The 285,869-nt window shown below is 43.6% G+C and overlaps 3 protein-coding genes across 6 annotated transcripts; 1 reads left to right on the top strand and 2 right to left on the bottom strand.

Annotated features, from left to right (window-relative positions):
• The first annotated feature begins 5,444 nt into the window (after nt 1-5,444).
• GPC1 (glypican 1) lies at nt 5,445-81,016 on the top strand. Its single transcript, XM_075861292.1, has 9 exons — nt 5,445-6,319; nt 55,790-55,948; nt 56,977-57,371; nt 60,210-60,375; nt 62,421-62,551; nt 63,559-63,678; nt 75,545-75,678; nt 75,773-75,948; nt 80,356-81,016. Exons 1-9 carry the CDS (start codon nt 6,154-6,156, stop codon nt 80,565-80,567), a joined length of 1,659 nt encoding a protein of 552 aa, XP_075717407.1. The 5' UTR covers nt 5,445-6,153; the 3' UTR covers nt 80,568-81,016.
• Nucleotides 81,017-87,893: 6,877 nt separating this feature from the next.
• On the bottom strand, nt 87,894-159,418 carry ANKMY1 (ankyrin repeat and MYND domain containing 1). Of its 4 annotated transcripts, none has more exons than XM_075861296.1 (17): nt 159,327-159,418; nt 141,092-141,477; nt 140,691-140,837; nt 136,761-137,224; nt 133,034-133,250; nt 129,353-129,517; nt 117,911-118,095; nt 117,634-117,805; nt 115,542-115,682; nt 105,108-105,263; nt 104,871-104,978; nt 104,555-104,686; nt 97,242-97,355; nt 95,374-95,527; nt 90,609-90,672; nt 90,129-90,280; nt 87,894-88,132 (listed from the first exon to the last, which is right to left on the bottom strand). In XM_075861296.1, the coding sequence occupies exons 2-17, from the start codon at nt 141,455-141,457 to the stop codon at nt 87,954-87,956; spliced, it is 2,916 nt and encodes a 971-aa protein (XP_075717411.1). In that variant the 5' UTR covers nt 141,458-141,477; nt 159,327-159,418; the 3' UTR covers nt 87,894-87,953. The 4 variants fall into 4 exon arrangements, with proteins under 4 accessions (XP_075717411.1, XP_075717409.1, XP_075717410.1 ...); XM_075861294.1 differs by having other exon boundaries at nt 159,275-159,404; XM_075861295.1 differs by lacking the exon at nt 159,327-159,418 and adding an exon at nt 159,167-159,266.
• Nucleotides 159,419-179,160: 19,742 nt separating this feature from the next.
• Nucleotides 179,161-211,236, bottom strand: LOC142759284 (claudin-15-like). Its single transcript, XM_075861298.1, has 5 exons — nt 210,884-211,236; nt 189,576-189,740; nt 184,277-184,358; nt 181,781-181,894; nt 179,161-179,480 (listed from the first exon to the last, which is right to left on the bottom strand). Exons 1-5 carry the CDS (start codon nt 211,098-211,100, stop codon nt 179,384-179,386), a joined length of 675 nt encoding a protein of 224 aa, XP_075717413.1. The 5' UTR covers nt 211,101-211,236; the 3' UTR covers nt 179,161-179,383.
• Between the last annotated feature and the right edge of the window lie 74,633 nt (nt 211,237-285,869).

A 285,869-nucleotide genomic window follows, 5' to 3' on the forward strand; every position in this document is an offset into this window, starting at 1 on the left:
GTCTTGAAATTTTATTCAGACTATGAGAAATCGCTGCTCATGTTCTAAGCCTTGTAATGTCCTAGAAGAATAAAAGAATGTTAAGAAAATTATGCCAACATATAGTAGACATATGGGATATGTGAAATAGTAACTATTTTGTGTGGTATAAACATCTGTCTTGCAAGCAAATACATTTAAATTCAGAAAAAAATTTTCTCTAAATTATTCTATTTTTCCAAATTAAACTCTGAACATATTGACCAAATTTTACCACTGACATCAAGTCCAATGTGTCATGAGAAAACAGTCTCAGGCCTCATTTACACGAACGTATTATACGCGCGTGCGACGCGCGTGCTTTGCACGCATGTCGTACGCACCTATATTAGTCAATGGGGCTGTTTAGACGATGCGTGAATTGCGCTCATTGCGTGTGCGCAGAAAAAAACTCACGACATGTTCTATAATCGTGCGTTTTTCGCGCACTCACGCACCCATTGAAGTCAATGGGTGCGTGAAAACCACGCATGCCGCACGGAAGCACTTCCGTGCGAACTGCGTGATTCGCGCAAGAGCTGTCAAACTCCTGAATGTAAACAGAAAAGCACCACGTGCTTTTCTGTTTACAAACATCCAAACGGAGTGTCAAATTCGAGATGAGCGCCCCGAACTTCACCGGGTTCGGCCAAACTCGTTTTGACCGAAACCGGTAAAAAATGTTCGGGTACGCGACGTCAGGAGACAGTCACTGTCCACGGTGCTGAAAGCGTTAAACTGGTTCAGCACCATGGACAGTGACTTCCGCTCCGAAAATCCATGAACCTGTAAAAAAAAAAAAGACGTTCTGACTTACCGATAACTCCGGTCCGACCTCCCGGGATGACAGTTCAGTCAAAGTGACAGCTGCAGCCAATCACAGGCCAAGCACAGGCTGCAGCCAATCACAGGCCAAGCACAGGCTGCAGCCAATCACAGGCTGCAGCGGTCTCATGGACTGCGGCGTCATCCTGGGAGGTGGGGCTGGATGACAAGAGAGGGACGCGTCACCAAGGCAACGGCCGGGAGCCCGGACTGGGGGAAGCAGGAAGTTCTTGGTAAGTATGAAAGTCTTTTTTTATTCACAGGTTGGTGTATATTGTGTTCGGCATTCACTGTCGAGGGTGCTGAAATAGTTACTGCCGATCAGTTAACTCTTTCAGCACCTTGGACAGTGACGGGCGTCGACTAGCCTCATCAATATGATGGCGGCTGCGCGAAAATCACGCAGCCGCGCATCATACACGGATGACACACGGAGCTGCCAAGTGCCTTTTGCGCGCGCAAAACGCAGCGTTTTTTGCGCGCGCAAAACGCACACGCTCGTGTAAATGAGGCCTCAGAATCGCTTGGATAGGTATTAGCATTGCAGAGTTATTACCACATAAAGTGACACATGTCAGATTTGAAAAATGGACTCTGAGCCATAAGGCCCAAACTAGGCTGCGTAGTTAAGGGGTTAAAATGATGTTAAGGTAAACATACCTTTTAACCTGTACAATTCTTATTTTTGATGCGAGTTATTGGATGCCAAGAGTGTTTTATTTTGCTTCCAACCTGAGCAGAGTCATAATTGGTCCTGTCCTATTCAATAAACTAAAGTGGCATGTCACCTCTCCTGACATGTCTAATACTTGTATTAACTGTGAAATCACAATTCTGGCATATACTTTCTTAGAACTCTGCATTCTGCTGTTCCTCTGTTATTCCTCCTAGAAATTTATGAATTTACAACTGGGTGTTACCATTCCCCTTGTTAAAGGGGCGTGTCCCTACAGTCTGACTCTGTTAGTACTGATTGGACAGTGTCACTCTGAGTAGGGACACACCCCCAACTTGTAACACCCAGTTGTCAATGTAGTCATACATTTTTAGGAGGAACAACCCGAGGTATGGCACAATGTAGACCTCTAAGAAAAGATGCTCCAGAATTGTTATTTCATGGGGAATACAAGTATTAACTAAAACAGACATGTCAGGAGAGGTGACAGGTTCTCTTTAAGAGAGCTCACAATTAATATTATTGGAGTCAGTGGTGTATATAGAAGAGACGGGGAACCAAAGCAAATAAAAATAGGCCTCCCTTCATGTTGCTGAGTTTTGTCATCCAAGGCAGAATGGCCTGTTGTTTGTTCCCCCACCCCCGTCAAGAACCCTGGGCCAATTCCCCATTCCTGCACTCGTAGTCACCAGGGCTGAGCCCCCTCTTTCCAAAGACCCCAAATATTCTTGATTTAAAAGTTTCACCTCTAACTTGTAAACATGTTGTTATGGAGCATCGATCGTCTCATAAAGAGAAAGAGCCAAAATAGTCTGTATTATGTTTTAGAGTTCTGAACTATATGAACGCTTCATTACTATATTGTTTATTCCTCTACGGCTCCGAATCACCTGACTACAGCTAATCCATTATCATTGTCATATCTCAGGACCCTACTCCTCAAAAGCCACTTTCCAAAGGACAAATGGCAGAGAATGCTGGGACTTATTGTTCTTCTGGTCCCCAAATTCTTCCCAAAAATAGCAAATAACAAAGGTTTAATTCAGTTCTAAAAATCTGCAAACAACACGTAGTCCCAAACCATGAGAATATTGAAAATGTGATATTTACTTACATAGTAATATGTCCAGCAATTTGTAATATTTAACCCCCACACACATTAGAGGTCATAGTGCAGAGATCATCCGAGGATTTGACCAGGTCACAGTCAGAGTGGACAGGTCAGAGGGCAAACTTTTTTTTTTTCCCATGGAGCCTGCTGGAAATGTCTTTGTCTTCATATATTTATATGTCCCCAGTAATAGATAGTGACTGTTTGAGGATGAAGGTTGGCAATTGTTTGCTGCTTATGACAGCAATGTCGTTTTATTTTTGCTGCCCTCTCAGTTTTAGCAACGCATGCTCCTTGTAACAAAGCCAGAAATACTGAACTTGCATAAACTGAATGTCCTAGAATCCATGTTATCTGTAGGCAAATCGAGCATCGCAATGTAAAATATCAGTGCCGTTGGTTCAGATGCCTATGCCAACTCTATTTTGGGCACTGCAGATGATTACGTCTTTCATGGTATACACTAAGGCCGAATTCAGAAGATCGTGGTATACATCCGTATAATGTCGTTAAAACAAGGGCCGTCACACGGACGCATGTATTTCAGTGGGACCATTCACGTGGCCATTGTTTAAAGGGACCGTGTGGAGGGTCCGTTGAAAAATAGAACATGTCCTATTTTGTTCCGTTTTCACGTCTCCCTCAATAGACTCTTGTCTATGGGGATCTGTGAAAACGGGACCCGCACGAGGGCAAATTGGACATGAAAAACAGACGTTTTTCACGCCCGAGTTTCGGTACGTTTGTCTGAATTCGGCCTAAGGGTATGTGCACACACACTAATTACGTCCGTAATTGACGGACGTATTTCGGCCGCAAGTCCTGGACCGAACACAGTGCATTGAGCCGGGCTCCTAGCATCATACTTATGTACGATGCTAGGACTCCCTGCCTCGCTGCAGGACAACTGTCCCGTACTGTAATCATGTTTTCAGTACGGGACAGTAGTTCCACGCAGAGGCAGGGACACCTAGCATCGTATATAACTATGATGCTAGGAGCCCGGCTCCTTGCACTGAGTTCGGTCCACTACTTGCGGCCGAAATACGTCCGTCAATTACGGACGTAATTAGTGTGTGTGCACATACCCTGAGAGTTAGTAACATGGGAACCACAATAAGACCAGAGGTGTCAGACATATTAAACATGAGGAAAATAAATAGATGAAGGTAAAATCTAAGTCTTTGCACATAAATATTTTAGTGTGAAATTTGTCACGAAGCTCTACTATATCTCAGACTTTTGCGCATCTGAACACCTGACGCCAGGAGAACGCTTAGTCATTATCTCTTCACTAAAATGAGGAAAGTGGTACTAATAGATTTGGACATATTCTTCTCCAGTCAGCAGAGTTGGGAAGGGGATTAGGGGACATGGGCTGTACCACGCAGCAAATGTGGGGGTTAGGTCTCATGAACATGGCTGCATTTGGGATCTGTATCATATGGATCCATAATATGGCACCTATAGACTGCTATAGACATATTCTACCTCCTTGTGCCACTGGAGGAATATATTAAGACTGGAGTTTCAAATGCCAGTCTTAAGCTAATTTATGTCGGCAGAAAATGCGCAAAATTTTCTGCATCCCTTATGCTGTTCATGCGACAGAAATGCAAATCTACACCTGTTATGAACAGGTGTAGATTTGCGCCATAACTTATCACAGTTTCTGATGTGAATGATGGCAAATCTGTAGTTCCAGAAAAAGTCCAGTCCCCTTCCACTAAACCCCATCCATTTTCTTACAGAGTACTACACCACTGTGTGAAAGGTTGTAGCCATGACTTGCCTTCTCTACGCCTCTCGTTGGGTTCATCCATTACAGAAAACAAGCCACGTGAATTTCATGAGGGACAAGTCATGGACACATTAGTATCAGGGTGCAGCAGCGATTACATGCCCACTCGTCTGTAATAATAATAGGATCATAGTGGAGAGCATGTTACCACTCTCTGCTGGTCATAGGGAAGATTGTCTGACATGCCAACATAATATTAATGTCACTTTCCAGAATTATTAGAGAGAGACAGGATCAGTCATGTTATAGATTGTTACTGTCCCAATCTCACGAGACGCACATGAATCACATATGGCCTTGAAACCAATGTTTGGGGACCACAGGTGTACATATTAGTGGGCCGAGCCGAGCGTGCATGTTTATGGGGGAGTCGGGAGTAAATATATTCCGCTCCCCCAGACAGGTGTCTCTCTCATCAGCTATGACTAAGAGCAAGATTGACTCGAAACGCGTAAGCATTATATGGAATGCCGACAACATTTTAGTTGACACAGAGAATGTTTTTGACTGAGGAGGTGCTGGACTTCACCGATAGATAGATAGATAGATAGATAGATAGATAGATAGATAGATAGATAGATAGATAGATAGATAGATAGATAGATAGATAGATAGAAATAAAATATAGACAAATAAATCATGAGGCCTGAGTTGTCTTCTCCTGTGAATATTTTATTTTTCTTTATTTACTTTGGTGGAAGGTGGGTGACAAAACACAACACTAAATAAAAATATATCAAATAAATAAGTGAACAAAATGTATGAAAATAAGATAAAAGGGCTGCGCCATTTCTTGTTCTGAGCATAGTGTGCAGCTCGTCCTCACGGATAATACATGGTTAATGATGTATGATTATACACCGCTCCTGTCATACACACTCACACCCTTCCCCACCTCTTGCCTGGCTGACCCTCCACCCAACTAGCATGATCCTCACATCACCGCAGGGCTGGGACGTAACGACGCCTGTGATTGGCTGATCCTCGTCAATGTGCTCCGTGCAGCGCTCAGCGGCAGCTTCAGTCTGTAGAGGGGGAGCGGGCAGTCATCCTCATCCTCATCCTCCTCAGCTGCAGCATCGTCCTCGGAGCCAGCACCACCTTGTAGTCCTCAGTCAGGGGCAGCAGCAGTGTGTGACACCTGACAAGAAGGGACCCGCAGGGTGACAATGGGGGAGGATCGTGCACATTGACTGCTGTAAAGGTATCATGTACTGTAGTCTGCAGTGATTCTATAGGTTATGTCCTATCACTGCTCCCTGGATGTCACTGTTCTGTGAGTGCTCTGGTGCTGCTGTGACTCTGCTACATTCCTCTTCATAAAGGACTACACCCCATCATCACAAGGTTGAGCATCCTCCGCCCTGTAGTCATTGCAGCTGCCTGGCTCCCGTGTCACAGCTCCAGTGCACTGCCACACACTGCTGACTGTCTCCATGTAGAAGCCTCCACATCCTGGACATGCCCTGTATCCGCTCCTCTGCCTCCTTCATATCCTGGGGCTCCCCTGTGCCCCTGATGTCACATGGATGCTCGGCAGCCACGTACATGATGTGCTAGCTGCTGCTTCTTACTGTGAGGTGCCCTCAGCCGGACAGGACAAGATCTAGGGGGCTTTTTGCCTGGTGAACTGTGCATGTTGCTTTCTTTGCCTGTGGTCCATATTTTTTACTTCTACAAGTTTATTTCTTGGTCTCCCTGCGTCTCCCATCCACTGAGGACATGGAGTGGCCGTGCGGGTATTCATGGTGGCATCTTGGAATTGTCTTCTTTGTGCATTGGGCAGCTGGAGAGATGGGGAACAAAGCCAAGAGCTGCGAAGCAGTGAGACAGGTGTATAGTGCCAAAGGATTCAGCCTCAGCGGAGTGCCCCAGTCAGAGATATCCGGTGAGTTCTGCACTGGCATATGCCCACACATTAATAGAACACTGGGGATCCTGGGGAGGAAGAAATTGTCAGTAATGCTCCAGAAAACCACCTACCGGTACAGCCTTGTGCCAGCTGAATGCCAATGCATGCCAATTTTGGGGGTATGAGAACATACGTTGAGCGCCAATTGTTTTGTGTTACATTTTATTCAAATTGTAGGTCTTTTGGAGATGAGAAGACTATCTATCTATCTATCTATCTATCTATCTATCTATCATTAGATATCTTTGCGTCATACTATACATTGCTGGATGTTACCTGTGAGGGAGTTACCAGCTCAGTACTATTGGTTACCTCCATTTAGAAATAATATGAAGATTGGACAGCTCCGTATTTTCAGGTTTCAGAATAGACCATTGATCTAAGGCTATAATGGAGTGTCTTTGGATGAGGCCCCTGTCCTTGCTCTTCAGTAAGTGCCTCATCAGTAGAATTAGTGCCCTTGTCTCTGGTGCCAGCCTAGCTCCCTCTGAATTGCTCTTGCAGGTTGGTGTCCTGATAGAAGAAGTAATGGTTCAATCAACTAGAGCTCAGACTGGTCCTTCAGCCTCTTCATCAAGTCTTCGTCCAGGATCTAATCATTGAGGATTGTGAAGGAATGTTCCTAAGATCCTTATTAGATACATTGTATTATATCACCCATCATACGTAGCTGGCACTCATGGTGGCCGATTTTTAGCCATGGGTGATCTGTTCTAACAACATCTCAAGGTTCTAAAATTTTTCTGTGGCATTCCATAGATCTTGTCAGTCTGATTCCTTCACATCTGTATAGCTCAGTTTGACATCTTTGGTGAGATATCTGAAGTGTCTCACCTGCTTACCCGGCCTGACATCTCAGGTGTGTTCTCTATTTGAAGTCGTTGCCCCTGATTGACATTTTATAGGTGTGTTCTCTAATAAGATTTCACCCGTGTACCAAGCCTGACAGCCTGCTCAGATTCCAGGTGTGTATAGAAGTCTACCTCATGAGTTGGGTCTTGTTGGAGCATGTTGGTATAAGCGTTCTGCTGATCTCAGGCCAGTGACACATCCCGGTCTGGATAAAGTTTGTTGAGGCATAGAAAAGACTTACACAAGCGATAGATTTTATAATGATGACTCAATACGCCCGTGTTCATCAGTGAAAGCGAATAGTTAAACATGGGGCACGACGTGATGGCGTTTTACTGCTTCGCATATTACAAGGCTGTTACTGCACATTATTCCACCTTTGTGTGTGTTGCTGAACTCTGTTAAATGGCTCCTAGACAGCGTTATAAGCTAAAGGTCCGCTTTATGTGGTCGCTATTGATTTCATTGGACTGATTTATGGCGCTGATTTATGGGGCGGGTGACTGGGATGACAGGGGCCTGGTTAGGCTACTGGTTTCTGCATCCTATGTGTTCATGCAGAACACAGTTGAATGTTTATTTTCATTTTGGAAGTAGTCAGTAGCTCTGCTTGCTGCCATTAGGACATTATGACACTCTCAGCTCGTTCCTGGAGTGGTTTTGTGACCTGCCTCATCCTTTGTATTGTATATATGTATTAAATCATGTCAGGGTATATTTCCTCATAGAGAAGGCATGTTGGCTCATGATATTGCTGCCAGCCATCTCTTAGATTTTCTTGATCTGGAGCAATACAAGCAGGAATTCTCCAAAATTTCTGTATACATAATTAGGGCTGGGCGATTTTGCCCAAAAATTCAATCTAGATTTTCTTCAACACTTTGGGTGATTTTCGATTTGAATCTCGATTTTTCTTTTTTTTTTTCCTGTTTATTTAACAGGAATACCAAGAGATCATTTAATAAATTTTCTTTATATCAATAACTTTTTAATATATTGCTATAATAATTGTACGGAACTTCACAACTTTTAACCTCTGCAAATACTTTTTTTTAATCATAAATACAATTGGAAAAATGTCTGTCTAATTGATGATTATAACTTCTGTGTTCCCTGGCAGGGAACAGGTTAACAGATTCTATAATCAATGACGCGCTGCGTGCACTAACACCCCTCTCTGCCCGTCACCACCTCAGCCGGTCTCCGACATTGCAGTCTAAATTGCAGCAGTCCAGGAAGATAGCGCCAATCGGGCACCTTGAGGAGAGGTTACATTATAGTGTCTGAAGTCTGAGCAGGACCCTGTGCAGTACCAGCCCGCATATAGTGACATAGTACCACATTGCCCACATATAGCGACATAGCGCCATACTACACACATATAGTGACAGTGCCACACTGCCCACATATAGTGACATAGTGCCACACTGCCCACACATAGTGAGAGTGACACAGTGCCCACACATAGTGAGAGTGACAGTGCCCACACATAGTGACAGTGCCCACACATAGTGACAGTGCCCAAATATAGTGACAGTGTCACAGTGCCCAAATATAGTGACAGTGCCACACTGCCCACACATAGTGACAGTGCCCACACATAGTAACAGTGCCACAGTGCCCAAATTAAGTGATGGTGCCACAGTGCCCAAATTAAGTGACAGTGCCACAGTGCCCACATATAGTGGCATAGTGCCATAGTGCCCACATGTAGTGACCTAGTAACACAGTGCCCACATACAGTGACAGTGCCCATATGTAGTGACCGTGCCACAGTGCCCACATGTAGTCAGTGCCCACATGTAGTCAGTGCCCACATGTAGTCACAGAACCCACATATTGTGACAGTGCCTACATAGTGCCACCCCCCAATACAGTGCCACAGTGCCGATATAGATAGTACCACACCCCCTTGCATATAGAACCCTCACCCCCAGGTAGATCGTACCCCACCCCTTGTAGATTGCAGCACTACCTACCGCCCTTGTAGATAGCACCCCCACATGTAGATCACATCCCCTTCCTTGTTGATCGCGCCACTGTAGTTGCCACTAGGAGCTGAATCCCCTGCCAGAGGTTGCCGACGCTTTGGTCGGGGATTCAGCTCCTAGTGGGAGCGGCACAATCTACAAGGGGAGGGGTGTTGTGGTGCATTCTACAAGGGGGGATGATGGTGCGATCTGCATGGGGGGCTGGTGGTTGTGCGATCTGCAAGGGGGGTGTTATCTACAGCGGGGCGGTATCGCTATATACTAGGAGTCTTTGCCTCCCTGCGGAACTGCTATTCCGTAACCGTATCATTTTGTTCAGCACAAAACAGAAGTTCCATGGGGAAGCGGGGACAGAACGCTTGTCAGACGGGGCAGATCAGGCAGTGACGAGGCGGCGGGGCGGAACTTCCTCCATCACGGTACAACGGCGCCGCTAAAGAATCAACGATTCGGTTAAAATACAGAATCGTGAGGGTGAATTAATCGAGGGCGTTGAGGACGAATTATCGAATTAATTCAATTAATCGCCCAGCCCTATACATAATAATAATCTTTAGACTCTGTTCACTTAAAGAGGCTCTGTCACCAGATTATAAGTGCCCTGTCTCCTACATAATCTGATCGGCGCTGTAATGTAGATAGCAGCAGTGTTATTTAAATATAAAATTGCTCATAACTTGCTAAAAAATGATCGTTTTTACAGCGCCGATCACATTATGTAGGAGATAGGGCACTTATAATCTGGTGACTGAGCCTCTTTAAGAATGCAACGCCGCCTCTTTTCCAAAAATATTACGGGCAATGTGACGGAAACCCGACAAAACCCATTAAACTCAATAGATTCCGTCGGACACCAATGGTTTTTGTCATGTGAGGGATCCGGTAGCTCTGGTTTTTAAAGGTTCTGCTTCTATGACGGAGCTGAACAACGGAAATCCCTGACATAAATGTAAACAGAGCCTTATTCATACCGGGCCACATATTCTGCGGCACTTTTAAATTCAAAGAGAACATGGACAAACAAAATCAGAGTAACATAGCAATGAGGGCCCTGCTCACAAGAGCTTACAATCTATGAGGAAATATGGGTGACACAAGAGGTAAAAGTGCTTGTTTAGTACAATGGTCCAGCCATCTTTTATACATATGGGGTAGTAACATAAAGCAGCATGAGCCGGTCACCAGCCAGTGTCTGTGTTGTGTATGACACACATGAAGTGTATTAGGGTACAAGGAGTGTGGGGGAGACTGCTGAATAAAGGGGTCAGGATCTGGGGAATAATGAGGTGATAAGGTCAGGAGTCAATTTATGCAATGTGGTAGGTTTGCCAAAAAGATGTATTTTAAGGGCACGCTTAATCGGGTATTCCCAGAATCAACATTTATCACCTTTCCACAGGAGAGGTGATAAGTGTCTGATCACTGGGGGATCCCAGCACTGGAACCCCCACTGAACGCTAGAACGGGGGTCCCGAGCCCTACATTCCTGCTCATTTCACCTCTTGCAGTGAGGGGTAGCTTGAATGGAGCGACGGACGAGCATGCGCCCTGCCACTCCATATAATGTCTATAGAACTGATGGAAACAGCTGAGCGCTGTACTCCGTCAGTCCCTTAAAGGACTTTCAATGGAGCGGCACTGCTTTGTTAAACGTTCTCCTAACTGCAGGGAGTGCAGTTAGGAGTACCGGGCGGCTCGGGAACCCTGTCCTAGTGATTGTGGCGGTCCCAGCAATGGATCCACAGGATTGATGATAAATGTCGATTCTGGGAATATTCCTTTAAAACTGTGGATGCATATACATTAGCAAGCAAACTTTTGGGGGGTTTCTGTAGTCCACAGATAACATGGGCAAAACAATGAATTTTCAGTTTTTGAATGTAGTTACATAAGGTGCAAAGGGGAAACATAGTACATGATATCAGTAAGATCTGGTCCTTATTGAATGTTTAACTGAGCTATTTGATTAGTATATTGTACATATACTATATACTATACTATCGCTGCTATAGTATATTGTACATATATTCCTTTACTAGCTCTGGACCCTTCCTGTCCAGTTTGCAGTCCTCTAGTTGACTGCAGGAGGTTTTTAATATCCAGGTCGGTGATCACCATCAGGCCATGATTTGCTATGACCGTGCTGGAGATCAAAGTAACCGCCGCTGGTAAACTTTTTCTCTTTAGGTGCTGCTCCTGAGAGTAGCTGACACTTGGGGTATGTTCACACGGTTAACAAAATACGGCTGAAATCACGGAGCTGTTTTCAGGGGAAAACAGCTCCTGATTTTCAGCCGTTTTTTAATCAAACAAGCGTTTTTCGTAGCGTAAAAAAATGCCCCGTCGCAACAGAACTCTGTATGTTGTAGGCGTTCTGCTTTCGATTTTTTTAGCCGTTTTTCAGGGACGTTTACGGCCCAAAAGAACGGCTGAAAATAGCCCGTGTGAACATACCCTGACGAGAGCTCAGTCAGTTTTCCCAATGCTTTATTAATCGGTATTTGGGAGAAATGTGAGTTCTTTTCCGTGGTGTTTACTATTTGGATGGGAAGTGCTGTAGCTTTCGGAGAAGTCGATGGCTCATGAATAGTGGAGGATTTTGTCACAAATAAGACATGGCATCAGATTGATTTCTGGGTCCTGATTAATGAAGAAAAATAGCTGTGGGGGGAAAATGGAGATGAAACAAGCCAATAAATCTGTAATGGAGGAAGTCATCAAGGGTATGAGATTTCCCCCTGAGGTTATCAGAGAAGTGAGTACAGGAGTGGGGAATGTGTGAATCATTGCGCGGCAGAGCGCCCGAGGACTGGAGGGAACAGGTAAGACTTGTACTGTTTGGAATAAGAATTTAAAGATCTTAAAAAGGACTCGAAGAACAGTCTTAAACCAGACCCGATGAAGGTGTAAAGGAACCGCTCACTCTTCTATTGCTCTGTGGCTAGTCGGCCGTCTCTGTAAGGGTATGTTCACACGCAGAAGCAAAATACGTCTGAAATTACGGAGCTGTTTTTGCCTGAAAACAGCTCCTGATTTTCAGACGTTTTTTTAACAACTCGCGTTTTTGGCGGCGTATTTTACGGACGTTAATGGAGTAAATGAGAAACGGCTCCAGAAACATCCCAAGAAGTGACATGCACTTCTTTGACGCGGGTGTCTTTTTACGCGCCGTCTTTTGACAGCAACGCGTAAAATTAAAACCCATTGAAAGCAATGGGCAGATGTTTGTAGGCGTAATGGAGCCGTTTTTTCAGGCGTAATTCGAGGCGTAAAATGCCCGAATTGCGTCTGAAAACACTGCGTGTGAACATACCGTTATCATCTTGAAGTGCACCGAAGGTAATTTACCTTTGCATGTTCCCATATGGCAAGTGAAAGATCCTCGTATCTGTTACATAAAGAGCTATGAATAGCGTAAAATGAACATAAGTATACATACTTTTAAAGAAAAACAGATGTGGTTATTACAAACCATACCTAAAGAACCCAAAAATGCAATATAATATAGCACGGTGCCATTCCTGATATAATGTGTGAAGCAAAGCACATTGGAGAAAGATTTTGTGGCTAGTATAAAACAATGTCACAGGGACATGCTGGATCTCGGTGATGTCAATTGTCGTACGTGGTTTAGTAGACCACGTCTGCAACCAGTAACCGCCTTTGCATAAAATTTCGGAAACCAGAAATTTAAAAGTATGTTTTGGTTTTTTTAGATACTCTGCAACTAGCCAGCTAAATGTTCCTCAATGAACTGTCTCATCCCAGCACATACACATTAAGGGTATGTGCACACACACTAATTACGTCCGTAATTGACGGACGTATTTCGGCCGCAAGTCCCGGACCGGACACAGTGCAGGGAGCCGGGCTCCTAGCATCATACTTATGTACGATGCTAGGAGTCCCTGCCTCTCCGTGGAACTACTGTCCCGTACTGAAAACATGATTTCAGTAAGGGACAGTTGTCCTGCAGCGAGGCAGGGACTCCTAGCATCGTACATAACTATGATGCTAGGAGCCCGGCTCCCTGCACTGTGTTCGGTCCGGGACTTGCGGCCGAAATACGTCCGTCAATTACGGACGTAATTAGTGTGTGTGCACATACCCTAAAGGGTTATTCCCATCGAAGACATTTATGGCATATGTCCACAGGATATCTCGTACATTTCTGATAGATTTGGGTCACAGAGCTGGGTGGCTCTTTCCATCGATTACTTTGGGAGTTACGAAAACAAAAAAGCCAGTTAGCCACCACCTCGCCATTGATTCTCCACCTGGATGTGGAGGACGCCTCACCAGGTGGGACGGGGCTCAGGTGACCACTATTCTGGAGATAGGTAAACGTCCCAGACCAGGGACCTGCATCTATCAGACATGTATGGCATATACTGTGGATATGCCATAAATGTCTTTAATGGGAATAACCCTTTATAGAAACGCTAAAAAATACAAAAAATTATTACTTTATAATAATAATAATTTTTCCAGCAATTTCTTTCTAATCTGCTTCTTTCCTTTGATCCTATTCTGTCTCATTGCAACCAAAACTAAGAAATGTATACAGAATTCTTCTATATGTCCCAGGTGATCGCCTCATTTCTAGGGTGTGTTCTTTTAAAGAGCATATATAGACTCAGATGAAAGCTTTCTTACCCCCTGTGACCCCGCTTGGAAGGGCTGTAGGGGACACCTTTCCGGAGGAGGGTAATGGACATCAGTCGATCTATATACAGTAGTAGTTTGATCTTTAGCTTTGCCAGCTCAGACTTGGAGAAAGTAATGGAGTAAGGCAAAGTGTTGATCTAACCTCTTAGAACTTCTGGTATTACTCTTTGCTAAGAGATGGAGGATATTGGCTTAGGCCACATATGGTCTTCAACATATGTGGCGTGCTGTGTGGTGGCCCACTTAAGCACTCGTTTTGTAGTTGATATAATTTGAAAGGGACACACACAAAAAAGAGTAGACAATACCAATAGTTTTAATCCACGACTTTCTGCAAGCTACTGAAATACAACAAACGTCTATAAACTTATAAAACTGAGATCCATCTCCTTCTGGTCTCATCTGTGTTCATTTGGGGAATACCCGAGGGAGAAGCCCCTGTGCCTGTGTAAACAATGTAGGGGCTGCTGGCCCATCATTGTGCTGATCGGCATGGGTCTCGGTGGTTGGATCGCCATTGAGCAAATGTTTATGGCCTACCCTAAGGATAGACCATCATTATTTCACAAAATCTGCATAAATCAATAGTGCAACTGAATGTAAGGAACTTTGCTATATATCTTATTAGAGAAAACAGCCTCTTTCTTCACTTATCAGACAATTCGTCCCCTCCTCCATGCCTCCTGCACTAAATATTCTCCCTCAATTCACAACTATTAGCTCGCTGAGGGATCAGGTTACATGCTGCCTATGAAGGTCTATGGAGAGAGGTGGGGGACAAAGCAGCTGGAGGGAGACCGAGGCAAAGAGATACACAGAGATGATGCTCCAACTTATAGTAAGCGTTATATCTCACCCCAGTGCTGGATTCACAGCTACACTGCTCATTACTGCTGTATGATGTTTTTCGTGATGCTTCTTCTACTGAGGGTGTGCTACAGAGAGATAGGAAAGTGGGGTCTCCTCTTTTCACTGTGTGCAATGTATGGGAGAATCATAGATGTTAGACTCTGCCCGCTAACTCAGGGAAAACTGACAATTAGAGCATACGGAGTGGAAAACTGGTGAAAAATTCCATATGCATGTCATATAATGGCCAGAAATAGTGTTATTCCTCATGTAAACACATATGACAGATTTTTATGAAAAGTCACCTGAAAGGTTAGTTACGCTTTAAGCCCCTTTAAGTGCTTGTCCACACGTAACGGAATTGCTGCAGGAAATTTCTTCAGCGATTCCGCAGAAACTAGCGAAAAAAAAACGCTTAAAAAAAATGGTGCGGATTTTGCTCCGCTTTTTTCGATGCTGGGAAATTTCCTCTGAAAAACGCAGCAATTCAGTCGACTTTCCGCAGCAGGAATTGACATGCTGCGGTACGAAAAATATACACCACAGGTGAATTTCTGGTCGGAAATGTTTACGCAGCGTCTGGATGAGATTTGTTAAATCTCACCCACTTTGCTGCTACTGTATTCTGCTGCGTATTTTCCGTCTGCAATTCCGGATGGAAAATACGCAGCAATTCCTTTAAGAGTCCCTTTTTTTTTTTTAATGGCTCTCTAGTTAGTTCTGTAAAAGGGTTATCACGCACCTTCGTGCCCATTGATGTTAATGGGTGCATGTTTTGCGCATCAATTGAATTGAAAATAATAATAATAAAAAAAAAAAGATGTGCTTTGCGAGTGCATGAATAAGGCGTGCCCTCGCAAACCACACCGATGCGTAACGCAACACACACGGACCAGATTCACGCGTGTTTTTCACGTGGATGAGTCTTATACGCTCGTGTGAATGTAGCCTAACCCTACGGCGACTCTCGCTCTGGTGGACTCAGGTCGTCCATGTATTATATAATCACCTGAATGTCTGCCATGTAATACTGTATTTCCCCTGCAGGTGGCCATATCATCCCCTAGCAGAATTGGCCTGCTTGCCAGTGTTTTGGTAGTCGGCAGTGTTGAGACAACCCCTATAACCAATCCGATATTTGCTTATTCCTTTCATATAGATAAAAGCCAATTACGGATTGGTTTTTATGGGTTAATGCGTTGTATGGCATTAGTCATCCCATACAGGGTGAATATACGTGAGCAGGTTTATATACACACAGACAAGTTGGCAATGCGGTTAACAGAACATTCACGAATCATGAAATTGGAATTTCTATAATAAGCAGATATTTGTGCGCACCGGATTTAATAAAATGGATGGCCAATAGTGTTTGCTGTTTCCTTTCCATTAGTGTCAACATTATCCACATTTTCCATTTTATCCATGACATTCATAAAAAGGAAACGATACAAATTGTTATTATCCCGTAACCGAGTTAGTTAGAATATAAACTTGTACGGGCGTGTTGTTCTCCATGGCGGCAGTGGACTAAGCCGTGGAAGTAAACAGCGGGTACAGATGCCGGTTATATGTTTAGGAAGCTCAATGTTTTATTGCATCCAACCACGATGGGAATAAACATCCCGAATGTTAAATCCAAGCACAAATTTATGTTTCAAATACTATGCAAATTAAATCTCAGCTAAGTCCTAAGCAATGACCTCGGTCTAACCATCTGTCCATTGTAACAAGTATCTGGGTGCCGTCAGTACATATTACACCATGTCAGGGCGATGGAGAGGGCAAAGAGCGTTTCTCTTAGGCTGCATTCACACACAGCGGTTTTCTGGATTTTTGTGTGTTTTTGTGTTGTGTTTTTCCGGCCAGATGTTACATTAAAGACTATAGGAAAATATAAAATGCCCTACATACAACGGCATGCTCTGGGTTTGGTGTTTTTTTCAGGCATTTTTCAAATAGGCTTCTCTATAGGACTTCAAAAACGCCATGAACCCCTTCTCGATATTTGACGTATGGCTACGTCATAGCCGGGTAGGGGAAGTATGGAGCGGGCTCACGGAGTGAGCCCGCTCCATACGATGCGGGTGCCGGCTGTATGTTACAGCCGACACTTTACAGTAACGGGCGCGATCCCGCTCGTTTAACTCATTAAATGCCGCGGTCAAAAGCGAATGAGGCATTTAAATCGTTAGAAAGGGGGGGGCGACCCCCTCTAACAGCTCATTGCGCCTCCCACAATGCAATCGCGGGGTGGTGATGGTTGCTATGGCAGCCAGGGGGCCTAGTGAAGGTGCCCAGGTCTGCCATCTTGTGCCTTATTAAGCCCTCCCTCTGGCAGGGCAGGTGATATACTGCAAAACATTAGTATTGCAGTATATAGGGCAAGCGATCCAAAGATCGCTGGTTCAAGTGCCCTAGGGGGACTAATAAAAAAAGTAAACATTTTGTAAAATAAAGTTGTTTTTTACGTAAAAAAAATAAATAAATAACATTAAAAGTTCAAATAAAACCTTTTCCCATTTTCCCCATTATCGCCGCATCCATAAAAGTCTGAACTATTACAATATATCATTACTAGTATAGAAAACCCGTTACACGGGTTTGCTAGCAAAAGGAATACAATGGTCTGTTAATATATAAATGCTCCCCATCGCTTCCCCCACACGTATAATGACCCCCATAGCTGCCCCCACACGTATAATGACCCCCATAGCTGCCCCCACACAGTATAATGCTCCTCATAGCTGCCCCCACACAGTATAATGCCCCCCAATATCAGCTCCTCCCACAGTATAATGCCCCTCATAGCTGCCCCCACACGTATAATGCTCCCCATCGCTGCCCCCACACGTATAATGCTCCCCATCGCTGCCCCCACACGTATAATGACCCCCATAGCTGCCCCCACACATATAATGACCACCATAGCTGCCCCCACACATATAATGACCACCATAGCTGCCCCCACACAGTATAATACCCCTCGTAGATGCCCCACACAGTATAATGCCCCCCAATATCAGCTCCTCCCACAGTATAATTCCCCTCATAGCTGCCCCACACAGTATAATGCTCCCCATCGCTGCCCCCACACGTATAATGACCCCCATAGCTGCCCCCACACGTATAATGACCCCCATAGCTGCCCCCACACATATAATGACCACCACAGCTGCCCCCACACAGTATAATACCCCTCGTAGATGCCCCACACAGTATAATGCCCCCCAATATCAGCTCCTCCCACAGTATAATTCCCCTCATAGCTGCCCCACACAGTATAATGCTCCCCATAGCTGCCCCCACACAGTTTAATGCCCCCCGTATCAGCTCCTCCCACAGTATAATGTCCCTCATAGCTGCCCCACACAGTATAATGCCCCTCATAGCTGTTCCCACAGTATAATGTCCCTCATAGCTGCCCCACACAGTGTAATGCCCCTCATAGCTGCCCCACACAGTATAATGCCCCCCATAGCTTCCCCCACACAGTATAATGCCCCATAGCTGCCCCCACAGTATAATGACCCCCATAGCTTCCACCACACAGCATAATGCCCCCCATAGCTTCCACCACACAGCATAATGCCCCCCATAGCTTCCCCCACACAGTATAATGCGCCCCATAGCTTCCCCCACACAGTATAATGCCGCCACAGTATAGTATAATGCCCCCCATAGCTTCCTCCACACAGTTTAATGCCCCCACAGTATAGTATAATGACCCCCATAGATGCCCCCACAGTATAATGTCCCCATAGCTGCCCCCACACACAGCATAATGCCCCCCATAGCTTCCCCCACACAGCATAATGCCCCCCATAGCTTCCCCCACACAGCATAATCCCCCCCCCATAGCTGCCACCACACAGCATGATTCCCCCCATAGCTGCCCCCACACAGCATAATTCCCCCCATAGCTGCCCCCACACAGCATAATGCCCCAAATAGCTTCCCCCCACACAGCATAATCCCCCCCATAGCTGCCACCACACGGCATAATTCTCCCCATAGCTGCCCCCACAGTATAATGGGATGAAACGTCATGCCAGGAGGCCGGACTGCAGGAAGAAGCAGGGCGTTCTGGGTAAGTATGATTTTTTTTCGATTCTGCCACAAAAGTCGCAACAGAAAAGCAACGAAAACGCAGTATAAATTGACATCCTGTGGATTTAAAGAGAACCTTTCACCTCCCCATACATGTGCAGCATGTTATAGGGAGGGCTTCAAAAACACTGTCTCACAGAAAAAAAAAATCCTAACTATCTCCGTTATTTACATATCGGTGCCGTTATATTTCGTGCCCGATATGTAAATTAGCCCCTGAACTGTCAATGGCGAGATTCTAACTAACTAAAAGGCAAGAGGGCGTGATGTCTCCGCCCTGACACTGTCCAATCAGCTACGGACAGTGTCAGGGCGGCTTGCGGTGAGTTCCCTCCCGCAAGAACACACACAGACTGTGTGTTCGTGCTGCAGATGGCGTGCGCGAGCCCGCGCGCGCGCGCCCACATGCATGCACGCACGGCCGTTCGCGCGCACATCGACGTCACCACTCCCGCCGCCACGGAACGAGCAGAAGCGACGAGGAGAAGAAGAGACGGTGAGTAGCAGAGACCGTGAGAAGCAGCAGAAGAGACGAGGAGGAGATCTACTGCGACGGGAGTGGTTTCCGCAGCATAGGCATGAGATTTTCTAAGTCTCACCCACTTTGCTGCTACTGTAAATGCTGCGGAATTTCCACACAGAATTCCGTTGTGGAAATTCCGCAGCGTTTACGCTACGTGGGAACTCGGCCTAAGGACTCCTTCGCACACAGATCTTTTCTGGCAATTTAAATCGCATTAAAAAATGCATCTAAAAATGCTAGCGTTATTAAAACGTAACATAAGTTATTTAAGGTGCTTTTAGCGACATTTTTGGTGGCATTTTTCACTTGTTTTTTTTTGTATGTGCTTTTTTTCTGGTGTTTTTGAGGTCCTATAGAGAAGCCTATAAGAGAAACGCCGAGAGCATGCTGCACTTGGAAAAACGCCACTGACCACAACATTGCCTCAATGCCACAAACCAAAATGCAGTTGTGTGTAGTGCATTTGATATTTTACTATAGACTTTGATGTAACCTCTAAAAAAACGCCACGAAAAACGCCATAAAAACGCATGTTACATTGTAATACGGCTGGCGTTTTTAGAAGCGTTTTTTTCGATGCAGTTTAAATTGCCATAAAAATTCTGTGTGAAGGGGGCCTGGAAGGGGTTTCGCGGGACTTAAACACTTATGGCCTATCCTTAGGCCACTAGAGGAGAAATGTAGTATTACACACCAGCCATTCAAATGAACGGCTGTCCTTGTAATGCGTGGAGGTGCCACTCTTACAAAGTTTCTCAGTTCTGGTTCAGAGGGTGGGGTCGGAGCAGTTGACAACACTTTTAGGGTATGTGCACACACACTAATTACGTCCGTAATTGACGGACGTATTTCGGCCGCAAGTCCCGGACCGAACTCAGTGCAGGGAGCCGGGCTCCTGGCATCATAGTTATGTACGACGCTAGGAGTCCCTGCCTTGCTGCAGGACAACTGTCCCGTAGTATAATCATGTTTACAGTACGGGACAGTTGTCCTGCAGCGAGGCAGGGACTTCTAGCATCGTACATAAGTATGATGCTAGGAGCCCGGCTCCCTGCACTGTGTTTGGTCCGGGACTTGCGGCCGAAATACGTCCGTCAATTACGGACGTAATTAGTGTGTGTGCACATACCCTTAGGGTAAAAAACATTTTTTTAAAGAAAACATATCAGTAAGCCGTACTGCATCTATAGGTGATGATTGCGGAAATTCCTCTGTAAGAATGAATCCAGCAAGCCGTTGTGCCTGCAGCATCTATTAAGTAGCTATGGAATATATTGTGCCTCTAATCTGAACTGTTACATTATCTAGATGGGTATACATTGTATAAATGGCTCTTGCGATATATCCAGAATTGATATACTGTTTACGTGTGTGTGCGTGTGTGTGTATATATATATATATATATATATATATATATATGTCTGGAAACAACACAACTTTGGAAACAAAGGCCTTTAACATAAATCTACTGTGTAAATCTACTGTATTCTACTGTCTATAGGTTCTTCTATTTGCAGTTCGGTGTCATGTTATAATAAGGCCTTGTTCACACGGTGCACGAAAAAAACGCGTTCGAAACGCTAGCAATTTTGCAAAGCGCTTTTTAAAGTACAGGCGTTTTTTACATATTTTTTTTAAGCGTATTCGGCACGTTTTTTGGCCATGTAATTTTAACTCCCATTGACTATAGGAATTAGGCGCATTTTCAGCGCGTTTTACACACCAAGAATTGACCTGACGCTTCTTTTTTTACAGGACACGTTTTTTTATACACGTTGCGTATGCACTACAATGTGTTCTCCCATTGCTGTCAATGGGAAGCTTAAAGCATGCATTTTTTACGTGTTTTTAGGCGCGTAAAATGCGGCAAAAACGCAATGAATACATGTTGTGTGAACAAGGCCTAATAGACCGCTTTTTGCAACTGCACAAAACAAAATGTGATTTATTACCCGTATCCGAACAGGTACACTAGTCATCCAGCAGTCACGTGGCTGTCACTATTGAACCTATTTTAGGTTTTTCAATGACCATATTGTAAATTCACAAAATCAGGAGCCATTTGTCTATTTCATTGCCATGGTTGATTTACTTTTTCTTTTTTAAATCAAAGGTTTTTATTTTGTAAATATGTTATGAATAAGTACAAAACAGAGTATTTCAATAGTTCAAGGTGTAGAAAACAGTTCACACATTGCATAATAGGGAGAATAATATATACATGTACATTGATGCTAGAAAAAAAAGAAAAATGATCGTCATTGTATTTAATTCATCCATTGAGTTTGGGTATTTTCTAGTTTAGATGATAATTATTATTGTAACCCATTAATATTTAGCTCCAAACTCTTTTCTAATACATATAAGGTCTTTGCTCAAGGGAGTCATTCAGACCAGATGTATACCAATATATTATGCAGGTACTTTGATGCTACATACAGTGAAGGAAATAAGTATTTGATCCCTTGCTGATTTTGTAAGTTTGCCCACTGTCAAAGTCATGAACAGTCTAGAATTTTTAGGCTAGGTTAATTTTACCAGTGAGAGATAGATTATATAAAAAAAAAATAAAGAAAATCACATCGTCAAAATTATATATATTTATTTGCATTGTGCACAGAGAAATAAGTATTTGATCCCCTACCAACCATTAAGAGTTCAGCCTCCTCCAGACCAGTTACACGCTCCAAATCAACTTGGTGCCTGCATTAAAGACAGCTGTCTTACATGGTCACCTGTATAAAAGACTCCTGTCCACAGACTCAATTAATCAGTCTGACTCTAACCTCTACAACATGGGCAAGACCAAAGAGCTTTCTAAGGATGTCAGGGACAAGATCATAGACCTGCACAAGGCTGGAATGGGCTACAAAACCATAAGTAAGACGCTGGGTGAGAAGGAGACAACTGTTGGTGCAATAGTAAGAAAATGGAAGACATACAAAATGACTGTCAATCGACATCGATCAGGGGCTCCATGCAAAATCTCACCTCGTGGGGTATCCTTGATCCTGAGGAAGGTGAGAGCTCAGCCGAAAACTACACGGGGAGAACTTGTTAATGATCTCGTAAAGGATCTGCCAGGCACTACGTCTGGGTATACTCCCAGGATTAATCAGTCGACACCTGAGGCCAGACCTCTGAGACTGACACCTGCTCCCACCAATCAGGGTGGCAGGCTCAGGAGTGGGAGAGCCTATTGCGGCCTGGTCAGTCAGAGTTAGCTCCGCCCCCTGTCCATTTATACCTGCCGTTTTCTCTTCCTCCTTGCTTGTTATTCTTCTTGGATTCCTGGCCCCACTGCTGCCTTGCTCCAGCCTGCTTCTGCCGTGCTTCTGTTCCGTTTATCCTGCGTTGCTCAGCCCCTGGCTTGCTTCTGCTCCGTGCTCCCGTTTGTATACTCCACTACTTCCTGATCCTGACTGGCTCATTCACCGCTCCGTTTCCTCGCGGCGTTCCGTGGGCTACTGTATTCCCTTGCGTGTTCCCTGTTTGTACTCCCTTGCACTTAGACAGCGTAGGGACCGCCGCCAAGTTGTACCCCGTCGCCTAGGGCGGGTCGTTGCAAGTAGGCAGGGACAGGGCGGTGGGTAGATTAGGGCTCACTTGTTCCCTTCACCTCCTTCCTGCCGTTACAGATCTCAAGGCAGCTGGGACCACAGTCACCAAGAAAACCATTGGTAACACATTACGCCGTAATGGATTAAAATCCTGCAGTGCCCGCAAGGTCCCCCTGCTCAAGTGGGCACATGTACAGGCCCGTCTGAAGTTTGCAAATGAACATCTGGATGATTCTGAGAGTGATTGGGAGAAGGTGCTGTGGTCAGATGAGACTAAAATTGAGCTCTTTGGCATTAACTCAACTCGCCGTGTTTGGAGGAAGAGAAATGCTGCCTATGACCCAAAGAACACCGTCCCCACTGTCAAGCATGGAGGTGGAAACATTATGTTTTCGGGGTGTTTCTCTGCTAAGGGCACAGGACTACTTCACCGCATCAATGGGAGAATGGATGGAGCCATGTACTGTCAAATCCTGAGTGACCACCTCCTTCCCTCCACCAGGACATTAAAAATGGCTCGTGGCTGGGTCTTCCAGCACGACAATGACCCGAAACATACAGCCAAGGCAACAAAGGAGTGGCTCAAAAAGAAGCACATTAAGGTCATGGAGTGGCCTAGTCAGTCTCCAGACCTTAATCCCATCGAAAACTTATGGAGGGAGCTGAAGATCCGAGTTGCCAAGCGACAGCCTCAAAATCTTAATGATTTACAGATGATCTGCAAAGAGAAGTGGGCCAAAATTCCATCTAACATGTGTGCAAACCTCATCATCAACTACAAAAAATGTCTGACTGCTGTGCTTGCCAACAAGGGTTTTGCCACCAAGTATTAAGTCTTGTTTGCCAAAGGGATCAAAGACTTATTTCTCTGTGCACAATGCAAATAAATATATATAATTTTGACAATGGGATTCTCTATTTTTTTTAAAATATAATCTATCTCTCACTGGTAAATTTAACCTAGCCTAAAAATTCTAGACTGTTCATGTCTTTGACAGTGGGCAAACTTACAAAATCAGCAAGGGATCAAATACTTTTATTTCCTTCACTGTATACAGAGTAACGGGAGTGAAATGTAATAAACCATACAAAACATGACTGTATTCACAAATCTCATATTATTGGGTAGGCATTCAGGTTGTGTAGTATGGAGTGTCAATCCGGACTTCCCATTTTTGAATAAATTGTTCCTATTTATGGTTTTGATTGGCGAACATCTTTTCATAGATACATGTGCGGTTTAGTTGGGCCATTACTTCTTGTATATGAGGTTGTGTGGACTTTTTCCAGTATCTGGTGATTATGAGTTTGATAGACATAAGAAGATGTGATATTACAGTTCTAAAAGTGGGAGGAAAGGCATTTAGATCTAAAAATAATAGAGCCATTCTTGGGCTTATTCGTACATCTTTTTTCAAGAGGATTGAGATGATCTTTTCTGTTGCCAGCCAAAAGTTGTTTTTTATTACATTCCCACAGAATGGGATATAAAGAGCCCTTGCGGCCATGGTTAATTTCACACTCATATGATTTTTTTGTAGAAGTGCTCAGGTTTGGTGGCTGAGGCTGGAGATACAGGTCACCGAATGCTATGCTGGGATCTCTACCTAGTGTGTTTCACGAGGATATGCATTTAAAGGGGTGATTTGCTAAAAAAAAACATGTTTTACATCAAGTCATACTCACACATCCCTCCTGTAGCAACATGAAGGATATTACAGCAGTAATACGTAGTGTAGCTGAGAAACCAGCACTGGGGTGACATAGACATTATACCAACAGCCTGTGTCTTTCTCACTCTGCTCCTGCTTCCTGCCCCCCTCCCCTCTCTATAGACTTTTATGCAGTGTGTCTGTTGCTGACTCACATGCTCTCTGTTCCCTCCTCCTACTTCCTCTCCCCTCTCCATAGACTTATATAGGCAGGCAGTGAAGAGCTTATCCCTCTCTCACGGCCGATATACAAATACTGCAGCCAAACAAAACTGCCTGGTTACCCCGTCATTCCAACACTTTAGGAATGCATAAGGCCATTTTGTAGGTTGAATAAATTTGGGCGTTCATAGGTCCTATCAAATGACCGCTATCTGTTGTCACATCACTGACTCACACGTGATGAATGAAAGCATCACCCATCCTATTCATGAGATGGGATAAGATATTATGGTATGTCGGCATCACAGTATGTATGTATGTATGGTTTGACAGAAGCTGTGCACCTTGCATTGAGAAGACTCCGCAGCAGCCATGGTGCTCTCCTGGGATTTGGCCGCAAGACACAAGGGACACCAGGAGCTATCGGAGGCCATCTGATTATTTCACATGAAACGTACCATATGCTCATTCTATTCTTCCCGGGACATTTAGTACTGGTGCGCTCTTGATCAGGTATTTCATAGAAAGCCTTTAACTGGTCTATCCACCCCTGGAGCAGAATGTAAGATTAATGGCACTAAGCCACTAGGAAACAAAGCGACCTGTCAGCTATTGTACTAGCGAGCAGACACAAAAAGTAACAATGCCGGGTGAAACTCAATAGCAAGAGGTATTAGCAGTAGAAAGAGACGAGTGCTGAATGTCAGACAACACAGGCTTTTAGGAATTGATTAGAGAATATGCTGAATTTTTAGCCCCTTGAAGAGAAAGGGGATGGAGCGATGACAGGGGGAACGGAAACTGAAAAGCCCCTTATTGTTTCTTATATAGGGAAATAAAAATATTGTCACATTAACTGTATCTCAAAGAAATATGTTATAAACCACGACTTCCACACGAGCTGCGCTCATGATAAGACCGCCATCATTTCAAGGTACCATAGTATGGAATAATTACAAGGAGGATTAATTATTAGCCAAAAAATCTGCCCGCTCAAATACGCGCCCACCTGCTTGTCTGGCAAATGCATTCCGAAGGGTGCAAACACTTTATAGTCTTTGGAAACAGCCCTACAAAAGCATTTTGTGGCCTGTTCTACAGAAAAACTTCCATAGAATTGAGAACAATAAAAGTGACACATCAAAAGCCTTAGGACTTGTTCACACAGTGCAGATTTGATGCAGATTTTGCATGCTTTTTTTAAAGCCAAAACCAGAATTGGATCCCTGTGAGCTGACCTATAAGGCCTACCTTTATATATTTCATCTTTTTGGGTATGTTCACACACTAAAAAACGTATGAAAATACGGAGCTCCTGATTTTCAGCCGTTTTTTAATCAAACACTCGTTTTTCGTGGCGTTTTTTTACGGCCGTTTTTTTTTAGCTGTTTTTCTATAGAGTCAATGAAAAACGGCTCCAAAAAGTCCCAAGAAGTGACATGCACTTCTTTTTCGCGGGCGTCTTTTTACGAGCCGTTTTTTTGAAAATGAGGCATAAAAAAACGCCCTGTTGGAACAGTACACAGTATTTCCCATTGAAATCAATGGGCAGATGTTTGTAGGCGTTCTGCCTCTGATTTTTCAGCCGTTTTTCGGGACGTTTACGGCCCAAAAAACGGCTGAAAACACTACGTGTGCACATACCCTTTCTGATTTGGCCTTTTGTGTTTTCTTTTAAAATACTATTTAGTTCTTTCTTGGTTATATCTCAGAGATTCCCCACCAAAATGTACTTACCGTATAAAAGTTGAATTAACATGCCAGTAAGAGAGCGGTTTCTGTACTGTCAAGCCCCCTTAGCCCTACTCTGCCAACACTGTGGTGCCGATCCAGCCTTTAAATATCGAAGTATTCTGAGACAGACTGGTTGCTAGAGACATGGGCTCTGACAACCCCATTTAACAGCTGTAGCTGTTAGGTAGGTAACCATAGCAACCAGACTGTCATTCTCAATCATAGCCTGTGCCACATGTTTAAACAGGTGTCCAGGATTAGGTGAGGGAGTCCCGCATTCATGACCCTGTCCCAGTAAACAACACATCTCAGGTCCCTTCTGCCCAATTTGTCTTATTCATTGTTGATCTGCGGTTTCAAAGAAGAGAAAAGGACGAAATCGCTCCATTTAGATGGCTGATATGTAAGTTCCTGTTGGAGAAGTGTGCAGGACCATAGGGGAGATATGTTGCATTACAAGGGCTCTGGCATGTTGTACACACACTGCAGGCTGACACAGTGGTATGGGCTGTAATGGCCCCCATTATTGAGCAATTTGGTTCTTTAGTGTTCCTGTATTCCTGGAATATCTGCTTTCTCATTTATTGGATTTCCCGTGTTTGGACCTCAGCCTCTATCTTAACCATCTCTACCTGCCGCTTGCCCTGACCTTTTGCCTTGTTACCCGTGACAAACTTAGCTACGTGACCCATTTTGTATCTTGCCGCCTGCCCTTATGGTTAGCTACACCTGACCATGATACGTTGGTCGTCACCAAGGGAGACTACTCTGGGGGTAGCGATCTGGGGTTCCCCTGCATCAAAGTTCCAGATCTCTATACAGGGGCTAAAGAGTGAAGACCAAGGGTCCCCTTAGACTCCGCTCCCCAGTTTAGCCCCAGACCAAATTCCTTAGTGACCGCCCTCTGCTGACCCAGTTGCAGAAAATCCTACGGGCTCTGTGACATGGGCACTGTTGTAGGGTTGACTATTTCATGGACACTTTTTAATATAAACTAAACTATTTTAAAGAGGCTCTGTCATCAGTTTATAACTTCCCTATCCCCTACCTAATATAATAGGCGCTTTGATGTAGATAAGTTCTATTTTTAAAAAAACTTTTATTTTTGACAAAGTTATGAAGATTTTAAGATTTATGCAAATTTGTTCTTAATGCCCAACTGGGCATTTTTTTAACTTTTGACCAAGTGGGCAGTGTAAAGAGAAGTGTATGACGCTGACCAATCAGTGTCATACACTTCTCTTCATTCATGTTCAGCTGTACTCACAGCACAGCGTAATCTCGCGAGATCACGCTGTGCTGTCACTTACTCCCACAGTAACTTCACCGGAGTGTCGGGAGAATGACCACATGGTCAAAAGTTTTAAAAAAACGCCCAGTTGGACATTAAGAACAAATTTGCATAAATCTTAAAATCCTCATAACTTTGTCAAAAATAAAAGTTTTATCCTTTAAAAAAAAACACAGTACTTCTCTACATCAAAGCTAGGAGACATGGAAGTTATAAACTGGTGACAGAGCCTCTTTAAGGTCAATACTACGTCATTCGTACAATATTGTAGTTGATTCTGTGTGGTGGGCACAATGGCGTGACAAATTCCGTGTTGATGTTACTTTTGTCCCTACACTACTACTTGGCCTACATTTCATGTAACTGTGGGGACAGTTTGCTGTGTTTGGGACAGGGTAGGGGCATCATTTGTTTTTCTAGCTCTGGGCTCTCACAGGATTGTCTTGAAGTTCTAACTAGGGGTATGTTCACACAGCTTATTTTAAGGCTGATTTTGGAGCGTAAATGCCTCGTATTACGCTCCAAAATACACTTGAAATAAGCCCGTTTTTGTAACTGAGACAGACTCGTATGAGGTTGGTAGGTCCTCAAAATATCTGCACGTTATGTAAGAATTATCCTTTGGCCTGAAGATAAAAGCTTCATTGTATTCTCAGAGGATTATTGCGTAATAGCCAAAATCGTATGAATAATATATGAGATCACATGTGTTTTATGCAATAAAGGTCACTAATGGTGTGGTAAAAAGTATGTTCATTGGGTATTGGGACTATGAGCCTCATGAGATATTGCAATGTAACATTGCTCCGTAATAAGTTTGCATACCTTTTGAGACGTATGTTTGGACAGACTCAGATTTTATCTGCGGAATGTGGACAGGTTTTCCCAACACATAGTCAATGATAGAATACACATGTCCTGAGAGAGGTCGCCATGTCTGCTTTGATGATCAGGTACATGGCAGGTGCCATTTGTGTGATGTAACCTACTGTAAATAATGCATCATTGTGTGTCGGCACAGGCGGCTGTGGATACAATTGTAAGTATCAAAGGAATACACTAATTAAATCACTTTAATTAGAACTCTAGTTCTTTAGCTCTTTTTGCACCGTATTGATGTTTGGAAACATAAAAAGTAAAAATGAGACGTCCCGTTGCATTATTTATTTTGTCATAGAATGAAGGAGTCACCCTCGGGACATCTGCCTTCCAAGCGACTAACTCATCAATATTTCTTCAGTATAAACAACAACCATATAGTATATATAGACACTATACAATAGTGGGGTGAGATAATACAACACAATGTATTTTGATCTGAAGTAATGTGCACCATCTGCATGCAGATGTAGCCCATAGTTATCCTATATAGTCTGTTTCCTATATATATCATGGATGAGGTTACCTTGAGCCAGCTAAACCTTACACAAAAAATCCAACCGATACACATTATCAATAAAGAGGAGCTGTCACTAGGTCATATAAGTTGAACTGGTTATCTGCCCTGAATAGCGAATTCTCCCTGATTCCAGCGCCATTTTTCTTTTTTCCTGGCCCCCCATTGTGTTGCCGCTTTGTATGCTTATTTTCTTTAGTTAGCTAACGTGGCAAAAACTCCCCTCATTCTCCCAAAGTGGAGCATCCAGGCATAACGTGATTTCGCAACTACAACCATATCTCGCGAGATCACGCTGGTGTCCCCTCTTTATGATGTCTTTATGCCCTAATAGGCCATATGGAAAAAGGTTTTACCATACGTGAGAAGAACACTTGTTTCTAAATACTCTATAGGCTTAGTTAGGAATGTTATAGAACATATTAGAAAGATTTCCTCTGCTGATGATTGCTACCATAGATTGGACATTTGTAGAGTACTGCTGCAGTTGGGTTCGCCTGGCGCCCAATTATCTGGAATTTACAACAAAATCAGCAATTGGTGATTTTTAATCTAGAATGGCCAGAAGGTCTAGTATTTTCTGGTTCTAGACATGGAATGGATAAGTGCTTGGACATCAATGAACATTATTAGTAATATCAATGAACATTATTAGTAATATCAATGAACATTATTAGTAATATCAATGAACATTATTAGTAATATGACAATTTTAAGTTAATACCATTACATAACTGTGTTGTTGTCTCCCTTTTCTGGACAGGAAGATCTTTACCTGTATAGTCAGCTTAAGAGGGGCGTACACTGCCATACAGGAACAGCACACGCGCCTCTGCCGTGTTCAAGGGGCCTAAAGCTGATGCTGTAGGTGCAATGTGGGCGTATAATGGGTGTCATTCTCTGTATGCCCCATACATGGTGATCTGGATCGGGCATTTTCTTCCGTTGCTCTATACTGTACACCTGGGCGTGTTCTTTTAGCTACTGTTGAGACTTTAATGTCACTGGCTGTTCATGTACAACCGGCCTGCAGGCTACAGAGCTGGTTTCCTTTCATTCCTATTTCAAACACTTTTATGACAATTATTCTGTATTTTGAGAACGGTCTGGGAGGTTTTCTTAAAGAATGAAGCGATGAAAGGCTAGAAGAATGGCTTTTGAAGTCTCCCAGTGTGAGCTAATGGTGTCTGCGTGGCAGGGAGCTGTAGACTGGTGGATGAGGTCATGGAAATCAATTTGAAATGCAATTTGTGATCTAATAGGAAAGCCGAGGGCTGAGTTATGGGTCATATTTATGGATCTCAGGAGCAGCTAATTATTAGAGGTTCTATAATTCCTCAGCGCTTTCTGTAATGAAACGAAGGCCTAAGTGTTCGATCTATAAATATGAGGGACAAGCGAGCAGAAAGCTGGCACTTTGGGAAGCGCACAAGTGGGAATTCCCAAATGAAGTCTTTCAATTTAGTGGCAAATAATTTGTTGTCAAACTGTGGAGAAGAGTTCTAGTCTTCCAAATGGCACTTGAATTCTACCGGATAGTCAAACATTAATCATTGAAGAGGTCACTTGACACATTAGCCGTAAACTTTGCTTTCTGATGAGATTTGTCCATTATGGTTCTACTGCTTAGTTGCCTTGCAATGTACATGGTCCTTTTACCCAAATACTCAACTTTAGTCCAATACATTTATTTTCTAGAGATTGATCTTACATGATCAATTTGGCCAAACAGATGTTTGATTGGCTATCCCTGTATCTCCCATTTACTATAATGGCGAGGAACAAGGAACGGCCTCCCCATTCCGGGGATTAGTGGTCGCCCCACCCCCATCAATCTGACCTTTTAGTTTTTCTGTCCATCTGAACCATTGGCTTGATCACTGAAGGTTCAGATTCAAGCTCTTTCTGAAGTCTGGGTAACATATACATACTATTGGTGCTGTTTACTGGCACTATAAAGGCGTTGTCCAGTCGAAATATTTTCAGACATGTAATTTTCTTGTTAGTTTCCAAACTCCCACTCACTGAGCAGGGTGTTCCATCACGGTCTTTGGATCTGACCAGCCCTGGTTCATTTTCCATAGCTTAAAATAGCCGTATGTGGTGAAAATTCTGGAAGCTTACAAGTTAGTGCTTATAGGAGCTTGACCCTTTCCTGAATTCCATAACACCTTTATTCAGGGAATTAATGGTGGTCCCAACTATCACAAAAGTAATATCCTCTTGTGTCTAGATGACATATGAGAAAATATTGAACATGGAGAACCCCTTTAAATTTCCTGTTAACGCAATAAACCTACACAAAATCATGGTCCAAACTAAGTCTAAGGCCTCATTTACACGAGCGTGTGCGTTTTGCGCACGCAAAAAAACGCAGCGTTTTGCATGCGCAAAAGGCACTTGACAGCTCCGTGTGTCATCAGTGTATGATGCGCGGCTGCGTGATTTTCGCGCAGCCGCCATCGTAGAGATGAGGCTAGTCGATGTCAGTCACTGTCCAGGGTGCTGAAAGAGTTAACTGATCGGCAGTAACTCTTTCAGCACCCTCGACAGTGAATTCCGATCACAATATACAGCAACTTGTGAATAAAAAAAAGACGTTCATACTTACCAAGAACTTCCTGCTTCCTCCAGTCCGGTCTCCCGGCCGTTGCCTTGGTGACGCGTCCCTCTCTTGACATCCGGCCCCACCTCCCTGGATGACGCGGCAGTCCATGTGACCGCTGCAGCCTGTGATTGGCTGCAGCCTGTGCTTGGCTGCAGCCTGTGCTTGGCCTGTGATTGGCTGCAGCTGTCACTTGGACTGAATTGTCATCCCGGGAGGTCAGACTGGAGGAAGAAGCCGGAAGTTTTCGTTAAGTCAGAACTTCTTTTTTTTTTTACACGTTCATGTATATTGTGATCGGAAGTCACTGTCCAGGGTGCTGAACCAGTTTAACTCTTTCAGCACACTGGACATTGACTGTCTCCTGACGTCGCGTACCGCAAAATTTTTTGCCGGGTTCGGTCAAAACGAGTTCGGCCGAACCCGGTGAAGTTCGGTTCGCTCATCTCTAAGACACTCCGTTTGGATGTTTGTAAACAGAAAAGCATGTGTTGCTTTTCTGTTTACATTCAGAGTTTGACAGCTCTTGCGCGAATCACGCAGTTCGCACGGAAGTGCTTCAATGCGACCTTCGTGGTTTTCACGCACACATTGACTTCAATGGGTGCGTGATGCGTGAAAAACGCAGAAATTTAGACCATGCCGTGAGTTTTTTTCAGTGCACTCACGCTGAGCAAAACTCACGGACTGTCTGCATGCCCCCATAGACTTGTATAGGTCTGTGCGACCCGCGTGAAAAGCACGCGCGTCGCACGGACGTATATCACGTTCGTGTAAATGAGGCCTAAGGATGAAGGAGTAACAAAACTAAAGAGGGCCAGTTAGCCCATGCTATGAAGATATTGACTAGGTATCTAAGGCCCTGTTCACACAGTTTTTTTGCAGGCAGAAAAAATCTGCCTCAAAATTCCTTCAGAAACGGAGGCAGATTTTGAACTGCCTGCGCTTTTTTACTGCGTTTTTTCATAGTGATTTTTTTTTGCCTGCGCTCATTGAATCTAAAGCAAGGACCGCGGGCAAAATACGCAGAGAAAAATGCTGAAAGGGGTGCGGCGGGTTATTTCTGCCTTCCATTGATTTCAATGGGAGGTCAGAGGCGGAAACCACAGAAAGAAAGACCATGCCACTTTTTTTTTCTCCGTGACCCTAAGGGCTCAGTCAGATGAGCGTGTATCTCGTCCGTGTGACAGCCGTTAAAGCAACATATCCTATTTTCCTGCGTGTCACGCATCTCTACATAGACTCTAGTCTATGGCGGATACGTGACAACGCGTCCCGCACAAGTGCAACTTGGACATGAAAAACTGCAATATTTCACGTCCGAGGTTAGCTACGCTCATCTAAATGTAGCCTGAGGGTATGTTCACAGAGTTTTTTGCCGAGCAGAAAAAATCTGCTTTAAAAATTCCTCCAGGATTTCTGAGGCAGATTTTGAAATACAAGTGTTTTTTGTGACACTTTTTTTTAGGCGTTTCTTTTATTGATCAAATGTAAACACCATGTAAAAAACAGCACTTTTTTTTCTGCCTCAATAGAGGTTTAGAGACGTTTTTCACGACCTCTTTTATAAGCCCGCCCCTGCTACTGTTTAGCTTTTGTGTGCTCTTCACGTCGCCTGGTATCTAAGCTTTCCCTCTACACTGATGTAGATCTAAGAGTGGGGAGGACATTCCATCTGTGCAACACACGTTGCTGCTCGTTCTAACACAAATAGCTGGGAAAAAAGAGCATTACGCAGATTTCTCAAGGCTGTCAGCGCAGATACCAGTTCCATTTGCATTTAAATCAATCTTCCACATAACATTCTTAACACTTCAGCTCCCAGGAAAATGAGACTACAGTGAAGGTCCTGCTCATGTACGGCATCTACTACTTTGTGTCTTTTTAATGGGACTATATCACACATGCAAAATGTGTCCCCTTTCTGAATGGCCCACAGCAGGAGGGACAAATGCAATGTGTCTCTCCGGAATTGTCTGTTAAAGGGGTTTTCCGAGCTTATAAAAAAAAAAAAAAAAGTAAAGAAAAGTACCTGTATGTGTCTGAATTCTCACCAGATGATGCCACTAGAATTAGTTATTTTTCATTTGTGTTATATTACCCAGCTCTGTTCTACACTGTTGTTTTCATTTTGCTTGGACTTACTGTTAGTGGTATTACCATGTAGAGGACCAAAGTTCACATGATTCCTCTCCCCTCTCCCAGACTTTGCCTACAGTATATTTACAGCTGCCTGCATGCATCTCCAATACAAGATGTAAGGTGGTGCTATAATTACTCACTGTCTGCTTCTGAGACACAGCTCTGCAGATCTGCTGCCCAGCATGTGACACATTATCACCGCCAGAGGCAGGGAGCAGTGGAGTCCGGTACGCGACAGGGAAAGGGGAGATAACCATGTGTTCAGTGTCCTGAACCTCACACAATCAGAAGATTAACACCAGGAACATGGTCAAGTTACTGCATGTGAGACCGACTTACAGAGGCATTTCAGCTACAGACAGCACATTCGTAAGTGAATAATCTTACTGCAGTTAAACCATCTGCACACAATTTTTAAAGTCTATGAAGATCTGTATGTGTCACAGAAGAACTGGTGCGCATACCATTACGTCCGCCGTTCCTGCATTTCACAGGGAAGATGGTCCCTACTAAGTTTTTCTTATATCTGCTTATTCAGTGTTTTGTCCGAGCTAAAGAGGGATTATGGAGAATTTGTAAACCTAAAATATATTCGGCAACTGCTAGTAACAGTTCATGTCAGGGTTGGACAAGTCCTAAGAGCCAGGTAGCCCATGCTCCTAAGAAAATGTTACAGGTGCTAAACTTTTTGTTTCATTGCCTGTCCCCTAAAATGTCAAGCTTATTCCCATTTATAAAATCATGTAGTATGTAGGTGGACTCCTGATCAGTAAAACAGCCTTGATCAGCTCATGGGTGTGAAGGCCACCGGTGGAGATATATCCTACCACAGAGTCTTTTCAGCTTTTGGCCAACTCCAAAACGCCTAGTGTCCTATATTTCATTAAACCAAGCTGGAATAATCTGTAGCTAAGCTGCTTTTTTGAACTGGCCTGCCATTCTGTTCCTCTAGACTAGTAAATAGTAATTTGAATTTTCCAGCGGTTTTCGAGATAAATTTACCTTCTTGCTCTGTTGTAACTTGCAGCCTTGTGGAGGATCTAGTAAATCTGCCATGCTGGCGCAGGTTGTAAGGATGTGTTTCACTGGAGAATAGGGGTATTGCACTTTTCCAGCTAGAAATGCATAACTTTTTGAAGACTCAATTACATTTTTATTAAAGAGAAGGGAATGCTCTAATAAACACACTGCTTAGGAAATATTGTATCCAGTATCAACAGATGTGATATTGCGTGTCAGGGGAAGAAATGTTCACTTCTTCACTTTGGCCATCACCACTAAAGCTGTAAACATCCATGAAAACAATCATTTTTCGTTGGAAGGCGCAGAGTTTAATCTTTCCCCTGTGACCTCACAATTAGTTTGGTTTACAAGAATGAGACAATTATAACATATTATTCGGATACTGTGCCCACAAGCTCCCGATTTAAATCTGGTTATTCTCTTTCTAAATCTCATACGATGCTCCGCTAATTTTGTAGGTAGATCCCTATGGTTGCAACTGATATTAGCTGCTAAAGCTTTGATCCCATTATATTGGCGGAGGGAGGACACTCCGCCTGTCTCACAATGGCTGAGGAAAGTGGCCCAAATAGCTAGAATGGAGGAGTTGAGTTATTTGGCCCAGAGGAATCCTGGGAAATATACGAAAACTTGGCTTCCTTGGATCACTTTTCTTTCTGATCCCATAGGATATGGAAGATATGCCTCCTAGTTGAAACCTTTAGGCTACATATACAGGACTGGATTTTAGGCAAGATCAGATGGATGGACCCTACTTGCTTTGCATCACAAGTAATGTGACTGGCGGGGTGCTAAGATACTTTATGCTTTGACTGATGGCTCTTGAATTATTTTCCTTGTGTGATATTTTCGAGATATTTATGCAAACTGTAAGGGGCTTTTATCTTTGATGCGAATTGGTAAAGATGTGGAAAGTCCTGTTAAATACTGTTTACATATGTTTGCCATGCTCTGAATGTGAATTTGTATTGTGATATTGTGATAAGGTATGATATCTAAAATCCATAAAATATATTTGGAAAAAACAATGAGACAATTATGGCAAAACCAAATTTCTGTTTTAAATCAGATGATTAGATAATCAGACTTTTTTTCTGGAAACTGTCAAAGTATAAACCCTAAATTCTCTTTATCCTTCTACATCATTAGTCTTCATACATGGGAGGTGACCGTTACAAAAACGTACATGCGCTATTCTAAAAATACAATTGGAGGTTTTCTGTCACCTGATATTTTCATATTGTCACATCTTCTGACATGTCTATTTTAGCAAATTTTTGTATTCCCTATTAAATCACAATTCTGGAAAATATTTTCTTAGAACTCTACATTGTGCCGTTACCATGTTATTCCTCCTAGGCATTTTTTAATAAATTGACGACTGGGTGTTACCATTCCCTTGTGAAAGGGGCGTGTTCCTACAGTCTCACTCTATCAGCACTGATTGGTCACTGTCATTCTGTGTGGGGACACACCCCCAACTGGTAACACCCAGTTGTCAATTTGATTTGACATTTCTAGGAGGAATAACAGAAGAAAAGCACAACATAGAGTTCTAAGAAAAGATGCTCCAGAATTGTTATTTCATGGGGAATACAAGTATTTACTAAAATACGTTAGAAGAGGTGACAGATTCTCTTTAAGGTCAATTCAGCCTCCCAAGTAAATCTTCCTATCTTAGGGCCTGATGTGAACCGGCCCTTACAGACGTTGGGTTCTCCGTTTCCAAGATGAGGTGCTTTTTCTAGTTTGTGCTGCCATAACCACTTCTGCAGCTCTGCTCCTTTCAATACTTCAATACTTTGAGACTCAACTGTCACTTAGACTGCTCACTTTGGCGTCAGAGCCTCCATCACAGATCCCTTCCAGTAAAGCCAATGGGTTTCATCGGGTCTTGTTGGTTTCTGTCATGCGTTGGATCCGTCGTTTCCATTTTGTTCCTATGACTGAACAGAATAACGGAAAACCTAGCACAGATGTGCCTTGGTGAAATCCGATATCTCGCAAGGTATATAAGACAAGCTGTTTTTTTGCTTTTTATAAACAAAACAAATACATATTTTTGAAATTTGGTTTCATTCATCAAATGCATTTTTGGCTTGATGTGTTAGATGGCGCTACAATTTTACTTTCCATTGTGGCAAACTGCAAGCTCTTTAATTTAGTAGAGGTATTTAATGTTGGAATGTGTTTTTTCGTGTGGGTCCTTGAAGAGGTTTTCCAGGATTAGCTAAAAGGATCTGTTTTATTTCTCTGAAACCACGCCAACACTCTTGGAAATGGTCTATAACTGTTATTGCAGCTGAAGTAAATAGGGCTGAGCTGTAATACCAGAATCAAACTATGGACAAGAGAGGCACTGTTTCTGGAAGAAAAAAAACAAAGCAGACCATTTTGTCTAATTCTGGAAAACTTCTTGATACAAATATTAATGATGGTAATGGAAAACTATTCTAAGGTGTAGACCCGTCTGTTTGGACCACCTGTTTGTCACATCTGACCTGATATCTTCTCAGTACAATTATTACCTATACCTGATGGGGCTGAGATACAGACACTGATATAGTGTTCCTGATCCCATGACAGAGCCTTCTATAAAAGCTGAAATACTACTTTTTGCAGGTAATTGGAAGGCATTTAGTTTTCCCACTGGAAACTCATCTATCCTGAAAGGGAAATGTGTTATCCATTAAATTAGAGGAGAAAAGTACTTCAGATGAAAAGATTAGTTGAAACAAGGGGTCAGCAGTCAAGTTCAGCGTGAACGGTAATAAAAAGAAGAGCAAGTCACACATTATAATTACTAGTTAACGGAGATATGACGGCAAAGTTAAAGAAGGCCGGCACTACATTGTATATGCCCAGGAGCCATCCGAGTGGTAAGGACTGGAAGGCTGAATCGGAATTGCATAAACCATCTATTAGGATCGGGAGAGACTCAGATTTGTCAAGTAATATAGAGGCGTCTGGTACCATTTTGTATGAGAACACAGAACAGATCATATTACAAGATCAATGAAGAGGACCAAGTAGAAGAGTATTTGTTTCCGTGGATATATTTTTTAAATGATCTACAGCATGTGTGGCCACTTTTTTTTAGAATGGGATCTAGTTTTTATGGAGCCTGTTTCGTGATCTACCAGGGGACCTGGCACAAGTAAATGTGGCACCTGGAGGACACCGCCGGAGTTGCACATGACAAAATAGATAATAATACATGAGTATATAATTTAATGAAGTTTTAAAAACAAGCAAATATTCATGGGAACTTGTAGGTCTATAACGTACTACTAGATATTGGCATGTAGCTAAGGCCTATGGTAACTGTTGGTACAGTCACCTATATCCAGACTGATTTATTTTAGACAGTCTATCCAATATTTGGTGTTCATACAGTACTTGGCAATGTCAATGTCACCGGATGATTTGTTGTTGGTTGGTTCAGTTACTCCTTGTTTTCTTCACTCCCGTTAAACAGGTATTCACAGAATCGACAATTATCACCCATCCAGAGGATAGGTGATAATTGTATGACTGCTGGAGGCACCAGGGCTGGAACCCCAACCAATCGCAGGAACGCGGGTCCTAAACGCCCTGTTCCTCCTCACTTCTCTGCCGCAGAAATGAGGACATTAAATGGAGCAGTGGTTGAGCATGCATGCTGCAGTTTCATTCAAAGTCTATGGGAACAATGGAAACAGCTGAGTACACCGCTTGGCTATTTCCGTCAGTCCTATAGACATTGAGTGAAGCAGCGGCTGTCTGCTCAACCACCTCTATTCATGCTCCTCCTCATTGCAGGGGGTGCAGTGAGGACGATCTGGGGGTTCGGAACCCCTCGTTCTCTCAATCGGTGGAGGCCCCAGCAATCAGACAATTATGACCTATCCTGTGGATAGGTGAGAACTGTCGATTCTGGGACAACTCCTTTAATATAGCATTCAGACATAAGTATGCAACATTAGTAGAACTGAGGCTTCAAGGAGTTACAGCCTGTAGATGTTTTTCTTTGTTTTTAGTAGAGTATGAGTTTGTTTGGAGCAGTCAATAACTTATGATCTGTGCACAATTCCTGATACCTGCCCACATTCTGCAATGTCACATGTAATACAAGGAACTTAATGTGTTAGTATTACTATGTTTTACCTATCCCTGATACTGCCAGGAACATGGCGATACGTGTGGGGTCCTCATATTCTCATGGAGCCACAGGCATAAAAAAACCTCTTCTTTTTGATGACTATTGTGAGATCTTATATTTTCCACTAATATGCTCCTTTGATATTATATTGACATCTATATCTGTTGAGCTTGCATTTATACATGTAATAGGGATATTCTTGTGATGTTTAGTCCTTTAGCCCAATCAGGGCAATTTCTTGTGTTGTTGTAATAAAGAGATATTATTTGTATAAGACGTAAGTGTTTTATTATCCTTTATTTTAATGTTTTACCTACAAACCATAAAGGGGTTTTCACAACAGAGACATTTATGATGTAGCCACAGGATATGTCCGATAGATGCGGGTCCCACCTAGGGAAGCACGATGCATCAAAACTTCCATACTGTTTTGATACCGTTATTTAATGTATTTAGCATTGTAACACATCAATGTAGTTAGAGCAGGGCTACGGCTGTGTGATAGTCATTGCCCCGCTCCTGAGTCCCGATAAGTGCGCGAGTTCAGTATGAGGTGATGCGACCAGCGCTGCACTAATGAGCGGCGGCACTGAAGACCGAATATGGCGGGCACACTACAAAACACCCCTATGTTCTGTCTTCAGTGCCGGCGCCGCCGCTCATTATAGCAGCCCCGGCCGCATCACCTTTTGCTGACTGGGCATTCACTTGTTGTCAGGAGTTGGGCAATGGCTGTATTACCAAGCCGCAGCCCCGCTCCAACGGCAACTCTCCGCCGCTATTCCCCTGAATGCTGCGATCAAAGCTGACCGCAGCATTCAAGGGGAAAATGAGAAGGGAGATGCCCCTTGGATCGCGTCACAGTGCATCCCTGTGACGTGATTGAGGGACATACCATATATGGGCAGACAGCCCAGGGTCCATTGAAGGACCCCAGGGCTGTATTACCATATTTCCTGTTGTTAGGGCATACTTAGGTGTGTCCTAACCACTGCCTGTATACAATCCGTACACAGGCTGATGTACTGGCATATAGATATATGTCAGTACATTAAAGTTTAAAAATAAAAAAGTAAAAACATAAAGTAATGTTAAATAACAAAAATATGCATACACATTTTTTACAACAAACATTAAAATAAGTCTCAATACATAAAATAGACACATATTTGGTATTTTTTGCGTCATTTATTATGTGTACGCTATAAAAAATTGTAATAAAAACTTCTTTCACATATTAATGTAAGGCGTGAGGTGTGATGAATTTAACCTCCTTGTGCCTCACATTAATAGTGATTAACCCCATCATGTACCTTACACATTAACCCAATGTTGTCCATTATGACTGAGAAACATGATGGGTTTAATTACTATTAATGTGAGGCACATTCATAATTCATCACACCACGTGCCTGACATCAGAAAATGGGAGAACTTATTTTATCTTTTTATTACTGTTGGCAAAGTATCGAAATCGCAATACTACACAAAGTATCGGTATCGAAGTCCAAATTCTGGTATCGTGACAACCCTTGTCCCACCTATCTCTATAACGGGGCCCTCTAAACCCTGATCTACTGCTCTGTGTTGTGGCTGAAGCGTGTGGTTTCCGACCATGAAGAAGAAATCAGCGCTCGCTGAGCTACGCTTTTTCTATAAGTCCCATATAACTAAATGGTAATTACGGAAACAGCGTAGCTTGCATGCTACGCTCCTTCCATAACTGCCATTCACTACTATGGCTAGTTACGGAAACAGCGTAGCTCAGCTGTTTCCGTAAGTCATGGTCGGGAATCACAGGTTTCAGCCACAACACAGAGTGGTAGAACACAGTTTAGGGGGCCCCGTTATAGAGATAGGTGGTATTCACATTTATCAGACATTTATGACATATTCTGTGGATATGTCATAAATGTCACTGATTCAAAAACCCCTTTAATTATTTTTGGGAAACCGTGTTGCAGTCTGAAAAGAAGCTTCATGGGTCGTTGACCATCTCTTAGCCTCATCTTGTTTAATTTGGCTATCCTCTGTCTAATTTCTAATGGTTGGGCCGTGTGGCCTGTTTATAGCAGACTTGGCATTAATTGCTTAACAAAGATCAGGCCACACTCGAAAAGGATGTACTTGTTGACAATGGCTAATTTTATAGAGTCATCCATCATACACGTGGAAAAGCCAACAGAACCAAACATAAGGCTCCAAATAATGATCTAACCGTGGATGACGCCATTCTGTTTGAAAGATAATTCCAAGAAACCGTTTTACAAGAAGAAGAGTACGAAAGAAAATAACCATATCGTTTTGTAGAAGTAAATTCAAGGGTTTCATCATCGGTTTTAGATTTACGGTACTTATTTTATTATGTTCCTGGTCAAATCCCAAATACAATCCAGGAATATCGTATGGCAATGAAGTATAGGAAGATACAGAACCATCATTTCAGGTGGGCATTCCCGGAAAACTCAGTCTAACAGAATATATAAAAACAACCCATCCGTTAGACATCCGTTTTTGGTTTTTTTAACGGAGTAAAGGTCCTGTTCTCTGCACTTTTATCTCCATCAAAAAAACGTACAACGGATCATACAACGCAAGTGTAAACTTAGCCCAAGCGGATGGCTGGCCATTCAGGGAGTCATGGAGATGGCGTTTTACTTGCTGGTGATTTCAGAAGACGAATGGGTCCTGGAACATCCAGTAATGTTCTATGTTGGTGATTTCAGACAGATGTGCTCCTCACTGTGCAGTTGCGGAAAGCTCGTTGATAATCACTCATGGCCGATGAAGCAGTGAACATGCTCATTTATGGAGGAGGAGATGTGAGCAGGTCGAATTGACATCCTAATGCTTCAATTCATTTAAAATGGCCATTAGTAGTGGCATCTAAAATCACCGATGGGGGAGGGGGGAGACATTTTAGTAGTACAAGTAAGGAATATTTTCATTATCTGTACAGAATAGTACCGGACTTCTCTAATCTTAAAAATCTAACCTTCTCCACCTCACTCTCTTGATCATGGTTGATCCAAATATTTTAAAGAACGTCTGAAGATAAAAGCTACATGATTATGCGGAGATGACTTGTCTGATGAGCTGCGGGCACTACCACTTACTTAACTTTTTTTGGCAGCGTTTGGCATTCACACATGAATGTAAATTGATAGACTACTGCATTTAATTTAATATAAATTTAACAAGCAATTCTGAAATTTCTTTAATCTGGCATCGGATTATACAGAATGTTTCATTATTTGGAACTTGTTTCCAGCACTGAACTGTAATATAATTTGGAATCTCACAAGGCCAGAAGACTGAGTACAGAACCAATTAGAGAATGTAACCGAATAAAAAACAAACACAGCCGCAGACTTTTGGGTGGAGATTCATCATGTGATGTGCGGCAAAATGTGCAACTGTTTTAAATTTTATGTGGTTCTTGCTACTTAAAACAACAACAAAAAACAGTAGGTGGGGCTTAGCGGAAGGGGAGGGCCATACTCGGCTTGAAAGATTTAGGCCCTGTTCTCACGGCGGATTTTTTTGCGATGGAATTCATTTCAATGGGAGTTGGAGGCTTCTTTTTCCCGCTAGATGAAAAAGAAACGCCCTGCTCGATCTTCGGGTGGATTCTGCCCGAACCTCCAATTGAAGTCAATGGGAGGAGGAATCTTCCTGCCGGCGGCAAGGAATAATTCCGCGGCGGATTTTGGAATTTGTCATGCAACATCCACCGTGTGAGCTGACCCTTACTGTAATTTATGCCAGAAATAAGCGGAAATTATAGCGGAAATTTACACTAACTGATAGCTGGCGTAGATTTCAGTTTGGGGACCACGGACAGCCCAAGTTGCACCAAAGTTATTAAAAACCGTGTGCCTCCTGCATTTTACTCCAGCGGGCTACTGTTTTAGACATGCCAGTCTTAGTAAATTCCCCCTTTGTGTTAACATTTTAGTTTTTCTGACCGTTCGATAATACAGAATATTTGATAATCTGCCCCCTGTCGATTCTGGCCAAAATATATTATACAGTATTGCTAAAACCCTTTTTGGAAATGTTTGTAGTAGTTTAGCTGTAGTTTGGATACCGAGATAATCCTGCATTCTGCTAAACCTTGTTCTACCATCCAGATTATCGGGCTGTTCAGCAGTTTCATGAATGTTCTTCACTTTTTAATATTGTATTTTTTGTTTTTGACTTTTTTTATATGTGTGATTAGCCTTCCTCTGGGATTTATCTGCCATGCATACAATATCAGGCCATTGATTTTTGGAATGAATAATACTGAATGAAATGATAGATTTCTACTATCATGCCTGACTGCTGGCTAGAGACGGCACTTGTGGGTCAATCGGCGAGACAGCTTTTCCTCCTTTCTAATTCACCGTGGTTAACAATGATTACTTGATTAATTACAGTATACAATACAAACGGACAACAAGCGTATTGTTCAGTAAGGCTTTTCATGTGCTCGCTCCTCTTCCCATGTCAATCTGCCTTGGTTTGGCTTGGCCTCGTGCATTTTTTTCTGCCTCATATAAAGAGTCCTAAACAGTCTAATTCAAGGATTTTGTGAGTCTCGCGCACACTCCCAGGAGCACATATAATATAAGGTATGGCAGGAAGCCCAACTCAACTGTCCTTCTTGAGAGTTCTTTGCAAGTTTCTTTTGAAACTTTAGACAGGTTTAATACGTTTTGTATATCCTTAATTTCTCATTAAACTAGAACTCCTAGTTTTGGAGTGCTCTCTTGTACCTATGAGTGTCAGATGAACTTGACCGATTTCCATCCTCTGGAAGTAAACAATAAAGGTTTCCATTCAAAGACTCCAAGCAGAGATCTTGAAGACCATCAGAAATGAATATTCAAGGCATATTTCATTTTAAGCAGGTGTTAATAGAATACTAGATATTCAGATCATTGAAATAATCATAGCCGCAGGAGATTTTTGAGTGTTCTTATGTTGCGGGAGGTAGTGACTTGTCCAATGGCGTAACCAAGAGTAAGAAGAGATCTGTATGTAAAATTGGAAGTGTTCTATTGGAAGAAATTAGAGGTGAGCATGGGATAACGTGGGATAAAGGGAAGGACTTCTCAGAAGCACATAAGTCATGTGAAGTTTCTGCTAAACCAATGCAGGAAAATGAGGTTGTTTATATATCTACCTATTTGGGTTTACCAATCTGCAATATAGTTTGCCATATAGTGACAAGTATTTTATTCGGTGTACTTGGCTAATAAATAAAATCTGAATCAAATTTCATTTTATTAAGCCCCTAAAAGGGCATGGCCAAACGTGGCGTATTTCTGCAGACACTGTCCGCATCAATGCCGCACATAATCTGCGTTGCAGATTTCATTGCGCCTTTGCCTAAAATGTGCAGTAAATTGCTGCGGATTAGTAGTTGCGGATTCAGGTGCAGATCACATCCTGCTGTCTTTTAAAACATTCCATCTCAGTCTGGCTATAGACCTCGACACACATAGGTCCAGCCAGAAAGAAGAAATATCCTGTTCGTAAAACCAATCCGCAACGCAGCACACATTATATCTGCGGATTTCATTGCAGAATTTTGAATCTCCATTAAAGTCAATGGAGAAATTCTGTAATAAGTCCGCAACAGCCAGTGTATGCTGCGGACACTAAATTCTGCACCACAGCCTATGGTCCGCAGTGGAGTTTTCCGCCACGTGTGCACGAACCTAACTAAAAAGGTGTGGAAACCAATGGAGAAAATGTCCGCTGCAGATTTCCACAGCGGACTGGCCGCAGCGGAATTCCAGAGCAATTCCGCCACGTCTTGCCGTGCCCAAACAGTCCACTAAATGTTATCCTACTTCTGGGGGTTTCGTCAGTCCTCACTTCTGACGGTCTTTCATTTGTTCCTCAATTTTTCTATTCACTACCAAGATATCACATGAGTATGAATACAAGAAGCAAAAGTCTGTGGTAAATAACCAAGAACACAGATGTAGCCTAAATATTTTATAATGGGAGTAATGCGACCCCAACTTATGTCATTACCTACACAGCACTGAAATAGACTTGTTAAAGGGCATCTCACGGAAGCCGATATTCTTCACTCTTTACAGAGTGAGAAAATTGTTGCCCTCGTATAAATGAGTGCTAGTAATGGATCTCCTTCTATGGCGGCACGCGTGCTTAATTACAGATAGCATCGTGTTCTTAATTGATTGATGAGCTATTAAAAGCAGTTCTGTTTTCTGTTTATGTTGATAGACTCGAAACAATTGTCTCTGCTCTGTTCCTTATCCCTTAGGGACAATGTCTTATTAACAGCTCGTACACCCTTGGAAATATGCCCAGACAGGTAACTGTGACTGGGTATTGCGTGTGTGTATTATTTACAGAATTAATTACACATAGATATCTCTTTATTGTGGTGTTAAATAGGTTCTTCAGGATTAGAAAAACATGGCTGCCATACCAACCATAACCTCTGAAAAGGTGTGGCACTGTTTTTGGAAGAAAGCAAATCCTTATAAGGTAAAGCATTAGGGTTCACAAGTCACGTTTATAGAGGTTAATAAAGCCTCCCAAAGGAAAGGAAAAAGGCGACATCTACATCCACTCTCTCTTCCAGTCAACAAGATATAAAAGTACAGAGCAGGAGATAACGGACACTAAAACGCAATATATGCACCATCAAAAATGTATTTGACCTGAAATCGGGAAGCATTTCCAGTAATTTAGCATAGAAAGGATGAGTGCATACATAGCAGTTTAGGAAAGCAACTTTTCAAATCACTTTTCTAAAAAAAAAGTTGGCATTTTTGCGATACAGCTTTTCTGTATCCTGTATACATAGAAGCTGTATCGTTCTGTCTCAGCCGATTCAGCTGAACTGACGGCTTGGCTGTGAGCAGGACCTTCGTGTCCCTGACACACAGGATACAGCTAATGAAGATCACATCTAAGTTGTGAACTTAGATGTGATGGTTATTAGCTGGATACTGCGTGTCAGAGACATGCAGGACACGCTCTCAGCCGAGCCGTCAGTTCAGCTGCAGTGACGGAATCTGCTGAGACAGAGCGATACAGCTTCTATGCATACAGGATACGTAGAAGCGGTTTCTTAAAAATAAAAAAAGGTTCTAAAGGGGATTTAGAAAGTTGCTGAAAGACACTAAAATCTTTCATTTAAAAAAAAATAATGTGCTTACAAAAGTGTACACAGCCTTTAAGCCAGCCATATATAAAAATAGTTGTCAGCCGTTTGAGCCGCTGTCTCCTCTAACTTCCTCACAAACATGAATTTGAGGATTGGCCAGCCTTACATGTTTACTTGTATAGGGAGTGGGGGATAAGCCTCTTAGGGGGCACAAAAGATTGGGCATGTAGAAATCCAACATGCCCAATACTTGTTTCCCTGACAGACAGTCAGGCCGCCCCCAAACACATTAGATCGTTGATGGATCATGTTGATGGACTGAGATCATTGGGCTCTGCTGACATTAATATAATGTATATGGCCAGCTTCTAATAATGTATATGGCCAGCTTCTAATAATGTATATGACCAGCTTCTAATAATGTATATGGCCAGCTTCTAATAATGTATATGGCCAGCTTCTAATAATGTATATTGCCAGCTTCTAATAATGTATATGGCCAGCTTCTAATAATGTATATGGCCAGCTTCAAATAATGTATATGGCCAGCTTCTAATAATGTATATGGCCAGCTTCTAATAATGTATATGGCTAGCTTCTAATAATGTATATGGCTAGCTTCTAATAATGTATATGGCTAGCTTCTAATAATGTATATGGCTAGCTTCTAATAATGTATATGGCCAGCTTCTAATAATGTATATGACTAGCTTCTAATAATGTATATGACCAGCTTCTAATAATGTATATGGCCAGCTTCTAATAATGTATATGGCTAGCTTCTAATAATGTATATGACCAGCTTCTAATAATGTATATGACCAGCTTCTAATAATGTATATGGCCAGCTTCTAATAATGTATATTGCCAGCTTCTAATAATGTATATTGCCAGCTTCTAATAATGTATATGGCCAGCTTCTAATAATGTATATGGCTAGCTTCTAATAATGTATATGGCTAGCTTCTAATAATGTATATGACCAGCTTATAATGTATATGGCCAGCTTATAATAATGTATATGGCCAGCTTCTAATAATGTATATGACCAGCTTATAATAATGTATATGACCAGCTTCTAATAATGTATATGGCTATCTTCTAATAATGTATATGGCCAGCTTCTAATAATGTATATGGATAGATTCTAATAATGTATATGGCCAGCTTCTAATAATGTATATGGCCAGCTTCTAATAATGTATATGGCTAGCTTCTAATAATGTATATGACTAGCTTCTAATAATGTATATGGCTAGCTTCTAATAATGTATATGACCAGCTTCTAATAATGTATATGGCTAGATTCTAATAATGTATATGGCCAGCTTCTAATAATGTATATGGCTAGCTTCTAATAATGTATATGGCCAGCTTCTAATAATGTATATGGCCAGCTTCTAATAATGTATATGGCCAGCTTCTAATAATGTATATGACCAGCTTCTAATAATGTATATGACCAGCTTATAATGTATATGGCCAGCTTCTAATAATGTATATGGCCAGCTTCTAATAATGTATATGACTAGCTTCTAATAATGTATATGGCTAGCTTCTAATAATGTATATGACTAGCTTCTAATAATGTATATGGCTAGATTCTAATAATGTATATGGCCAGCTTCTAATAATGTATATGGCCAGCTTCTAATAATGTATATGACCAGCTTCTACTAATGTATATGACCAGCTTCTAATAATGTATATGGCTAGCTTCTAATAATGTATATGACCAGCTTCTAATAATGTATATGGCTAGATTCTAATAATGTATATGGCTAGTTTCTAATAATGTATATGGCTAGCTTCTAATAATGTATATGACCAGCTTCTAATAATGTATATGGCCAGCTTCTAATAATGTATATGACCAGCTTCTACTAATGTATATGACCAGCTTCTAATAATGTATATGGCCAGCTTCTAATAATGTATATGGCTAGCTTCTAATAATGTATATGGCTAGTTTCTAATAATGTATATGGCTAGCTTCTAATAATGTATATGACCAGCTTCTAATAATGTATATGACCAGCTTCTAATAATGTATATGGCTAGCTTCTAAAATACATAAAATCTGTTGGCAAATTACCAATATTCCTAATATTGCAAATATATGTTAGAGACAAAAGCTGGCCATAGATAAAACAATATGTCTTTATCCAACAATCAGTAGTCATCATGAGAAGTCAGTGGTACCAAAATGATCAGATATGACCTGCTAAAATCTTGACAATCTGATTTCCAGTAGACGATCAGACGTGTGCAGTGTCATTTGCATCGTGATGATTAATCTGTTCATTTGTGGGACACAATTATTCTGAAATGATCCTTAGCTGATCCAGAACATATCGTTTATCGTTTTTAAGAAAAATCATTCTGTCTAGTGCCAGCTTAACGGGAACCTGCCACCAGCGTTTCACCCATTAAACCAGCAATACCTGGTGGAACTGGTTGAAAAATCATTTGTATGTAACCTATAATTATCTTCTTAGTCGGCCCTGTAGCTTTAGTATTCAGCTTTTTATTTTTCCCGCGCTGTATGCTAATGAGAATAAAAGTCATACCTTTGTTTGAAAAGAGTCAGCTCTCCGTTCCTCAAGCCTTTGTGAGTTAACCCCGCCTCCTTAATTTTGATTGACAGCTCCTCGCCTCCCCCCAGCACACACGAAAATCCACGCTTGCGCATCGGTGTCCTGTTCTGGCGCATGCGCACAACATGACATCATAGCGGTGCATGCGCAGAAACTAGATTTGAGGCCTGGGCGAAGCAGGGAAGGGAGTCGGACCATACATGACGGGTGCATGCTCACTATTTCAGACGACATTTCGCCATTCAGGTTGGGCCAGTTTTTGGCAGTGACAGGCATAAGAAGAGGAACGAACGAGACTGACGAATTATTACCATAAAAGGCGCAAAATGTTTACAAACCGTTATTTTCGGGCGGTGGAGGAGTTTAGGAGAGGGGATAACGGCAATGAACTTTTGACAGCAGCGGCCAGCGAGGGGTGAGTAGAGTTCAATAGGTGAAATGCTGGTGACAGGTTCCCTTTAATATATGCATGCATACAAAGGTTGGATCAATACGGAGCATATTGAAGGGCACCTGTCACCCGGGCAGATCACTTTAATTTAGGTTAAGTGCTGATCGGAACGGCAAAAAGGTAGAACATGCTATATTTAAATAGAGATCTACCTCTTGGTGTCCCCTTTGGCCAATCAGAAGGCCCCATGGGAGAAGGCTTATGTAATTGCCTTTTGATTGTTTGAAGCTTTTTGCTTTGAGCGAGTGTATTAGGCAGGGTAAAACCCACACAGAAGCCCAAGTGAGGCTGCATTCACACAGGGCGGATACACTGCATAATAGCACGCAGCGTATCCACCGTGTCTGCCGCAGGAAATTCTGGGTGAAAAACGCACCAAACTGTGGTGCAGTTTTTCATCCGGAATGTCCGCTGCTAAAAACTGCAGCACTAAATCCGGCCTCCAGAGGTGACGTCTCATCCCAGGAGACCGCTGCAGCCTCTGATTGGCTGCAGCGGCGGTCACATCTGATGAAGCGTCATCCCAGGAGGATGAAACACAATCTCCTAGGTAAGTTTCATTTGTTTTTTTGTGAGTTCCGTTTTTTGCGGCGGGATTGCTTCGAATCCGCCACAAAAAACGAAACAACTGCTATTTGATGCAGGATTTACATTCCATTGAATTCAATGGGGAAATCCCGCAACATATAAGCAGCGTTTAGGTAAAGACAATTGACATGCTGCGGAATGAACTTCCGCACCGCAGGTCAATTTCTGAGCGGTATTTCCGCTCAGTATTTCCGCGGCGTGTGGATGAGATTTGTTTTACCTCATGCACTTTGCTGCTACTGTATTTGCTGCGGATTTTCCACAACAAATTCAGTTGCGGAAAATCTGCAGTATTTATACAATGTGTGAACTGGCCCTAAAGAGGTCTGTTTGGCCCTTTCAAATATATTTTCAATGTAAACTTGAACTCTACTAGCTATACCTCTTGTAACACTTGACCATTAAAATCAATGCAATGACTCAATTCTAGCAGACAGTGGGTTGCATTGTATGGCAATGTACTTCTATAGGGTGCAGTCACATGTGGGGGATTTTGTTGCTCTAAATTTTCTACAACTGAAAATCCATTCCATTCACCTGAATGAGGTTGTTTCTGCAGGAGGTACATGGATTTCTGCAAGTTCCATTCAAATAAATGGAACTGATTTTCAGTTGCAAAAAATTTCTGCAACAAAATCTGCCATGTGTGACTGCACCCTTAAATTCTAAGGGTTAGATTGAAAGTTGAAAGAGCAAGAAGTCTACATTTTCCAGTGAACCGAAGAGTTGGCATCGCTGCAGCCTCTTAACACGTACTGTGTAACTGACCTCTATGGGTTCATGCCCTGTGCCTATATATTATAGGGAAATCGTTCCCGTTCATCACAGAAATAGCCAGTGTGTCCTTGCACAGAGCTCACCTGACTGGCCGCTTCAGGAAAATCACTAGAAATTGTTCTCCGTTCCACTGGAGATATGGATTTTCTATAGATGTGGAAAAATCTATATTGAAAGTTCTCTGACAGTTTTGCAGAAATGCAGCTTAAAAAACAAAAAAAAAGAAACAGTAAGCATTTCGTTTTATAAGGCAGCAGGACAAGATAAAACTTCTTCACAACACTTAAAAATGTAAAAAAAAAAGTAAAAAGCACTTCTAGATTATATAACTTTGTGTGAATTATTGATTTCTTGGCGGATCTTGGTCTGGAGTAAATTGGTACCATGTAGCAAGGACATATCATGTCCTTGTCTTTCTGCTTCCCTAAAGATGCACAAATGTGTTTTCTGAAGACATTATTCAGTATGGTAGGAAGCTGTCAGTACAGCAGCGGTGAAGTGTGTGCGCTGGATGCACCCGCATGAACAGTTTTGTGTGTGTGTGTGTGTGTGTATATACATATATATTTGTAGGATTACACTTGAAACTAAGTAGGTATAGGCCATGTTGTATACCCACCTCCTCCTATTTTCCTGTGACCTTTGCTTTCTATTAGTACAGTCCTGGCCAAAAGTTTTTAGATTGACACCAATTTTTGTTTTCACAAATTTAGCTGAATCAGTTATAGGGGCAATTTCCATTAACTCTAGATTGTTATGAAGAGTGATCAGATGAATTGCAATTAATTGCAAAGTCATTCCTTGCCATGAAAATTAACTTAATCACAAAACCCCATTTCTACTGCATTTCAGCCCTGCCACAAAATGACCTGCTAACATCATTTCAGTGATCTTCTCATTAGCTCAGGAGAAAGGGTTAATGAGGAAAAGGCATCTGATATCACGCTGTCATGTGGATTGAATTATAAGAGCAGACTGGTTGCTTTAAAAGGGGGATGGTGCTTTAAATCATTGTCTTCTTCTGTTAACCATGGTTACCTGCAAGGAAACATGTGCAGTCCTCATTGCTTTGCATCAAAAGGGCTTTACAGGCAAAGACATTGCTACTTGTAAGACTGCCCCTAAATCAACCATTTATCAGATCATCAAGAACTTCAAGGAGAAAGGTTCAATTGCTGTGAAGAAGGCTTCAGGGCGCCCAAGAAAGTCCAGCAAGTGAGAGAACCGTCTCCTAAAGAGGATTCAGCTACGGGATCGGTTCAACAGCAGTGCAGAGCTTGCTCAGGAATGGCAGCAGGCAGGTGTCAGTGCATCTGAACAAACAGTGAGGCAAAGGCTTTTGGAGGCTGGCCTGGTGTCAAGAAGGGCAGCAATGAAGCCACCTCTCTCCAAGAAAAACATCAAGGACAGACTGACATCCTGCAGAAAATACAGGGAGTGGACTTCAGAGGACTGGGGTAAAGTTATTTTCTCTGATGAAGCCCCTTCAGACAGTTTTGGACATCTAGAATAATAATTACAAGAAACGGTGAGCGCTACTATGAGTCCTGTGTCATGCCAACAGTAAACATCCTGAGACCATTTATGTGTGTGGTTGCTTTTCATCTAGAGGAGTGGGCTCGCTCACAGTTTTGCCTAAGAACACTACCAAGAATAAAGAATGGTATCTAAGCATCCTCCAAGAGCAACTTCTCCTAATCATCCAGGAGTAATTTGGTGATGAACAATGCTTTTCCCAGCATGATGGAGCACCACGTCACAAGGCAAAAGTGATAACTAAGTGGTCCGGTGAACAAATCATTGACATTTTGGGTCCATGGCTAGGAAACTCCCCAGACTTCAATCCCATTGAGAACTTTTCGTCAATCCTCAAAAAGCGGGTGGACAAACAAAAACACAGAAATTGTGATAAACTCCAAGCAATGATTAGGCAAGAATGGGGTGCCATCAGTCGGGATTTGGCCCAGAAGTTAATATCCAGCATGCCAGGGCGAATTGTAGAAGTCTTGAAAAATAAGAGTCAACCCTGTAAATATTGAGGCTTTGCATAAACTTGATGTATTTGTCAATAAAAGTTCAAAAACGTATGAAATGCTTATAATTGTACTTCAGTAACTATAGAAAATCTGACTAAAAGATCGAAAAACACTGAAGAAGAAAACTTTGTGAAAACCAAAATGTGTGTCAGTCTCAAAAGTTTTGGCCAGGACTGTATATAGTAAAATTCCTTGTTTAGCAATCCTCTAATATACTATTTACTACAAATGCACTGGTTAGGCAACAGTTCTCTAACAACACTTTATGATATTAAATGTCCCACAACCCCATTCCTCTTAACTACAGATTGTGGGCTGCAATATACTGCAGTTTGTAGACTGCTAATGGGTTGTAGACCGCCATAAATTTGAGTAAAAGATGTGTCTGGTCGCTAGATTTGTTACAAGGGTCCTCCGCAATCCGCTTATCGCCAGGGAAATCTGCATGTTAGGCCTCATGATGCATTACCCAGCACCCATTAAAATTAATGGTTTACCCTTATAACGCATTGACTCACTGGGTCATCCTTCTATTTGCAGCGCTTTTCCGGTCTAGCTATTTGCGGGTGTCCCAAATGCGTTTTCCATTATTCTAATAGGATGTCTAAGGCATTTCAAAAGGCGTCCTCTCTCCACTTTCAACACTACGTCCGGGGGGAGAGTTAATTTTACATTCTGCGTTTTGGCACATTCAAATAATGCCGAACAAAGATTTTTTTTTTAATAGTGGAAATTGGAATTTTGATTGTAATCTTAATGTCAGAATCCGACATTACATATGATATTTAAAGGAAGGTTCGTTCCTGTGATCTTGTCTCCCGGTAGCGCTCATGGTTATTTATATAGAAGTGAACAGTGCATGTGAGACGCAGATTTATCCCGCTGTAAAGTGAGGGCACAGATCAAATGGAATCTAAGATGTAACGGTGAGAAGGAAAATGTCAGACAAGGTGCAGCTTTTGTCTGCAGGAAGATTCTCGGCTCTCAGAATTCATTTTTCTCGTGACTCTGACCTCACATTTCATTAGGATTTAATAAAGTTCCTGTGTAATGATATTGTGCTGAGTTCCTGCGCTGCGGCTGACGGAAGACATAATATTCGGTTGGATCAAAGGCCACAATGAACTGTCTCATAGATAATTGTCTTTGATAATTTACTTGAGACAGAGGCTGCTGTGGATTTGATTCTATTAATTTACAAAGAAATATTGTAATGTAAAAAAAAAAAAAAAAAAGCGAACGTCTGGTGATGACAAACTGTCTAAGGGGAAATTAAAATCAACACATCGCTGTGGGTGGATTTAATTAAACAGAAAGATGGTGCATGTGCCGGCTAATAATCTGTCAGTTAACACTTACCGACCTGGGAAGCCTTAATCGCTATTTTTTCACTTACTGCGCATTGATTTATTTTCTTCACAGTCGAAGTACACAAATAGCACATAACTTACAATCTTTCTTTTTGCCTTGTATGTTTTACATCCTAAAGCTGTGGGGGACCTAAAACAGGCCTGCGTAACCTGGCGACGATCACTTTACACATAACTACATGGATCAAATGGTGGTCACCCAGACAGGAAGGCTTGCTATTGCTAGGCAACCGGGGAGAGCTGCAAGATTAGCTGAATGCAGGAGGGCGTCTCAATACAGTATGTCTATATTAGAGGGATTGGGGTGGCAGGACAACAAGACATGTCCATATAAATGTATTTCGCGTTGCTTGTATAGCGCTAACATATTCCACAGCTCCGTATTGTCATCACTCACATCAGTCATTTTCTCTAAAGGGGCTATTAGTCTAATTTTCCGATCTCCTATTAGGACCAGTTTACCAATCAGTTTGTTTTTTGAGTGTGGGAGGGGAACATGCAAACATCAGACAGATGTTGTCCTTGGTTGAATTTGAAACCATTAGGCCCTGTTCCCACAGCGTTCTTTGAATCCGCACCTAAAATACGCCCTAAATCTCCCTCCATTGATTTTAATGGGAGGTAGAGGCCTTTTTTTTTTTTTTAACCGGGCGGTTTTTGTCTGCTTCGGGGACAAAAAAAAGCGTTTTTTGCATTTGCTAAATTAATTTAGAAAAATACCTAAAAAAACAAAACATTTTCAATAAAAGCTTGAATTTCATAATCTTCCTCAAATATGTGGAAGGAATTTTGAGGCAGATTTTTTCTGCTTGGGGAAAAAAGTTGCATGCACATACCGTTACCACAGTTACATACCGTTACCACAGTTACATACCGTTACCACAGTTACATACCGTTACCACAGTCACATACCGTTACCACAGTTACATACCGTTACGACAGTTACATACCGTTACCTGCGAGGCAACAGCGCTAACCACTGGCACCATGTTGCCCTTTACAAACACTTTTAAAATGTGTTTTCTCCAGTGATATAAGATTGGGATCATCTATAATATCTAACATTTAGAATACTTGTTTGTAATGTTTAGTAGAAGGACTCCGGTCACATGAGCCTCCTCTAGGTGGCGCCGCTAATGTTTTTGTTTTCTTTAATTCCAATATTACTTGTAAATCATCACTACTAGCATTACAGGTAAAATAACGTACGCCATATTAGCAGAATGCAGATGCATAAGTGATGCTTTTTTCCCCCCAGATATACGATCGTTCCCCTTATAGACAATACTGTAAAAAACATTTTCTGTTCAATTTTTCTTTATTTTATTTTTTACGTCTTTGGTAGATATATGGCAAAGCTAGTTAGAAAAAACATATGCAACTGCAAAGCATGAAGCCTTAGAAAAGCATACTGGTACCGGATATTTTTATATATTGTTCCCATTTAACGGCTGCGTTTATGCCATAATTGTCTGAGATGGTAATACCCCTTTAATCTACGCCTCCGCTACTACATTGCTACACCGCTTTTGAGGAATATAGTGTTTCAGGTTTCCGAATAGTGACTTCAGAAATGGTCTCAGCCAAGGGTGTATGTAACATAGAGGCGGCCCATACACCTGCTTTGGGGCTTCCAAAGAGGGGGTCCCCATCCCAGATAGACCACATTGATAATCTGTTCTATTACGCATTTGTGACAGACGTGATCATGCTTGTTTCTGGTCTTCTAGGTGAACACTTAAGGATTTGTCCACAAGGTTACACCTGCTGCACCTCGGAGATGGAAGAAATTTTCGCCAATATCAGTAAAATAGAGTTTGACAACTCGTTGAGAGAATCCAGCTTGTCTGTCCACAGCCTGCTCTACTCACAGAACCGAAACTTTGACAGTAAGTACCTTTTCTATTACATCAGTTTATATGACTATATAGTAATCAGTCCATGAAATCGGAAAACTAGAACTAGAGGTGATGAAATATAGACCTTGACTTCCGCATTCAACTCTTAGGCTTCATGGACTTGGTCAGAATTAATAAATCTTGTGGGAACTGTATAAGAAGATGAGTAATCGCAGTAAATGGGTGCAGAATTCATGAAAGTGTGCCCACTTGTCTACCTGGGTAGAGACCAGACTTGTTCAACTTACCTTGAGCTCCTCAGCAAAAATGGTTTGTAATGACATTCACTATGGATACGGTATATACTATGGCTGACGAAGGGGCAGAATGTCTCTAGTAACATTGGCCCGTGCAGTATTACTAGTGCACTGCGAAGACCTTATGAGATGTTTCATCAAGACTCTTAGAAGGTGGAGCATCCTGACATAGTCCGTAGTGTAGCCCTGCCATGGTTTCCTAAAATAGATGGGGTAATTCAATATTTACAATATGGAATTTAGGGGCTCAAAGTGTTGAGCTTTATAAAAGTGGTAAGTTGGGCTCATGTGATATTACCCTCAGACTCATACAAAGCACTTCCAACAAGTCTACTGGGCGGGGAAGGCTGATGTGCCATCTCTGTGCTCATGTCTGGCCTAAAGAGCTGTGTGAGACAACGCTTGTCATTTACATATAGCAAGAACTATACTTCGCCAACCACCCACAGGTAAGTTAGCTAGTTTTTATTGAAGCACCCTGTTCATGCCCCAATATTAATGGGTTGGTGTTAATAACCATTTCCCTTTTTGCGGAATATGTGGGCGCTATACTAAGCAAGTTACTTTTTATTAGACGACACTGAAGCTATAAATAAAACGAGATGATCTTTTTAATTGAATTATTAAATCTAGTGACAATAAGTCAGGAATGCAGAACTTTTACTATAAAATTCTTACAAACGTCAGTATGAATTACAGGGCATTATTACAGTGCAGTTGTTCCATAGCATTCCTTATATATAATACCTCTGTCCTTTGCAGGATACTTCCAGGACCTGTTGAATAAATCGGAGCAGATCCTTCTGGACACCTTTCCCGACCTGTACAGGGAACTTTACAGCCAAAATGACGGGAAGATATTCAGGGACTTGTACGTAGAGCTGCACAAGTATTATCGCGGCTCGGGAGTAAATCTGGAGGAGGCGCTGACAGAGTTCTGGAGCCACCTACTGGAGAGAGTCTTCAAAACACAGAACTCACAATTTACCTTTTCTGATGAGTTTTTGGACTGCTTGGCAAAGCAGTATGACCAGCTTAAACCATTTGGGGACATTCCACGAGAAATTAAACTGAGAGCCACCAGGGCATTTATTGCTGCCCGAACATTTGTCCAGGGACTTAGCGCCGCTGCTGATATAGTCAGGAAGGTCACCCAGGTACGTGGTCACATTCTCTGAGGGTCATGCTGCTTACAGCGTGATGTACACACTTTCTATAATTTTATAAAACTATTGTAATGATACCAATGATAAACGTTAACTTACAGGCTATCATATGGTGTCTGTCATTCACCTATACCTCACTTTACATTTCTGTACCCCCTCCCTTGCTTTGTAATGTTGCAGTGCCTGTTAATGGAATTAACCTTGCACAGGTTCACTCTGACACTGGGGATAATGCCAACCTAGGCCAGGGCCCCCGGTATATTCCACATAGCAACCACGTGTGCCGCCTCTAAAGTGTGTACAGACTTGTGTAATAGTTCTCTCACTGTCGTCGGTCAGTCCTTCAGAAGAAGATCTCCGATGATCAATATGGGATACTGAATAAGCCCTCTGCACTGTCCACAGACATACAGGTGCCAATACAAGAGCCCCAGCATTGGAATTGATAAATAGTAGTCCATACTTTTCAAAAGTCCCAATTTTCACAAGACAGACCTGCAAACCCGACTGCAAAAGGTGTGGGTTTTGGAGTGTCTGTGTAATTTTGGATGTCCCTGATCTGGATGGGGGGGTGGGACCTAAAATGTCCCAAGATATGTCCCACAATCTAATAGGTAGGCTTCACTTGTGGAGCTTATCTATTAAATAAGATCAACCAGAACAAAGACATGAAATTACTTTTTTTTTTTTACATGGAAAACGTGAAAATTACGTTTAATAATGTAATTATTCTTGTTCTGATTTCTCAAGTTTAGTGTTCTCACAGGGGCACTGTGAGGATCCAAATCGCCACCCACATCAATGTCCACACATATCTCTATCTATGGTGTGGCACTGTTTTTAAAAGAAAGCAGCCATGTTTTTGTAATCCTTGACAACCCCTTTAAAAAATAGTGCATGACATACAGTACTGTTTGGAAGTTTTAGGTCTCATTTACACGAGCGTGTGCGTTTTACGCACGCAAAAAACGCAGCGTTTTGCGTGCGCAAAAGGCACTTGACAGCTCCGTGTGTCATCAGTGTATGATGCGCGGCTGCGTGATTTTCGCGCAGCCGCCATCATAGAGATGAGGCTAGTCGATGTCAGTCACTGTCCAGGGTGCTGAAAGAGTTAACTGATCGGCAGTAACTCTTTCAGCACCCTCGACAGTGAATTCCGATCACAATATACAGCAACCTGTGAATAAAAAAAAGACGTTCATACTTACCAAGAACTTCCTGCTTCCTCCAGTCCGGTCTCCCGGCCGTTGCCTTGGTGACGCGTCCCTCTCTTGACATCCGGCCCCACCTCCCTGGATGATGCGGCAGTCCATGTGACCGCTGCAGCCTGTGCTTGGCCTGTGATTGGCTGGAGCTGTCACTTGGACTGAATTGTCATCCCGGGAGGTCAGACTGGAGGAAGAAGCCGGGAGTTATCGGTAAGTCAGAACTTATTTTTTTTTTTTTACACGTTGTATATTGTGATCGGAAGTCACTGTCCAGGGTGCTGAACCAGTTTAACTCTTTCAGCACCCTGGACAGTGACTGTCTCCTGACGTCGCGTACCGGAAAAATTTTTGCCGGGTTCGGTCAAAACGAGTTCGGCCGAACCCGGTGAAGTTCGGTTCGCTCATCTCTAAGACACTCCGTTTGGATGTTTGTAAACAGAAAAGCACGTGGTGCTTTTCTGTTTACACTCAGAGTTTGACAGCTCTTGCGCGAATCATGCAGCTCGCACGGAAGTGCTTCCGTGCGACCTTCGTGGTTTTCACGCACCCATTGACTTCAATGGGTGCGGGATGCGCGAAAAACGCAGAAATTTAGAACATGTCGTGAGTTTTTTTCAGCGCACTCACGCTGAGCAAAACTCACGGACTGTCTGCATGCCCCCATAGACTTGTATAGGTCCGTGCGACCCGCGTGAAAAGCACGCGCGTCGCACGGACGTATATCACGTTCGTGTAAATGAGGCCTTAGGCAGTTGTGGAAAATTGCTGCAAAGTAAGAATGCTTTCAAAAATAGAAGTGTTAATAGTTTTTTTTTTTTTATCAATTAACAAAATGCAAAGTGAATTAACAAAAGAGAAATCTAAATTAAATCAATATTTGGTGTGACCACCCTTTGCCTTTAAAACCGCATCAATTCGGCACTCGACAGGGAGATTGTTCCAAACATCTTGGAGAACTAACCACAGATCTTCTGTGGATGTCGGCTTCCTCAAATCCTTCTGTCTTTTCATGCAATCCCAGACAGACTCAATGATGTTGAGATCAGGGCTCCGTGGGGGCCATATAATAATTTCCAGGGCTCCTTGTACTTCTTTACGCTGAAGATAGTTAATGACATTGGCTGTTTGTTTGGGGTCGTTGTCCTGCTGCTGAATAAATGTGGAGCCAATCAGACACCTCCCTAATGGTCCAACCTATACACAACTCTTAAAGGAGTATGAATACCACAACACAGAATAAATTTGAAATCTACACATAGTACTGTAGGTTTCAGTGATGTTTTTCCTCTGTCATGGAAAGGGGAAGGGGCAACTAACGCAGCTCTCCAATGTATGAGTATCTTCTCATAGTACTCCTTCCTGGCTCCATGTGAGTGCGACATGAGGGTGGTAGAGTGATTTTGGAGTTAAAAGGACCCTCTGAACAAAAACAAAACTGACAACCTGTGTTTTACCTAGTTCAGTGCCTGAGGGGGCGGAGCATGACACAAGCATTCTGTCTTTGGTGTTCTTTGATTTTCTATATCATACAGTGTATCAGTTTTGCATGTAATGTTCCTTTAACTGCAGTCACAGTTACAGGTTTAGACTTTTCATACAAAACTATTTTTCATCCATGCAGGTCAATATGAGTCGAGAATGCACACGTGAAGTCATGAAGCTCATGTATTGTCCTCTCTGTCGTGGTCACTCCAACATAAAGCTTTGTGATAATTACTGCTGGAACGTCATGCGAGGATGCTTAGCTAATCAAGCAGATTTAGACCCCGAGTGGCGGAATCTGATTGGTAAGTGAAGTTCTCAGAGATTTAACTGATCCGGTCATGGTCTTCTGGACATACAGTCCAATATTTAGTCCTTTTTTAATGATCAGGTGATAATAAGACAGTGGATAGCCACCTATGAGGTGCATGTTGAGAAAATGTTATCGTAATTATGTAACTCAACTTTGTATTCATAAAGAAGTGAGGGATCGCACCCCTGCAGTGCTGGCACAGTGGGTGGTCTGAGAGATTTCTCGCAAACCATATGTTTTAATGAACCATCAATTTATGTATTGCTAACTTAGTAAAGTCTTAAAGGGGTTTTCCATATCCGCAGAATAGGCCATCAATGTTTCATCGGTGGGATCCGACATCCAGGAACCCCGCTGATTAGCACAATGAAGGTCCCCTATATTGTTCACATTTCCACAGCGGTTTGTCCGTACAGGCGGCTCTGCCTCCTACTGCAGATTAGTCCCATCCAAGCGAATAAGGGATAGGCCATCAATGTTTTAGTCTTGAAAATCCCTTTAGGAATTTCCATCTTACATCAATTATCCCAGATAATCCCTTTGTAGTGACACTTTATGTGACATAAAGTAGTGATCGTGGGGGCAACTATTTTTTGGACTTCTTGTCCATATTCTTATTGAACAATTACAGTCTGGCTCTGCTACATCTTACAGGCATGCATGTTGTTTGGTGTCGACTATTGTTGGAATTCTAATTATAGTTATTTATAGTATATATGTATGTGTATAAAAAACATATTTTTATATATATATATATATATATTTTTTTTTTTTTGGTGTCTTCTCCCCGTGTTTGCGTGGGTTTCCTTCAATACCCCAAAAACATACCAATGGAGAATTTAGATTGTGAGCCCCAATTGGGACAGTAAGGAGCTCTGTACAGTGCTGCGGAATATGTTGGCGCTATATGAGTAACAGAAATAAATAAATATATATATATATATATATATATATATATATATATATATTAGTTTTGTTTCTGGTTTTTAGAACTTGCATCTGCATCAATGTTTTTCTATAAAGTCCCCTATGTAAGGACAACTATATAACATTAGACATCAGGAGACTATCATTCAGCATTTTTTCAGCCTGTCCAGTGTAGTCGTGCCTTTCATTTTGCTTTATTTGCCGGTCACATGAAACCTCATTTTTCCATTCTTATTAGAGTCCCTGTTCTTGGCTTCGGGCCACACACTTAGTTTTGACCTGTAGTTGCTCTCATGAGGCTGGGGGTTAAATTGTCTCCTAATCAATCTGAATAAAATTGACACCTGGACCTTTACGGACTCTTGTACATAAGTCAAATACGTGAAAGTAAATAGATGCTGAGTGCTTGACTGCTTGTCTTTTATGAGCAAATAATGAATTGACTGTAGTCCAGTACTTGGAGAGCTATATATTAATATATGTAAGGTTGTGCTGAGACGCTGGGAATTGGATCATTATGCTGACCTACAATAATGGCTAGAAAACCTCACGGTCGGGATTGATTACACATTATAGACTTGCTTTCTCAGCACATTGACCTTTACACATTAGTAGCCTTCTTTTCTACCATTATAAAACCAAGTATGGCCTACACGTAGCAAACACAAGGCTCACACCGCTATGAACAATACACTAAATGAAGAGTGCATTCCAAAAATGGTGCAGGTGACTTGTTCTTCCATTGTAAAGTGCTAGTTTTATGGCACTAATAATAAATGTGCCCACTTGTGTATGTTCGGCCCACCAGGTAATGGGATAATGTTGGGTCTAACGCCTCATGCACACAACTGTGTGTGCCGGCTGAGTCCCGTCAGTGGAAGATAGGACATGTTCTATCTTTCCTCGGATTGGAGACTCGGACCATTTTTCACGGACCCGATTCACCCGCTAAAGTGAATGGGTCTGTGAAGACTATCGGGTGCCACTTGGATGCTGTCAAAAACGGCCCGAGTGGCACAACGGTCATGTGCATGAGGAAAGAATAAACTGACAAAAAGCAGAGGTTGTGGAATGGGGATAATGGTGGCTGTCTCGCTGTAAATTCCTTAGAATCCTTATTGCTGGTGGCCGGCAAGTTTAATGGAGCGGCCGGTGTGGAGAACATTGTGGGAACCATCCACACAAAGATCTCAGAAGCCATTGCTCATATGCAGGAGAACAAGGAGGTCATAACAAACAAGGTAAATGCTGAACATTATGTGTGACACAAATATTTAAAATATAGAGGAGAGTCCAAATCGCGTTAGAGAGTGATCACTGATAGACGTCACGGGGGTCTTTGTATGCTCCTCGTCCTACCATGCTGATCGCTGGAGTGGATTAGTAGGGGCATAGCTCCAGATCTTATATATATATATATATATATATATATATATATATATGGGATATACTTCTGTCTGCCATGTTGTAATTTTCTGGTACGTTACCTCCTCACATGACATTACTATAACAGAGACCATGGGGGGATATATAGGGACACAAAAAAGAAGGAACTAATATTGTACAAGACACACAGGTGGGATTAAAGGCTATGTAGACCTTTCAAAGCAATTTTTTTTTATAAATAAAAATGTCAGTCAGTGTGTTTTGTGCCACTTTATAATTAGTTTTTATTTTTAAAAAATCCTTTTTGAGATACAGCTGCTTTGTATTCTGTATGCAGAGCAGCTGTATCCTGCGCTGAATCCTATACACGTCATGTGCGCAGGACTGACCGGTTTAGTGTCAGTGGGTCCTGCGCATAACTTAGATGTGCGATTACAGGTGGATGCTTCGTGTCAGACATGCAGGATCCGCTGACACTGAACCTGTCAGTCCCGCAGACCTGACGGATTCAGGTCTTAGTGCAGGATGCATCTGCTCTGTATACAGAATACAAAGCAGCTGTATCTCAAAAAGTAAAAATTATTTTTAATAAAAACGAATTATAACGTTTCGCAAAAGACACTGATTGACCTCTTTATTAAAAAAAATTGCTTTCGAAGGTTTACATAGCTTGTAAACAAAAGTGAAATAGAGTTTTTGATATAAAATCATGGACAGAATTATCAAGCAAGAGCAGCTTGATAGCAGTAGTTTGGTGGTTGGCTAGTTGATAGGACAGCTGGCTGGTTGGTTCGCCCATTCCATTTAGCTATTCAGACACTATTTCTATATTGCCTGACCATCACGGTCTCTATTCACTCAGGTGTTTAAAAGCTGTGGAACTCCCAAAAAAGGCATCAAGGGCTCCAAGACAGAGGAGAAAAAGAGAAAAGGAAAAGCAGTTCCAGAAGATAAATCCACAATTCCCAGTATGGACAATCTGGTAAGTGATGTCCGATCAGACTGCACAAACAATGAGAAATCACGAGTGTCCAAAATTCCAGAGCATTAATTACTCCTAAATCACAATATCGTATACTTGTCCTCTGTATCGTGTACTGGGCAGATTGAATTCATGTACTGATACTGTCCCACGTTGTCTGTATTTACTGGTGCTGAGACCATAACTGCACCACTCTTTCAAGTATGTGATGGCGCTCCTGAATTCTACAGATAGATAGATAGATATGAGATAGATAGATAGATATGAGAGATAGATAGATAGATAGATAGATAGATAGATAGATAGATAGATAGATATCAGAAGTGCAGGAGATGCTTCACAACCTCTACAACAAGGTGTATGAGACAAGCCCAGGAGGGGTAAATCAGGCCGTAAATGACCTCAATAATATATTTTATACCATGGCAGAGAAGTCTGACCTGAAAAGATGTGACTATAAGAGGCCACAAGAAATACATCCTAACGGTTGGTTTGACCGTGAGTGCAAAGAAGTACGGAAGACCCTAAGAACTGCCTCAAATAAGAAGCACCGAGACCAAAACGACACCGGTCTGAAGGAGGCCTACAGCAACATATAGAGGCAATACAAGACCATCCTCCGAAAGAAAAAACAAAGGCACATCTCCACCAAACTTACCCAACTCCAAGATGCCCTCCATGACAACTCGTTCTGGGAATTATGGAAACACATGGGCAAAAATTGCAAGAAAAACAACCTTCATATCCAAAATGGCAACATCTGGCTCCAATATTTCAGGGACCTCTACAAAGATATTCCAAAAGAAGAGCAAAGCCAAGAACAAAAACAAATAATATCAAAATTGAAGGCGATGGAGGAAACACTGAAAGATTCTGAAAACCCCCTGGACGCAGCAATAACACTGCAAGAAGTAACAGAGAGTACCTCAGACATAAGGTGTAAAAATCCAGCGGCCTAGACGGAATTTCACCAGAAATGATAAAACACAGCCCGCCAGAAATACAGGCCGCAATAGTAAAACTATTTAATATGGTGCTGAATGCCGGCTACTTCCCTCAAATCTGGAACCAAGGCCTTATAACACCAATCCATAAGAGTGAGGACAGGTACGACCCAGCCAACTACCGAGGGATATGTGTCAGCAGCAACCTGGGGAAACTGTTCAACAGCATCCTGAATAAGAGAATCCTCAGCTTCCTCACCCAGCACAATGTCCTCAACCAAAGCCAAGCTGGGTTCATGCCAAACCACCGCACCACTGACCACATCTACACCCTGTGCAGCCTCATTAAGAGCCACGTCCACAATACAAAGCATGGGAAGATTTACACCTGTTTTGTGGACTTTAAGAAGGACTTCGACTCAGTGTGGCACCCGGGCCTATTCCTGAAACTGCTGGAGAGCGGAATAGGAGGTAAAACCTATGACGTCATCAGAAGATCCTACACAGAGAACAGATGCAGCGTGAAGGTGAACGGGAGAAGAACGGCTGATTTCCAGCAGAGCCGAGGAGTCCGACAAGGCTGCAGCCTCAGTCCAACGCTCTTCAACATCTACATCAATGAACTGGCCACAGCTCTGGAATCCTCCTCAGCACCAGGTCTCACCCTCCATGACACCCAGGTGAAATTTCTGTTGTATGCAGATGACCTTCTGTTGCTATCACCAACCGAGAAAGGTCTCCAAGACAACCTGCAAATCCTAGAAAAATTCAGCTCCACGTGGGCACTACCCATCAATGCAAAGAAAACCAACATCATGGTGTTCCAGAGGAGAAACTCAAAATCCCCCAGGCACCCGACCTTCACACTAAATAACGCCACACTTACAGCGACCGACAGGTACACCTACCTGGGCCTAGAAATCAACCAATCAGGAAGCTTTAAACAAGCCATAGAGATGCTGAAAGACAAGGCGTGCAAAACCTTCTATGCCATCAGAAGAAAACTCTATCACCTCAAACCACCAGTGACGGACTGGCTGAAAATCTTCGACTCCATCATCTCCCCAATCCTCCTGTATGCCAGTGAAGTCTGGGGTCCGGACACATACCCAGACTGGTCAAGGTGGGATTCCAGCCCAACAGAAATTTTCCACCTAGAATTCTGCAAACACCTTCTCCAAGTCCATTGGAGTACCACAAATAGTGCCTGTCGGGCAGAACTGGGCAGATTCCCACTGCACCTCACAATCCAGAAGAGGGCGCTATCATTCTGGGCCCATCTACAAAGCAGCAGGCAAAGTTCCTATCACCATAAAGCCCTGCTACACCAAGGGGTCCCAGGTAAACCAGGCCCCCCAGAACATCTCACCCTGACCCGGCCTGAAGAAAATGTCACTCAGCGCGGCCTCACAAAAGCCGAAATCAAGAAGACAATAAACGAGAGCCAAGAGGAGTATATCAGTGACTGGAGGAATGACATAAAGACATCCCAGAAACTGACAATATACCGGAGTCTACAGCGAGAATATAAACTGGTGCCATATCTGGAGAAGCTGCCAAACCCCAGAGAAAGACAGATCCTGAGCCGCTACAGACTGAGCGCCCACAACCTGCTCATCGAATCCGGGCGCCACAGACAGACGTACAAGCTCAGGGAGAGCCGACTGTGCCAACAGTGCGACCAGGATGCCGTGGAGGATGAGGCCCACTTCCTGCTACACTGCTCCAAATACTCAGCAGTGAGGGACACTCACTTCAGGAGACTCTTTGATCTCTTACCGGACTTCAGCTTCATGGAAGAGGAAGAGAAACTACACATCCTGCTGGGTGAAGAGGAAACCACAGTGGGCACAGCGGCACAATATGTCACTACATGCCATAGACTGAGAGAGACATGATATGCCATGGACTTGTATAACCCCGACCCTAGATGTGTAACTATCCCCCAATCCCTCAGTCCCTATCCCTCATTCCCTTACTTCTTACCTGCTTTGGCAATGCTAATATGTATTTGGTCCTGCCAATAAAGCTTCTTTTGAATTTGATAGAGAGATAGATAGATAGATAGATAGATAGATAGATAGATAGATAGATAGATAGATAGATAGATAGATAGATAGATAGATAGATAGATAGATAGATAGATAGATGTGAGATAGATAGATATGAGATAGATAGATAGATGTGAGATAGATAGATAGATGTGAGATAGATAGATAGATGTGAGATAGATAGATGTGAGATAGATAGATAGATGTGAGATAGATAGATAGATAGATAGATAGATAGATAGATAGATAGATAGATAGATAGATAGATGTGAGATAGATAGATAGATGTGAGATAGATAGATAGATGTGAGATAGATAGATATGAGATAGATAGATAGATAGATGTGAGATAGATAGATAGATGTGAGATAGATAGATATGAGATAGATAGATAGATGTGAGATAGATAGATGTGAGATAGATAGATGTGAGATAGATAGATATGAGAGATAGATAGATAGATAGATAGATAGATAGATAGATAGATTGTAGTTTGAGACGTTGTATAGTATGTCCCTGCAAGATCTAGTAAAGGTAGAGGTATTTGTGTGTATGAGTGTATGTAAGTAAATATATTGTGTGTATGTATGCAAGTGTTTGTCATGTGTGTACATATGCAAGTATATGTATTTGTTTGTATGTATTTTGTGTATATATGTAAGTATATGAATTGTGTGTGTATATATGTATGTGTATTATGTGTTTATGTATGTAAATACTGTATATGTAAGGTGTATATGTATTGTGTATGTATGTAAATAGATGGATTATGTGTGCGTATATACAGTGTATATGTATTGTTTGTGTGTATGTATATATGTATTACGTATGTATGTAAGTATATTTATTGTATGTGTATGTATGCAATGTGTCTGTAGTCAGTATATGTATAGTGATGTGTGTGTGTGTGTGTATATTTATGTAATTTTATATATTTTGTGTTAGGCTATGTTCACACGGAGTATTTTGGGGGAGGAATATCTGCCTCAAAGCTCCAAACGGAATTTTGAGGCAGATATTCCTCCCCCAAAATACTCCGTGTGAATAGCAATTATCGCGCCGTTTTTCGCCCGCGGCCATTGAGCGCCGCGGGCATAAAACACGCTTTCTCCTGCCTCCCATTGAAGTCAATGGGAGGTCGGAGGCGGAAGCGCCCGAAGATAGGGCATGTCGCTTCTTTTTCCCGCGAGGCAGTTTTACTGCTCGCGGGAAAAAGACGCCGACGCCTCCCATTGAAATCAATGGGAGGCGTTCTCGGGCCGTTTCTGCCGAGTTTTGCGACGCGGTTTCCGCGTCAAAAAACTCGGCAAAAGACCCCGTGTGAACATAGCCTAAGTATATGTATTGTTTGTGTATGCATATAAGTTTATTTAGTGTGTATTTATTTAAGTATATGTATTGTGTGTGTACATATGTAAGTATATGTATATAAATGCATGTACAGTATATATATATATCCAGTTTATAATCTTGATTTCCAGAAATGCACCTAAGCCCTAGTATAACTACTTTAGAATATCCGCCTGTCTGCGCCCAGTCCAGATCATTAGTACAAAATGTTGGTGACAGCTAACTCTTGTGAACGGAGACTTTATTTCCAGACTTTAATCCAAGTCATACGCTATGTTGCCGACTAGCCAGAATCCGTTGTACGCAGTCGTGATTGATCCCTGTTTTGGTTTGGTTTGAGCCGCAGTCTGTTGTTCTGTTATTTTTGGCCTCTAAATAGCCGATCACTGCAGAATACAGCGCACTAACAGTTTATGGCTTACTCAGAACATATTAATAACTTACAGACTGTACGTTATATAATCATTATTATTATAAGCTTATTCCCAAATGTTCTTCGTCCAGAGCCAAAATATAAAGGGCAAATTACTAAGTGCTGAAAAGTGGGCAGCAAATACAAAGAAGCGAGAATGTTTATTCGGGCACAGTTATTTCTGTTTCTGGTTACATAGTTCACAGTGATTTGTACACCGATGTTAAAATAGTTTTTTATGTCTGATTTCTGACACTTCTAAGAAGGGGTCAGCCAGGCTCTATTCCTAGAATTGTGCATTTGTCTCTAGGAATGTGTATCTTGTGTATTAATTGTGAATCCCTCATTTGTTTGTTATTACATTTGTTACACTAAAACCCAGGAACAATCTGTCACCCCATCAGGGTAACCAAGCGCTGGTCATATGCGGCCTCCTACTGCAATTACAAAAATAATGATACTTTACTTTTAAGGTTCTGTTCGCAACACTTTAAGAAAGCCTATGTTAGGGGCATATGTTGTGAGTATCTCCCGGCGTTTACATTCCGCATGGCATACATTTTTTTTTACTCTCTACCTCTGTATACTCTGTATGGAATAGTTAGTCTACTACGCTATTGCGAACTGCAAAAAAAATATATACTGCTCCGATGTAGGCCAAAAAGTCACTCTTCGGTCTCTGGCAGGTTAATGGAGCACTATGAATACTTTTGGCATATAAACCAGGGGCTTTATCCAGTGTATACATAAACTTATACTCTTAGGCTCTTATACTCTTAGGCTCTTATACTCTTAGGCTCTTATACTCTTAGGCTCTTATACTCTTAGGCTCTTATACTCTTAGGCTCTTATACTCTTAGGCTCTTATACTCTTAGGCTCTTATACTCTTAGGCTCTTATACTCTTAGGCTCTTATACTCTTAGGCTCTTATACTCTTAGGCTCTTATACTCTTAGGCTGTGTTCACATCATCGTCTGTGTTCAGCTGAGGGGTTCCATCTGAGGTTTCCGTCGGGTTAACCCCTCAGCGGAAAGTCAAATGGAAATCTCAGCTTCCGTTTCCCTCACCATTGAACTCAATGGTGACGGAAACCTTTCTCCTGAAAACAGCACTGTAATTTCAGCCGTAACGGATGCTGCCGTGTGAACATACCCTCAGGCCTTAAAATGTCAGGGGAAATAGCCCAAATACATATGTGTCCGCCCAAAAAAAAATGTGTGTATAGGAGACAGCATAGCATATCTATAGCACTACGACCCTATAAACTATGATTGGCTCAGCAGACAGTATCACACATGATAGGATTAGATACAGTGGCTCAGCAGACAGTATCACACATGATAGGATTAGATACAGTGGCTGAGCAGACAGTATCACACATGATAGGATTAGATGCAGTGGCCCAGCAGACAGTATCACACATGATAGGATTAGATACAGTGGCTGAGCAGACAGTATCACACATGATGGGATTAGATACAGTGGCTCAGAAGGCAGTATCACACATGATAGGATTAGATACAGTGGCTGAGCAGACAGTATCACACATGATAGGATTAGATACAGTGGCTCAGCAGACCGTATCACACATGATTGGATTAGATACAGTGGCTCAGCAGACCGTATCACACATGATTGGATTAGATACAGTGGCTCAGCAGACAGTATCACACATGATTGGATTAGATACAGTGGCTCAGCAGACCGTATCACACATGATTGGATTAGATACAGTGGCTCAGCAGACAGTATCACACATGATTGGATTAGATACAGTGGCTCAGCAGACCGTATCACACATGATAGGATTAGATACAGGACTCCGCTCGCTGACATTGCGGCTCCAGCGCTGGACCCAGGAATGGTAAGAATAATAATTTTGCTTCTTTATGTGTTACTAATTATTTTTGTGTGTTTGTGTTTTTTTACAGGTTCGGTTGTTGGACTTCGGATACGAGGACTTCAATGACGGCGTTTTTTTATTCTCAATAAAATGGTTAATGAGGGTTGTGTTTTTTTATTTCAATAAAATATTTTTTCTATGTGCTTGTATCTTTTTAAACTTTATTATCACCGCCTTAGTAATGGCCGCTGGCTGATTGACAACCTCCATTACTAAGGCGGGGCTTAATGTGAGCCGGTGCAAAGGCCAATACTAACCCCCATTATTACCCCGGTACCCACCGCCACCAGGGGTTCTGGGAAGAGCCGGGTACGAACCAGTACCCGACCATCTGTAGTGACGGGCAGGCACCGGGGTGGCCGCAGGCTGGTAGTATTAGGCTGGGGAAGGCCAAAAACAGTGGCCCTTCCCACCCTGGTAATGCTGTCTGTTACTGCTGTGTTGTATCTGGCTGGTTATGAAAATTGGGGGGGGACCCGACATCGTTCTTTCCAATTATTTTTTATTTTATTTTTTTTAAATGACGTGGGGTCCCCCCCATTTTTCATAACCAGCCAGATACAAAAAAGCAGCAGCAGCCTAGCATTACCAGGGTGGGAAGGGCCACTGTTTTTGGCCTTTCCCCTCCTGATAATACCAGCCTGCGGCCGCCCCAGTGGCCGACCATCGCTACAGATGGTCAAGTACTGGATGGTACCCGGCTCTTCCCAGCACCCCTGGTGGCGGTGGGTACCGGGGTAATAAAGGGGGTTAGTGTTAGCCTCTGCACCGGCTAACACTAAGCCCCGCCTTAGCAATGGATGCTGTCAATCAGCCGGCGGCCATTACTAAGGCGGTAGTAATATAGTTTAAAAAAAAAACACAAAGACATAGAAAAAATAATTTATTGAAATAAAAAAAAAAACACACAACCCTCATTAACCATTTTATTAATAAAAAAAAAAGCTGTCATCGAAGTAGTCCTGGAATCCGACGTAGTCCAACGACCGAACCTGTAAGAAAACACACAAAAAACGATTAGTAACACATGTGTTGGGCTTGGATACAGGGCCGATGTGTGATACTGTCTGTGGGACCCTGTATCTAAGCCTACCACAAGGTAGGCTTAGATACAGGGTCCAGCAGACAGTAATCTTATACAGTATAAGATTACTGTGTGCTGGGTCCCTGTATCTAAACCTACAGTGTGGGAGGCTTATATACAGGGCCCATCAGACAGGATCACACATGGGCCATGTATCTAAGCCTACCATGTGATTGGCTTAGATACAGGGCCCAGCAGACAGCATCACACAATCTGTGATCCTGTCTAATGGGCCCTCTAAGCCTGCTACATCGTAGGCTTAAAGGGGTTGTACAGTCCCTAAACATTGATGGCCTATCCTCAGGATAGGCCATCAATAGCTTATGTGTCGGGGTCCGGGACCCGCCAATCAGCTGTTATGAAGGGGCCGCGGCACTCGTACGAGAGCTGCTTCGCCTTCATTTCACTACTCGCTCACACTGAATCGCCGACACCGATTCACAGTGTGACCGGAATGAAGGGGAAGCAGCTCTCGTACGAGTGCCGCGGCCCCTTCATAACAACTGATTGGCGGGTCCCGGGAGTCGGACCCCGCCAGTCAGGGCAACTAATCTTACCTTCCTCTTCAGCCGCGGCGGAAGTTCTGTCCTCTCGATGCTGTGCGCGGCGCATAGCGCTGTGACGTCATGCGCTGCGCACAGCGCTTGACGTCAGGACCTCCGCTGCGATCCGGCACCAGGAAGGTAAGTACAGTCTGTTACTATAGTAACAGGGGCCCGCAGCCCGAGTTACTATAGTAACTTTTTATTGATGTGGTGCGGGGCGCTGTGGGCCCCCTGGCTTCGGGGCCCGGTCGCAATTGCGACCACTGCGACCCCTATAGCTACGCCAGTGACAGTGCCCTCTGTAGATTATGCCACAGTGCCCTCTGTAGATTATGCCACAGTGCCCTCTGTAGATTATGCCATAGTGCCCTCTGTAGATTATGCCACAGTGCCCTCTGTAGATTATGCCACAGTGCCCTCTGTAGATTATGCCACAGTGCCCTCTGTAGATTATGCCACAGTGCCCTCTGTAGATTATGCCACAGTGCCCTCTGTAGATTATGCCACAGTGCCCTCTGTAGATTATGCCACAGTGCCCTCTGTAGATTATGCCACAGTGCCCTCTGTAGATTATGCCACAGTGCCCTTTGTAGATTGTGCCACAGTGCCCTCTGTATATAGTGCCAAAGTGCCGTCTGTAAATACTGCCACAGTGCCCTCTGTAGATAATGTCACATTGCCCTCTGTAGATAGTGCCACACACACCTCCTGTAGAAAGTTCCACACACACCCTTGTAGAAAGTTCCACACACACAAACCCCTGTAGATAGCGCCATGCACCCCACCCTGTAGATAGGGCTACACCGCCCTCCCTGTAGCTAGCGCCATTGGGGCTCCCTCTAGGAGTAGAATCCCCAGCCTGAGCGTTGCCGACACTCTGGCCAGGGATTCCTCTTCTGCAGAAGCCCCTGACATCACTGTCCATATATGGAGAGTGACGTCAGGGGCTTCTCCAGGAGCGGAATCCCTAGCCAGAGCGGCGGCTGGATGGGGATTCCAGTCCCAGAGGAGCCCCTGACGTCATTGTCGATATATGGAGCGGAATCCCTGGCAAGAGCGTCGGCAATGCTTTGGCCGGGGATTCCACTCCTGGAGGAGCTCCTGACTTTACTGTCCATATATGGATAGGGACATCAGGGGCTCCCTCTAGAAGCCAGAATGTCGGCAACGCTCTGGCTGTGGATTCCGATCCCGGAGGACCATGACGGCAGCATAAGCACCTGGCGGTCGAGTGGGCCCCCACAAGCGAAGTGGTCCCTGACACTTACCCGGGTTCGCAGGGTGCTGATGTTGGTCCTGGCGCTGACAAATTGGCTATATTAAAGGGGTTTTTCTAAGATTAGAAATAGTCTGTTTCTTTTTTCTACAACCATCACCACTCTTGTCCATTGGCTTTGTCTGAAATTAGAGCTCAGCTTTACTTTATTCAAGTGCATGGGGTTGTGATGCAATACTAGACATAACACATTGACAAAACTGGTACTGTTTCTGTGAAAAATAAAAGCTGAATATTTTTCTAATTTTAGAGAACTGCTTTAAGGACAGGTTCTAAGGATTCTGAGGATCCAGCTTTTCCTCTGCCCAGCTTCTTTTTTAGTGTACTCCTGGACAAAATAGACAGGAAAAAAATGCAAATATATATGGTGCAAACCTACGACTGCAGATAGCAGGGGAAGATTTCAATTTCTGATGCACAGACAGCCAAAGATGCGACAAATTTATTTAGAGGTGTGCGCCTTTCCTATTAAATTTGGTGCACTGTACTAATGAAACACCAGTATAAATAAATTCCCCTATTGTGTGGTGTGTAATGGTAATGTTATTTAGTTAAAGGGGGTTGTCTGCTTTAGATTTGTTATAAAGATCCACTGACAAAAATGTAATCACAGGGTGTTCTGTTGCTAAGACCCCCATAGATCAGCTGTAATCTGTGAATGAACCCAGGCACAAGTGTTCAGTTTCATTTCAGCTCCAGCACAGAAAAAATTAAACTTTACACAGAACCCATTGAAATCAATGGGTTGTCTGTGTAATGCATGGAGGTGTTGTGTCCTTAAGAGCGAGACGCTCTGTGAAGCACCTTTCAAAGAGGATTTCCCGCCAAAACATAAAAATGTGCAAATTAGTAGATCAGTTGCCAATGTTTGGTAATTATTTTTTATTTACGTACAGATATATTAGGGCCTGTTCCCGTTCATCGGTAATCAATGGTAATGTAAACGGAAGCTATGGTTTCCATTTGGCTTTCCGTTCATCGGTTCCTCCGATGGAAAGGTTGAATAGAACCGATGAACGGAAACCCGTCGCTGATGTGAACACACCCTTAGTACTTTCAGTTTTGTTGTGGTGACCATTTTTACACAGTGACAGCAGAAGTGCAGCCATATTGGTTGTCACCCTTGAATTAGCTTCTCAGAAACTTTCAGCATCTCTAGTCAATAACAAACTTGCAACTTCTGAGAAGCGAATGCAAAAATGACAACAAATGTGGCCAAATATTCCATGTCTCTGTAAATAAAACATAATAGTAATAACCAATTTTGCATGTTTGGTGTCAAAAATCTCTTTAAGGGAGTATTCAAGAAAACTCAAGTTAGTAGAAAAATTATTAGAGGAGGGGGTGTAAAATTGAGAGCTGAAACGTTAGCATTTTTAAGCGGCTGGGTAGCGACTTTAAGACACCTCTGGTATTGCCTCTCATAGGAGGAAACACATTGATCATCCAAAAGAATCCAAAACAGTCTATTTATTAACATTCACTGACATTACTCTGAGCTTGTGGACTGTATTACGATGCCTGAAGGATACATTGATCCAGTTCTGACAAAAATTTGTGAGGTAAATCTAACCACACCATCTCAGCCCAGTCCATGATGAGGCCAAGTATAGGGAGATTAAAATGGGGCACATTTATTATGTTGTCTAATATTTAGACATTGTAAACATAGACCAGGCAGTCAGAAGATGCGCCAAATTTATCACAGTGGCGCATATTTGGCGCATCTTGCTAGACGTGTTAGACACTTTTCTCTTCCTTATACCATTGCTTGGTTGACTAAGTTAATGGCAGTTTTTTGCACCAAAATCTTGTTGCAATTTTGGCACACATCAGTACATTTCAAGCCACACTCTCTTTCCGCTGACAGCCCCGGAATACAGTAGCAGCAAAGTGGGTGAGACTTAACGAATCTCATCCACCCACTGCGTAATATTTCCGTCCCGAAATTCACATGCGGTTCGTATTTTTCTATCCCCAGCATATCAATTCCTGCTGCGGAAAGTCAACTGAATTGCTGCGTTTTTCAGAGGAGATATCATCATCTCACGGACTTGGTGCGAAATGGTGCGGTTTTTCCGCAGCGGTATGTCTGCTAGTTTTTCTGCAGCAATTCCGTTACGTGTGAACAAGCCCTAAATCTGCCCCCATGTGTTTATATGATCGGAAGCACTTAATTTTAGAAAAGAGAAGAATTGGCTCCCGGCTGCACCAGTTTCGCCCACTGATCTTAATGAAACCTCCCACAAAATGCACCAAATGTAATGCCGATTATTATCCTATTCTTTATCCTTTTAAAGGTTTCAGATGTAAAAGTAATTCTTACCGAAATCCAAGATTATTGGGTATCTCTGCCAAATCTATTCTGCAGTGAAAAGGTTATTGCTGGTCCAGGCAATGAAGACAAGTGCTGGAATGGAATGGCCAGAGCAAGGTCAGTCTGCTTGTGTAAAGCCAGGTTACGTCTGCTGGTTGGCGCTTTATTGTTGTATTTCCTCTGAACTTTTGTTGTGATTGTCTGCCTTTAGGTACATGCCTGAGCGTATGGGCAGTGGACTCGCCAATCAGATAAATAATCCTGAGATTGATGTGGATATTACAAAGCCTGACATGACCATCCGTCAGCAGATCATGCAGCTGAAGATTATGACTAATCGTCTCCGCAATGCCTACAATGGAAATGACGTCGATTTTCAAGACACAAGTAAGTGAACAGTACAGAATGTAATTCAAGAGATTTACGGCAATCCTAAAGTAACACAGCGGTTTAGCCTCACTATCTTTGGCGGCATTCTGATTATATAACGGGACAGCCAGAAAATCCCAAATCCCTGCTGCTTGCCTATGAGCGTCTTGTTGATTATGGGCTGTTTTTCAACAATTTGTTGTTTGAACTTTATTTGGTCTATAGGTGACACTTTTTTTTTCATGATAATAATATTTAAAACAGAGCGAGAGAACCGGCTACCACGGGAGCAAACGATATCCGTTAATCCAATCACACACTTATAAACTTATATACCGATGCCGGAGCCATTGACACATTGATCACAATCCTATAAAGAGAAAACAACTATATATACTTTGGTCTAAATCTCTCAATGTCCGTTCACCGTGACTTAATCAAATATATAAACGGATTCTGAGAGGCTATTGGAGTTCAGGCGTGCAATTTTGTTATCAATGCCGTTGCATTTACGCACGTCTCCCGAGAAAAGGAATTCCCATGTCAAATACATACGCACTCTCCGCATCCTTTAGGTTCCAAATCGGTGCCTTTAATATCAGCGCTTGCTCTCCCCTACTTCCTCTCTCACAGCCGATCTCCAGCTAATTTCAAACTGCAAGTGGGGAACCAAGTAAAATAATCGAATGGTGAGACCAGATATGAAGGTAAACGTGTGTGCTGCTTCAATTATTCTCACAGGACAGTCGTTTTCCAAATAGTATATTAATAAAAACAGCTTACAGTTCCCGACCGGTTTCGCCTTCCGGCTTGAGATAGATCTGTGAGATGTTTTCTTATTAATATGCTTTTTTATTCATAATAAAAGGAGCACACGCTTTTACCTTTTCTATCTGGTTCCACACATTGTCTTTTCCATGGTTCCCCACTTAGTAGTTCGGAATTTGCCGGAGGTTGGACATTCGGTGTGAGAGCTTTGTCTCTTGACGTAATCTAGTCGGCACAGGCATCCGTAGCGAGGAGGTGGAGTAGAGGGAACGCGGATACCAGGGGTGCGAAAATTGGAATCTGGAAGAAGCTGGGACTGCGTACCTATTTGACCCGGGGATTTCTTCTCTCGGGGGCCGGGAATTATTGCTACGACATTGATAACAACATTGCTCTTACGGAAGTGATGATAGGATTCCTATGATAGAACTACAATTTCTGAAGGCAACTATGCAATACATGTGAGTTCATGCTCTAATTTATACTTAGGCCTCATGTACACAAGCCTAGTACTTGGGATCTTTGTTGTACTTCGTGTGCTAATCATAGTAGTCTATGGGCCCCTTCATAACCGGTGTGCCTCTGATTCTTTTACACCAAGGTTTTTTCTCTCAGATTCTGTGGTAATCCATGAAAAAAAAAAAGTAGTGGCGTGCTCCCGCACATGCTGTGTATGCCGCTGTTTTGCTAAATTGACATTTGCAACAAGCCCTAGGTGGTATTTCTTGCAGGAATGCTGTGTGTCTTATACATTGACCTGAATGGGAGAAAAACCGTAACGTCAATATTAAATCAAAAGCAATATGATTGTAGTTTTTTGCACGTTTCCACAATGCGGTTCCCACAGAAGATGTTCTTACGGGAACTGTAAGCAAGGGAGGAACCAAACGTACCTATCCTGGGTGTTACCCGGTGCTCTCCTAGTCTTAAGGATACCCACTAATGTGTATTAAACGATATTGTGTCCAATCTTCTTGCTCTACCTAAAAATCCAGACTTCTTTCTTATATTTGACCACGTATTTGGTTTGTCTGAGGTTTATTAGCAAATTGGGAGAAGACCACATCTCACAGGCTAAGGCTGGATTCACACGAGCGTGTGCTTTTTGCTCACGCAAAAAACGCGGTGTTTTGCCTGCGCAAAAGGCACTTAACAACTCCGTGTGTCAGCCCTGTATGATGCGCGGCTGCGTGCTTTTCGCGCAGCCACCATAAGGGGGAATTCACACGAGCGTGTATTCGGTCCGTGCGGGCCGCGTGGTTTTCACGCGCCACGCACAGACCAATACAAGTCTATGGGGCAGTACAGACAGTCCGTGCTTTTTGCGCAGCGTTTGTCAGCTGCGCAAAAAGCGCGACAGGTTCAACATCTCCGCGTATTTCACGCATCACGCACCCATTGAAGTCCATGGGTGCGTGAAAACCACGCAGGTCGCACGGAAGCACTTCCGTGCGAACCAACTGAAACAGCGCACCAGCTGTCAAAAGGATGAATGTAACCAGAAAAGCACCACGTGCTTTTCTGTTTCCAAACATCCAAATGGAGTCTTTTTGAGATGAGCGAACCTGGACAATCGAACCGAACTTCACCGGGTTCGGCCGAACTTCACCGGGTTCGGCCGAACTCGTTTTGGCCGAACCCGGCAAAAAAATTTCCAGTATGCGACGTCCGGAGATAGTCACAGTCCAGGGTGCTGAAAGAGTTAAACTGTTTCAGCACCATGGACAGTGACTACCGATCCCAATAAACATGAACCTGTAAAAAAAAACGAAGTTCTGACTTACCGATAACTCCCGGCTTCTTCCTCCAGTCTGACCTCCCGGGATGACAATTCAGTCCAAGTGACAGCTCCAGCCAAGCACAGGCTGCAGCGGTCACATGGACTGCCGCGTCATCCAGGGAGGTGGGGCCCGATGTCAAGAGAGGCGCGTCACCAAGGACGCGTCACCAAGGCAACGGCCGGGAAGTTCTCGGTAAGTACGAACTTTTTCTTTTTTTTTAACAGGTTGCTGTATATTGTGTTCGGCATTCACTGTCGAGGGTGCTGAAAGAGTTACTGCCGATCAGTTAGCTCTTTCAGCACCTTGGACAGTGACGGGCATCGACTAGCCTCATCTCTATGATGGCGGCTGCGCGAAAATCAGGCAGCCGCGCATCATACACGGATGACACACGCAGCTGTCAAATGGTTTTTGTGCGCACAAAACGCTGCGTTGTTTGCGCGCGCAAAAACGCAACGTCCGTCTGTATCTGCCCTAATTATGACACTCCATTTGGATGTTTGTAAACAGAAAAGCACGTGGTGCTTTTCTGTTTTCATTCATCCTTTTCACTGCTGTTGCGCGAATCACGCTTGTCCCACAGAAGTGCTTCTGTGTGGCATGCGTGGTTTTCACGCACCCATTGACTTCAATGGGTGCGTGATGCGCGAAAAACGCTCAAAGAACGGACATGTCGTGACTTTTACGCAGCGGACTAACGCTGCTTAAAAATCACGCAACTGTCTGCACAGCCCCATAGACTAATATAGATCCGTGCGACGCGCGTGAAAATCACGCGCGTTGCACGGACGTATATCCCGTTCGTCTGAATAAGCCCTAAGGGTAAGGCCACACGGTGTGTTTATGTTGCAATTTAATAAACCGCAGCAGGACATTTTTCAATAGAAGTCAATGGTGAAATTTGTGTTATGGACAGACGGCTGCTATTATATTACAATGTGTTTATTGTGCGAGTGACCACATCTTCATAATGTCTGACCGCATGCAGTTAATGACCGCGCTGCCAAAGTTGTTGCTGAACTGCTTGCGTTTTTGCTGACCGGTCTGCAATGCCTTGTAATGACCTATATACAGGAAGCGCCTAACAAACTTCAACACGGGGGAAAACTATGTCCATAAACTATGTGCGTAAAAAAACACAACAGAACAGCAGCATTACAGACAAAAAAATGCATGCAGTTGACCGCATGCAGTTTTCAAACGCAACAAAACCGCGTCAACGGCGCTCCATGTGGTCTTACCCTAAAAGCGACCACTTTTGATCACTAGTGATCATCCATTGCAGTCAATCACGCGTTATGGTCATACTGCAGTTTTTGCCAAAACTTCGGAACAACGGCAGCAAAAAATACGATGTGTTAACCGGCTGTAAGTACACTTAGAGATAGTGTGCTCCGCAGCAAAATCGCACTCTGTTTTGCTGCTAATTGCAGATTTTGCAATGCATTTTTGGACCGCAAGGCTTGTACAGAAACATCACATGGTTTCAAAATGTTTCACCTGTACAAGCCACACGACACACTACCGCTACACGTATGAGCACCCTATAGATTATCAGATGATCAGCACCAGGTTTAGCAAACTGATAATGGATTGCAGTGTTTAGCCAAGGCTTCGTTCACATCTGCGCTATGGCTTCGTTCCGTCTGAGCTTTCCGTCGGAACAGAACCCTGACAGATACAAACGGAAACCATAGGTTTCCGTTTCCATCACCATTGATTTCAATGGTGACGGATCCGGTGCCAATGATTTACGTTTGTCTCCGTTGTGCAAGGGTTCCGTCGTTTTGACGGAATCAATAGCGTAGTCTTAGTCGACAATAGCGTAGTCTAACCTGCGTGTCATGCGACACTAACCTCCGTTTTATCTACACAGGTGATGACATCAGCGGCTCAGGGAGCGGAGACGGCTGCAGCGATACTGGATGCACCAGAACAGTTTCCAGAGACTCCTCTGTAATACACACACAAACTCATGTAGTTCTTAAAGAGAAATCACCAGGGTCGAATGGAAACGCCAGCTTAAACTCAAGGAACCTAGTGCTACTACTTGCCGCTTTGCTTATGGCACACTTTGCCAGGTGGTAACCTCTATGAATCGTCATATAAAGGGAATGCGGTTACTTTTCTCCCTAAATAAACTTGACCTTCTTCTATATTTGGAAGTAGATAAGAATGGAAAGGAAGCGAGTACTGGAGAACAGGCCACTATAACACTGTGCTCTTCTGCAGGCTCAGCCGGTCTCCATACCTGTACATTTTTTGTAATTGCGTGTATTTTATTTTCTGATACAGATAAAACATATCTGTTTTGGTTTTTTTTCCCCTTTGGTTGATAGGAAAAAATGTTAAGTGACATAAAACTTCACTAATATTGTCTCTTTTCTAAAATTCAAAATAAAATCACAAAAAAATTGTAAAATGTAAAATATTTATTAGTGCAAAGACATACTGTTCTATACATATACAACTGACAAACACAAAAAGCAATGTATGCAATTTTCCTTGTTTCTATATAAAGTACATTTTTCTTCATATCCGTCACTGGGAGTTTTATTTTGTCGATTCTCAGATTCAGCAGAAACCATGAAGTCCTGAGCGGTATCGCAGATTCCGGTTTAGTCAGATAAACATTATCTGGGTCACTTAGCTGGGGGGGTTTGATGTCGTTGGTACTAGGTATGAATCCGCAAAGCAATTTTGCTTTGTAGTCACTCTACCACATTTAGGATGTTTTGTTTTTTTAGAACAAATTTTTATTGAACATTTTTTAATCCACTACAGAAACAAAGAAAAAAGTACATACAAAAGTCCTATCAAATAGACCATAAAAACAAAAATGCACATTTAGGTGACCATATCCCATAAAGCAAAATAAAAACTCAATAGTTTACAGACCATCACATAAGTGTAAGGGCTCATCCGCACGCTGTGGAATTGCCGTGTTTTTTCCGGCCGGAAAACACGCAGCAAAATACAGTAGCAGCATAGTGAATGAGATTTAACAAATCTTTTCCACACGCAGCGTAAAAATTCTGAGCATAAATTGACCTGCGGTGCGTATTTTTCGGACTGCAGCATGTCCATTCCTGCTGCGGAAACTGGCCAGAATTGCTGCGTTTTTCAGAGATGTTACCATCTCCCAGCATTGTGAAAAACGCCTCAAAATACGCACCCTTTTCTGCCATAAAAATTTCAGGAAATGGTGCGTTTTTACCGCAGCAGAATATCTGCGTTTTTCAACAGAATTGCTGCAGAAATTTTCAGCCGCAATTCCGTTGTATGTGGACAAGAGTATACGTCACAGCAGGGGCGTAGATATAGGGGGTGCAGGGGTAGCAGTCGCACCAAGGCCCTGGAATCTGAGGGCCTCCAGGGTCTAAGAAGTCTCCAGTATTATAAATAATATATGGTAGATGGGGGCCCTGTTATAGATTTTGCATTGGGACCCCTGAGCTTTAAAGAGGCTCTGTCACCAGATTTTGCAACCCCTATCTCCTATTGCAGCAGATCGGCGCTGCAATGTAGATTACAGTAACATTTTTATTTTTTTAAAAACAAGCATTTTTGGCCAAGTTATGACCATTTTTGTATTTATGCAAATGAGGCTTGCAAAAGTACAACTGGGCGTGTTTAAAGTAAAAGTCCAACTGGGCGTGTATTATGTGCGTACATCGGGGCGTGTTTACTACTTTTACTAGCTGGGCGCTCTGATGAGAAGTATCATCCACTTCTCTTCAGAACGCCCAGCTTCTGGCAGTGCAGACACAGCGTGTTCTCGAGAGATCACGCTGTGACGTCACTCACTTCCTGCCCCAGGTCCTGCATCGTGTCGGACGAGCGAGGACACATCGGCACCAGAGGCTACAGTTGATTCTGCAGCAGCATCGGCGTTTGCAGGTAAGTCGATGTAGCTACTTACCTGCAAACGCTGATGCTGCTGCAGAATCAACTGTAGCCTCTGGTGCCGATGTGGCCGACACGATGCAGGACCTGGGGCAGGAAGTGAGTGACGACACAGCGTGATCTCTCGAGAACACGCTGTGTGTCTGCACTGCCAGAAGCTGGGTGTTAACGAACAGAAGTGGATGATGCTGATTCGTCAGCATCATACGGTTCCATTCACAACGCCCAGCTAGTAAAAGTAGTAAAAACGCCCCGATGTACACACATAATACACGCCCACTTGTACTTTTACTGTAAATACGCCCAGTTGTACTTTTGCAAACCTCATTTGCATAAATACAAAAATGGTCATAACTTGGCCAAAAATGCTCGTTTTTAAAAAAATAAAAACGTTACTGTAATCTACATTGCAGCGCCGATCTGCTGCAATAGGAGATAGGGGTTGCAAAATCTGGTGACAGAGCCTCTTTAAGTTACGCCTCTGAGTCACTGTATATCATGCCATTCGACAGGATATAGGCAGACACAAGAGGGGCGGGGGAATCCGGTGCTTCTCTGAGCCCAAATGTAATCCCAGATGGCATCAAAGAGATCAAGTCGATCATTAATGGTAGCCATCAAATGTCAGGGTCTGTGAATATCAGAAATACGGAAAAAGTGGTCATCTCTCGTGGGTGGAGAAGTTTGCTTCCATGAACGAGCGATAAGGCATTGAGCCGCCGTCAATATATGAAGAAGCAGCCTAGAGGATTTAGGATGTTTTATTTTACCAGTCGGTTTCCCTGACGTGCATGTTTTAGTACCGTAATTACTTGTATTTCCCATAAAAGAACAATTCTGGAGCATCTTTTCTTAGAACTCTGCATTGTGCCATTCCTGTGTTATTCCTCCTGGAAATTCATCAATGAAATGAAATCTGGTATTACCATTCCCCTTTCAATAGGGTGTGTCCCTCCCTACACATTCCGACATTGTCAGCGCTGATTTATCAATTTCCAGGAGGAATAACAGAGGATAAGTTCAAAGGTGATAGCAACTATAGACAGCGCCATTACAGTTCCTAAATTGTCACCTTAAAAACGCATTCACTTCCTGTGTAGGAAGGCAGCATAAAGCACAATCGCTCTTCATCCTCTAGGTGTGCTTTCATCTCTGGCTGTGGATGACTGTCAGCCTGGTAGGTGTGAACTGTGTTGAAATGTCAGCGATAAAATCCAGAGCTCATGCACTGCCTAAGAACATGTTCCCCAAGAGCAGACGGAGTAAGTCCCTTCTCCAGTAATAGTCTTCCTGTTCACCATTGTCATGGACAAAACATGTAGTGTGGGAATTCTGCAATAAAAGGGAAACACCTCAAAATGGTCAAATCCTTTGTCAGAGCACTTACATTGATGGTTCCTTTATTGTGCGACTAAGGCTATGTTCACACGGAAACTCAAAAACGTCTGAAAATACGGAGCTGTTTTCAAGGGAAAACAGCTCCTGATTTTCAGAAGTTTTTTAAGCCACTCGTGATTTTCACTGCGTTTTTATAGAGTCAATGAAAAACTGCTTCAAAAACGTCCCAAGAATTGACCTGCACTTCTTTTTCGCAGTCGTTTTTTTTTTACGGCCCGAAAATAGGCCGTGTGAACATACCCTAACAATAATTATTTTATGAGGCGCCAAAAGCCTGAATGAAATGCTACATGTGCACTTTATTCAGAGAGCAAGGAGGCAGACATGGGTCCCATAGCACAGGATTTCCATTATTATCATGCGTCTTACCTGAACTTCAATTATCTGCTATTTCAAACTCTGAGGTAAAAATCTTGACTGCTAGTTTTCCACAAGAAATTCACATTCCCTACATAAACATAGTGGATGTGACACACAATATCATGGTGGTTCAACAGCCATTGGAATGAGACATCACGTTACCTTTAACCTCAGGAGGATGAACCTATAGGAAGTGTTTGCGGGAGGTTACAGGTTCTCAGGGCAGAAACGTAACCACACTGCCCATGTATTGTGAGCAGGGGGGGGTCATCTCTTTCGGGGCATGTAGGATTAATACAGGGTCTAGGACTGACTGGACAGGACCATATGAGCAGATTACATGAAGTGTTCAGCTCTTTACCTCATCCAGCTTCAGAATTCACCACCACTTCATTTCTACTGGTGGCCTGCATTCCTACCCACCCATACATTCCCTGCCCTCAGATTTTTTCTTGTCTTATTAGGGTCATGCGGGCACACAACTTCTAGATTGGCGGAAAATTGTCTCACCTTCCTGTAATATTATCGCCCCGATCATCCTACATATTCTGTCTTAGAACATTGCCAGAGTAATGGGGCAGTTTTGTTTCTACAGCTGTAGACTTTTTCCTGATCTGACCACCAGTCGTGTTTCCACATCAGTCTTCTGCACGATCTCTGCATGTTTACTGTACTAACTAATCCCTCAGCCTGTTTATCAATTTGCCTGGACTACAACTAACTATGGCGCTGCCTTTCTGGTCATCTCTCAGCATTATTTTGTCTGGTTGTCAGCTGTTGCCAGCTCTGAGGGTATGTGCACACACACTAATTACGTCCGTAATTGAGAACATGATTACAGTACGGGACAGTTGTCCTGCAGCGAGGCAGGGACTCCTAGCATCGTACATAAGTATGATGCTAGGAGCCCGGCTCCCTGCACTGTGTTCGGTCCGGTACTTGCGGCCGAAATACGTTCCGTCCATTACGGACGTAATTAGTGTGTGTGCACATACCCTGAGAGCCAGGGCCTTGGTATGTTCAAACCTGCTTCTGGGGTTTAGGGGTGAAGAATGTGAGGTTACGCTCCATTCCCCAATTTAGCCAGTGTTAAACCAATAATAGGCTGTGTTCACACAGAGTTTTTTGCAGGCGGAAAATTCTGCCTCAAAATTCCGTTTGGGATTTTGAGGCAGATTTTGACCTTCCTGCACAGCGTTTGCCGCGATTTTTGCCGCATTTTTCGCTCGCGCCCATTGAGTGCTACGGGCAAAAAACTCCACGAAATACGCTTTCTCTGCCTCCCATTGATGTCAATGGGAGGTCAGAGGCGTAAACACGCGAAGATAGGGCATGTCCCTTCTTTCTCCCGCAAGGCGATTTTACCGCTCGCGGGAGAAAACCGCCTCTGCCTCCCATTGAAATCAATGGGAGGCATTTTCGGACGGTTTTTGACGAGTTTTGCGGAGCGGTTTCTGCGCCAAAAAACTCGTCAAAATACTCTGTGTGAACCCAGGGGTTTTCTTGTTCTATGTAAATAATGCTTAATCACTGTACAATAAAAAGTTATGCATCTTTCTAATATACATGGTGGTTCAATTTCTCACAGTTTTGAAGATCTCTGCTTGTAGTCAGTGAATTGACATAGTTGCCTACATTTTTTGAACAGTCTATTACAGTTAGGGGAGATTCACACGAGCGTTGCGTTTTTGCGCGCGCAAACAACGCGGCGTTTTGCGAGCGCAAAAACCATTTGACAGCTGCGTGTGTCATGCGTGTCTGATGCGCGGCTGCGTGATTTTCGCGCAGCCGGCATCATAGAGATGAGGCTTGTCGACGCCCGTCACTGTCCAAGGTGCTGAAAGAGCTAACTCTTTCAGCACCCTCGACAGTGAATGCCGAACACAACAGCGATAAACCTGTAAAAAAAAAAGATAAAGTTCCTACTTACCGAGAACTTCCCGGCCGTTGCCTTGGTGACGCGTCCTTGGTGACGCGCCTCTCTTGACATCGGGCCCCACCTCCCTGGATGACGCGGCAGTCCAAGTGACCGCTGCAGCCTGTGATTGGCTGCAGCCTGTGCTTGGCCTGTGATTGGCTGGAGCTGTCACTTGAACTGAAGTGTCATCCCGGGAGGTCGGACTGCAGGAAGGAGACAGGAGTAATCGGTAAGTTAGAACTTCGTTTTTTTACAGGTTCATGTATTTTGGGATCGCAAGTCACTGTCCATGGTGCTGAAACAGTTTAACTCTTTCAGCACCATGCACAGTGAATCTCTCCCGACGTCGCGGACCGGAAATTTTTTTGCCGGGTTCGGCCAAAACGAGTTTGGCCGAACCCGGTGAAGTTTGCCTCGGTTGTCGGGGTTCGCTCCTCGCAAAGACACTCCGTTTGGATGCTTGGAAACAGAAAAGCACGTGGTGCTTTTCTGTTTTCATTCATCCTTTTCACTGCTGTTGCGCGAATCACGCTCGTCCCACGGAAGTGCTTCCGTGTGGTGCGCGTGATTTTCACGCACCCATTGACTTCAATGGGTGCGTGATGCGCGAAATACGCAGAGTTATTGAACCTGTCGCGCTTTTTGCGCAGCAGACAAACGCTGCGCAAAAAGCACGGACTGTCTGTACTGCCCCATAGACTTGTATTGGTCCATGCGTGCCGCGTGAAAACCACGCAGCCCGCACGGACCGAATACACGCTCGTGTGAATCCCCCCTTATCTCGTATAACCAGCTATGCGGCTGTGGGAGAAGTACATGCCCAGGAAAAGGCAAACAATAAGGGCTCGTCCACACATAGCGGAATTGCTGTGGAAAGTAGACTGAATTGCTGGGTTTTTCAGAGGAGATGTCACCATCTCCCAACATTGAGAAAACCACAGCAAAATCCACACCATATTCTGCAGTAAAAAATGCAGGAAATGGCGCGTTTTTTCCCGCAACGGAAATCCTGCTAGTTTCTGTGGAATTGCTGCAGCAATTCCGTTACGTGTGGACAAGCCCTAAAAGTTTTCATTCATTTATTCACAGCAAGTAGAGATCTTGTAAACTGTGAGGAACAGAAACAAACAGCATATTAAAAAGCTGCATAATTTTTTAGCAGTATTTTGATTTGATGTTTTAAAATAGCTTAAACCGACTATCCGGTTCTCCATAAAAATGTTTACATAATATGGGGAGTGTATAGTTAAAGTACCTGGAGCCCTCCTTTTCAGCATTTCTACAGTGGATCTGCCGATTTCCGTCTCCCCATTGCATTTATCTAAAAATGGCCAACCATCTTCTCAGTCTACACTATGCGCACTATGCTTTGGTAGTCAGAGACACTCCCCCTGCTCTCGGATGGACCAGCGCTGATGACGTCAGCACTGTGTCTTCCAGTACTGACATCAGTGCTGGTCCATCTGACAGCAGGGGTGGGGGGGATGGTCTCAGACTACTAAAGCAAAGTGTGCATAGGGTAGACTAAGAAGCTTGTTGGCCATTTCAGATGAATGCAGAGGGGACCGGGGATCAGCGTATCGGGGTAGAAACGCTAAAAAGAAAATTATAAAAAATTATACATTCCCCATATTATTTAAAATTTTTATGGAAACCGCCAGGGTCACTTTAAGTTACATTTTGAAATTACCCTTCGTTCACACTGGAAACGTATTCACTGTGAAATGAGTAATGTTTTCGTGAAATAAAGGATGTAAAAGTATTAATACACCACATCATGCGTTATAGTTATAGTTTCTTAGGCTTCCTGCACCAAATGAATGAGAGAAACACACGTTGAGGATTTTAATATAGCAAATAAGAGTGCGGAGCTGTCACATACAAGGCTGTACTTAGTTATAACTGTAGTTCTCGCTGGTACTAGCAATGTGGTCACCACTCGTAAACGCCTCGCGTCCTGTTGTCTCTCTCTCAGTATGGAGATGCGTGGCAGGACGGTTCCTTTTCCCTTTGGCTGATTTCATTTTACTACTGGTCCTCCCCATTGGGGACATCTTACCACTGAGCTTCCCTGCAAGTAAAGAGAGATTATGGATTAATGGCAGCATATGACCATCTTTCTGCAGTTCTTCTCTCCACATTTCTCTCTTCTCTTCACTTCTCTCCACGGGCACCAGTAGGGCTGAAGTTTAGATACTTCTTGTCTCATCAGTCAGAGACACGGGTCACTTACTTAGGCCTCATTCAGACAAAAGTGTCCGATTTGCATCCGCAAAGAACGCACCGCATTTCATGCATTTAAGATCCGTGTGGTATCAGCGTTCCTGTTCTTTTGTTTTATTTCTCATCATTTCTGAAATGGGCTGAAAATAGGTTGTGTGAACATACCCATAGGATCACTAAAGGAAAAAGATCCTAAGGGTATGTTCACACAAGTGTTTTCAGGCGTATTTCGGGGGGCTTACACCTCGAAAAACGCTTGAGAAAAACGGAAGCTGAATGCCTACAAACATTTGCCTATTGAATTCAATGGGAAAAACAGCATTTAGTTCATACGGTTCAGTCTTTTTATGCCGCTGTTTTAAAAAACTGAGCGTAAAAAGACGCTCCGTATAAAGAAGTAGCATGTCACTTCTTGAGGCGTTTTTTGGAGCTGATTTTCCATTGAACACTATGAAAAAGCCTCAAAAAACGCCTCAAAAGAAGCTCCAAATTAGGGTAAGTTCACACTGAGTTTTTGCCACGTTTTTTGACGCGGAAACCGCGTCGGAAAACGCACCAAAAAACGGCCGAAAATGCCTCCCATTGATTTCAATGGGAGGTGGAGTCGTTTTTTTCCCGCGAGCGGAAAAAACGTCTCGTGGGAGAAAGAAGCAACATGCCCCATCTTTGAGCGTTTACTTCTCTGACCAATGGGAGGCAGAGAAAGCGTATTTCGCTGCGTTTTTTGCCCACGGTACTCAATTCCAAACTGAATTTTGAGGCAGATTTTCTGCGATGTGGCCGGGGATTCGGCTCCAGAAGAAGTCCCTGCCTTCACTGTCCATATATGGACACAGTGACGTCAGGGACTACTGAAGCGGAACCCCCAGCGATGTGGCAGGGGATTCCGCTCCAGGAGAAGTCCCTGCCTTCCCTGTCCATAAATGGACACAGTGACGTCAGGGACTTCTGAAGCGGAATCCCCGCTGCTGTGGCCGGGGAATCCGATCCAGGAGAAGTCCCTCACTTCACTGTATATGGACATTGAAGCGAGGGACTTCTCCTGGAGCCGTCCCCTACAGGAAAGTAGGGGGGGGGGGCATCTATGGAGGGTGACTATGTACAAGGTGGCTGTGTAGCATTACCTACAGGGGGCTGTGTGGCATTACCTACAGGGGGGCTGTGTGGCATTGCTTACAGGGGGGCTGGGTGGCACTACCTACAGGGGGCTGGGTGGCACTACCTACAGGGGGCTGGGTGGCACTACCTACAGGGGGCTGGGTGGCACTACCTACAGGGGGCTGGGTGGCACTACCTACAGGGGGCTGGGTGGCACTACCTACAGGGGGGCTGGGTGGCACTACCTACAGGGGGGCTGTGGCAGTATCTACAGAGGGAAGTGTGTGGCAAAAAATTTACAAATGAAATTCATTCAATTTTAAAACGGACAGGGGAAAAAACGGTTGCAAAATGGGTCAAAATCAGCCGTTAAAAACGGCAACACAGCCCGGAACGGATGTAAAACGGCCGGGAAAAAGAGCCGTTTTTATCGGCCGACACTTGGACCCTGTCGTGTGAATAAGGCCTAAGGGTATGTTCACACACAAACTCAAAACGGCCGTGTTAAAAAAAGGCCCACTGGAACAGAACGCCGTTTTTCCCATTGCAATCAATGGGCAGATGTTTGGAGGCGTTCTGCTTCCGATTTTTCAGCCGTTTTTCAGGCTTTACGGCCCGAAAATCTTCCGAAAATGGGCCGTAAGAGATATAGTAACACTTCTGATTGCTAACTAAACTCCCAGTTACAGGATTACATAATTTCATGCTTGTAGGAAATCTCTCGCTGTTGCCTTGATGGTGCTTACCTGTAAGTTGCTGACATTCATCTTTATGTAGCTCATCCCATGATCTCGTCTTGCACAGTTTGCTACATGTGCATACAGAGTAACAGCGCAGGCATGGAGTGAGCTTGACGCCAATAGAACGGCCACACTGGTAACAGTACTTGAAAAAAGTTCTAAAAATAACAAGCAACAAAGATGTTAGAAGTAAACGTGTTAGGGCTTGTCCACAGGTAACAGAAATGCTGCAGAAAATTTCTGCAAAAATTCAGTTGAAAGTAGATTTTCTGCTTCTGGCAAAAACGCACCATTTCCTGCGTTTTTGACTGCAGAAAATGGTGCGGATTTTGCTGCATTTTTTTTCTCAATGTTGGGAGATGGTAACATCGCCTCTGAAAAACGCAGCAATTCAGCTCACTTTTCGCAGCAGGAATTGACATGCTGCACCGCTTGGACAAGCCCTTAAAGGAACACTGTATGTAAGACGGATATAACAGGTCCTACCGGGTTGATGACATGCTTCCTTCTCCAGCTGTAACCTTCACATTTCCTTTGCGGTTTGCCTCTCCTGGTGTAACACATACAAAAAACACACATTATGTATTTTGTGGTGTATCAGGCTGTTTACTGACTGACGCCTCATGCACACAAACTTATTTTTTCCCTCCCGTAAATAATGGCGTAAATACGGGTCCGGTGTTACACGTATTCAACCCGTATTGCACCAGTATTTACAGACCCGTGCCCGTAAATATGGGTCCGGTGTCACCAGTATCCCACCCGTATTTACGGGCACGTTTTCGATGCAAAATTGCACTGCACTAATCGGCAGCCCCTGCTCTCTATCAGTGCAGGATAGAGAGAAGGGGCAGCCCTTTCCGAGGTAAAAGTGAGGCTGGGTTCACACAACCTATTTTCAGGCGTAAACGAGGCGTATTATGCCTCGTTTTACATCTGAAAATAGGGCTACAATACGTCGGCAAACATCTGCCTATTCATTTGAATGGGTTTGCCGACGTACTGTGCAGACGACCTGTCATTTACGCGTCGTCGTTTGACAGCTGTCAAACGACGACGCGTAAATTGACTGCCTCGGCAAAGAAGTGCAGGGCACTTCTTTGCCACGTAATTTGAGCCGTTCTTCATTGAACTCAATGAAGAGCAGCTCAAGATATACGAGCGTCACAGACGCCTCGTATATTACGAGGAGCTGCTTTTACGGCTGAAACGACGCAGCTGTTTTCTTCTGAAAACAGGCTGTCATTTCAGCCGTAAATGACAGCTAGCGTGTGAACATACCCTAAAGGAAATTCAAACTTACCCGGCCGTTGTCTTGGTGACGCGTCCCTCTCTTGACATCCAGCCCAACATCCCTGGATGACGCAGCATTCCATGTGACCGCTGCAGCCTGTGATTGGCCTGTGATTGGGTGCAGCGGTCACATGGGCTGAAACGTCATCCCGGGAGGCCAGACTGGAGGAAGAAGCAGGGAGTTCTGGGTAAGTATGAACCTCTATTTTTTTTACAGGTTGATGTATATTGTGATCGGAAGTCACTGTCCAGGGTGCAGAAACAGTTACTGCCGATCAGTTAACTCTTTCAGCTCCCTGGACAGTGACTATTTACTGACGTCGCCTAGCAACGCTCCCGTAATTACGGGTGCACACACGTAGTCACCCGTAATTACGGGAGCCCCATAGACTTCTATGGGCCTGCCTGTGCCGTTATTACGGTCTAAAATAGGACGTTCTATATTTTTCAACGGCCCGGGCACCTTCCCGTAAGCAAACGGGGAGGTACCCGTGGCTAATAGAAGTCTATGGGCCCGTAATTACGGGCCATAATTACGGGCGTTTTAAGTTCGTGTGCATGGGGCCTAAATCTACAATTTTGAAACAATGGCTTTGATGGGCAACAGATATTGGGTAAATATTGTTACGAGTACCTATTGTTTGGTGTGGGGGAAAGTACCTAAAAAGGCCAAATATTTTATGCGGATATATTTAATAGTACATCTTTATAGGGGTTGTAGTTCTGATACAGAAGTCCAAATTCCCCGCTTCCCTTCACACAGCCTTATAGATTAGGCTGGATTCACACGAGCATGTTCGGTCCGTAAAGGAGGGAACGAATTTCGGCCGCAAGTCCCGGACCGAACACACTGCAGGGAGCCGGGCTCCTAGCATCATAGTTATATACGACGCTAGGAGTCCCTGCCTCTCCGTGGAACTACTGTGCCGTACTGAAAACATGATTACAGTACTGGACAGTAGTTCCACGGAGAGGCAGGGACTCCTAGCGTCGTACATAACTATGATGCTAGGAGCCCGGCTCCCTGCACTGTGTTCGGTCCGGTACTTGCGGCCGAAATACGTTCCCTCCTTTACGGACCGAACATGCTCGTGTGAATCCAGCCAGCCATACTATTCCGCCCAATCGGATATCGGAAGTGGAGAGAAGTGGCTGCAGGTATCTTCTTTGGTCTTAATCTAATTAATAGCACCTGTGTACCTTAGCAACAGTACCACCTAGTGTACAGCCGTATATCTACACAGAGAGTATGCCTGGGGGAAGTCCACAGGCAGGTACACATGCATATTTTGCTGCTAATGCACAACGTATTTCACCCCTCCCACATGGATAGGGGTGGAATCTGTGGTGAAAACTGATCAGCAGTGGGAATATACTCATGATATTTGAAGGAGGCGGCCGGGCGTAATTTGGCGTTTTTTGGCAGGGGAATTGGGCTTAGTGTAAAAATTGCTATCACGTGTCCCTCTTTTTGTTCTGTAAATGGTGGGAGGTCCTTTTAGAACAAAATCTACTGTTTAACGTTGAGTAACATTGAATTTCTTTCCTCACTTATCTTGTACTGAATTTGAGCTACATGAGCTTCACTATTCACATCTTCGAATCTGCACTTGGTTTATCTTCCGACATTAATGTGAGTGATATAACATTTCACCCCTAAGGCCCCATGCACGCGACCATAGATTTCGTCCGTAATTACGGACCCATTCATTTCTATGGCCAACGGACATCTTCCCGTATATATTAGATGTCCGTGCCGTAGAAACCTTCCGTAAAAAATAGGACATGTCCTATTTTTTTATTTTACGGACCGGGCTCTCATACTTTATAATGGGAGCAAGGTCCACAAATGCAGATGACTGTCCACAACCGGCCGTGCCCGTAATCACGGACCGTGATTATGGGCACGGTTGTGTGCATGGGGCCTCAATGTGTAACTCTTCTGAACTCCCACCATGCACTGCTCTATGGCAACAGGAGTTCTGAACTTACTTTCATGTCTGAGCAGCTCATATGACATCACGTAATTAGAGTGGTATAAGAAGAGGAATTATAACATCACAGGAGAGGTCCCTTAACCCCTTAGTGACCAGCCCATTTTAGGCCTTAATGACCAAGCTATTTTATTCGTTTTTCTATAGTCGCATTCAAAGAGCTATAACGTTCTTATTTTTTCGTCTACATAGCTGTATGAGGACTTGTTTTTTGCGGGATTAGTTGTGCTTTTTAATGGCACCATTTTTGGGTACATATAATTTTTATATTAACTTTTATTAACCTTTTTGGGGGGGATTATAAAAAAAACCTGAAATTCCGCCATTGTTCTATGCGTTTTTAAATTGACGCCGTTCACTGTGCGACGTAATTAACATGTGACCTTTATTCTATGGGTCGGTACGATTACGGCGATACCACATATGTGGAGGTTTTTTTATGTTTTACGACTTTTGCACAATAAAAACACTTTTGAACTAAAATTATTTGTTTTTGCATCGTCGCTTTCCAAGAGCCGTAATTTTTTTATTTTTCCATCAATGTAGTGATTTTTTGGGCTTGTTTTCTGCGGGACAAGACGTAGTTTTGAATGGTACTGTTTTGGGGTACATGGGACTTATTGATTCATTTTTATTATGACTTTTTTGGGGGGCAATGGAAAAAAATTGCAATTTCGCCATAGTTTTTGGCGTTTTTTTTTACGGTGTTCACTTTGCGGTTTAAATTACATATTAACTTTATTAATGGAGTCATTACGGTCGCGGCGATACCATATATGTGTACTTTTTTTTTTTTTTACACTTTTACTAAATAAAACCACTTTTTATGGAAAAAAATGGTTTTATTTATTTTTTTACTGTACTTTTTATTAATAATCTTTATTTCACTTTGATGACTGATTTTATTAGTCCGACTAGGGGACTTTACTGTGCGATATTCCGATCGCTGCTATAATGCTCTGGTATACTTCGTATACCAGAGCATTATTGCCTGTCAGTTTAAATCTGACAGGCAATCTGTTAGGACGTGCCTCCGGCGCGTCCTAACAGGCATATGTCCAGGGCAGACCTGGGGGCTTTTATCAGTCCCCCGGCTGCCATGACACCCCATCGGAGACCCGCGATTTCATTCGCGGGCCGCCGATGGGTGACAGAGGGAGCGCACTCCCTCTGTAAACAAAGTTAAATGCCGCGGTCGCTATTGACGGCGGCATTTAACGGGTTAAACGGCCGCGATCGAAGTAAACTTCGATCGCGGGCGTTGGAGCAGGAGCTCAGCTGTCATCAGACAGCAGAGCCCCGGCTCCTGCCTGCACGGGAGACCCGTGCAGGACTTAGACTAGGCTGACGTGAAAAGGCGTCAGCCTAGCCTAAAGCCCAGTAGTGAATCACGTTAAAACACGTATTAGTGGTCACTAAGGGGTTAAGCCAGACTAGTGGTGTTAAAAGACCGTTACAATAAAATAATTTTTAGGGTATGTGCACACGTAGTGTTTTCAGACGTTTTTCGGCCCGTAAACGTCCCGAAAAACGTCTGAAAAATCAGAAGCAAAACGCCTACAAACATCTGCTCAATGGGAAATATGGCGTTCTGTTCCGAGGGGGCATTTTTTTACGCCTCGTTTTCTAAAAACGGCACGTAAAAAGACACCTGCAATAAAGAAGTGCATGTCACTTCTTGGGACGTTTTTTGGAGCAGTTTTCATTGACTCTATAGAAAAACAGCTCCAAAAATGGCCGTAAAACACGCCGCGAAAAATGCGGGTGGCTAAAAAAAACACACCTGAAAATCAGGAACGGTTTTCCCTTGAAAACAGCTCCGTATTTTCAGACGTTTTTGATTTTGTGTGTGCACATACGTTACAGGATAATAAGATAAACTAGTCTGTAGTGGTTCAGCACTAAATAAGCTGCGTTATCTTCAGAACCAGGTGGTGTATACAGTATATATAGGTGCAGCTTACGGACAATGCCTTCCTTTGCCCACTCCTGCTCCTTTGCTAGGGCTGCCTCCCGTGTGAGCTTTCCTAAATGCTCTAGTAGTTGCTTCCGAGCGTTGTAAGTGTCCCGTTCTTCTGGTAACAAGGCATGGTAAGGCGTATGTGCTATCCTCTTATCCTGCAATACACAAGTTAAAAAATACATCGCCTCATTCACAAAAATACTAAATAACTAAACTAGAAAATAACTACAGATAGACCCCTTTAATAGGGAATATTTCTAAGATTCTCTTTATAAAGTCATGCAGTGGGTGCCATTGCACCCGCTGACTGGCACCTGCTGCATTACCTGATAAAGGGCATCTATAGGTGTTTTTTATAAAGTGATGACAGAATCACTTGAATGCAAGGGGTCATGATTCTGATTTCTATTTGTGATCCTCATATTCTGCTATATTTTAGGGGGGATTCACACGAGCGTGTATTCGGTCCGTGCGGGCCGCGTGGTTTTCACGCGGCACGCATGGACAATACAAGTCTATGGGGCAGTACAGACAGTCCGTGCTTTTTGCGCAGCGTTTGTCTGCTGCGCAAAAAGCGCGACAGGTTCAATAACTCTGCGTATTTCACGCATCACGCACCCATTGAAGTCAATGGGTGCGTGAAAATCACGCGCACCACACGGAAGCACTTCCGTGGGACGAGCGTGATTCGCGCAACAGCAGTGAAAAGGATGAATGAAAACCGAAAAGCACCACGTGCTTTTCTGTTTCCGAACATCCAAACGGAGTGTCTTTGCGATGAGCGAAGCCGGACAAGCGTACCGAACTTCACCGGGTTCGGCCAAACTCGTTTTGGCCGATCCCGGCAAAAAAATTATCGGTACGCGACGTCAGGAGATAGTCACTGTCCATGGTGCTGAAAGAGTTAAACTGTTTCAGCACCATGGACAGTGACTTGCGATCCCAAAATACATTAACCTGTAAAAAAAAAACGAAGTTCTAACTTACCGATTACTCCTGTCTCCTTCCTGCAGTCCGACCTCCCGGGATGACACTTCAGTTCAAGTGACAGCTCCAGCCAATCACAGGCCAAGCACAGGCTGCAGCCAATCACAGGCTGCAGCGGTCACTTGGACTGCTGCGTCATCCAGGGAGGTGGGGCCCGATGTCAAGAGAGGCGCGTCACCAAGGACGCGTCACCAAGGACGCGTCACCAAGGCAACGGCCGGGAAGTTCTCGGTAAGTAGGAACTTTATCTTTTTTTTTTACAGGTTTTTCGCTGTTGTGTTCGGCATTCACTGTCGAGGGTGCTGAAAGATTTAGCTCTTTCAGCACCTTGGAAAGTGACGGGCGTTGACAAGCCTCATCTCTATGATGCCGGCTGCGCGAAAATCACGCAGCCGCGCATCAGACACGCATGACACACGCAGCTGTCAAATGGTTTTTGCGCTCGCAAAACGCTGCGTTGTTTGCGCGCGCAAAAACGCAACGTTCGTGTGAATCTCCCCTTACTCTGACAGCCTCCAGTTCCCACAAAACATTGCAAATGTGACTTCATTGTTCGGGTTTTTTCCATTGAAGACAATGATAGAATATTGATAGGATATACTATCAATGTCTGAACATTTGGGGGTCTTAGCGCAGAGATCACAACTAGGTACTATGCTGTCAATAGCAACAGATCCCAATTCATTAACACCGTAGTCCTTTTAGTTACTTGTAGTTTCCTGGTGAGGGTGTGGGCCTGTGCTTATATACAACAGGCAATCTTAACAAAATAAACAAATAATTGTGGAGCTGCAGTGTAAATCATGAGCACAGCTGTGACCTAAAAAAGCAGAGCTGAAATAAACAAAGAAGCAGTATTGAACAGTTTCACACATAAACTACCTGGAAATACTTGAAATAGGCGTAGTCAATGGCTGTACCCAGCACAGTCCTTTTTCCTCCTGCTATAACAATTGGCATCAGAAGATTTGCACCAGCTTTTATAAGCCTGTCCACCTGTCAATTACAATAAGAAGTCTTTATAATCTTAAGTATCACAAAGTACAAGTTACCACAGAAGGAATGCAAATAATAGTTCATTCACACGTGCCAATATGCACCAGTAGTGTGCCATGTGTGTTTTTTTTTGTCTGCACAGTTATTACAGGTGAAAAACGTTAAAAACATGAGTTTCACCTCTAATTATTATGCGGACAAAAAAAAAAGAATAAAAAAATCACTGTAATTTAAGGTAAAAACGCCCACATTTGTCCCCCGACATACCAGCAGGTGTAAAAAAAAAAGAATAAAAAAAAAGGGGGCTTTTAACATTAAGGGTATGTTCACACGCAGTGACTAAAAACGTCTGAAAATACGGAGCTGTTTCCAGGCGAAAACAGCTCCTGATTTTCAGATGTTTTTGTAGCAAATCGCGTTTTTCACGGCGTATTTTCCGGCCGTTTTTGGAGCTGTTTTTCAATGGAGTCAATGAAAAACGCCTCCAAAAACGTCCCAAGAAGTGACATGCACTTCTTTTTCGCGGGCGTCTTTTTACGCGCCGTATTTTGACAGCGACGCGTAAAATTACACCTCGTGGGAACAGAACACCGTAAAACCCATTGCAAGTAATGGGCAGATGTTTGGAGGCGTAATGGAGCTGTTTTTTCAGGCGTAATTCGAGGCGTAAAACGCCCGAATTACGTCTGATAACACTGCGTGTGAACATACACTTAATGTCCAACGTATTCAATTGCATCATACATGGGAGAAAGGGGACTGCTGAAAGATTGTTACTTCTTAGGCTGGGTTCACACACCTTATTTACGGACGTAATTCGGGCGTTTTAGCCTCGAATTACGTCCGAAAATACGGCTTTAAAGCGTCGGCAAACATCTGCCCATTCATTTGAATGGGCTTTACGATGTTCTGTGCCGACGGTCAAAGAAGTGCCTGTCACCTCTTCAGACGTAAATGGAGCCGTTTTCCATGGACTCCATGGAAAAACAGCTCCAATTACGTCCGTAATGGACGCAGCGAAAGACGCCTGCACATGCCATTACGGCTGAAATTACGGTGCGGTTTTCTCCTGAAAACAGCTCCGTAATTTCAGCCGTAACGGACGCTGCCGTGTGAACATACCCTTATTCTTCAATTTGCAAATAGGACATATTTATCAAAAGGTAACTTATATGCATACGAATGTGGCGGAAAAAGTGCATGAGGTGAGTCACGCCAGCAGCAACTCATTTAACGTCATCTTCCACTTTTAGGGTATGTTCACACACCCTATTTACGGACCTAATTCAGGGTTTTGCGCCTGCAATTACGGCCAAAAAAACGGCTCGAAACCATGGGCAAACATCTTTCCATTGAATTCAATGGGTGTTACGGTGTTCTGTGCAGACGGGCTTTTTTTTACGTGCCGCTGTCAAAAGACGGCGCATAAAAAGACAGCCGCCTCAAAGAAGTGCCTGTCACTTCTTGGGACGTAATTGGAGCCGTTTTTCATTGACTCCATTGAAAAGCAGCTCCAATTACGTCTGTAATGGACGCAGCGAAAAACGCGTGCACTTGGAAAAGAGTATGAAATTCAGGAGCTGTTTTCGCCTGAATTTCAGATGTATTTTACATTTGCGTGTGAACATACCCTTATATGAGAGCTCTGTTGAGCAATAGTGCATATGCTGAATAGGGGAAAGATTCTGGCAAAGCGCTAACAGGGTGCAGCAATATATATATACAGTGAAGGAAATAAGTATTTGATCCCTTGCTGATTTTGTAAGTTTGCCCACTGTCAAAGACATGAACAGTCTAGAATTTTTAGGCTAGGTTAATTTTACCAGTGAGAGATAGATTATATAAAAAAAAACAAAACTGAAAATCACATAGTCAAAATTATATATATTTATTTGCATTGTTCACAGAGAAATAAGTATTTGATCCCTTTGGCAAACAAGACTTAATACTTGGTGGCAAAACCCTTGTTAGAAAGCACAACAGTCATATGTTTTTTGTAGTTGATGATGAGGTTTGCACACATGTTAGTGGCCCACTCCTCTTTGCAGATCATCTGTAAATCATTAAGATTTTGAGGCTGTCGCTTGGAAACTCGGATCTTCAGCTCCCTCCATAAGTTTTCGATGGGATTAAGGTCTGGAGACTGGCTAGGCCACTCCATGACCTTAATGTGCTTCTTTTTGAGCCACTCCTTTGTTGCCTTGGCTGTATGTTTCGGGTCATTGTCGTGCTGGAAGACCCAGCCACGAGCCATTTTTAATGTCCTGGTGGAGGGAAGGAGGTTGTCACTCAGGATTTGACAGTACATGGCTCCATCCATTCTCCCATTGATGCGGTGAAGTAGCCCTGTGCCCTTAGCAGAGAAACACCCCCAAAACATAATGTTTCCACCTCCATGCTTGACAGTGGGGACAGTGTTCTTTGGGTCATAGGCAGCATTTCTCTTCCTCCAAACACGGCGAATTGAGATAATGCCAAAGAGCTCAATTTTAGTCTCATCTGACCACAGCACCTTCTCCCAATCACTATCAGAATCATCCAGATGTTCATTTGCAAACTTCAGACGGGCCTGTACATGTGCCTTCTTGAGCAGGGGGACCTTGCGGGCACTGCAGGATTTTAATCCATTACGGCATAATGTGTTACCAATGGTTTTCTTAGTGACTGTGGTCCCAGCTGCCTTGAGATCATTAACAAGTTCCCCCCCGTGTAGTTTTCGGCTGAGCTCTCACCTTCCTCAGGATCAAGGATACCCCACGAGGTGAGATTTTGCATGGAGCCCCAGATCGATGTCGATTGACAGTCATTTTGTATGTCTTCCATTTTCTTACTTTTGTACCAACAGTTGTCTCCTTGTCACCCAGCGTCTTACTTATGGTTTTGTAGCCCATTCCAGCCTTGTGCAGGTCTATGATCTTGTCCCTGACATCCTTAGAAAGCTCTTTGGTCTTGCCCATGTTGTAGAGGTTAGAGTCAGACTGATTCATTGAGTCTGTGGACAGGAGTCTTTTATACAGGTGACCATGTAAGACAGCCGTCTTTAAAGCAGGCACCAAGTTGATTTGGAGCGTGTAACTGGTCTGGAGGAGGCTGAACTCTTAATGCTTGGTAGGGGATCAAATACTTATTTCTCTGTGCACAATGCAAATAAATATATATAATTTTGACTATGTGATTTTCTGTTTTTTTTTTAAATATAATCCATCTCTCACTGGTAAAATTAACCTAGCCTAAAAATTCCAGACTGTTCATGTCTTTGACAGTGGGCAAACTTACAAAATCAGCAAGGGATCAAATACTTATTTCCTTCACTGTATGTGTGTATATATATATATATATATATATATATACACAAAAATTTCCCTCGTGGTATATCAAAACTAATGTCAGAGAAGAGTGGGCACATTTTATTGTCCGCAAATAATCCCGGCATTAAAGAGGGCCTGTCACCTCTCCTGACATGTCTGTCTTTAGTAAATACTTGTCTTCCCCATGAAATAACAATTCTGGAGATTATTTTCTTAGAACTCTACGTTGTGTCGTTCCTTTGTTATTCCTCCTAGAAATTCATGAATAAACTGACAACTGGGTGCTACCTGTTGGGGGTGTGTCCCTACACAGACTGACACTGTCCAATCATTGCTTACAGTCAGAATGTGTAGAGACACGCCCCCTTTGACAAGAGAAATGGTAACACCCATTAGTCCACTTTTTCAAAAATTTCTAGGAGGGATAACAGAGGAATGGCACAATGCAGAGTTCTAAGAAGAGAGGATCCATAATTGTTATGAGTATTTACAAAAATAAACATATCAGGAAAGGTGACAGGTCCTAAGGATTAACTCATTTCAGCCATTACAGTGCCCATAGGGTTGGTCATCCAACATCCTCAGAATGGATTTAACTATACATAGTGTACATTTATATGCCATTCAGGATCAGTGGAAAGCTGAGTAATCAATCAGCATCTGTTACTCGTGTATGAGCCCAAGATAAATCAGAAATTGCTGAATAGAATAAGTGACTTCACAAATCTTCTACAACTTGGGTTGTATATGTGGAGCTATGAGAGCGCCGACCCACTAAATAGAAACACACGATATGAAATGTGATGAGGGCTGATGAAAGAATCTGCTTGTAGCTTAACAAAAACACCATTTAAAATTGGTGTGAGAATTGAGTTCTGCTTTGTTAGCGCCCCATAGACAATGTATTAATTACATGACGGTCCCAGAACTAGAGATACAATTACCGGCTCAATTATATGCATTAACCCAGGGAAAACTCCTACATTAAAACTATAAATCAAAATAGACACAACTCTTGTGAGCACATTGTATTGCTAAATGTAAACTTTGGCGTGTATATGTGGACATTTTACTGCCTCTTACAGTATGTAGCACAAAATGAATCTAATTTCCTTGACACCATTTTTCCCACACCGGGAAATGTGTCAGCGTGGACAATTATCTTGTTATAGAATAAGGCAGAGAGTCTACACAACTCAGACAAGGAGCTTTGACCTTTGATTAAAGGGAGTCCCCAGGCTGCAGAAGGCAAAATAGTTTTTAAACAGCAAGAGACACCCAGAGTGACATGCCAAGATATCAAACCAGAACCAGGAGGTGCCAGGTAACAGCAGAAAACGTTTGCATACCAAAGCCTGGGCACTGTGTCACTGAAAGATGGTGACTTTGTTAGACCGGACGAGATGCTGAGGTGACATGACTCCACCTAGAACACTGGAAGGAACAGCCCTGGAGCAACTGGGTATGAGTGATGTGTCATTGGAGTACCAGGTGGTAGGTAACTGCAGACAGCCCTGGAGCCGGGGTCGATAATTAGGAGCACCTCTATTATAGTCCCTCCTGTCTTGCTTGGTTAAAGGGGAACTTGCCATAAAACCTCAAGATCTAAAGATGTACAGTATTGAAATACTGTAAAGAAACCAACACTCTCTTTCAAACCGATTCAATAACGTTCTCCCACAAGAGATCTTGGAGTCAAGTCAACTTTATCCCAAGTTCTTATCCATGGTTTGATACTAGTGGTGAGCTAGTGGTGAGCTAGACTTGAGTGATCTAGGAATCTTATTGAATAAAATATGAAAACAATTGCGGCCCTGGAGAGTGGTGGAAATTTTAAACAGAAGGTGGCAGGGTTCATACGCGGCATGTCTTGAAAAATGGGACTGTACGTGAATGTGCGGACCAGATCTCTGATGTCTGTCTGACGTCTATTTGGCTTTTTGCATAGGACTGAAGTAATTTTTTATAATTTTCATTATAATTTTCCCATTTCTTGCAGATCTTAGCCACGGCGTTCATGTGAAATTTGAAGAATCAGGAATGGATGCCTGACAGACCATAAAAAAAGAGACAAAAATGTGGTTGTTGTGAGCTATCTAAACCGACAGAAGTAGTCGGCTATCCGGTTGTCCTCAAGTTGGAGGCATTAGTTCTTTAGGAACTGCTGCAAAAAACACTTGCCTTTTGGTTTATGGATGAGATCAAGAGGGAAAATCTAGGGAGAAGCCAATATACCTACAATTTTCAGATGAAGGGGACACGACAATCAGATATGACACGGAAGATGTAAGTGGAAAATTTGCCTGAAGAAAAGATTTGTCAGTCATGGAGATGGAGGTAAATTGGGAGAACCCACCAACAATGACCCATAAGACTGTGTAGCGCTGACAGCCCGCCGTTCGCGCTATCCTACTTTCTCTAGCAGCCGCCAGCATCTGTTACCTTCTTGCAGGCGTCCGACTCCTCCTCCCCGGGGACGCCCGCATGTACTGCTTTCCTCTGTGCCTCGCTCTCGTAGGGTGCACGCGCACGCCCTGGTGACCTCTTAAAGGGCCAGCGTGCGCACCACTATATTCTTCCCCAGCCTATCCCTGTTGTTCCTGCCCTATTTAAGTCTGTCCTACCCTCCTTCCTATGCCTAAATGTCTATGTCTATATGCCTATGTTCGTTTAAGCAAATGTTCCCTTAGTTGAATCCTGTTCCCAGTGTTCCAGTTTCCTATATCCAGTAACTGTGTTTGTTCCTGAGCGGAGCCTAGTGTTGGAGTCGAGTTTATCCTATCTGCCACGCCAAGCGTCGTCTGCCACGCCAAATGTCATCTGTGCCACGTATCATCCGTGCCAAAGCGTCTGCTAGGTCTCGCGTCTGTCAGAACGCTCATACAGGTACTCTTGTGCTTTTATTTTTCATTGACTGTTGTTTGCCCAGCTGGGTCCACATAACCCAGAATTGTAACGATCTGTGCCTGACTGGGAGGAAGGATGGTGTGTGATGGAGATTATAGCAATCTCTGACCAAGGCCATGTTAATGTCAGAAGAGGCTGAAAAATCTTAAACTCTTTTTGGCATGATGACATGAAATGGGCATAAGATTGGCAAACAGACAGAAACTCAGCCTGTTGACTCTTCTCCGCATGACAGTAAGTAAATGTGAAGTTGAACTTCTGAAGACACTCCAGAGTTGTATGATCTGTGAATATTGTGATTCACAACTTTTCGCCCTCAAGCAGATGATGCGATTCCAGCATGCCAAGCTTGACAGCCAGAAGCTCAAGGTCAACAATACAGCAATTCTTCTTGGAGGAAGTGACCGTTTTAGATGGGAAACCACACAGATGCAGATAGTTCTATTGACGTCTAGAACTATTGACCTCAAGATAAAAGAAAAAACACCTCAAGTCATGAGCAGGTATCAAGCATCTTTGGAGGTGTTCTAAGTCTTAGCACGTGGCTACATTTTAGTGTTAGCATTTTCACAAGTCAAGTTAGTTAATGAGGTGACAATCCTGGATGAACTGTTTGTAGTTATTAGCAGTCTCTTTAGGCCTTGAGGCTAATGGTTGTGGCCACCTAAAAACCATGGACAACTTACCAGGGTCGCAACCCCCCCACCCCCTCCCTCCCACATTCTGCTGTACAGCTCTTTCAATCTCCGTTTTGCAACTTTGGAGCCCCTTTCCCATTAATGGTGTTAACTTTATTTACTGCTTTATTTACGGACATAGGAGAGTAGAATCAGCGTCTCATGAAGGTGAGAGGTAGTCCTGAAAAGGAAAGAGGTGGGTAGCATGGGTCTGCACAGAGAGGGATCCATTTTTTAATTTTTGCTATGGCGCCTCCTTCTCATCCACATACACCTCTGGATGGACAGCTTAAGAATTTGGTCTTACCAAAGCTATTCTTGCAGCTAAAGTTCTCTTCTTTTCATAAGCAATATTCACAGCTGCACATAGAGCGCTGCCTACTCTTCTGCTGAGAGCCAGGTTAGGGTCTGCTCCGCTAGCCAACAGTTCTTTCACCGCCTGGAGAATGGAAAACACATTATGTATTGAACACCTTTTTGGAAACAAAACAACATTGTAAAACAGAGAAAAAAAATTATTACAAAAGTTTTATTCAAGAACAAAAGATCTCTGGCATACTGAAGGTTTATCACAATATTATTTATCACAATAATAAAAAGAAATGTCTTTAGAAAAATCTCACCAAGTCATTTCCACTGGCAATGGCCAAGGAGAGAGGAGAGTGACCACTCCATAGGGTGTTGATCTTGGCATTGTGGGCAAGAAGTAAAGAAATTGTATCCCTTGCAAACTGTAAAATTAAGAAGATATAACATCTTTGGTTTGACCTTACAAAGGTGACAAATATTGCCCAGCAGCTCCATGCTAGACGTCCCCTCTAAATGTAGCAACTTATGATCAAAGAGCGCTGTAAGCTTACCTTGTAATTGTCCTCCCGTTCACATGCCACATGTAAGGGTGTACGGCCTCCCTCCTCGGGGTCACAGGGGCTCTTATCAAAGTAATTATACAAAGGAAGACCTGATTCAAAGCCGCCTTTCATAGAAAACCCATGGATGACCCCATATGTTTCCCCCTGAAAGAACAGTTTACATATAGTTAAAGGATAAAGTCAATATTTGTTTTATTGTTTTTGCTGCTTACCAGCTTTTTAGTGTATTTTGCAAAGTTTGTAAGTATACATTGCCTCGTACAGCCCTTAATAATACTATTATGCTTTGATGACTATGCTAATAATTGAATGCAAAAGGGAAGGGGATAATTTATACAGTATATGTGAAAAATAAAAAAAAATATATATAGGAGTGCTGTCTATTTGTTGCTTACTTTCGACGTCGGCAGAGCATAGCCCATGAAGGAAGTGATGTGTCGTGGGCTAGCTTGGTGGGTATATAAGGTGTGCGATAGACTGTCTGAACACATATTACTCGTTGTTGCCATGGGTAAAAGGGGCAATTTATCAGAGTTGCAAAAAGGGATGATTATTGGCTTTTGGGGCAAAGAGTATTTCTCAAATAGCGCAGCTTGTGAACTGTTTGCGTGATGTGTTGTGGTGAAAGTGTATCGTGAGTGGAGAAATTACACCTTTGGGAATAACCGACGTTGAAACTGCGGAGCACCATGTGCCATTGATGTGAGAGGTGACCGTCGGCTACGAAGATGCGCGAGGGTCGAACGACACGTTACAGTGGAGCAGTTCACCGTGAAAATCAACCAGGGGGCTACCAGACGTGTGTCTAAAACAACAGTTCAGCGTACTGCATATGGGGCTCCGAAGCAGAGGGATGGTCACTGCTCCTATGCTAACAAATGTGCATCGGAAAAAAAACATAATTTGCACGGCAGTATAGGAATTGGACCACCGATGATTGGCAAAAGGTTGCCTTCTCCGATGAGTCACGCTTTCTGCTTCATGGAACGGATAGACGTTGGCGTGCCAGGCAAGAAACATCAGAGAACAAACACCCTGCAACCATTGCTGGAAGAACAGAAACTGGTGGCGGCAGCGTTATGGCCTGGGGAATTTTTCCATGGCATTCTCTGGGCCCACTCATCCATGTAGGAACCGATTTGGGTATGAATCCATCACTGCAGATCACGTCCACCCATTCATGCAGTTTGTCTTCCCTGGAGCAGATTGAATCTTCCAGCAAGACAATGCGGCTTTTCACACGGCTAGAAATATCCCACAGTGGTTGGAAGAGCGCGACCAAGACTTCCAAGTACTTCCCTGGCCCCCTAATTCACCAGACTTGAACCCAATTGAGCATCTGTGGGACCGCCTTGATCGTCTTGTTCGCGCTATGGATTCTCCCCCACGTGACCTCCAGCAAATGTGGGATGCACTGCAGTCAGCATGGCTCCAGATACCTGAGACAACCTACCAGCACCTTATTGAGTCACTCCCAGCCCGTCTAGCTGCTGTACGTGCTGCACACGGCGGTTACTCTGGATATTAGCTGGTGGTCATAATAATGTGACTCAACTGTGTATCTCAATTATTTCATTAAATATCTGTCTGTAGGGGCGTGGCCTGGTAATGGCGCCGAGCGGACGTGTGGACTGAGAGCTCCGCTACAGACTTCATCCCAGCAAGCTCTTTAGCATGAGAAGGCAGAGGCAAACGGCACCCCGATGAGCAGGAGAACACCCAGGCATACAGGCACACTGTCCAGACCACAATCGAGGGCACTAACCGGAGGTATTCACAGGTATTTTGGCGACACAGTGAGGGGAGAGAAATCCAAGATGGCGCCGCCTGGCCCTGAACGCCGGACCAGGGGAAATGGAAGCACAGTACAGGACGCTTCTCCTATAGCTCCCCCATCTCCAGCTCAAAACTCCTCTCCTAGCTCCTCGTCGCCTCAGAAAAATGACACAGGCCTAACCACGCAAATGGTTGCGACAGATATGATCTCTGTTCCAGGGAATATGCTTATGGAGCTAAAACAACAACTTGCTGCAGTTCCAACAAAGGGAGACATGGAAGCTTATGTGAGCAGATTGGAGACAACATACAAATCTGAGATTCAGGCGCTGACATGCAATCTTTCTCAGCTTACAGACCAGGTACAGCGCATGGATGGAGATATTACAGCGACTTCTCAGGCACAAGCAGCACATCAGTCGACACTGGAGCAACATACTCAGCAAATCCATATGCTGTTTAATATCACTGAAGATCATGAAAACCGCAACCGGAAGAATAATTTGCGTGTCCGTGGCCTGCCGGAGACATATAGCACTGCCTCTATAGTTCCTACCCTGAAGGGCCTATTCAACTCTCTCCTGGGACGTGAGCCTGAATCTGCTCTGGAAATTGATAGAGCACACCGCACTCTGGGTCCTAGAAACGCAGACCCTGATAGGCCGAGAGATATCCTGTGCCGCATTCACTACTTCACGCTGAAGGAAGAAATATTACGAAAAGCCAGCGATAAAGGCGATATTGTATGGGAGGGGACGAAACTTCAACTCTTATCTGATCTCTCCAAAATGACTTTGGATAAACGTAGGAACTTGCGCCCTTTACTGGATGTTCTGCGTGAGAATGGGATTCCATATTCTTGGGGATATCCGTTCCAGCTTCAAGTCAGGAAAGATGGCGTTCTCTTCTTCGTCCGGGAGCTAGCCGACATTCCAGAGTTTTGTGAGGCGTTAGACATCCCAAGAGTCTCCATATTGGACTGGCCCTCAACTCCATTTCTTCCCCAAAGAGCGCACCAAGGTCGGCGCGGCAGATCTCCAGCCCTTCGTGGACGGCGTCAGGAGCGACGACAGATGGAACCGGTTCCAGAAAATTAAGTGGTGGTCGTGAGTATAAATACTCACCCACAGGTAGCATAATTATAAGCCCTTGCCGGCTTTGATGCGGAACTCTCATGATTACCTATTTGTATTCTATTCATTCTACAGGGACACAGGTTGAGGGTTCATGATGTTTTTTGAGAGAATCTAGAACGAATACCTTGATGTGATATGCTTTTATACAACTGTGCTCCGGTTAGAGATAGACGAGATTCATTAGCACTTTTCATAAATGTGTCACTTTAATGGTACACTGTTCCAATATTTGCCTCTGAATGTATATTTAAGGTTCCGCACCATCTCATGGGGCATACCATACTGCCTTAGATAATACCGCTTAACGGGTGTTCTCCATAGCTCCTTTTGGTGCTATACTATACTGTTCTCTTGATACTTATTCATATTGTATTATTTCATGTTGTTCTTCTTGCTATATTTTTTCAGTAATATTGCTGGGGTGATAGTCTAAGCGTTCGCTGGGTTCCTGACTAGACACTCTTCCAATTAGGGATTCACTGGTTCGCCAGTGTTACTTGGTTTGTAATATCTCTCTGATTTAGTCATCAGAGAGTGGGTTTTCACCCTTATTCTATACTTCATTTTCGAAGTTCGTTTTCTTTGTATTTTTGTTTTAATTTTTCCTATACCTAAACTTATCCCCCCTTCCTCCCCCCTTCCCGCCTTTTTAGTGTGAGGGGATGGCCTCCCTAAAGATGTGCACTCTGAATGTCAGGGGATTTAATACTCCTGAAAAACGCGCACAGATCCTTTATGACATGCATAAAGAGAGGGTCCAACTCTTGTTTTTACAGGAGACCCATTTTAAAACAGCACACATCCCTCGTCTTAGCACTCAATATTACTCCAAGTGGTATCATAGCACGAATACGGAGTCCAAAAGCAAAGGGGTTAGTATTGCAATTCATAAGTCCCTATTACACGAGGTATTGGCGACGGCGTCAAACACGGAGGGTTGCTACTTATTTGTCAAAATTTCTCTACATGGCAAGGTGATTACGTTGGCTAACTTTTATTTGCCTAATCAGGATCAGGCTAGGTTATGCAGGTCATTGTTGCGTAGGCTGGAGGATTTCTCAGAAGGGATGCTGGTAATTGGAGGCGATTTTAACCTAGTGTTGGACAGATATCTTGACTCTTCGTCTGGTAAAAGCTCGGTACCTAGGTCACATTTGTCAGCTTTATCATCTACATTACATACAATGCAGTTAGTCGACGTGTGGCACACGCTCCACCCACAAACCAAAGATTACACCTACTTTTCAGCGTTGCACAATTCATATAGTAGAATTGACATGTTCCTTCTCAGCCACCATCTCCTCACATGGAAACCCACCACAATGATTGGGAATGTACTCTGGTCGGATCATGCTCCAGTGTATCTGATTTTAGATATCCCAGATAAGCCGAAACATTTTAAGAACTGGAAGCTGAATGACAACCTCCTAAACGACACAGTCTGTATGACCGCAATGAAGAACTCTATTTAGTCCTTCATTCTTAATCATACAGCTGACACAACAGCCCTACCAATGCAATGGGAGGCGTTGAAATGTGTGTTAAGAGGAGTTCTCATTCAACATGGGTCACGCCTGAAGAGGGAGAAAGAAGCCCAAATGACCAAATTATTAGATAAGATCAATGTCCTTGAGACCCAACATAAACGCACGCAACTCCTCACTACATTCTCAGAACTCGGCCTTGCTAGGAACCAACTTAGGGAGCTGCTCGACCAAACATACACGAGGTATAGAGACAGGAATCGGAAATACTTTTATTAACTCGCTGACAAGTGTGGACGACCTCTCGCAAGGGCGCTGCATCCCAGATCACAGGCTGCATATATCCCTAAATTACATACAACATCAGGGCAGGTGGTTTCTGATCCCAAGGACATCACCATGGGTTTCCAGCAATACTATTCTTCCCTATACAATATTAAGGGTAGCTTACATGACATTCCAGTGGAAACATTACAGTCCAAAATAGATGAGTATTTGAACGAGACTCCAGTCCCTACTCTTTCCCATGCAGACTCTGATATGTTAGAGTCCGATTTCACAGAGGACGAAGTGCTGCAAGCTTTTAAGGACTCTCCATTGGGAAAGAGTCCGGGACCTGACGGTTTCAATAACAAATTCTACAAAACATTCCAGGAGTTTCTAATTCCTTTTTTAACAAGGGTTTTCAACTCCATCACTACAACATGCGGCTTCGCCCAATAGTCGCTTGAGGCACACATCACATTACTACCAAAACCGGGGAAGGACCCTACGTCTTGCCCTAATTTCCGCCCGATTTCACTGATCAACGTGGATGTCAAATTATTTGCGAAGATCATTGCATCACGCATGTCTCCTATTTTACCGTCTCTCATCCACGATGATCAGGTGGGATTCGTCAAGGGACGAGAGGCTAGAGACAATACAAACAAGACTATCCTTCTCATGTCTTATGCACAAAGACAACGGATCCCTACCTGCCTGCTTTCAGTAGACGCCGAAAAGGCGTTCGATAGGGTAAGTTGGCAATTCCTTGGGAGGGCATTGTCACAAATTGGTTTGGGCAACAGCATGCTTGGAAAAATAATGTCTTTATACACAAAACCTGCAGCCAGGGTTCGTGTGAATGGGCTATTATCAGATCCACTGCATATTTCAAATGGAACTAGACAGGGATGCCCGTTATCCCCTATCTTATACGTGCTCACCATGGAACATTTGGCTAGTGCATTGCGGAAAAACTCTTCCATAAAAGGAATAAACGTGAGATCAATGCATACTAAACTTGCTTTATATGCAGATGACCTCCTCTTATATGTAACTGAACCTATTGTGACTCTGCCATCCATCCTTAAGGAATTCGAACGTTTCAGTCAGCTCAGCAACTTCAAAGTCAACTACTCTAAAACTGAAGCTTTAAATGTCTCCCTCAGCAGTGAGTTGGTGGAACAATGAAAACAAAACTTCCCATTCAAATGGCAGCAAAAATCTCTAAAGTACCTGAGAATCAATATCCCAACGGATTTGACAGAGTTGTTCCGTCTGAATTACACCTCTTTATTGCATCGCACAATGAAAGACGTGGAGCAATACTCTTCGGCTCGCCTTTCTTGGTTTGGCCGAATTAATGCGGTAAAAATGGACATTTTACCTAGATTTTTATATCTATTTCAGACGGTCCCGATTCTGGCAACTCAACCCTACTTCCGTCAGTTACATAGAAGCATAAATAAATTTATTTGGGGATCTAAAAAACCCCGAATAAGCCTGAAAGTGCTCTGTAAACCAAAATCGGAGGGAGGGGCGGGGCTACCAGATTTTAAAAAATATCATTCCGCAGCATTGTTGATGAGAATCGCTGACTGGTTTAGATCATATACACACAAACAATGGGTTCGTTTGGAATTTGAAATTTCCCCTTTACGACCAACATCTCTCCCATGGATGGCCAAACAGCTCAGAAATACCTCTATGCTACCATCGTTAACTCAAAACTTTTTAGTTGCTTGGGACAGGGAGGCAGCGGCTCTTAATCTAACCCATTGTCCTGGTCCTTTCACTCCTTTATTTGACAATCCAGACTTTACACCGGCAGTGGGAGTCGAGGAATTTCTTTCTTGGAAGAAGCAGGACAATGTCAGACTAGCTTCCACACTTACTGACACTCATGAGCTCCCCACTTTACTGTCCTTGAGGGAATCGTGTCCTCACAAAAGATTATCTTGGATGGAGTATCTACAGCTTAGAGCATACATTTCCTCTTTCCCAGACAATGAGGCTATCACCTTAGACAAAACAGCACTGGAAGTCTTCCTACTGATACCCTCCATGCCGACCAAACTGTTATCAACAATGCACGTCTTTCTTCGTGACTGCTCTGAGCTGTCTCAACTTAGATATGTACAGGCGTGGGAGCGCGAATTGGGGTTGCACATACAGGAGGATTGGCAAAAAAATTTTTTGCTTACCCATAAACTGCCATCAGCCTGTTACGCACAGGAAAAGAATTTTAAAATTCTCACCCGTTGGTATCGATACCCGGTTTTGTTACATAAAGCTTTTCCCTCCGTGTCTGACCAATGTTGGCGCTGCCTTACCCCTTTGGGAACCATGTTGCACATATGGTGGGAATGTCCCATATTATCTCCATTCTGGATTAACATATTCGAACTATATAATGTGCTGTTTGATTCCCAGACTCCTATTGAACCTGCCATTGGACTACTGTCCCTTTTGCCAGGCAACGTCACAGCCTTGAAAAAAGGTATTTTCAGGCACTTTCTCACTGCAGCTAGGTGCGTGATTCCTAGACACTGGAAATCCACGAGATGCCCCTCTCTTCGTGAATGGGTTACCGAATTAACTCATATCTTGAGAATGGAAGGCCTTCTGGCAGGGGACAATGCCAAACGAGACAGATTCATGGCTACATGGAGGAGCTGGATTCTGTTTGCAGAAAGCGAAGCCCTGCCACGTTGGCTGGAAGAACACACCTTAATCTTCGTTGGCGTCCGTACGTCTTGATCAGAGGCCCCCCCCTCTCCACTATATATCTTACCTGTCCCACGGTCCTTCCCTCTTCCGTTTTCTTTGTTTTTCTTTTCTCCCCCCCTGTCTTTTATTTTTATTATATGTTTCCTTTTTTTTGCACTATATTATATAACACATCAGATTGATTATATTGTGCTAATTCTTCAGTGCTTATTTGTGCCTTATTGAATGGTTCTTACGCAAGGTACACTGCTTGATGCCAATAATGCATATGCTCTTTATGTATAACATGTATAACATTCGCATTGTATGCAAAAATCTTATGTACAGTGGTTCAGTTGAACTGCCACTCGTTCAAATGCATTGAAGTTGTTATTTGTTTGTATTGAAAATTTAATAAACTTTGATAAAGAAAAAAAAAAAATATCTGTCTGTAAATCAATCAATCAATCTCTTTGTCTATCCAGGGTCATTAATTTGGGAGTTCCTTAACCCCTTCCCGCTCCTTGACGTACTATTGCGTCATGATGAGCGAATCGTTCGCGCTCCATGACGGAATATCATGCCACCGGAGGAACTGCCATTTCGGCCATCCTCCCGGCGCATACAGGAGCTGTGGCAACTGCTTTCTCATACAGCATTTGCCGCAGCTCTTTTAGCGGGGACCGATTGCGGTGGTTCCTGCTGATTAACCCCTTAGAAGCCACGTTCAATAGCGATTGCGGCTTCTTAGGGGTTAAACCACCAACGCTACATGATCGCGGGCGCCGATGGCTGCTATGGCAACCGGAGGCCTAACAATGGCCTCCGGCTATGCCATCTACGGAAGCCTAGTGGCTGACAGCTCTAATACACTGCACTACGCATGTAGTGCAGTGTATTAGAATAGTGATCAGGGCCTCCTGCCTTCAAGATCCCTAGTGGGACAAAATAAGTTAAAAAAAAGTTGTCTAAAAATAAATAGTTTGAAAGTAATAAAAGTAAAAATCCCCCTTTTTCCCTTATCAGTCCTTTATTATAAAATAAATACACAAACAAAAAAACTATACATAATTGGTATCGCCGTGTTCGTAACGGCCTGAACGCCATAAAAGAAAATAATAATAAACCATACCAGAATCACAATTGTTTGGTCACTTCACCTCCCAAAAAATGGAATAAAAAGAGATCAAAAAGTCGCATGTACCCTAAAATGGTACTAATCAAAACTACAGTTTGTTACGCAAAAAAACAAGCACTAGCACAGCATTCTTGATGGAAAAATAAAAAAGTTATGGCTCTTAGCATATGGCAACACAAAAAGTCATTGATTTTTTATAAAAAGTATTTTATTGTGCAAATGCCATAAGACATATAAAAAAACTATAAACATATGGTATCGCCGTAATCGTTTTGACCCGCAAAATAAAGTGAATATGTCATTTATAGCGCACGGTGAACGTGGTAAAAAAAAAGAATGAGTAAACAATAGGTAGAATTGCTGTTTTTTTTAGTCAATACGCCAATTAAGAAATAGAATAAAAACTGATCAAAAAGTCGCATGCACCCCATGAAAACTACAAAGAATTCCTCAAGGGGTCTAGTTTACAAAATGGGAAAGGGGTTTCCCCTGTACTGGTACCTCAGAAGCTCTGCAAATGCGACATGGCGCCCAGAAACCAATCCAGCAAAATCTACATGCCAAATAGCGCTCCTGCCTTTCTGAGCTCTGCCGTTTGTCCAACCAGCAGTTTGTGACCACATATGGGGTATTGCCATAATCGGAAGAAATTACTTTACAAATGTTGGGGTGCCTTTTCTTCTTTATTTCTTGTCGTGCAAATGTCATCCACAAAATCTGCTCTTCAGAATCCAAGAATTAAAGGGATTCTCCGGGATTCAGACAAAACCATAAAATAGGCTAATCCTGTATAAAATTGTTAAATAATAAAAGAAGTAAAATACTTAATGTCATAGGGCCTGTGTATACACTAGGCGACAGTGATTTTTGCATCACTATGAGCAAAATGTCACTTTGGTCTGTAGTGATTGGACAATGCACGTCCACATGACGTTTTACCACTGAGGCCAAGTCCATATACAGGACCAAGTGAGACTAGTGGAAAGCAGTGGTGTAGGACCAGTGCAGAGTTTGGATGGTAAATATAATCAACGGTTTTTTTAGGTGTAGCCAATTTTGGAATTTTTTATACCCTCATTCAAGCTATATATTAATGAAATAACTTTATTTATAAAAATCTGGAGATGACCTTAAGGGCAAGATCACACACACAGTTTTTGGCTCAGTTCGAAGTGGATCCAAAAGGAGACATGGTATAAAGAAAAGACTGGTACATCTACTTTCTTTAGTGTTCACTCCTGTGTTCGGCTAAAAAAAAAAACTGAGCAAAAAACTGCTTTAAAACTGTGTGTGTGATCCTGGCCTAAAGCAAGTCATATAAATATGTAAATGTCATTGTTATGGACTGAGAACTCATTTGCTTCACTGATAATCCAAAGAGAGAAGACAAAGCGTTTATGTATTTTTATTCTTGCATCAAAAAAAAGCAAACTAACTCGTTTAAAATTTGGCGCAAACATTACAAGCAAAGAAATTCAAATACAATGTAAAAGATGAAACAATATACCCAATATACTACCGTATCCTATCAAAATAGTAGTGCCATATATCAAGAGGACGGAGACATAGTTGACAGCCTGACAGGCTCTGAAAATCTCTGCACGTGGGGTTAATCTATAGGGAAAGTATTGAGTAAACATGACACCAAGAAGAAGAATCAAATATTCATGGAGCCTACAAACTGTGCACAATACAGTTCCTGGGTTTATTTGACACTAATCTGTGCTCATTGACGGAGACCAACCGAGGCCACCACAGATCTTCTAAGAAGGAGCGCAAGAAAATCTCTGAGGAACATCTGAGCTGCGCGCTCCATCTCTATGTGACAGACATGTCTTTATGCTGTATGCTATATTTATCTCCTGCACACTAATGAGATGTCCCCGTGAGGATAAGCAGTGCTGATATACCATACCCTGTCATGATCATACACGTAGTCCTCATCCTCAGCGCTAGCATTTGGATCGGAGGCAACATGCAGCAGAATCTCAGTGATCCGGATGCCTTCAGCCACTGGCAAGGCTGCGGCTATGTGTAGAGGGGTAAGGGAGCCATGCTGTGGAATAAAATATATTGTCACATTATCCTTAACTGGGTAGAACAAACCCAAGACATTAGTCTGTCATCTCCTTAGGTATATTACATCTGCAGTAATAGCCATCAGCGAATGATGATCTGCACCGTGATGAGACAATTATTGATTGAGAACTGGACAGGAGAAGAAACGCGTGGGATTTACTGAATGAATTCATCACGCTCAGAGCCATCTATATGGGACAAGCTATGCCCAGTGACTAATGAATAGTAGAACTCATTGATCAAAACTATGTTGAGTCGGCAGCAACGTCTATAGAGCGTGATGGAAAGAGGAGATGACAATATGTCCTTCCAAGTAATAATGCTGAACAGTCCAATAATTCCCATCACTGTACTTCATATTTTCTAATGATGAGATTTAGTGTCCAGTCACGTTACACCGGATTTAGGAATGGCATTAAAATATTACATGTTAATAACTAATGACCATGTTGTGTCTTTTGACAAGGTAATATTTAATAGGTCAGAGACATAATAGAAAAGTAGATAAGGCTTAAAATGAAGGGGAAATTTATTCATCTCTGACCTGCCGCAGTAAAAAAAAAAAAAAAAAAGGACAGACTTGTACTCTGTAGAACTCTCAGCTTAGAAAAGTTGATAAATAAGGCTTCGTTCACATCTGTGTCATGGGTTCTGTCAGACCTTCCCATCAGGGGAACCCATGAAAGGAAACCAAATGGAAACCATAGCTTTGTGTTTTCATTACCATTGATGTCAAGTTGCTAATGGTTTCCGTTTGTCTCCGTTCTGTAAGGGTTCCGTTTTCTTGGTGGAATCAATAACGCAGTTGACTACGCTATTCATTCTGCCAAAAAAAACGGAAACCTTACGGAACGGAGACAAACGGAAACCATTAGCAACGGAAGCATTACCATTGACATCAATGGTAATGAAAATGGAAAGCTATGGTTTCCGTTTGGTTTCCGTTCATGGGTTCCCCTGACGGAAAGGTCTGACGGAACCTATGATCTGCACCCCGACACAGATGTGAACGAAGCCTAAGTCCCACTCAAAGTGACTCTGAAACCCAAATACCATATTTCTCATTGTATTTACGCCAAAACTGAGGTACAAACATTGATAAATCCGTCTCATTATCCTCAAACTAAAATGAATAAATTACATAGACTGCACAAATGTGATGATCATTTGCGTTTATTCACAAATATAACATTAAATGTAATGACTAGTAAGCATGTCCACAGCAAACAATTACCCAATAAACATCCTCACTGACAATCCCTGATATAATAGAAAATCACAAGAATCTGTAGGAACGTTTATCACATTATCTAAATTGTCCCCACACTATAAACATGTGTATAAACATCCTTGCAATGAAAGAAAACATATTTTTTTATTTATCTGGATACAATGCAGCGAAACAGAAAAATAGATGATCGATCAACTCCACCCTTGATGCAGTTAAAGTGCCGCAAATGGTCAACAGGAAGGCCACAACATGCAATTATGTGAACACGTTGTCTTACCAGCCGTGTGTTGTGAGACATCTCACCCTATATAGTCTGCTGTAAATACTAATATATTGAGCAAATATCCTGATAATCACATGCCAGAGCCCTAATAAGGGTCTACTGTAAGATATAAAGAAGACTAGTGGGGATAGTAAAAAAAACACATAATTAGGGTGACCACAGGCAACAAAAAATTGGCCATGTCATTAGTACCGGTAGAGCCGAGAGGAAAGAATCCACTTGATACAAGGGGAAATATGGGCAGTTGACTAGACACATGTACAGTATGATAAAAAAAACAATAGGAGTACAGAGGATAAGGGCGACTATAAGCCGTTTTGCCAAATAAGGTCTTGGATTTGATCAAAATCTATATTTTGTCAAGGTGACTTTCAAAGATTTAAAAATAAAATGTTTTTACACATTGATGGTTACCTGTGTCTTCAAACGGACATCAGTCCTGGCCCCACATTCTAGCAGTAGTTGTACAGTGCTGACGTCAGCAGCTTTAATGGCAAAGAAAAGCACGTTCATAGGAATACTGGATATATTAGGGTCAGCGCCTCGCAGGAGAAGCAGCTTCATGGTCGATCTTAAGTTTTTATTCCTAAATCAATGAATACTAATATTACTTAAAAACTTCACGTAAGAAGTCGTCCTACATACAGATCTCGCTTCCTATAAAACCCAGTACAGATTTCATTCCCTTTACCTATGATGATCAATGGTGGAATCGGCTTCCTCACTTTCTAAACTTGCACCAGTCTTGTAATGAGCAGATGTTTGGATGGATTCATCCGATACTGGAGACATTATACCGATCTTCTCCATGTCCTTCTCATTCCCAACACTGCTTTCATTTTCAAAACTGTACGAAACTAAATTATTTTTCTCTTCCTGTACTTGCAAAGAAGACACCAGAATAAGACACCCTCAATGCTAAGGCTTGTCATAGATGTATTCATAACCATTCATAATAATAATAATAATAATTATGTATATGGCACTAAAACGCCATATACTTCCATAGGTCATAACAGGGACAGGATGTTTTTTTCTAATTTTTGGGTCATTATGGATGAAAGCCAACATTGTAGTGGTTAGTCAGCTAGCAGACAACCAAATACATGTACAGCAATACATATGGATAATATAATTCTTTTTCCCATTGTTGCAGATATCCTGTAATGAATGTCCCTGTAATGGCCAACATCCTAATAGTGAAAATTATCAGAACGTTGATCAAACCATTCTTTTAAGAAACCCAATCACATATATTGTAGTATCTATTAGGGTATATAGATGTCAGAATGTTGAGACACTGGAAAAAAGCAGATGCCAATCTGGAGGGTCCAGCACATTCATGTATTACCCCTAGCAAGTATATGGACATCCGGAACTTCCCACGGCAATATCAAATAATCTGTAAAAGAAGTTTTCACCTAAAAAAAACTATTTTCTTAAGCAAGACTAAAATATTTTTTTCTTCTTGAAATTCTTTAGTGCACCAGTCTTTGTATGGGGCACTTATTTTTAAAACTCCAAAAATGCTTGCAGCCTAAGGGCGGGTTCACACGTGGCGGAATTTCACTGAAATTCCGCTGCGGACACTCCGCAGCGTTAATCCGCAGCGGTGCCGTTTGTCCATTGACTTACACTTTAATTTAGCAGTGTTCGTTTAGACTAGGCGTAAAATTCCGCTGCGGAGCATAGGCTGCGGAGCGGAATTTGGTGTCCGCAGCATGCTCTGTCTGTTGCGGAGCAGTGGCGGACTCATGGCGGAATTTCTCCATTGACTTCAATGGAGAGTCAAAATTCCGCAATGAAGTCCGCAGATCTTATGTGTGCTGCGGAGCGTATTCGTTTTACTACCATGACATTTCTTCATTCTGGCTGGACCTATGTATTTCTAGGTCTACAGCCAGACTGAGGAAGTCAATGGGGCTCCCGTAATGACGGGAGCGTTGCTAGGAGACGTCTGTAAATAGTCACTGTCCAGGGTGCTGAAAGAGTTAAGCGATCGGCAGTAACTGTTTCTGCACTCGGGACAGTGACTACCGATCTCAATATACATGTATCGGTAAAAAAATAGATAAGTTCATACTTACCGAGAACTCCCTGCGTCTGTCTCCAGTCCGGCCTCCCAGGATGACGTTTCAGTCTAAGTGACGGCTGCAGCCAATCACAGGCCAAGCACAGGCTGCAGCGGTCACATGGACTGGCGCGTCATCCAGGGAGGTCGGGCTGGATGCCGAAAGAGGGACGCGTCACCAAGACAACGGCCGGTAAGTATGAAAATCGTTTACTTTCACTAGGGAAAGTGCTGTCCCTTCTCTCTATCCTGCACTGATAGGGAGAAGGGAAGTACTTTTCCCGCAGTCCGCAGCAGCTAGTCCGCATCAATTTACTGCACATTTTGTGCAGATCCGCTGCAGAATCTGCAACGCAGATTCTGTGCGGCATTGATGCGGACAGTTGCGGAGGAAATCCGCCACGTGTGGTCATGCCCTAAGGGTAATCTGACAAGACAGATAGAAATGTGAGACTATTGCTGTATGTATATGACGGGTTGATATTATGGCAGCTTCTCCCTCTGTCAGAGCAGAGCGAGGCCTGCTTATTCCGTTCAGAGCAGTTGTAACGCCGCTGGCCGCAGGTCTCACTCACCCCACAGGCCGCCAGCCTCCCTGTCATCTCTGCTCTGGGATGTCGGCGCACTCTGCTCTCCACCGGCCTGTGCCCGTAGGACGCGCGGGCTCGTCCCTGTTCTTAAAGGGCCAGCATGCACACCAGGAATATTGTTCTCAACCTGTCCCAGCACATCATGGACTTTTTAAGGAACTCTGCCCACTTCATCAGTGCCTGAGCAATGTTGTTGCTAACCTTGTGTTAGTTTGCAACTGTTCCATAGCCTGTTCCTGATTTCAGTATCCGTGTCCGGTGTCCATGTCGAATCCAGTGTCCGTGACGACTACAGTATCCGTGTCCAGTGTCCGTGTTAAGTCCAGTGTCCGTGATGACTTCATTATCCGTGTCCAGTGTCCGTGTTAAATCCAGTGTCCGTGACGACTTCAGTATCCGTGTCCGTGTCAAGTTCAGTGCCCGTGACGACTTTATTATCTGCGCCCAGTGTACAGACCAGTTTTGCTTTCTTTAATCCAGCACAAGCCAGCTTCCGATAATCCTGCACAAGCCAGCATCCGATAATCCAGCACAAACCAGCTTCCGATAATCCAGCACAAGAAAGCTTCCGATAATCCAGCACAAGTCAGTTTTCAGCTATCCGGCACCAACCTGAACTCCAGGTACCACCAACCTGTGACTGTCCTGTATTGTTTGACCAGCTGCTACTCCTTTACAGTGGTTCCACAACTCCGGTGGATATTACAGCAGTCTTGTTGCTCTGTCCGACTCCCAAAGGTAATAAGCAGTATAAATGGTATAAATGGAAATAAGCAGTATAAATGGTATAAATGGAAATAAGCAGTATAAAATAACTAAAAATAAGTGGCTCAAACAAAAAGGCCAACGATTAAATATTTTTTTGTGGTCATCAATTAAAACATCAAAAGACCTATCAGCTCTCCTGACATGTCTGTTTGAGCAAATATTTGCATTACCCATAAAATAACAAGAACTCTGTGTTGTACCGTTCACTTGAACGTACAACTGGGTGTTACCATTCTCAATGAGGCGTGTCCCTACACGCTCTGAAACTGTCCAATCTGTGCTGATAAAAGTCCGAGTGTGTAGGGACACACCCTTTAACAAGGGAAATGGTAACGCCCAGTTGTCAATTTATTCCAGGAGGAATAACAGAAGAATAGCTCTAAGATGCTCCAGAATTGTTATTTTATAGGGAATACAAGCATTATAGAGGCATAAAGAGGTATTTTGGGTCCTTTTCAGGGGCTTCACCTAAATTTTCTCATACATCTGACTTCAGAAAAATTGAAACCTAAGAGCCCTAATGGCATGGTCCTGAATCCCGTGGAACAGTTCCAGCATCTGGGCACTGTAGTGCATGGTCCTTCCCTCATCCAGACAAGACCCAAATGGTCCAAGTATAATCAGATTTTGGAATCCCAGAGTTTAGCAAAACTAGTAATGTCAATGAGACATTACTAGTTTTACCAGATACTGTCAGTAAAGGATAGCTTCACCTACTACATAGTGCATAAAAGTTCAGAACGTGCCAGATCGTGAAGAGGTAAGCTGTGGCTGGATCTGTGAGGGGGCATGAGGACTCAATGTGATATGGGGTCACTGGACACTCTGTGGCACTATTATATAAACACTCTATGCACTATTCATTTTGGCAATGTATGGCACCATCTGCATTTGTATTTATTTTATCTAGGGAATGTATGGAAATCTCTAGGCCAGGATTTATCTAGGCACTATATGACACACACAGCCACACACAGCCTATTGGAGCCACTGTATCTATTTACTATTGATCGGGGTACTGTGAGGAATTATGAGGGCAAATTATGTATTATTAATTTGGGCACTGTATGGTATCTATATGCCCTATATTTGGAATTTGTATACCACTTTTCCTGGGCGATGCATGGTACTCTTCAAATGGGCACTGTTTTAAAATACTAAAGAAGTTTTTCCATCATTAGAAGTGATGGCATATTGCTAGGACATGCCATAACTTCCTGATCAGTCAGGACTGCTGGGACCCCTATCAATCCTCTCTGATCCTCCACTTGAATGGAACTATGTTGCAGTTCTCTGCACAGCGGGTAGACAGGAGCGCCACAGTGCAGGAGAAAAAGCTAAGGGGACAGACAGTCAGGGTTGCCAACCGTCCGTAAATTTACGGGCAGTCCGCAAAAACGGGTGTTTTTTCTGCTGTCCGTAACGTCCAGCAGAAAAAAGCACCGTCCGGGATTTTTCTGCAGTCTCCCAGAACTTTGCAATGCACATGCGCCAAAATGTACATGTGCAGTGCAAAGGAATAGTAGGCTGTGGCATATTTTCAGATTCTGCAGAATCTCAAAATAAGCAGGCCGGCTGCTGCCAAGTGAGGTCGGTGCCCGAAGTGGACCAATCCAGTCATCTGACATGAGGTCTGGTGACTCAGGTCAGGTGATTCGACTGGTCCAGTCCTGTGCCGTCACCGACCCCAGTCAAAAGTGATCCTCCACGACGCTGCTTCGCTTCATGACCACCTCCTACTCCTGACGGTGTGTCGTGTCAGACAGATCGGAGAGTGGTAGCGGTAGGCTACCGCTCTCTGCTCTGTTTGCACTAAGTACAAGGGAAGGGGGGGCTGTGCGGCACTACTTACAAGGGAAGGCGGGCGCTATCTAGAAGGGGGGCTGTGTGTGGCTATCTACAAGGGGGGGCTATGTGGCTATCTACAAGGGGGGGCTGTGTGTGGCGCTATTTACAAGGGGGAGATGTGTGGCGCTATCTTCAAGGGGGGGGCTGTGTGGCGCTATATACAAGGGGGGGCTGTGTGGCGCTATCTACAAGGGGGGCTGTGTGGCGCTATCTATAATGTGGGGCTGTGTGGTGCTATCTACAAGGGGGGCTGTGGGGCGCTATCTACAAGGGGGAGCTGTGTGGTGCTATCTACAAGGGGGAGCTGTGTGGGGCTATCTAAAAGGGGGGCTGTGGGGCTATCTACGAGGGAGAGCTGTGTGGCGCTATCTACAAGGGGAGCTGTGTGGCTATCTACAAGGGGGAGCTGTGTGGCGCCATCTACAAGGGGAGCTGTGTGTGGTGTTATCTGCAGGGGGCACGGTTACCGATGGGACACTTTTATTGTGTTGAGCACTAAGGGATCATTATTACCATCTGGATTACTGGTTTACGAGTTTGTTTAGAGGATGGGGTATAGGTGTGGAGGATGCTGAAAAAGCGAGAAGCTGTGTGTCAAATTCTGCAGAGACGAGTCGTGGATGGAATAAGTCGTAACAGTGGTCTGGGCCGGATGGAGAAAAAAAGGGAAAGTGAACGACTAATCAGAGAAAACATCACCTAAATTAGCGGGGGAAAGCTACAAGCAGAGCTGCTATTGGTGAGTCACTCCTAGCACACTGCACAGTGCACAGGCAACGCATGCGCAATAGCGATTTCCCTGAGGTTTGCGTTTCATTTGACCGGATTTCCGGTTTTGAACGCTGTGATAAACCAGTCCTTGGGGGATGTAATATTCCTTATTTTCAGGTGGTGAATAAATCTCCCATGCCATCTATAAAAGGGAGAGGTGTCATGAGTTATGTTTTAAAACCCATGCATCAGGTAAATGTCCCTGACTGTGGGGGATAATCAGGATGTCCTTTTCCAGAGACATAATCAAATTAGTTTGCATGACAACACAAGGACCAACTTTGTCTCTGTGGGGCTCCCATCACACCTGGGTGCTAATATAATCAATACTTTGGAAGCCAGACAGAGAGACTCCAGTACCCACATGTCTACAGAAATGGCTGTATGGGACAAAAGAAATATAATCCTTCAAAGCCCCCCTGTCATAATTCATATTGTATATAACCCAGCTAGGTGTATATGATCCAGGACCTCAGACGAGCGCTCCTTGGGTCTCAAGCGCAGGGATTCTCGGCCATGAGAAACCCCAGAACTGAATGTTGGTTACAATTATTAATATTTCATAGTCATGTTTGGTATGCCAGGGTTGGTTAAAATATGCCCGGGAACTTGTCGGACATGGTATCTCGCTACGAGATTCATATAAAGAGTTGTGACCGATTAGAAGTTTGTCCGACAACTTTGCCTGTTTTGCATGTAATTAGCCATCCTCCTTCCACCTGACCAGGAGGAGGGGTGAGGGGTCTTGTTTGGACCCTTTATAGTGGCATACCAAGAAATACACAGTGTCAGACCACAGGAGATGCGACCACATTGCAGTTCTGTCCACATTCAAGCTGTTCTCCTCAGCGGGATCTCTAACCTATCCAATACGTAAGAGGTCTGTTATTCTTTGCTTTATTCTCTTTTATTTTGTAACTGTTTTGCTTATATGTATGTCATTTTATTTACACCATTTTTGTAACCTTTTTTGTAAGCACTGTACTTTCGTATATTAAACCTTAAAATTAATAAGTTTGTTCCTTGCTGCTCTAAACCTACCCACAACCTCGAAGAGGAAAAGCATAATCTGTTGAATGCTATTTAGATTCAGTGTGTGCCTGGGTGAACGTGTGCGTTACCAGGAGGAGGCTCTTGTCGGCCTAATACGGCAAGTGGTGGCAGCGTTTTGTGTGGATGTGTGAACTGGTTTTGGGGTGCGCTTTAACTCGTTATCAGCCTGTTGCGATAGGTGTGTGTACTAGTGAGAGTGGACAAGCGGAGTTCCCCTTTACAGTAGCATCCAAGTCACGTGTGCCGGGAGTGGTGTTCGTGACAGAGTGGTGGCAGCGGTGGGATAATTTTATTTTTTTATTAGAGCATTAAGTGCCTGGATTAAGTAATTAACCCTTGCACTTAAGGACTGGCAGAATCCTTGCGAGGAGCTCACCGGTCTATAAGGACAAACTCAGTGCTTATTTATTTTTTATTAATTAAGACATACTTGCATACAGTTCCCCTCCCTTCTTGTTTTTCTTTTCTATTTTTATTTGGCAAGTAACTGCTAAGATGGCAGCTACTTACAAGAAGCAAGACAAAGCCGTTTTGATCAGCCTTTGTGAGCAGAGAGGTCTGGATGGGACTGACAAAACAAAAGAAATGCTGATCCGGGCGTTGGTAGAGGATGATGCCAAGCACCAACGCCATGTGGTACCTGAGCCAGGGACCTATACAGCACATGGGGATCAAGAAATGGATATGGCTCCGGAACTGGCAGACCCAGAGGGTGCCAGCAGCAGCAGTTCTCGGAGTGGAATGGACTCTTGTTTGCCCCTAATTCTTCAACAGATGAGTGAATGTGACCCCCAAATGCGTATGCAGCTTATTTTACAAGAACGCCAAGCAGAGCGAGAGTTTGCGGAGCGCCAGGCAGAGCGAGAGGCGGCAGAGCGCCAGGCAGAGCGCCAGGCGGAGCGAGAGTACCAGCTGGAGTTAGCACGACTCCAATTGCACACTTCTACACCACAGAACAGAGAGTCCAGGGATACAATAACCACCTTTAAACCCCGTCTGGAGCACTTTCCTGTTATGGAAAAGGATGGGGACCTGGACACTTTCATAAGAAGGGAAGTGAACATGGGAACGCAGATGGGTTATCCCGCCAAGGGGATGTGCTTGGGAAATGACCTGTAAGTCAATTTCCCAGGGCACATCATAAAGGGGGAGGTGTGATAAACCAGTCCTTGGGGGATGTAATATTCCTTATTTTCAGGTGGTGAATAAATCTCCCATGCCATCTATAAAAGGGAGAGGTGTCATGAGTTATGTTTTAAAACCCATGCATCAGGTAAATGTCCCTGACGGTGGGGGGGATAATCAGGATGTCCTTTTCCAGAGACATAATCAAATTAGTTTGCATGACAACACAAGGACCAACTTTGTCTCTGTGGGGCTCCCATCACACCTGGGTGCTAATATAATCAATACTTTGGAAGCCAGACAGAGAGACTCCAGTACCCACATGTCTACAGAAATGGCTGTATGGGACAAAAGAAATATAATCCTTCAAAGCCCCCCTGTCATAATTCATATTGTATATAACCCAGCTAGGTGTATATGATCCAGGACCTCAGACGAGCGCTCCTTGGGTCTCAAGCGCAGGGATTCTCGGCCATGAGAAACCCCAGAACTGAATGTTGGTTACAATTATTAATATTTCATAGTCATGTTTGGTATGCCAGGGTTGGTTAAAATATGCCCGGGAACTTGTCGGACATGGTATCTCGCTACGAGATTCATATAAAGAGTTGTGACCGATTAGAAGTTTGTCCGACAACTTTGCCTGTTTTGCATGTAATTAGCCATCCTCCTTCCACCTGACCAGGAGGAGGGGTGAGGGGTCTTGTTTGGACCCTTTATAGTGGCATACCAAGAAATACACAGTGTCAGACCACAGGAGATGCGACCACATTGCAGTTCTGTCCACATTCAAGCTGTTCTCCTCAGCGGGATCTCTAACCTATCCAATACGTAAGAGGTCTGTTATTCTTTGCTTTATTCCCTTTTATTTTGTAACTGTTTTGCTTATATGTATGTCATTTTATTTACACCATTTTTGTAACCTTTTTTGTAAGCACTGTACTTTCGTATATTAAACCTTAAAATTAATAAGTTTGTTCCTTGCTGCTCTAAACCTACCCACAACCTCGAAGAGGAAAAGCATAATCTGTTGAATGCTATTTAGATTCAGTGTGTGCCTGGGTGAACGTGTGCGTTACCAGGAGGAGGCTCTTGTCGGCCTAATACGGCAAGTGGTGGCAGCGTTTTGTGTGGATGTGTGAACTGGTTTTGGGGTGCGCTTTAACTCGTTATCAGCCTGTTGCGATAGGTGTGTGTACTAGTGAGAGTGGACAAGCGGAGTTCCCCTTTACAGTAGCATCCAAGTCACGTGTGCCGGGAGTGGTGTTCGTGACAAACGCCATCTTGGATCATGCGCAGTAGAGACGCGCGAACGCTGAACCCAGGATGCATGTGGGACGGGTAATGTACAAAACTTTTGTTTAGAAATCATATTTATGTACTAAATTTGATTGGCCTCTGCCCTGCTCCAATATAGCCATAATTGCTCATTAACTCACTCTGTATCACTTTTAAAAGATATGTTCACGTTCATTATGAGATGGATATTTATATTCACTATGTAAACAGTACACTCTAAATCAGGGGTCTCAAACTCGGCCGGGTAAGTGGGCCGCATATAGAAAAAATGGGAAGTTGACGGGCCGCATTACTTTCAAATTTGATACAATACAAAATTATTGTTAATCAATTAGTTATTTGAACTACTATAATACTAGATTACTATAATAATAGCGCTAGGTTTAAAATTTGAGATATTTCTCCACGTGCTTATTTCAACAATCCAGCTTTCCAGTTTAAGTGTCGCTAAATGCAGTCCGGCGGCTCAGTTAGCACACATGTCAAGATTGGGCAGCCCGTTTTTAGATAGTGCCGCAGTGCCCTCTGTGGATACTGCCGCAGTGCCCTCTGTGGATGCTGCCGCAGTGCCCTCTGTGGATGCTGCCGCAGTGCCCTCTGTGGATGCTGCCGCAGTGCCCTCTGTGGATGCTGCCGCAGTGCCCTCTGTGGATGCTGCCGCAGTGCCCTCTGTGGATGCTGCCGCAGTGCCCTCTGTGGATGCTGCCGCAGTGCCCTCTGTGGATGCTGCCGCAGTGCCCTCTGTGGATGCTGCCGCAGTGCCCTCTGTGGATGCTGCCGCAGTGCCCTCTGTGGATAATGCAACACACCCCTAGATAAGGCCACAGTGCCCTCTGTAGAGAAGGCCACAGTGCCCTCTGTAGGGAAGGCCACAGTGCCCTCTGTAGAGAAGGCCACAGTGCCCTCTGTAGAGAAGGCCACAGTGCCCTCTGTAGATAATGCAACACACCCCTAGATAATGCCAGTGTCCTCTTCAGATACTGCCACACACCCACTTGTAGATAATGCCACAGTGCCCTCTGTAGAGGCTGCCACAGTGCCCTCTGTAGAGGCTGCCACAGTGCCCTCTGTAGAGGCTGCCCCAGTGCCCTCTGTAGAGGCTGCCCCAGTGATGTCAGGGGCTTGCTCAGAGCTGGAGTTCCGGAGCAGAGCCGCTTCTGGCACTCTGCCTGGGATTCCAGCTCTGCTCCTGACATCACTGTACATATATGGACAGAGATGTCAGGGGCAACCCCAGAGCTGGAGTCCCTTGCAGAGCGCTAGTAGGCTCTTCCTGGGACTCCAGCTGTGCCCCTGACATCACTGGGACTCCTGCTCTGGGGAAGCCCCTGATATCATTGTCGATGTATGGACAGCGATGTCAGAGGCTTCCCCAGAGTCCGGAGCAGAGCCGATAACAGCGCTCTGCCCGGGACTCCGCTCTGGGGAAGACCCTGACACACTGTCCATATATGGGCAGCGACGTCAGGGAATTCCACAGAGTCCCGGAGCAGAGCCGACACCAGCGCTCTGCTCGGGACTCCGGCTCTGGGGAAGCCCCAGACATCGCTGTTCATATGTGGACAGCGATGTCAGGGAATTCCACAGAGTCCAGGAGCAGAGCCGACCCCAGTGCTTTGTTCCACTCTGGGCAGGACCCTGACACACTGTCCATATATGGGCAGCGATGTCAGGGAATTCCACGTAGTCCCGGAGCAGAGCCGACACCAGCGCTCTGCTCGGGACTCCGGCTCTGGGGAAGCCCCAGACATCGCTGTTCATATGTGGACAGCGATGTCAGGGAATTCCACAAAGTCCCGGAGCAGAGCCGACACCAGCGCTCTGTGTCCCGCGGGCCGCAGATGACACCCCCAGGGGCCGCATGCGGCCCGCGGGCCGCGTGCTTGAGACCCCTGCTCTAAATACTGGTCGTTTGATATGTGATGGAATTTATGTTTATACAACTGTTTTTTATATAATGTATATTAATTAGGCTTTGATTAATTATTGTGTATACTATATTATTTATACTTGACACTGTGTGTAGCATTTAGTAGCTTGAGAACGTCGCTCACTTGAGGTGAATAAATCCACCCTATTTCATCTACTCTGAAGTCCTGGTGCTGTTACTTTGCTCTATGGTATATATATATATATATATATATATATATATATATATATATAGTGTTGCAAAAATGGGGACAAAGTCTGGAAATTGCTGTCCTTCTTCTCCCTCTCAGAAACATGGGAGGTATGTTTATGGTACCAGATGCAATATATATATATATATATATATATATATATAGGCTCTATAGATAATAATCTATAGTCATGATAAATACAGTACATAATAACATAATAATAATAAGCACATTCTAATAACAGTATGGTACGTAGTTAATGACTAAATTTGTATATATTGATGTAAATAAAAATGGCTTCCTTAGTCAGAACTATACACACATTACAATCTCTTGTACCATATATGTAGGAAGGACTCTAAGCAACAAAGGTTTTTCTGTTCTGACTTGATAAATCGGCGGTGCTCATTCTGTGCAGTCATGCTGACAGTACTGATTGCCGGGCCATACATCCGCTCCTATATAACGGTATGGGAAATGATACTGACCTTGTTCATTGGGAGATTCCGCTCAGCCACATTAGGCCAGAATGACTTTGTGCTGTATAAAAGCATCATACACAAGGACAAAGCGGATAGTCCCTCATCATTACTCTTGTTAACATCCGCTCCATTGTCAAGAAGAAGGTTAATGATGTTATTATGGCCATTTACCTGAAAAAAGATTTGTTAGCATACTATAACGCAATTCACAAATCAGAAATTATTTAGAGTGGCATTGGACTTGTGTAATAAAAATCGCTGCACATCTATCATATATAAGACAAGAAATGGCACAATATGCTGGGCCAGTATAACTATCTATGACTAGCACTAGTGCTAGACATTTTCTACTTCTTGGGATCTATGTAGCAAGAGTCCCCCAAAAATATTAACAATGCCGAGGTTACAGGAGTTAACTCTGCTAATGTCCATATAGGATATTTCTAACTAGAAGAAGGAGCGCAATGCTTCTTTATATAATAAAGCACGTCACTATCAGGGTATGTTCACACCCCCTATTTACGGACGTAATTCAGGCGTTTTATGCCTGGAATTACGGCTGAAAAAACAGCTCCAAACCGTTGGCAAACATCTGCCCATTGAATTCAATGGGTTTTACGATGTACTGTGCAGACAGGCTTTTTTTTTACGCACCGCTGTCAAAAGACGACGCGTAAAAAGACGGCCGCCTCAAAGAAGTGCATGTCACTTCTTGGGACGTAATTGGAGCCGTTTTTCATTGACTCCATTGAAAAACAGCTCCAATTACGTTCGTAATGGACGCCGCGAAAAACGCCTGCACATGCAAAAACGTCTGAAATTCAGGAGCTGCTTTCGCCTGAAAACAGCTCCATAATTTCAGATGTATTTTACGTTTGCGTGTGAACATTAGCAAAGAACGTCTGAAAATACGGAGCTGTTTTCAAGGGAAAACAGCTCCTGATTTTTAGAAGTTTTTTGAGCAACTTGCGTTTTTTACGGCCGTTTTTGGAGCTGTTTTCAATAGAGTCTATGAGAAAACGGCTCCAAAAACGTCCCAAGAAGTGTCCTGCACTTCTTTTGATGAGCCGTCATTTTACGCGCCATATTTTGACAGCGACGCGTAAAATGACAGGTCGTCTGCACAGAACATCGTAAGACCCATTGCAAGCAATGGGCAGATGTTTGCCAACGTATTGGAGCCGTCTTTTCAGGCGTAATTCGAGGCGTAAAACGCCTCAATTACGTCTTTAAAGAGGTCGTGTGCACATACCCTTAGGCAGCTAGGCCTATAACTCATAGGAAAATTGCTGTAATTGACAGCCACACTCCCACTCTAATGGCTGGGATTGGAGAACCCTCCGGTCCTGGCTATTTAACACCCTGAACGCTATGTTTAAAACTGACATCCACGTGAACTACATCACCCACCATTTTATTATGACAGTCCAGGGCCTAAGAACGGCCTCCAGGCCTTTCTTATGATAATGCTTGTTAAGACTTACCTTAGATATGTCCTAACAGAACGCTGTGCAAATTCTTATGTTAAAAACGCTAAAAAATGAAGATGTATGGCCATGTTTACACATAGCTTATATTTATGCTGAAGAACAGGCCAACAAATTCGTAGGTGGATTTTGCTATGGATTTGACCCTTTGCTATGCCAAAACATCCAGAACAAATCCATGTGATAACAGGCAAGCTGCGGATTTAAAAATCAGGTCCCCAAATCCGCAGATTATTTCTGCAGCACGTGGAGAGGGTGTAGACCTTGTTCACACACGCCTTGTTAAGCCAAAACCAGGAATGGAACTTAAAGAGGCTCTGTCACCAGATTATCAAATCCCTATCTCCTATTGCATGTGATCGGCGCTGCAATGTAGAGAACAGTAAAAAAAATTTTTTAAAAACGTTCATTTTTGGCCAAGTTATGAGCTATTTTAAATATATGCAAATGAGCTTTGAAATGGGCAACTGGGCGTTTTTTTTCGTTATGTCCAACTGGGCGTGTATTGTGTTTTTAACTGGGCGTGTTTACGTGTATGACGCTGACCAATCAGTGACCAGTCAGCGTCATACACTCATCTCCATTGATTTACACAGCAGCGATCTGCAGCCACATACACAGAGATTAACGTTAATCGAGTGTCCTGATAATGAATACACATGAAATCCAGCCTGGACGTCATGTGTATTCAGAATCCTGACACTTCTGAATCTTTTCTGTGAGAATTCCAGCAAGGGAAATGAAATCTCGTTTACCTCCGTAATCTCGCGAGATTATGCGTGGCTTGCTGGAATCTCATAGAAAAGAGTCAGAAGTGTCAGGATTCTGAATACACATGACGTCCAGGCTGGATTTCATGTGTATTCATTATCAGGACATTTGATTAACGTTAATCTCTGTTTATGTGGCTGCAGATCGCTGCTGTGTAAATCAATGGAGATGAGTGTATGATGCTGACTAATCACTGATTGGTCAGCGTCATACACGTAAACACGCCCAGTTAAAACACAATACACGCCCAGTTGGAAATAACGAAAAAAAAAACGCCCAGTTGTCCATTTCAAACCTCATTTGCATATATATAAAATAGCTCATAACTTGGCCAAAAATGAACGTTTTTAAAAAAAAACAACACGTTACTGTTCTCTACATTGCAGCGCCGATCACATGCAATAGGAGATAGGGATTTGAGAATCTGGTGACAGAGCCTCTTTAAACACAAGAAATATATACAAGAAATACAAGAAAGGCCTAAGGCTACATTCACACGAGGATGACAGATTTACGCGCATAAAAAACACGTGTAAATCTGTCCGTGTGCGTTGCATTTTGCATCAGTGTGCTTTGCGAGTGACATGTTTTTCACGTACTCGCAAGCACTTCTTTTTCTTTTCAATGTAAGGCTGGGTTCACACGACCTATTTTCAGACGTAATGGAGGCGTTATACGCCTCGAATTACGTCTGAAAAAACGCCTACAAAAACGTCGGCAAACATCTGCCCCATTACTTTCAATGGGTCTTACGATGTACTGTGCCGACGACCTGTCATTTTACGCGTCGCTGTCAAAATACGGCACGTAAAATTACAGCCTCGTCAAAAGAAGTGCAGGAGACTTTTTGGGACGTAATTGGAGCCGTTTTTCATTGACTTCAATGAAGAACAGCTCCAAATTACGTCCGTAAAAGACGCGGCGAAAAACGCCAGTACATGCAATTACGTCGGAAATGCAGGAGCTGTTTTCTCCTGAAAACAGCTCCGTAATTTCAGACGTAATTGCAGTTATCGTGTGAACATACCCTAATTGATGAATAAAACATGGACAGAACTGTGCTGTCTGTGGTTTTCACGCACCTATTGACTTCAATGGGCGGCTAGGTGCGTGAAAACGTACTTATATAGGACATGTATAGGACGTGAGTTTCACGCAATGGACTCTCGCTGTGTGAAAACTCACGCATGTGTTAATAGCCCCATTGAAATCAATGGGGGCGTGTGCTGCGTGTTGTATCAACGCACAGCACACGCACAACATTCATGCTCATCTGTATAAGCCCTTATAGGTCTGCTCTCCTGTATCCAAATCTGCACTGTGTGAACAAAGCCTTAATTTACGTGCCAAAAATCTGCAACTAATCTGCCACTTCTGAATATATCCTTAGGATTAGGAGACAACATAAAAAACTCATATGGATACTCACAGTTGCAGCATGTAGAGAAGTCTGTCCACTGTTATCAGACACATCAACATTGGCTAGATCATGTCTCAGGATTGTAGAAATGGTCTCCAAATCCCCCAACCTAGCCATCTCAATGAGCTGCTCAGCAGAACGCTCGCGGGGACCTTTTGGACCAAATTTATCCCGATCATCCCTTATAATTGAACACATATTCCAGTCGAAATGTTCAGGTCTGTTTCTAATGAAATAATATTGTAAAGACATAAAATAAGGGTATAGAAGTGGTGAGATATTCTTCATATCTATATAGTCAAGTAGGGAATGTCTACTTTTCCATATGCTGAATATCTTTGCAAAAACGTTGCTTTACTTAGGCCTCATGCACACGACCGTAGCCATGTGACGGCCGTGATTTTCGTGTCGGACGGGGGCGGAGTTTCACCCGCAAACCGCCCGCAAATCGCGGGCCATGCACATGGCCGTGGCCATTATTTGCTATGAGCCTGGACCGCAGAACACGGCCGTAATAAGACTTGCCTGTTCTTTCTGCGGTCCGGGCTCCCGGGCCATGCACGGACCGTGGAAACCAAGGTCGTGTACATGGCCCCATAGGAATGAATGGGGCCACAATTCTCCCGTGGATTTTCGGGGGAATTGCAGCCGCAAAAGCACGTTCGTGTGCATGGGGCCTTACTTTGTTTTGCATTTTAATTATAGGATGCTTTATTCTCCGTTCAGACTGAAAACTTAATGCTAAATTTTGCTAGATTCCTGTTACCAGAGAGCAGTGTATTGTGGGAGCTTAGATTTTAGGTCACATGACTGTCTGCAGAGTGTAGATTAACGCATTCAGATTCCAAGAAGGAACCGGCAGCATTTTTACTTTTAACTTTGGATGTTCTACAATTTGTAAGTGGTTTTAACAGTGAAATGTTCCTTTCTAAACAGGTGATATATATTAGAAGATTGGTGAATATTTCACCACTTACAATGCTTCACCTGCTAATTCTCTTTACTTCCACCACCTATGGTTTTGCCGCTGAACATGTTTTTTTCCATAAACATTGGCTGATTCTCCATTTACATTCACATTGCATGATCAGGACTTCCTGACTATAAAGTACTTGACTAAAGTAAACGTTCTCCCCAAAATTTAGACAGTTTAAAGGGGTTTTACCAGTCTTGAAAAATTGATGATCAATATCTGATCGGGTGGGGTCTGACTCCCAGGACCCCCGCCGATCAGATATTTTGAAGGGGCCGCAGCGCTCATACGAGCACAGCTTCCCCTTTATTTCCTTTACTGCTCACACTGTGAATGGCCGACACACTTGTAGCGGCGGTCCACAGTTCACTTCAATGGGAGAAGGCTGTAAGGGCACGTTCAGACGTGGCAGAATTTTTCCGCTGCAAATGTTGGTGCAGATTTGGGGCAATTACGCAACGAATATGCACCGACATTTGCATATTTGACAGGTAATTCAGACGTTGCAGAAAACACAGCGGACTTGCCACAGATTTCAGTTTTTGCATTGCAAAGGCTGAAATCTGCAGTGAAATTCCGCTTCTTCTCCACAACAGACAGTGCATGCTGCGGACTGAAAATTCTGCACTGCAGCCTATGGTCTGCAGCGGAGTTTTCTGCAACGTCTGAACTAACTTGCCTAAAAATGTATTGAAACAAATGTAAAGAACGGCCGCTGGAGAATTTAACTGCAATTCCGCCACGTCTGAACGTGCCCAAATACTGTTTATCGCCGCTACAAGTGTGTCGGCCATTCACAGCGTGAGTAGTAAAGGAAATTAAGGGTATGTTCACACGGCCTATTTACGGACGTAATTCGGGCGTTTTTGCCCCGAATTACGTCCGAAAATAGCGCCTCAATAGCGCTGACAAACATCTGCCCATTGAAAGCAATGGGCAGACGTTTGTCTGTTCACACGAGGCGTAATTTACGCGCCGCTGTCAAATGACGGCGCGTAAATAGACGCCCGCGTCAAAGAAGTGACCTGTCACTTCTTTGGCCGTAATTGGAGCCGTTATTCATTGACTCCAATGAATAGCAGCGCTAATTACGGCCGTAATGGACGCGGCGTTCAAGCGCCTGCACATGCCGGTACGGCTGAAATTACGGGGATGTTTTCAGGCTGAAACATCCCCGTAATTTCAGCCGTAACGGACGCCCTCGTGTGAACATACCCTAAGGGGAAGAAGAGCTCAAACGAGCACTGCGGCCCCTTCAAAACAGATGATTTGTCGGTGTCGGACCCAGACCGATCAGATATTGATGGCCTATCCTGAAGATAGGCCATCAATTTTTTAGGACTGGAAGACCCCTTTAAAGGCTATGTACAGCTTTTTCTTAACAAAAAATAAGTATCAGTGTGTTTGGTGCAACTTTCTAATTACTTTTTATTAAAAATTATGTTTACTTTTTGAGATACAGCTGCTTTGTATCCTGTATATAGAGCAGCTGTATCTTGCGCTGAGACCTGAATTCATCAAGTCAGCGAGACTGACGGGTTCAGTGACAGTGGGTCCTGCGATCCACCTGTGATCAATCACATCTAAGTTATGAACTTAGATGTGATCGATAACAGCTTAATCCTGCATATCAGAGATAAGCAGGACCCACTGTTAATGAACCCGTCAGTCCCGCTGACCTGACTGATTCAGGTCTCAGCGCTTGATAGAGCTGCTCTATATACAGGATACAAAGCAGCTGTATCTAAAGAAGTAAAAATAATTTTTAATAAAAAGTTATTACAAAGTTTCACCAATCACACTGATACGTTTTACTTAAACAAACAGAAAATATTTTCAAAGGTGTACATAGCCTGTAAAACTAGGCACAGTAAAAAGAAAACAAAAAAACTGCCACATAAATAAAAATAGCAAACATTGCTCTATACATAAAAATGTCACTGACCCTAGGAAAGTAACATGATATAATGGAACAATCATAGTGGCATTACTTCATGTGACTACCAACCTAGACACAGGACTTTATGTCACCATGGCTGCCTTCCAGTGGGGTAAAAGAGAAAAATTGTAGAGTCAAGTACTAGTATAGTGCAAAGTGTTTTTATACATTCGGTAGTTAAATTATATTTTTTAGTGTTTTTTTTTTTTTTTTGGTCTTTTCTTTTTTTTTTTTTAAATCTACCTATTCTTGGACCTATCTACTATGCGCTCATTATTATCATTTGTTATTTTCTAGGTTAGCTTGGGGAAATTAGTTTGCAGTATTAGTAAATGGGGTATAGCACACATCCCCGAAATATTATCGGTACCTCTTTTATACAAACCAACTTGTGTTTTTTGGTTGTTGTCTTCAAAATGTTGCCCTTTAGGCTGGACATGCACACAGGATAGTGGTCAGTTGAATGATTAGTCAGCTGACAACCATAACCCCCAGTTCCCCTATAGACATGCACATATGTATCAGCCACGCATAAGTTATTTCAATAATGGGGTTCTATAAGCGACGAGTCAGACACCTCTGGTGCTGCTTATGTCCCTGAGAAAGAATCAGCTGGGTTAAAATCCAATATATTATATTCTTGTTTCCCTCAAATGGAGATGTCAGGAACAGTCAGGCGAGATTGTCATTGGATTGGATTGTCATTGGATTGTCATTGGATACATGGATACATTGGATTCATCAGGATCCACCAACAAATATCGAATGTTTATGGCCCGTTTTAAGCAGGCACAGCTTTTCTATATAGTCTGCCGTGTACATACCTGTGTTTGTTAACATGCAGATAGATCTCCTTTACACTGCCGGCTCCGTGCATACCGTCAGATGTGCAGTAACTGGACTCCACTTGTTTGCTAATGTCCCTATAAAAATGGCTGTCAAACTCTCGGTGCTGAGAACGAGTGATAGGAAGGTGATCTGTATCTAATGAGTAGGAGTAGATCCTATCAGGGAGCGTGAAGCTGTCCTCTTGAAGTAAGATCTTATATCTAAACAGAAATGGGTCCTCCATCTGTCCTTTCTGGAACTGTGAAGAACTATATTTACTATTACATAGATCCCCATTAAAATGGGTACAAAACTCTGGGAAGGAAGACATGGAGACAGATCCAGGTACCACACTACATAGTCTGAACAAGTGTTGACCCATCCAGATGCCAACATCCTGACAGCTATCACTGTAACTCTCAACACCTGGTCCAAAACGCACATCTGACTTGTAGAGCCCCTGTCAAAAGAGAGTGGAAAGTGACTTATTTATACACCCTGACGATACATGAGAGAGAAGAATATGTACCACAGGGTATACACCAGAATTGTATAAAAATATGCCATGGCCTGGAAATGTAAGTTATAAGAATATGAGAAGTCACCGAGGTTTGTATGGAAATCTAAGATGACTTCTAATATTCTTAGAATTTCCAGCAGGGGAATACATGAAGCTGTATAGTACACAGCATCTGCAAAAACGCGTTGTTTTTTTAAGAGGAGTAGAGAGCATCAATATTATTCTTGTTCTTATTATTTATTTTAAAACGCCATTAATTCAAGGGCGCTGTTCATATAAAAAAAGGGCTAAGGTAAATTACATGAGACAATAAGAAAAAATACAATAAACATGAGCTTAAAGGGGTTGTCCAGGCAGGGGACGGCTTTTCATACTGATGGCTTATCCACAGGATAGGTCATCAGTGTATGATCGGTGGGGGTCCGACACAGCTATGTAGTGGTCGGTGCCAGAAACGGAGGGCTCCAACCACTGTATAGCGGCCGTGCTGTGTTACTGAAGCTCTGCACCAATTCAAGTGAAGAGGATCAGAGCTGCAGTACTGCAGCACGGCCGCTATAATGTGACTGGTGCCATCTGCTTCCGGCACCGACGACTGCATAGCTTCCGGCAACCAGAACAGCTGATCGATGCGGGGTCCGGTTGTCGGACCCCCACCGATGATATCCTGTAGATAGGTCATCAGTATGAAAAACCGCCCCTGCCCGGACAACCCCTTTAATGAATGACAGACTGGTATAGACAAAGGGAGGACTCTACCCAATAGGGCTTGGAATCTACCAGGAAAGGAAGAAGGGGCGCAACACCTTTTCAGGCTGCAGTGCGGGGCCGAACTACATTCATCTTTATGGGTAAGCCCACCATTATACTCTCCATACTTGACTCAATGTGACTTCACACGGACCAGATACATTGGACTGCGTCTCTGGCAGTTCTATTTTTACTCTGGCACCTTGGTTCAGATTTTTTCTCACCTACCTCTGCAAAGCGCAAAGTAATTATAGACACCTAAATACTATTTTCTAGTGATGTCACAAGCATTAGGGCTACTTGTACTGACTTGGCGTTATGATGAATTCCTAATTCCGCTGCTTGTCATTACTAGTTTATTATGTGTGCAGACAGTATATGAGCTAGACGTTGTCACGTGTGATTCACACTAGGAAGGGTTTTCGTACCAGATTCTGTGTGTCCACAGTGGGCCTTATATTCCAACCTTCAATATTTTTGAAGCTACCGCACTGTTTTTCCCTTCTTTTATTCGGATCCATCTTTGAATTTTATCTGTAATAATATTTCTGTATTGTATGTCCTAATAAAATTTTGCTATTTTTATACTCTATTTGTGGCGATATGACTTCTTTTCCTCTCAGTTTTTCAGGAAAGGAAGAAGGCGACAGTAGGTAAAGGTGGGAGCTGTTAATCTGCTAGTGTAGTGGCAGCAGGGTTATTGCAGGTTGTAAGCTTTTCTGAAACTATGGGATTTTTTTTAGGTTGAATTTAAAGAGAACCTTTCACCAGCCCATACATGCGCAGCTGAGTGCAGCATGTAATAGGGTGGCAGTGCTGCACAAACCCTGTATCACTTTAGAAAAAAATTCTAGCCTCCTACGATATTTGGCGCCCGATATGTAAATAACCCCCTCAACTGTCAATGGGGCGTGTAAATGGCATGAGGGCGTGTTACTGAGCTCTGTGACACTGTCCAATCAGCTACGGACAGTGTCACAGTGGCTTTTGCTGTGTGATCTCTCTCGCGAGATCAGACAGTCTCTTTCACTGTCTGACAAGAGCTGGAGAGAGGAGAGCGTGCGCGTGCACGCACAGCTCCGCCGCCACCAGGGAATAGAAGAGAAGAAGAATGTGAATAACGAAGGAGGATAGGAAAAAAATTTCAAGTGAGACAGTGTTTGTGCAGCCCTGCCTATTACAAGCTGCACTCAGCTGCACATGTATGGGCAGGTGAAAGGTTCTCTTTAAGGGCCAGTTCACACGTTGCGTAAATACTGCAGATTTTCTACAACGGAATTCGTTGCGGAAAATCCGCAGCAAATACAGTAGCAACAAAGTGTATGAGATTGAATAAATCTCATCCACACGCTGAGTAAATATTGAGCGTAAAAACTGCTCAGAAACTGACCTGTGGTGCGGAAGTTCATTCCGCAGCATGTCAATTGTCTTTACGTAAACGCTGCTTATATGTTGCAGGATTTCCCCATTGAATTCAATGGGGATGTATATCCCGCATCAAATAGCAGTTGTTCCATTTTTTGCGGTGGATTTGCAACTGTCCCACCGCAAAAAAATAAAAAATAAACTTACCTAGGAGTCTGTGATTCATCCTCCTGGGATGACGCTTCATCTCATGTGACCGCCGATGTAGCCAATCACAGGCTGTAGTGGTGGTCACATAGATGAAACGTCATCCCAGGAGGCCGGCCTGGATGACGTCAGAGGGCCGGCCTCCTGGGAAGACGCTTCATGCCATTTGACCGCCGCAGCAGCGAATCACAGGCTGCAGCAGTCTCCTGGGGTGAGACGTCATCCCAGGAGGCCAGCCGGCTTTAGTGCTGCAGTTTTTCGCAGCGGACATTCCAGGTAGAAAACTGCACCCTAGTTTGGTGCGCATTTTCGCCCGGAATTCCCTGCGGCAGACAGGGCAGATGCGCTGCGTGCTATAACGCAGTGTATCCGCCATGTGTGAACTCAGCCTAAGGGTTTGGATGGTGGAAGAGAGTCTGATGTGTTGGGGTAGAGAGTTCCAGAGTATGGAAGATGCACGGGAGGAATATTGGAGAGGATGATAAGAGGAGAGCAAAGCAGAAGGTATTGTAAGAAACTGAGATTACGTATGGGGAAGTACACTGATATTGGGGCACCGGGGCTAGCACTTGAATGGGTGCATTGTGATCAATATGACGACATTTTTTTGTTTTAAAAAAGAGGTTCTGCAACAGCTATAGTATAAATTATACAGTCATCTTGCCAGGAAACTGCAGAAACTCTTTTAACAGATGAAGGAGGAGTTTTACGTGAATGAGTAGTAAATGACATGATGCTTTTTTTGTTTTTTGGCTGGACCTGGGAAGAGGAGAAGCAAAGAGAGAAGCAGGTTCATGATAGGAGGAGAACACTTAGGGCTCATTCAGACGAGCGTAAAACTCGTCCGTGTGCTGTGTGTGAAAGATGTGCTTTGTGAGTGCGTGAAAAACACATGCTAGATGCAATAACGCAACGCACATGGACCAGATTTACGCGCGTGAATCGGATACGCTCGTGTGAATGTAGCCTAAGGAGAAAAATGTTTACAATGGAAAGAATACAGATGTACAAGAATGACACGTCATTAGAACTTCCTATATTATATATTCTGCATTATTACAGCCAATTATTACTTCATATGTACCTGATATTTTCTGCCATCAGTAAATGTCATGGTCCCGTAACCTTCTTTACGGCTAAGATAAAAAGAGCCAGTGAACTTGGAACCATCAGGCCAAGTGTAAATCCCCCTACCATGGTGATGATCCTTGTAAAATTCACCAACATAGTTCTACAATGAGAACATATATAACACATTACTATATTATGGTGAAAAAAGATTATAATGTTGCTAGCGGACTAAGCATATCAAGCTGGGCTTTATAGATGCAAATACTGACGGTAATAGCAGGTGGAAGGTCCGTGATCTTATTTAAATAATAAGAAAATTTATGCCACACAGCTAATTTCTTATGGTCTCAGACTAATAGATGATTTATTGTACATATGGTTTATAGCTTCTTTGTGTCTGATATCGATACCAACCTCTCCGTTGGCCCATTTATACTCCCCGAATCCTCTCTTCAGATTCATGGCTATATGTCCTTTGTAGCTGGAGCCATCAGACCAGTGCTGAATTTCCAGATCTTCTTCTGGACCCCAACGTAATTCTGGTTCATCCAAGTCCTGTTGTCGATCTGATCCCACCAATGCTTCTTTCCCATTCAGATCCTCGGGAATATTGTTACCATCTGGTTTCTTCTTACTTCCCTCTGGATTTGTCTCCTCTAAAATATCTCGTCTGCACGTCTCTACAATAACTTCAAGGTCATCCAGCTTTAGTTGGGACAATTGTGCTTCTTGCCTGTCATCTTCTTCCTGTGACCTTGCATCACTTTGGGTTTCTGACATGTCTTCTCCTCTACAAGGATCTGTGTTTGAGAGAACAGAACTTTACTGTTGGCTCCTTACATACTATAGAGGCAGACATTTTTCAATTGAAGTTCACAGGTCCATATTCTACACACTCACTAGAAACCAGTATAATCGGAAAGGCAAGGGGCAAGAAACTCACACCACGTTTGTGTCCTAAATGAAAAAGAGGGATGCAACCACACACTATTTTTGATACAACGGGTCAACAGTTGCATACAGAGTTTATACCATTGAAAGATAAGTTTTCTTTTGATATATATATATATATATATACACACACACACACACACCGTGCTCCAAATTATTATGCACATTGGATTTAAGTGTCATAAACATTTAATTATTCATTTTTCATGAATGGTATTGTGTCTTAGGGCTCTTTGGATCATTGTAATCAATCTCAGACACCTGTGATAATTAGTTTGCCAGATGTGCCCAATCAAAGGAAAACTACTTAAGAAGGACGTTCCACATTATTAAGCAGGCCACAGGTTTAAAACAATATGGGAAAGAAAAAGGATCTCTCTGCTGCCGAAAAGCGTGAAATAGTGCAATACCTTGGACAAGGTATGAAAACATTGGGTATTTCAAGAAAACGTAAGCGTGATCATCGTACTGTGAAAAGATTTGTGGCTGACGGGTTCGTTCAGATAAAGGCATAATGAGGAAGGTTTCTGCCAGACAAATTAATAGGATTAGGAGAGCAGCTGCTAAAATGCCATTGCAAAGCAGCAAACAGGTATTTGAAGCCGCTGGTGCCTCTGGAGTCCCGCAAACCTCAAGATGTAGGATCCTCCAGAGGTTTGCAAGTGTGCATAAGGCTATTATTCGGCCACCCCTAAACAATGCTCACAAGCAGAAACGGTTGCAGTGGGCTCAGAAATACATGAAGACTCATGTTCAAACCGTGTTGTTTACTGATGAGTGCCATGCAACCCTGGATGGTCCAGATGGATGGAGTAGTGGATGGTTGGTGAACGTCAGCAAGGAGGTGGCGGCGTCATGTTTTGGGCTGGACTCATGGGGAGAGAGCTGGTAGGCCCCTTTAGGGTCCCTGACGGTGTGAAAATGACCTCTGCAAAATACGTAGAGTTTATGACTGACCACTTTCTTCCGTGGTACAAAAAGAAGAACTGTGCCTTCCGTAGCAAAATTATCTTCATGCATGACAATGCACCATCTCATGCTGCAAAGAATACCTCCGTGTCATTGGCTGCTATGGGCATAAAATGAGAGAAACTCATGGTGTGGCCCCCATGTTCCCCTGACCTCAACCCTATTGAGAACCTTTGGAGCAGCCTCAAGCAAAATATCTATGAGGGTGGGAGGCAGTTCACATTAAAACAGAAGCTCTGGGAGGTTATTCTGACATCCTGCAAAGATATTCAAGCAGAAACTGTCCAAATACTTACAAATTCAATGGATGCAAGAATTATGAAGGTGATATCAAAGAAGGGGTCCTATGTTAACATGTAACTTGGCCTGTTAAAGAGGCTCTGTCACCAGATTTTGCAACCCCTATCTGCTATTGCAGCAGATCGGCGCTGCAATGTAGATTACAGTAACGTTTTTATTTTAAAAAAACGAGCATTTTTGGCCAAGTTATGACCATTTTTGTAGTTATGCAAATGAGGCTTGCAAAAGTCCAAGTGGGTGTGTTTAAAAGTAAAAGTCCAAGTGGGTGTGTTTAAAAGTAAAAGTCCAAGTGGGCGTGTATTACGTGCGTACATCGGGGCGTTTTTAATACTTTTACTAGCTGGGCGCTCTGAAGAGAAGTATCATCCACTTCTCTTCAGAACGCCCAGCTTCTGGCAGTGCAGATCTGTGACGTCACTCACAGGTCCTGCATTGTGTCGGCCACATCGGCACCAGAGGCTACAGTTGATTCTTCAGCAGCATCAGCGTTTGCAGGTAAGATCCACTTACCTGCAAACGCTGATGCTGCTGCAGAATCAACTGTAGCCTCTGGTGCCGATGTGGCCGACACGATGCAGGACCTGTGAGTGACGTCACAGATCTGCACTGTCAGAAGCTGGGCGTTCTGAAGAGAAGTGGATGATACTTCTCTTCAGAGCGCCCAGCTAGTAAAAGTATTAAAAACGCCCCGATGTACGCACATAATACACGCCCACTTGGACTTTTACTTTTAAACACACCCACTTGGACTTTTGCATGCCTCATTTGCATAACTACAAAAATGGTCATAACTTGGCCAAAAATGCTCGTTTTTTAAAAATAAAAACGTTACTGTAATCTACATTGCAGCGCCGATCTGCTGCAATAGCAGATAGGGGTTGCAAAATCTGGTGACAGAGCCTCTTTAAGTTTTTTTAGATTGAAAGAGCTTTTGATTTCTGTAAATTTGACCTCCTGATGCTGCAAATTCAACAAATGACCATTTTAGTTCTCTTTACAACCTTTAAAATGTTTTGATCTCTGTTGTGCATAATAATTGGAAACAGTGAATTTTGAGTTTTTTACTTCTAAAAAAAAATGTGTTATCATTAGGAGATTTGTTCAATAAAATTTGCATTATACTCCAACGGTTGATGGCTTGAAGATTATACTGACTGTCATTTACATCGACTATTTAGGAAAATCAGCGAAAAATAAAATTTGCATAATAATTTGGAACGCGGTGTATATATAGGATCTTTAAAAAAAATAATTCTCAAAAGGTATGCCAAAAGGACACGCACAATGGACGTCTGTATAGGATATTTGGAATTCTGATGTATATGTCTGACTTAAGCCGAACGTCGTATGAACAAAGCCTTAGGCCCCATGGACACGAACATGCTTTTGCGGCCGCAATTCCCCCGAAAATCCACTGGAGAAATGCGGCCCCATTCATTCCTATGGGCCCATGCACACGACCGTGGTTACCACGGTCCGTGCATGGCCCAGGAGCCTGGACTGCAGAAAGAACAGGCAAGCCTTATTACGCCCATGTTCTGCGGTCCAGGCTCATAGGAAATAATGAACGTGGCGATGTGCACAGCCTGCGATTTGCGGGCGGCTCGCGGGTGACACTCTGCAGCCGGCCGACTTGAAAATCACGGCCGTGCACATGGCTACGGTCGTGTGTATGAGGCCTTAGGGTGCAGTCACATGCTGCAAATTTTGTTGAAGAATTTTTGCGACTGAAAATTACTTCCATTCAACTGAATGGGGTCCATGTACTTCTGCAAGTTCCATTCAGAGAAATTTCTGCAACAAAATCTGCCACGTGCGAATCCACATTTAAGCCCCATGCACACGGCTGTGCCCATAATCACGGGCAGTGATTGCGGGCACGGCCGTCCGGCAACGACCGCGGACAGCCGCCCGCATTCTCGGTCCATGCTCCCATACAAAGTATGGGAGCAAGGCCCGTAAACCGCAAAAGTTAGGACATGTCCTATCTTTTGCGGTACACTTCTACGGCCTGGACACCTTCCCGTAAATAAATGGGAAGGTGTCAGTAATTGCGGACTGCAATTATTGGTGATTTTCACGTTGTGCGTGGGGCTAAAGTCCTATTAAATTATCAAGTTGTTTTTGTTGGGGATTATTACACTAATATTGGGCATAGAGTGTGCAAGAGGGAGGGGGCATAGATTGTGAAAATAAACAATTACATCTCCACATACATCTAGAGCAGGGGTCTCAATCACACGCGGCCCGCGGGCCACATGCGGCCCCTGGGGCTGTCATCTGCAGCCCGCGGGACACAGAGCCACTAGTATCGGCTCTGCTCCGAGACTCTGGAATTCCCTGACATCGATGTCCACATATGAACAGCAATGTCTGGGGCTTCCCCAGAGCCGGAGTCCAGTGCAGGGCGCTAGCATAGACTCTGCTCCGGGACTCTGTGGAATTCCCTGACATTTCTGTCCATATATGGACAGTGTGTCAGGGTCTTCCCCAGAGCGGAGTCCCGGGCAGAGCGCTAGTATCGGCTCTGCTCCGGGACTCTGTGGAATTCCCTGACATCGGTGTCCATGTTTGGACACACGATGTCTGGGGCTTCCCCAGAGCCGGAGTCCCGTGCAGAGCGCTAGTATAGGCTCTGCTCCGGGACTCTGTGGAATTCCCTGACATCGCTGTCCATATATGGACAGTGTGTCAGGTTCTTCCCCAGAGTGGAGTCCCGGGCAGAGCGCTAGTATAGGCTCTGCTCCGGAACTCTGTGGAATTCCCTGACATCACTGTCCAGTCCATATGTGGACAGTGTGTCAGGGTCTTCCCCAGAGAGTAGTCCCGAGCAGAGCGCTAGTACAGGCTCTGCTCCGGGACTCTGTGGAATTCCCCAGAGCAGGAGTCCCAGTGATGTCAGGAGTACAGCTGGAGTCCCAGGAAGAGCCTACTAGCCCGTGACTCCAGCTCTGGGGTTGCCCCTGAAATCTCTGTCCATATATGGACAGTGATGTCAGGAGCAGAGCTGGAATCCCAGGCAGAGTGCTAGAAGCGGCCTCCAGCTCTGGGCAAGCCCCTGACATCACTGTGGCAGCATCTACAGAGGGCACTGTGGTAGCATCTACAGAGGGCACTATGGCAGCATCCACGGAGGGCACGGTGGCAGCATCTGCGGAGGGCACGGTGGCAGCATCTGCGGAGGGCACTGTGGCAGCATCTACGGAGGGCACTGTGGCAGCATCTGCGGAGGGCACTGTGGCAGCATCTGCGGAGGGCACTGTGGCAGCAGCTACTGAGGGCACTGTGGCAGCATCTATGGAGGGCACTGTGGCAGCATCTACGGAGGGCACTGTGGCAGCATCTACAGAGGGCACTGTGGCAGCATCTACAGAGGGCACTGTGGCGCAATCTAAAAAGGGGCTGCCCAATCTTGACATGTGTGTCTGCCAAACGCTGCTAACTGAGCCGCCGGACTGCATTTAGCGACACTTAAACTGGAAAACTGGAGTGTTGAAATAAGCACGTGGAGAAATATCTCAAATTTTAAACCTAGCGGTATTATTATAGTAATATAGTGTTGTTAGTATTATAGTAATCTAGCGTTATAGTAGTTCAAATAACTAATTGATTAACAATAATTTTGTATTGTGTCAAATTTGAAAGTAATGCGGCCCGATCACTTCACATTTTTTCTATATGCGGCCCACTTACCCGGCCGAGTTTGAGACCCCTGATCTAGAGCATGTTTATTGCTTTAAGCCATTGGTGCTGTGGTGTTCCTCCTGGAAATGTATTAATAAATTACCAGGGTCAGACTGTGTAGGGACAAACCTACTTGACAAGGAGAATGGTTAAGCCCAGTTATCAATTTATTCATACATTTCCAGGAGGAATAACAGAAACTGATAAAAGAGAGTTCTGATAAAAGATCCTCCGGAATTTTATGGGAAATACAAGTATTTACTAAGACATACACTACATGTCAGGAAGGTTACAGGTCCTCAGGAGTAACTATAGCTCTCATTCCTCCTGCAGATTATCTACAAAAAAAATGTTCACCTCTTAAAAAAGTCAAACAATCACATTTCGTATGTGCAACCTCAATGATGTGCGTTACATGTCTATGGTGGGGTGACATAGACAAATGACTTGTGATCAGGGGAAAGGACTATTAATTTGCAGCACTGGGGTCCTGATCTCGAATCAGATCTAGGGCAACATCTACATGGACTTTTTAATTACATTGCTGCGGAATATGTTGGCGCTATATAAAAGAAAAAAAGCAAAGAAAAAACCTAACTGAAGACCTTCCTAATGTGTATTACAGAGTGGGAATGTAGCCATAAGGCTCCTTGTTTACCTTCAATGACAACATATGTCATATATCAAGTCCACGCCTTAGTTTCACATTATTTGATTTCCCAACATCCGCAAAAATCAATCCACAGAAAAACTTTTTATGAAGACAAATGATATTAATTTTAAGAACAGCTTTGTACATTAATCACTATGACTGCACATTACCGCTCACTGCTAAATGGTCACAGCAAAGGAGTTATGGTATATATAGAATGACAGGATGGAATATGGAGATCAGCTGGAGCGGAAACTCGAAGGCTGGTACTTTGCACACTAACATTTTTTCAAAGATCTGATTGCATTGTGATAATTATAAAGAAAAAACTTCTACTTCTATCTACTCCTGGTTGTAGTTTTAAAAAAAAATGCATGAAAAAGAGCCATTTGTGAACAACGTCTTATTCCGATGAGATGGAAGCCTGTGTTTTATCAGTCCTTTTATAAATCGAATTCTTTTGAACAAGATTCAATATTATTTCTCCTGTCTAAAAACCTGTTCCTTACAAAGCAAAAAACATGTGTTGAAAATTGCATAATAACCGTCTCTACTTTTGTTCCCTTTTCTCTCGTCACAAACTGAAGAGTTACTTATTTTCTCGTAACTGGCTGACTACAAACAGACAAATACTTCTTCTTTTCTAGAAACATCGTATTACAAACTCTGACCATGTGGCTGAGAACGATGACTGCATTTATAATAAATAATGTGACAATGTATACGTGTTCTCATGATGAATTGATGGTTTAACGGCCACGTCCCCCTCTTATGTGATTGGAGAAGAAGACATAGCCAACACCCCTTTTAATGATATATAATCTTTGTATTGATTCCTAATAAACCAGAGAATCTGATACACTCACATATTGGGTTAGTGTGTGCTAATTCCTCAGATGCATCATACTTCTTGCGTGCTCTCCCACCATTTCAAACCAGATAGAGACTACAACGAGGTCCAGTTGATGACCTGCCTAAATTGATGTCCCTAACACCGATCATGATCAATTAAACTAGTATTTAATTCAGTTGTGGGTTTACTGGCGGTGCAGAGGGCGCATGCAGATCTAAAGTGCTTAGGCCCCATGCACACGACTGTGGAAAAACTCCCTAATTGTGGACCGCAATACGGTCCGCAATTACGGACCCGCCCGGTTCTATCAGCGGACACTTTTCCGTAGCGCTACAGAAAGGTGTTGGTGCCGTAGAACCGTGCCAGGAAAAGATCGATTACTTACGGGTAATCTGTTTTTCAAGAACCTATGACAGCACCCCTGGAGAGACGTCCCATCCGCTGGACAGGAAACCTGAGGATATAAAATGGACACACCTCTCCACACACCCAGTCTTTAGGAAGAACTCAGGATGAGAAGTAGTTTAGTTTGTATGTGTGGTTTTTTTTTTTTGGTTTTTTTTTTGTGAAGGTCCCTCGCACCTTAATATGTACAATATTTACAGGGACACTCAAATTAAGGGTAGCAATCCAGTTTATGAAGGTCATGTACTACAGCGGGTAACAGCGGGGTGCTGTCATAGGTTCTTGAAAAACAGATTACCGGTAAGTAATCGATCTTTTACCTATTCACCTATGACAGCACCCCTGGAGATGTAAAATAGAAATCATTATTTCTAGGGTGGGACCACAGCTTGTAGTACCTTTCTACCGAAGGCCAAGTCAGAGGCTGTATGTATTTGTAATCGGTAGTGTTTAAAGAAGGTGTGAGGAGAACTCCATGTGGCAGCCTTACATATTTGGTCTAGGGATGCATCTGCTCTTTCTGCCCATGAAGTGGATACGGCCCTAGTGGAGTGTGTCCCGAAGAATTCTGGGGGTTTGAGTTTTTGGTTTATGTAGGCTAGCCGTATGGCCTGCTTGATCCACATTGCTATGGTAGCTTTGCTCGCTGCTGAACCCTTATTGTGACCCTGATACTGGATAAACAAATTTTGTGATGATCTCAGATCTTGGGTAACCTTTAGGTACTGGACTAGACATCTTCTTACATCTAGGCAGTTAAACTGTTGTTCCCTCTGATTCTTTGGGGAGTCACAAAAGGAGGGAAGGACAATGTCTTGGTTTAGGTGAAAAGGTGAAACCACTTTAGGAAGGAATTCTGATAGGGTTTTTAAGATGACTCTATCATCTAGTAGTAGGGTATGTGGAGGAAAGGCAGAGAGGGCCTGGATCTCGCTCACTCTACGGGCTGATGTAATGGCTAATAGAAAGGTCATTTTGAGTGTTAGCATCTTCCAGGAAATAGAGTCTGTGGGTTCAAAGGGTGGTTTTATCAAAGCCTGGAGAACAAGGTTTAAGTCCCAGGGAGGAACTGGGGACCTTATCTGGGGTTTAAGTCTGCAGGCGGCCGCTAGGAATCTTTTGATCCAGGGGTGTTCTGCTAATTTAAAATTGAAAAAGGAACTTAAAGCCGAAATCTGAACCTTTAATGTAGTAGGCCTAAGGTTCTTTTTTAGTCCCGCCTGGAGAAAATCCAATATTAGGGGAATATCTGGATTGGTTAAAGGATTAACCTCCCTGCCTGCGAAGTTTAAGAATGCGTTCCATGACCTCAGATATATCTTTGAGGTAATCGGTTTCCTACTAGCTAGTAGGGTGGAGATGACGGATTCTAAAAATCCTCTCTGCCTAAGAATTATCCTTTCAATTTCCATGCTGTCAAGTGGAGCTTCTGAATGTCGGGGGTGTAATACTGGGCCCTGATATAGAAGATCTGGCCTGTCTGGAAGAACCCATGGTTGGTGTGACGACATTTTTCTTAGCCACGTGAACCATGGTCTCTTTGGCCAGAAGGGGGCTATCAGTATCACGCTGGCCCTGTCTTCTCTGATCTTTTTTAAGACTCTTGGGAGTAGGTTCAGGGGGGGGGGGGAGGCGTAGCCTGTCTCTAGACTCCAGCACTGGGAGAGTGAGTCTATTGCTGTTGGGTGATCTGAGGTATTTAGGGAGAAGAACCTCTGGGTTTTTCTGTTTCTTTTGGATGCGAACAGATCTATGGATGGGGTTCCCCATCTGAGGATGATCTCCTGAAATACTGTGGTGTTCAGGCACCATTCTGATTGGTGAAGCCTTTCCCGGCTTAGGAAGTCTGCCACCAGGTTGTCCTTCCCTCTGAGATGAACAGCTGATAGAGTAAGCAGGTGGTATTCTGCCAGAGAAAATATCTGTGTGGCTAGGCCCATCAGTGAGGCCGATCTCATACCCCTTGTCGGTTTATATAGGATACTGTAGTTGTGTTGTCCGAATAGATCTTTAGGTGCTGACCTGAGATTGCCTGTATGGATCCTTTCAGGGCCTGAAGAACTGCTGCTAGTTCCCTGAAGTTGGAGGATCTGAGAGCGGTCTGTTGGTCCCACTGACCCTGAAGGAAAGATGAGTCGAAATGAGCTCCCCACCCACAGGGACTCGCATCTGTGGTCATATTGAGAGTAGGGGTTAACCTCCATGGAATACCCCTTGTGAGATTTGCCCTGTTTAGCCACCATCTGAGGGACAGCCTTGCTGTGGAAGAGATGTGAAAGGGTTGGTCCAGGGAGAAACTGCTCCTGTCCCATTGGTCTAGGATGTCCCACTGCAGTGGTCTGGACTTGAAGTGAGCCCATAGTACGGCTGGGATGCATGATGTCATGAGGCCTAAGACTGACATAGCTTCCCTGAAAGATGTCGTATGGTTCAGGTAAATCTCTGATATTGTAAAGGATCTGCCAGACACAACTTCTGTGTCGACGCCCATAGGTAATCAGTCTGCACCTGCTTCTATGTCTGTGAGACTGACTCCATCTTCCACCACCCAGGATGGCAGGCTTAGGAGTGGGAGAGCCTATCACAGCCTGGCCAGACGGAGCTAGCTCCCGCCCTCTGTCTATTTATACCTGCCTTTCCTGTTCCTCCTTTGCTTGTGATTCTTCTCTGTTTGTTTCCTGGCCCTGCTGCAGCTTCTTGAACTACTGATCCTCTGCTTGTGATTGACTTTGGCTTTTCTGACCACTCTTCTGCTCTGCGTTTTTGTACCTCGCTCATCTCCTGGTTTGACTCAGCTTGTTCACTTCGCTTGTTGCTCACGGTGTTCCCGTGGGCAACTTCCCCATTTCCCTGGCTTCTTTGTACCCTTGTCTGTTTGTCTGTCGTGCACCTATTGAGTGTAGGGACCGTTGCCCAGTTGTACCCCGTCGCCTAGGGCGGGTCGTTGCAAGTAGGCAGGGACTGAGTGGCGGGTAGATTAGGGCTCACTTGTCTGTTTCCCTACCCCGACATTACAGATATCCTGTTCATCAGGGGCCCGATTTTTTCTTCTGGGAGGAAGGTCATCTGTTTGGAGGAATCCAGCAGGGTTCCTAAGAATATACATCTTTTCGATGGATTTAAATTTGATTTCTTTAAATTTATGTTCCATCCTAATCTTGTCAGTATGTCCCGGACTATCTGTATGTGTAGGGTCAGAGTTGGAACTATTTCTGCTACCACCAGGAAGTCGTCTAGATATGGAATCAGGAGAATGTCGTTCATCCTGATGTATGAGGTCATTTCCGCTATCAGTTTGGAAAATATCCTTGGGGCTTGAGAGATGCCGAAGGGGAGGGCTCTGTATTGTAGCATACGGACCCATTGAGTGTTACTGCTACCCTTAGATACTTTTGATGACGGTGACATATGGATACGTGATAATAGGCATCCCCTAGGTCTATTGAGGCCATCACGCAGTCTTTGGAGAGGAGATTTATAGTTGACGTGATACTCTCCATGCGGAATTTTTTGTAGGTCAGATAGCAGTTCAGTTTTTTTAGGTTTATAATGACCCTGTGTTTTCCTCCTGGTTTGTTCACTAGGAAGAGGGGGGAATAAAAGCCCTGACCTATCTCTGTGTCTGGAACCTGTATTAGGACCTCTTTTTTTATAAGTGACAGAACTTCTACTTCTAGGATCTTTTGTTGGACTGGGTTCCTTAGGACCCTTGTGGGAAGGAATCTATCTGGGGGGAGGGTTATGAAATCCAAGGATTCGATGAAATCTCCCGCCAATGTTTGAGGAACAGGGAAAGGCGACCCCCCCCCACTGCCCCCTTGGCGTCATTGTTGGTCCCTATTTTTAGGGTCCTTCTGGGGCCTGAAAAGAAGGACTTGTTTTTCCTTGGAAATCTCGAGGGTCTAAATTCCTGTGCCCTAGGATTAGCGTACCCCCCTCTTTTGTTACTTGGCCCTCTGGGACGAAAGGACTCTCTTGTTGGCCTTGTTTGTGCCGGGAACCCCTTTTTACTGTCTAATGCCTTTTCTAGCATGTCATCAAGTGGGGGCGCGAAAAGGTAATCTCCTGAACAGGGGATAGCGCACAGCTTCCCTTTGGATCCGGTGTCCCCCTTCCAGGTCTTTAGCCAGATAGCTCGTCTAGCTGAATTTGCCAGGGCCGCTAATTCGGCCTTTCTATCCATAGGGTCAGACAAGGAGCCTAGGTCTTCAAAAGGAAGGGAGTGTTTCCTTGAGATCTTGGCTACTGGAGCGTCGAGCCTGGGGATGTTATCCCAGTCCCTGCATGCGTCTTTCTCAAAGGGATACTTCCTTTTAAGAAACTTGGGAATGCTTGTCTTTTTATCAGGAGTTTCCCATTCCTTTTTAATAAGGTTAGATATGTTCCTATGGATGGGGAAGGTTCTATTCTTTTTAGGTCCTAACCCTTGAAACATAACGTCCTGAATGGACCGTGGTTCTTTGGGGTCGTCTATATTCATAGTCACCCTGACTGTTTTTAGGAGTAGGTCAACGTCCTCCATTGGGAATAGATTTCTCTCTCCCTCCTCCTCCCCTGAGGAATAGTAGGAGCTGTACTCCCCTTCTTCGCCTAGCTGGGGATCCCCTTCAGCTGAGGAATCCGAATCCAACCTGCTAGAGGAGGCGCCTGGAGGATCTCTTCTCTTTCTAAAGGACTTTAGTGAGCTCCTCACTTCAGCCCTTACAATATCCTTAATGCTTGTGGCTAAATTTGTGGACTCTTCTGATATAATATTATCTAGACATTTCTGACAGAGTCTTTTGTTATAGGAAGATGCGAGTTTCTTTTTGCATATCGCACATTCCTTGTTATGGGCCTTATCCTGCTTTTTCCTAGGACAATCCCTGGCCTAAACATATGTACAAGCGAAAGAGGAACAGCATTAAGTAAGGGAGAGGTCCTTCTCTTACCCCACTCTGGCGTCCTCAAGTACCGGGCTGGAGGACTTGGCATCCGAGCGTTCAGTGCGTCCTGGAGCTTCTCCTGGCGACTCCATGACTGTGGAAGCTGGAGAGCGAGTCCTGCTGTTACTGTCCTAAAATAGGCCAAGGATTGGCTGGGAGGCCCTCGCTCCGGACGCTGGAGCACCACCTCCCCACGTCGGCCACCAGAACACCGCCCCCTGGAGTGTTGGACGCGCCCCCGAAGTGACGCGTCACGGCGAACGGACATGCCAGTGAGAGCGCCGGGAAGCCGCCAACGCTGGGTCTGGTCCGGCCCTTCCCCAAGCCGAACGAGCCCCGGGGATCCGCTCCCCGCCAGAGGAAGGCGCACTCTGTGGACCTTAAACCACCATCCTGTTTTGCAGCAGGAGGGGGACGATGGACTGGGAGAGGCGGTAGTACCTATCCCAGACTAAGGTTGCTCCCAGGGGGGAGACTTATACCTTAGCCAGAGCACCCCTAGTGGAATAAGGTAAACCTTGCTAGGGGGTCTGCAATCCCGGAGAAGCGCTTTTTCCTCAGGAGAATCTTCCATCCGGAGGACAGGAAACCTGACTGGGTGTGTGGAGAGGTGTGTCCATTTTATATCCTCAGGTTTCCTGTCCAGCGGATGGGACGTCTCTCCAGGGGTGCTGTCATAGGTGAATAGGTAAATATGGAGCAGGTCCTACTTTGCGGGTTTTGCGGGCGTGCTCCCATGCTATGTAAGGGAGCACGGCACAAAAATGCGGCGGCCGGCCGTGCCCGCAATTTTACGGGCAGGGCCGTGTGCATGAGGCCTTACACTGCAATCCCTGACGCCGAACCTTCCATCTGTCTACTGTACATTACACAGCTGAAAATTCATGCTCTGCACCCTGTGCGCTCCTGTGTATATACACTGCTCTGTGTCACATAGGCTCAAATATTGTTCTAGGTGACAAAGAGCAATGTATGTATACATGACAGGAGAGCGTACAACAGGGCAGAGGGCCAGAAGAGCCTGCACACGTCGCTGTGTATTTAACTATATCACTTTCAGACCCCAAATGGTTAAAATATAATGATCAAGCTCTTGCCTGTTCTTTCTTGTTGACTATGAGGGTATGTGCACACACACTAATTACGTCCGTAATTGACGGACGTATTTCGGCTGCAAGTCCCGGACCGAACACAGTGCAAGGAGCCGGGCTCCTAGCATCATACTTATGTACGATGCTAGAAGTCCCTGCCTCGCTGCAGGACAACTGTCCCGTACTGTAAACATGATTACACTACGGGACAGTTGTCCTGCAGCAAGGCAGGGACTCCTAGCGTCGTACATAAGTATGATGCTAGGAGCCCGGCTCCTTGCACTGTGTTCGGTCCGGGACTTGCGGCCGAAATACGTCAATTACGGACGTAATTAGTGCGTGTGCACATACCCTAAGGACGAATAAAGGGGTTTTACACACGTTCATGGAATATCGATAGGACCGGATAAATGCTTCTATATCGGTAGGGGGTCAGACTCCTGGGACCGTGTGCGTCCATCTCTGCTGAAAATGGTTAATATAGGTTTTAGGCCTCGTGCAAACACTTCCATCACCGTTTTCACGGCCGTTTTTGACGGATCCGTGTGCCCGCTTTAGCGGCCGTGTGATTTCCGTGTGCACTCCGTGTTTCCGTTTCCGAGCCCCGACCATGGTACTGTCCAGGGTGCTGAAAGAGCGTGGTTGTTCAGTGCTAGTCACTGTACAGGGTGCTGAAGAGTTAATGGGCTGCACTGATCGGCGGTAACTCTTTCAGCACCCTGGACAGTGACTAGCGCTGAAGAATGACCATGCTCGGCGCTCGCAAAATACAATTTTAATGTAATAAAAAATAAAAAAATCAGTTCATACTTACTTTCCTCCTGTCCGGCCTCCAGGGATGACGTTTCATCCAATGTCACCGCTGTAGCCAATCACAGGCTGTAGTGGTGATCACGCAAGTCAGGATGACGTCAGAAGGCTGGCCTCCAGGGATGACGCTTCATCCCACGTGACCCGCCTCTGCAGCCAATCACAGGCAGCAGCGGCCACATGGACTGCCGCGTCATACAGAAAGGTCGGACTGGAGGAAGAAGAGGGACTCGTCACCAAGACAACGACCGGGGTACGTATGAACTGCTTTTTATTTTATTTTTAGCAGCAGCCTATTCTCTCTATCAGTGATGGATAGAGAGAAGTGGCTGCCGATTAGTGTAATATATCTGTAATGTACTTCTGCCCGCCCGGCCGTTGCTAGGCAATGGCTCCGTCACACACGGACGGCACACGGATGCCTTCCGTGTGCCTTCAGTTTTTTTGACAGCCCCATTGACTTGCATGGGCCTCACGGTCACGGAATCTCGGACCAAAGTAGGACATGCTCTATTTTTGCTCGGAATGGAGCAACGGGACCGTCAAAAAAACTGAAGTGTGCATGGGGCCATTGAAATGAATGGGTCAGGGTGCTAGCCGTCAGAAAAACCGATAGCACCCTGAAGGAAAAAACTGAAGTGGGCATGGGGCCTTAGCTGATCATACTCCAATAACATGGTAGGATGTCCACACTGACTTAGATGCAGTTCTTGCTGATCTTATGGGGTCTGACATTACTGTGATGATGACTAAAAAAGTCTCCTGTTTTCATGTGGAAATCATCACAATATGGGGCTGTGTGAGGACACTGATCATAGCATGTTAAAGGGCTATTCCCAGCTTAAATATCCGGGACCCTCACCTGTCGAAAGAAAGGAGATCTGGTGACCCTTGTTTGCTTATTCGTGATCGCAGCCTCCATGGATTTCAATACAAAGGTGGTCACATTGCAGTCTATGGGAGTTACAGAACGTGCTAGGCAAGAAGTGATCGGCTCTTTCCGTAACGCCCACAGACTGCAATGGGGATGGGAGCACACAAACAGGGCAACCTCTCCATTAAATTATATGGCGACTCCAAAAGGCGTGAATCAGTGGACGAGGGTCACTGGACCCTCTTTCTTCTGGTAGAAGAAACAAATTACCTGACAGGAAGTCCGGAATTATCTCTGCCCCCCTGAGTACTGCTTTATCTGTACTTTTATACTCTGTTGACTTGTTGTTGACTCTATGACATGGAAGAAAATCTCTAAAGATGAACTTGATGTTAATTGGAAAATAAAAGTAAGCAGACTTATAATTCAAGGACTACGTGGGAAAGTGAGTAGCAAAACTAAAGATGCTTGGCAAAACAGTTAGAGTATGTTCACACGGCAGCGTCCGTAACGGCCGAAATTACGGGGCTATTTTCAGGAGAAAACAGCTCCGTAATTTCAGCCATAAAGGCATGTGCAGGCGCTTGAACGCCGCGTCCATTACGGACGTAACTGGAGCTGGTTTTCCATGGAGTCCATGGAATACGGCTCCATTTACGTCTGAAGAAGTGACATGACACTTCTTTGGCGCGGGCGTCTATTTACGTGCCGTCTTTTGACAGCAACGCGTAAATATATGCCTCGTGTGAACAGACAAACGTCAGCCCATTGCTTTCAATGGGCAGATGTTTGTCAACGCTTTGAAGCCGTAATTTCGGACGTAATTCGGGGGTTAAAACGCCCGAATTACGTCTGTAAATAGGCCGTGTGAACATACCCTTAGAGGGGTTTTCCAGCTTTAGAAGAATATCGAATGGCGGCTGTCTAGTGTACAAAATAACAAATACATACTTTGGGGCAAATTTACTAAGACTGCCATTTTACACGCCAGACTAAGGCTATGTTCACACGCTTAGCAAAAAATGTCTGAAAATACGGAGCCGTTTTCAAGGGAAAACAGCTCCTGATTTTCAGCCTTTTTTTAGCAACTCGCTTTTTTCGCAGTGTTTTTAATGGCCGTTTTTGGAGCTGTTGTTCTATAGAGTCAATAAAAAACGGCCCTAAAAACAACTCAAGAAGTAACATGAACTTCTTTTTAGAGGGCGTTTTTTTACGTGCCGTTTTTTCAGAACGGCCACGTAAAAAAACACCCCGTCGGAACAGAACGCGGCTTTTCCCATTGAAATCAATGGGCAGATATTTGGAGGCGTTCCGCTTCCGATGTTTCCGCCATTTTTCAGCCGTTTATGGCCCGAAAAACGGCCGAAAATAAGCCGTGTCAACATACCCTTAGTCTGAAGCCTGCAGGAGTAAGATGCGAGTAATTCATTATGAGAAACACGCCTCTAAATAAATTAGTCACCTCTTGTGCTGTCTGTGCGCTAAAAAGTGAAATCCGCTACAATTTATGCCAATTTCTAGCATATATTATAATAAATGTGTCGATCCACCGGTGGCCAGGCACTCCCGCTAAGCCCTGCCCACTTTTTGTAAAAGTGGCAAGAGCGACGGAAAACTGTAAAAAGTTCCAAATTATGTTGGAAAACAGGCATGTGCCATAATTTGTGACTTTTTAGCATTTTAATAAATTCCCCCCATTGTCACTTTATAAATTCTTCGCCATTTCAACTGTGACGGTCCAGTGGCCACCTGCTAGACGCTGCCTATACCACTGAAGCAATGACGTACAGTACCAATACACGACCGCTGCAGCCAATCATTGACCATAATGGTGATCACAGTTGGTACAGCACATGATCGCTGCAGTCAGTGATTGTCTTCAGTCGTCATGTGTTGGTGGTATTGTACATCATCGATGCAGCAATGTAGATAGGACCCGGCAGGGGACCCCAGGACTATTGGCACTATAGCGGCAGGGGATTTAAAAGGGGACTATGAGCACGTTTGTGATTTTGACTATAAGCAGCTGCCGGATTTTTTTCTAAATCAGGAAGACGCATTTCCGGTATATAGTAATTACAGCATGCTTTACTGGCCCCTACAACAAGCTTTGATTTAGGAATGGGAGTTGGGGTTCCCGTAGAGTGAAAAAATGACAATGGTTTCTCTATATTAACAAGATTGGAAATCAGTGACGTAGGCGGACAAACACAAACTACACAGACAGTAGTATAAATGAATCCATAAGAGAAGTAACTACTACTAGATTATATTCAAGATGTTAAAGTAATGTAGACAACATGAGTCGCACAAGACAATCCACATCGCAGCTAATGATTGCGGTCTCGCTGTGACATGCGACCTCATGCGACTGTGACGCGACCGTTGCAAAAAATCCAAACTCGGTGGCTTTTAGGTTGCAGGTCGCACGCGACATGGCTTTCCAGAGACAACAATACAAATCGTTTGCAACTTCGACTCGTGTGTCTCGTGTGCGACAGCTCTAAAACCTGACAGACCCATTATAAATCAACGGGATCCACCAGGATCCATTACATAATTGATCATAACGGAACAGTTGTCTTCATCTCGGCTTTTGTAAAGATAGAAGTCATGTGATGCCAGTGTGAACAAAGCCAAAAAGCATTACCTATTCAGCATAGACGTGTTCTCACAAGTAGAAAAGACATAAAAAGGTATTTACCACAATATACAACACACAACACAGAGACACAATGTCAAATAAAATAGAAATAGCAACATTCATGTCAATATGGAAGAAAAACAAACGGAGGAAAAGGGAAAAAGATCCAAACGAAATTAACACAATGATAATGAATGAATTGACTTGTAAAACTGAATACTAATATGCATATATGCAAATGAGAAACAACTAAATATATACACCACAGATATATAAAAAATAACCCACAAATAATATATATATATACTGCTTTACATGATAAAATACATACATCAGCATTATTTTCAGAAATCACGTATATAATAGTCAGGTTGTCCTGATCTCCACTATACACTATCACAGGCGGAGATTCTAAGGCAGATCAGTGAAGGTGAGTTACCTCATTAGCTATGAACTGGTAACATCTTCTGTCTAGGATCTTTCCCTTTTACCTTGCGATTAGTTAGTTGTACCAGTGGTTCCCATAGATACCGTGACGTCAAGTGTGCGACGGTTTACGCTATAGACGCATCACCATGGATGCGGTCGCTAGGTGCGCGGTCGGCCATGTTGGATAAGGGCACCGTTTCCAATCCTTGGAGGCGGCTTCTCACATGACGTTTATATGTCGCATTCATTGTTCTCGTTTATCAGTCCGGTTGAATTCAGCTACTAGTGCCACCATGTATACCGATAAACTTGGTCCCTGTCGGTCTTGCATTATGGTTACTGTGTCCTCCTATTCCGGCTGCTATGCACAAGCTCTATTTATATTAATAAGTGCTTGATAACCTTATATGTTTTAATGAGCAATTTTAACTGCTTCAAGAATGGTGAGAGGGTTAAAAGACTAATAAAACCTATTAGACTCCCTGTGGCCTGTACAGATTTTCTTCTTTTAAAAAAAAAAAAAAAAAAAGAGTAACATAAAGTAATGCTAAATAAATAGAAATAGAGCAATTACATCTTTTTTTATAAAGCCGAATTCACACACTGCGGTCAAGATGCGGTTTTACTGCAAATCGTGGTAAAATGACAATGGATCCGTTTTTAGCGTCCATTTTTGAGAAATCAATCGTTAAAAACTGATTTAATAAAAATAGTGTGAATGGTGCAACTTCCAAAACACTTTTTATTAATCCAATTAATCGTTACCGCTTGAGAAGCTAATTCAAAAGTGGCAAACCTATATGGCTGTACGTCTTGTTGTCATGCCATTGCAGAGAGTGCCATAGTCTCACGGCTCTTACAGTAAAGAATCCTCTTTTTATGTAGAAACCTTATTTTCTCTAGATGTAGAGCATGGGTCTCAAGCACGCGGCCCGCGGGCTGCATGCGGCCACTGAGGCTGTCATCTGCGGGCCGCGGGACACAGCCGCTAGTATAGGCTCTGCTCTGTGTTGTCAGGGTCTTCCCCAGAGTGGAGTCCCGTGCAGAGGGCCAGCATAGGCTCTGCTCCAGGACTCTGTGGAATCCCCTGACATCGCTGTCTATGAATGGACACGCGATGTCTCGGGCTTCCCCAGAGGCTGAGTCCTGGGCAGAGCACTAGTATAGGCTCTGTCTGGGACTCTGTGGAATTCCCTGACATCGCTGTCCATAAATGGACACGCAATATTTGGGGCTTCCGACAGAGCCGGAGTCCCGGGCACAGCGCTAGTATAGGCTGTGCTCCGGGACTCTGTGGAATCCCCTGACATCGCTGTCCACATATGGACAGCGATGTCTAGGACTTCCCCAGAGCTGGACAGTGATGTCAGAAGCACAGCTGGAGTCCCAGTAGGAGCGCTAATAGAGGAGAGCTGGAATCCAAGGCAGAATGCTAGAAGCGGCTCTGCTCCGGGACTCCAGCTCTGGGCAAGCCCCTGACATCACTGTCCATATATGGAGCAGAGCCTATACTAGTGCTCCGCTCTGGGACACCGGCTCCGGGGTTGCCCCTGACATCACATTCCGGTCCAGGAAGATCCCCTGACGTCACTGTGTATGGACAGTGACATCAGGGGCTCCTCCAGCAGAGGAATCCCTGGCCAAAGTGTCGGCAATGCTCTGGCTGGGTATTCTACTCCTAGAGGGAGCCCCAATGAAGCTATCTACTGGGGGTGTCTGTGGCACTATCTACAAGGGGTGTGTGTGGCATTATCTGCAGAGGGCACTGTGGCAACATCTACAAAGGGCACTGTGGCAGTATCTACAGAGGGCACTGTGGAAGCATCTACAGAGGGAACTGTGGCAGCATCTACTGAAGCCACTGTGGAATTATCTACAGAGGCCACTGTGGAATTATCTGCAGAGGCCACTGTGGAATTATCTGCAGAGGGCACTGTGGAATTATCTACAGAGGGCACTGTGGAAATATCTACAGAGGGCACTGTGGCATTATCTACAGAGAGCACTGTGAAGCATCTACAGAGAGTAACATCCGTGGTCGCTGACCATGAACTCCTTCCATCCAGTCGACGCCCTTCTCTCAAGACATGTCTGCACACGCGACCGTCCAGTTCCACAGTAACCACCAGGGTGCGCTCACGAGCTCAGTCCAGACTTAAGAAGCCAGAACGCACACATGTTGGAGATTGATCTAATTGCTCCCAGAGCACCCTGGGCTATAAGAAGGTCCCAGCCCCATCCTCCCACGCCTGACCGTTGTCATATTCCAAGTTTGTCTTGCAAATGGTCCCCTAGTGTTTCCTGCTCCCAGTGTTCCCTGTTCCTGTAACCTCTATCCTGATCTAGTGCTGTGCTGTATACCACGCCTGTCCTGCTTCTCCACACCTTACATCTACCTGCTGCCTAGTTCCTGCCAAGCCTGCCTTGCTACTGTCCGAGCTGCCACAGGTACCCTATATGAACTATAGACTCTGACCTGCGCCCTGTTGGCCAGTTGCCATACCGCCAAGGCGGTACAGCCCAGTGGGTCCACGAACCCTACGTGACAGTACGCTCAGGCCATGAGAGATGCGGGCGGATATGCTAGACCTCCAGTCTCGACAGGACCAACTCCTCCAGGTCTTGAACATTCTCGCACGTGGGCAGGAGGCACTAGCTGCCATTCCTCCTACTACACCTCCTGGCAGTGTTGATCCTCAGACTACACCTCCTGCGAGTGTTGACCCGCCTTTTTCTTTGCCACTTCCGGACCGCTATGATGGAGACGCAGGTACCTGTCGTGGATTTTTGAATCAGTGACAGATCCACTTCAGCCTGTATACTAGGACATTTTAGTCGGCGCAAGGGTCGCTTCATCATCTCTCTCCTCACTGGCAAGGCTCTTGCATGGGCGAACCCTATCTGGGAGAGACAAGGACCAGCGACCCGTGACTTCCAGGGCTTCCTCCGGACTTTTCGCATGGTGTTTGAGGAGCCTGGACGGGTCTCATCTGCTTCCTTGATTAACCTGTGCCAAGGAGACACATCCGTGAGCGAGTACGCCATCCACTTCCACACCCTGGCGGGAGAACTGTTATGGAACAATGAGGCCCTGGTGGCTGCATTCTGGCATGGACTGTCTCCTAAAATTAAGGACGAACTTGCCGCTCGAGACCTGCCATCTACCCTGAATGACTTCATCCTTCTGTCCGCCCGGATTGATATGCGGATCCGAGAATGCCTCCAAGAGGTTAGTCGGGAGGGAGGCCTTCCTAGTCTGGTCCCTACTTTGCAGCAACCCCTGCTGTCCCCAGATGTCGATCCTCCTAAGAAATCTGTGATGATGGACCAGTGTAAGCTATCCATGCAGGAGAGACAACGCAGATGCACTTTGGGACTCTGTCTATATTGCGGCCTCGGTGGCCATCTTGTGCGCCTGTGTACCCAAATATCCTAGGGTTGCTAGGAGAGACAACCTTGCGTAAGAAAGGACTTTGTCCATATCAGTGACCATAGTGTCCCGCGAGAGAACGCATCAGGTCTCTGCGTATCTGGACTCTGGATCCGCTGCTAATTTCATCTGTAGAGACCTGGTGGATCTTCTTCAATTACCTACCAGCCCCCTGGAGAGGCCGTTGACAGTTGCATCAGTGAATGGACTACCTCTGCCAGACCCAGTTATAGCTGTGACCAAGCCGCTGAGGCTCCAAGTGGCAGCTCTTCACTTCCAAAGACGTTAACCCTGTGTTGCTCGGCCTGCCTTGGCTCTGACTACATGCCCCAGTCCTGAACTGGAACTCTGGAGAGGTACTCCAGTGGGACCCTGAGTGTCAAAGCCGATGCCTGGTGCAGATTAGTTCAGCTCAGCCTTCGCTGCCTCGGTCATTGGCAGGATTGCCGGGTCATTAAGCTGCCTTTTTGGATGTCTTCAGCAAGAGGGAGGTGGAGACATAGCCTCCACACCGGGTGTATGAATGCCCTATCGAGCTGATTCCTAGTGCATCCCTTCCCCGTGGTAGGGTATATCCTCTCTCCTTACCAGAGACTCTGTCCATGTCTGCCTATGTGAAAGATAACTTGGAGAGGGGCTTCATGCGAAAGTCTTCCTCCCCAGCAGGAGCCAGGTTCTTCTTCGTCAAAAAGAAGGATAGTTCTCTTCGTCCTTGTATTGACTACCGAGGCCTCAACCATATCACGGTGAAAAATAAATATCTGTTGCCACTGATCTCAGAACTGTTTAATTGTATACGTGGGGCCAAGATTTTTTCCAAATTAGACCTGTGTGGGGCTTACAACCTAGTCTGCATTCGCTAGGGTGATGAATGGAAGACTGCATTTAACACCCGTGATGGACACTATGAACAACTAGTAATGCCCTTCGGCCTGTGTAATGCTCCTGCGGTCTTCCAGGAGTTTGTTAATGACATTTTCCGTGACCTCCTCTATGTTTGTGTAGTACTCTACCTTGATGATATCTTGATTTTTTCTCCAGATCCTATTACGCATCAGAGACATGTCCGTCAAGTTTTGCTGCGGTTAAGGGAGAATCGTCTGTACGCTAAGTTGGAAAAGTGCGCGTTTGAAAAAGATGCTCTACCCTTCCTGGGCTATATGGTCTCGAATCGAGGTCTCGAGATGGATCCTGAAAAGGTAAAATCTGTCCTGCAATGACCACGCCCTCAAGGCTTGAGGGCCATACAGCACTTTCTAGGATTCGCCAATTTTTACAGTTTATTCCAAACTTCTCCTCACTGACTTCTCCTATCTCTAACCTCACTAAGAAGGGCATGAACACCAAGGCTTGGACTCACGAGGCAGAGTCCGCATTCAATAGCCTGAAGAGAGCCTTCACGTCAGCCTCTATTCTCCATCATCCAGATGTCTCTCTACAGTTCTCGTTGGAGGTGGACGCATCCTCTGTCAGTGCTGGTGCACTCCTGTTCCAGAGAGGCTCCAAGGGCAAGTCAATGGTATGTGGATATTTTTCAAAGCTCTTCTCTTCCACAGAACGCAACTACTCGATTTGGGATCGGGAGTTACTGGCCATCAAATTGGCTCTGGAGGAGTGGAGACATCTACTAGAGGGCGCAGCTCATCCCATCCTTATTTTTACGGACCATAAGAACCTTACCAATCTTCAGATGGCCCAACGGCTGAACCCTCGTCAGGCCAGGTGGTCACTGTTCTTTACCAGGTTCCAGTTTGAGCTCCATTATCGCCCGGCTGACAAGAATGTGAGGGCCGATGCCTTGTCCAGGTCTTTTGAGACAGAAGACACCATGGAGATTCCACAGAACATCATTGATCCGTCTTGCATTGTCTCTGTCAATCCCCTGCAAGTTGGGGACATTCCTCCAGGGACCGTGGAAGAATCCTCCGCTGGGGACACTCCACTAGACTGGCAGAACACGCGCGGACCCGTAAGACTCGGGATCTGATTGATCATCATTTCTGGTGGCCCACGCTGCCCAAGGACATTATGGACTTTGTTTCTTCCTGTTCAGTGTGTGCAGCCAACAAGGTCCCTCACTCCAGACCTTGGACCTGGCTGCTCCAGCCATTGCCTGTGCCCAATGGCCCCTGGCAGCATATATCTATGGACTTTATTATGGACCTGCCTCTCTCTGCCGCATGCAGTACTGTCTGGGTGGTGGTGGATCGATTTTCAAAGATGGCCAACTTCGTTCCTCTTACCGGTCTTCCTTCTGCTCCTCTGCTGGCCAAGCTGTTCATCCAACACATCTTCCGACTGCATGGCTGGCCGCAGCATATTGTGTCTGATCGGGGGGTTCAGTTCAGCTCGAAGTTCTGGAGAGCCCTCTGCGGACTCCTAGGTATAAAGTTGGACTTTTCCTCGGCCTACCATCCTCAGTCCAATGGTCAGGTCGAGAGGATCAATCAGATCTTGGAGAACTACCTACGCCACTTCATCTCCAAGCAGCATGATGACTGGGTGCAGTTGCTTCCTTGGGCTGAGTTCTCTTACAACAATCATACCAGCGAGTCCAAACAGAAGATACCGTTCCTGATTGTCTATGGCCAACACCCACAAATTCCTCTCCCGGTCCCTGTTACTTCCGAGGTGCCAGCTGCTGACACGGCTTTTGGGGACTTTCTGCAGATCTGGCAGCAGACTCGATCCTCCATCCTGCTGGCGGTCGACCGCATGAAGCGGAAGGCGGACAAAAGGAGAAGAGAACCTCCTCAGTTTCTTCCTGGCACAAAGGTCTGGCTGTCCTCCAGGAATATTCGACTGAGGGTGCCGTCTTACAAATTTTCTCCCAGGTTCCTCGGTCCCTTCGAGATCCTGGAGCAGATCAACCCTGTCGCCTACAAGCTTCGGCTGCCTCCTACCCTCAGGATCCCCAACTCCTTCCATGTCTCTCTCCTGAAACCAGTGGTTCTGAACCGCTATACCAAGACTCCAAGCCCTGCGGTTGTCTCCAGCAGCCCTTCAGACACCTTCGAGGTTAAGGAGAACTTGGACACCAAGAGAGTGAGAGGAAAGACTTTTTATTTGGTGGATTGGAGGGGGTTTGGTCCAGAAGAGAGGTCCTGGGAGCCAGAGGAGAATCTCAACGCTCCTACCTTCATTAAGAGTTTTCTCTCTCGTTCTGGTCCCAAGAGGAAGGGGCGTAAGAGGGGGGATACTGTAACGTCCGTGGTCGCTGACCACGAACTCCTGCCATCCAGTTGACGCCCTTCCCTCAAGAGATATCCGCACATGCGGCCATCCTGCTCCACAGTGACCACCAGAGTGCGCTCACGAGCTCAGTCCAGACTTAAGAAGCCAGAGCGCACGCATGTTGGAGATTGATCTAATTGCTCCCAGAGTACCCTGGGCTATAAGAAGGTCCCAGCCCCATCCTCCCATGCCTGAGCATTGTTGTAGTATTCCAAGTTTGTCTTGCAAATGGTCCCCCAGTGTTTCCTGCTTCCTGTTTTCCCTGTTCCTGTCACCTGTATCCTGATCTAGTGCCGTGCTAAGCTTTAGCCGTGCTGTGCTGTATACCACTCCTGACGTCTACCTGCTGCCTAGTTCCTGCCAAGCCTGCCTTGCTACTGTCCGAGCTGCCACAGGTACCCTATATGAACTATAGACTCTGACCTGCACTTTGTTGGCCAGCTGCCATACCGACAAGGCGGTATGGCCCAGTGGGTCCACGAACCCTACGTGACATAGGGGGCACTGTGGCAGCATCTACAGAGGGCACTGTGGCATTATCTATGGGTGGGTGTGTGGAAGTATCGACAGAGGATATTGTGGCATTATTTAGGGTTGTGTGGCATTATCTACAGAGGGTACTGTGGCATTATCTACAGAGGGCACTGTGGCATTATCTACAGAGGGCACTGTGGCATTATCTACAGATTGTACTGTGGCAGTATCTACACAGGGCACTGTGGCAGTATCTATAGAGGGCACTGTGGCAGTATCTATAGAGGGCACTGTGGCAGTATCTATGCAGGGCTCTGTGGCACAATCTAAATAGGGGCTGCAGCAGAAAAAGGGAGTTGAATAGGGGCTGCCTAGTCTTGACATTTGTGTGTCTGCCAAACGCTGCTAACTGAGCTGCCGGACTGATTTTAGTGACACTTAAACTGTAAAACTGGATTGTTGAAATAAGCACGTGGAGACATCTCGCAAATTTCCATTAAGTTTAAACCCAGCGCTATTATTATAGTAATGTAGTATTATTATAGTAATGTAGTAGTGGTATTATATTAATGTAGTATTGTTATAGTAATGTGGTATTGTTATAGTAATGTAGTATTATTACAGTAATGTAGTATTGTTATAGTAGTGTAGTATTGTTATGGTAATGTAGTATCGTTATAGTAATGTAGTGTTATAGTAATGTAGTATTATTATAATAATGTAGTATTGTTATAGCAATGTAGTATTATTATAGAAATGTAGTATTATAATAATGTAGTATTGTTATAGTAATGTAGTATTATTATAGTAATATTGTATTATAGCAATGTAGTAATTATTATAGTAATGTAGTTTTATTATAGTAATGTAGTATTATAGTAATGTAGTAATGTTATAGTAATGTCGTATTATTATAGTAATGTAGTATTGTTATAGTAATGTAGTAATGTTATAGTAATGTAGTATTATTATAGTAATGTAGTAATGTTATAGTGATACTGTATTATTATAGTAATGTAGTATTATAGTAATATAGTATTATTATAGTAATGTAGTAATGTTATAGTAATGTTGTATTATTATAGTAATGTAGTAGTGTTATAGTAATGTAGTATTATAGTAATGTAGTATTGTTATAGTAATGTAGTAATGTTATAGTAATGTAGTATTATTATAGTAATGTTATAGTAATGTAGTATTATTATAGGAATGTAGTAGTGTTATAGTAATGTAGTATTATTATAGTAATGTAGTAATGTTATAGTAATGTAGTATTATTATAGTAATGTAGTATTGTTATAGTAATGTAGTAGTGTTATAGTAATGTAGTATTATAGTAATGTAGTATTGTTATAGTGATGTAGTATTATTATAGTAATGTAGTAATGTTATAGTAATGTAGTATTATTATAGTAATGTACTATTGTTATAGTAATATAATATTGTTATAGTAATGTTATAGTAATATAATATTATAGGAATGTAGTAGTGTTATAGTAATGTAGTATTCTTATAGTAATGTTGTGATGTTATAGTAATGTAGTATTATTATAGTAATGTAGTATTATTATAGTAATGTAGTATTGTTATAGGAATGTAGTAGTGTTCTAGTAATGTAATATTATAGGAATGTAGTAGTGTTATAGTAATGTAGTATTATAGTAATGTAGTATTGTTATAGTGATGTAGTATTATTATAGTAATGTAGTAATGTTATAGTAATGTAGTATTATTATAGTAATGTAGTATTGTTATAGTAATGTAATATTGTTATAGTAATGTAGTAATGTTATAGTAATGTAATATTATAGGAATGTAGTAGTGTTATAGTAATGTATTATTATAATAATGTAGTATTCTTATAGTAATGTAGTGATGTTATAGTAATGTAGTATTATTATAGGAATATAGTAGTGTTATAGTAATGTAGTATTATAGTAATGTAATATTGTTATAGTAATGTAGTAATGTTATAGTAATGTAATATTATAGGAATGTAGTAGTGTTATAGTAATGTAGTATTATAGTAATGTAGTATTCTTATAGTAATGTAGTGATGTTATAGTAATGTAGTATTATTATAGTAATGTAGTATTGTTATAGTAATGTAGTATTATTATAGTAATGTAGTATTGTTATAGGAATGTAGTAGTGTTATAGTAATGTAGTATTATAGTAATGTAGTATTGTTATAGTGATGTAGTATTATAGTAATGTGGTATTATTATAGTAATGTAGTATTGTTATAGTAATGTAATATAGTTATAGTAATGTGGTATTATTATAGGAATGTAGTATTCTTATAGTAATGTAGTGATGTATATGAAAATAGAAATAGTGCTATTAATCCCATCCTTTATTAATGATATAGAGGATGGGATTAATAGCACTATTTCTATTTTTGCAGATGACACCAAGCTATGTAATATAGTTCAGTCTATGGAAGATGTTCATGAATTACAGGCAGATTTAAACAAACTAAGTGTTTGGGCGTCCACTTGGCAGATGAAGTTTAATGTAGATAAATGTAAAGTTATGCACCTGGGTACCAACAACCTGCATGCATCATATGTCCTAGGGGGAGCTACACTGGGGGATTCACTTGTTGAGAAGGATCTGGGTGTACTTGTAAATCATAAACTCAATAACAGCATGCAGTGTCAATCAGCTGCTTCAAAGGCCAGCAGGATATTGTCGTGTATTAAAAGAGGCATGGACTCGCGGGACAGGGATGTAATATTACCACTTTACAAAGCATTAGTGAGGCCTCATCTAGAATATGCAGTTCAGTTCTGGGCTCCAGTTCATAGAAAGGATGCCCTGGAGTTGGAAAAAATACAAAGAAGAGCAACGAAGCTAATTAGGGGCATGGAGAATTTAAGTTATGAGGAAAGATTGAAAGAATTAAACCTATTTAGCCTTGAAAAAAGACGACTAAGGGGGGACATGATTAACTTATATAAATATATAATGGCACATACAAAAAATATGGTGAAATCCTGTTCCTTGTAAAACCCCCTCAAAAAACAAGGGGGCACTCCCTCCGTCTGGAGAAAAAAAGGTTCAAGCTGCAGAGGCGACAAGGCTTCTTTACCGTGAGAACTGTGAATCTATGGAATAGCCTACCGCAGGAGCCGTCACAGCAGGGACAGTAGATGGCTTTAAAAAAGGGTTAGATAATTTCCTAGAACAAAAAAATATTAGCTCCTATGTGTAGAAATTTTTCCTTCCCTTTTCCCTTCCCTTGGTTGAACTTGATGGACATGTGTCTTTTTTCAGCCGTACTAACTATGTAACTATGTAACTATGTTATAGTAATGTAGTATTATTATAGGAATATAGTAGTGTTATAGTAATGTGTATTATAGTAATGTAGTATTGTTATAGTAATGTAGTAATGTTATAGTAATGTAATATTATAGGAATGTAGTAGTGTTATAGTAATGTAGTATTATAGTAATGTAGTATTCTTATAGTAATGTAGTGATGTTATAGTAATGTAGTATTATTATAGGAATATAGTAGTGTTATAGTAATGGGTATTATAGTAATGTAGTATTGTTATAGTAATGTAGTAATGTTATAGTAATGTAATATTATAGGAATGTAGTAGTGTTATAGTAATGTAGTATTATAGTAATGTAGTATTCTTATAGTAATGTAGTGATGTTATAGTAATGTAGTATTATTATAGGAATATAGTAGTGTTATAGTAATGTAGTATTATAGTAATGTAGTATTGTTATAGTAATGTAGTATTATTAGGGCATGACCACACGTGGCGGATTTCGTCCGCAACTGTCCGCATCAATGCCGCACAGAATCTGCGTTGCAGATTCTGCTGCGGATCTGCACAAAATGTGCAGTAAATTGATGCGGACTAGCTGCTGCGGACTGCGGGAAAAGTGCTTCCCTTCTCCCTATCAGTGCAGGACAGAGAGAAGGGACAGCACTTTCCCTAGTGAAAGTAAACGAATTTCATACTTACCGGCCGTTGTCTTGGTGACGCGTCCCTCTTTCGGCATCCAGCCCGACCTCCCTGGATGACGCGCCAGTCCATGTGACCGCTGCAGCCTGTGCTTGGCCTGTGATTGGCTGCAGCCGTCACTTAGACTGAAACGTCATCCTGGGAGGCCGGACTGGAGACAGAAGCAGGGAGTTCTCGGTAAGTATGAACTTATATTTTTTTACAGGTTGCTGTATATTGTGATCGGTAGTCACTGTCCAGGGTGCAGAAACAGTTACTGCCGATCGCTTAACTCTTTCAGCACCCTGGACAGTGACTATTTACAGACGTCTCCTAGCAACGCTCCCGTCATTACGGGAGCCCCATTGACTTCCTCAGTCTGGCTGTAGACCTAGAAATACATAGGTCCAGCCAGAATGAAGAAATGTCATGGCAAAAAAGCAAGACGCATCCGCAGCACACATAACATGTGCATGACAGCTGCGGACTTCATTGCGGAACTTAGAATCTCCATTGAAGTCAATGGAGAAATTCCGCCATGAGTCCGCCACTGCTCCACAACAGACAGAGCATGCTGCGGACACCAAATTCCGCTCCGCAGCCTATGCTCCACAGCGGAATGTTACGCATCGTCTAAACGAACACTTCTAAATAGAAGTGGAAGTCAATGCAGAAACGGCTCCGCTGCGGATTAACGCTGCGGAGTGTCCGCAGCGGAATTTAAGTGAAATTCCGCCACGTGTGAACCCAGCCTTATAGTAATGTAGTATTGTTATAGTAATGTAATATTGTTATAGTAATGTAGTAATGTTATAGTAATGTAGTATTATTATAGGAATGTAGTATTGTTACAGTAATGTGTATTATAGTAATGTAGTATTGTTATAGTAATGTAGTAATGTTATAGTAATTTAGTATTATAATAATGTATTATTGTTATAGTAATGTAGTAATGTTATAGTAATATAGTAATATAGTATTATTATAGTAATGTAGTATTATTATTGTAATGTAGTAATGTTATAGTAATATAGTAATATAGTATTATTATAGTAATGTAGTATTATTATTGTAATGTAGTAATGTTATAGTAATATAGTAATATAGTATTATTATAGTAATGTAGTAATGTTATAGTAATATAGTAATATAGTATTATTATAGTAATGTAGTATTATTATTGTAATGTAGTAATGTTATAGTAATATAGTAATATAGTATTATTATTGTAATGTAGTAATGTTATAGTAATGTAGTATTATTATAGTAATGTAGTATTGTTATAGGAATGTAGTAGTGTTATAGTAATATAGTATTATAGTAATGTAGTATTATTATAGTAATGTGGTATTGTTATAGTAATATAGTATTATAGTAATGCAGTAGTGTTATAGTAATGTAGTAGTGTTATAGTAATGTAATATTATAGGAATGTAGTATTGTTATAGTAATGTAGTATTATAGTAATGTGGTATTATTATAGTAATGTAGTATTATAGTAATGTAGTATTGTTATAGTAATGTAGTATTATAATAATGTATTATTGTTATAGTAATGTAGTAATGTTATAGTAATATAGTATTATTATAGTAATGTAGTATTATTATTGTAATATAGTAATGTTATAGTAATGTAGTATTGTTATAGGAATGTAGTAGAGTTATAGTAATATAGTATTATAGTAATGTAGTATTATTATAGTAATGTAGTAATGTTATAGTAATGTGGTATTATTATAGTAATGTAGTATTGTTATAGTAATGTAATATTGTTATAGTAATGTCGTATTATTATAGTATTGGAGTATTATTATAGTAGTTCAAATAACTAATTGCTTAACAATAATTTTGTAATGTATACAATTTTAAAGTAATGCGGCCCGTCAACTTCACATTTTTTCTATATGTGGCCCACTTACCCGGCCGAGTTTGAGACCCCTGATGTAGAGGATGCCCCCTTGTTATAGTCCTGGGTATAAATAGATCATGAGAGATCTCTATATTGACCTCCGATTTATTCATACATAGTTATTAGGTTACTCCTTTATTCCGGACTAAATAAAACTAATTTTGATAATCTTTCTGGTTACTGCATACCTCCCAACTTTCAAGTATCACAAAGAGGGACCACTCTTTTTTTTCTTTTAAGCCACGCCTCTAATCCAACCCAATCTACGCCCATACACACCCGGTTCAGCCCACACAATATCATGCTCCCATAATGCCTTTCACACAGTATAATGCCCTCTAGCTGCCACCATACAGTATAATGCCCCCATAGATGCCACCATACAGTATAAAGCCAACACAGATTCTCACATGCAGTATAATGCCCAAACAAATTCCCCCATACAGCATAATGCCACCATAGCGGCCCCAGACAGTATAATTCCCCATAGCTGCCCCATACAGCTTAATGCCCCCATACAGCATAATGTCCCATAGGTGCCACATACAGTATAATGCCCCCTATCTGCCCTTATACAGTATAATGTCCCCAAATCTACCCGTTGTGCCAGTGCCCGCATTAAGGGCTAGTTCACATGGAGTATTTTGACGCTGTTTTTGATGCGGAAACCAGTGCCAAAAAACGCCCGAAATCGCCTCCCATTGATTTCATTGGAAGGGTGAGGCGTTTTTTCCCTTGCGAGCAGTAAAAAAACGCTTGCAGAAAAAGAAGCGACATACCCTTTCTTCGGGCGCTTCCGTTTCTGACCTCCCATTGACATTGATGGGTGGTAGAGATCGTGTTTTTTGCGCAGCAGTTTTTCCCCTCTGCGCTCAATGGTCGCGGACAAAAAAGGAGGAAGGAATTTTGAGGCAGATTTTTCCACCTGCAAAAAACTCTGTGTGAACAGGGCCTTAAAGTGCCAGTGCCCATGTAGATAGTGCCCATGTAGATAGTGCCCCTATATAGTGCCACAGTTACCATGTTGATAGTGCCACACCCCCTTGAAGATACTACTCCCCCTGTATATAGCGCTATTATGACTCCCTTTAGGAGCAGAATCCCCAGCCAGAACAGAGGTTGGGGATTCCGCTCCTAGATGGAAGTCCTGATGTTACTGTCCATATGGACAGGGATGTTAGTGGCTGCTCCTTGAGCGGAATCCACGTTTCCGACTCTGGCCAAGGATTCTGCTCCAGGAGGAGTCAATGTCCATATATGGACAGTGACCTCAGGGGTTTCCTCTAGGAGCGGATTACCCAGCCAGATCTTCGGCAATGGGGATTCCGCTCAATCAATAGCCACTGACTTCACTGTTTATATATAGACAGGGACGTCAAGGGCTTGCCCGGGCAGAATGCTTAAAGTAGAGCTGTGCCCGGGGAGTCCTGGGCTTGCGGAGGAGCTGAGGACGCAGATACAGTTGACAGCGGACATACACCTTGCCGCCCGGGACAGCGGGACAACACCCAAAATCTGGGAGTGTCCCGCTGAATCCGGGATGGTTGGGAGGTATAGGTACTGTGGTCCACCCATTCCATTTATTACTTTAGTTTCCTGACTTTGAAAACACTCAAGCTCTGGTGCCCAAAACTGTACGCAATATGCGGTCTTGCTAGAGATTTATGAAAGAGTAGAACTATGTTATCATCATGTACATCTATGCCCCTTTTGATGCACCCCATTATCTTATTTGCGTTATTAGCAGCCGCCTGACACTGGTTGCTACAGTAACTGGGAACTAATATCCAGTTTCTATGTCCGTTTTCACCAGTATTTTCCCATATAGTATAAAATGGTGACAGGTATTTTCCCTTCCCATGTGCATAATTAAACGTTCAACAAACTTCTGACATGTTATAGTGACATACAGCCCATACACCGCTACATCGGCTTTCTGGAAAAAGCCAGACAGAAAGGAAGCGGCTGAGCACTTACATTAGCAATTCTGCCGCTTTGTTTTAGAGATTAGGGGGGTCTGACTGCTCAGACCCCCACCAATCAAAACTTCTGAAGTTTGTTGAACATTTAGTTACCCTTTACACCCCATAGGACCCAATACTGACCCCTGTGATACCCCACTAGTAGCGGTGACCCAATTTGAGTAAGTAATGTTAATAACCACCCTCTGTTTTCTATCACTGGGACAGTAACTTACCCACTTACACACATTTTCCCCCAATCCCAGCAATTTCATTTTATGTAATAACCTTTGATGCAGTAAAGTATCAAATGGTTTGAAAAAATCAAGAAATATGACGACCAATGACTTACCCCGATCCAGTCCAGCGGTTACCTCCTCATAGAAGCTGATCAGATCTTTTTTATTGAGATACTCCAGGATATCATCTCTATGAAAACCTTAAAACATTTTACCCACAAAGGAAGACATCTGAAGTTCCCCAAAGGCTACAATCACTTTCAATCTTGAACAAGACATCACTCTGCTGTGTGACCATTGCCACCAACAATGCCCAATTAATACTCCAACATAGTACTCAGTTCCCCAATATATTCATATCCCCTAATTAAATACCCTAATATATTGGTTAATAATGCTGCCATATAGTGCTACATTAATACTTCCAACACTGTTAATGCCTCCCTCCTACTCAATTAATGGCCCACAGTGCTCAATTTATATACCAAAAGTGCTCAATAAATACTCCTTTACTTTTGCTTTTTTTACATTTATCTATCCCTAAGGCCAGGTTCACACAATAAGGGCACGTTCAGACGTGCCAGAGTTTTTGGTGAAGATTTGGGGCAATTACGCAACGAATCTGCACCAATATTTGCATATTTGACAGGTAATTCAGACGTTGCAGAAAAGACAGCGGACTTGCCACAGATTTCAGTTTTTGCATTGCAAAGGCTGAAATCTGCAGTGAAATTCCGCTTCTTCTCCGCAACACACAGTGCATGCTGCGGACTGAAAATTCCGCACCGCAGCCTATGGTCCGCAGCGGCGTTTTCCGCAACGTCTGAACTAACTTTCCTAAAAATGTATAGAAACAAATCTAAAAAGCGGCCGCTGGAGAATTCCACAGCAATTCCGCCACGTGTGAATGTGCCCTAAAAATTCTGCACCAAAAATCTATACCAAAGCATAGAAATTAGTTTTACGCGCCGCAAAAATGCGTCAAAAATGCATGCTTTAAGCTTCCCATTGACATCAATGGGTAAGCGCATTGTAGCGCATACAATGCGTTTTTTTTACAAGCGTGTTTGAAAAACGCGTCGCGTAAAATAAAAAGGCATCAGGTCAATTCTTTGGTGCGTAAAACGTGCCGAAAATGTGCACAAAATGCGCGAAAAACGCCTGTATTTTAGAAAGCTCTTTAAAAAAACACTAGCGTTTTTGACACGCTTACACGTCGGTTTTGTTTGAGCGCCATGTGAACAATGCCGTACAGAAAAATGTGGCTTTCCTAGACAATACTGTTCATGCCAGGCTAATATCATCCAGCTTGACAACAATGTCTCTTGGAATTATTCTATAATGTTGGCACGGTGGCATTGTACAATATCGTTTGTGTGCAGACTTCTGCTTCTCATTGAAGAGATGGTCTGCTGTCTATTTTTAACTACCAAGTAGCTCCGTCTCCATAAAAGAAGGTGCTTGTCAGACGTCAGGATCCTAAAATATCCTCCGAAGACTTGGCCAGGAGATAGCTGGAGTCGGTGGTGCATTTACAGGACCCAGAAGAAGTTTTCCTGCCGTTTTCATGAATGTAGCATCAAGATATGTTCACGTTTTTTTGAGTTTTTTTTTTCTTTAATGAAACCTGATTTATTTCTCTTGTGAATTGCACCAAAGAAGCCTTGAGACATGTCAGAGCTGTGTAAAGTAACAGATTCCTTAATGATCAGCAATGCTAGAGCGGCCTGCAAGAAGGATCTTCTCTTCGCAGAGGGAGTCACTTGCTGCATCAACGTTTCCAGGAGACAGCCGTTCCCAGACTTAGATGTCCATACTCTGCGTGTCCCTGTATTTGATCATCCATTGCAGAACCTCTCCGATTATTTTGACCGGTGTGTGAACCTGATAGACAGTACTATAAAAAGTGGCGGGAAGTGCCTCGTGTACTGTAAACACGGGCGCAGTCGTTCTGCCACTATCTGTATTGCCTACCTGATCAAACACAGGAATAAGTCACTTAAGGATGCGTTTCAGGTATAGCAATCTCATTATTATCAGTGACGAGATGAGAGTCCACTATTTTATTGCTGTTACGGTTACTACCACGGTTGCATCACCTGACATCAGTTTGACCTATTCAAAAAAAGATAAGTTTTATCTGATTCTGAGCATAGCGTTGACTTCTCTTTCAAAAGCAAACCCTAACTAGGAATTTTTTTAAATCCAAAATTAGAGAAATGCACGCAGAAATAATAATTCCCAAAAGTAATGGTAAAGGGGTTGTTCAGGATTAGAAAAATTTTTTTTTACGAGAAACAGCGCCACACTTGGTTATTGGCTGTGTCTGGTACAGCAACTCAGCACCTACATTTTTTTAATTCGACAGTTACTTTATTCTTATGGAATAACTGGGCTAACTAAAAGAATAATACCAGACAACTCCTAGATATGATCTTGTTGGTGGTGCTTTACTTTAAATAAGTTCCACACTTAAACAGTTTCTTTAGTTAATTAAGATATATATATATATATATATATATAAGTCAGAAGAATATTCTGTAAATGTTGAAATAGAATTGATATTACAGGTTTGTAAGATTCTCTTTAATGTAAATATAGTTTTTTATCGCTTGCAGATGGTTAAAGCAGTACGACCGTCCATAGAACCAAATGCAGGGTTCTGGTCCCAGTTGGAATCATATGAAAAATCTTTACAGCTGAACCATTGAGTCCACAAGTTTTTTCAGCATGAACGAGCTTTACTTTACTACATTAGAGGATCTGAACAACCTGCAACACCAACCATTGTGAGAAGAGATAAAGGACCACATGTCCATATTCAGTCTTCGTCCACTAGATATGAGGAGTGTCCTCCGATCAAGTCTGGATATCCTATTAGGTAAAAAAAAAAAAAAAAAGGCCCATTCAGTGGCGCCGAATTTCTAGTTGCAACCGGACTTTTGTGGCTGATGGGGACCAATGGCCCCTCTAAAACATAGGACAACAGTACTATAAAAGGCATATGGTGGTTGGGGGCTCTGGTACAGGTTTTTCTGGGCCCATGCCTAGGGTCAGCCATGCATGCTGGAAGCAGGGTCTACGCCTCCGGGTCAGAGCTGGGTTACAGTTCATGTACTGCATGTTGGTACAATGATCTCTATTCTGTCATGCAGCTCTATTTTGTAAGCCCTAAGACAAGAATAATATATTGTGCTGCATTTACATTGGCCACGAGCTGTCATTCAAGTATTCAATTTGTATGGTGTTTATTCAATAATATACATTTATTTCAGGTTGACGTTGTTGCGTACAGGGTGTGATTTTATGTGGTTTTATTAAGGGTAGGTTTACACGGGCTATTTTCAGCCGTTTTTCGGGCAGTAAACGTCACAAAAAACGGCAAAAAAATTGGAAGCAGAACGCCTACAAACATCTGCCCATTGATTTCTATGGGAAATACGGCGTTCTGTTCAGACGAGGCGTTATTTTACAGCTCAATTTCAAATAACGGCGCGTAAAAAGATGCCTCGTAAAAAGAAGTGCATGTCACTTCTTGAGCCGTTTTTCATTGACTCAATAGAAAAACAGCTCCAAAAACGGCCGTAAAAAACGCTAGTTGCTTAAAAAACGGCACAAAATTAGGAACTGTTTTCCCTTAAAAACAGCTCCGTATTTTGTTAAGCGTGTGAACATACCCCAACAGGAGAGGCCTAATGTGCAAGGCATTTTGTGGCTCATGAGATGTAAATCTGGGGATGCTTCTAATACTTTTAACGATCACATCCAGAAATCACAGCATGAACACATCTCCGTTTGGTGCCTCCGTCGCAGATCTGACAGAGACTACCGGAAACAATAGCGCGCTATTGTATTCAGTAAAACCACAGACACGCTGACGGAATGCCAACGAAACCCATTAAAGTCAATGGGTTCTGTCGGCCGCCGGTGGTGTCCGTGGTGCAAAGAAACTGTTACTACCGGTATTCCCTTGGGGAACAACGGAATGGCCAGATGCAGATGTGAACAGGGCCTTACGTGTTCTATAATCCTAATATTTATTTATTCACTTTAGAATATTTTGGGAATAATCATAAAGAGTGTTGTTTTAAAATAATTTCTTTGTCTCAAGAATGGCGCAGTGAAGTACTCTACTTTGCCATGTACCATTTAAACTTCTCCTTAGAAAATGCTGCAACCGGTCACTTTGTCAGTATGACCCTGGCCACATAATGTTTTTTTGTTTAAGTTTAGCATATACGTCGGAAAGCCTCCCGCCATACAAGCTAAATGTGTCCACTATCATACAGAGGCCAAAAGAGTGTCAGTACGTCAGTACACTGCAAAAAATAAAAGGTATTTAATAGCGCAGTAAAGAAACGTATACGTTAAACGATTAAGTGGCTTCTGGCGGATCGCCGTTAGACCAAACCAATACTGTATTAAATTAAGTATTATAAAATAAATGAAATGTCATATGTTTACAGTGCCAGCATGCAACATTTCCACCTTTACCAAAATTCCTTCTACATTGTATGAACTAGTCAACCGTTTCATGCGTCAGGAAAAGCGTGTTGCGCTTCATTTGGCCTGAACTCCATATTTTTTTATGTATTAATGACAGAAAAATGATGAAAATACAAAAATAAATCTGCTCTACTGTGTTTAAAAATAGTCAGAAGTCATTAAACCCACGCCTTGGATCTGAGATTAGTACTTTTACTGGTCCCCAATATGCACATTGTCATACAAATAGAGAAACATACAACACTTACAAACACTTGTGCTCTTATTCCTGTCGTTACTATGCAGAAGTATACCAGTGTACATAATAGTGCGTACTTAAAAAAAACAATACATAGATCCACATATTAAAAAGATAAAAGATTCAGTAGAAAAGGGTTAAATGTGGCTCCTGATCGTGCGCTAGACGTAAGCTCTGGAATTTGCGGGACTTCCTTTCATCTCTTTGAACTGTGTGAACTCATTGTCCGGTGTCTTGTTGTAGTTGTATATAGGGCCTCTGCAAGAAAAAAATGCTTCCATTACACGTGTTATCAGGCTGTAAAAAGACATCGATGTTATCAAAGTGCAGGTTCTCAGTGCTAGACCTTGTGCACCGAGCCTCTGCAAGCGCACAGAGTCCCTACTATTCCGTACTATGGAGTTCTAACCAATTTATGTGCCTCCAAATTGTGCCTCTAATTGGCACCATATTACAGCACCGTACTTGGGGAAAATATCTCTATAATACAGCACATGGCACCATTTTTTGTCTGCCGTATACGCAAAAAACCTTTGTATGTCTCAATGTGAATTCGAAAGCATATAAAGGTAGAGGATGGGCCAACAGACTTTGAACTTGTATGGAGCTGTAATACGGTGGTGTGCAGTGGGGTTGAAGCCGCTTTCACATGCTGAAGGTTTCAGGCAGGTTTTCGATGCAGGAAGACTTCACAATGCATTAAAACGGGATATTCAAAAACCCAATTATATGCTGTGAAAAAAATATCTTTGATTTTCAAATCGGTTGTCGATTTTGTATGGATATATAGTGCTTGGCAGCCCACTCTATGAGCCAGAGCAGAGGGCCGCTGCAGAGACTGGCTCCCACCCTGGTGGACTAAACAAGACATTGTACTACATCATTGACCATTTTTTAAAACTATGTAATACTACTAATGGCTGCACTGAACTTCCCCCTGATCACCAGGGGTCAGAGAAGCTGGACCTGCTGTTATAAGTTCAGCGGGGCAGCTTTATTCCAAAAAAGGTTTGTCCGGATGAGAAAAAACCTTTAATTACAATATCTGACTGCTTCTAAAAGTCCTCTTATAGCGTCTCAGTCCAAATGATGGCACTGCTTCAACACAAGGTTGTATGTGTTGTCCTGATAATGGAAGGTTGACCTTATTGTTCTTTATAGCCATTACAGCTATTTGTTGGAAAAGGCCATCACGGTGGAACACAGGATCAGACAGCTATCCAGTGAAAGCTGTTAAAGAGGTATGCCCAGTGTGGATTGGTAATAATTGTCTGATCGCTGGGGGCTCCACCGTTGGGACACCAACCGGTCGCGAGAACTCGGGTCCCAAACCCCACGTTCCTCCTCACTTCTAAGCTGCAGTGAGGAGGACATTGAATAGAGCAGCAGTCGAGCATGCCCACTACCACTACCATTTAAAGTTAATGTAAATTATGGAAAAAGCATGCGCACTACCGCTACATTCAAAGACTATGTAAATGAAGGAAACTGCGCTTGGTTGTTTTTATCAGTCCCATAGACATTGAATGGAGTGGAGGGCGCTTGCTCGACTGACGCTCCATTCAAGCACCTCCTCACTGCGGTGGGTGCAGTGAGAATCAACTTTTTGCCGTAAGACTTTTTTCCACTGAAAACTAAAACATAAATGAGTGATTTGCAATCTGAATGCATTCCTATAGACTACTATTTATGAGACAACATGGTATCGCTATGAGAGTCGCCATATAGCCACGGGATTACGAATCTGCAACTTCAATGCTTCCCTACAGGAAAAAAAGCTGCAAAGTCCCCTGCAATTTTCCCATGACTCGTAGGCAATTCTGAGGAGCCTTATTGTTATCTGGGGTTAAAAAGTATGTCTGAAAATGTCACATTAGCTAAAGCCATACAGACTGGCTACTGAATTGCTGCTTATTTCTATGGTTACTGCATTTAAGTTATGAGAATATAGGGATATCAGAATTTAATATTAAATTGATGCTTAAAGAGGACTTGTCTCCAGAAAATGTATGAATAAATTGATATTAAGAAGAATGGTAACACCCAGTTGTAAATGTATTTACAAGTGTTTAGTAAATGAGACGTGTCAGGAGCAGTGAATTATCCTCTGTAAAATGAGTTCATTCACTTCATATGTATTTCAGCTGGACTTCATATAGAAATGCCCATGAATTCCGTGTAATTCTGTATAAAGCAAATAAAATGTATTGTCTAACATCCAGTTGGAACAATGGCCCCCAGTAGCTCCATACAGACATTATAGGTATAGGGAGGTATTTTCCACTAGAACCACTGCTGCTACTGGAAAATACGTTACCTCACAAAGGCAACATATGGCGGCACACAGAGGTACCATATGGCGGCACACAGAGGGACCATATTGCAGCACACTGAGGTACCATATGGCGGCACACAGAGGGACCATATTGCAGCACACAGAGGGACCATATTGCAGCACACAGAGGTACCATATGTGATTACTGGTTCATAGAACTCCACGTGACTTATACAGTAGAACTGCATCAGATAATCAGTGTACAAGCCTTTATTGTACCTACCCTTTTTTAACAGGTTTTTTCTCTTTCTTGAAAGAACAGCATAGCAAAGAACCACCAAGAACAGCCAGAAGAGAGCCAGCCCATCCAATATATAGTGCAGTGCCGAGCTCATACCTGATAGGAAAATATGATATTAATATTGTATGTGCAGGTTATACTGTCTATCTATTTATCTCTTAATTTTGATAAAATCAACAAAAACCCTTCTGTTACAATCTCAGAACAGGAGGTATTCACAGATCATCAGAGTAGAGATTTCCACATTAGGGTGTTTTGGCTCTAGGTTTACTGATGTAACACCCAGAACCCCCCGGTTCCACTGAACTAAACTTGAATGCCTATTGGGCCGTATTATGCCTGTCTGAAGTAATTTCTTCTTACCCTGGCTAACTTTGCATCCAGAGCTGCTAGTGTATAGTGAATATAGAGCCTAAGGGCATGACCACACATGGCGGAATTCCTCCGCAACTGTCCGCATCAATGCCGCACCTAATCCGGGTTGCGGATTACGGCTGCGGATCTGCACAAAATGTGCAGAAAATTGATGCGGACTAGCTGCTGCGGACTGCGGGAAAAGTGCTTCCCTTCTCCCTATCAGTGCAGGATAGAGAGAAGGGACAGCACTTTCCCTAGTGAAAGTAAAAGAAATTCATACTTACCGCCCGTTGTCTTTATGACGCGTCCCTCCTTCGGCATCCAGCCCGACCTCCCTGGATGACGCGCCAGTCCATGTGACCGCTGCAGCCTGTGCTTGGCCTGTGATTGGCTGCAGCCGTCACTTACACTGAAACGTCATCCTGGGAGGCCGGACTGGAGACAGAAACAGGGAGTTCTCGGTAAGTACGAACTTCATTTTTTTTTACAGATACATGTATATTGGGATCGGTAGTCACTGTCCCGGGTGCAGAAACAGTTACTGCCGATCGCTTAACTCTTTCAGCACCCTGGACAGTGACTATTTACTGACGTCTCCTAGCAACGCTCCCGTCATTACGGGAGCCCCATTGACTTCCTCAGTCTGGCTGTAGACCTAGAAATACATAGGTCCAGCCAGAATGAAGAAATGTCAAGTAAAAAAAGCAAGACGCATCCGCAGCACACATGACATGTGCATGACAGCTGCGGACTTCATTGCGGAACTTTGAATCTCCATTGAAGTCAATGGAGAAATTCCGCCATGAGTCCGCCACTGCTCCGCAACAGACAGAGCATGCTGCGGACACCAAATTCCGCTCCGCAGCCTATGCTCCGCAGCGGAATTGTACGCATCGTGTAAACGAACACTGCTAAATTAAAGTGAAAGTCAATGTAGAAACGGCTCCGCTGCGGATTAACGCTGCGGAGTGTCCGCAGCGGAATTTAAGTGCAATTCCGCCATGTGTGAACCCGCCCTAACATTACAATGTCATCCATTAAAGGGGTTGTCCACGACCGGACAACTGATGACCTATCTACAGTATAGGTCATCAGAATATGATCGGTCGGGGTCCGACACCCGGACCCCGCACTGATCAGCTTCTCCAGCTGCCTTTGGGCGCTGGATATTTAGAAGGATATGCAGTAGTTCGAGCCGGAAGCAGATAAATCCGACCCCTGCATAGCGGCCATGCTGCAGAACCACAGTTTGGCCGCTATTCCGTGACCATCTGCTTCCGGCATGGATGTACGATGCCCGGAGGCAGCCGGAGAAGCCGGTCAGTGTGGGGTCCGGGTGTCGGTCCCCCACCGATCATATAGTGATGACCTATCCTGTGGATAGGTCATCAGTTGTCCTGTCGTGGACAACCCCCTTAAAACTTGCAATTCAATTGCGACAGCTGTTAGATTCTCCTGCAGCGCCACTGCAGGGGAAATGAAGCAGTGCACATTTTACATTGAAAGCATTAGCCCTCATCTGCAGTTGTAGGCTCTTTAGTCCTTGTCAGTGCAATATATAAGAACCATGGATGCTTGGCAATTAACTTGGTGAGCAACCAGACTGGATAACTAGTTAAACTGAGGCTTGGTGGAACAAAAGGAACCAAAAAACCTTTCATTGAAAGATGGAAGTACAGCATTGCCTTAGTAAATCAATAGATACTTCCATTATTATTACAAAAATATGGGGATTAAAACATGTTCTGTAAGACGATAATGATGTATGTGACAGATTTTCAGTGCTGCTCATCAGGCAATTCTACATGATTTCTGTATCTGCAATTCTGAACAAGCCGAAAACAGCTGTATAGTTATTGCAAAAAACAGCAGTCCAAGAGGCTTGGTTTACGACCAGAGCAACAACAATGATCCACTTAAATGAAGACTACATCTCTTGTTTTTATGGACGGAAATATCCCCCCTCTATTACATTCATAAGCCCTAATATGACATGAACTGTCGTAATGAAACAATCCCTTTAATCTTCAATGGATCAATGAATTAATCATTGTAATTTTATTATAATACAAAATTATATTATTTTAATTACGATATATTATTCTTTAAAAACACACTCACTTTATTCCACCATAAAGAGGATCAAAAAACTGTTGAGTGATAGAAGCCGCATACCAGGATACCGGCACCACACAACAGAGTCCTGTATAGGATGATAATACACTTGTCAGATTATGGTTTGTATTATTGTATTTCTATGTACCTTTCAGTGTATATGTATAATTGCTAACAAAATGGTAGTCATAGAGATTTGTTTGAACGTTTTCCATAGATCAATTTACTGCCCAGTGTTTGGTATAGTGAAATGGAAACTACGAGAGCAAGCTCTGTGCAGACCCTGAACAAGCAGGGAATGCTGAGAGATTTCAGCTGGGCAGCCAGTAGAATTGTGAATGCTGCTCTGGACCTTAATACAGGCCGTAACTCCAATATAATATAAACAAAGCAATCTTTCAAAAGTTGAACATACACTTTAAGTAACAAGATGAAGAAGGGGCGAGCCAAACTATGTGCATGACTAAATCAATGCATAATTGTGGTTTTATGAGAACAGTAAAAGAGTTGTCCGGAATTTTAAAAAAAGGGTCTACTTTTTGTTTCTAGAATCAGTGCCATGGGGTGTTTCACTTCATCGAGATTCTGAGCTGACGTTCCATGTATCCACAGATACAGACTTGGAGGAATACATACTGTATATCATTCACACACCGTTTAAACCGAAATGCTGTTTTTTACTGATCTATTTAATATTTCTAAAACATTATTCAGTTCTGTTTACCTGGCACAGATCCCATCCAACACTTTAATCATTCAGAAAGTCAGTAATGTCTGTTCTCTTCTGCAAAGTCTTATTTGTGTATAATCTGTAATTTATAGCAATGTCACACGGCTCTAGCAAAAATAAATCTTATAGCATTCATAAACCAAGAACAGTTCTCGGAGCCGTGCATGGGATGATAGACAGACGACAGCAGACATAAATTATCTGTTCTTTACTTTTATAATAAAGCTTCATGAAAGTTTTCTATTTCTTACAAAGTAAACAACTGTTTTCTAAGGAAAAGAAAGATTTTTTTATAATCCAGGGAATTTCCACATTGTAAGGCCCCATGCACACGAACGTGCTTTTGGGCCGCAATTCCCCCGAAAATCCACAGGAGAATTGCGGCCCCATTCATTTCTATGGGCCCATGCACACGACCGTGGTTTCCACGGTCCGTGCATGGCCCAGGAGCCTGGACTCCAGTCTCATAGGAAAGGCCCGTGATTTGCGGGCAGCTCGCGGGTGTCACTCCACGGCCGGCCGACCCGAAAATCATGGCAGTGCACATGGCTACAGTCGTGTGCATGAGGCCTAAATGTATTATTCAACCAATTAAACATAATTATGCCAGGATATACAGTAAAATTATAATAATGCGACATGTTTGGGAGTTCTGCCCATAGGAACCAATCAGATCACAGCTTTCAACCCTGCCCTGAGGAAAAAAAATCTGGAATCGAATTGATTGCTATGGCCAACGAAAACAATTTTTGATAGAATCGTTTTTATGTATAACTCCAAATGTCTCAGAGGGTTTATTTTTGTTAAAAGCTGTAATCTGTCAAGAAACCTTGCAACAACTGTTAGATTCTCCTGCAGCACCACCGCAGGGGAAATGAAGCAGTACATCTAAGGGCATGCCCAGACGTAGGGGATTTCTTCCGCAACTGTCCGCATCAATGCCGCACAGAATCTGCGTTGCAGATTCTGTTGCGGCTCTGCCCAAAATGGGCATTAAATTGATGCGGACTAGCCGTTGCGTATAGAGGGGAAGTACTTCCCTTCTCTCTATCAGTGCAGGATAGAGAGAAGGGCCAGCACTTTCCCTAGTGAAAGTAAAAGAATTTCATACTTACCCGGCCGTTGTCTTGGTGACGCGTCCCTCTTTTGGCATCCAGCCCGACCTCCCTGGATGACGCGGCAGTCCATGTGACCGCTGCAGCCTGTGATTGGCTGCAGCCGTCACTTAGACTGAAACGTCATCCTGGGAAGCCGGACTGGAGGAAGAAGCAGGGAGTTCTCGGTAAGTATGAACTTCTATTTTTTATACAGGTTGATGTATCTTGTGATCGGAAGTCACTGTCCAGGGTGCAGAAACAGTTACTGCCGATCGCTTAACTCTTTCAGCACCATGGACAGTGACTATTTACTGACGTCGGCTAGCAACGCTCCCGTAATTATGGGTGCACACACGTAGTCACCCGTAATTACGGGAGCCCCATTGACTTCCTCAGTCTGGCTGTAGACCTAGAAATACATAGGTACAGCCAGAATGAAGAAATGTCATGTTAGTAAAACCAATACGCTCCGCAGCACACATAACATCTACATAACATCTGCGGACTTCATTGCAGAATTTTGAATCTCCATTGAAGTCAATGGAGAAATTCCGCAATGAGTCCGCAACCAGTCCGCCACACGTCCGCAACAACCATTGTATGCTGCGGACACCAAATTCCGCACCGCAGCCTATGCTCCGCAGCAGAATTGTCCGCAACGTGTAAACGAACCCTACTAAAAAGCTGTGGAAGGCAATGGAGAAACGGGTCCGCTGCGGATTGCCGCTGCGGAGTGTCCGCAGCGGAATTCCATAGCAATTCCGCCACGTCTGGCCATGCCCAAAAGCACTAGTCTTTGCAATGTGACTTGGTCCTTCAAAACAAGTGATGCTCTTTGTGGCTACTCTATGCTCTTGATAATTGAAAAGGTCCTGAACAAGGACCCCCTCCCTCTATTAACTTAGAATTCGCTACAAGGGAAGTTGAAAACCAGATAACCTATTTAACGGATCCTTTACAAACTACTCAATTTGAACCTGATGATGTCATGAGAAGAATTCTGAGAGCTCTGATGACACTTGCACCAAATAAGCTACCAGGAGTGCTTCAGTTGAGATCATATGTAGTGTATATACATAACTGGTATTTATAGCATACGCAGTGGCGTAACTACCGCGGTAGCAGCAGTAGCGGCTGCTACGGGGCCCGGGGCTTGAGGGGGCCCGTGCCGCCAGCCGACACGCCCACCCAAATGCCCGGTGGCGCCGCTAGCAGCCGTTATGGCTGCTACAGCGGTAGCGCCGCTACTGTGGGGCCTTACACAGGCCCTCTCATCATGCCTGTAGGTGTCGCTAGCACCGGAGGGGGCCCCAGTGCTAGCGGCAGCCAAATACATGTGTCAGCACTGAATGGCCGGGCATGTTCCGTGCCTGACCATCCAGTGCCTTACAATGACACTGATTGGCTAGCGGCGCGATGACATCATCGCGCCGCTTCCATGCTTGGAAGGTGCTGATTGGCGGGGCAAGTCATTCTGCCCCGCCAATCAGCGTCATTGGAGGACGCTCGTTCAGCTCCTGCAGACATGCTCAGAAGAGAGCATGTCTGCATCGCCAGTGAACAGCGTGGGAACGGGATCATGTGAGTATGGCAATTTATTAATTTTTTTCTTCAAAAATGTGAATGGCATTATCTATAATGGGGGGGTTGGTCGTCTTTATGTGGGGCATATCATATATAGGGGGGTGTGGGCCACTATATACAGGGGGCTCTATATGTGGGCCATTATATACAGGGGGCTCTAGATGTGGGCCATTATATACAGGGGGGTCTATATGTGGGCCACTATATACAGGCGGGGGGTCTATATGTGGGGCACTAGCTACAGGGGAGGTCTGTATGTGGGGATGTGGGCCACTATCTACAGGGGGGTCTATATGTGGGGCAGTATATGTGAGATACTATACAAGGGTGGGCTATATGTAGAGCACTATCTATAGGGGAGCTATTTTTTAGGGTACTTTCTATAGGGGTGGGCTATGTGTGGGACACTATATACAGGGGTGGGATACCTGTGGGGCACTAGCAACAGGGTGGCTATATGTAGTGCACAGTCTACAGGGGGGAGCTATATGTGAGACACTATCTACAGAGGTGGGCTATACGTGGAGCACTAACTATAGGGGAAGCTATATGTAGGGCAGCACGGTGGCTCAGTGGTTAGCGCTATTGCCTTGCAGCTCTGGAGTCCATATGTGGGCACTATCTACAGGGGGCACGGTGTGTGTGTGTGTGTGTGTGTGAGACAGTTATATTTAGATGTGTTGAGAATTGTAACTTTGTTTATAGGTGCAGAAGTTTTAAAACTGAGAAGCTGAAGACATCTAAACGGAAAACTGCAGAAATGGGTCATGGCCGGGAGAATTCATCATAGATGTCTGAACCGGAGGGAGAAGAAAAGAACTAGAATCTGAGATGTCACCGGTGAGTCACTTAATGTAAATTAATCTGCCTCTAATCAGTATTGTAGTCACTGTATGATCTGCAGCGAGATGATGGGTGGTATGATTTTTTTTTGTGAAACCGCATCTCCCAGCATATCCTTATCATTGTTCCGGCCATGCTGGGAGCTGTAGTTTTACACAGTACAAACCTATACGCAGTGGCGTAACTACCGCTATAGCAGCCGTAGCGACTTCTACGGGGCCTGCAGCATGAGGGGGCCCGTGGCACCCGCCGGCACGGCCCCCTCCCATGGCCGCAGGCTCCGCTAGCAGCCGCTATGGCTGCTACAGCCCGACGCCACTGAAGGGGTTGTTCCTACAAAAGACATGCATCCCCTAACCACAGGATAGGGGATACATGTGTGATCGCTGGGACGCCCAGCGATGAGGAGAACGGGGGACCGAAAGTCCCCCCTAAATTCTCCATGACAAACCTCGGACTTCCGGGGTCTGTGTCGGCAGCTCCGTAGAAATGAATGGAGCGCCGGTCGCGCTTGTGCGCATGCGTGACCAGCGCTCCTTTCATTTTTATTGAACTGCGCAGACGCCAGAAGTCCGAGGTTAGTCATGGAGAACTTCGGGGGACTTTCGGTCCCCCGTTCTCCTTATCAATGCCAGCGATCGCACATGTATCCCCTATCCTGTGGATAGGGGATGCATGTTTTTTGTAGGACAAACTATAGGCCGTTTTTGTTTTTTTGGGGGGGGCTTATATGGTGTTATCTACAGAGGGGGTCTGTATGGCGTTCTCTACAGAGGGGGCTGTATGGTGTTATCTACAGGGGGTCTGTATGGCGTTATCTACAGGGGGCTGTGTATGGTGCTATCTATAGTGGGGCGCTGTGTGGTGGAATCTATAGGGAGGCACTATCTACAGTGGGGGGGGGGGGTTGTGTGATACCCAGCAGAGGGGGGGCCCCCAGTCAAAAGTTTGCTATGGGGCCCAGTCTTTCCTAGTTACGCCCCTGAGCATACGGTTACATGGTTTACATACAGTAGATCTGTTGTTGCAATATTGCTGTCAAATACAGTACCTGCTAAAATGAAAACCAGTCCCCCAGAAAGAGCTATCTTTCCTTTAGTGTTTTCATTACTGCTTCCGAATTTGGTGCACTTCAGTCCAAACAAGGAGATTATACAAGCGAAGACCCCAAGAAGGAGAGAGATGATCATCAGGGCACGACATGCTTGGACATGAGCTGTGGGAGACAGACAAGACAGCAGTTCATTGAATCCGTTACTGATCCATAGATGGGGTAATATTTCTCTCATAGACACAGAAAGATTTTGTTCCCTCATTCAACAATGGTTTAACTGTTTGTATTTTTTGTCATTGAAACATTTGTTGCTGAACAGATAAATTGTCTCAGCCCAGGAACCCCCTCTGAAAATATTCTTGTTATATATCCAGACCTACAGTAGTCCTACTCACCTCTGAGAGGTGGATACAATTGTATTCAGTGTAGGGCAGGGGTGCTCAACCTTTCTTGGTCCGAGGGCTACATTGTTATATTTCACTACTCCCAAGGGCCGCAATAAAACTTAGAGGTATCTTCACCTGGAACACTTATGACATATCAACAATATATACCATAAATGTCTAAAAGGTGCGGGTTCCACTTTTAGGACTCCCCCTATCAGCAAAACAGGAACAGCCGAGCGTTTTGCAACTCATAAAATACAATGGAGAAAGCAGCATGCATGTGCCGCCCCCTGTCCACCTCATCTCCTCCCATCTGGAGTGCCAACAGGGAATCATAGGATATGCCATAAATGTCTCAGATGGAAATACTCGTTGAAATTGGAAATACACTATGCAGGGTCTGACGGGGTGGTGCATAACACATGGATTTAAAATAGCACTAAAGGGAGAATACCAGTAATGCACCACTCGCTTAGGCCTGCACTAGTCATAATACAGGAAGGTCTCTTGCACACGACCCTTGTGCCACTCGGGCCATTGTTGACAGCATTCAAGTGGCACCCAGTAGTCTTCACAAATCCATTCAATTTAGCGGGTGAATCAAGTCTGTGAAAAATGGTCCAATTCTCCAATCCGAGGACAGATAGAACATGTCCTATTTTTCCACGGATCACTGACGGGACTCGCACGGCACACTCGGTCGTGTGCATGAGCCGTAACAGTTTTGCATGGATTGCTCTTTTATGTTGATTAAATTGTAACTCATACAGCCTCACAATGCCCCTTAACAATGCCAGCTACACAATAACATCCATTAGTGCCACCAATTAGTGCTACCCACACAGTGTCCCCTATTAGCGCCAACCACATAGTGACCTTATAACAGTGCAGCTCACATGTATCCTCTTAGGCTTCGTTCACATCTGCGTCAGGGCTCCGTTCATGGGTTCCCTCTGAGCTTTCAGTCAGGGGAACCCATGAAGCTAAGGTTTCTGTTTGTCTTTCTGTTGAGGGGTTCCCCCGACGGAAACCTCCGATGGAACCCCTCAACGGAAAGCGATGCTGATGTGAACAGGCCCTAACTCTGTTCTTCTTGTTAGACCTATTTTATAAGGAATTACAGATCATATAAAATCTGGTTTCCAAAAAAGAACACAAACTGACTGATAATGTATAAATGAAGCACTTAGGCCGATCATTGGTACTGATAAACTGTGCTTTAAAGGGGTTTTCCCATTAGGGACATAAATGTCAGGTAGATGCGGGTCCCATCCAATGGTTTGCATTTGTCACCATTGTGACAGGGTTCTGTTGTCACAATGGAACCCTGTCACAATGGTGACAAACGGAAACCATTAGCAAAGTTTCCGTCACCATTGAGATCAATGGTGATGCAAACGGAAGCTAAGGTTTCCATTTTCCTTTCCGTTGAGGGGTGCCCCCAACGGAAACCCTCAACGGAAAGCAACGCTGATGTGAACACAGCCTAAGAGAAGAGGATCATTAAAGAACCAAGTGTGAATACTTGGTCTATCTAGTCTGCTTTTATGTTATTTCCTTTTATTTTTACCTTAGGATAGATATATGTTTACATGCACAGAGGAGAGATACTGGCATGCCACTCGCATGATTCATTAGTATTCACAGAGCTCCCACTAAGAAGATATGTTATAAAATTACGGTGAATATTAACTTAAAGAGGATCTGTCACTAGTTTAGTAATGCTCAATCTCCTAGCTAATCTAAAAGGCGCTACCACACTGATAATGTTTTTTGTGTCCCAAAAAGTTTATTTGAAAAGTTACGAGCTTTTTTCTAAATATGCAAATGAGGCTATACTAGACCGCCTCGGACGCTGTCCTATCAGCATGAAGCTGCTTCACACACAGTGTGAGAGACTTAGTCTGGAGGCAAGGGGGATCACTTCAAATAGCCATATCTCGGGCTGTGGCCACCTAAAACAGTGGTTCTGATGGCATATGAAAGATGAAATTTTAATCTTTCATATGCCACCTGGTTCGCAGTTCCAGCTGTGAAACAACCATGGGTATCACCAGTTGAAAACACAGTTGGGAATGGAAGCTGTATACTACGTATATGATCACTCTGTGTTGCTGGGCTGGGAAGAGGAGAACTGTATGCTGATTGGACATCGTCATACAAAAAACATTACACCACCCAGAGAGAAAATAAAGTTGCCTCCCATTTGGCAAGTTTAGCCAAATTAGCATATTTAGAAAAATGCACATAACTTTGCAAAATAATAAACGTTTTGAAACACAATCTACACTGTAGTTATCAGCATCATGGCGCCTATTCGTTTAGTTAGGAGATAGGGCATTGATAAACTGGTGACAGATCCTCTTTAATAATAGATTTGTAATTTTGCCAGAACTCTCAGTGGGGGTGAGGTCCATAATTAGTTCTGCTATGGGTCCCTATGATTTCTGTGTATGCCCTGTCTGCCTCTGGGGCGCGACATGGCTCATTGATGGCTTTGTATGTAAAAAAAAAAAAAAATTGTTAATAACCGGCCTGTCTGTTTTCCTGGGTTTCCTGCTGGCACCTGGCCTGCAGCTGCATGACTAAATGTGCAGTCAGATTAAACCTACCCTTCACATGTACTATGGTGCAAATGTGTGCCTTTCTGCAGAGGCGTAGCTAGGTTCTCCTGCACCTGCGGCAAAGATTCGGTTCGGTGCCGCCCCCAATTTCTTTCCCGACATCTCCTTCCCCCTCAAACGAAAAGTAAAAATGAGAGACGGCACTCCAAGCAGATGTCAGAAAAGTAGATTTATTCTCCCATCAGTGCAAAAAACAGTGCAACGTTTCAGCTGCTCAATTTATCCTTCCCCCTCAACATGTTTGATTTCTCTACCAATCAATGGGGTGTAATTTTTGTTTTCAATTTTTTTTATGTAACTCGAGCATAAAACCATTTGTACATTTTACAAGCAATATAGTTATATAAAGAAGTTAGCATAACAATACATTAGAAGTAAATAAATTAAAGAGGCCACACACAGCCACCTGTAGATAGAGCCACACAACCCTTCTCTTGTAGATAGTGCCACACAGCCCCCCTCTTGTAGATAATGCCACACACACCTTCGTAGATGGTGCTACACCCCCCCCCCTTGTATATGGTGCCACACAGCCCCCCTTGTAGATATTGCATACAGCCCCCCCCTTGCAGATGGTGCCACATAGCCCCCTTGTGGATAGTGCCACACAGCCCCCTTTGTAGATAGTACCACGCCCCACATGTAGGTGGTGCCACACAGCTACCTGCAGATAGTGCCACACAGTCCCCCTTGTAGATGGTGACGCACAGCCCCCCCTTGTAGATGGTGCCACACAGCCCTCCTTATAGATGGTACCACATCTCCCATGATAATGGCCCCACACAGCCCCCTTGTATATGGTGCCACACAGCCCCCCTTTAAATGATGCCACACAGCCCCCCTTGTAGATAATGGCATACAGCCCTATTAGTAGATAGTGACACACAGCCCATCCCTTGTAGATAAAGCCACACAGACCCCCTTGTAGATAGTGGCATATTTAAAAAAAAAACTTTTTTTTTGTGTGGGCTTTACATTGATTTATTTTACAAAACATTCTTTTTTTTTGAGTCCTTCTTAATTTTTGTATTAACAATATGCTGGCATAATTTTTCATGTCAGCATATTGTACCTGTGCATAAAAATATGCACAGGTACCTATTACATAGTTACATAGTTAGTACGGCTGAAAAAAGACACATGTCCATCAAGTTCAACCAAGGCACGGGAAAAGGGAAGTAAAACATTTCTACACATAGGAGCTAATATTTTTTTGTTCTAGGAAATTATCTAACCCTTTTTTAAAGCCATCTACTGTCCCTGCTGTGACCAGCTCCTGCGGTAGGCTATTCCATAGATTCACAGTTCTCACAGTAAAGAAGGCTTGTCGCCTCTGCAGGTTGAACCTTTTTTTCTCTAGACGGAGGGAGTGCCCCCTTGTTTTTTGAGGGGGTTTTACAAGGAACAGGATTTCACCATATTTTTTGTATGTGCCATTAATATATTTATATAAGTTAATAATGTCCCCCCTTAGTCGTCTTTTTTCAAGGCTAAATAGGTTTAATTCTTTCAATCTTTCCTCATAACTTAAATTCTCCATGCCCCTAATTAGCTTTGTTGCTCTTCTTTGTATTTTTTCCAACTCCAGTGCATCCTTTCTATGAACTGGAGCCCAGAACTGAACTGCATATTCTAGATGAGGCCTCACTAATGCTTTGTAAAGTGGCAATATTACATCCCTGTCCCGCGAGTCCATGCCTCTTTTAATACACGACAATATCCTGCTGGCCTTTGAAGCAGCTGACTGACACTGCATGCTGTTATTTAGTTTATGATTTACAAGTACACCCAGATCCTTCTCAACAAGTGAATCTGCCAGTGTAGCACCCCCTAGGACATATGATGCATGCAGGTTGTTGGTACCCAGATGCATAACTTTACATTTATCTACATTAAACTTCATCTGCCAAGTGGATGCCCAAACACTTAGTTTGTTTAAATCCGTTTGCAATTCATGAACATCTTCCATAGACTGAACTATATTACATAGCTTGGTGTCATCTGCAAAAATAGAAATAGTGCTATTAATCCCATCCTCTATATCATTAATAAATAAGTTGAATAATAGTGGTCCCAGCACTGAACCCTGGGGTACACCACTTATAACCGGGGACCATTAGGGCATACTAGAAAAATAGCAGTACCTGCGAGATCATAAAATAAAAAAAAAAGTATGTTATACAAATACATTGCAAGATATCTGCACAAATGGAAATTAAGGCTGGGTTCACACGACCACATTAACGTCCGTAATGGACGGACGTATTTCGGCCGGAAGTCCCGGACCGAACTCAGTGCAGGGAGCCGGGCTCCTAGCATCATAGTTATGTACGATGCTAGGAGTCCCTGCCTCTCCGTGGAACTACTGTCCCGTACTGAAAACATGATTACAGTACGGGACAGTTGTCCTGCAGAGAGGCAGGGACTCCTAGCATCGTACATAACTGTGATGCTAGGAGCCCGGCTCCCTGCAGTGTTTTCCGGTCCGGGTCTTCCGGCCGAAATACGTCCGTCCATTACGGACGTTAATGTGGTCGTGTGAACCCAGCCTAAAGGTTATGTACACCTTCACAACCATTTTTTTTTATAAATTGCTCTAACGCATCTAAAATGTAGATCTATGTGTTTCTATGGTAACAGACTGTGTAGTCTAATTCTGCAGTTATAGGGGACAGATGGATTGCAATATGATAGCAGAATCAGACTACACAGAGTTTGTTTGTAGTCTGGTACCATGGAGACACATAGGTCTGCATAGGAGCTATGTTTCAAGTGCATAAGTCAGTGGAAGATACAAGAGCATTATATAAGAGTTGTCCCCGTCTTCCTACCAAATTCAAACATTGTCCAGCAAGTGATCGCATAATATGCCTGTTTGGCTTATAATTTCAAAAGTAGAGGGTGAGACTGATATGGAATTTTGTTATGAAACAGCTGTTTCACTCTTCAGTATACGGATAGTACACGGAGTTTCCTCGGCTTCATGTGCGCGATGCGCATGTGCCCGGAAAGCAGCTATGTTTACAGTAAAAGGAACACATACTGAGAAATTGAGTAACATCACAGATATCAAGACCAATAGGAACATAACTTTCATACACTGTAATATACTACCGACGCTTATTTTATGTTCTTAAAATTTAGACCTTCTCAGTAGCCATATTATCCTGCTAAACAAATTTCCATCTCAGAGGTAAATGGCTGCAAGACACCATTGGCACCACATAACTGTTTCCTCTGAAGGAAGAGGTCAAGGTTCAGGCTTGTGGTCCCCAAAGATATGAGATTGGTGGCAGATCCTTTTGAGATAAATAAGATTAAACTGACAAAAGACTTAGTATTAAAAAGACTTAGTAAAAGACTAAGTATTAACACATCTCATGGGATCCAAGCATTTCCTTTGTTAAGCAAGCCCAGCTGTTTCCATAATTCCTGGCTTCCTCTCTATTGATTCTCTGCCTGGATGAGCGTGGGGACACCCCGTTCTTGAGATAGGTGCAGGTACCAGAGGTGGGACTCGCATCTATCAGACATTTATGGCATATCCTGTGGATATATCATAAATCTCCAAGACAGGAATACCCTTTTAGGCCCCTCCTGACAGGCGACATATATATATGGCGCTGTGGGAAAGTGGTTTCCGCAAACCGCAGAACAGATTAGTCGCGGTGATGGCTCAGAAGCTGAGCCCGCGCCATTACTCCCGGGTGTCAGCTGTACATTGCTGCTGACACCCTGCTGTAATTGCCAGAACCGGAGCTAGCTTCCAATACGGCTGACTAACCTCTTAGATGCCACGGTCAATAGTGACGGCAGCAACTAAGGGGTTTGTGGCTGATTGGCAAGCCCACAATGGTATCCTGGTCTGCCAAGTACGGAAGCCTACTAGGCTTCCTGTCAGTGTATAACTGATAGCTCTATCACATTGCACTATGTAGGTAGTGGAATGTATTAGTATAGCGATCAGTAGTGCAGGCTGCCCTAGTGGGACTTAAATACAGTCCAATATCATTCAGTATAGACACTCTCTCCCAGAAAAATGCAGTGGACAGTTCGCAATCCAATGAGGGTGTGGATGGTAATTCTTATCCTTGTAGTTCCACCAAGCTCCTTATCGTCTCCCTCCACATTCAAAGAACTCCTGGTAGGAAAAGGATCTTATGTCTCTAATAGATGGAAAAAGGAAGACACATAGTGCAACACCCTCTGAAAAAGATTGCTCCACGCCAAGTTTAATCCATACTCACAGAAGTAACAAGAAATAAAAGCATCAAGGTAAGTAAAAATCTTTAAAATTTCTAGGCGGCACGCCAAACACTCTCGCCCGACCCTGGGTTTCGCCCTTCCGGCTTCCTCTGGGGCATGTGTGACGTGTCTAATTAACAGGTTTATATAGCCGCATATCATTTAAATTTACATAAATTTACATACATAAAAAATGGTTAAAAAAAAAAAAAAACATATACACCCACAATGATCTCTGCAATATATAGAGATAATCTGATCTTACCATCATAATCGTATACATATATATACACTTTTATTATTTTTATATAAATGCCTAATCTCTTTAAAAAGTAAAAAAATATATATAATATATTATGCTAAACAAGCCTATTTGCCACCTTTATAGTTGGTTAGATTCCACATATCATCCCATATCCATTATATTGATTTTTATTTATATTTTATCAGTTGTTTTATATTTTTTCTGTCTCTAATTTTCCACTTAGTCTGAACTGTGGCCAATCTCTAAAGCTTCCAGAGCTTCAGTGAGCTGCAGCTAATCAGAACAATTAAGTTCTGCTGAGACAAGATCCCTTGGTCATAATGCTATGTGTGAACAAGTCTCTTACTAATACTATACATAGGGCATTTTTTGGCATAATTGTTTTCATAACATGGAACTACAAATATGGACCAGAATATCTATCAGATGGTATCTCACCAATATTAATAAATACTTGTATAAACAAAACAAAAAAAACATTTTTATAAAAAACACTTCAATTTGAAGTCTGAATTGAGTCCTAAGGGCTGAAGCGTTTTTAATTGATAGATCCAAAAACTTTCTTGCTTGCTCATTTTTTTAATAAAATCCTCCCCCCTCCAATGATTATCAATTGTCTCAATAGCAAAGAATTTAGTGTCCTTGGGATCTTTATGGTGGAATTTACAATAGTGTGCTGATACACTATGGTCCATCTTGCCTTACCATAGTGTATCAGCACACTATTGTAAATTCCACCATAAAGATCCCAAGGACACTAAATTCTTTGCTATTGAGACAATTGATAATCATTGGAGGGGGGAGGATTTTATTAAAAAAATGAGCAAGCAAGAAAGTTTTTGGATCTATCAATTAAAAACGCTTCAGCCCTTAGGACTCAATTCAGACTTCGAATTGAAGTGTTTTTTATAAAAATGTTTTTTTGTTTTTTTTGTTTTGTTTATACAAGTATTTATTAATATTGGTGAGATACCATCTGATAGATATTCTGGTCCATATTTGTAGTTCCATGTTATGAAAACAATTATGCAAAAAAATGCCCTATGTATAGTATTAGTAAGAGACTTGTTCACACATAGCATTATGACCAAGGGATCTTGTCTCAGCAGAACTTAATTGTTCTGATTAGCTGCAGCTCACTGAAGCTCTGGAAGCTTTAGAGATTGGCCACAGTTCAGACTAAGTGGAAAATTAGAGACAGAAAAAATATAAAACAACTGATAAAATATAAATAAAAATCAATATAATGGATATGGGATGATATGTGGAATCTAACCAACTATAAAGGTGGCAAATAGGCTTGTTTAGCATAATATATTATATATATTTTTTTACTTTTTAAAGAGATTAGGCATTTATATAAAAATAATAAAAGTGTATATATATGTATACGATTATGATGGTAAGATCAGATTATCTCTATATATTGCAGAGATCATTGTGGGTGTATATGTTTGTTTTTTTTTAACCATTTTTTATGTATGTAAATTTATGTAAATTTAAATGATATGCGGCTATATAAACCTGTTAATTAGACACGTCACACATGCCCCAGAGGAAGCCGGAAGGGCGAAACCCAGGGTCGGGCGAGAGTGTTTGGCGTGCCGCCTAGAAATTTTAAAGATTTTTACTTACCTTGATGCTTTTATTTCTTGTTACTTCTGTGAGTATGGATTAAACTTGGCGTGGAGCAATCTTTTTTCAGAGGGTGTTGCACTATGTGTCTTCCTTTTTCCATCTATTAGAGACATAAGATCCTTTTCCTACCAGGAGTTCTTTGAATGTGGAGAGAGACGATAAGGAGCTTGGTGGAACTACAAGGATAAGAATTACCATCCACACCCTCATTGGATTGCGGACTGTCCACTGCATTTTTCTGGGAGAGAGTGTCTATACTGAATGATATTGGACTGTTACCAGTGCCGTCTGAGCGGTAAACTTCACTGTACTTTATATATGCTATTTAGGGTATTTGTTGGATCATACCCAATTTAGTTTTGCCTGCTCCGGTCTGAGAGAGATTTTGTGGGTATTTGAGCCAAGAGAAACCACCATTATATTTGGGACTTAAATACAAAGTTAAAAAATAGTAATAAAAAATGTTGTATAAAAATAAAAAGAATAAAAGTTTCAAGTTAAAAAATCCAAAATCGCCTTTTTCCAATGTTTTTTATTATTGGAAAATACGAAAGAATAGTAAAAACGATGGATAATTGGTATCACCGCATCCTTAATGACCCGAACTATAAAACTATCACGTAATATAAAACTATCCCGCATGGTGAACGTCATAAGAAAAAAATATGATAAACAATGTCAGAATTCCAGTCCAAAAAAAATGTAATAAATTATAGATACAAAAAACTATATAAATTTGGTATTGTCATAATCGTATCAACCCGCAGAATTAAAGGGGTTTTCCCACGAGAGACATTTATGACACATCCAGAGGATATGTCATAAATGTCAGATAGATGCGGGTCCCACCTCTGGGACCCGCACTTATCTCCAGAACGGGGCCCCCTAAACCCTGTTCAGCCACTGTGTGTTGCGGCTGAATGACGTGTTTTCCGACCATGAAAAACATTATATGGTCGTGAGTAACATAAACAGCATAACTCGCGGAGCTACGCTGTTTACGTAAGTCTCATATAACTTAATGGTAGTTACGGAAACAGTGTAGCTCGCATGCTACGCTGCTTCTGTAACTGCCATTCACTACTACTGGAGTTACGGAAATAGCGTAGCTCAGCGAATTAGGCTGTTTATGTAACCCATGACCATATAACATTTTTCATGGTCGGAAAACACCTCATTCAGCCACAACACACAGTGGCTGAACAGGGTTTAGGGGGCCCCGTTCTGGAGATAGGTGCAGGTCCCGGAGGTGGGACCCGCATCTATCTGACATTCATGACATATCCTGTGGATGTGTCATAAATGTCTCTCGTGGGAAAAACCCTATAAGTGAACATGTAATTTATGGCACATAGTGAATGCTGAAAAAAAAAACAATAAAAAGCAATTCCAAATAAAGTGATCAAAAAGTCACATGTGTCCCAAAATGGTACCAATGAAATGTACAGCTTGTCCCGCGAAAAACAAGCCTCACAGCTTCGTTGACCAAAGAATAAAAAAAGTTATGGCTCTAGTAAGGCGCGGAGTAAAAAATCATCCTGATGTGCAGGTCACAGGGAAATATTCCTTCCTGCAGTAAAACATAAAAAAGCTGACCTGCCAAATAAAGTTAACATGTCATCTATACTGGATGGTGAACACCTAAACAAAAACTAGCCACAAAACAGGTCACCTTGCTTTCCAAAAAAATAGAATAAAAAGTGATCAAAAAGTCGCATGCCCCCAAAAATAGTACCAATAAAAAACTACGGCTCACGCCAGAAAAAAAAGCCCTAATAAAGTTACGTGGAATGAAAAACAAAAAAAAGTTGTGGCTCTAGTAATGTGTGGATGAAAAAAAAACATCCTGATTCGCAGGACACAGGAAAACATTCCTTCACCTCCAAGAAGTGGTTATCAAGATTCTAGTATTTAGGAACCAGGAAGGGGAGGGCCATAGCACATCTGCTGGGAGCGAAGGCACCCATATTATACCAGGGCAACACTTTACCAGCAAAGTTTCCAAAACTACTAAAGAGGAAAGGTCCCAAAATGGTGCAGATTGTGTTCCAAAAGAGGGATAAGAAACTACACCATTTATCAGTGCGACACTGGCCTGTGCACAATTGATTACTTCACAGTGTACCACACATCCATGGATAATTTTATTATTTACCCCATTGTTATATCACTTTATTATGCCCTGATGTACTTTGCCCAGCTTACATGTACCCCCACATTGTAAACTGAAATACCAGTAACATTTCAAAGAAAACTACTACCAAGCAAAATCCACGCTCCAAAAGCCATATGGTGCTCCTTCTATTCTAAGCCCTACAGTGTGTCCAATCAGCAGTTTACGTCCACAAGTATGCACGTAACACTTTCTATTTTACTTGCAAAAATATTTTTCTTATTGTTTTAGAAAAGATTCAATCAACATCAGTAGAATATAAATAATTTGACTTTACCCAAAGTGTCAAAATTCCATAAAAATTCCAAATGGATTCAGTCCATGGATTATGGATCTTGTGTGAGACTCCGTGAGAAGGGAGAATTGGCATCCTGCTATGCCGGTGTGACAATTTGGGGGTCTGCCCCCTTTCTCAAGCATGCACTCGAAAATTATTACCACATAAAGTGACACATCAGATTTGAAAAATGAGTCTCCCTCAGGTAGGTCAAAACTGGCTGCAGCAGGAAGGGGTTAAAGAATAATTAGGGCGGGTTCACACATAGCGGAATTTCACTTAAATTCCGCTGCGGACACTCCGCAGCGTTAATCCGCAGCGGAGCCGTTTCTCCATTGACTTTCACTTTAATTTAGCAGTGTTCGTTTACACGATGCGTACAATTCCGCTGCGGAGCATAGGCTGCGGAGCGGAATTTGGTGTCCGCAGCATGCTCTGTCTGTTGCGGAGCAGTGGCGGACTGGTTGCGGACTCATGGCGGAATTTCTCCATTGACTTCAATGGAGAGTCAAAATTCCGCAATGAAGTCCGCAGATCTTATGTGTGCTGCGGAGCGTATTGTTTTTACTACCATGACATTTCTTCATTCTGGCTGGACCTATGTATTTCTAGGTCTACAGCCAGACTGAGGAAGTCAATGGGGCTCCCGTAATGACGGGAGCGTTGCTAGGAGACGTCTGTAAATAGTCACTGTCCAGGGTGCTGAAAGAGTTACGCGATCGGCAGTAACTGTTTCTGCACCCGGGACAGTGACTACCGATCTCAATATACATGTATCTGTAAAAAAACATATAAGTTCATACTTACCGAGAACTCCCTGCGTCTGTCTCCAGTCCGGCCTCCCAGGATGACGTTTCAGTGTAAGTGACGGCTGCAGCCAATCACAGGCCAAGCACAGGCTGCAGCGGTCACATGGACTGGAGCGTCATCCAGGGAGGTCGGGCCGGATGCCGAAAGAGGGACGCGTCACCAAGACAACGGCCGGTAAGTATGAATTTCTTTGACTTTCACTAGGGAAAGTGCTGTCCCTTCTCTCTATCCTGCACTGAATAGGGAGAAGAGAAGCACTTTTCCTGCAGTCCGCAGCGGCCAGTCCGCATCAATTTTCTGCACATTTTGTGCAGATCCGCTGCAGAATCTGCAACGCAGATTCTGTGCGGCATTGATGCGGACAGTTGCGGAGGAAATCCGCCACGTGTGGTCATGCCCTTAAGGACAGACGTACATTTTAGGGTATGTTCACACGATTACTAAAAAACGTCTGAAAATACACAGGAAAACAACTCATGATTTTCAGCCATTTTTTTAAGCAACTCGTGTTTTTCGCTGCTTTTTTTTACGGCCGTTTGTGGACCTGTTTTTGAAGAGTCAATGAAAAACGGCTCAAGAAGTGACATGCTCTTCTTTTTCGCATGCTTTTTTTTACGCGGCCACTTTTCAAAGCAGATGTTTGGAGGAGTTCTGCTTCCGATTTTTCGTCCGTTTACGGCCCAAAAAACAGGCAAAAATAAGCCGTGTGAACATACCCTTAGGCTTAGTTTACATCTGCGTCAGACGCTCCGTTAGAGGCCTCCGTCGCAGATCCGGCAGGGATTACCGGAGACAATAGTGCAGCATGGTGCGCTATTGTGTCTAGTAAAATCACGGACATCCCGACGTAAAGCCACTGTAACCTATTAAAGTCAATGGGTTCCATCGGCAACCGGCAGTGACACAATACAGTTGTAAACTCAGCCTTAAAGGTGTTGTGACACAGGATGGGGGATACATGTGTGATCTCTGGGGGGTCCGACCGCTGGGACGACTAGTGATAAGGAGAACGGGGAACCAAAACCCTCCCGAAGTACTCCATGAGAAGCCTGGGACTTCCGGGTTCTGTGTCCGGGTTGTGTGTCCAGTAGCTCCATAGAAATTAATGGAGCGCCGGTCGCGCTTGTGTGTATGCATGACTAACATTCCATTCATTTCTTTGGAGCTGCCGGACACAGAACCCGGAAGTCCCAAGCTTCTCATGGGGGACTTTCGGTTCCCCGTTCTTATCGCTGGGGATGATTTTCAGTTGTAGAAATTTCTGCAACAAATTTACCACGTGTGAAAATACTCCTTAGGGCACGTCCAGACCTGGCAGAGTTTTTCCATTGCAAATGTTGGTGCAGATTTGGGGCAATTAGGCAACGAATCTGCACCAACATTTGCATATTTGACAGGTAATTCAGACGTTGCAGAAAACACAGCGGACTTGCCACAGATTTCAGTTTTTGCATTGCAAAGGCTGAAATCCGCAGTGAAATTCCGCTTCTTCTCCGCAACAGTCAGTGCATGCTGCGGAGGGAAAATTCCGCACCGCAGCATATGGTCCGCAGCGGAGTTTTCCGCAACGTCTGAACTAACTTGCCTAAAAATGTATTGAAACAACTGTAAAAAACGGCCGCTGGAGAATTCCACTGCGGACTGTCCACAGCGGAATTCCACAGCAATTCCGCCACGTCTGGACGTGCCCTAATACATGCCATTAAAGGGGTTTTGTCAGAAAACACATGTATCCCCTATCCACAAGATAAAGTATTTTCACATCTGGCAGATTTGTTGCAGAAATGCCTGCAACTGAAAATCATCTCCAAACGTATGAATGGAGTTGTTTCTGGGGTAATCACATAGATTTCTACGAGCCCCATTCAGATGAATTGTACAGTCACACAAATTTCTGCAATGAGTCTGCCACGTCTGAATATATCCTAAGGGTATGTACACAGCTTTTTTTGCCAAGTTGAAAATATCTGGCTCAAAAATTTCTTCAGGATTTTTAAATGCATGCATTTTTTGACACGTTTGTTTTGCCAGGTTTTTAGTTAAAATGCTAAAACCATGGTTTTTGGTTAAATATTGCATCAAAAACGCTCCCGACTAACGGTGTGTTTTTTTTTCCCTCCCTTTGATTTTAATGGAGTTTCAGAGGCGGAAACTACTCCAAGATAGGGCATGGCGCTTTTTTTTCCACCGCAAGCGGCTAAAAACCATCCTGGTTAAAAAAATGCCTCTACCTTCCATTGAAATCAATAGAGGGAGATTTGGGCCGTATTTTGATACTGATTCCAAAGTGGTTTCCACGTCAAAATCAGCGCCAAAGAACACCTTGTGAACTGGGCCTTAGGCCTCATTTACACGAACGTAATATACGCGCGTGCGACGCGCGTGCTTTGCACGCATGTCGTACGCACCTATATTAGTCAATGGGGCAGTTTAGACGATGCGTGAATTGCGCTCAGCGCGTGTGCGCAGAAAAAAACTCACGACATGTTCTATAATCGTGCGTTTTTCGCGCACTCACGCACCCATTGAAGTCAATGGGTGCGTGAAAACCACGCATGCCGCACGGAAGCACTTCCGTGCGAACTGCGTGATTCGCGCAAGAGCTGTCAAACTCCTGAATGTAAACAGAAAAGCACCACGTGCTTTTCTGTTTACAAACATCCAAACGGAGTGTCAAATTCGAGATGAGCGCACCGAACTTCACCGGGTTCGGCCAAACTCGTTTTGACCGAAACCGGTAAAAAATGTTCGGGTACGCGACGTCAGGAGACAGTCACTGTCCACGGTGCTGAAAGCGTTAAACTGGTTCAGCACCATGGACAGTGACTTCCGCTCCGAAAATCCATGAACCTGTAAAAAAAAAAAGACGTTCTGACTTACCGATAACTCCGGTCCGACCTCCCGGGATGACAGTTAAGTCCAAGTGACAGCTGCAGCCAATCACAGGCCAAGCACAGGCTGCAGCCAATCACAGGCTGCAGCGGTCTCATGGACTGCGGCGTCATCCTGGGAGGTGGGGCCGGATGACAAGAGAGGGACGCGTCACCAAGGCAACGGCCGGGAGCCCGGACTGGGGGAAGCAGGAAGTTCTTGGTAAGTATGAAAGTCTTTTTTTATTCACAGGTTGGTGTATATTGAGTTCGGCATTCACTGTCGAGGGTGCTGAAAGAGTTACTGCCGATCAGTTAGCTCTTTCAGCACCTTGGACAGTGACGGACGTCGACTAGCCTCATCTCTATGATGGCGGCTGCGCGAAAATCACGCAGCCGCGCATCATACACGGATGACACACGGAGCTGCCAAGTGCCTTTTGCGCGCGCAAAACGCAGCGTTTTTTGCGCGCGCAAAACGCACACGCTCGTGTAAATGAGGCCTTAATTTGTTTTTGTTTCAACTTTTTTTTTTTTTTTTAAAGTAGGTTTAACCCCTTCAGGACTGAGCCTGTTTTGGCCTTGAGGACGAAGCGGATTTTTTCAAATCTGACATGTTAGCTTATGTAGTAATAACTTCGGAATGCTTTTACCTATCCAAGCGCTTCTGAGATTGTTTTCTCGTGACATATTGTACTTTATGTTAGTAAAAAAATGTTGTCGATAAATTCAATATTTAGGTGTGAAAAACAGCATTTTCTAAATTTAAATGTATCTGCTTGTAAGACAGACAGTAATACCACACAAAATAGTTACTATTTCATATATCCTATATGTGTACTTTATGTTTGCATAGTTTTTTGAGCATTCTCTTATTTTTCCAGAACGTTACAAGGCTTAAAACTTTAGCAGCAATTTTGTATATTTTCAAGAAAATTTCAAAAGGCCATTTTTTCAGGGACCAGTTCAGTTCTGAAGTGGCTTTGAGGGCCTTATATATTAGAAAGTCCCCATAAATGAGAAATTTGCAAATTTAATTTTTATTTTTTTACAAAAATAAATTAGTAATACAGTTTTTTCTGTAACTCAGAAGGTTTTACTCAAGGAATAAAGGAGAAAAACACCCCAGCATTTGTAAAGCAATTTCTCCCGATTACGGCAAAAACCCATATGTGGTAATAAACCTCTGTTTGGACGCACAGCAGGGCTCAGAAGAGAAGGAGCGTCATTTAGATTTTGGAGCGCTGATTTTGCTGGATTTGTTTTCAGTGCCATGTCGCATTTGCAATAAACTGGAGGGACCAAAACCATGGAAACCCCCCAAAAGTGACCCCATTTTTGAAACGACACCCCTCAAGAAATTTATCTAGGGGTATAGTTAGCATTTTGACCCCACAATTTTTTTGCTAAATGTATTTGAATTAGTCTGTGAAGATGAAAATCTACTTTTTTTTGTCTGGAAAAACATAGAAATTTTACAAGGAATAAAGGAGAAAAAACACCCCAGCATTTGTAAAGCAATTTCTCCCAATTACGGCATATGTGGTAATAAACTGCTGTTTGGACTCACAGCGGGGCTTAGATGGGAAGGAGCAATATTTGGCTTTTGGAGCTCAAATTTAGCTGAAGTGGTTTTAGGGTGTCATGTCGCATGTTGCAAAGCCCCTGAGGGACCAAAACTGTGGAAACCCCCCCCCCCCCCAAAGTGACCCCATTTGGAAAACTACACCACCTAAGGAATCTTTCTAGGGGTATAGTTAGCATTTTGACCCCACAGGCCTTTTGCAGAATTTATTAGAATTAGACCGTGAAAATGAAAATCAACATTATTTCCACTAAAATGGTGAATTTTTTAATTTTCACAGATAAAGGAGGAACAATAACCCCAACATTTGTAAAGCAGTTTCTCCCAAGTACGGCAATACCCCACATGTGGTCATAAAGTTTTTTTTTTATTAAAAATTAATTAACCCTTTCTGGACTGATCCATTTTCTGCTTTTTTATTTCCGTTTTTCACTCCCCGCATTCCAAGAGCCATAACTTTTTTATTTTTCCGTTAATAGAGTCGTGTGATGGCTTATTTATTGCGGGAGGAGTTGTCTTTTCTATTGACACTATTTAAAGTACCATTAAACTGAAATAAAATTCTTTGCAGGCTGAAACTGGAAAAAACTGTGATTCCCCCATAGTTTTTTGGGTTTTGTTTTCACTGCTTTCACCGTGCAGTAAAAACGCCAACTTACATTTTTTTCTGCGACTCAATACGATTAGGGTATGTTCACACGAGGTCATTACGTCCGTAATTGACGGACGTATTTCAGCCGCAAGTACCGGACCGAACACAGTACCGGACCGAACACAGTACTGTAATCATGTTTTCAGTACGAGACAGTTGTCCGGCAGCGAGGCAGGGACTCCTAGCGCCGTACATAAGTATGATGCTAGGAGCCCGGCTCCCTGAAGTGTGTTCGGTCCGGTACTTACGGCCGAAATACGTCCGTCAATTACGGACGTAATGACCTCGTGTGAACATACCCTTACAGTGATACCAAAGATATATATATTTTTTTATGTTCTACTACTTTTACAAAGTGAAAACGATTTGTTAAAAAATCGTGTTTTGTTACACTACAGGCATCACTTTTTTTTATTTTTTAGTCGATTGAGGGGTGTGAGGGTTTATTTTTTGCGCGATCTACTGTAGTTTTTATTGGTACAATTTTTTGGTACATACAACTTTTTGAGCACTTTTTATTAAACCTATTTTTAGAGCTAAGGTGACCAAAAAACAGCAATTTTGGCGTTTTCAATTCTTTATTATTTACGGCGTTCACCGTGCGAGTTAAATAATGGTATATTATAATAGTTCGGACTTTTACGGACGCAGCGATACCAATTTTGTGTATTTTTTTAATTTTTACTTTGCTTTAGCGAAAAAATGGGAAAGGGGTTTTCTTTTAGACTTTAAATATTTCTAAAAAAATTTTCACTAATAACTGTATTTACTTTTTTTTTTTACACATTTTATTAGTCCCCCTAGGGGACTTGAACCAGTGATCATTGGATCGCTGGTACAATACACTGCAATACTAATGTATTGCAGTATATTGTCATTTTTACAGGCTCCTGTAACAGTGCGATCACTGTTCCTGTCCGTTAGTCCCAGGTGTCAACTGTAATACACATCTGACACCCGCAGCGTATGGAGTGGGCTCAGTTTTTACATTTTGATGCATAAATAGGTGCAGGTTTTATGCTGCAGATTTTTTAACATTTTTTTAAACTAGTCGGAAACAATTAGCAAGCGGAAACGCAAGATAAATTGACATGTAGCATATTTTGAAATACGCACTGCAGGTCAATTTTTGTGCAGAAAAATCTGCGACATGTAGATGAGATTGCTTGATCTCATTTACTTTGCTGGTACTGTATTACACTGCGGATTTGCCGCACTAAAATACCCACGACAAATTTGCACGTAATAAGTATCGTGTGCATTTGGACTAACAAATTATTTTTTTTAACTCACCCTAAGGCCCCGTTCACACATGTTGGATTTGATACGGATTCCAATGACATGTAGATGATGTCATTGATGTGAAGCACTATATACAGGGGTGGACTATATGTGGAGCACTATATACAGGGGTGGGCTATATCTACAGGGGGGCTATATACAAGGGTGGGCTATCTGTGGAGCACTATAGGGGGAGCTATTTGTGGGACACTATATACAGGGGTGGGCTATATGGGGGCACTATCTACAGGGGGCTCTATGGGGGGCACTATCTACAGGGGGCACAGTGTGTGTGTGTGTGTGTGTGTGGGACACAGGGTATGGTGTATGGTACGCTATTATATTTAGGGGCATAGTGTGTGGTATAATGAGAACTTTATCTTTGTTTATAAGTGTAGAAATGTTGGAAAAGTTAGAAGCTGAAGACATCTGAGCGGCAAACTGCAGAAATGGGCTGTCACCGGGAGAAGTCATCATAGAGGCCTGGACCGGATGGAGAAAAAGAACTAGAATCTGAGATGTCACCTGTGAGTCACTTAATGTAAATGTTTATTCTGCCTCTAATCAGTAATGTAGTCACTGTATGATCTGCAGCGAGATGATGGGTGGTATGATTAGGATATGATTTATTTTTTGTGAAACAGCATCTCCCAGCATATCCTTACCATTGTTCGGGCCATGCTGGGAGCTGGAAACAAATGAGTGCAAACCTATACGGCATACAACACCAGCTCTAAATTGAGCTGTATTTGTGCTGGTGTTGTATTTATGTACTGAGCTTTGTTCTGGTGCTGTATATATGTACTGAGCTTTGTTCTGGTGCTGTATATATGTACTGAGCTTGGTTCTGGTGTTATGTATAGAACTATATTGCTTGTAAAATGTACAAATGTTTTTATGCTCGAGTTACATAAAAAGAAATGTGGAAAAGAAATGACGCATCATTGATTGGTAGAGAAAACAAACATGGCGAGGGGGAAGGAGATGTCGGGAAAGAGGTTGGGGGGGGGGGGGGGGGGCGCCAAACTGAATCTTTGCCCCGGGTGCTGGAGAACCTAGCTACGCCTGTGCCTAAATCACAGAGTCAGACCTTTATTTTTGGAAAATAAAAATGCAAAAATTACATCAAAATTGCAGTATGTGAAGAAGGCCTAAAGGTTCATATGGAGGCATACAGAAGTTTTTTTTCTGTCAGATTCCATATGAGTCGAAAATAAAACAAGTAGTTGCATACTCCATTTCCTACCATACTACAGAGGTATACTAGAAGCATTGTTTGGGAGAATGTCAGGCAGCATACTGCGGCTCCTAGAATACCTACAGCTCAGTAGTACTGAGCCGCAGGGACACTCCGTGCACTTGTACAGGCTCCATGCACATAACTTTACTCTGTGTATGGGGCCATAGAGACATTTGCATTTCATTTTCTTAAAGGGGTTCTCTGGGTTATTTTAAATAAAGCTAGTTGAAATGAGTAGTCATGCTTTCTAAAATACATTTTGTCCTATGTTATTTTGGTCCCCTATAGCATGTTTCAGAGATCACAGATGCACAAAAATGAGCTTTTCAACTAGGTTTGTATCAACTTTCCTATATGTAAAAAGAGTAAGTTTATAGAACCCATCCGATGAGGACCATAAAATGGCGGCTATAAGGCTGCCACTCCCTAAGTAACTATGAACTGTTTTAATGTCTAATAATTGCAAAAACCAAGTATGCATGCGTGGAAAGTCACTATTACTGTGTTTATAAAGGGAATCTGCTTATATATGAAAAACACTTCTTAATTTAAAGTCTATGTAAGCCTTTGTAAACTTTTTTTTATATTTAATGTATGTGTTTAGTGTTTTAAACATTTTTCTAAGACATTTATTAAAAATTATATTTAGTAATACAGTAATTGTATTTAGCTGTGGATTCTATGTATCCACTATACATAGAAGCTGCATAACGCCGCTGTAAGCCAAGTCCGTCAGTCTGCTGGACTGACGGCTCGGTTGACAGCGGCCCTTGTGGCCCTCTGACACACAATATAACCCTAATACCATTAAAACTTACGTTGGCTTTGATCAGTATTCTTTCAGAGTCACACAGGAGCCGCTATCAGCCGAGCCGTCTGTCAAGGAGACTGACGGATTCTGCTTACAGCGACGTTATGCAGCTTTTATGTATTGTGGATACAATTACTGTATTAATAAATACAATTTTTGATAAATGTTTTTTAGAAAAATATTTAAAACACTAAACACATGCATTAAATAATTAAAAAGTCTAGAAAAGTTTACATAGCTTTTACGAAAAACAAAAATTTGCCCCTAATGATTGACACACGGCATATCTTGTAGATTTAATTTGTACCTCACTAAAACACCTAGACCTAAGGGGAAATGATACTGTCTGCCAAAATAAGAATCTTTAGGCAGGAATTCTCAAAAGTAGGCAAATCTACAGTATGTGAAGTTATGTATTAATAATAAGAGAATATAAAAGTGAACTCACAAGGCAGATTCAGCATGGAGTCAAATGTTTTGCAGTTGGTGATTCCAGTACTAGCTGTAGCACAGCTCTTCCACAAGTTCTCATATACGATGGACGAGGTGATCACACTGCCGCTTACAGTGGAAGTTTTCCACCTTTCACTTGACAAGGTAACTCCAGATATTAAACTTCCAATCAAGCCCATTAAAAATCCAACTAATTCCAAAGCATTAGCCATGGTGGCAAATAATATAAAAAGACCCTGATATTAAAAACCCAAGTATGATTTTCTGAAATGAAAGAGACGACTTCCCATCACGGATTTCCCGGTTAGATAAAATGTTGTACCTTTGCTCTTTGGTCTGAGACTACAGTGTGTGATAAGGAGTTTCAAGCCCATCATTAGTATGACACACACATTCCCACATATCATATATCTTATCTACCTGGAAAGTTCTCACATACTAAAGTTTATTGTTCTTGTAACCGCCACTTCTCTAGGGACATAACGAGATTTATTTACTGGCATCTAGTATGAGACCAAAAACAGACTGCTCATATATAATGAAAATTATCTCTCATCCAGAAGGAAGAAAACTGTCTCTCTAGTGCGACCTATAGACGACTACCCTGTAAGTCAATGTTTTCCCTATTAAACAGCCTTGAAACATGATTAGGGAAATCAGCTGAACCAGGGACACTCCATGGCCGCGAAACGTCGGGATTACTCACCCCCCCGCCGGTGGCCGCAGGCATGGATCTGTGAGCAGGGCCGCCATCACGGGGGTATTAGGGGTACTGATGTGAGGGACCCGGCCAAACCTAATTGAAAGGGGGGGCCCGGCAACTGCCGCGACTTGCCTTTGGTAGAAAAAAACAGGCCCCTGCAAACTCCAGAGCGTCCGCGAGCGAGCACCCGCGAACGCCCGCACTCGCGACAGCCCGCATTTTTTGCCCATGGCGATTGAGGACAGCAGACAAAAAACGCAGTGAAAAATGCATTTTCTGCCTCCCATTGATTTCGATGGGAGGTCAGAGGCGGAACCGCGGCAAGAAAGGACGTGCTGCTTTTTCTTTTTTCCGCGACTGGCTCCCATTGATTTCAGATTAAATCAATGGGAGGCGGTTTTGGAAGTTGTTTGGTGCTGATTCTGACGCAGTGTCCGAGTCGTAAAACTCACGACATGTCCGATATTTGTGCATTGTTCGCGCATCACGTACCCATTGAAGTCAATGGGTGCGTGAAAATCCCGCCCAGCACTTCCACAGCAGTATAAACTATGAATGAAAACAGAAAATCACCACGTGCTACAAACATACAAACAGAGTGTCATAATGATGGCGGCTGCGCGAAAATCACACAGCCGCGCATCATACGCTGCTGCCACACGGAGCTGTTACGGACCTTTTGCATGCGCAAAACGGCACTTTTTTTGCGCGCGCAAAAAGCACACGCTCGTGTAAATCCGGCCTTAGGGTAGGAACACACTAGGCATCAACACTGCGGATTTTATGCAACACATTTTATTGTGGAAAATCCACAGCGTATTAGTCGCAGCAGAGGAGATGAGATTTGAACAAATCTCATTCACACGCTGCAAAAAAAATGGACCTGCAGTGTGGCTTTTTAAGCCGCAGCATGTCAATGTATTCTGTGGAATCGCTGCTCCTCTGTTGCGGAAATGCTGCGGTTCTGCCGCAAAAATCACAAATGAGAAAAAAAAAGGTACTTTTTTAAATTTATAAAAAAGTTTAGAGACTTACCTCGGCCGTAGTCCTGGTGACGCGATCCTCTATTCTTAGCGCAGCCCGGCTTCCTGTCATTACGTTTCATCCCATGTGACTGCTGCAGCGGTCACATGGTCTACAGCGTCAACCCAGGAGGCGGGGCTACGTTCAGAAGAGAGAGACGCGTTGCCTAAACTACGGCCGGGGCAAGTCTAAACTTTTTTTTCCCTGCAGGATTCCCGCAGCGGACATGCCTCACGAAACCTGCGCCACTATTTGGTGCGGTTTTTCCGGCGGAATTTCCTGCGGGTACCGGGGCGGATAAGCTGTGTAGTTTTACTCAGCATGTCTGCCTAGTGTGTTCCTACCCTTATGATGTCGCTCCTGGAGCTGCTGCCGGTCTCTAAATAGGCAGTTGGTCCAGTAGAATTTGGAATTATTTTTTTTTGTGAACCAGCTTAAAAAAAACTTTTGTGTTAAGGCCGGTTCACATCACCGTTCGCTTCCGTTCCGGGGTTCCGTCTGAGGTTTCCGTCGGGTGAACCCCGCAACGGAAAGTGAAAGTGACAGCACAGCTTCCGTTTCAGTCACCATTGATCTCAATGGTGACGGAAACATCGCTAATGGTTTCCGTTCGTCACCATTCCGGCTGGTTTTCGGTTTTCCGACGGAATCAATAGCGTAGTCGACATCATAAGGGTAGGAACACACTAGGCGGATATGCTGAGTAAAACTACACAGCTTATCCGCCCCGGTACCCGCACGGAATTCCGCCATCAAAACCGCACCAAATAGTGGCGCAGGTTTCGTGAGGCATGACCGCTGCGGGAATCCTGGAGGGAAAAAAAAGTTTAGACTTGCCCCGGCCGTAGTTTAGGTGACGCATCTTTCTCTTCTGAACGTTCTCTTCTGACGCTGTAGACCATGTGACCGCTGCAGCAGTCACATGGAATGAAACGTCATGACAAGAGGCCGGGCTGCACTAAGAATAGAGGATCGCGTCACCTAAACTACGGCCGGGGTAAGTCTAAACTTTTTTATAAATTTTAAAAAGTACCTTTTTTTTTTTTCTCATTTGTGATTTTTGCGGCAGAACCACAGCATTTCCGCAACAGAGGAGCAGCGATTCCACAGAATAAATTGACATGCTGCGGCTTAAAAAGCCACACTGCAGGTCAATTTTTTTTGCAGCGTGTGAATGAGATTTGTTCAAATCTCATCCCCTCTGCTGCGACTGTAATACGCTGCGGATTTTCCACAATAAAATGTGTTGCATAAAATCCGCAGTGTTCATGCCTAGTGTGTTCCTACCCTAAGGCCGGATTTACACAAGCGTGTGCTTTTTTGCGCGCGCAAAAAGTGTGGCATTTTGCGCATGCAAAAGGTCCATAACAGCTCCGTGTGTCAGCAGCGTATGATGCGTGATTTTCGCGCAGCCGCCATCATTACGACACTCTGTTTGTAGCACGTGGTGCTTTTCTGTTTTCATTCATAGTTTATACTGCTGCGGAAGTGCTGGGCGGGATTTTCACGCACCCATTGACTTCAATGGGTGCGTGATGCACGAACAATGCACAAATATCGGACATGTCGTGAGTTTTACGCAGCGGATACACGCTACGAGAAAATCACTGACAGTCTGCACGGCCCCATAGAGTAACATAGGTCCGTGCGAGGCGCGTGAATATCACGCGCGTTGCACGGATGTATTACACGTTCGTCTGAATAAGCCCTAACAATAAGGCCCAGTTCACTGATTTGTTGGGCCTTGATATTGACTCAGACACTGCGTCAGAATCAGCACCAAACAACTTCAAAAACCACCTCCCATTGATTTAATCTGAAATCAATGGGAGCCAGTCGCGGAAAAGAAAAAAAGCAGCACGTCCTTTCTTGCCGCGGTTCCGCCTCTGACCTCCCATCGAAATCAATGGGAGGCAGAAAATGCATTTTTCGCGGCGTTTTTTGTCTGCTGTCCTCAATCGCCGCGGGCAAAAAACGTGGCAAGATAGTGTGGGCAGGTCAAAATCTGCCTCAAAATTCGGTGCACGCTTCCAGGCGGTCGCGGGTGCGCGGGCGGTCGCGCACGCTCGCAAGTGCGCACACGCAGGAGTTTGCGGGTGCGCGCTATCGGTCATGCGGGCGGTGTTTGACGGCCCCCATGATGAGAGGGGGGGCCCGCAGCTCACGACATTGCAGGGGCCTGTTTTTTTCTACCAAAGGCAAGTTGCGGCAGTTGCCGGGCCCACCTTTCAATTAGGTTTGGACGGGCCCCTCACATCAGTACCCCTAATACCCACCTGATGGCGGTACTGGGTAGCATGATATAGTGCTGGACGGAGTACCGTTAACAGGCGGTGCCACGGTAGGGGGGCCCAGAAAATTTAGCTGTATGGGGCCCTGAAATACCTGATGGCGGCCCTGTCTGTGAGCGCTGGCCCGCATCTCCTCCCCAGGAGACGCCAGCTCTCACTTCCGCTCCGGTCCGCTGTGTCCAATAGGGTGCGCACATGGGAATTATCACTATTTAGCCCATGATCACCTTGGACTATAAGAAGGACCATGCCCCTTTGCTCATTGCCTGAGCGTTGTTGTGTTTTCCTATGTTAGTCTTGCAAATGGAACCTTTAGTGTTATCCTATTCCCATTGTTTCCCGTGCCCTGCTACCTGTACACCAGGGGTCTCAAGCACGCGGCCCCTGGGGCTGTCATCTGCGGCCCGCGGGACACAGAGCTGCTAGACTCTGGAATTCCCTGACATCGCTGTTCACATATGAACAGCGATGTCTGGGGCTTCCCCAGAGCCGGAGTCCCGTGCAGAGCGCTAGTATAGGCTCTGCTCCGGGACTCTGTGGAATTCCCTGACATCGCTGTCCATATATGGACAGTGTGTCAGGGTCTTCCCCAGAGCGGAGTCCCGTGCAGAGCGCTAGTACAGGCTCTGCTCCGGGACTCTGTGGAATTCCCTGACATTGCTGTCCATATATGGACAGTGTGTCAGGGTCTTCCCCAGAGTGGAGTCCCGAGCAGAGCGCTAGTACAGGCTCTGCTCCGGGACTCTGTGGAATTCCCTGACATCGCTGTCCATATATGGACAGTGTGTCAGGGTCTTCCCCAGAGCGGAGACCCGAGCAGAGCGCTAGTATCGGCTCTGCTCTGGGACTCTGACGAATTCCCTGACATCGGTGTCCATGTTTGGACACGCAATGTCTGGTGCTTCCCCAGAGCCGGAGTCCAGTGCAGAGCTCTAGTACAGGCTCTGCTCCGGGGCTCTGTGGAAATCCCTGACATCGCTGTTCATATATGGACAGTGTGTCAGGGTCTTCCCCAGAGAGTAGTCTCGAGCAGAGCGCTAGTACAGGCTCTGCTCCGGGACTCTATGGAATTCCCCAGAGCAGGAGTCCTAGTGATGTCAGGAGCAGAGCTGGAATCCCAGGCAGAGTGCTAGAAGCGGCTCTGCTCCGGAACTCCAGCTCTGGGCACACCCCTGACATCACTGTGGCAGCATCTGCGGAGGGCACTGCGGCAGCATCTGGGGAGGGCACTGCGGCAGCATCTGGGGAGGGCACTGCGGCAGCATCTGCGGAGGGCACTGCGGCAGCATCTGCGGAGGGCACTGCGGCAGCATCTGCGGAGGGCACTGCGGCAGCATCTGCGGAGGGCACTGCGGCAGCATCTGCGGAGGGCACTGCGGCAGCATCTGCGGAGGGCACTGCGGCAGCATCTACGGAGGGCACTGCGGCAGCATCTACAGAGGACTCTGCGGCAGCATCTACAGAAGACTCTGCGGCAGCATCTACAGAGGGCACTGCGGCAGCATCTTCAGAGGGCACTGCGGCAGCATCCACAGAGGGCACTGCGGCAGCATCCACAGAGGGCACTGCGGCAGCATCCACAGAGGGCACTGCGGCAGCATCCACAGAGGGCACTGCGGCAGCATCCACAGAGGGCACTGCGGCAGCATCTACAGAGGGCACAGTGGCACTATCTAAAAAGGGGCAAAATCAGCAAGGGATCAAATACTTATTTCCTTCACTGTAGTGTTATAGTAGTTCAAATAAGTAATTTATTAACAATAATTTTGTATTGCATCAAATTTGAAAGTAATGCGGCCCGTCAACTTCCCATTTTTTTCCACTTACCGTGCCGAGTTTGAGACCCCTGCTTTACACTATATCCTGTGCTATTTGTTCCTGTGCCATAAAACCTGTTGGAGTCGTGTTGTGCCACCGTTTCTGCCTGCTGTGTTACACCACGTCTGGTGTCTGCTGTCAAGGTCCCATCTGTGCCTAGCCGTTGCTACTCTCTGAACCACTACAGGTACCCTTGTGCTTGGACTATTTATATATTGACTTGGTACTCTGTTGGCCAGCTGCTATCCCGCTACGGAAGTATGGCCCAGTGGGTCCACATACCCACAGATCGTGACAGTAGGCTCAGGCCATGGACCCCGCTGGTCAACCCAAGACCATGACGATGTCACAAGCCATGCAGGCAGACCTGCGAGACCTTCGGTCAAGCCACAACCAACTTCTCCTGGCACTGAACTCCATTACACAGCAACTGGATGCGCAAACTGCAGCCATCAAGGAACCTGTTCCTGCTCCTCCGGCTGTTCCTCCTATTACACTTCCTGGCAGTACCAGTACCAACTCCCGATTCTTGCTGCCACTACCTTCTCGCTTCAACGGAGCGAGTACCTGCAGGGGTTTTCTGAATCAGTGGCAGATCCAGATCCACATCAGCCTACATGCCAAAACATTTTCATCTGATGGCGCAAGGATCGCTTTCATCATCTCGCTCCTTACTGGCAAGGCCCTAGCATGGGTGAATCCTATCTGGGAACATCAGGGACCGGAGACCCATGACTTCCAGTGTTTCCTACAGACTTTCCGCTCAGTATTTGAGGAACCTGGGTGAGTCTCACCTGATGCTGTATCTCTGCTGACCCTTCACCAGGAAGACACCTCCGTTGGCAAGTATGCCATTCAGTTTCGAAACCCTGGCGGCAGAGCTGTCCTGGAACAACGAGGCCTTGGTGGCTACATTCTGGCAGGGACTGTCTTCCGAGATTAAAGACGGACTTGTCGCTCGTGATCTGCCACCAACCCTGGATGACCTCATTATTCTCGCCACCCGGATTGACATGAGAATCCGGGAGCAATCCCAAGAGGTTCGACGGGAGAGAATACTTCCTTGGCTGCCTCCTACTTTCCAGCAATCCCTGTTGCTCTCACCAGTTGTTCCACCAGAGGAGCCTATGCAGGTGGACCGGCTCAAATTATCCGTCCAGGAGAGACAACGCAGACACACTAAGGGACTTTGTCTGTATTGCGGCCTCGGAGGCCATGTTGTGCGTTTGTGCCCTCAGAAGCCAAAGAACTCCAAATGCCTAGGATTGGTTGGAGAGACAACCCAAGGCGATACAGCGCTGAATAAAAAATTCTCTTCAAATCTATCCATCCCCGTGACCACAGTGTCCGGCGAAAAGACACACCGCGTCTCTGCATATCTGGACTCTGGATCCGCAGCTAACTTCATCCAAAAAGACCTAGTGGATCTTCTTCAGTTGCCCACAGTCCCTATGGAGACGTCTTTGCCTCTTGCCTCAGTGAATGGACTGCCTCTGCCCGATCCAATTGTATTGAGACCAAACAGCTAAAGCTCCAAGTTGGAGCCCTTCATTCGGAGCTAATTTCATTTCTTGTCCTGCCCAAAGTCATCAACCCTGTGCTGCTGGGTCTGCCTTGGCTTCGACTATATGCCCCAGTCCTGGACTGGAATTCCGGAGAGGTTCTCCAATGGGGCTCCAAGGGTCTCATTCTCTGTCTCTTGCAGATCCATCCGGCCCAGCCTCCTCTGCCTCAGTCATTGGCAGGATTACCTCCTCTTTACTCTCAGTTGTGGATGTCTTCAGCAAGAAGGAGGCTGAGACTGTTAGGGATCTGCCAGGTACTTCATCTAGCTATACTCCTGGGATTAATCAATCCACACCTGAGGCCAGACCTGCTCGACTGACACCATCTCCCACCAACCAGGGTGGCAGGCTCAGGAGTGGGAGAGCCTATCGCGGCCTGGTCTCTCGGAGTTAGCTCCGCCCCCTGCCCTTTATTACCTGCCCTGTGCTCTCCCTCAGTGCTTGTAATTCTTTTGGATTCCTGGCCCCACTGCTGCTTGCTCCAGCCTGCTTCTGCCGTGCTTCTGCCTTGCTGCAGTTCTGCTTGACCTGCTTGCTTGCCCTGGCTTGCTTCTGTCTCCGTGCCTGCTCGGGTGTACTCACTTCGTCCTGGTCCTGACTGTTCGTTCGCCGCCCCGTTTCCTCGTGGCGTTCCGTGGCTACTGCCCCTTCCCTTGCGTGTTCCCTGTTTGTCTTCCTGTGCACTTAGCCAGCGTAGGGACCGCCGCCCAGTTGTACCTCGTCGCCTAGGGCGGGTCGTTGCAAGTAGGCAGGGACAGGGCGGTGGGTAGATTAGGGCTCACTTTCCCTTCACCTCCTTCCTGCCATTACATAATTACAAGCCCTTACCTAGTCTACCATTTCTCCTACGCTGACGCTATCATGGACCCCCTTGAGACCCTGACCCAGCAGATGCAGGGCCTCTCCCTACAGGTCCAGGCCCTGGCCCAAAGAGTCAATCAGGGTGACGCTGCTTTAGTAGTACCCCTCACCTCACCTCTAGAACCCGACCTCAAGTTACCTGACCGGTTTTCAGGGGACCGTAAGACGTTTCTCTCCTTCCGGGAGAGTTGCAGACTGTATTTCCGCCTAAAGCCCCACTCCTCAGGTTCCGAGAACCAGCGGGTGGGTATCATCATATCCCGACTCCAGGAAGGGCCCCAAGAGTGGGCCTTCTCCTTGGCTCCTGACGCCCCTGAACTTTCCTCTGTTGATCGTTTTTTCTCTGCCCTCGGACTCATTTACGACGAGACTGACAGGACTGCTTTAGCCGAGAGTCAGCTGGTGACCTTACGTCAGGGTAGGAGACCGGTTGAGGAATACTGTTCTGATTTTAGGAAGTGGTGCGTAGCTTCTCAGTGGAACGATCCGGCCCTAAGGTGCCAGTTTAGGTTAGGATTATCTGACGCCCTGAAGGATCTGCTGGTTAGCTACCCCTCGCCTGACTCCCTTGACCAGGTTATGGCCCTAGCAGTACGACTTGACCGACGTCTCAGGGAACGTCAGCTAGAACGCTTCAGTGTGCTCCCCTCTGACTTTTCTGCGATTCCCCCCGAGGTCCCGTCTCCTCGCCCCTCCACGGAGGACTCGGAGGTACCTATGCAACTCGGGGCCTCCATGTCCCCTCGACAACGTAGAGAGTTTCGCAGAATGAATGGTCTCTGCTTCTACTGTGGGGACGACAAGCATCTACTGAACACCTGTCCCAGGCGCAAGAATAAGAAGCCGGAAAACTTCCGCGCCTAAGTGATCATCGGGGAGGTCACTTGGGCGCACAGGTATTTCCCGTTAATGTGAAACGCAATAAAATTTTGCTTCCCTTTCAGGTCTCGTTTGCTGGCCGGTCTGCCACGGGCAGTGCTTCCGTGGATTCTGGCTCATCTGCTAATATCATGTCTGTGGATTTTGCTATGTCTCTAAAGATGCCTTGTATTGATTTACCTTATCCCATCCCTGTAGTAGGAATCGACTCAACCCCCCTTGCTAATGGTTATTTTACTCAGCATACTCCTGTTTTTAAACTCCTGGTTGGCTCCATGCATTTGGAGCAGTGCTCTGTACTGGTGATGCAGGGATTATCGTCTGATCTGGTATTAGGTCTTCCCTGGTTGCAGTTGCATAATCCCACATTTGATTGGAATACTGGGGATCTCACCAAATGGGGTAATGAATGTCTTATGTCATGTCTTTCTGTTAACTCTATTTCTCCCCGGGAGGAGGTAAACACGCTTCCTGAGTTTGTTCAGGACTTCGCCGATGTGTTTTCTAAAGAGGCCTCCGAGGTGTTGCCCCCCCATAGAGATTACGATTGCGCTATCGATTTGGTGCCTGGTGCCAAGCTTCCTAAGGGTAGGATATTTAATCTTTCATGTCCTGAACGTGAAGCGATGAGGGTGTATATCCAAGAATGCCTGGCCAAGGGTTTCATTCGCCCCTCGACTTCTCCTGTAGGTGCTGGCTTCTTCTTCGTGGGGAAGAAGGATGGTGGTCTTAGGCCGTGCATTGATTATCGTAACCTGAATAAGGTCACCGTAAGGAACCAGTACCCACTTCCTTTGATTCCGGATCTTTTTAATCAGGTTCAGGGAGCCCAATGGTTTTCTAAGTTCGATCTACGGGGGGCATATAACCTTATCCGCATCAAAGAGGGGGATGAGTGGAAAACTGCGTTCAACACACCCGAGGGTCATTTCGAATACCTGGTCATGCCCTTTGGGTTGTGTAATGCCCCTGCTGTCTTCCAGAATTTTATTAATGAAATCCTGAGTGAGTACCTGGGTAATTTTCTTGTCGTGTACCTTGATGACATACTGGTGTTTTCCAAGGACTGGTCCTCCCACGTGGAGCATGTCAGGAAGGTGCTCCAGGTCCTTCGGGAGAATAATCTGTTTGCTAAGACTGAAAAATGTGTCTTTGGGGTACAGGAGATACCATTTTTAGGGCAAATCCTCACTCCTCATGAATTCCGCATGGACCCTGCCAAGGTTCAAGCTGTGGCGGAATGGGTCCAACCTGCCTCCCTTAAGGCGTTACAGTGTTTTTTAGGGTTCGCCAACTATTACAGGAGATTTATTGCCAACTTCTCGGTCGTCGCTAAGCCTCTTACGGACCTTACCCGCAAGGGTGCCGATGTCCTCCATTGGCCCCCTGAGGCCGTCCAGGCCTTTGAGACTCTCAAGAAGTGCTTTATCTCGGCCCCCGTGCTGATTCAGCCCAACCAAGAGGAGCCATTTATTGTGGAGGTTGACGCTTCCGAGGTGGGAGTGGGGGCCGTCTTGTCCCAGGGTACCAGCTCCCTCACCCATCTCCGCCCCTGTGCTTACTTCTCTAGGAAGTTTTCGCCCACGGAGAGTAACTATGATATTGGTAACCGCGAACTTCTAGCCATTAAATGGGCTTTTGAGGAGTGGCGGCACTTCCTGGAGGGGGCCAGACACCAGGTAACGGTCCTTACGGATCACAAGAATCTGGTTTTCCTAGAATCGGCCCGGAGGCTTAATCCTAGACAAGCTCGGTGGGCACTATTCTTTACCAGATTTAATTTCTTGGTTACCTATAGGGCTGGGTCCAAGAATATTAAGGCTGACGCTCTGTCACGTAGTTTCATGGCCAATCCTCCTTCCGAGAAGGATCCCGCTTGTATTTTACCCCCTGGTATAATCGTCTCTGCCACGGATTCTGATTTAGCTTCTGATATCGCGGCTGATCAGGGTGCAGCTCCCGGGAACGTCCCTGGGGACAAACTGTTTGTTCCCCTGCAATACCGGCTGAGGGTACTCAGGGAAAACCATGACTCCGCTCTATCTGGTCATCCTGGCATCTTGGGCACCAAACACCTCATTACCAGAAACTATTGGTGGCCTGGGTTGCCTAAAGATGTTAGGGCTTACGTCGCCGCTTGTGAGGTTTGCGCTAGGTCCAAAACCCCTAGGTCCCGACCTGCGGGCCTACTACGTTCCTTGCCCATTCCCCAGAGACCTTGGACCCATATCTCCATGGATTTTATCACCGATTTGCCTCCATCTCAGGGCAAGTCGGTGGTGTGGGTGGTAGTCGACCGCTTCAGCAAGATGTGCCACTTTGTGCCCCTTAAGAAGCTACCTAACGCCAAGACGTTAGCTTCTTTGTTTGTGAAACACATCCTGCGTCTCCATGGGGCCCCAGTCAATATCGTTTCTGACAGAGGGGTACAATTTGTTTCCTTATTTTGGAGAGCTTTTTGTAAAAAGTTGGAGATTGATCTGTCCTTCTCCTCCGCCTTCCATCCCGAAACTAATGGCCAAACGGAAAGGACCAACCAATCCCTGGAACAATATTTAAGGTGTTTCATCTCTGACTGTCAATTCGATTGGGTCTCATTCCTTCCCCTTGCTGAATTTTCCCTGAATAACCGGGTCAGTAACTCGTCAGGGGTCTCCCCGTTTTTCTGTAATTTCGGGTTTAACCCAAGGTTCTCCTCCGTCTCCCCTGGTTGTTCCAATAATCCTGAGGTAGAGGAGGTTCATCGGGAACTGTGCACTGTCTGGGCCCAGGTTCAGAAGAACCTAGAGGCGTCCCAGAGCGCACAAAAGATTCAGGCGGATAGTAGACGTTCTGCTAACCCCCGGTTTGTCGTCGGGGATTTGGTCTGGTTGTCGTCCAGGAACTTGCGCCTTAAGGTCCCGTCCAGGAAGTTTGCTCCCCGATTTATTGGACCTTATAAGATCATTGAAGTCCTCAACCCTGTATCCTTCCGTCTGGAGCTCCCCCCATCCTTTCGCATACATGACGTCTTCCATGCCTCCCTCCTTAAACGCTGCTCCCCGTCCTGGTCCCCCTCGAGGATACCTCCTGTTCCCGTTCTCACCCCTGAGGGGGTGGAATTCGAGGTGGCCAAGATTATGGACAGTAGGATGGTCCAGGGCTCCCTCCAGTACCTGGTCCATTGGAGAGGATACGGGCCGGAGGAGAGGACTTGGGTACCTGCCCGTGATGTTCACGCTGGGGTATTGATCAGGAGGTTCCACCTCCTCTTCCCCACTAAACCGGGTCCCCTTAGTAAGGGTCCGGTGGCCCCTCATAAAAGGGGGAGTACTGTTAGGGATCTGCCAGGTACTTCATCTAGCTATACTCCTGGGATTAATCAATCCACACCTGAGGCCAGACCTGCTCGACTGACACCATCTCCCACCAACCAGGGTGGCAGGCTCAGGAGTGGGAGAGCCTATCGCGGCCTGGTCTCTCGGAGTTAGCTCCGCCCCCTGCCCTTTATTACCTGCCCTGTGCTCTCCCTCAGTGCTTGTAATTCTTTTGGATTCCTGGCCCCACTGCTGCTTGCTCCAGCCTGCTTCTGCCGTGCTTCTGCCTTGCTGCAGTTCTGCTTGACCTGCTTGCTTGCCCTGGCTTGCTTCTGTCTCCGTGCCTGCTCGGGTGTACTCACTTCGTCCTGGTCCTGACTGTTCGTTCGCCGCCCCGTTTCCTCGTGGCGTTCCGTGGCTACTGCCCCTTCCCTTGCGTGTTCCCTGTTTGTCTTCCTGTGCACTTAGCCAGCGTAGGGACCGCCGCCCAGTTGTACCTCGTCGCCTAGGGCGGGTCGTTGCAAGTAGGCAGGGACAGGGCGGTGGGTAGATTAGGGCTCACTTTCCCTTCACCTCCTTCCTGCCATTACAGAGACGCTGCCCCCACACCGGGCTTATGACTGCCCTATTGAAGTGGTTTCTAATGCGTCCACTCCTTGTGAAAAGGTATACCCTCTCTCCTTGCCAGAGACTCGGTCTATGTCAGCCTATATCCAGGAGAATCTGGAGAGGGGTTTCATCCAAAAATCCTCCTCCCCGGCCGGGGCCGGGTTCTTCTTGAGGCCTTAATCCGAGATGATGTAGCCCAGGAAGGGTAGATTTGGAGGAAAAAAATCAAAGATGTTATTGACAAACTCTTGGAAAACGGATCTCTTCAGTCTTGCATCAACGACCGGGGTCTCAATCAAATCATGATCAAATATCCGTTGACACTAATTTCCGAACTATTTGACCGCATACGAGGAGCCAAGATTTTCTCTAAACTAGACCTGCGTGAGGCTTACAACTTGATCCGGGTCCGGAAGACGGCATTCAACAGACGAGACGGGCACTATGAATACCTGGTAATGCCCTTTGGTCTGTGTAACGCTCCCGCGGTTTTCCAAGAGTTTGTCAATGACATCTTCCGAGATCTCCTCTATGTCTGTGTTGTGGGCTATCTCGATGGCATTTTGGTTTTTTTCTCCAAATCCGATGACTCATCGAGACATGTCCGTCAAGTTCTGCTGCGATTAAGGGTGAATCGCCTGTATGCCAAGCTGGAGAAGTGTGTGTTTGCAGGTAAGTCGATGTAGCTACTTACCTGCAAACGCTGATGCTGCTGCAGAATCATCTGTAGCCTCTGGTGCCGACACGATGCAGGACCTGTGAGTGACGTCACAGATCTGCACTGCCAGAAGCTGGGCGTTCTGAAGAGAAGTGGATGATACTTCTCTTCAGAAAGCCCAGCTAGTAAAAGTAGTAAACACGCCCCGATGTACACACATAATACACGCCCAGTTGTACTTTTACTTTTCAACACGCCCAGTTGTACTTTTGCAAGCCTCATTTGCATAAATACGAAAATGGTCATAACTTGGCCAAAAATGCTAGTTTTTTTAAAAATAAAAACGTTACTGTAATCTACATTGCAGCGCCTATCTGCTGCAATAGCAGATAGGGGTTGCAAAATCTGGTGACAGAGCCTCTTTAAGAGTGCCTACACGTCAGCCTCAGCCTTTCATCATCCTGATGTATCTCGACAGTTTTCGTTGGAGGTGGACGCCTCCTCTGTTGGTACAGGTGCATTTCTGTTCCAGAGAGGCTCCAAAGAGAAGACAGATCAGGTGGTCTCCGCTGTGCAAGGATTCCGTCATTTTGACGGAAGCAATACCGTAGTCAACTATGGTATAGCTTCCGTCAAAATGACAGACTCCTTTCACAACGAGGACAAACTAAAACCATTTGCATCGGATCAGTTACCATTGATGATAATTATAAATTAAAGAGACAGATGAAAATAAAATGTACTACTCCAGAGAGTTGTGGTATATCTGGAAGCACTCCTTTATACACATTCCGGGGTGGGAGGGACAGGTATTACACTGGTATGTCGTGTCTCTTCATATGCCTCTTCTGGCACAGATGTGACACCTTTTCTGGGGGCAGCTTTTTTTCTCTGTGGGCAGCACTTCACCTCGAATGTGCTGCCCTGGAACTAACCTGGAGACATCACCACTTGCAGAGATAGAACTTTCTCCTACCACTGCCACATCTACCTCTACCAAAGAGAAGGGATTTTATTACTTTCTTCTGGTATTCTAGGTATGTGCCGTCATGACCAATGCTCCTGTAGATAACAAAGGAGATGTACAATACCATTTGGATAGCATGGAACTATACCGCCAGTTTTTTGTACCAAATTTTTGATTTCCGCATGGCATTGTACAGCTTAAGCATCTGGTCAGATAGATCCACTCCCCCCATAAATGTATTATACACCTGGAAGCACACAGGCCGTGACGTGGTGGTGGATGTCGCACCACGCACAGGGACAAGGGAGCAGGTGGTGTCATGGATTGATGTCAGCATTAGGACATCCTTCTTGTCCCTGAATGTTAAAAAAAAAAAGGACCCCTTTGCTATGGAGAACCCTGCACTCCCCCAGCTGCAGGGTTTGGCTCAGAAGGGTCTTTGGGATGTGCCACATGCCACCGCTTTTTGCTCCGCCAGGCACTTGAACAGGGGTACACTCGTGTAACAGTTGTCAAGGTATATGTGGTACCCCTGATCAAACAGTGGGTGCAGGAGGTCCCACACAATTTTCACAGTTGTGGTCAGGATGGGGGGACAGTTTGGGACTCAATGTGACTGTCCAGTCTCTCATAAATTTTAAAAGTATGCATTTAAATGTACGCCTGACTTTGATTCACACAACTTGTACATTTTAATGCCATACCTGGCATGCTTGTTGGGCAAATTCAGCCTGAATTTCACCCTCCCCTTGAAATGCACCAAGGACTCGTCAATGGCAATTTCTCTTCTAGGAGTATATGAAGAGGACATTTTTGGGCAACAATAAGGTCTAATTTTAAAGAGTCCGGCAAAATTGGGGTGATCCTGAAGGGGGGGGGGGCACTTGGAATTATCATTATAGCGGATACATTTTTGAATTGCCTCAAGACGAGCCCGGGGCATTGTGGTGCGGCATAAGGGGCAGTGGTAGAGCACATCAGTGGACCAATAGGCCCTCACTGATGGCTTCTTAGTTAGGCCCATATTCAGGACCAATCCCCAGTATTGAAGCATTTCTGCTGTGTTGGTTGGATTCCACCTGTGTGGCCTGGCATACAAAGTACCGGGGTTCACAGCAATAAATTGTTGAGAACAAAGATTTGTTTGCTCAACAATTTGGTGTAACCTCAACGCTAACCCTCCCGTGACTGCGAGGAGGTTCCTCTGCGTCAGTTGAAGAGGACAGAGCAAAAGCGGATCCAACAACACTCGCATTCTCTGTGTCCGATGCAAGCATCTCATGCGCCTCTTCTGCTATATATGTTCTGCAGGCCATTTTTATTTTTTATGTACAGTAAATGTATATTATACAGAGCAGTATACAAAATAATATAGAACTTTTTTTGTCTTTTTTTTGTTTTTTTTTACATAAAACAATAACTCTAACATACAGTAATATTTATTTTCTTTTTTAATTTTATGACACTAAAACTGACTAGCTTAGGGCTTATTCACACGAACGTGTTTTACGTCCATGCTACGTGCGTGATTTTCACGCGCGACGCTCGGACCTACAGTATAGAACCGATAAAAACAAGGGGACATATACAAAAACACCGAAAAAGGCCATACTTGCAAATGGACACAGCCAGGTCAGAAACGCTGATGAAGGAGTGTGAGCAGGTGCTTTAAATAATAATAGCCACTCCCACTAGTCTTGAGGGGAGTGGTGTGTGTGTGGTGCATGGGATGTGTAGTAAGAAATAATAAATGAATAGTGTGTGTGCAAGTGTAATACTATAAGTGAAATATAGGGGGCAGTAATGAGTGAAGTGCCTCAAAATAAATAAATGGATAATGGGGTGCAAGTGAGTGAAACATGGAGGGATAGTGTGTACGTCATGAGGCACAACGTGTATAGCCAGGTAGAAGCCTATTTGTGACGCCTTGATAGTTCATAGAGCGGGCTACCCTGCTTGCTATGCCAAACAACAACACACCATGCTCTCCCAGCATCAAAGACCCGGCTGTGTCCAAGAGAAGCGAATATACATAATAATGAAAAATACCTGGGGTATTAGTAATCATTTTGGCCAAAAGGACGCAAGCTCGCAATCCACGACAAGGATCCCCAGACTTGCGAGTCCCTAACTCCTTAACTGGAACAGAATGTTCCTGATGCACAAACAGAACCGATAAAAACAAGGGGACATATACAAAAACACAGAAAAAGGCCATACTTGCAAATGGACACAGCCAGGTCAGAAACGCTGATGAAGGAGTGTGAGCAGGTGCTTTAAATAATAATAGCCACTCCCACTAGTCTTGAGGGGAGTGGTGTGTGGTGCATGGGATGTGTAGTAGGAAATAATAAATTAATAGTGTGTGTGCAAGTGTAATACTATAAGTGAAATATAGGGGGCAGTAATGAGTGAAGTGCCTCAATAGAAATAATTGGATAATGGGGTGCAAGTGATTGAAACATGGAGGGATAGTGTGTACGTCATGAGGCACAACGTGTATAGCCAGGTAGAAGCCTATTTGTGACGCCTTGATAGTTCATAGAGCGGGCTACCCTGCTTGCTATGCCAAACAACAACACACCATGCTCAGTACACCTACAGTATGTTAATGAATGGGGCCGTTCAGACTGTCAGTGAATTTCACGCTGCGTATGTGCGCTGCGTGAGGCGCACGACATGTCCTATATTTGGCCGTGTTTGAAGTCAATGGGTGCATGCAAATCGCGCTCGGCACACGGAACCACTTCCGGGTGCCACGCGTGATTCGCGCAACAGCAGTAAAATAAATGAATGAAAACAGAAAAGCACCTCGTGCTTTTCTGTTTACAAACATAAAAACAGAGTGTCATAATGATGCCGGCTGCGTGAAAATCATGCAGCGACGCATCATCTGCTGATGACACACGGACCTTTTGCACACGCTCGTGTGTATCCGGCCTTACACTGACTAAACTACACTGACAAAAAGATGATGACTAACTGACGCTGACTGATTGACAATCACACACTGACTGACGCACATTTTCTCCAGATCACCAGTCTTGACGTTTATGATCCCAGGTTGCGCACGGATCCTCGAGGTGGCACTCGGTTAAAACATAGTGAAGGTAAAAGACATTTCGATCCAGCGCTAATATTAAAAGGAAAAAGCTTCCACTTTATTGAAAAGACGTTTAAAACTTACACGAGCACAGAGGGGTGGACGCACAGATTACGCATTTCAACTGATTAACTGGGTCTTAATCATGACATGCCAAAATCACCCCCCATTGATTTCAATGTGAGGCGTAGGCGTTTTTTCCCCGCGAGCGGTAAAAAACACTCACAGGTAAAAGAAGCCACATGCACTTTCTATGGGCGTTTCCGTCTCTGACCTTCTATTGGCATCAATGGGATGCAGATATCGCGTTTTTCACAGCGATATTTGCCTGCGGCGATCAATGGCCGCAAGCAAAAAAAGCAGCGAAAAATTAGGTACATTTTCTGACGGCAGGTCTAATTCTGCCTCAAAATTCCAGGAGGAATTTTGAGGCAGATTTTTCCGCCTGCAAAAAAACTCAGTGTGAACAGGGCCTTATGTGCCACTAGGGCGTTTTTTACTTTTGACCATTTACAGTGGTACCTCATGTTACAATGGCCTCACAATATCAACTTAGGTTCTGTACACATCAGTGTTGCCCTTCTGTTGAGGGGTTCCTTCAGAGGTTTCTGTCAGGTTAACTCCTCAGCGCAAACCTTAGCTTCCGTTTCCCTCACCATTGATCTCAACGTTGATGAAAACGTTGTTAATAGTTTCCGCTCGTCGCCGTTGTGCCAGGGTTCCATTGTTTTGATGGAGCCAAAAGTGCAGTTATTAAAAGTGACAACCCTTCTGGGCAGCACAAAGCTTTGCTCAGGGTGTTGTGACTTTTTTATTTAAGGTACAGTAGCGCTAGTAAAATGCACCATCTGAACTATTGCACCTTGGGGTGTAAATCATGCAGGTGAATTTGAAAACTGGGTGGATTTGCCTCCTAAAGAAAAACTGGGAAAATAATGAAAATTCAGTCATGTGGAGCTTTACATCTCCCCAAAGGTTTAACAACCTGAATGCTACAATTTTAGAGATACCCCCTGTACTCTGCCAGGCCGCAGCTGAAGCCTGTGCTGACCATGACAACTTGAACACTGAGCAGCACTGGCACGAGCCACTTGGCAGACAGCACAGGAAATACTATGACTGCCGACTGCAGTGGTTGGTTGTGTTTTCTATGCATCATGCCAGGTGGCTCATGCCCGTGCTGCTCAGTAGTAAAGTTGTCATGGATAGCATAGGCTTTAAACTGCAGCCTAGTAGAGAACAGTAGGGTTTCTCCAGAATGGCAGCACTTAGGTAAATAACACTTTTTGATTTGGTAAGCATTCTACCTTTTATTATGATTTGTCATAAATTTATTGTTGGAGAACTGTGAGATTGGACTCCACCCTATCCTGAAAATGAAAGGGCCAAAGTGCTAGTAACACACGTGAAATCCTGGTAGGCTGGTTAGAGATTTTCATTATTTCAAATCTATGACAAAGAACTTATTCATTGTTGCCCTTCACAGGCTTTTAGATTCCGGAATTCGGGAACTACGCAAACAGCGTAGCTCGCTGTTACGCTATTTCCGTAATTTCTATTCACTTCTATGGGAGTTCTAGAAACAGAACAGCAAAATGCCGTCGGCTGTTTCCGGAAAGCCCGGCCACCTCGTAAGTCAGTGGGTGGAGGCCAGTGACATCGACAGAAGGTTGGACAGAAGTAAGGGGGCACTGTTAAAAAGATAGGCTCGGGTCCCAGAGATGGAAACTGCAACTATCGGACATTTATGCTATATTCTGTGGATATGCCATAAGTATCCGAAATGGGATCACCCATGTCCTGCAAAGTACATTGAAGGGGTTGGACAATTTGCTGTAGATTTTTGATCTGATAATCTGTGGAGTCGACAGCTGAAGTACTCCTACAACGTGACGATAACTGTAACAACTTAATAGAGCAGCTGCTGATCCACAGAGTCTGTGAGAGTCAGTAATGATAAAGTACCTGGAAGGTCAGAATTGGGTATATGCTAGACAGTCATGGGGAAGCAGGCCTGTGCAGGATAATGAAGTTTGGCTAGGAAACCGGACTGGAGTAGTGCAGTGTCTCGGACACTGAACTTTGTTAGGACACCGGACTGGAGTAATGCAGTCATCTCGAACACTGGACTTGGCTAGGACACCGTACTGTAGTAGTTCAGTCCTCTCGTACACTAGACTTGGCTAGGTCACCGGACTGGAGTAGTGCAGTTGTTTCGGACACTGGTCTTGGTTAGGACACCGGACTGGAGTAGTGCAGTCATCTCGGACACTAGACTTGGCTAGGGTACCAGACACAGATGGAGAAGTTGCCTCGGACACTCGGCTTGGCACAGGCGCTTGACAAAGATGGTGAAGTCGTCTCGGACACTAGGTTTGGCACGGGCACCGCACACTGATGGTGAACTCATCTTGGCCACTCGACTTAGGCACTAGAACTAGACAAAGATACTGGATACGGGGAACGGGATACAGGAAACAGGATACAGCTAAAGAACCATTTGCAAGACAAACATATTAAAGACACAACATTGCTCAGGCACAGGAGAAGAGGGCAGGCCAGATAATATATCCCAGGGTGTACAGGTATAGGCTAGGGAAACTTTTAGTGGTGTGCGCGCTGGCCCTTCAAGAGACCACCATAGCGCGCACACCCTACGGGAGCGGGGACCAGGAGGCAACACATAGGCCAGCGTCCCCAGGGAGGAGGAGGGAGAATCTAATCTGCAGCGTATTCTAATGCGGATTCGCCGCATATTTCACCCTTTACAATGCAAAGATTAATATCTGTGGTGCAAATCGGCATCAATTCAGCAACATAATAGGTATGTTGCTAAATGGGAAATCCGCAGCATGCCCTGAATACTGCTCTGATATTTTTCACTGCATGTGAACAAGATACTGTAATTTGTCGTGTTTTTCAGTTAGTGTTCCCTTAAGATACAATAATTGGATTATAGACAGCTAGTTATGAAAGAGTTACCATTCTAACCCTAGGCAATATATCTGCAAACACAATTGGATTGTCTCTGACCCATAATCCCTTTATATCCCCCCACAGGCCTCTTGTCAGCGGTATTGATATACAATATTCTAGACACATGAGTGCTTTAGGGCACAGATTACAGCCAGCTGACATTGTTGGAATTCTGTGTATTGCTTTTGGCAAATGACTGGCCTGAACATGATGCAAAAATTTACTTCATATTACTCCTCCACTGATATCAATGTAATGATTTCCCTGGTTTAACACACATTTCTAATGTTCCTTGACTTCTATAATTTCTATGCCTATTAATATTTCCTCAATATTTTTTATTACCAGGTTATTTCTACTTCAGGATTGACAACTCTGGAGAGCCCTGGAAGAAGGGGAGATCTCCCGGAAGAGAAGACAAATTCCAGAGCACTGCAAATACCGCGTCTGGTACAAGCTCTGTATAGGGGATAGTAGTCTGGTCTGGGTCTGTATCGGGGATAGTAGTCTGGTCTGAGTTCTGTATAGGGAATAGTAATCTGATCTGGGGTCTGTGTTGCAGAAAGTAGTCTATCTGGGGTCTATATTAAGGGGATAGTAGTCTGGTCTGGGGTCTGTATAGGGATATTAGTCTGGTCTGAGTTCTGTATAGGGCATAGTAGTCTGGCCTGAGTTCTGCATAGGGCATAGTAGTCTGGACTGGCATCTGTATAGCAGAAAGTAGTCAGGTCTGGGGTCTATATTAGGGGAATAGTAGTCTGATCTGGGGTCTGTATAGAGGATAGTAATCTGGTCTGCGGTCTGTATAGGGGATAGTAGTTCGGTCTGGGGTCTGTATTGGAGATAGTAGTCTGAGCTGGAGTCTGTATAGGGGATAGTAATCTGGTCTGGGGTCTGTATAGGGGATAGCCGTCTGCTCCGGGGTCTGTATAGGGTATAGTAGTCTAGTCTGTGGCCTGTATAGTGGATAGAATTCTGGTGTGCGGTCTGTATTAAGGAAATAGTAGTCTGATGTGGGGGTCTGTATAGAGGATAGAAGTCTGGTCTGGAATCTGTAATGGGGGATAGAAGTCTGGTTTGGGGTCTGCATAAGGGGATAGTAGTCTGGTCTGGGATATGTATAGGGGATAGTAGCCTGATCTGTGGTCTATACAGGGATAGTAGTCTGGTCTGGGGTCTGTATAGGGTATAGTAGTCTGGTCTGGGGTCTGTATAGGGGATAGTAGTTTGATATGGGGTCTGTACAAGGGATAGTAGTCTGATCTGGGGTCTGTATAGGGGATAGTAGTCTGATCTTGGATCTGTACGGGGGGTAGTAGTCTGGTCTAGAGTCTGTATTTAGAGGGAGTCGGATCTGGGGTATTTAACTGGAGTCTATTCTGCAGTGTTTATTTAGAGGGGCTGGTCTGGGGCCTGTATTTATTTAGTGACTTTGTTATCTGTACTTGTTGTTGTCTGGTGTCTGTTACATAGGTTGAAAAAAGACACGGGTCCATCAAGTTCAACCTTTCTCAATAAATTACCCGTCATTTATTGCTTGATTATTTATAACCCTCAATGCCATTTGTCAATAAATAATCATCTAGACTTTTTTTAAATGCTGACATAGTATCTGCCATCACTACCTCTTGGGGCATGGCATTCCATAGTTTGACTACTATAACTATAAAGAACCCTTTCCTATATTGATGTCTGAAACGTCTTTCTTCCACACGCAATGGATGTCCCCTGGTCCTTTGTAGAGTCCTTGAAATGAACAGATCATGTGCTAGTTCTTTGTATTGACCACACATATACTTACACATGTTAATAAGATCACCTCTAAGGCGTCTTTTTTCCAAGCTGAACAAGCCCAATTTTTCTAGCCTTTCATTGTATGCGACACCTCCCATCCCGTTTAATAATCTAGTTGTCACAGCGGGGGTGTGGACCCACTGGGCCGTACCGCCGTAGCGGGATAGCAGCTGGCCAAACAGGGTACAAAGTCAATATCTATAGTTCGGAAAAAAGGTACCTGTGGCAATTCAGACAGTAGCGGATGGAACTCTGGCAGCAGGCAGACAACAGGTACGGTGAAACACAGCGGGTGTAGTAGGCGACACAACACGACTCCAACACTGTACAGCACAGGAACACGGTAGCATGGGAAACAGTATACAGGTAGCAGGAACGGGAACACTGGGAACTGGAAAACACTCAAGGGACCATTTGCAAAGACTAACACGGGTATACAACAACATCGCTCAGGCAATGAAGGAAGGGGCAGAGCCCTTCTTATAGTCCAGGGTGATTTAGGCTAATTGGAACATTACTCCAGGTGCATGCGCTGGCACTTTAAGCCAGGCACGAGCGTGCGTGCGCACCCTACAGGATGATGCGGAACGGGACGTAAGTGAGCGGTGGTGTCTCCTGAGGAGGAGAAGAGGGCCAGCGCTCACAGATCCATGGCTGCGGCCATCGGGGTGTGAGTAATCTTGATGGTCCGCGGCCATGGGTGTTACACTTTGAACCCTCTCCAGTTCTCCTATATCCTTTTTACAATGTGGAGCCCAAAACTGATTTCCATATTCAAGACGTGGCCTTACAAGGGATTTATAGAGGGGTAATATTACATTTGAATCACAGGTTTTTCTCTCTCTTTTTATAAACCCTAAAATCCTATTTGCTTTTGCAGCAACTGCTTGACATTGAGTGCTGCTGCTTAGCTTATTTGTTACCAGAATATCCAGGTCTTTCTCTTGTTCTGTTGTCCCCAGTTTTATTCCATTTAATATATATGAATTAATGCTATTATTGCGTCCTAGGTGCATTACTTTACATTTATCAACATTAAATTTCATCTGCCATTTTTTGCCCATGCTGCCAGCTTATCCAGGTCTTTCTGTAATATTTTATAGTCAAGTTCAATTTTAAGTATCCTACAAAGTTTTGTATCGTCACAAAAACTGACACCTTGCTATCAATCCCATCCACAAGGTCATTAATAAAGAAATTAAAAAGAATTGGGCCTAACAACGATCCTTTTGTAACCCTGCTGCTAATTTCAGCCCATTTTGAATAAGTTCCATTTATAACGACTCTTTGTTTTCTGTCCCTTAACCAATTCTTTACCCACTTGCATATATGGTCCCACAGTCCCTGTGTCTGTAGCTTCAGAACAAGACTGTTGTGTGGAACAGTAGCAAATGCTTTTGCAAAATCAAAATAAATCACATCAGCCGCATGACCAACATCCAGATTTGCACTTACCTCCTCATAGAAACAGAGCATGTTACTTAGGCACAACCTGTTTTTCATGAATCCATGCTGGTTATCAGTTATTAGACTCTTCTCCACTATATAGATTTGCAGTTCATCGCTTAGAATACCCTCAAATATTTTGCATACCAAAGATGTCAAGCTTACTCCGTGCTGGATTCAGTGAGAGTATGTCCCGCTGTCAATTGTATCGGCATCCTCAGGACGCAAATACAGTTGAACCCATTACTGAGGCAGGGAACCATCAGCTCCTTACGTTAGAATTAGTTGAGAGCGGAGGAGCAGAGGGAGCTCCTCCACTCGCCGAGGACTCCCCGGGCACATCGCTACTTTAAGCGCTGTGCTCGGGGGAAGCCCTTGACATCACTGCCCATATATGGACAGTGACGTCAGTGGCTACTGATTGAGCGGAATCCCCGTTGCCGATGATCTGGCTGGGGATTCCGCTCCTAGAGGAAACCCCTGAGGTCATTGTCCATATATGGACATTGACGTCAGCGGCTCCTGCTGGAGTGGAATCCCTGGCCAGAGTCGGCAACGAGGATTCAGCTCAAGAAGTAGCCACTGACGTCACTGTCCATATATGGACAGTGACGTCAGGGCTTACCTCTAGGAGTGGAATCCCCGGCCTATGCTCTGGCTGAGGATTCCACTCCTAGAGGGAGTCCCATTGGCGCTATCTATGGGGGGAGCACTATCTTCAAGGGGGTGTGGCACTATCAACATGGACACTGTGGCACTATTTACAAAGGCACTTGCACTTTATTTTGGCACTGGCACTAGAGGCAGCTTTGGGGGCATTATACTGTATAAGGGCAGCTAGTGGGGCATTATGCTGTATGGGGTATTAAGCTGTATGGGGGCAGCTATGGGGCCTTATACTTTATGGGGCAGCTATGTGGCATTATACTGTATGAGGGCATCTATGTGGGCGTTATACTGTATGGGGGAATTATACTGTATGGGGCAGCTATGGGGGCATTATGCTGCATGGAGGCAGCTATGGGGCATTATGCTGTATGGGGGAATTTGTTTGGGCATTATACTGCATGGGGGCATCTGTGTTGGCTTTATACTGTATGGGTGCATCTATGGGGGCATACTGTGTGGGAGGCACTATGGAGGCATAATACTGTGTGGGCTGAACCATGTGTATGGGCGAGGATTGGGTGGGTTTAGAGCCATGGCTTAAAATCAAAAAAATTGCCGTGGCACACTATACGCGCCACATCGGTTGTCCCTCTTTCTGATGCCTGAAAGTTGGGAGATATGGATCCACCTTTTTAGCCTTCTTAAATATTGGTACAACATCATCCATCCTCCAATCCTGTGTCACTGATCCTGTTACAAGGGAGTCAAACAACTTTTGCACACGACTGAGGCTGGGCCAAGGAAAACATCATAGACATCTATGATGCTAGGAGTCTCTGCCTCCCCCAGGAACTGTTGTTCAGTATTTTATCATTATGTTCAGTACGAAACAGCAGTTCCATGAGGAGGCAGAGACTCCTAGCATCATAAATGTCTATGATGCCAGGAGTCCCGTTCATCTGTACCAATCCGTCCAACACACAGATTTTTCTCGGCCCGAACTCGGTCGTGTGCAAGAGGTGTAAGAAGATGAAATACAATGGTCTGTCCAATACTGAGCTCAATTCCCTTAATACCGGTGGATGAATGCCGTCTGGGCCAAGGGATTTATCAATATTTAATTTGCTCAGATGCAGCTGTACTTCCTCCAGTGTTAAACAGGTAATATTGGGTGGGGAACCTTTATTACTGTCCCCTTGAATATCTGGCACTAGCAGCTCATCAGTAAACACCGAGCAAAAGTACATGTTTAATATCTCGGCCCTCTCTTTGCACGCAACAATTATATTCCCATGCTCATCTTTAAGATGGCCAATATTAGCAGAATTTATATTTTTGGCATTAATATGTTTATAAAAAATTTTGGGATTCATTTTAATGTTGTTAGCAATTTGTTTTTCTGCAGATAACATTGCCAACTTGATTTCATTTTTATATTTCCTATTGAGATCTTTGTAAGGCCCCATGCACCTGATCATAGAATTAGTTCGTAATTGAGGACCGTAATTACGGTCTGCATTTACTGACCAATTCACTCCTATTGACCACAGACACCTTCCTGTATATTTGCGGGAAGGTGTCCGGGCCGTAGAAAGCATCCGCAAAAGATAGGACATGTCCTGTCTTTTTCTTTTTACAGACAGTGCTCCCATACTTGGTGTCCGCGGCCGCAGTGCTCGTAATCGCTGACAGTGATTATGGGCACAGCCGTGTGCATGAGGCCTCAGTCTAGAATGCTTTTGCTGAGCCCTCAGCCTTCAATGTTTTGAACGCCTTTTTTTTTTTGTCCAGTATTTCCCTATTCACCCACATTGGCCTCCATTTATTCCTAGACGTTTTGTTACCAGTGGGTATAAACTTACTATACGATTCATGTAATACATCTTTAAAAACTCTGAATTTATTTTCAGTATCCCTATTTACCATTACATGATCCCAGTCAACAACACTAAGAGCTTCCTTCAGTCGATTTTGCTTTCCTAAAATTCCATTTTTTTTTTGCTCCCCTTCGTATTGTTTTATTGAAAATTATATTAAAACTTACCATATTGTGGTCACTATTACCCAAGTGCTCCCGGACCTCCACATCTGATATTGTGTCTGGTCTATTAGATAAGACCAGATCCAGCACATTATCCCCTCTGGTTGGTTTATTAACCAACTGAGTGAAATAATTGTCTTGAATTGTGTATAAAAACTTACAGCTTTTAGCACATCCAGAAGCCTCTATGTCCCAATTAATGTCAGGATAGTTAAAGGGGTTGTCCGAGATTTTTTTTTTAAGTACCGTTAGAAATACATTACACATATTAAAAATTGCATAATATACTTACCTGTGCAATCTTGCTTCTGTTCTCCGCTCTGGCTGCTTCTTCCTTCTGGTCACTTGAGCTCTGACGTCACCTTTTCAGCCGCCTCCACTGTCGTGTCTTATCCCGATCACATGGTCTCGCACCAGCGAGACCTCGGATGGTACACGACACGTCACTTGTCACGTGGTGTAGATCGGCTTCTTCTGCTTCACATGCAGTAACGCGCATGCGCTGTCACTGCTGTTCTCGCAGTCCCTGCTGTTCTCGAGATAACAGCAGGGGCCGCGCATGCGCGTTACAACAGAACAAGCCGATACACACCACGTCACAAGTGACGTGTCGTGTACCCGGCAAGAATTCAAGATCAACAAAGCAGCAGAGCCGGAGCAGAGAGAGACGTCAACAATCAAGTTCCCGACGGCAGGATCTGGAAACTGGGCCACTTTGGAAAACGTAAGTATATTACAAATGTATTTATTTTTTTAACTTAAATGATTTAATGGTGTTATTAAAAATATTCTGTTATCTCGGACAACCCCTTTAAAATCCCCCATTATAAGTACCCCATTATTATTTGCTGCCTTTTCTATTTAGTGCAGCATTTCATCCTCAGTCCATTCCGCTATGTTCAGTGGCTTATAACAAACTCCAATTAGTAGATTACCGTTATTAACCGCTCCATGAGTAATTACCCATAAAGAATCCACACTGTCACAGTCTCCCCCAATGTCTTTATTCAGAACTGGTCTTATGTTGGACTATACAAACAGACAAACCCCTCCACCTTTTTTATCTTTTCTATCCCTTCTAAATATGGCATAGACAAATTAAAAAATGTTGTATACATAATACACAACAATGTGTCACGATCCGTGGGTATGTGGACCCACTAGGCCACACCACCGTAGCGGAGTAGCAGCTGACCAAACAACAGTCCTAGTACAAGGGTACCTTTGATAGTCCAGACAGTAGCGGAGGCTAGGCACAGATGAACTTGCAGGCAGATGACACCAGACGTGGTGTATAACAGCAGGAGTGTCAGATGGCCCAACACGACTCCAACACTCTAAGGCACAGGAACAAATATAATACTGGAGACAGGATACAGGTAGCAGGGCACGGGAACAACGGGAACAGGAAAACACTAAGGGAGCATTTGCTAAGACTAACATGGATAAACACAACAACGCTCAGGCAATAAGTGAAAGGGCAGAGCCCAATGGCGTAACTACCGCTGAAGCAGCCGTAGCGGCTGCTATCGGGCCCACGGCTTAAGGAGGCCCGTGCCGCCCGCTGACATGCCCCCCACATTGGCTAGTGGCGCCTCTAGCAGCCGTTATTGCTGCTACAGCGGTAGCGACGCTACTGCAGGGAACGCGCCGCCGAGCCTCTAACATTTATGGGCAGGGCGGCACGGGCCCTCATATGCCCGGGGGCGTTGCTAGCACTGGAGGGCGCCCCGGTGCTAGCGACAGCCACCCCCTCTTGCAGTAATTGTGCCTGCGTCTATAGCATGCAGGTACAAATACATGCATTAGCGATGAATGGCCAGGCATATTCCGTGCTCAACCATTCAGCGCCTTACAATGACGCTGATTGGCAGGGCAAAATGACTTGCCCCGCCAATCAGCACCTTTCAAAGATGCTAGCAGCGTGATGATGTCACCACGCCGCTTCCGTGGTTGAAAGGTGCTGATTGACTGGGCAAGTCATTCTGCCCTGCCAATCAGTGCCTTTCAACGATGCGCCGCTTGCGTCGTTCAGCTCCAGCAGACCTGCTCACAAGAGGGCAGATCTGCATTACCACCGGATGGCGCGGGAACGGGATCAGGGTGAGTATGTTAGTATGTTTCTACTAAAACTGTGAGTGGCATTATCTACAATGGGGGCTCTACAGGGGGGTCTATATGTGGGGATGTTGGGCACTATATACAGGGGGAGCCATATGTAGGGCACTATCTACAGGGGTGGGCTATATGTGGGACACTATATACAGGGGTGGGCTATATGTGGAGCACTATCTATAAGGGGAGCTATTTGTAGGGCACTATCTATAGGGGTGGGCTATATGTGGGGCACTATATACAGGGGTGGGTTACCTGTGGTGCACTATCTACAGAGGGGCTATATGTAGGGCACTGTCTACAGGGATGGGCTATATGTGGGACACTATATAGAGGGAGAGCTATATGTGAGGTACTATCTACAGAGGTGGGCTATATGTGGAGCACTATCTATTTGGGGGAGCTATTTGTAGGGCACTATCTACAGGGGTGGGCTATATGTGGAACACTATATACAAGGGTGGGTTACCTGTGGGGCACTATCTACAGGGGGGCTATATGTAGGGCACTGTCTACAGGGGTGGGCTATATGTGAGGCACTATCTGCAGAGGTAGGCTATATGTAGAGCACAAATTATAGAGGAAGCTATATGTAGGGCAGCACGCTGGCTCAGAGGTTAGGACTATTGCCTTGCAGCTCTGGAGTCCATATGTGGGCACTATCTACAGAGGGCTGTATGTGGGGCACTATCTACAGGGGCTTCTATGTAGGGCACTATCTACAGAGGCTCTATGGGGGTCACTATCTGCAGGGGACTATGGGGGCACTATCTACAGGGGCATGATGTGTGTGTGTGTGTGTGTGTGTGTGTGTGTGTGTGTGTGTGGGACACAGTGTATGGTACTATTATAATCAGGGACACAGTGTATGGTGCTATTATAATTAAAGGTGCAGTGTATGGCGCTATTATGTTTAGAGGTGTTGAGAATTTTATCTTCGTTTATAGGTGCAGAAATGTTTTAAAAGTGAGAAGCTGAAGACCTCTGAGCGGAAAACTGCAGAAATGGGTCGTGGCCGGGACAAATCCATCATAGAGGTCTGTACCGGAGGGAGAAGAAAAGAACTAGAATCTGAGACTTCACCGGTGAGTCACTTAATGTAAATGTTTATTCTGCCTCTAATCAGTACTGTAGTCACTATATGATCTGCAACGAGATGATGGGTGGTATGATTTTTTTTTGTGAAACAGCATCTCCTAGCATATCCTTACAATTGTTCGGGCCATGCTGCGAGCTGTAGTTTTATGCCATACAAACCTATACGGCAGGGGTTGCACTAAATTGAACTATATTTGTTCTGGTGCTGTATATATGTACTGATCTTGGTTATGATGCTGTATTTAAGTACTGAGCTTTGTTCTGGTGCTGTATATATGTATGAGCTTGGTTCTAGTACTGTGTATATGTACTGAGCTTTGTTCAGGTGCTGTATTTATGTACTGAAGTTGATTCTGGTGCTGTATATATGTACTGAGTTTTGTTCTGGTGCTGTATATATGTACTGAGCTTGGTTCTAGTGCTGTATTTATGTACTGACGTTGGTTCTGGTGCTGTATATATGTATTGAGCTTGGCTCTCATGCTGTATATATGTATGAGCTTGGCTGTGGTACTGTATATATGTCAGAGCTTGGTTCTAGTGCTGTATTTATGTACTGAGGTTGGTTATGGTGCATGGTATATGTATTGAGCTTGACTCTTGTGCCGTATATATGTATGAGCTTGGTTCTAGTGCTGAATTTATGTATTGGGCTTTGTTCTGGTACTGTATATATGTATTGAGCTTGGCTCTGGAGCAGTATATATGTATGAGCTTTGTTCTGGTACTGTATATATGTACTGAGCTTGGTTCTGGGGCTGTATTTATGTATTGAGTTTTGTTCTGGTTCTGTATATATGTACTGAGCTTGGTTCTGGGGATGTATATATGTATTGGGCTTGGTTCTAGTGCTGTATTTATGTACTGAGCTTTGTTGTGGTACTGTATATATGTATGAGCTTGGTTCTGGAGCTGTAATTATATAGGATATATTTATAATAACAAAACTGCAGGGCAGATGGAATTGCTATCAATTCATTATTTATTTAATGGGAACCTGTCTGGTAGTTTTAACCCCTTGAACCGCCACCATGCGGTATTACATGACCTGACAATATTTCCAAATGTATGTTTTTATTCAGATGCAGCAAAATCTTTAAAATCAACTTTTAAAATGGCGCACACTATATGTTAACTACTCATTAAAGGGTCATGGGACGGTGCCGCTATCCTGAAGAGTCACATAGTCCTGCCTCCAAAACCACCTTTCCATGTTTAATTGCCACCCCCCTGGCTGATACAACATTTGCGGATGCGCCATTGCCTTGTACTACTTGGGGGGCTGTGTGGCACTATATATAAAGGGGGGCTGTGTGGCACTATACACAAGGGGGGCTGTGTGGCACTGTACACATGTGGGAACTGTGTGGCAGTATACACATGGGGGAGCTGTGTGGCACTATATACAAGGGGCTGTGTGGCACTACTAAGGGGGGCTGAGTGGCACTATCTACTAGGGGGGCTGTATGGCACTATTTACAAGGGGGAGGGCTGTAGCACAATCTACAGGGGGCTATGTGTGGCACAATCTACTAAGGGGGGGCTGTGTGGCACTATTTACTAAGGGGGCTGTGTGGCACTATCTACTAAGGGGGGCTGTGTAGCACTATATACATGGGAGGGGGGCTGTGTGGCACTATATACAGTGGGAGCTGTATAGCGCTATATACAGGGGGGCTTTATGGCGATATCTACAGGGGGGCTTTATGGCAATATCTACAGGGGGCTGTATGGCACAATCTACACGGGGGATGTGGGGGGCGCTATCTATAAGTGGGATGTGACACTGTCTACTGGCGGGGCTGTAAGGCACTGTCTACAGGGGGCTGTATGGCACAATCTACAGGGGGCACTATTTATAAGGGGGGCTGTGTATGACCCAGTCAAGAGTTTGCTATGGGGCCCAGTCTTTCCTAGTTATGCCCCTGGCAGAGCCCTTTTTATAGTCCAGGGTGATCATGGGCTAATAACAGATTTTACACATGTGCGCATACTGGCCTTTTAAGGCCGGGCGCGAGCGCGTGCGCGCACCCTACGGGAACCAGCACAGTGATGCAGAAATCAATGCCAGCGTCTCTCACTCGTCCATGGCCGTGGGGTAAGTTAGAACGACGGTCCATGGCTGTGGGCGTTACACAATGCACAAAGAAAATGTATCAAACTTTATTTTCCTATGGCCCTATAACTATACACGTAGGGCCTGTTCACATCACCGTTCGCTTTCCGTTCCGGGGTTCAGTCGACTCCGCCATTGATTCCGTTGTTAAAACGGAAACCTGCCGAAATGGTGAGGAATGGAAACCATTAGCAATGTTTCTGTCACCATTGATATCAATGGTGACGGAAACAGAAGCTGTGGTTTCAGTTTAACTTTCTGTTGCGGGGTTTAACCGACGGAAATCTCCGACGTAACCCCGGAACGGAAAGCGAGCGGTGATGTGAACAGGCCCTTATCTGCAAAATTGCACTTTACTGCACACTCGCTCCACTCAGAAAAACCTCGCTTGTAGTCTCTCAGCTTGCAGCTCAGGCTGCAATCAAGGCCCAGGTGCAGCCAATTAACTGATTATTTTTTTTACCCTTTGCAAATAAAATAAATAAATAAATAGTAATAGCAAGAAGTGCAACAGTTGCCTATCGTTTCAATCAGATTTCACCTATTACAGCCATAAAAAAGTACAGCTGTGATCTGATTGGTTGCCTATGTTTTTTTTCCACTAATTCTTATAAATAACGAAATACAATGGTATGTCAGCCTGAAAACACAGGATAGCATGCCTTGTAAAGGGGTGTGTCCTGGAAAGGGTGACATCTCCAAAAATGGTCGTGGCTTAATTTCCCAGGGTCTCCCCCAGAAAGTTATTGGGCAAGTATCATCTAATTACATAAAAATATGAATATTGATCTTCTCAATTAGGGTAAGGCCACACGGAGCTGCCCTGACACGGTTGCAATGCGGCCAATAACCGCGCCGGCACCACGTAGGAGCGGCTGACAAATACTTCCTCGATAAGAGGTATTCCGGTGACATGCGCATGTGCACTGTCGCTTCATTCATTCTCTTAGGGAGCGCCGGAGATAGCTGAGTGCAGTGTTCGGCTTTTTCCGGCACTGCCATGGAGAATGAATAGTAGATAAGTTGTTGTAATTTGCAAATTCGTGCGGCCATAAAGGGTGTATTAATTAATGGCTGCACGATTTTGCAGACAAAGGGATGGTTTACCCGCGTTAACATGCGGCAACTAACAGGCTGTTTGACAGCTGCATCGAACATGATGCCGGCGCGATTGTTGGCCGCGTTGCGATCGTGTCAGGGCCGCTCCGTGTGGCCGTATCCTTAAAGTGGCCCCCAGCACTTACTCAAGCACTAGTGCCCCTTTAGCAAAGGTCATGGATCTGGACCAATTTGCAGTAACATTTCTGAATGCAAATTAATTAATAATTGTGCATTAGTTATGTATTGGAACATTACTGTTTGCATTATTCCTATTCTATAAAATCACTCATTAGATTATACTTCAACTGTGACATCACTGTGCATGTTTTGTGTTGGCAACATGTGACATATGTGACGTCACAATGTGCATTATTCCTGCACTGAGACATTACTGTGTAGATAATACCTATAGTGTGACATCACAGTGTCGGTTATGCACTGAGTGGATTATTCCTGTACTGCGACATTACCCTATGCATTATCACTATACTGTGCCATGCTTGTGAGCATTTTATCTCTATTGGGATTCTGTGAATTATCTCTATACATCAGTGTGTGCATTTTCCCTATGCTGTGAAATCACTTTGCACAATATCTTTGACATCAGATGTACATTATTCCTGTGTTGAGAAGTTACTCAGTGTCATATTTTTTTGATGTGATACCATATGTGTTATGTTGGTACTCTGACCCTAGTTTATGCATTATTGCTGTATGGTGACATCGCTGTGTACATTATGCCTGTGCTGTGACATAATTGTGTTTATTTTCCCTGTAGTGTGGCATCACTGAGAACATAATCTCTGGACCAGTATATAGCTGTGTGTATTAGCTCTGTACTTCATAAAGTTTGCATATTCTCCCCATGCTTGTGTGGGTTTTCTCCGGGTACTTTCGTTTCCTTCCACACCCCAAAAACTTACTGACAATTAATTAATTAAAGGCTATGTAAATGTTTAAAAATTGTGTTGTTTCTATATATATATATATATATATATATATATATATATATATATATATATATATATATATATATATATATATATATATATATATGTATGTATATATATGAAAGAAAATCCCACAGCACTCAGTGTTAGTGAAAAAAATTGGTGGTTTATTAACCCCTTAAGGACGCAGGCTTGTTTTGGCCTTAAAGAGGCTCTGTCACCAGATTTTGCAACCCCTATCTGCTATTGCAGCAGATAGGCGCTGCAATGTAGATTACAGTAACGTTTTTATTTTTAAAAAACGAGCATTTTTGGCCAAGTTATGACCATTTTTGTAATTATGCAAATGAGGCTTGCAAAAGTCCAAGTGGGTGTGTTTAAAAGTAAAAGTCCAAGTGGGCGTGTATTAGGTGCGTACATCGGGGCGTTTTTAATACTTTTACTAGCTGGGCGCTGTGAAGAGAAGTAACATCCTCTTCTCTTCAGAACGCCCAGCTTCTGACAGTGCAGATCTGTGACGTCACTCACAGGTCCTGCATCGTGACGGCCACATCGGCAGCAGAGGCTACAGTTGATTCTGCAGCAGCATCAGCGTTTGCCCAATTTCTCCTGAGTGCAGCAATACCCCATTTGTGGCGATAAACTGCTGTTTGGGCCCATGGGAGGGCTCAGAAGGAAAGGAGCGCTATTTGTTCTTTGGAGTCCAGATTTTGCTGGATTGGTTTTCGGGTGCCATGTCGCATTTGCAGAGCCCCAGAGGTATCAAAGCAATGGAAACCCGCCAGAAGTGACCCCATTTTGGAAACTACACCCCTCAAGGAATTCATTTATGGGTGTTGTGACCATTTTGACCCCATAGTTTTTTCACAGAACTTATTTGAATTGGGCTGGGAATTAAAACAAAATAAATTTTTTCCAATAATATGTAGTTTTGGCTGAAAATTTCTTCTTTTCACAAGAAATAAAATACCCCATTCTGTTGCGCAATTTGTCCAGAGTGCAGCAATGCCCCATTTGTGGTGATAAACTGCCGTTTGGGCCCATGGCAGGGCTCAGAAGGAATGCACCACCATTTGGCCTACTGGGGATTTTCTGGTGTGAAGTCAAGTATGCAGAAGCCCCTGAGGTACCAGTACAGTTGAAACCCGCAAGAAGTGACCCCGTTTTAAAAACTACACCCCTTAAGGCATTCATATAGAGGTGTAGTGAGCATTTTGACCGGAGACATACACCCCATAAACTGTAATGTGGGTTCTCCTGGGTACGGCAATACCCTTCATGTGGCTGTTATCAGCTGCCTGGGCACACAGCAGGGCTCAGAAGGGAAAGATGAGGGGGATAAGCTGTGCGGAGTACATCAGGGTAAGTAAAACTGGGGTAAATTATAAACCAAGGGATGTATGATAAATTTTAAAACACTCTTTCATACAGAGCTCTGGTTTTCCGGGACACACGTCACATTGATATATTTTGTCCCCTCTTATAGCAGACTTTGCACCTCTTTTGACTTTTTCCCTTCTTGCCAGTTTGGGGAACTTCTCCTGGAAAGTGTTGCCCTGGTACGATGTGTGTGGCCTCGCTTCCAGAAGTACTGGGTGCCCCCCCCCCTTCCTGGTCCCTAAAGATTAGTTTCTTGATAACCACCTCTTGAAATTCCAGGAAAGTTCCCCTCTGGCCTGTACATCGACGTAGCACGTACACATTGTACAATGCAATCTGTATGATGATGATGTGCACGGCCAGCTTCTTATACCACACCGCATGGCACTGTAAGGCTTCAGGACTTGATCTGACAAGTACACCCCTCCCATGTACCTATTGTAGTCCAGGATGCAGTCTGGTTTGGGGGTCTCTGTACTGGTACCTCGTACAGGTACATGGGTACTGGTGGGACATCTCTCTTGTCCTTGTACTTGACACACAATATGTTGCTGCTAGATTGTGCCCTGCTCTCACCCCTTCTTGTTTGCCCAAGCAGAGTCTTAGGGAGGCCTCTCAGGTTTCTTCGATCAGTGCCGCATGCCACAGGACTGGAAGCGAGGCAGTTGAAGAGTGGGACGCTGGTATAAAAATTATCCAGGTAGAGGTGGTAACCCTGGTCCAGCAGTGGGTGCACCAAATCCCACACAATTTTTGCATTAACTCCCAGTAAGGGGGGGGCATTATGGGGGTTGACTACTGGTGTCCTTCCCTTTATATATCCTAAATCTGTAGGTATACCCTGATGCACTCTCGCACAGCGTATACATCTTCACGCCATACCTTCCCTTCTTACCCGGCAGGTACTTGTGGAATTGAACCCTCCCTTTAACCCCTTAAGGAAGCAGCCTAGTTTTGACCTTAAGGCTCAGAGCCCATTTTTCAAATCTGACATATTTCACTTTATGTGGTAATAACGTCGGAATGCTTAAACCTACCCAAGCGATTCTGAGATTGTTTTCTCGTGACACATTGGGCTTCATGTTCGTGGTAAAATTTGGTCGATATATTCAGTGTTTATTGGTGAAAAATGGCAACATTTAGAGAAAATTTTGAAAAAATGGCATTTTTCAGAATTGAAATGCATCTGCTTGTAAAACAGACGGTTATACCACCCAAAATAGTTACTAGTTCACATTTCCCATATGTCTACTTTAGATTGGCATCGTTTTTTGAACATTATTTAATTTTTCTTGGACGTTACAAGGCTTAGAACATAAACAGCAATTTCTCATATTTTTAAGAAAATTTCAAAAGCCTTTTTTTTAAGGTACCTCTTGAGTTCTGAAGTGGCTTTGTGGGGCCTATGTATTAGAAACCCTGATAAAACACCCCATTTTAAAAACTAGACCCCTCAAAGTATTCAAAACAGCATTTAAAAAGTTTTTTTAACCCTTCAGGCATTTCACAGGAATTAAAGCAAAGTGGAGGTGAAATTTGCAAATTTCATTTTTCTTGCTGAATTTCAATTTTATTCATTTTTTTTCTGTAACACAGAAGGTTTTACCAGAGAAACACTACTAAATATGTATTGTCCAGATTCTGCAGTTTTTAGAAATGTCCCACATGTGGCCCTAGTGCGCTCGTGGACTAAAACACAAGCCCTAGAAGCAAAGAAGCACCTATTGCATTTTAAGTCCTCTTTTTTTATTAGAATATATTTTAGGCAGCATGCCAGGTTTGAAGAGGTGTTGAGGTGCCAAAACAGTAGGAATCCCCCAATAGTGACCCCATTTTGGAAACTACACCCCTCAAGGAATTCATTTATGGTTGTTGTTACCATTTTGACCGCACAGTTTTTTCACAGCACATATTTGAATTGGGCTGTGAAATGAAAAAAATGTCATTTTTTCCAATAAAATGTCATTTGTGATCAAAATTTCTTATTTTCACAGGGAACAAAATAGCCAATTTTGTTGCCCAATTTGTCCTTAGTGTGGCAATACCCCATTTGTGGTGATAAACTGCCATTTGGGCCCATGGGAGGGCTCAGAAGGAAAGGAGCGCTATGTGTTTGTTGGAGTCCAGATTTTGCTGGATTGGCTTTCGGTTGCCATGTCGCATTTGCAGAGCCCCAGAGGTATCAAAGCAATGGAAACCCACCAAAAGTGACCCCATTTTGGAAACTACACCCCTCAAGGAATTCATTTATGGTTGTTGTTAGCATTTTGACCACACAGTTTTTTCACAGCACCTATTTCAATTGGGCTGTGACATTAAAAAAATGTCATTTTTTCCAATAAGATGTAATTTTTTACCAAAATTTCTTATTTTCACAGGGAACAAAATGCTCAATTTTGTTGCCCAATTTCTCCTGAGTGCATCAATACCCCATTTGTGGCAATAAACTGCCGTTTGGGCCCATGGGAGGCCTCAGAAGGGAAGGAGCGCTGTGTGTTCTTTGGAGTACAGATTTTGCTGGTTTGGTTTTCGGGTGCCATGTCGCATTTGCAGAGCCCCAGAGGTATTAAAGCAATGGAAACCCACCAGAAGTGACCCCATTTTGGAAACTACACCTCTCAAGGAATTCATTTATGGTTGTTGTTACCATTTTGACCACACAGTTTTTTCACAGCACGTATTTGAATTGGGCTGTGAAATGAAAAAAATGTCATTTTTTCCAATAAAATGTCATTTGTGATCAAAATTTCTTATTTTCACAGGGAACAAAATACCCCATTTTGTTGCCTAATTTGTCCTTAGTGTGGCAATACCCCATTTGTGGTGATAAACTGCCGTTTGGGCCCATGGGAGGGCTCAGAAGGAAAGGAGCGCTATGTGTTTGTTGGAGTCCAGATTTTGCTGGATTGGCTTTCGGTTGCCATGTCGCATTTGCAGAGCCCCAGAGGTATCAAATCAATGGAAACCCACCAAAAGTGACCCCGTTTTGGAAACTACACCCCTCAAGGAATTCATTTATGGTTGTTGTTAGCATTTTGACCACACAGTTTTTTCACAGCACCTATTTCAATTGGGCTGTGACATTAAAAAAATGACATTTTTTCCAATAAGATGTAATTTTTTACCAAAATTTCTTATTTTCACAGGGAACAAAATGCTCAATTTTGTTGCCCAATTTCTCCTGAGTGCATCAATACCCCATTTGTGGCAATAAACTGCCGTTTGGGCCCATGGGAGGCCTCAGAAGGGAAGGAGCGCTGTGTGTTCTTTGGAGTACAGATTTTGCTGGTTTGGTTTTCGGGTGCCATGTCGCATTTGCAGAGCCCCAGAGGTATTAAAGCAATGGAAACCCACCAGAAGTGACCCCATTTTGGAAACTACACCCCTCAAGGAATTCATTTATGGGTAATGTGACCATTTAGACTCCATAGTTTCTTCACAGAACTTATTTGAATTGGGCTGGGAATTAAAAAAATATATATTTTTTCCAATAATATGTCATTTTAGCTCAAAAATTCTTATTTTCACAAGAAATAAAATACTCCATTTTGTTGCCCAATTTGTCCTGAGTGCGGCAATACCCCATTTGTGGTGATAAACTGCCGTTTGGGCCCATGGGAGGGCTCAGAAGGAAATGAGCGCTGTGTGTTCTTTGGAGTACAGATTTTGCTGGATTGGTTTTCGGGTGCCATGTCGCATTTGCAGAGCCCCAGAGGTATCAAAGCAATAGAAACCAACCACAAATTACCCCATTTTGGAAACTACACCCCTCAAGGAATTCATTTATGGGTGTTGTGACCATTTTGACCCCATAGTTTTTTCACAGAACTTATTTGAATTGGGCTGGGAATGAAAACAAAATTATTTTTTTCAAATAATATGTAGTTTTGGCTGAAAATTTCTTCTTTTCACAAGAAACAAAATACCCCATTCTGTTGCGCAATTTGTTCTGAGTGCCGCAATACCCCATTTGTTGTGATAAACTGCCGTTTGGGCCCATGGGACGGCTCAGAAGGAAAGGACCACCATTTGGCCTACTGGGGATTTTCTAGTGCGAAGTCATGTATGCAGAAGCCCCTGAGGTACCAGTACAGTTGAAACTCGCAAGAAGTGACCCCGTTTTAAAAACTACACCCTTAAGGCATTCATCTAGAGGTGTAGTGAGCATTTTGACCGGAGACCTACACCCCATAAACTGTAATGTGGGTTCTCCCGGGTATGGCAATACCCTACATGTGGCTGTTATCAGCTGCCTGGACACACAGCAGGGCTCAGAGGGGAAAGACGAGGGGGGATAAGGTGTGTGGAGTGCATCAGGGTAAGTAAAATTGGGGTAAATTATAAACCAAGGGATGTATGATAAATTTTAAAACACTCTTTCATACAGAGCTCTGGTTATTCGGGACACGTGTCACATTGATATATTGTGTCATCCATTATCGCCCTCTTATAGCAGACTTTGCACCTCTTTTGACTTTTTCCCTTCTTGCCAGTTTGGGGAACTTCTCCTGGAAAGTGTTGCCCTGGTACGATGTGTGTGGACTCGCTTCCAGAAGTACTGGGTGCCCCCCCTTCTTGGTCCCTAAAGATTAGTTTCTTGATAATCACCTCTTGAAATTCCAGGAAAGTTCCCGTCTGGCCTGCACATCGACGTAGCACGTACGCATTGTACAAAGCCATCTGTATGATGTGCACGGCCAGCTTCTTATACCACACCGCATAGCGCTGTAGGGCTTCAGGGCTTGATCTTACAAGTCCATCCCTCCCATGTACCTATTGTAGTCGAGGTTGCAGTCTGGTTTGGGGGTGGCCTTTCCTTCATATATCCTAAACCTGTAGGTATACCCTGATGCACTCTCACAGCTTATACATCTTCACGCCATACCTTGCCCTCTTACCCGGCAGGTACTCGCGGAATTGAACCCTCCCTTTAAAATGTACCAGGGACTCATCAATAGAAATACACTTCTCGGGGGTGTATGCTTGGGAAAACCGGGCACTGGAACGGTCTAATAGGGGTCTCCGTTTATACAAACGGTCAAAACTGGGGTCATCTCGGTGTGGGCACGGCTCATTATCAGTATAATGTAAGAAGCAAAGTATTGCCTCATTTAATTATTTTTTTAGGTTCCAGTTCAGTTCTGAAGTTGCTTTGAGGGGCCCATATATTAGAAACCCCTATGAAACACCCCATTTTAGAAACTAGACCCCTCAAAGTATTCACAACAGCATTTAGAAAGTTCATGAACCCTTTAGGTGTTTCACGGGAATTTAGAGCAAAGTAGAGGTGACATTTACATATTTTTTTTCGTCAGAAAATCCTCTTTATACCATTTTTTTTATAACACAAAAGGTTTTGCAAGAGAAACGCAACTCAATATTTATTGCCCAGATTCTGTAGTTTTGAGAAATATCCCACATGTGGCCCTAGTGCGGTAATGGACTGAAGCACCGGCCTCCGAAGCAAAGGAGCACCTAGAGGATTTTGAGGCCTCCTTTTTATTAGGCACCATGTCCGGTTTGAAGAGGTCTTGTGGTGCCAAAACAGTGGAAAACCCCCAAAAGTGACCCCATTTTGGAAACTAGACCCCTTGAGGAATTCATTGCCGTTTTCTTGGGGTGCATGCGGCGTTTTGATCAGTTTTTATTCTATTTTTAAGTGGCGTGGTGACTAAAAAAACAGCAATTCTACTATTGTTTTTTTATTTTATTTTTTTTACAGCGTTCACCGTGCGCTATAAATGACATATTCACTTTATTCTGCGGGGCGATACGATTACGGCGATACCAGATGTTTATAGTTTTTTTTATGTCTTATGGCGTTTACACAATAAAATACGTTTTGTAAAAAATCATTTACTTTTTGTCTTGCCTTATTCTAAGCGCCAGAACTTTTTTATTTTTCCATCAATAAAGCCGTGCGAGGACTTATTTTTGGCGTAACAAACTGTAGTTTCGATCAAAACCATTTTTCGGTACATGCGACTTTTTGATCTCTTTTTATTCCATTTTTTGGGAGGTGAAGTGACCAAACAATTGTGATTGTGGTACGGTTTATTATTATTTTCTTTTACGACGTTCACTGCGCGGAATAAATAATGAAATAATTTTGTAGTTCAGGCCGTTACGGACGCGGCGATACCAATTATGTATAATTTATTTGTTTGTTTATTTATTTTTATTAATAATAAAGGACTGATAAGGGAAAAGGGGGGATTTTGACTTTTATTACTTTTAAAACTTTTATTTTCTTATTTTTACACATCTTTTTTTAACTTTTTTTTAACTTTATTACTTTGTCCCACTAGGGGACTTGAGGGCAGGAGGCCCTGATCGCTATTCTAATACACTGCACTACTTACGTAGTGCAGTGTATTAGAACTGTCAGCTACTCACTGACAGCAAGCATAGTGGGTCCTGACTTCGTCAGGACCCACTAGGCTTCCGTGGATGGCATAGCTGGACGCCATTGTTTGGTGTCCGGTTGCCTTAGCCACCATCGGCAGCCGCTATCGTGTAGCAGGCTGGCGATTGTAGCTTAACCCTAAAAAGCCGTGATCACTATTGAACACGGCTTTTAAGGGGTTAATCAGCGGGGACACAGCGATCGGTCCCCGCTGTAGGAGCTGTGACAGCTGCTGTACGAGACAGCAGCTGTCACAGCTCCTGTATGTTTCGGGAGGACGGCCGAAATGGCCGTTACTTCCGCGACGTAATAGTCCGTCGCTGAGCGCTAACGATACAGTTAGCACGACGGATTATTACACCGCTGAGTGTTAAGGGGTTAAGCAAGCACAAACTGCAACCTTGATTTTCTTCCATATCTACCTATATCCCCTGGATCGGGATTACCTGCTTGCACCCGACATCATCTTGGAATTGCATTTTGAGTGCTGTTGCTTTTCTATTTGTGGATAGATAGATAGATAGATAGATAGATAGATAGATAGATAGATAGATAGATAGATAGATAGATAGATAGATAGATAGATAGATAGATAGATAGATAGATAAAAAAAATGTGTATTAGTGTGTGTTAATAAACTGTAAATACGTTTTATTAAAAAATATTTAACATTTTTAAGATAAAGCTGCTCTGTATTCTCTATACAGAGCAGCTGTATCTAGCACTATTCACTGGGTTCAGAGTGTCAGAATTCACCTGTAAACTATCACATCTAGGTTCATAACTAGATGTGATAGATTACAGGTGGATCTTGCATGTCAGAGACACGCAGGACTCGCTGTCACTGAACCCGTCAGGTCCGCGGGACTGACGGATTCAGTGTATAGTGCTAGATACAGCTGCTCTGTATAGAGAATACAGAGCAGCTGTATCTTAAAAAGTAACAATTATTTTTATTAAAATGTATTTACAAAGTTTATTAACACACACTAATACACATTTTTTTTATTTATTTTTTAAAACACTTTCAAACATTTACATAGCCTTTTATTTCTATGGCTGTCTTCACACAAATAGCGTTTGATGCAGGTTTTTTTTCCAAACCCAGGATTGAATAAAAGAGAGAAGTATAAAGCCATGTTTACATGATGAGGATTTGATGCCGATTTATCTGCATGAATTCCACCCGCAATCCTTTAATTTTTATTCAGATGCTCTGGAAAAAAGCAGCACAGATTTTTTGTGCACGCTGCAGATTTTTTTCATTTCCTATTAGGGCATATGGAGGTCATAGAGAAGGTCCCCTGTATGGGATCCCAATCTATGTACCAGAACTCTGGGGGCCCTGGCTTGTCCATCGATTACATGGCCCACCATTCATTTGAATCGCTGCCATATAATGCCACATTTCTGCATTAGGGCCTGTTTGTGTCTTTCTCTGTCTCTATCTCTTTGCAGCATCTCCCTCCTCTCCCTCTATAGACATTTATGAGCTTCAGCTGTAACCTAATCTCTAAGGCCCTATTCACACGGCAGGGATAGTCGGCCATGTGACGGCCGTTTACTTCACGGCCGTCACACGGCCGCAGTAAAAGGCAATAGACCCTAAATTGGGCTATTCACAGAGCCGATTTTTCAAAAAAATGGAACATACCCTATTTTGGGCCGTTCTCATGGCCGTACGGCTCCCATAGAAATCTATGGAGCCATGTAAAACACGACCGTCACTTGGATGTGATCCGAGCGACGGCCGTGCTTTCTGCCACTCGCTCTCTCCTCCTCACAGTGCGAAGTGCATGTGAGGAGGAGATTTTTTTGCTGTCGGTAGTGCCACAGCCCCCTTGTAGATAGCACCCCCCATAGATGCCACCCCCCTGTAGAAAGCGCCACTGTAGCTCCCTGTAGGAGCAGAATCCCTCTGGCTGGGGATTCCACTCCTAGATGGAGCCCCTGACGTCACTATCCATATATGGACAGTAACATCAGGTGCAACTCCTGAAGCGGAATCCCCGGCCAGAGGGATTCCGCTCCTACAGGGAGCTACATTGTCGCTATCTATGGGGTTACATCTATGGAGGGTGCTATCTACAAGGAGGCAGTGGCACTACCTACAAGAGGGCTGTGTGGCACAACCTACAGGGGGCTGTGTGGCACTACCTACAAGGGGGCTGTGTGGCAGTATCTACAGGGGCACTGTGGCACTATCTACAGGGGGCACTGTGGCACTATCTACAGGGGGCACTGGGGCACTATCTTCAGGGGGCACTGGGGCACTATCTTTAGGGGGCACTGTGGCACTTTCTACAGGGCGCCGAGTGTCACTATCTACAGGGGGCTGTGTGTCAGTATCTACGATTGGCAATGTGTGGCATTAACTACAGAGGGCAATGTGTGGCATTATCTACAGAGGGCAGTGTGTAGCATTATCTACATAGGGAAGTGTGTGGCATTATCTACAGAGGGCAGTGCGTGGTATTGAATTCATCCGTTTTTAAAACGGACAGGGAAAAAACAGATTCAAAATGGGCCGTAAAAACGAAAACACGGCCCGGAACGGAAACGGAACGGATGCAAAATGACCGAGATGGCTCAAGTCCAAATCAGTACAGTGAGTTGCATGCAATTTTGTGGAGCGCAGCTGCCACTCAATAGTTAAAATTAATCAGTAGCACCACAAAAAGTCTCAGTGTAGTCCTGGCCTTAGGGTCCATTCAAACATTGCAGTTCAGGTGCGGTTAAAAACTAATTTAAAAATCGTATCCAAAAAATGCTTTAATTTTTAAAGTGATTTGGTGAGTTTTTTGATGTGGCTGTGTTTTTTTATCGCAACCACATCGAAAAACGCACCAAATTGCGATTCTGCCGCAATAGTCATAACACTTGGCTATTTGTTGCGAGTTTTACATCCCCAATAAATTCAATGGGGAAAACCCGCAACAGAAAAGCAACGAAAGTGTAGCATAAATTGACATGCTGCGGATTCAAAATTCGCACCGCAGGTCAACTTATGAACGTTGATGCTGCATTTTTTTTCCGCAGCATAGGCATGAGGTTTTCTAAATCTGATACACTTTGCTGCTACTGTAAATGAAGCGGAATTTCCGCACAGAATTCAGTTGTGGAGATTCCGCAGCATTTGCACTATGTGGGAACCTGGCCTAAGTTAGGCTGATTAGCATCATCACTGAAGACAGATTTTACTGATGAATTGAGAGTCACTGATCAGTTACAGACAGTGTATGAGGCAGGTGAGGGGGGGAGGAGGCTTCTGATAATTGGAGAAAGAGGCATTTTTGTGTAACAAGATATATTACAAAGTTTCTTATCCAAGCTTGTACTATTGATTTATGGAGAAAGAAAATTAAATGACTGGTATTTTTATTTTATTTTTTCATCCGTGTATATAACCCTCCAGTATCCTTGTTTATACCAGCCATAATCCCTGTGTATAACTGCCATCATCCCTGTATAGAACCACCATGATTAACGAAACACAATTTTTAATATCACCTAAAACATCGATTTAATAAGCTTTCAAAGGTGTACATCGCCTTCAAATAAAATGTCTTGTGACACAACGATTAGCAGTGAACTGTTGAGTGCCGTGAAATTTTTGGAACTATTTTTGGGCCTTCTTTCACCTTCCATTAACTAGCGAAGTGACGAAATCTTGAATTTGTTGAAGTATACTATAGACTATATGTTGTTAAAGATTCATGAAGGTGAGCTCGCTGAGTGAGAGAAGAATAGAAATGGACAACATGTTGGTCGAAAACATAGTCATTCAATACATCCATGGAGATTTCCCCCAAAAAATTTTTTGGGAGGGACCAAATAGCTAAAAAAAAAAACATTTCTGGAATAGATTTGCTTTTTGTAGCAATACTACTTTATGTTTCCAGCTTGGTCACATCATTTGTTTAGTCGCGTGGTTTTCTGTGAATCACAGTTTAGGAATGTCCCTGAATAACTCAGAATGTCGTTGACAATTTTAGTATGTCACGCATTCTTGTTTATTTCAAACATGCAGAATTTTGACTGCTCCGACCCACCTGGGACATCATATTAGTTTATTACCTATTATCATTCATTATATTAGCATTTGTGGGTGTTGGGGGAATATTGGAATAGAGCAATAACTGGAGCTGTCACTTTTTCAAAGGATAAATACTTTTCTCTTAGTCATTTTTATTTGGGTGACCCATAGCTCTATTTGTACTGCACAGAAGTTAGCAGGAGACAATACTGGGTTTTTGTTCTCCTTCTATAACCAGTGTTGTCATCCACCAGTCATACAGGTGGTGTATATGCATGACCCGCATGGCTTATTTAAGGAAAATGGTCACCAGTGAGAAGCTTAAGAGAGTATACATCTTTATTTTATGCAGTATTTTAATTCATTAGCAGTTTAGGCCATGTTCACTCTTATGTCATGGCTTCTATTTATAACAGAAGTCATGACGCAAAGTCGGATCCCTTGCACAATGGATTCCACCAGGTCCTGTCGGGCCCCATGACTTACAATTCCGTGTGGTTGCTGTCATTTTGATGGGAAGAATAGCACCGCATGCAGCGCTATTCTTCTTGTCAAATCTGCCGGGCCTGTTGAGTGTGAACATAGCCTAAAGTTGCACTTACACCTTAGATAGCTGTTGGCCGAACGCTATTCCTCCGACTCTCCAAACACATACATGCTTGGCTGAGCAAACGTGTACTCAATGGGGAGAGGGGAATAAGCTGCTGCTGGAGACCTTTGGTAATGTGTGTTGTTTCCCGTGAGTACACAGGATCCAACATGCCCGATCCTTATTTTCCCCAACATCTGCCCTGCAAACACATTTGATGATTGGCCGATTTCAGATGAGGTTTTTCTAATGTGTATAGTCACTATTAAATGCATAGAAAAAATGATGGATCTGCCAGAAGACATTTTTTTTTTACTGGCAGCGTTTATCTGTAAAGTGATTACTAACTTAATGATATTCACCTCAGATATCAAACCATAGCTATGTGTGGGCCTCACCATCGACGAGTACTGTCAGTACCAGCCTCAGTGCTATCAGTATCAGCCACAGTGCCGTCAGTACTAACCGCAGAGTCTCCAGTCACCTTCTTCATACTTCAGCCTTTTTTCTCACAAGAGACAATTTAACTTCCTGTACGTGTGCCAATCTGCATTAAAGAATGTCTTCCTGGATATAGCAATCTGTGGTAGATCACTTCTGCCAGGACAGAAGAAATGTTTGTTGGGAGAGTGGGTCTGTCCTGATGGCTCCAGGACTCTTGGGAGGCATGTCGCGCCTCATCAAGAACTAGGGGTGTCTCATTAGTGAGGTCTGCCGCACCGCTCTATACTGCCTACGTCTCAGCGTCACCCTTTACCAAGTTGGAAAACTCTACCTCTTCCACTACTGCATCTGTACAGCTCATCGTGCACAAATCAATCATGGCAGAGTCATACCCTAATAAGGGACATATGGAGTCCGGTCAATTGGATTTATAACTACTACTCCACAATGTCTTTACTACTATATATAAATATAATAGTGTGATTCAAAAACTGTATATACTACTAGTCACTAAGGATCAAATATAACATAAACTATAAAGCATCATGGAATGGCTATTATATCTACCACAAAGATATGGATAAGAGACTGATTACTGAACACATACAATGCTGTGCAAAAGTATTTGCAGAAGTCCCCTATTAATACACATCTGTCATATCTACTACTCTACAATGTATTTATTATGGTACATAGTACTGTGTATTAACCCCTTAAGGACACGGCCAATTTTGGCCTTGAGGACAGAGCAATTCTTTTAGATTTCCCTCTTTGCATCCCGACGCTCATAACTCTTTTATTTTTTGTGCGACGGAGTTGTATGAGACTTTGTTTTTTGCGGGACGAGTTGTACTTTATGTAGGTACCATTTTTTGGTACAAATACATTATCGTTTAATTTCTATAAATTTAAATTTTGGCGAAATTGCAGAAAAAAAGCAGTTCCGCTGCAGTTTTAATATTTTTTTTTTTGCACCGATCATCATAAATAATGATATACATTTATTGTACAGGTTGTTACGGTCATGGAGATACCAAATATGTCTATATTATTTCATGTTTTGGGACTTATATTTTAAAAAGTTTATTTATTATAAAAAAAAGTGTGTTTCTGTGTATTTTTTTACCTTTTATTTATTTATCATTAAAAAATGTTTACATTCATTTAACTTTTTTTTTTAATCCCATAAAGGGATTAATCATTTTGATTTTTATTTTGTAACTGCAATGTACTGGCATAGATCTATATGCCAGTACATTAGCCTGTTACTGATCATACACAGGCAGTTGTTAGGGCACACCTCAGTATGCCCTAACAACAGGAAATATGTTCAGACAGCCCTGGGGTCCTTCAATGGACCCTGGGCTGTCTGGCCATATCAGTTGTGGGCTTTGATCGCGTCACAGTTAACTTCTGTGACTCGATCAATGTGCATTCCCCTCTCCTTGAATGCCGCGATCAGCTTTCATTGCGGCGTTCAAAGGGTTAACGGCAGAGAGAAGCGGTTTCTCTCCTCTCCGCTGTCAGAGCGGGGCCGTGGCTGTGTATTACAGCCGTTGCCCCCCTCTCAATCGCCCGCAGAGACGGCTGTCACACACGACGAGAATGCTCGACCTAATGCGCGAAGTCCTCGCCGCTCAGGACGAGCATTCTCGTCCTGTGTCGGCAACCAGTTAAACACCGTATATACCATTGGCCAGGGTCGGCATAAGCTCCAGACAAAACTGATCAGATCCCAGGTTCCATTGGGCTTGGGGGCCCATGGTGATCTGGGCAAACATGCGCTCTGCTTGTCAAACCAAGGTTGACTGTTGTCCTAGGGCCTACACACCTCTGGAGCCTGCCCTGCCATTGACCACCATGAACTATAATGACCAGTGCATGTGATTTATGGTTTCTTTAGTACAATAATAGAGGTGAAGATACATTTCTGAGCAATGTATATATGCAGATGCTATTGGATCCAACAGTGATGAAAATAAAGGTTTCTACCTGTTTTGGATCTAGTTTTTGTTTTGTCAAAAAACAATGTCGCCAATCACGCCACACTGCAACTGCTGGTTTATGACCCCAGACCTGGGCCAGTTGAAAATAGGTACACCTGCCCCCATAACTGAACACTCATCCTACTTCTAATCTCTTAGAACAAACAGCATCAAAGTCATTAATGTTTGACAGAATATTGATATTCAGTGGGACTGATCTAATCCTTCAGCAAACAGTTTCTGTCATGGTTTATGTTATCATGGGGTCACATGACTCATATTGCCTGGAGATTGACCAAAGGTTCAGCCAAAGGATTAATTTTTTCCCTTATCGAGCAGCAGAGACAATGACACACCGAAACTGCGCCTCCCCTAATATGTCTACTAAACAAATGTGTCATCCCTCCTCCTGTCCACTCTGTATCACTGCCACGTAAACTGCTGAAAGTTACTTATATTACCTTATTGTATTATATATAAACTGCAATCCGGCATATGTACGTGTGTGGTCACAAAAGGTAGATTTCAGTGTATTCATATATTTATTACACATACTGTATGGTATGGCCTTCACTACACAACATATAATACTCAGCATTTATTATCAGTAGTAAAGGGCGGACTAAGAAATAGTCTCTGTTATGTATGGAAATGTTCTATAGGAAGATCGCAGCCTATGTGTCACTCCTGATTCTTCCTCATATTATCCTCAATCTGTAATTGTATAATAGGTGCTGCAATAATATGAATCATAAACTTTGCTTTAACCCTAGATCAACAGTTGTCAGACCTACAGTGCTAGGAGTACAGACACACCAGCGGTATATAGCCTATATATTATCAATTCAGTGGCCTGAATCTGTCTGCGGAATATTATGGACTCCGTGCACTCGGCGCGTCGCTCTATGAATCCATTCACACATCTTGTGTATAAGGCCTTAAGCACATAAACCAAAGGACCGAGTGGGTTAAAAGCAATATATAAGGTATGTCTATATTATTTTGTGGCTAGTCTAATAATCCCTTGTGGGCAGTGGCGTAACTATAGGGGTCGAAGCCGTCGCAATTGCGACCGGGCGTCGAAGCCAGGGGGGCCAACAACCTCCCGCACCACATCAATGCAAAGTTACTATAGTAACTGGGGCCTATGTAATAAACTACAGGGGCCCCCGTTACTATAGTAACAGACAGTACTTACATTCCTCCTTCCGGAGCGCAGCAATGGTCCTGACGTCACAGCGCTGTGCGCAGCGCATGACGTCACAACGCTATGCGCTGCGCACAACATCCCGACCCTGGATGGAGTCAGGACCTCTGCTGTGGCCGAAGAGGAGGGTAAGTTTAATATTACTGTCTGCTGGAGCTGATGGGTCGGGGTCCGACTCCCGGAACCCCCGGAAACCTTAAGCAACGTTTCTGTCACCATGGAGATCAATGGTGAGGGAAACGGAAGCTGAGGTTTCAGTTTCCCTTTCCGTTGAGGGGTTACCCAATGGAAACCTCAGACGGAAGGGCAGAGGTGATGTGAACAGGCCCTTACGAATGTTTTTTTTTTGTGTTTGTGTTTTTTTTAAAGTTTGGTCGTTGGACTACATCGGATTCGAGGACTACTCCAATGACGGCTTTTTCTTATTATCAATAAAATGGTTAATGAGGGTTGTGTGGTTTTTTTTTTTTTCAATAAACCTGTTTTTTCTATGTCTTTGTATTTTTTTTTAACTGTCTTACTACTGCCTTATTAATAGCTGCTGGCTGATTGACAGCATCGAATGCTAAGGTGGGGCTTAGAATTAGCTGGTGCAGAGGCTAACACTAACCCCCATTATTATCCCGGTACCCGCCACCACCAGGGGTGGCGGGAAGAGCCGGGTACGATCCAGTACCCAACCATCTGTAGTGATGGCCGGGCATTGGGGTGGCCGCAGGCTGGTATTATTAGGCTGGGAAAGGCCAAACACAGTGGCCCTTCCCATCCTGGTATTGCTAGCCTGCTGCTGCTGTATTGTATCTGGCTGGTTATGAAAAATGGGGGGAACCCCACTTCATTTTTAAAAAACAAATAAATGGAAAAAATGATGTGGGGTTCCCCCATTTTTATTACCAGCCAGATACAACATAGCAGCATCCTACCATTACCAGGGTGGGAAGGCCCACTGTTTTTGGGCTTTCCCAACCTAATAATACCAGCCTGCGGCCGCGTCAGTGCCCTAACATCACTACAGATGGTCGGGATTGTCTCTGGCTAACACGGTACTACACTATTTTTTACTGAACATTCCAAGGTGAAATTTGTCTCTGGACATCGATAGCATCATTGCATCAAATGGTAGCCTCACATTGAAAAACTGTCAAAAGGATAGAAAACACTATTTATATTCAACATATACGGTAGTCTATGCTGCATACTCATAACAATTTTATAGTATACACTTTTGGTTATATAGATGTACAATGCCTTAGAGGGTTTTTGTTTTATCACCATCTAGTGGTCATCAATAATAGTACAACTCTTTTTCTTTTGTGTTTGGATAATATAGTGTTTTTGAGTACATTATCATATCATGATCAAGAGCTATATGGCAATGCAGTTGCACCTCCGATAGAAAATGTATTGCGCCCCACCTTCCCCTTTGCTACAGGCAAAATAACATGAAAAAGTGTGGATTATGTATCAATGCATCAATGCAATTATACCAGGTTTGCCATAATTGATTTTAAAATATGGTTCAATGCAAAACATAGAGATGAAAATGGCTTTGCTGAGGTCGCTGTATCCCGGTCGGTCAGCAGGGGCAGTGGCACATTGGTCAAGAGTGCTGAAGCAGCAGAGGAAACCTGAAGGGGAAGTGGTGTGCACCGTTAGTTGCAGTGAGAAGGCATGAGTATGGTTTGAGAGCTGTGCAGGAAAGCCTGGCAGCAAGGAGAGCGGGGTCATGCTGCTGAAAGTCAAAAGAGAGAGATACATAAGAGTTCATAAGAGGTCTGTCGGTCAGAGGGATTACAGTGTTAAGAAGCTACTAACTTTGGGCAGATGCAGCTACACAGGAAAGGAAGACGGCCGGCTCCAATGGAGGAATATTCGGAGTAAGAACTGGAATGCTGTTCGGAAAGAGTATCAAAGTAAAAGCCCATAAAGAGCATATAAGGGAAGGGACCCTGGAGTGTGGGACAATTGAGGAGTCACAAGGGGATAAAATATCACTAGAATCAGAGTGACATACTGTGGTGCGTCATCAACACTTTTAGGCTGGGTTCAGACGACCTATTTTCAGGCGTAAACGAGGCGTTTTACGCCTCGAATTACGCCTGAAAACACGGCTCCAATACGTCGGCAAACATCTACGCATTCATTTCGATGGGTTTGCCGACGTACAGTGCCGACGACCTGTAATTTTACGCGTCGCTGTCAAAAGATGGCGCGTAAAATAACAGCGTCGTCAAAGAAGTGCAGGACACTTCTTGGGACGTAATTGGAGCCATTTTTAATTGACTTCAATGAAGAGCAGCTCCAAATTACGGCCGTAATTGACGCCTCGCAAAACGCGAGTACGAGCAATTACGTCTGAAATGCAGGAGCTGTTATCTCCTGAAAACAGCTCTGTAATTTCAGCCGTAACTGACGTTATCGTGTGCACATACCCTTAGGCTGAGTTCACACGGGGCGGATGGTGCAGTTTTTCACCAGGAATGTCCACTGGGAAAACTGCAGCATTATCCGGCCTACTAGAGGGCCGCCCTCCTGGGATGGCGTTTCATCCCAGGAGACCGCTGCAGCCTGTGATTAGCTGCAGCGGCAGTCACATGGGATGAAGCGTCATCCAGGTCGGCCTCCTGGGATGATGTTTCATCCCATGCGACCGTCGCTATAGCCTGTGATTGGCTGCAGCGGTCACATGGGATGAATCGTCATCTCAGGAGGCTGGCCTGCAGGAAGAAACACAGACTCCTAGGTAAGTATACGGTTTTTGTTTTCTTTCTGAGTTGTGTTTTTTGCAGCGGAATTGCTCCGAACCCGCTGCAAAAAACGCAACAACTGCTATTTGTTGCAGTTTTTACCTCCCATTGAATTAAAAGGGGAAAACTCGCAACAACTAGGCAGCGATTGCGCAAATACCATTGACATGCTGCGGAATAAAATTCTGCACCGCAGGTCAATTTCTGAAAGTTTTTTCCGCTCAGCATTTACGCAGCGGTGGTTATCAAACTTCTCAACTGAATCATTCCTGATGATAAAAATATTGTCTATATACCTCGCCCATAATAAAATGGGTGAGGTAAGCAAAGTAAGACTATCGAGAACACCATCTGGTCCTCCCACCAGCCAAGATAGAGGTTGGCATAACTGGGGGCACAGGGACTGCCCATTGCAGCTCCTCTCAGTTGATGAAAAAGTTTCCCCCGAACAGAAAGATGTTTTTAGTCAAGATGAAATTAAGCAAGTTGAGAATCAGCTCATTGTGGGCCTTATATTGGGTGCCCCGTGTTTCGAGGAAGCATCGTACTGCCTCACATTCCTGTTCGTGGGGGATGGAGCTATAGAGGGCCTCAACGTCTAGGCTTGATACTAATGTTTTGTAGGAGACCTTCAATGCCTGACACAATTGGTCTACCTTTCAGAGGGTTTGTACCTTTGTGTATTTTTGGTACACTGTAAAAGTTTGGAATTTGTGGATTGTTTGGACTCATAAAATCAAATTCCTGTTTGCTGATCAATTTGTCTCTCATTGCCTTTTGTAGGATATTATGAAGTTCCCTCACATCGTTGTTAATTGGATTGTTTACCAATTTTCGATAGTTGTCTTGTTCAAGCAGTATGCGTTGGCACATCATTTTATATACTTGTACATCCATGACTACTAATTTCCCCCTTTATCTGTGGGTTTAATTACGATTGATTAATCCTCCTCTAGTTTTCGTAGTGTGGTGATCTCCTCTGATGTCAAATTGTTATAGTATTCGTGTAGTTCTTTGTTCCTCCCCAGTTGTTCTATTTCTTTTGTTACAAGCTCCACAAACAAATCAATGTTGTTTGTTTCACTTCCTTTAATAGATCCATTAGATTTAGAAAATCAGGATAGTCAGCTTCTTCTATATCCAATTCCCTACATTTTTGCGAGTCATGATGTTTAAAATTTTACCCATTTCAATTTAAGTGCAAATAGGTTGAGGTCTTTGATCCATTCAAAAGTGTCAAAACGAGTTGTTGGAACATATGATAGCCCCTTTCTTAATAGTGTTATATCTTCTGATGTTAAGTTTTTTTATAATTTGCATTTTATCTGTGCTCTTTTCATGTTCGCTATGATTCTCTAGATCAAAGTGTCTAGGATTGTCATATGATGCCCTTATAAATCCCTGTCTTGTTGGGTGGACCTGGGTCGTAGTGCATAACTCGTTGTTGGATAATTGGGCCCTAAAAAATCACTACTACCAAAAAAGCCCCTTCTAGGGTGTCTACCTCTCCCTCGCTGTGATGTTCCACATCCCTGACCCTTTCTAGGATTGTTGTAACTAGGGCCTGGGTGTTGTTTTGTCGTACCTTCCGAGTCAGATTGATCAACATCTGAGGAGGATTTTTCTGAATTTGAGTCAGTTTCTTGAGAGGGACCTTCAAAATTATATGCTCAATGTTCCTTAAAGGCTTGCAGGTCCCTCGTGAACTGTAGATGTTTCCTCTCCTTAATAGCTGTTTGGAGTTTTTCTATTGTCTGCTGTAATTGGGCCTTCTGTTGTTCAAAGGCCCCAACGTTTTTATATGTTTTTATTCTCTCAATCTGCTCTTTCAAGGCTAGTGAAGATTTTTCTAGGGTTTTATTTTCTTGTTCTAATAAAATTTGCATAAACGTATCGAACTCGCTGTCGCTTCCATGACCCATTTTTCCAATAGCTCTGGTGTCCTTGTTCTCCCTAGCTGGAATTATGTTTATTCTCAGACCTTTAGGGACTATATTTTGTTGAATGTAGTTTTCTAAGCTTTTGACCTCCCACCATGATCTTATATTCTCTTTATAAGTATTTGCCAATGTACTGAATGCTGATTTCAGCGTTGGTGTACTTGTGGTAGTCAGATTCAGTGTATCCGAGAACACCTCCTTTGCATCGGTTAACCACTGTTGTGTGTTTATCTTTTGATAAAAAAACCTGCCATCTTTGATCAATGCACACAGCAATTATTTATTAAGTTCAACTAGAATTCACTGCTTTTATTCTAAATATCCTTGTTCGTTTTCCCCAGAGTATGTACTTATTTTCTCACTGATTTAAATCTTTAGGGATATAGGTATAATTTCAGATAACGATGTTACTGTGTTTGGTTAATAAATTATGTCTGCATATATTGATAGATAATGCAGATATGGTAGTATTTGCTACTAGTGCTTATGCACTTACATTGACACTATCAACTCAGTATATTGGTTAATAAACGATATATATGCTCAAGGTATGACTATTCTTTCTCTAGTCTCTATGTAGTTGTTATAAAATGATGTGGTATTATTTTATATTGTTTTTATTATTTTTATGAATTATATTTTTGTATATATTGTTTTTAATTTGTTATTTTATTATTATTTTTATTATCCACACCAGGTACAAATCTATATAGGCACTTGTGTTTACGATGATTGTCACCCCGTTCATATGTACGTTTTCAATTCAACAGTGCAGTCAGGAAGTATACCCTGTTTACTGCCTTTGAACTTGAAAACTAAGCAACTGTGTTTGTTCAACAGTCCTAGATAGCTGTGCTACGTTCTTTGCAGCCTGATCAGTATTTTCTATAGCACAATCGATGGTGCTGTTCCTAGATAGCTGTGCTGAATTTATATCTGCCTGATCGGTATTTCCTAACGCACACTTGGTAGTACAGCTACCATTGGTAGCCCTTATAAGGTCTATTACCTCGTACCAATTACCAAGTCTAAAGCCCAGTTACCAAGTCTAAAGCCCTACGCGTTTCATTACTTTAAGTAGTTTCTGCCGTAATTCATCAGGGGCCTGCAGTTCTAAACTTTCTAATAGTCAAAGCGTACAATGTCTAAAAGGCATCTATTCATGCCCAACGTGGGTCCAGATTGCTAGCCGCAGTTGGTGGCAGAACACTCCGTCTTATAAGGTGGAGTGTCCACCCCTCTCGTTATGTATCCGCCTATATTAAAGCTCAGCGTATTAGGCATGCCTCTCCCCCTTTCGGGGGGCTCGTCTGTATTGGTCAATCATTGAAGTCGGCTTTCCGGATTCCCCAGTGTGACATGTAAGGAAATGATTGGCCAGACGAGTTGCACTGTATAACCAGTGCCATGGTCCCTCCTCCTCCCTCCATGTAGGGCCGTAGGAGGGGCCATAACGAGACTTGCTCTGCCGTTTACAGTATGAATAAACCGTGCCTGACCTAGAGGCTTATCTGCACACATTAAAAGGGATGCAATAAATTTTTAAATTAGTGTTGACATGGGACCATGGCACTGGTTATATACTGAGTTGATAGTGTCAATGTAAGTGCATAAGCACTAGTAGCAAATACTACCATATCTGCATTATCTATCAATATATGCAGACATAATTTACAAATGTTAGGAGTGGCCAAATCAACAGTTTGGTACATTCTTGACAAAAAAAAAAGAGCGCACTGGTGATCTCATGAACTCCAAAAGGCCTGGATGTCCATGGAAAACAACAGTGGTAGATGAACGTATAATCCTTTCAATGGTGAAGAAAAATGCCTTCACAACATCTACCCAAGTGAAGAACACTCTCCTGGAAGTAGGTGTATCAGTATCTAAGTCCACCATAAAGAGAAGACTTCATGAGAGCAAATACAGAGGGTTCACCACAAGGTGCAAACCATTAATCAGTCTCAAAAATAGAAAGGCCAGATTAGACTTTGCCAAACAACATGTAAAGAAGTGAGACCAGTTCTGGAACAGCAAGAAAGGAAGATCAACCTGTACCAGAATGATGGGAGGAAGAAAGTATGGAGAAGGCTTGGAACAGCTCATGATCCAAAGCGCACTACATCCTCTGTAAAACATGGTGGAGGCAGTGTGATGGCATGGGCACGCATGGCTGCCAAAGGCACCGGGTGACTAGTCTTTATTGATGATGTGACTGAAGACAGAAGCAGCCGGATGAATTCTGAAGTGTTCAGGGATATACTTTCTGTTCAGATTCAACCAAATGCAGCAAGGTTGATTGGACGTCGCTTCACAGGACAGATGGACAATGACCCAAAACATAATGCGAAAGCAACCCAGGAGTTTTTTTAAGGCAAAGAAGTGGAATATTCTGCAATGGCCAAGTCAATCACCAGATCTCAACCCGATTGAGCTTCATTTCCCTTGCATAAGACAAAACGTAAGGCAGAAAGACCCACAAACAAGCAACAACTGAAGACAGCTGCAGTAAAGGCCTGGCAAAGCATCACAAAGGAGGAAACCCAGCGTTTGGTGATGTCCATGGGTTCCAGACTTCAGGCAGTCATTGCCTGCAAAGGATTCTCTACAAAGTATATATATATAAAAAAAACATTTTATTTATGGTAATGTTAATTTGTCCAATTACTTTTGAGCCCCTGAAATGAAGAGACTGTGTAGAAAAATGGTTGCAATTCCTAAACATTTCACAGGATATTTTTGTTCAACCCCTTGAATTAAACCTGAAAGTCTACACTTCAATTGCATCTCAGTTGTTTCATTTCAAATCTAATGTGGTGGCATGCAGAGCCCAAATCATGAAGATTGTGTCACTGTCCAAATAATTCTGGACTTAACTGTATTTAAACAGTAAAATGGATTTTAAAAGTGAACATGCACTTTGTCAAGGAATGTTTTTGATATGTATTTGTCTTCATTTTTAGTGAAAGGTGAATACGCTTTAAACCTTGGGAGCAATATATCATTAGAAAGCTCTTCCCAAAAGCTGATATTTTGTGTGCGTCTTTTTAACCCATTAAACTACCAGGACTTAACTGTACATTATGAATTGGCTTACATTAAAACACCATGACGTACAGTTACATCATGGTGATCGCGCATGCACAAAAGCTGTGCCCAAGCAATCACCACAAGAACTCGGTGTTAACTGACAGCCGGACTCCCGCTGCAACTGCTAGGATCGGAGATAACTCTGTTCTGGGCCGTTTAACCCCTTAAATGCCAAAGTCAATAGCGGCGTTTGGGGGGTTTGATAGAGGGTGGGGGCTTCGTCTGTCACCCTTCGGCAGTTTGCGCACGTGATCACGGCCACCAATGGGTTGCCATGGCAACTGGGGGCCTAACAAAGGCCCCCATGCCTGCCATAGCTGTATGCCTATTAGGCCATGCCAGAGGCACAGCCTAATAGACTGTCCTTTCAGTTTTACACTGACAGTCAGTAATACTTTGGTATACTAAGTATACCAAACCACTGCATAAGCAATTAGAGGATCACTTTGGGAAGTCTCCAAGCGGGACAAAAAAAAAATAATGAAGGTGAACTAAAGTTGAAAAACATACAAAAAAACAAACATTAATGGTATCTAAAAAACAAACAAAAAACAACAGCGTAATAAAATAATAAGTTAATAAATAAGCCCCATGTACTTCAAAAGGGTACCAATAAAAATTACATCTAGTCCTGCAAAAAACAAGCCCACATATGGCTACATCGATGGAAAAATAAAAAAAATTATGGCTCTTGGAATGCGGCAATACAAAAACACGTTTTTTGAAGAAAAAAGTGTTTTTATTCTGAAATAGTAGTAAAACAAATAAAACCTATACACATTTAGTATAACCGAAATCGTACCGACCCATAGAATAAAGGTAACATGTTATTTACACCGCATGGCGAATGGCATAAATTTAAACTGCAAAAAACAATGGAGAAATAGCTTGGATTTTTTCATTCCCCCAAAGAAATAGTTAATAAAAAATAATCAGTAAATTGTATGTACCCCAAGAAGGTGCCATTGAGAAATACAGCTCGTCCCACGAATAAAACTTCTCATACTGCTTTGTCGAGGCGAAAATAAAAAAGTTATGGTTCTCAAAATGCGGCAACGCAAAAACAAAAAAATCCTGCAAGTCTTAACGCCAAAATAGGCTTGGTGTTTAAGGGATTAAACTGGTTTGCAACATTGGGAATACATACATACCTACCCGCCCTCACTTCATTAAACTCATCCTTTACTTATGGACCTATTTGTACACATTCAGGATTATTGAATTGTGGAGTCTAAACAGTCAGTTTGGGCACCACGGAGGCATAGTTGTGCGGCATGTACAGCAAATCTCCCAGCTTTCTACCACACCCCACCAAATACAAAAGATTACAGATACAGTATCAGAATCAAGCCTAGGCTATGTTCACATGTTTTTTTGCAATATTTGATGTATATGGTGTCATGTATATGTTAAACGTAGGCTGTGATGGATGCCTTTACAGTGGAATCCATCACCATAGACTTTAATAGTATCCGTTAAATGGATACTTTGTGTACTGGGGTCATAAGAGTTCAAGACATATCAATTAAACGGACATCATGGGGTCGTGAGAGTTAATGACGTAACGGTTAAACGGATACCATTACCAGGGTTGGCTCCAGGTTTATGTGGGCCCTTGGGCTACACAGGCTTAGTGGGCCTCTTTGTGGAGGAACTCACGGCAGCAGTAAAATGGCAGAAAACGTCACTTTGTGCCCCTATATAGAAGTTAGGTCCTGTTTATGCCCCCATATATAAGTTAGGCCCCCAGTTTGTACATCCATAAATTTAGTGCCCTCTGTAGATAGTCCCACAGTGCCCTCTGTAGATTGTGCCACACAGCCCCCCTCGTAGGTGGTGCCACACATCCCCCTCGTAAGTAGTGCCACATAGCCCCCCTCCTAGGCAGTGCCACACAGCCCCCCTCCTATTTAGTGCCACACAGCCCCCCTTTGAGGTACTGCCACACAGCCCCCTTGTAGGTACTGCCACACAGCCCCCCTCCCAAGAAGTGCCACACAGACCCTCTCCCTTGTAGTGTCACACAGCTCTCCTCCCTGTAGGTAGCGCATTTGGGGCTCCCTCTAGTAGTGGAATCCCCAGCCAGAGTGTCGGCAACACTCTGGCTAGGGATTCCAGTCCTGAAGAAGCCATGATGGTGGGGGGGATTCCATTTTTGAACAGGGGCTCCCTCTGGGAGCGGAATCCCCGGAAAGAGCGTCGGCAATGCTCTGGCCAGGAAGTCTACTCCTGGAGAAGCCATGATGGCAGCGTCAGCACCCGTCCGGCCGAGTGGGCCCCCACAAGGGTAGTGGGCCCCCAGGCACTTGCATGGTTTCACCGGGTGCGGACGCCGGCCCTGACCATTATATTCTATGGGTGTCTATTAGCCATCCGTTTAATGTTTCTGTTGCCCATGGACTATAATGACTATAGACTATAAGGGTATCTGTTTAGCGTGTACATCATGAAAGGCTATTGAAAAGCCCAAGACGTATACGTTAAACATTTACCTGTGACGTATTCCATACAGTGGCATACGTCACCCAAAAAAAATGCACAGTGTACTTTTTTTGTGGGATCTGGTCTGATGAAATAGCTAAGTCTACTATGCTACTCCATCTTTCAAAAAGAGTAGACTGACAAATGCTAGCCTGACGGAGGCCAAAAGGATTCACTTTTTGCCTCCGTTTGACTAATGTAGCCCTATGGACCCTTTCAGCATGTATGTCGGGAAAAACATGATGTGAACAATGCCTTAATGCATAGATACAATGCCAGAACTAAGCTCATAGCATAAATATAGTACCAAATCGAAGCTCATGGCTCAAGCTTAGTACATAAGTACAGCATCAGAACCAAGCTCAGTACATAAATACATCACCAGAACTAAGCTCAGTACATAAATGCAGCATCAGAACAAAGCTCAGTACATAAATACAGCACCAGAACAAAGATCACTACATATATACATTACCTGAAGAAAGGTCAGTACATAAATACAGCATCAGAACCAAGCTCAGTACATATATACAGCATCAGAACTAAGCTATGTACATAAATACAGCATCAGAACCAAGATCAGTACATATATACAGCATCAGAACTAAGCTATGTACATAAATACAGCACCAGAACAAAGCTCTGTACATATTTACAACACCAGAACCAAGCTATGTACATAAATACAGCATCAGAACCAAGATCAGTTTAACGTCCGTGGTCGCTGACCACAAACTCCTTCCATCCGGACGACGCCCTTCTATCCAGAGATGTCTGCACATGCGGCCGTCCTGTTCCACAGTGACCACCAGGGTGCGCTCATGAGCTCACTCCAGCCTTGGAGCGCACACAGGTGTGAGTTTGAGCTGATTGCTCCCAGAGCACCCTGGACTATAAGAAGGGCTCTGCCCCTTACTGCCTTGCCTGAGCCTTGTTGTTGTTATCCTTATTTTCCAGTTCCCAGTGCTCCCCGTTCCTGCTACATGTAATCTGAATCCCGTGCTATCCTGGTCAAGTGCCGTGTTGAGCTGAAGTCGTGCTGTGCTGTGTACCACGCCTGTCCTGCTACGCCATGCGTGGCAACTGCCTGCTGCCTAGTCCCAGCTGAGCCTGTCTTGCTACTGTCTGAGCTACCACAGGTACACTACACAAACTATAGACTGTGACCTGTTTCCTGCCGGCCAGCTGCCATACCGTCAAGGCGGTACAGCCCAGTGGGTCCACATACCCAACGTGACAATCAGTACATAAATACAGCACCAGAACTAAGCTATGTACATAAATACAGCACTAGAACCAAGCTCAGTACATATATACAACACCATAACAAAGCTATGTTCATAAATACAGCATCAGAACCAAGCAGTAAATAGATCAATTGCAAAGTCAGCATTATACCTGCTATATAAGTTTGTACTGTGCGAAATTACACTATGATCTTAACATTGGTAAAGGTATGACTCATATCTGCAGTGTTTGCCACCCAGATGTCTTTGCTCCTCACTTTTGCAGCAGAACCCTCACTATTCCCCGTGAATATAATAGTGCTACACACTGTGCTCCCTAAATATAATACCTGCACACAATATGCCCTGTGAAAATAATACTACACAAAGTGTGTATGCTAAATAAAATAACTCAACATACACTGTGCCCCCTGAATATAAATACACGGCACCTTCTGTTACCTAAATATAATACAGCTGTGTCCCCTGAATATAACAACGCCTCACACTGTGCCCCTGAAAATAATACCGCCACATTGTGCCTCCTAAAAATAATACTGCCACACTCTATGTCCCTGAATATAATAGTGCCACACAAAATGATGCCACACAAGTGTCCACTGAATAAAATAATGCCCCACATGGACGCACAGTATAAATAGGTGTGCCCCCAGTAAAGAATACTCATTTTCCCCCATTCACGCGTTGTCATTCAACCTTGCAAGCAAAGCATGATCTCTTCTGGCCAGGCCCCTGCTGAAAGACACAGGCAGCGTGAGGACGTCATTGTACTGCGTGCATCACAGAGAAGGAACCAAATGGCAGAGCTTGGAGCCAAACAGGCCTCCCACCCTCTATCACCGATAATATATTTAATTTTGCCATATCTTAAAACACCCAGATTCAATTGAATTCAGAAGAAGGAGAGGGAGGACGGAGTCGGCATCCTGCTTCTCCTCGGTTCTGTGAACTGGTTGTTATTTTAACAACCGGTTCAAGAGAACCACGGAGGACTTGCTTCCCACCCCTGGGTCTAGGAATGCTTTGTGCCACTTTGTCTCGTGTCAGCTCTTTTTTACTTTTTCCAGAGGCCTCATGGTTGACCCATTATAGTCAATAGCTGACCATGCACCCTTGACAAAGTGACAAGACGCCTTCCTTGTTCCACTGCCACTTCATTCTTGCAATCTGCAGGGTTCACAATGATCAACTCCCCACAAATCGGACATTGATGGCATATCTTAGCAATATGCCATCAATGTCTGTTGTCACATATTAAGTTTGTTAGTTGTTGTTTGATAAGTTTTGTTTCTGTTTGTTGCTCAATTTACACAGTAATTTACGGAAACTACATTTAGTTTTTTTCTCCTCAACAATCTCTTCTTGCATTTTTAATACCATTAATGCAAATTCATTGCATGTCTTCCTTACACACTCCTATGTCTAATCTCTTCCCCCTAATGGTTTATATTCTCCTTCCCATGCTCATCTCACTGTTTAAAAACCATTTCTATTCATCAGAGGAGAAAATGTGTAATGCAAACTTGTTATTTGTAGATTTTTTTTCTACGTATTCCAAACCCTCCAAGATACATGTAGTAGAAAGAGACAATAAATCTGAAATATTAAATGAACTTCCACTTCCTGTGTTTGACTCTGCCGTCTTTAAGATGTGTGAAATTTATTCATAGCTTTTGATAAATATTTTAGGCGTGTTAATAAAACATCTGCTTATAAATATTTCACCTTTATTAGGTGTAAAATTCTAAACAGAACATTACTGATTCCACAGTGAGATTAAAACATTCACAGTTTTAGAAACTTTACACCTCTGAAAACGTTTTTATATATACAGTGAAGGAAATAAGTATTTGATCCCTTGCTGATTTTGTAAGTTTGCCCACTGTCAAAGACATGAACAGTCTAGAATTTTTAGGCTAGGTTAATTTTACCAGTGAGAGATAGATTATATATAAAAAAAAAAAGAAAATCACATTGTCAAAATTATATATATTTATTTGCATTGTGCACAGAGAAATAAGTATTTGATCCCCTACCAACCATTAAGAGTTCAGCCTCCTCCAGACCAGTTACACGCTCCAAATCAACTTGGTGCCTGCATTAAAGACAGCTGTCTTACATGGTCACCTGTATAAAAGACTCCTGTCCACAGACTCAATTAATCAGTCTGACTCTAACCTTTACAACATGGGCAAGACCAAAGAGCTTTCTAAGGATGTCAGGGACAAGATCATAGACCTGCACAAGGCTGGAATGGGCAACAAAACCATAAGTAAGACGCTGGGTGACAAGGAGACAACTGTTGGTGCAATAGTAAGAAAATGGAAGACATACAAAATGACTGTCAATCGACATCAATCTGGGGCTCCATTCAAAATCTCACCTCGTGGGGTATCCTTGATCCTGAGGAAGGTGAGAGCTCAGCCGAAAACTACACGGGGGGAACTTGTTAATGATCTCAAGGCAGCTGGGACCACAGTCACCAAGAAAACCATTAGTAACACATTACTCCGTAATGGATTAAAATCCTGCAGTGCCCGCAAGGTCCCCCTGCTCAAGAAGGCACATGTACAGGCCCATCTGAAGTTTGCAAATGAACATCTGGATGATTCTGAGAGTGATTGGGAGAAGGTGCTGTGGTCAGATGAGACTAAAATTGAGCTCTTTGGCATTAACTCAACTCGCCGTGTTTGGAGGAAGATAAATGCTGCCTATGACCCAAAGAACACCGTCCCCACTGTCAAGCATGGAGGTGGAAACATTATGTTTTGGGGGTGTTTCTCTGCTAAGGGCACAGGACTACTTCACCGCATCAATGGGAGAATGGATGGAGCCATGTACCGTCAAATCCTGAGTGACAACCTCCTTCCCTCCACCAGAACATTAAAAATGGCTTGTGGCTGGGTCTTCCAGCACGACAATGACCCGAAACATACAGCCAAGGCAACAAAGGAGTGGCTCAAAAAGAAGCACATTAAGGTCATGGAGTGGCCTAGCCAGTCTCCAGACCTTAATCCCATCGAAAACTTATGGAGGGAGCTGAAGATCCGAGTTGCCAAGCGACAGCCTCGAAATCTTAATGATTTACAGATGATCTGCAAAGAGTAGTGGGCCAAAATTCCATCTAACATGTGTGCAAACCTCATCATCAACTACAAAAAACGTTGTGCTTGCAAACAAGGGTTTTGTCACCAAGTATTAAGTCTTGTTTGCCAAAGGGATCAAATACTTATTTCTCTGTGCACAATGCAAATAAATATATATAATTTTGACAATGTTACATTTATTTTTTTTTAATATAATCTATCTCTCACTGGTAAAATTAACCTAGCCTAAAAATTCTAGACTGTTCATGTCTTTGACAGTGGTCAAACTTACAAAATCAGCAAGGGATCAAATACTTATTTCCTTCACTGTATATATATATATATATATATATATATATATATATATAAAAAAATAAATGTATATCAGTGTGTTTGGTGTAACGTTCAAATAACTTTTTATTAAAAATGATTTTTACTTTTTGAGATACAGCTGCTTTATATTCTGTATATAGAGCAGCTGTATCTAGCGCTGAAACCTGTATCCGTCAGGTCAGCGGCACTGACGGGTTGTGTCAGCGGGTCCTGCGTGTCTCTGATCCGCAGGATCGAGCTGTTACCAATCACATCTAAGTTCATAAAAGTATTTAGAAAGTTGCACCAAACACACTGATAAACATTTTTATAAAAAAAAATAAAAAATGTTTTTAAAGGTGTACATAGCCTTTAAAGGGGTAATCTACTATTATAAAGGTGGTTGAATTGTAACTAAAGAGTAGAAAATTAATATATTTGTCATTTATATCAATCATTTTATGTAGTATTATTTAACCTTTTAAAATGGGAGTGGAGGAAAAGAGAGGTAGGGAGAAAGAGAGAAAAGGTGAAGGGGAGAGGGAAGAAGAGAGTTGATGGGGAGCGAGAGGACAGAATGAGAAGGTAAGAGAACGAGAATGAGAGGGTGAAAGACAGAGGTAGGAATGTGTGAGGGAGAGAGTAAAAAAGTGGCCTTTTCTAACCTTTTATAAAAAGTCTAAAAGTACATTTCCAACTAAAAAAGGAGAAGGGAACCACAATTAGGTATAACAGAGTGCAAGTCAATGTGTCACAAATACTGCTATACTAAACACCACAACACCGGACTGCACCTCAAATAAGTTCATGGCCTTAATTAGATTTACATATAACACAGCTGACATAAAACGGACCCATGGAAACGGTGTAATACAACAGACCATACTACACACTGTGAATGTATAAAATAAAACCTATGCAAAACAATTAATAACCTATGTAAGAAAATTTTTTCATGATGTAAAAAGTAAGTAAAGTGCACAGATGCAATTAGACTCTAAGGCTGGCTTCACACGACCTATTTTCAGACGTAAACGAGGCGTTTTATGCCTCGTTTTACGTCTGAAAATAGGGCTACAATACGTCGGCAAACATCTGCCCATTCATTTGAATGGGTTTGCCAACGTAATGTGCTGACGACCTGTCATTTACGCGTCGTCGTTTGACAGCTGTCAAACGACGATGCGTAAAAATACAGCCTCGTCAAAAGAAGTGCAGGACACTTCTTTCAGACGTAATTTGAGCCGTACTTCATTGAACTCAATGAAGCACAGCTCAAAATTTACGGCTGTCAGAGAAGCCTCGCAAAATGCGAGGAGGAGGAATTACGGCTGAAACGAGGCAGCTGTTTTCTCCTGGAAACAGTCTGTCATTTCAGCCGTAAAAGCCTCTCATCGTGTGCACATACCCTTATATTGCAGTATCAAAAATAAATACATGGAAACCAGTCACAAAGTATCCACGGATAAAATAGTATCCATATGTATGTGCCTATGTTTGCATTGTATTTTTTTGGAGTGAGAATTTGGTGCACTTTTGGTACAATTTTAGATGTGACTTTTTAGCATGTGCAATTTCCGCCAAAATCAGACATAAATTTAATAATTAATTTTAGCGTGATTTTAATGTGTATATAATAAGAGAGAGAGGGGTAAGGGAAAGGAGGAATAAGAAAAGAGAGAGATAGAAGAAGGAGAATGAGGGAGAGGATAAAAGGGGTGAGGGAGGGGAGAAAAAGAAAGAGGGAAAGTTAGAGAGGGAGGAAAAAAAGGTGGTGGAAGAGGAGAGAATCAAAGCAGAGAAAAGGATAAAAGAGAGGGGGAGGTGGCAGAGAAAGTGTGTGTGAGAGAGAGAGAGAGAGAGAGAGAGAGAGAGAGAGTGGAAGAAAGTGACAAAAATAGGTGTGGAGACTGTGGAACTAACAAAGAAATATAGAAAAAATGTATCCACCAATAGTATCTGACTTGAAATGTCGCGTGCAACAAACAATAAAAAAAATGTCTGATTTCTTTATAAAAGGAGAATAATAGGATCTCAGTGGACCCACCTGAACACAGTACAAATTAGTATGGTGCCACCCCAGATGAACAGAATATATATATATGGATGAAGAGAAAGGGGGACAAGGGAAACCCTGGGAAGAGATAGGCACAGGGGTTGTAAAAATATCAAAATTGTATTAGCAATAAATACATAAATCCAATTAGAAGCGTATATGTAATAACCTAAGCACATAGAAAATGTCCTACTATGTAGCAATCCATTCCAATGCAGACCAGATATGTACCAAGGAAATATTACAGACATGTCATGCAAAAGGCATGTAAATACATAAATTGGCAGCATTAAGCCGAGAATAAGGTAATTAACTTCAAAATGAGGAGTTACCGCGTAAGCTAGATAGCAAGATGTAAGGATGGCATAAGCCCACAATATATAAAAATGGTAGCTGATGATACCAGTGGCTGCAAGGAACTAGCTACTGACAGAGAGTGGGTAGAAGTATATGGCAATCAATATCGGGCCCAGATAATTATGTATATCCTGCATAGACCGTGGAGTCAGTCCAAAAGTATCCGGAACAATCGAGCAGATAATTAATAGTTCTGCAGTTTAGAAAAGCAGAGATGTCACAAAGTCAATTAGACCAAATACTCATCCACCATAAGGAAACTTCATCCGAAATTGTAATAGGATGGATCTCAAACAATGATCTGATGGTATACTCCAACAACCAGCCAGCGGACTGATCAGCAGTAATTGGTCCCTACAAGCGCTGTAGTATGCTGCAGTATTTGTCCCAGGAATCAGGCTATAGATTAGCTAAGTCCAGTACATGCGGCGTAGACACCATCTAGTTCGGGATCCCGGCAGTTGATGTCAAGATGTGAGCTACATGTCCTGACGCGTTTCGTCGCCACGTGACTTCTACAGATGAACGCTCTGGTTTTTGTTTTGCATATATTTTATATCTATTGCTAATAAAATGTTGATATTTTTACAACTCCTGAGCCGAGTGCCTATCTTTTCCCAGGGTCTGATTTCTTCATATTAGAAATCTTTACAGTACTTGTTGTGCACAACCTGTGAGACTAGGCACATAGCCACCTCTGGGACCTTTACCTTTTAAGTGAAGTGGATCCTGTGACCCCATTTGCCAAATCACGGTGGCCACAGTCCTCAAAGAATTCAATGGAGAGGTAGTCGCACTTGCGAAAGAGTTGTGTAAGTATACATTGAGCCAGCAAAGTGTTCTAGTCTGTAGTGTGAAGTAAAATTACCATAACTGAGTCGTTCTAACCAATGCATCAACACTCACTTTATTACCTTAGGTGAAATAGTAATAGTAGACAAAACAGCGAAAAGCACTTACGTGGCAGACTGAAGAGAGACGAGAACTTCTTACATTGCACAGAGCCCACCGAGGTGCCTACACAATGCATCCACAACCCTTCAAATATGGATGTTGAGGTAATGATAGTGCCACTGCTACTGGACGTCCTCCATTTAAGGGACACAGTGGACACGAGGATACAAGTCATTCCCCCTACAGCAAGTAACATAGCACCGACTTGGTAAGGAGTCCTACTCATGATGTAGTTGTCAAATTCCCGGGATCCTAAACAAACACATGCCATAAACCAATTAACCCTTAGAATTCTAAATATACTTTTATGCAGAAAGCTTATTACATAAACCTTCCTGACATTAGAGAAACACATTGGCCGCAATTTTCTAATATACTGTATACATCTGTAAATACTGTTATCAGAATCACTCCTGGTATGATTGGGAGCAACCTGATAATAAAGCAGGGAAGCCAATAAGGCTCTGTTCATATTACTGTTTATGGGTTTCCCTCTGGGATTCTGGTAATCTTGCCATCAAAAATACCAGAACATTAGTTGAACATTATGGACCCATTATAAGTCAATAGGATCTGCCAGGGTTCTTGGGAGTCCGTACGTTATTAAAGGAAGCCATGACACTAGTGTGAATAGTGCCTAATACACATCTGTCTATCTATCTATCTATCTATCTATCTATCTATCTATCTATCTATCTATCTATCTATCTATCTATCTATCTATCATCTATCTATCTATCTATCTATCTATCTATCTATCTATCTATCTATCTATCTATCTATCTATCTATCTATCTATCTATCTATCTATCTATCTGTCTGTCTGTCTGTCTGTCTGTCTATCCACATGAACATGCTTCTCGTTCATGTGCTCTCCGTTGTTAAATTCAATGGGACTATTCACACATCAGGTTTTTTTTAACAGAGCATGTGTCCATTGCGAGAAACTCACAGCATGTTCTATACTTGTCCGTTTTGGGGAACAGAGTCTCCTATAGGAATCTATGGGTGCGTGATAAAAACGTACAGCACATGGAAGTCATCAGTATTCTGTCAGTTTTTCTGGATCAGTTGCTAAAGAAGTGCAGAAAAAAAAGTGAAACCAGGACGTGCCTGAAGAGGAGAAAAACGCACTAGAAAAATGGTGGTGGACACAACACGGACATCCAACACGGCTGACAAAACGGTCCATTTTTTGCAGATGCTAATTTGACTCACAAGTGTTAATATGGCCTAAGGCAGGGTTCACAATGTGCGTTTTTGTAAAAATGCAACAGGTTTTTTTAAATACCCAACTTAATACACGAAGTGTACGTTTAATCAAATCCAAAACTTCACATTAAACAATTTTAAACCTGTAAATTATATTCTATAAAAAAACTTCTAAATCTTTACACAAAAACCTATACTAATGACAAAATGTTACAATTAAAGTCATAGTAAATCATAAGTAAATAACATGTAACATTTTAAGTTCATGTTATGCGGAACTAAGACTAAAAATATGTTCAGCAAAAGATTTCAGCTATAAGTGAGAACTGACCTCGCTTGAGATGCCGGTGGTTTGGAGGCCTCTCAGAACTAATGTTGAGAGCGGATTCACTACTGAGGTTATTTAAAGTTTACAACCATTAGAGGGTTTCCCCTTAATAATTAAGTTGTTTTTTACTGTAATAATCGATAGACTCACCTTTAAAATTCTTGTTTGTTTTTTTCAGTATCTTCTACTATGGTCACAAGGACTTCTCTACTCTCCGACTGCTACAAAAAATCTGCTGTGGCCACAATTTATTTTACATCACAAAGCAGCTCGGGGTTAAACATCAGAGACCTCAATGTTAGTTTACTTTACAGTTAGACTCCACATACTATCAAAGTAGCATAGATCAAAACCGATGTTGCAATGCCAGTAAATGCAATGTCAGGATAGATGCGCATGTACTGTACATATACACTTAGCACTGGCCATGTTTAGATATTTGACCAACTTCACCACCTTTGGACAATGTACAAGTATTTCATGACTAAGTGTAGAATGTACAAAACATGACATTTCTGTGACCAGTGTAAAGGTAGATGGTAATGCCATCAGGGTGGATTAGATAGGTATACACACAGGGCCATCATTAGGACAGTACAGAGGGTACTGTAGTCTGTGGCCCAAACAATGTGGGAAAAAGGGTCCCAAACTCTGGTCAACTAGCACCCACCTCCTACTACATGGGGCTCACACAATTACACCAATAATAAATGCATGGACTCCCTTGGCAAAACTGTAAACATGGGGCCTGTTAATAAGGTATATATCTAATCCTACCAGAGGGGCCCACAGACAACTAATTTATGGACCACTATGCATGGGAAGGGGGATATGATCTTTATGCTGATTCCTTAGATGCCCACTAAATGCTTATTATGGGATACAATATGGCATATAGGAGATCTATGATAGAGCTCAGAGAACCATCACCATTTTTCTGCATGGGGCCCATATATTTTAAATGGCGGGCCTGAACAGATACATATACATGTACAAGTGTACACACATACATACTGTATTTTTTACATACACACATACATCTAGATATATACTAATGAACAAGCATCCACACATACACAAATACACAAACATATACATATATTCATACAAAAACATATGGAGATACATATTGGCACATGCATACATACACATGACTAAGGGACAGCCAGCTCTGCTGTGACATACTAACCTCGACACTCCTTCCCCAATAAAACACTGACAACAACTTTTTGTAAAGAAAGGCCACAGCAGCCCATTTATTTAAACAAATACCAACTAAATGCAAATGTTATAAACATCTCAGTATAAATAACCTTTATAAATGCAACATTGCAGCAAAATATTTTTTTTAACAGTTGTTGATATACAATAAACCATGAGGAGGGGTCCTTGTAGGCATTCCAATCTTCCTGAAAAATTCCTATTTTTTTTCGACCTTCAACTTTTAAATAGGTCACTAGACTTAACCCCTAGCCATATTGCACCTGACCTTTGGAGATCTAGAACCCTTCCAGGGAACCCTGCCTACAGGAATTCACAAATTCAGCTGGGTAACCACCTCTAAATTACTGCTACCAAAAATAGGGTAATTGAATGCTCCATTTTATTGGCAAATGTTATTTGTCCACAAGTGCTCTCAAACTCCTGCCACTGGGACAGCAAAATCAAATAAAAAATGAGCTCAATAGGGTGGGTGGGAAAATTATTCTTATCTTCTCCTCCAAGAAGTGTTATTCCCTGCTTTGATCCCCTTTTTATATATATATATATATATATATATATATATATATATATATATATATATATATATATATATATCTTAAATCTCCTTCTCCCCACTTGTACCAAACACCACATGTCCTTAAACTTCCATAAACCCCTTCCATACGTACCAACAACATTTTCAAAAACGTCTCGTTCTACCTTTGTCATGCGCTCCCTGCATTAGCCTTTGGCTCACTCCGATGCTTCCTTGTTTCCTGCAAGTCTTGGAGGTCTGGTAGATCTCATCGTATAGGTGTATGGATGACAGTGAGAAGATGATCAGAAAATCTGATTGACTGAGCAGCAGTTCATGAGCGCAGGGTGGAAAGTAATCTGCTCCAAGGTCAGCCTCAGGAGGCAGGTCCACTGTATGTATATATAGGCATAGTGGTACATTTCCCATTCTAGTAACTCATGGTCAGTGGTAAAGTCACTGTCAGATCCGTGGTGTTCAGTCGTACAGTCAATATCTAAGTATCTGTCAGCATCTAAACACAGTCATAGTACAGTACCAGTATCTGATTGTAAGTGGTGCATTCATCATCTGACGCTTAATGGACAATGCTACAGACAGCATTTGGTACCTTATGTTCAATTGTAAATTTAGAATCTCAGAACCTCAATGGAGATGTTTGATGTCATTCAGTGGCCTAAAGAAACCTATAGTGTCCCACTGGTATAACCCAGCTTCTGGCACCTTCACTGCACATTCACCTATATAGAGACATCTTTAAAAAACAGCAATGTAATCTGACCTTGGCATTAAGTGTAAGGCAATACTTGGTGTAAATTTAAGTACGTCACCTTTTATGCCAAGTGCCAGTAAAGTTCCTGGTGCCAGTTGTAAGTTGTATTATGTTGATGCTTTTGTATGTCTGGATAACGTTATCTTAATTGTTATAAGTGCCCATGGTACGATTCAATTCCTAGCAACATTAATTTTATTATAACCCTGGCGCCCATGCCAATCATTTTACTAGATCCTGCCCTTTTACCCATTATAAGGAGAAGAGAGAGAGAGAGAGAGAGTTTATGCTTGTGGATACTTCTAACAAAGACCTAAGGCCTCTTGTCTCTCTGTCTTGACATCTGCAGCCATCAACAGGATAGGAGCCACATGTATAGCAATTGAGCGCCACATTTTGGAGATGACTTCACAAGCAGATTGATTACCAGGACCATCAACCTACAGCTGCACTTATGAATGGCTGCTGAAAATGCTTTAGTTTAGGAATATTACAAGTTACTTGAGTATTGTTAGGATCCGCTCAGTGCAATGTAGGACGACTACCTGATTGTAGTTAAAGTACGGCCAACATACCATTGTTTGATTGTAAAGACTTAATCCTCACTTATTACACTATTACACTATGTATGGATAAAAAAACAGAATACATAAACAAAGGATTAGTCCACCGACCTTTAGGTTTACATTGAGGATTATTAGTTCTTTTCATTAAGATCCAATAATGCTGACCTTTGAGTTCATTGATGTTTCTATACTACCAGTACTTACATCAGCTTAGATTTAATACCCCTTATAGTATTTCTTGTCAATAGACCATGCTCAGATCAATACTGAACAATTTTAATTATGCAGGTTATCCTCTACGTGATTACCCATAATAGATCCCATATATAGGGAATGAGACAGTTATCTGTAATAGAATAAATGTAATCATAAACAGGATTCATCTTTATGGAGGCGCAAACTTGTAGAAAAATGGCCAGAATGGACCTAACCAGGGACGTCTTACATTGAAGGGCGTGAATGGATCATGTAATGCACGGCTATGGAATGGTGGTGATCAAGGGAAGTGCATACCCTAACACGGGTAAACACAACAACTCTCAGACAATGAGTGAAAGGGCAGAGCCCCTTTTATAGTCCAGGGTGATCATGGGCTAATTAGAGATTATTTTCATGTGCGAGCACTGGCCGTTTAAGGCCGGGCGCGAGCATGCACGTGCAACCTTTGGGACCCAGTGAAGCAAGGCGGAAGTGAGTGCTACCGTCTCCTAGGAAGGAGATGCCAGCCAGCACTCACAGAGTCATGGCCGCGGGCTTTCGAGGGATGAATAGGAACGACGGTTCGTGGCCATGGCCGTTACATTTGCAGTGTGCTGTCGCCATTTTCTTGTGTGCTGTATAAATTTGCAGTCACAAGCATTCTTGCACCTGTATACACGTTTTGTATAATTTTGTTGTAATGTGCTGTTCAAACTTTTGTGTTGTTTATGTGATTCATATATGTGTGGTTAGTGACTGCCTCCATATTTGATCTTGCACTCCTCCCATTTTGCCCTGGGTGATTTTAATTATATTAATGCTGATTCCTACCATCCCCAAGTATATGTAGGCTTAGTCCCATTTCTGGGTGTATGTGCAGCGTAGGTTCCCACCTCATAGAGGTTACCTTGTCATGGCAGGTGGGCTCACACAATTTGATCAAAATGTCCCCTAAGAACCTCCCTATTGTAAGTAGATTTAGCAGTAATGCATATTTATTTATTTATATTTAGCGGCTTAGGTGACATTAGTGTTCACAGTGTGCTGTCGCCATTTTCTTGTGTGCTGTATAAATTTGCAGTCACAGACGTTCTTGCACCTGTATACGTGTTTTGTTTCATTTTGTTGGAATATGCTGTTCAAACTTTTGTGTTGTTTATGTGATTCATATATATACAGGACATACAAGTTTATATATGGTTATTTACAAATGGTTGTAATTTAATAAAGAGGCTGTTGTGGCCATAAATTTCCACTGTCACTCAGCGAGTCTATTATTTTATAAAAGGTTGGGGCTTACAGGGGAAGGGGTAGAGGCGGAGATATGTAGAATTCACATTCGGTATGACTCGGCAATACCCTTAGTCATGTCAGCAACATTGCTCTCTAAATGTCAGCCACATTTCCCCATGAGTGCTAGCCATAGGGCCCAGCCACATTCCCCCTATAAATGCCAGTTACATTGCCCCTATAAGTGCCAGCATTAATACCCACGTAAGTGCCAACCACATTTCCCCCGTGAGTGCCAGCCATTCTCCCATAAGTGGCAGCTATAATGCCCCTGTAAATGTAAACCACATTTCCCTGATAATTGCCAGCTGCATTGCCCAATGAGTGCCAGTCATAACCCCCCCTGTAAATGCCAACCACATTGCCCCATGAGTGCTAGCCATGATGACCCTGTAAATGCCAAGCACATTGCCCTTATAAGTTCCAGCTCCATTGCCCAATAAGTGCCAATGTCCTTTTATATGCCAGGCAGTTTAACTTTAGAGATGCTTTCATGATCACTGTCTTGAAGTCCTACTTTGCTGCCCCCTTATACTCAGCT

This window comes from Rhinoderma darwinii, chromosome 4 (assembly GCF_050947455.1).
Source record: "Rhinoderma darwinii isolate aRhiDar2 chromosome 4, aRhiDar2.hap1, whole genome shotgun sequence".
Classification (NCBI taxonomy): Eukaryota; Metazoa; Chordata; class Amphibia; order Anura; family Rhinodermatidae; genus Rhinoderma; species Rhinoderma darwinii.

What these genes read in the sequence shown, in the direction of transcription:
- GPC1 (XM_075861292.1), top strand. Translation starts at nt 6,154, where the DNA reads ATGGAGTGGCCGTGCGGGTATTCATGGTGGCATCTTGGAATTGTCTTC. An exon ending in ACAGAACCGAAACTTTGACA is followed by an intron (nt 55,949 to 56,976) that starts GTAAGTACCTTT and finishes TGTCCTTTGCAG; the next exon opens with GATACTTCCAGGACCTGTTG. An exon ending in AGGAGGTCATAACAAACAAG is followed by an intron (nt 62,552 to 63,558) that starts GTAAATGCTGAA and finishes CTATTCACTCAG; the next exon opens with GTGTTTAAAAGCTGTGGAAC.
- ANKMY1 (XM_075861296.1), bottom strand. Translation starts at nt 141,457, where the DNA reads ATGTCAGAAACCCAAAGTGATGCAAGGTCACAGGAAGAAGATGACAGG. An exon ending in ATAAATGGGCCAACGGAGAG is followed by an intron (nt 140,838 to 141,091) that starts GTTGGTATCGAT and finishes TTCTCATTGTAG; the next exon opens with AACTATGTTGGTGAATTTTA. An exon ending in AACGGGAGGACAATTACAAG is followed by an intron (nt 104,979 to 105,107) that starts GTAAGCTTACAG and finishes TTAATTTTACAG; the next exon opens with TTTGCAAGGGATACAATTTC.
- LOC142759284 (XM_075861298.1), bottom strand. Translation starts at nt 211,100, where the DNA reads ATGGCTAATGCTTTGGAATTAGTTGGATTTTTAATGGGCTTGATTGGA. An exon ending in CTCCATGCTGAATCTGCCTT is followed by an intron (nt 189,741 to 210,883) that starts GTGAGTTCACTT and finishes TGTCTCCCACAG; the next exon opens with CTCATGTCCAAGCATGTCGT. An exon ending in ACTGGTTTTCATTTTAGCAG is followed by an intron (nt 184,359 to 189,575) that starts GTACTGTATTTG and finishes CATCCTATACAG; the next exon opens with GACTCTGTTGTGTGGTGCCG.